Here is a 243,793-nt window from a genome sequence, read left to right as displayed (position 1 = left end):
GGTGAACCCCTTCCTGCGGTGTTATCCTCAATCAATTGATTGATATGGCGCAGAGGAGACTATATAAACGCTCAGTCATCTCATCTGGAATTCCTGCGTGCAAAAACATCTTTACACAGGACTCACCGATTCAATAACTTCTCGCACAATCGTTACTACCCATCACGCTTCCCACACTAAGCATGCCGCCCTGCAGAGCCTCAGCCAAGCGTTGCTCCGTCTGTGAGAAATGGATCAAACGGTTTGGTGGACTGCATGACTGTCCTGGTTATCGCTCGGACGGATGCTGCATCAGCAACAATCCCAACGATCATTACGAAGCTCGAGAGCCGATAGTCAATCTCTGCATGGATGCCAAGGGCACCTGATACCGAAAAGCTGCTGGAGTCACACCCACGACGGTATTTGTGAGTAGAATGGCATGAAGTAAATTCGTTCTGGCTAATGCCGTTTGAGCCTACTACCTTTGTATGAGGACTATAGTCCTCAATACATTTGATCACTGGGAGTTTAGGAGGAGAAGAACGTTCTCCAATAAAAGAAAATTTCAAGGTAAATCAGAGATGGAGAGGACGTTCATTTGAGATTGGGCCGCTCACTTCGTTATACACTCTTTTCCGTGATGATCATATCGATTATCCGGTCAAAATGAAGGTTTTCCGTGCTGACTTGCTTCCTGAAATTGCTGAATGACACTAGAAACTTGCAATTTGGCTCAACTTCAGATATTTGAGGCGAAAATCCAAAATTAAAACTTTCTTACCGTTCCATAGTTTATTTGAACTCCTTCATTAATGTATTTCTGCTGTTGAAAAAGCCTTGGATTTTCTCTCCTGCGTGAAAAGAACCTGAGCCGCTTCAGCGAATTTGTGAAATTCTTCGAGGAATGCCGAGATACTTTATTGATATTTGGAATTAGAACTGTATCTCCTTTATAAACACACTAACAGAGGAGAGAGATAACGTTTATATGTTATGTAGAAGGATGAGGGTAAGGCAAGGCCATGAAAGGAGTTCAAATGTATAGTTAGACCATGTTCAGAGACGTTCACAAATGGTGTTCTGAATTTTCAGCGCCTAGGCGGCTATTCCTTCTTGTTTAAATGCCAAGACTGTGTGGCACAGCTGCTGACGTACCAAAATAGAATAGGCAGCAAGGCAGATTGGAACCTAGGCCTGCAGTGGCCTGATTCTACTGAAGAATCTTGCGTTTGGAGTCATTCACCGCATTTTCCGGGCCGCGTGACAAAACAACCCCTGTATGCATAGCCGCAGGCTGTCTACGCCTTCGCCGAGAAGTGGGGAATGAGCGGTCTGTAGGAGGGGAAGTGCAGCTTTCACAGTAGCGGAAAGCTCAGAGTAGCTTCTAACTGATCAAATGACGAATGTAGAACATGGTGAGAGATAGGTCACTGAAGGGCATGGTAATCTGAAGGTGAGCAGCGCAACGACGCTGAGAGATTCGATTAGCTGTCTAGGCCACATAACTTTGAAGACGAATTTACAACGTGCCAAAGATCGGCAAAAATATGATCGACGAGTTCTTTCCAGTTTTTCAGCCATCTGTCTGACGTGTCTGCTTGACGTGTCCGCTGGGCATGACCGCTTGTTTGTTTATTTTGATTTTTCCTATTCCTGTCCCCACACGCGGGCTCGCGTTAGGGCAGCGCACCTACGCCACGTCAAGGCTTTTCGGCCCTAATAGATCATCCTCGTGTGATTATCTAATTCTTCTGATGTCAAAGGAGGCGTCATAAGAAGGATTGTGAGAAGTATAAAGCAATGACGGGAATCATCACAGCTACACCTTACCTCGAACCTTACTTCTCATTAAAAGCTAATCATTTAGGCTCATGAGACTATGAAACCCCGTAGAGACACCCCTTTACCATCAAATGAACGACTAACTATCCAGCCAGTCAAGCAGGCAAACACATGCGACGCATCTCCCCATCCTCCGTCACGAACCCACCACGGCCAAATATTCAGAAAACAGGCAGGCGTACGAGCATTCCCATGCAGCTATAAATAAAGAAAGCCGTCTCGTTTCTCCAGGGGTCAAACAACAAACAAAAAGGGAAAATACCTTCAATCTACCACGAGCTTGTACAGCTTCAGACGCTACTGCCAACGGCCATCTTTCGACAATAAGCCTGGAGGGCAGAGAATGACATATGAACGTATTGCGATGTCTAGTTTGCAACTGCTGGATGCGCATACGAGGCGGGAACCATCCATGCAGCGCTCCTCGCAATTTCTGCCGTCGGGGCGGCGCCGTGCGCTATTTGAGAACTCCCCGCTTTGCGCCCGAACCTATTCGTCGCCGCACTATACAGATTAAAGATCTGATGGTGGTTTTGGCTGTCTTCCTCGCTGTCGTCCTTGCATATGTTACGATGGCGTAGAGTACGCCGCAACACGAAAAGCGATGTTGAGCTATCCGGGAAACGAGGGGCTGCTCATAGCTGTCAGACTGGATGAACCCATTATAAGGACTCACTTGAATGGTGGTGAATGCCTTTGCAGAACAAAAGAACAATAATGGAAATCCTTTCGGTCCAGTGTTCTTCGTGCATGATGCAAGATGATTCATCCTATTATTCAGGTTGCCCATCTCTACGGAAGTGTGAGAAATATATGTCAGGAAAGCCAATTAAGCCAGATTTTGGCGGAATAGAGGTACAGAATAACTTTGGCAATGCCCGTAGGGCAGCCGAGCAATCGATTCGCAGCTCTCCTTCCTCGGCTACATTCAAAACGTAACTGAATTTCGGCCTCGCAGGTTACCACACCCAAAACTATTCTAGAGAATGAAAGCTAAAAATTAGCGAGACATTCTCTTGTAAGATATGTGCTGGAACGCTGTTTGAGCATGGTGCTGACAGGGCGATGTCAAGGTGAGTTTTTTGACCCTCAACACTACATATACCCGACGAAAGTCCAGTGGAGAACAAATTCCCGAAGCCCCCCATCGTAGTTTGGCTACTACTAATTATTCAGCATGATCTTGTTCGCAGAAATTCACAAGTTTTCGAGGCGAAATATTCGATATTCGATGGATCTGATAATTGGGCTTGGGACTCTGCACCCGATCTGACCCATCACTTGACCAACTACACAGGCGTGAAACACAACGAAAATAGGCAAGTCACAGAACCAATTTATATGGGAAATTCTTTACTTCCAAAATTTAAGAATGATAAGCCCGCCTGTTTCCTTCCTTAGGCCACAGCACGAGGCCATCCAAGGGTATCTATCACCAAAAACCCAGCACCAAACCAAAAAGAAAAAAACAGCTTTTTGCAATCCCAATCATTAGTCAAAAACAGTCGTAGAAGCACATATCTCCTTTGCTTCTCTCCAGCACAATCCAACGTGTACAAGAAAGAACTCAGCAATAGCAATACGCTCTGCGCTCTGCGTGATTATCCGGAGACTCCAGATCAACCTTGGTCTCCACGCTCAATGTCCCCAGTTCCTCGGAAGTGCCGAAATCTGGAGGGTGCTTAGCCACCGCCGTTATTGTTGTTGTTGTTGTTATTGTTATTATTGTTGTTGTTGTTCTGGTCACCACCAGGGTTAACCTGCGCTGCGGTCGTCGTCGCCACAACCGACGAGACCACTACCGATGACACTCCCGTAGTCGTTGTCGAAGCAGTAGCCGTGGAGGCCGTGGTGGAGCTGACAGAAGCCTCGCCGTTGGCAGTGTAGACCCTGAAGTTGTTGAACTCCCAGTAGGCCTTCTCGAACTGGGTGGCGTTGTTCGTGACGTAGCTGGTGCAGGTGCCGGGGCACTCGTCCTCGTCGGTGTAGACAGACTCGGCGCCGGCCCAGGTGCCGCAAAGGTCGATGTTGACGATGATGCTCATGTTGCGGAAGTGATTTGCGATGTTGCAGTCGGTGCCAGGGAAATCTGCGGAAGCCTCGCCCCACGAGCTGGGATCGGGTGTGGCGCTGGAGTTGCTGCTGCTGAGGTCGTCCGGGATGTCTTCGCGCTCAAAGTACCAGATGCGGATACCGGCGCTGCGCCATTCGACAGCGTATATGCCGCCGCCAACGTTGTTGAAGCCTTTTCCGAATGACGTCGACGAGCCGTACACGCCGCAGCCGGCGTTACTGTTGGTGCCGTTGTAGCAGTTCGTGTGGATGGAGGTGCCGCTCATCTTGCGCTTGCGGTCCATCTTGCAGTTGTTGGTTGTGTGCAGCGTCATCTGGTTCTTGTTGTCGGACACCTGGTTAACACCCTCCATGACGTCGATCTCGCCATGGGTCGGCCAGTTATACGGGTCAGAGAGCCACACAGCGGGCCACGTGCCGCAGCCGTAGGGAGAGTGCGAAATGTCAAAGACGAAGAGGCCGCTGTTCCACGTGTCGCGCGACGTGATACGGACGGACTTGCGTCCGGTGCTGGCGGACTCGCCGTTCTCCGAAGTGTCGACTTTGACGACGGCTTTGGAGGAAGTGGCGTAGGTGAGGTTCATGGATGCGGCAGTGGCATTGTCGACGTAGCTGCGGTCAAGGCCGTTAGGCATGGTTTCTGCAGACTTCATCACGGAGAGATAAACTTACTGGACCCAGCCACTTGTGGGATCGTATGTGTTGAAATAGTCCCAATCGTCGAAGAAAGAGGTGCCCTCATCTGCCAGGAATGTCAGCACTCATCGTCATCCCGAATTGGCAATCCAAAACAGCGAATGGGAGCAGCCCTCATCCACAAATTCCACCACAAAACATCCAGACAACACAACTCCCACAACCACCGCGAACAAGAGGGGAAACAGGGTAAAAGGGGAGCCTTACATGTCTTTGACAGGCTGTAGTTGAGCTTGCTGTAGTTGGGGTACTTGTTGTTCCTGACGCCGAAATAGGCGCCGCAGATGATGGCAATAATGACAGCGACAATGCCGACAGCGACGGCGATCTTGGTCTTCAGGCCCCACGACTTGGGATTCCATTTCGAAGGGGCGGCCACTTTTTCCTCGGTTGCGGAGTAGGGCGGCGGCTCGCCATGGTTTTGCAGCGGGACGCTGGATTCTGAGAACGGGTTGCGGCCGGACATGGTTGGGCCGGGGATGTTTGTTGTTGGCAGTGACAGCGGCGAGTGAAGGTTCTGCCAGGCACAGGGGCGAGCGAAGGTCGTCCTTCTGTCAGGAGCGAGTGGAAGGAGAGTTGAGGCCTTCCTGAGTTAAGGCGGGAAGGTAGGGCTAGCAGGTGTTATTATTATGGGGTTGGCCTGGTTGCAAGGGCAGGCATGGTGCAGAGATGGCGTGCGCCGCTCAATTGCAGCAGCGCGAACAGGCATGGCTGGGCGGCGTTACGTGTGCAGAGTGGGTCGATGATGGTGGCCGCTTTCAGGATGTGACGAATGTGACGCGTGGTGTGCGCGATGGAGGTGCGCCCGGGGCGGGAGGGATAAGCGCCTTATCGCCGCTGCCCCAGCCCCAAGCAATCCAGGCCCCGTCTACTTTGCACGCCGCCCCCGCTCTGCGCCCGTAGCGGGCCGGCCTTGCTCCCAAACGAAGCTTTTCTACGCGCGCGCAAGAGAGCTTCGTGGTGGCTTGGCCGGTGCGACGCGCAACTGCTGCGGCGCGCCTCAGGATTTTTTCTGCTCTTGGGTCGCACCACGCCGCTTCCTCTTCCGAGCCAAGAAATACGAGCCAACGCCCCAAAAACAACGCATCCTCACGAAGTCGAACCTCGGGTGGGGGGACGGAACCTAGTCAGGACGGGAGCCACCAAGCTCCAATCACGCCCCAAAGCCACTCCCGCCGCTCCCGATCATCGACAGCAAAAAAGGGAGAAGAGCCAACAAGCGATCACCTAGCTCATCATGCAGCTCGTTATGCTTAAACGGACGGTGTGGCAAATCAGATGAACGTGCCGTGTAAAAATAGCAACACGGACCACTCCGCCCTGAGCCGGACATCCACACATCGTCTCTATACATGATCGTACGTACCGAATCTTTTGGGTTCGTTGCAGGAACCCCCAGAAAGAATTGCGTTCCAGAATCCAACGGCATCCATGCACGGCCGCCGCGGGCCCCGACAAGTTTGATTATATCTTGTGTCATGTATGAGACATTTGATGTCTACTCACGATTACCCATGCCCCGCGACAGAGTTAACTACGGTCGACTAGTCCATTCCTCGAAATGTATCTCCGGATATGCATTACCCTAAACTCGAAATCCTCGGTCCCCGAATCTCAACGGCAGACCCTTTGCTGACCCGTATCACCTTTTACGGCGCAAACTCAATTTTCTCCGCCACGTTAACGACGCTGCTCTCCTTAATGTCGGCCGACGACTCGCCAATCATGATCTTGTACTCGCCCTTCTCAACCACCCACTTGCCGACGCCCTCGTCGAAGTAGGCCAAGCTCCTCACCGGCACAGGCACCTGCACCGCCTTCGTCTCGCCCGGCTGAAGCACCACGCGCTGGAACCCGACGAGCTGCTTCACCGGCACCTCAACGGCCGTCTTCCCGGCCGGGCCCGCATACACCTGGACGACCTGCGCGCCGGCCACGGCGCCCGTATTCGTGACGCTGACGGCGACGTCGAAGACCTGCTCGTTGGGCTGGACGTGGAAGCCGCTGAGCGCGAAGGACGTGTAGCTGAGGCCGAAGCCGAACGGGAACAGCACCTTGTCGCTGCCCACGCGGTCGAAGTGCCTGTACCCCATGAACACGTCCTCCGCATACTTCACCTCCAGCCTGCCGTCGACGTACTCGCCCGGGAAGTTGCCGTGCGCGGGCGCGTCCTCCAGGCGGCGCGGGAAGCTCGTCGGCAGGCGGCCCGACGGGTTGACGGTGCCGAGCAGCACGTCGGCGATGGCGTTGCCGGCCTCCTGTCCCGGGAACCAGGTCTGCACGACGGCGGCGACGTCGTCGATCCACGGCATGGCGACGGCGACGCCGGTGCTGTTGACGACGACGGTGTTGGGGTTGGCCGCGGCGACGGCGGCCACGAGGGCGTCCTGCGAGCCGTCGGCCGGCAGGTGGAACGACGCCTGGTCCTGGCCCTCGGTCTCCCAGTCCTTGGTGTGGCCCGTGAAGACGACGGCCACGTCGGCCGCGCGCGCCGCCGCCACCGCCTGCGCCTGGATGTCCTCGTCGTGCTCCTCCTCGGGCATGAAGCCCAGGTAGAAGCCCATGCACTTGTCCAGGATGCTGAGCCCGCTGTTGTTGACCTGCGGCCGCCGCGACTGCGCCTCGATCGCGTACTGCTTGCCGGCTTCGAAGTGGTACTGGAAGTTCTCCTGCTTGCCGCCGCCGAGGAGGAAGCCCATGGGGTCCTGGTAGTTGTGCTTCTGCTCCGAGACGAGCTCGCCGTTGATGAAGAGCTTGGAGGGGCCGAGGCCGGAGAAGCCCAGGTAGTGCTTGCCCGTCGTCTCGGGCGTGAAGGTTCCCGTGAGCTTGCACGTCTCGGCGATTTCTGTCGAGAGGATGGGCGCCCAGTTGGACGTAGGGATGTTCTTGGTGCCGACGGGCGACTTGGAGTAGTCTTCGGTGTCGAAGCGCTGAAGAGTCCAGCCAGCGGAGCCTTCGTAGTCCTTGACGCCCTTGCCCATCGGCGGCAGAAGACGGAAAGTGTGCGCACCTTTGGTGACAATTAGCTAATTGATCTCGAAACAGTGACAGAGAACTTACCCTTTGCATAAAGCAGCTCCACCTCGTCTCCAAGTGCAGCCTTCAGGCCTTCATAGGGGGTGATCTTGTAGTGAGCGTTGACCGAAGCGCTTCCACCGCCATGGATCAAAGAGTCCTTTGCGTGTCCCAGCACCGCAATCTTCTTCTTCTGCAGCCTCTCCTTCTTGATCGGCAACACTCCGTCCTTATTCTTCAACAACACCGCACCGGCGCCGCCAACCTCACGAATGAGCTGCTGAGCCTCCGGCCTGTTGATTGCCTTCTCGGGCGGCGTGACGGGGTCCTCAAACTGACGCGTCTTGACCAGCAGCTCGAGCACGTTCCTGGCCCTCTCGGTGACGGCCTGCTCGGTCGTCGTCCCCGCCTTGATAGCCGCCTTGACGTCCTCGACCTTGCGCCACTTGGTCGGGCCGGGCATCTCCAGGTCCATGCCGGCGTTGATGCTCTCGGCCGTCGAGTTGGTTCCGCCCCAGTCGCTCATGACCAGGCCCTTCCAGCCCCAGTCGCCCCGGAGCACCTTCTTGAGCAGGAACTCGTGGCCGTCGGCGTGCGTGCCGTTGACGAGGTTGTAGCTCGTCATGACGGCCCACGGCTGCGCCTCCTTGATGGCGATCTCGAACGGCTTGAGGTAGAGCTCGCGCAGCGCGCGCTCCGAAATCGTCTCGTTGACGGTGAAGCGCTGCGTCTCCTGCTCGTTGGCGGCGAAGTGCTTGATCGTCGCGCCGACGCCGCGCGCCTGCAGGCCGCGGATGTACGCCGCCGCCAGCTTGCCCGCCAGCAGCGGGTCCTCGGAGAAGGACTCGAAGTTGCGCCCGCCCAGCGGGTGCCGGTGCAGGCACACGGTCGGCGCCAGCAGCACGCGCGCGCCCTTGGACAGCGTCTCCTCGGCCAAGGCGCTGCCCACCCGCCCCGCCAGCTCCACGTCGAACGTCGACGCCAGGCATACTGATGCCGGGAAGCATGCCGCCGTCGTGCCGTGCGCGAACTCGGCTCCGCGCGCACCGTTCGGCCCGTCGCTGGTCTTGAGCGAGGGCACGCCTTTGTCCGGGATCGCGACGGTTTCCCAGAAGTTGGCGCCGGCGAGGAGGGAGATCTGGGAAGAGTGGTGTCAGTGAGGGTGTTGTTGGGTGAGACTTGAAAGATCTTGAAAGAAGCTCTGTGCTTGCCTCCTGGGAGGCTAAGAGCTGAATATTGATAAGAATTGCTAAAGAGTCATGTGGCCAATGAGAGATGGTTCCGGTGAGACTTGAAGCTTGCTGGTGCGGCAATCGGGGTCCCGATCGTCGACTCGATGGTTGAAAAAGCAGGTTGGGTCTTGGGATCGAAGTAGGAAGAATCGAAACTGGGAATGAGAGAGGACCTACCTTCTCGTCGAGCGTCAACGAGGCAAGAATGGCCTCAACATTGGTGGTGGTAGAACCCATGGCGGACGTATGGCATCAAAACGAGGGAAACGATTGAGTGTGCAAATAAGGTGGTCCGGACAGCGGGCAGCAGCATTCTTGTAGCAGGCATGGCCCGGAAGCTTGGTGGCCTGTACTCCCCTTCGTGTCATTTTGCGACGGTCTGCGGTGGAACCTGATGCCGTTTTTGGCGCGGAACAGGTATACATTGGACTTAAGATAGTCATGTCGCGGTAAAACCACGGGGGATGTACTGCCAATCGCTTCCTACGGCGCGGCACTTCTAAGGCGCAACGGGCGGCCAATCACGGGGCGTTTTGTGCGAGAACCTGGCCGAGCTACGGCTATCAATTGGTCTTTCAGCCGAGGCGGGTGGACGTCGGGGAGCTTTTCGGGATGCTTGCGAAGCCTTTTCCATCCGCAACTCCGCGACCGCCAATCGTCAGGCCCCAACGAGCCAGTCACGCGCTCGAGCGCAACAGTCCCCGCACGAGTGCTGTTGGTGCCCTGTTCGGGTTGTCCACCTCTGCTGACTTCTCGACCGGGTTACCCGTTTTGCTGTTACCAAATCATCCAGGACTGCCAAATAACCGTCCATCGGGTAAGGCGACCCGTCCTTCCGCAGCCGACTCAACGCCATGCTATCATTCATTGTGTTCTTTTGCTTCTGCTTTTCACCCGGCACTGTGGTGGGATAGCGATTAGGCACGTCATGTTGCGTCGTACTCCCACCGGAGCAACCCTCATGGATGTGACTGAGACCCGAGAATCAACCCTGCGCAGGACGAATCAGAACGGCCACAGACGGCTATGGTCGGCAGCGACACCGGATGCCCTCGATACGTGGCCATTGCGGATGCCAAAATTAAGTTGAAACAGACAACTCAGCCCTCAAGGCCATCGCCTATCTCAGTCGTGGATCTTGGTTGTTGGTGATCTGCAGGTTCAAGGCCCCACACCGGATTCGCGCCGGTCAACAGGGGACCTCTAAAGTCCGAGAAGCGTTGCTCGAAGCTGGCTGGTGACGCGAAAATCCTCTTTCTCGCGTGAGAGCTGGTGCGAGGAAGCGTTGATGCAGGGCGCCTTGTTGCTGATCTGGCTTTCGCGCTTTCACAACCATGTCGAGCATCTTCCGTATCTCCCGAGCTTCAGCCAGTGCTCCCGGATGCATACCGACCGCCGCATTGGTCCCGAGGACTTGGTTCTCAATGATGCCGATTTCGAGACATGGCTTGCCGTACCGGCCCGTCACCGAAGAATGCCCGGATATCATCCTGCATCCCCATCCACTTTCTGCGGCCCGCTCGCTGATAATGCTGCCTCTTTACTGGGCCGTCGGGAAACGCACGTACATGGGAGCGATTCAGTCTGCCGTCGGCACGGCTAAATGGCACACGGGCTCGGCACCACGCGCGCACAGGGATTTCCACTGTCAGCGGGGATGTGCTTTTCCAACAGGGTTCATTCAAGCGGTCAGCTCGTGTGCGTGCTTACAAAGTGGTCCCCAATCTGCTTCAACGCATCGTGGATCGGAATAGGATCCGGAAGGCCAGCTAGCCTCAATGTCGGACCACTTCAGGTGAACAGCGGGGATCCATGTCCATGAGCAATTTCTTGGCAGTAATGAGGCGTCTTAGGCCCATGAAAGCGCTTCTGTGGACGAGCAGAATGTTGTGGCACTGTTTGCTGGCATATCCGCGTCATCGAATTGAGTTTCCGAATACGAAATCATGGTCCGTTTCTTTCTGCAAATGCGAGAACATGGCGAGCGTTGCCAGGGGATAAGGATCCGGTGGACAACTGAGTTGCGCCTCGCAGCGATAGATCTTTGCCCATGTCACACCCGTCGTGCTTGGAATTGGATGCTGAGTCGGCAATAACAGGGCATTTGAAGCTCGTATTGAGGTCGAAGCTCTGCTTTCGTGGCCTTTTATGCCCTGCGCGCGTATGATATGGCGTCAAAGGCGCGCCTGGGCAACGACGTCATGAGTCGCGTTACAGGGTCGCGCCTTCCTCTTGCAATTCTTCCCCACATCTCTCGCCAACGTCTTCAGAACACTTTACTCCATCACTCCCTGCAGCGACTTGAGATACAAGCCATTAAGCTTCAACGTTGCTATTGCTATTCCTTTTCGAACCGACGTCGGCACTTAATCGCGCAAACAGGCTCGTCTTAAGGAAAATCATCGCAGCTGTAGTAAGCTTTTTCTTATTCATCTGCCACGAGCTCACGATGCTGACTCGCATGTTCATATCTGAGAAGGACTCATGGAGCAAATTGATCCATCCTTCCGACACAATTCATAGATGACGGGCTGAGCTCTTGAGAAGTCCTTTAAATCCATCAGGATATGACATTCCGAGCATGGATTATCTATGCGAGGCTAGACGCAAGATCCAGTGCTAAAAGCACTTGCTAACGGCTTAGTGCATCGAGGGGCTTCCAGAAATGTCGAAATCCTGTGTCAGAGCTCGATATCGAGTCCTAAATTTGTGCAGGACTTCAATTGCGGTGGGCGCGGAGCAGTTGCACAGCCATGCGAAAGGGAATAATGGACTAACCCAATGATCAATAGACAAACCTGGCTCCGACTACTGAAAGTGCTAAGAATCAATGAACACAATTAGAACAACGGGCGACGTAGGTGTTCAGACCAGCGCAGGCTGATGTCAGCTTTTAGGCAAGATGACAAGCTTTGATCCGCGACGCGGCCCGCCATCTACAATTAGTGGACCCTTAGATTGCGGCGGTACTGCTTACTGTCGGTTGCATACCGAAGCCCCACGTTGGTTGACTACGCCTCGACCGGCGTCCGGTCTCTCGGCTGGGACACCGGCTGAACATCAAAAGCGCCGCATCGCCCCTGCTGAACCTGGCTCCATCATTCCCCAATCACCGCCACAATGACAGTACTCGAGCGGCTGAAGTCTATGCCGGATAGCATGGCGGGCTGCAACCCAAATTTAATTCTGGCAGTTGTGTGAGTTTAGGAGTCGTGTGCTACTACTTCATTCTGACTGAATCTCGCAGATGCTCTGCCATGTTCCTTGATTTGGCAAACCTTAGCGCTATCACCATTGCCCTCCCTACAATCCAAGAGAATTTCGATGTAGATGCCGGCAACCTGCAATGGATGATCTCTGCTTACTCGTTGACTTTCGGTGGCTTTCTGCTCCTTGGTGGCCGTGGAGGGGATATCTTTGGGTAAATGCATCTTGCACGCTTCTTTCCTACACGACACTGACACGCCTCGCAGCCATCGCCGGGTCCTACTTTTTGGCATGGTGTTCTTCGCGTTGTTCAGTTTGGTCTGCGCCCTCTCGCCCACCTTCATAGGGCTTGTAATAGCAAGAGCATTCCAAGGAATCGGGGCTGCATTTACCATCCCGCCCGCCCAAGCCCACGTTGCCCTGTATTTCACGGAGCCAGCTAAGAAAGCTAAGGCCCTGGGTATATGGGGCGCTGCAGGATCGTTGGGCTTCATGTACGTTGCCCACTTCAGCCCACTTGATTCAACACTGACTTGAGCCAGCATCGGCCTCATTCTGGGAGGTGTTCTGACAGCATTTCTCGGCTGGCGATGGATCTTCTGGATATCACTGATCATATCAAGCCTCGTCATCCCCGCCGCATACCTCATTCTCCCCAGGCCGCGCTCCAGTCGCGGCGCCACTCCCCCTCCCTCAGACTCAGCATCCCCCGACGTCCCCACCGACGCAGCCCAGAAGAAATTCCTCCACTCCCTCCGCGAGCGCCTCATCCGCTTCGACGCGCTCGGCATCTCCCTCGGCGTGCCAGGCATCCTCCTGCTGACCTACGCCCTGACGTCCGCCAACGCGACGGGCTGGGACGCGCCATCCATCATCGCGACGCTGTGCGCGTCGGTCGTGCTGCTGGCGCTGTTCGTGGCGCACGAGCGGACGGCGTCGCAGGCCATCCTGGCGCCGCACCTGTTCCGCAGCCGCTCCTTCGACCTCACCCTCGTGCTGGCCGTGCTCACCTACGCCGTGCGCCAGGCCTGCACCTACTTCCTGACGGTCCAGCTGCAGCGGTCCTTCGGCTACAGCGCCATCCGTACGTCCGTCCTGTTCATCCCGCTCGGCGTCAGCGCGCTGGTGTGCAACACGCTGTCCGGCCGCCTCGTCCCCGTGCTGGGCGCGCGGGTGATGGTGAGAAGCCCTTCCTTCTCCTCTCTTCCTCCTCCTTTCCCCCAACGTAGCAACAACCTCCCGTCTAACACGAAGAAAAACAGTTCATCATCGGCTGGTCCCTCTCCATCCCGGGCATCGCCCTCTTCGCCACCACAACCAACACGCACCACCACCCGTACTCCTACCAGCACACCACCCTCCCCGGCACCATCCTCTACATCGCCGGAATCGGCGCCGTCTACATCGCCGCGTCCGTCGTCGTCGTCTCGCAGGCCTCGCGCAGCGACCAGGGCGCCGCCGCCGGCGTCTTCAACGTCGCCCTGCAGGTCGGCGGCTCGGTCCTCGGGCTGGCCGTGCTGACGGCCGTGGCTGAGGGTGTGGGCGGTGGCAAGACCGGTGGTGGTGGTGGTGGGATTGGGGAAGAGGGGTTCAAGGCGGTTTATTGGGCTTGTGTTGGGTTGTGCGGGGTGGGGTTGGTGGTTAGTGTGTTTGCGATCGAGGTGCCTGAGGGGCTGAGGGGGAGTGTGTGGGAGAAGGGGAAGAAGGGGAAGAAGGAGGGGCGGCAGGAGGGAGGAGGAGGGTCGTCGGTCCAGGCCGTTGTGGTGGAAGGGACGACGGGTGCATCGTCTGTGGCCTCTTCGTCGCATGAGCTGCAGCCTGTAGTGCGGGAGACGCGGGAGGACTAGAGCTGGTAGAGCTAGAGGGTCTGCAATTGAGAAGCTTCTTTCAAATGATGTGCGGCGGTAGCTTTAGAGAAAAAAATTAAGCTCTTGGGCTGCGATGATCTCTATTGACGCCTGATGGTCCGTGACGAGAATCCTCTTTTGGGAAAATCTCACTATCTAGCCTTATGGCGATGCAACGGGCGGATTCGCAGAATCAAAGGCAATCCTCAGAGTAGCCTTGCTTACTGGGTAATTTGTGGTTGGGTAGTGATACTCGAGCAGTAGCGCATATTGATTACCCGGCGGTAATTGCGTGGCAATCAGCGAATAGATGAGCAAATGATAGAAATTGCATCTTAAAGACAAGAGATATAGACATGGGACCGAATGTTGTATCTTTGATTGTCAAAGTTTGGCTCCGCTGATGCAATCATCTTGCCATCCACCAAGCGGGCAGCGAATAAGGCGATTCCGGAACTGGTGACAGACAAGGTCTTCTCAGCGATCCTGCGATCAACATGAACTCAATTAGCCCTCCATCCTATATATCTGCGATACTTTCATAGTAGCAGTTATCATGCGTAATTATCACAGGCGCTCAAAGCCCAGCCCGAAGCCTTTTTTCAAATATCTCGAGACAGGTGGTGGACGGGACGGACATAACTTGCACCTTAGGCCCGTGGTCAGAAGTAAACTCAAGATCTTCCCGAACTGTTTCCTCATGCACGCTCTTCTGCATGCCGCAGAAACCTTAACGGCGGGAGCGATGATCCACGTTCGATAATAAATTAAGGTGGCGGGTGGGCCGCTGCAACGGAAGTAAGCGGAAACCAGCGGGATTGAGCGCCGATCCGCAAATCATTGCGGCTGAGCGAACCTGATCATTTCCTGGATCGAGGCGCGGGGATCGTGCGGTATGAAGACCAGGGAGTGAGGGCGGGACTGGTCTAGAACCTTTCGCAATTGTGTAAGCGGGATGTGCCCGCGGGGAAACGCGGGAAACGCTGATCATCAGGCAAGGCTGTGTCTCGGAACGAGGGGCTTGGCTTGTTCGTGGTACAAAAAACGGGGATCCATCATGTGTGGCTCCTTCGCCCGTTTCACGTTTTGGAAGGCCTGAAAGGGGGCCGGAGAATCGAACAGAGTAAGTCTGGATTCTAGAAGGAAAAAAAGGGACCATGCAGCTGAGAGGGATCAGGCTATTGATTGCATCTGGTGCTGTGTGATTTGCCCCCGTTGGCACTGATAAAGGGGAAAAGCAAAGAAAAGATGTATGTAGACCTATTGATGCAGGGATGAAGCTCCTAAAGGCCGCTAAAGTAGGCGCTAAACCTTGGTACCCAACGCAGTATACATACCTGCCTAAAATTGGTAAGAGCAACGAGGAACGCATTTTGCCCCCCTGCAGTTGAGCGTACGACATGCAAAACTGTTTCATGGAGGATGTCAGCATAAGCCAACATATCCAAGTAGAGTGTACATACAGAGAGTAAAGGGGCTCCGTAATAGCGAAACCTCTCGGATAGACGTGGCGGCGCACGTCTGTAATCCTGAAGGAATCTGACAGTTAACGTGAGACATGGTCTTATCGTGTCTTTTTTGATACTGAAGACTGTACATGTTGAGGTCAATGCTCTTGTTTGAGGTCTCTTCAAGAAGAACGAATATGTCCGCCCTGATAAGAAAAATGGGCCGAAGAATAAGCAATGCAGCAAATGCAAAGTCCAACCAGACATGAACGTTACGATGTGTGTATTCGTGATATGTTATCCGGATCATACGGCCATGTATCGGCGGAAGCTCTTGCTGAGCTCCGAATCACCAAAAAAAAAGCTATGAAAGTCTCATCGATGCGGACTGTACCTCGAGGAAGAGTCCACGACCCGTGTCCAAAATCTACCCAAAAACGCCCCCCTTGAACCCCCCCAAATCCCGCGCGCCGTGATGCTCCCCTGGGTATATACCACAAACGGAAATATCCTAACGAAGCCCTCCCTATCCCAGCTTTTTACCAGACGACAGATCTCCAAGACGAACAAAAGAAAGACTCATACCATCTTCCCCAACTCCACATCCACCCACTTGCCACTACCACCCATCCCCTCTCCCGCCTCCGGCCCCCCATCCCCACTCTTCAAGCTGTCCCCGCCATCATCGCTCCTCCCACGCGTCGTCAGCAAGCTCCCCGAATCCGTCGCAACGTCGACCGTCGTCTCGACCTTGATAACACCAGCACTCTCCCTCTTTCTTCCACCCCCCGAGACATCCTCCGGCAGCGGCGCGAGCCGCTCGTCGGACCAGCCCTCGAGCAGCATGGTGCCGAGGCCGACGATGACGTTACCGCCGTTGCGTCCGTTGCCATTTCCCTCCCACCCCGTCATGGCGCGGGAAAAACGGACTTTCGACGACGGCGAGGGCAAGGGCCCGCCGCCGACCGTGTTCTTGGCGTACGAAGGGATCTCTTGCTGGTGCTGGGCGGCTCTCTCGGCGGAGCCCGTGTAAGAGGAAGCGAAGCGGCGCAGCGGGCTGAGGGCGCGGACGAGTAGTGGGTGGAGCGTGATTAGGCAGGCGCAGACGATGACGACGGCGAGCTCGACGGCGGACCACATGGCCGGGATGGGGTTGTAGTGCGTCACGTCGCGCGTGTGGGTGAGGAAGTAGAGGTAGTAGAGGCGGATGATGGAGGTGACGCAGCCGCTGTTTTTTAGATGGTTAGTTAGTTTGTTCTTATCGGTCTTTTCCCCCCTTAAGGGAGAATGATTGGGGGTTGACAGGATACTTACAATCCGCCCAGCGCAAAGGTGAAGGCAAGACTCCATTTCTTCTTGCTCTCTAGGTTCATATTGAAGATTGTGGGCAGCGGGATGATTACAATGGCAAGGTCGGTCGCGATAGCCATAGAGCAGTGGAGGTACCTAAAAAGCTGTCAGTTCCGCAGCCTCAACAAACCAGAAGGGAGATATGGACCACTTACCAAATAGCAAGGTAGTCTATGCACTTTCCTGGAACGGTCGGGTTCCAGAACTTCTCTACGGGAGTGCAGGCGAAAACGCCGCCGAAGAAACAGACGAGACAGCAAGTGACGATAAAGGCCACGGTGGCCCACGAGGCCATGACCGTTTTCCTTCCAACGAACACGCGGATGTACTGGACGAGGATGGAGATCTTTGCGAAGGCAACGCCGGTAAGGTATATCCCTAGGGTTCTATCGTCAATGCGGAGATTCGAACGCGGATGACGGGGAGAGCTCACATGTCGAAACCCAGAACCAGTGCATTTGATTCCCGAGCTTTTGCGGAGGAATTTCATCAATGTGTTCGCCCAAACCGTACTTCAATTCTATGGTCCCAGTAAGCACTACACGAGGAAGGATTCCGGCCCAAGACAAGACACTCACGTTGAACGTATATGGGACACAGTATTATCGCGAAGAGCAATGCGATGACAACCATGCTATCATCCCATCCGGGATGCCGGCTGATACAGAAGCGCGTGTAGATTCGTAATCCGACGAAGACGGCGGCGACGGCCGCGCAGACGAAGCAAGCGACCACGGCATCATGGCCGGTGGTCATGGTTCTGGAAGGTGAGGAGGGAAGAGCGAGGTTCGGCGGACCGATGCGGAGCAGATGACTGAAGAAGGTTGCCCAAAAAATCGATGACGACGCCGCTGATGATCATCGAGACATGAAGGAACAGGGTATGAAGGATGAGAGTTTGTCGGGATGCTGACGACCACCAAACCAGGTTCCCGTAGAGTTGAGGATTGTCGTGCCTTGAAAAGAAATAGGGAAAGTGGCCAGACAATATGGGATTACGGGTGAGGGAGGCCCAATGCACCACTAAAAGGACCCTTTTCCCTGGTCCAACGATCTTGGAGTGTGCAGAGGATGATGGGCTTGCGCCGGCGCGGGCGGGAACGAGGTAACGGCACCGAATCACACGCCAGTGACAGCGAGGCTGCAGGCGATCACTCAAGCACGCTAGCGCGGTTCCCACGTGGAAGACGGGAGAGTTCTAACACGACGCTAGAACAAGGTAGGCGGATCTGCTACAAATGACGGCGGGAGTTGCGCGAGAGGAGGCCTGTTCCTGGGGGCAGTCGATTCAGGTGGCTTGGAGCAGCCGTGGGTATTTGCGTGATTTGTCTAGATAGCGCATCGTGCACAAGGATGTAGAGGGTTCGAGCTCGGAGAATCTCACCGGGGAAACGATACCATTCTTGGTTCGTATTTCGCCTTGTGGAACCAGATCAGCCATCTGTACATAGTTGAGCCGGCCGTTGTCAGTATAGCGCTACGGGCGGGATAGCAGTGCGCAGGATCATGTGGTATCTTCAGGTGTGATGTTTCTGGATTAGGCCCCCGTTATAACGCCGCGAATGCTTAACGATCCTCCGCAATGCTATGCTTCAGTGATGGAGGAGCGTCGCAAGGCAATGATTCTCGCCTAACACGCTTTAAACTCATGAATCTGGCGTGATGACGGCTAGTGTGTGCTGCAGCCAAGACGTGGGTGATTGATGCGGGGAGACCTCCGGTCGACACGATTCGAGCGGATGATCCGCCCCGCATCCGTGACGACGCACGGGCGGGCGATGACGATTCGCTTTAATGACCAGAAACGGCTGAGGCGCTGGGGACGGGGCTCGGATAGTCGACCGACTGTAGCGCATCTGCTCCACAAGGGGGGGCCTCGTGGCGCTGAGGATGGCTGCATGTAAGCTCATTGGAAGGGAGGGCTGGCCCGCGCTGAGGTGCTGCCCAACACTAAGGAGCTGGCAGCAGTTTCAGGCCCGTTTCCTAGCTCCCTTGGATGAGGAAGAGACGGACTGCAGATGTGGACCAACGCTATCGGAATGCTTATAATTGATCGACAGTACATATTCTGTGCAAACACGTCGCACTGACTCGCTCATGGAAATGAGTCCTTGGTATCGCCGAATCCAAGGTCAGGAACAGGGGCGACGCCACATATACCTGGCCAGTCGTCTCGCATAGATCGCAGGCTCTTGACTCGGGGTTGCGATCGGCCAAAGGCGTTCCTGTACTCCATACGAGCAAAGAGGTGGGGATACCCCCAATATTGAGGCTGTTAAGTGCCGAGCAGGATTCCAGCCTACGCCCGGAAAGGGCAAGAAAGGACCCGGGGTTGAACGACACCAACGAAAGCCGTATTCGAGTCAGATTCTGTGTATAAGTTCCCTGATCACGAGATATGGACGACATTGGAGCGCCGCGCAAGATCATCTCATGCGTCATGAAGCGAGGCTCAAAGATCTTCGCCAAAAGAGAAAATTTTCCAGAGAGCAGTCCGCGTGCGGTCCTTTGGGGCTCGACTGGGATGGTGGGGGACGGTCGAGCGGATAGCGTCCGATCGGCTTCAGTTTGGTGGCTCAATGACCAGGTCTAGCTGGTTATCGTGAACATTCACCGCCTCTTCGGCCAGCGGAGAGTCCAACAATGGTTCCAATGACACGGCATTCCAAATTCAAGAATACGGAGGATGCGAGCTGGCGGCAAATCATTTATGGGATTCTCGAATGGAGGCGAGGTACCATTTGGGATCGTCTTCGACGCAGGGGCTCAGGGCGTGGAAGATGAAGGCCAATGCCAGCGGGGACTTCATCAGCGAGTCGAAGCGATCGGTGTCCAGGAATGGAAATCCGGAGTTTGTGCAGAAGTAGCAGTCGCTGTATATCTTCTTGTTCCCGAAGACGCGCCAGAACTTGCGGTAGAAGATGGCGTTGTGTCGCCAGTTGCGGGCGCGGCGGTACGAGTCACATGACAGGCTCCAGCGGTCGGCGGCACGGCCGCAGCGGGTGCGTTGGAAGATGCGATCGGCTATCAGCTTCTCGTGCGAGGTGACCAGGTCGGCAAAGCGGCGGTTAACTTGACGCAGGCTGAGTACGGCGTCCGGCGCGTCGATCAGGACCTGGAGGAGCAGCTCGTTGGGGAGGCTCTCGAGGGAGATGCGGGCCCCCTCGGAAGACATGGCGGGCCAGGGTCGATGGCCGCGCGGCACATAGGTGAGGATTGAAGAGGCGGAGCGAGCAGAGGGGCTCTTCCGGGGGCTGTCGGAGTACTTGAGGGCTGAAAGAAGTTCGGGACCCGAACGGACTCCCGCCGTTACCGGCCCTGCGCACGTGCTCCGACGTCATACGATTTCCCGCACCCACCGCCCAGCCCTCGTGAGATTCTCTGCCAACAACGTTTTTCCACACCTATTGCCTCTTCTGGGGCGTTGAATCCTCGCGATTACGCAGCATGCACTCCTAAATCCTCCTGTTCGGGATGCGGCTCCTGACACGGACCGAGGCCCGCATCCAACCATGCGCGCAATCAATTCCGCCTATTCAGCTCGCATCATCTCAGCTCAGCCAAAAGTTGTTCCCAACAGCGCCCGCAAGCTTCTTTCACGATAGCCACTCAACCATATGTCTCGTGCGCATCGACGTTTCACCTCCGGTCTGAACCACTGCTGATCTTGCTCTTTTCGTCCCGACATCGGGCTGCGACCTGTCACGAGCGCCACAGAACTTGCTTTTTTAACCCATCACCCATATGAGCTCCAGAGCAACACCTTGGCCCAGGACAACAGGTGGGACCTTTTACGCCCAACAGACTTACTATTCCCCAGCCTTGCCACGTGGCGCTACACACTCGAACCACTCTCCGCAACCCCAGAAGCAATTATAAACCTCCTAAGCGGATATCAATATTCTCCACCGACTTTGTTTCACCTACGGCGCTTAACTGAACGATAGACGCTCGTTGTCAAGGACGTGCCCAACATTTCGCCGGGTAGCTGCGGCGTCCGGAGATTCGGCAGTCTTGGACCGTTCCGTCTACCGTAATCGCCTGAAAATATGATAGACTTGATTGACGAAGAAAGAGTATCTAGAATGTTGAAGATATTTCATCCACTTTATTTCTAATGCTTAATGCGGAGTCCCAAGAGCGGCAGCCATTACCCTAACATCATCATCATACAATATCTCCAACAGTACCAGCCTCAGTCATGCTCCCCTCGCGTGGATCAGGGCCCATGTACTCCTTCCACCTAATCATGTGCAATGAATAGATGTCGTGCACCTTTTTTCCCTGGTCCTGTTCAAGAAAGGCATATTCACGGTTTACAGGACTGAAGGCTTGGGAGTTGTACTGAGCAGCTTTCTCATACCTGTTCAAGGCTGTAGCATACTCGGTAGAGGCATTGCGCAGGCCTTGGAGGTGTTGCTTCAAGTATTCGTCCAGCCTCCCATGCAGCTCCGCAGCTCTGTCCCCTGCGACACTTCGTGTTATCACAAGAGCTGCAAAGCTCGGTAATGCTATCTTACTTCTTTCATAAAGGCCCGGACGGCGCTCCCGGCTGCAATAATTGAAAATGGCCGTGTAAAGGCCCATTTTACGTTGAACGTATGTCTTTGCATCCACGCTCTCGTTTTGTTCGGTAAAAATATCGTTTAAGCTGGCCTCAATGTATGCCCACCTGAGTTTGTACATACGTTAGCCAATGCAACGGGGGCGAGATTGGAGAGTACTTGCGTGTCTTTCCGCGGCGGCAACGATGGCATGGACGACGACATTTTGCATGTTTGATGGTAGTAGGAAAAAAGAGACTGGCATCTATGAGGATTATGTATTCATCCTTCGCTCAGGGATCATCGTGGTTGCCTTGAGCAGCGGGCAACACTAAACCTCATTGGGAAAAACTACGGCCCTCGTTTGGAAAACCTCCTGACCGCCACCCTCTTTCCCGCACCTTTCAAGTGAGAATGCAATAAAAAAGAGCGAAAGCACATACTCTCTCACACTCCAAGGCCCGTGAAATCCCTCAGGTTCTCCTCCAATGGGGCAACGACGCCCTCATAAACTGCGCCCCGAAACTGTCTATCCTCCAAATCGATCTTCCTCGTATTGAACGCACACCTGATGCACCGCCTTACGGCATCCGCATACCGATCGCCGAACTCATTCATCACCTCGTCCAGCAGCTGGCTTGCGACAGCGAAGTCTGAAGCCTCCCTCACACCGCCTTTGCCCGCCATTGCCCCATCTCTCAGCTCTTCGAATGGCTTACCCAGGCAGAGCTCGATGAGGAGGATACCAAGAGCGAAGAGCGAACGATTGAGGGCCATGCCTTCCCACCCCGAGACCGGAATACTGTTGTCTGCTGGGCTGTTATCGCTCACGTGGTTGGTATTGCACGAGACGAACGGATCTTTCAGACTGTCATCGCCTATTCCATCGAGAAAGGCGATATCATTATGGTCCCAAGTATGAGATAACCAAGGTGTTCGATAGAGTTGGAGGAGGTTTGTAGACAGCAGGACGGCCAAACGCAGCCGGTGGCCTGCAGAGAAACGCCGATGTCCAATGGCATTGGATGCAAGGACACTGCCGAGGGAAAGGATTGAGGTAGTTTTCAAGGGCTTCTGGGGCCGGTGAAGACTAAGTCTTTGCTTCGTGTTCTCATCTTCCAGGTAGCCCAGGCAAGTCCCCACGCAAGTGCTATTGGTAGAGCAAATTACCTGGCACAGATTTTGGATGTGTACGAGGTTCGAAGAATTTGCCGGCTCTGCCGTTGCTGTGGTAGTGGCTGAGGCAGATGTTTGGACTGCTACAGGCCCAAACATGACTCTCTTGGCTGCCTTTTTACCGGATGGTTGGGCTTCTTTCAGGGAAGGTACGGTCGCCTGACCCTGGAAAGGATAGACATCGACCGTCTCCACACCCCACGGTGCGCCCACTTGGGCAACTGGCCGTGAACTGTAAGAGAGAGCTACGCGGAGAGGAGGCAGATTTTCATCAGAGCTGTGTTTCTTGATGCTTTCAAGCCGCAGGCTGATACCATGAGTGGATCGACAGCCACATCTAAGACCAGCGCAGATAACATTGTAAACTGACGCTGTGTAGGCGCGAATGAGATCGAAGTCAGGCGGTTGGCGTCTTGACCGGGTTGACTCCAATACCAAGGCCTGCTGTGTCAACGTTCGTAACGTTGCATTCAGTTGTTGCATCTGAGAAACAAGACCGTCATACTCAGACTTCTTCAGGCTGAAGCGTAATCGGTGATACTCCTTTCTGAACTTGCTGGAGTTATTCAGTTGGAGCTAAGGGCCTGTTGTTAGTTTAATGCGATGTCTGATACCGACAATCAGATAGAAAGCACGCACCTTTCCAGCCTTATCCAGCTTCAGGAGTCTCTTGATTTCTGAAACGATACGCATCATACTATCCATAGTCCCGATATAAGCCGGGTAGGATCTTGATAAGCGCTCTTTCAGTGTCGCTTCCAATTCCGGCCTTTTCCAACCTGGTCCACCGGGCTGGTCGAGCAGTGCTGCGCGATCCTCATTGTCTCCAACAACAGAATTGAGCAGCTCCTCACAAGTGTTTTGGTATATCACGTACTCTGCCTCAACCGCCCGATGAAGGTCGCGCAACGGTATCTCATATTTGAAGTACCGTTCCACGGTTGAGACACCATCCGCGTACACCTTGATTGCTTGGATGATTAACGGAAGCGCACCAAGTGCAAGCCCGGCCACTTCAATGCCGGACATAGTGATTGCTGCAGAAGTCGGATCGTTTGCAAGCACATGGGTTGGAAAGAGAGCATCGGACAAGGCTGGTGGCAAAGCTGAAAACGAAGCATCGTCGTCACGTTTCATACGTGGGGTCGTATGCAAGACCCACTCATTTCATGCAATCATAGATCACGGCCCTGTTTGTGTAACGGCGAGAGCGGGGTAGAAGCTACAACAACTGACGTTGTCCGGATCAGCCACCTTTTTTTTTTAGCCTGAGCATCGCAATTGCATCAAACTATGCGCTCTTCCTAGACTCTCTGCTATCATATTTGGAAAAGAGACCCGTCACACAGCGAGACTGAATCATCATGTCGCACGTTGATAAGGTCAAGTGGACCGCTGCAGATGCGGCTGGTCGAAGTATAGCCTCGTCCGTATCGGACTGCCTTCACTCGTTTGAAGATTTTGTTTTCCAGATCCGCCACACGGATGCTGAAGCGTCAAACCTGATTGAGGCTTCTGAGGTAATAGATGAGCTGGGCCGCTTCCGAGTTTGGGCTGGGAATATTGGCGCTCATCGTAAAGGCCTACCCTCTTTGGATTACCGCCTGCGGGATGCATCGCATATAAAGAGCAAAGTACAATCACTTTTATCTGACTTGGATGATGCGATACAAAGGGGTGAGTGAATGCAACATGTGTTTCCTAAGCTCCAAGGTTGACAATCCAACAGCTCTGAAGATTCTCCGTGGCGAGCGCGTACCATGGGATCAACGACGCCTTGAGGTCGATTCGGATACAGATTCGACGGACAGCGAAGGCGAAACCCATTCTTGGCAAGGAGATACTGAGCTTCGTCAGCTCATGTCCAGTATCCATGGGGTGACAACACTTTTGCTGCGCTTGTCCATGGCCATACGGAACCCAGCGCCGCATGATCAGTACATGATGTCAGCCGACATTAAGAGGTCTCATTTTGAGCAGTTTGACAAAAGTCATGTGCGCAACAAATTTCCAGAAGCGTCGGAATATCTCGTTGCCACGCTCGGCGAGGCCATCTCTCGAAGGCGCGAGTACTTCAAGTACCGTGAATCACACAACCAAAAACTTTCAGAGGGTCTCTCTCTAAGTTTACGTACGGCCAACTTCAACGATGATTCCGAAACAATAGCTGCTCAAAGTACCGCAGCATCTTCACTTCCTCAGCATGTCAAAGAAAAAGGCTTTCCTCTCGACCTAGACGATCACCAATCAGAATCTGGTCAGACCCAAACGTCGTTCGCCACCTCTGCAGCAGGTGAGGAAGGCCTAAAAGTTCCACCAATCCCAAAAGAAGCTCAAAACGGCAACCCTTTCCAGTGCCCGTTTTGTTTCACGATCATATCTGTCAGCACGGATAGGTCTTGGAAGTATGTGGGCCACATCAATTTCATAAAGCGGGTCTGACCATCTTCAGGAAGCATGTCTTCAGAGACCTTCATCCGTACTCGTGTACGTTCCCATATTGTACAAGCTCGAAGCGCCTATTTGGGAAGCGACATGAATGGTTTCAGCACGAGCTCCACGTCCACCGCAAGTTTTGGGAGTGCATTCGAGACTGCCAGAAGCAATTCCTCTCCCAAACTGACTTCGAAGAGCACATCCAGCAGCGTCATCCTGAACTCAAAAGCCCAGATAAGTTGGGGCCTCTATCAGCTCTGTGTGAAAGACTCCCGAGCCCGGACTCCGAAGCGTGTTGTAAACTATGTGGAAAAGATGGTCTCACACTTCAAGAACTTGAGAAGCACGTCGGGAAACATCAAGAGCAGATTGCCCTGTTTGCATTGCCTCCAACATATGACGAAGAAGGAGAAGAGTCGGACAACCTGGATACCGACACTGAAGAATCCCTAGGAAATAGCCAATCCAACTATGGTGGCTCAGATGGAATGGTTGAGGACATGGCCAACCTTTCTCTCACACCGGGGCCCAGCGCAGCGAATGTCACATATCAGCAGCTGCCTGAAGAGTTGGAGGGGGAGAGACCGCAAGGCACCTACGCCGACGATACAAGAGCTGTGGAGGAGGATCAAGACCACTCGACCGAAAACCAGGACTTATCTTCGGATGCAGTAAATATAGAAATACCGCAATCATACAACGACTTTGAGGATGAGCCTGCCTTTCAGTGTGTATGTATTGCCACATTTCTCACAAGCCTGTTCGTAACTAACAGTGGCATAGTGTCAATGCGGTGAAGGACCATTCATGCTATCGCTTTACGCATCTTGCATAAATTGTAACCATGTTCAGTGTCGTTTATGTAGAGTTGAAGAAATTCAGGACTATTAGTCAAAATCGTAGCTTTCTGGCCATGCTCCTTTCAGACCCTATACTCATTACCACCTTGGAGTCACATCGAGATGTATTCGTCCATGAAATAAGGCTTCATTTCTCTTTCTTTCCAATTAGATATCATAGCGCAAAAACTGGCAAAATTGGTCCCATTAAGTCAAAAATCTGCTAGTCATAAACCTTTTTACTTTGTTTTCCCTATATCTTCGGTACGCAGTCTATCAGGAAATGAAGCCTCGTGGCGCAAAGTTCAACACGACCACCCAACTCTATTCGTGCAAGCGCCACTTCTGAGTAGTAATCTTCTCCTGCCTACTCAAGCGCTTCATAACGCCTCAACGATCATAAGTCCAAGCAGATAAAAAAAGAAACGGCAAGGAAGACGTGCATCGAAAACTCAAACCACTCGACCTCCCCACACAAGCCACAGACGCCGTCCCCCGGCTCTCCCACCTCTCTCTCCACCAGTCAACTCCCGTACCCTGTTTTCGGCCGACATCCGATATGCCGTCCGCCCGTCCGTATACATTATTACGTACGACCACGACCACGACCAGCCACCTCGTCCAACCATTCAGCTCCAGCTCAGTGAAAACTCAGTGTCGGTAGAACCAGCTGATTGCCCGCCTCACACCCGCAGAGGCTCAAACCCAATCAGACGCTCCCTCCCCTCTTTTACGGGGCTGCATGTTCGCTCTCGGTTTGGGCGGAAGTGGTTTGGTGACGACTTACAGCCCTGTAAGCAGCCCGGATCCATTGCCCCGGGTTATGGACCCGGACCACGCGTGTACCCGACCCGGTCAGCGAAAACGAAAAAAAGATACTTACTCGTGGATGCGGAATCTTACCGTCGGCCGGGCGAAAAGCCGGATCGCCGACGAGGTGACGGGAGGGCTGACGTCAGCGCATATCTTCCGAGCGGGGGCCCAGACCAGGTCCAACGCCACAGGGTAAAAGAATTCCAAAGGAAAGTCAGCGATCGACGCAGGCAAAAGGGGGGACGCGAGGGGGGACGCGCGGGGATCATCAGGAACCCGTCCAATGGTTGTACCGGCCTCGTCATTAATTCTTGGGCGCGCACACGATCACTGGGCAAAGGCTTGTTACGTGTCAAATTCTGTTGGTATGCCTGCCTACCATATCTATAACCAAGCCCATGCCATAGTCATCGACAACATAGGAGCTGGGGGGAAAAGGCCATTACAAAACATATACAAGAAGCGAAAGTTCTTCCTCCCGCGACCATTCCTCCTCTGCTCCCTTCGTCATCAAAGCTTTCGTAATGTCGGTCCTAATCTTCGTTTGGTAGAAAATGATAGAAGATGTAGATCAGTAAATAGAAACAAGAAAATCCCGGGTATAGTACTCAATAAAAATCATACTTGGAACAGACACCCCGGGGAAAGGAAATCCGAGAAGCGTGTAAAATCGTAAACGTAAAGGCAAGAAAAACAAGAACGTCCCGGGTATCTTTTTGCCGTAAAGCTCTTAAGAAACTTAGAGAGTAGAGAAAAATCCAGGATAAAAAATCCCCCGTCAAATGAATGAAGATGGACGGAAGATTTTCGAGAGTTGGGATCGTCGCTGGAGGTTGACGGAAAGCCACAGCGTCAACGCTGGGCTAGTGTCTGGGAGCCCAAGAAGCCCCAGTATCTGCTCTAGATGGCCAAAGGCATGATGCCCTGCGCTTGGAATCCTGGGAACCAAACTTCCCACTCTTCGGTCTTCTCAGGCGTGCGCCCAACAACGCACTTGGTCCTTGTCAGCGTATCTGCACTCAACGGCTGCCTTCCCGTCACAGCGGGAGCCGCATGCGCCTCTGCCACGTGCGCAAGCAGCGTCTCGGCATTGCCGTACACGCTCGTCACATGGCCCTCAGCACAGCAGAAGGAGCAGCCGTAGCTGTATCCAGGCTTGTGAAGGTACTTCGTTTCGTCCACAGCGCCGTTCTCTTTCGACACGTCGGACACGCTCGGGGCCCTTTGGTGGTGGCCACCAAGGAAGCCGGAGAGAGTCGCAACGGTCTGTTCGTTCTCTGTCGCGGTCGGACGGAGAAGGCCAGATTTGATCTTGACGTGCGACTTGGCGAGGAAAATCCACTTGTACTTGACAGTGACAGGGGCGCCGTTACCAGCGACGTCGTGGACGAAGGTGTAAGTGCGGGGATCAGTTATGTATGGCTTCTTGTTGCCAAAAGTAGGGCCCTCGAAGTTGCATTCCTTGCACTGCCAGACAAGGCAGGACGTGTACATGCCGACAGGCTTGTTGCGAACAACAAGACCTTTCTTGAATTCTTCCCGCAGGGACCAAGCGCCTTTGCAGAAATTGTAATAATTGTTCGCTTTGCAGGGCCGGCCAAGCATTGGTACCACAGGTGCGACGGGAGCTGACAGAGGAAGCACAGGGGGAGCAGGCGAGTGGGGCGGTGGTGGGATGACGGTGACGGTAGGAGCCGAGAAGGCGCGGTTGTGCGACAGCGTCGTGGTTGCGGTAGATGGCGGTGAGGACAGCTCGTTTGGCGGAGGGTCGGTGCTGAAAGGGCTACTGTTTTGGATAGATGTGTAACTGTGGCGTGTGCGCGGTGGTGCAGTGGTAACGGTGAGAGAAGCACAATCGTCACCGCTGTAGTTAACGGACGAAATGGTCGCATTGTCTCCCGTGGCATTCTCCGATGTCGAGTAGTGGCTTGAGGAGGTAACCGATGCGCTAGAGCTCAACCAGGACGTAGGCCGCAAATCTTGGTCCAGCCTCAGAGAGCCCATGCACTGGTTGAAAGCTTCGTTGACCTCGGCTGAAGTCCTCACCACGGTAGGTGGGGCCTGTACTGCAGCATTCAAGCTCAAGGCCTCGATCTGTTGCTGGTCCATCGACTCTCTTTCCAGGGGGTGGATTGGACGAGGGCTCTCGGGGAAATGAGAAGGGTCGAATTTCCTGTCTGACTCGAAGTGGCCGCGGTTGAACCTGCTGGGAGAGTAGGCGGGCGGTGGCGGAGGGTCCATGGGCGGGCGAAGCCTTACTGGGACTTCTGCAGGAAGCTCGTGGGACTGGGGGTTGATCAAATCTTGATGTTCCTGGGATGCACGATCCGACACCCACGGCAAGTTTGAGGCCATGTTGTAACCAGAATTCCTCTTTTCGGAATTGCTGGAGTTGCTGGATTGCGAGGTTAGAGCAGAAGAGCTTCTCCTATGAGAAAAGACCCTTGAGAGAACACTCTTTGGCTTCTCGTCGGTGTTGAGAATGGTGACAGCCGGGGGAAGATTGTCGGAGAAATTGGTCGAGGCGCGTGACCGCTGGCTGTTGCTAAGAGACGTCCTTTGGATGCTGCTGATCGAGGAGGAATATCCGGCATCGCTGTTCAATCTCCTGCGGGTCTCGGAGGGCATGTCGTTGAGGGTGCGCTGACGCAGTTCTGCCAGAGCGGTCAAAGTGTCACGCCTAAGCATGACCGAAGCCTCATGCAAGGCAGTGAGGTCGACGACGGCTGATTCATTTCGTGTGGCGATTTGCAGGCTCCTGATGACGTCGGACTGGATAGAGACAGCGATGTGAAGCAGACGCTCACGGGCAATGGCTGGTCTGGTCAGCGCGGGTGCGAGTTTGTCAGCAGATGCAGCACTCACCGTCGCCTATGCGGATGCTCTGGCCCAACTCCTGGCAGTCGGCAGCGTAGCGCTGCTCGATCTGAGTCTCGCCATTCTCCAGAGACTCCAGGAGGGCCTTTTCCTTGTAGGCTTCTTCGCCCTTTCTCTTCTTGCGCTGCTTCTTCAGTTGCTTGAGCAGCTCGGCGCCACTGTGAAAGGCCGAGGCAACGGCCGAGACGGCGACGGAGACCTGGAGTTTGTCCATTGGTTAGCAATGGAGAGGGCGGCGGGACCAGGCATGGCCGGCTTAAGATGGGAGTTGCAGGCAGCAATGGGGGCATATTAAGGACTGAGCACGGAGCGAAAGCATGCGGAAGAGGCGGACGGACGCAGCGGAAGGGCCAAGGAAACGTGCAGCCTTACCTCGAGCGCGGCCATGGGGTCAAGCTCTGCGGGATGCGCTGCGCGAGAGTAATCAGCAGTCGCAGGGTGCTCGCGACGCAGGACTCAGCGGCATCTCAGCGCGAACGTGCGAGAAGGCTGTGGTGGATGGAGGAGTGCGGAGGATAAGAATGGGCAGGTGGGTTCACAAAAGCTATGGCCTGGACTTGGGGCAGGGATTGTGCCCCGCGAGCGCCTCCGGGCGGCCTTGTGTGCGCCTGCATGTAGAAGCTGACCCTGCCGCAGCTACCACGCTTCGAGAAGGTGGCCTGCCCATCGCGCCCGATAGGCCCAGCGCCCCGAATCAGCCTTCGCTCGCCTGGTGGAATCAGCCGGCCCGCGCTAAGCATTCGAGCGCGGGGTGGGCCGCGCCAGACAAGCGACGCGGCCGGAGAGATTGCTACTGACTGCTCGGAGCAGCGTTTCGTGCGAGGCCGCCGCGTGGCACGCTGACATCAGGCAACAATTTGTGTTGAGACGATCAGGCAGGCGCTCAACATGCAGCCGCACTGGAACACAGCGCCGGGAGGTGAAGTGTCGGATGCAGCAGCGGCCGATCACGCCGACTGCCCGCCTACTACAAACGCCGTGTTTCCGCCAACTCCGCAACCCATCCAGCCCGCTTTTCCCGCCAATCGCATTGCTGCCGGCAATGCCTGGTTTATGCCTCAACGCTATCGCGCCATATTGCTCTAAATTCTCCGTTATCGGGCCTAGCCGCTGCGAGAGCCCTGTCGCGACTGCCCTTCTCCGCATAGCTTCTTCCGACCTCACCACATCCCAAAACAACTCCGAACTTCCAGAAGCAATCTGCGCCGCATCGTCGTCGTCGCAACCGCTGGCGGCAACCCGCAGCTGCCGTTTTGGCCACCCCCCTCCTGACGCTCCAAGCTCCGACTGACCCGCAGCAGAACCCACTCACCGCCGCTTTGGCGTGGTTTGCTTGTGTCGATCCGCCTCCGTGTGAGCTCCGCACTGGGCTTCATCAGCCTCCAAGAAGAGCGGCGGGCCCGAACATTTCGCTAGCTCGCTCGGTCCGACTGTGGTTAAATAACGATCCGTCGGCTCTTCACTGAAGTCATTCGGCAATTCGCCCCGCGCCCGCCGAGACTCCGCTCCGCTGCCTGTATACTTTAACGGCCGCAAGGACGCGAGAGCTAACGGAACATGTCTCCGATTGTAGATTGATTGTCACGCCGTTGGCCACGTACACGACTTCGCCTTCCCGTGGTGCCTGCCGACGCCCGACATGACGTGTTAGCCTACTGATCGTCTGAATCGCTCGCCGCCTATCATGAATCTTGCGTTAGCGACTGACAAACATCAACCCGGCACATGCCGCCGTGAGGCTCGCAGCGCCCTCAACCCACCTATGTAGTCACGTGCAGCTTTTCTAACTCTAAAGTGACAACGGCGCTACCCCACGATCTAGACAGTCACGCGCATTTCTCCAGCCCTGCGGAGGACTTTCGCATGGATCGTGATCAGCAACCTTCAATTACGTAGCTTCCCGGTATGCTGTCATCTTTGATCTCAGGTCCGTGTTTCGCAAGCGAGTTACAGATGCTCCTGAACATGATGATCACCTCAAAAAGCCTGTTTCAATCATTCATCATCTCATAGAAAAGCAAAGCTAGTAAGATTGAGCTTCCAACAAAACCACATCACACCGCAGTCATGGCGGCGGAACTCTTCCGCTTCCGGACTTTACCAAAGTCCCAAGAAGCAAATGATGGAGCAAACGATGAAGTCCTTCCATTTTCTTTCGGTGCGGCTTTCTTCCGCACATGCTTGCCTCGACGTTGCCATATCAACCACGTGCCGACCGTAATCGCCGTCAAGATCACCACGAGCACCCAGTAAAGCCAAAACATGTGCGAAAGAACAAGGCCTTCCGTCTCGGAGTAATCGAAGAAGTTCATGCCAAATATTGTCTGATATGTCAGCAAGCGCCCTATTCAAACGGCACAAGCATCAAGGCTTACTGCAATGTACGACCCGGGAACATATACGAGTGTCATCACGGCTATCGTCTTCATCAAAAAGCCGTCTCGTTGGTTTACCAGGTTGTATGCCTGTTTAGCCAGGATAAGTTAACGCTATTCCGACACACGGTCTTTCTGTAAACTTACGAGGTTGATTTCGTTGTGTATACGATCGCTCAGAGACTTTGAGCGTAAGAAGGAAGCCCTTATGGTCCGTTTGAGGCCTGAGATTTCCAATTGCGTATGCCGTGCCGAAAAGACCTTGGAACTTTTTGATTTGCCAAATACTTCTTCGCTGAAGGCTTGATGAGCCTCTTGCATGCCTTCCAGTGTGCTGAAAGCAACTTCAAGGGTCTCGTTCGAATGTATGATATGCCTTGCAATTTCGTGAAGTCTCTCAAAATCGATGGAATCAGGGATGCGTCTCTGTTTTCTACCACATTAATACAGTCGAGCATATGACAATCAAGCCAACCGTACCTTTTCAACGTCCAGGCGAACAAAGTTTCTCAACGACCATATTGCTTCATCATAGATGTCCGAGATCTTTTCCACGATGAAACAGTGCCAGTTGTACGGGTCGCTGCCATCGATGCGTCCATTGTCCCAGGCTTCTTTAATTGCCCATCTCAATTCATTGGGAACATCCATGCACAAGATGAGCGTGATATGATCCTGCGTGTTCCAGGAGATGTTTATACTCGGTTGTTGCCATTTGTAGGCGACCTCTTGATCAGACTTCTCTGAGGATTCGTCTCTCTGGACTTGCTTGATCTTGAAACAGCACCAGGAGTCTATAGATCCGTCAGCTTTTGCGGACGTGAAGCTATTCAAGATAACTTTACCATGCTTCAAAGGGCCTTGACCCGCTTTGTGAACCGTGCGGCAACCGAATAACCCGTTGGAGTCTTTTCTTGCGTGGTGGATCGCCAAGCGGAGAAACCTGTAGTCGACGTCGAGTTCGCTGAAGGGATTATCTTTTGCCTCCAATTGCTCAGCACTGCAGAAGCTTGTGTTGGTCAGCTAAATATACTGGAACATTTTTTTGGGGTCACATACATCAAACCTTGCAGTCCTTCTCTCCTCTCGACTGTGCCAACATTTTCCGAAGTAGGAGAGCCTGAATTCATTAAGAACCGGTTGTAGTAGGTCAATTCCTACGATGCATACCTTGACTAGGTGTTTCGGAGTCACTGCAAACAGCAATACGTGCATTACCGTCCATGGCAGACTTCAAAGGCTGTTCGTGATATGCGTGAATGGATTTATTGTCGTTTTTCGGGTAGCGATAAGTAGTAGGAGGCTCTTGTTTGCGCTAACAGTGGTAGTGGGCAGGTCAGCTTTGCTTTAAGCTGGCTGCGGCGAGGCTGTGATTGTGAAACAATGTGTGTGATGTGACTTTCACCCCCCATTGGCGAATCATCATGCGGGTGGCCCCACGCCCGCGCTTCCGAACCGCTCGGCTGAAATCCACGCCGATCATCTGGACTGTCTCTATTCTTGCAGCCTAAGGGATCAGCAGCTTACGGGCTCTTCCGCGAACTAGCTCTGACCCTGCCTTCATTGCAAACACTTACCGCGAAGATATAGAGAGCGGCGAAACCAGCAGCAGAGCCCCTCGGTGAGAGTTGTGGAGTAGTGTTGCATTCTTGTAATGGGCGAGCCATCAAGCTTGGTGCGCCCACGCTCTAGGCGGTAGGCTACATCACCCGCTTGTTGCACGAAGGCACCGCAGCTACTATGATGTTTGATGGGTAACACAGAGCGCCTCTTGATTTTACACAATCAGCTACTAACAAATAGACCCACACTTGAGGCAGAATTGACGACCACTATATCGCTATCGCCTCCCTCTGGGCGGGCGTATACGGGATAGCGTCAGCTACAACGACCACCTGCTAAGTACTCGCCCTATTCCCTCATATGAAGCACGGGCTGCTCGTCTGGATTGCTAATAGCGTTTCGTAGCCCATATCCGAATAGGAGACATCATTATTTACCAGCCTGACGGCGATTCCGGATGTGTCGTATATAACCTCGAGGAAGTGAAAGGTGGGAATGGGTATGAGTACCAGAGCTCTCTCTCTCTCTCAACAAAGCCCCGCCCGGCTTATTGAGCGTTTTGGGAAGCCTGTAGAGCCACCACAAACCGAAGGGTATGGTGATCAACTTCCCTGCTTTGGCAAGCCGGCTTCGTCAAACAAAGCTTCGACCACGATTGACCGCTCAACCCACTCACCCACACGTCTCAGACCAATCTTTCAGTATTAAGGGGAGGATGAAAGAAGTTAACCTTTTCGAGGTTCCTCCCATAAGTAACCATCCCAAGTTACGAATGGGGAAGTTGTCTGAGTGGGTAGCACATCCATAAGGCACACGTGCGCGTGTCGGCCTTACTGGTGTCCACCCGATGATGACCCTGTTTTATTCTTTTGGTGGTGAAACCAATAGCTTCAAACACGTCGCCCAACGTGTCTAAATAACTTGTCAAAGAGGGCCGTTCAAGAGGGGAATAGGTAAAACGCATCCGACGCCATTGGCGACAGGACTCCCCCTCCTCCCGAAATTCGCATGACTGCAAAAGTGACGAGACTATAAAGCTCGGCACCCTAGTCAAGGGCCGGTCTGGGCTTGAGCCAGGCTATGACCGGTAGTATCAAACCTCGCTAGGGAGGGCTTGCATGCGAAGGACAGGAGGTGCGTAGTATCCGTTGACTACCCAGCCACAGGTCACAGTGGTATGGTTCGAAAGTCAAGGGGTGCGAGACAGAGAGCCTATGGGCCCTAAGTCGGTGGATTGGCTGCCACCCAGGTAGCACGTCTTTCGATATGGGAAGTTAGGCAACGGGAAGCTTCCGGTTGTTGTGACCGGATGATGGGCCGTAGCAGGCAGACTGGAAACGGTCTCCCTGGCTCGAGAGGACATATCCTCTGTCGGTCGGCGCACGTTACGCGTCGGCTTAAGTTGTAAACCTGTGCAACGTGCGACTATACCTCCAAAGGGGTAGTCGCTTTTCGAGTGGGAGGCAGAGCATCTGCCGATTGAGGGATTGCTTCGAGAGGCGCGGGGCTCCGCCATCCTCTCAGGGCAAACGGTGCGGAAACTGAAGCGCCAATGGCAAATCAGTTGTAAAGAGCGGTCGTGATTCGCGTCTCGCTCCCTCAGTAAGATGTGGACCGACATCGAACAGGGGGAAAGCGTGTAGCGATCGCATTCCGCAACACCGCCTGGGAGGTTGGTAGGATTAAACGGACAGACCGGGGGTATACCGGTTCGTAACGTCTACCCTGCCTACCATAGGTTGCCCTCTCTCAGGGTGAGGCCAATAGGTCGATTCGGTTAGGGGCTAGCCCGTCCCGAAAATACCGGCACCCAACAAACAACCACTCACCGGGTATAACCCAGGGGTTTGGCTTTTCGTGGTATGGTGACCTGAAGAGGAAGCGTTGGTCATTTAATGACTGACCAGGTCATGAAGGGAATTTAGTTTCATTCCAACCGGAGCTGGAACTACTTATCCTGCACGCCACGTAAAGGCATTCCCTATGTACAGGAAAATTTCCCATCTCCATTAAAATTGAGGGCTCCCTCATATTTCTGCTTGATATCAGCATGGAATTGTCATATGTCGCAAGAGATGTGGCGCTCTCGTTGACCGCAGACCCTGAAACAGATACCGGGGCAGTCTACAAGCGCACCTAATGACTCATTGAACACGAGAGGCCCGCAGAGCTCCACACAAGCCACGCTTGTGACACACTGTTCAGGAATCGTATCTAAAGCATCTGAATCTTGGCTTATGCGCTCTGAAGATTAATAGACCACTGTTTTAAACAGCCTGGGTCCTCTCATTCTACCCTTGACCTGTCACGATTTCAACCGCAAGAAAGCATTCCGCATCTTTCATCCTCCAGCTACCAAGCTATACAATAAGCATTATGGCGCATCAAACACACAATATACCTTGGGAGGCGCTGAGCTCAAGCTTCGACGCCGTCAAAATCGGCGCCCGCGGAACACCAGAACGACACACGATCCTCGAGACACAGAGCGGCGAGGCAGCTCAAAAGAAGCGGGAGCATTTCGTCCGCGTTTTCATGAAGACACTCGAGGACTTCTCAACCTCGGAGCGCAAGAAATACCCCGCGGAGTTCGAAACCTACGACGACGAAGCCGTTATCCTACCCGACGACGTGGCCCAGAAAGCCCAAGAGTACCTCCATTCACCGCTCGTCTGGCCGAGCAGCATGGACGTAACCCGTTTCAGCAAGGCCGCGGATTGGAAGGATGGTTTCAGTTCCGTCTGCGATGACCGCGCCGATGTCGTGATGGCTCTGCTGGTCGTGAATGAGATTGAGCCGCTACTGAAAATCGCCCACTTGGAGGCCGAACCATTGAAGCATCTTTGGAACTTCGGCGGTCCTAATCCGGGATTCAACAATATCGCGCGCGCGGCGCTGATGTCTTACCTCTTCCTGAACGTCATCTATTGCAGGCCGCAGCTATGGATGCCCGAAGGGAGCGAGGGCGGTGGCAGGGGACCTCAGAGCGACTACAGAGTTATGGGGGCATTCGTGAAAGTCCTAATGGGTGCCACTCAGTCCCGCGGGTCTGATGCATGGACAGTCCCCCACCGGCAGTTCTTTGGACGTGAGTTCTCCTATGGAGAGAATGGTCAGAAACTAAGGGATGAGGGCGTCGACCCTCTGGCTCCGGAAAATGCTGAGAGATTGAAAGACTATCTCAAGCTATGCTGGAATCATCTCATTCGTGTCCATGTGGTGACGAAGGAGGCTGGCATGGATATCGAATGGCCTCGCTTGGTGAAAGAGGAAATCCACTGGCTTTGGGGTCCCTCTGCATTTCCAGATCTCTACACATGAGATGGGTTTGAAAGAAATGGAAAGAAGCTTATCATTTACTTCTAATCGCAGATGAATTTGGCCCAGACATATGGTCTGGATTCATTCATGCCGCCTTATCCAACGAGGGGAATTGCCTGCATTGAAAGGAGGCAGTTCATACCATTAACTACTACGTTGCCGCCTGCTCATAAGTTATATATTCCATTTTAAAGGAAATTGACAATCTATGACGACATTCGAATATATAAGGAACTGGTAGACCTCTCTGTGAGTGCGAAGTTAGTGAAGAGTCCAATTCTTGCTTCAAGTGCTACAACTTGTAAATGTTCTCGATCCATGGGATTGCTGAGTGCGGGGAATTGGACTAGAATTCGAGAGAGACAGTGACGAGATGTTAAAATGTAACAGTAGCGAGGAAACATCTGATTGAGTAGGATGATAATAATGGGACCGGAAACCGCGGGAATGCAGCCTGAAAGAGAATTAAACTACAAGGCGAAAATATAAATTTGTAATTCTCTCGCTTGCCTTTGGAGTATGTGCCGATTCTTGCTCTTCCAATGACATCATGGCCCTAGACAACGCTAAATATTTGAATTCACACGTACTCTTCACTTGAAAGTGCCGCGAGGTCTCCATAATCCACTTGTGCATTAATCGAACCCTACCTTATCCAATCAGCCCCACCGCCAATAGAACGAGCTGCGGCTGCTATTACTCTCAACACATAGTTCCCTGTCATTCTATGGTTAAACTTCAGGGTCAAGCTCCTGCCTTCACATCACTGTAGCTCCACTATCGGTGCCCTAATGCCCCGAGTTCCCTCCAATTAGCAGAACACAAGGCATCCAAGTCGTTGAAGTTAAGGGGGAAAAAACAGTACATTCAATCTAACTATGTAAACAGAAACAGAGCACAAAAGCACTACTAAGTACATGTATGTGGAAGAAGAGAAGAAAAAGGAAAAGGCCATGTACGCCGCCAGCACCATGCAACAAATCCACCTAGTTGAAAGAACCCTCCAAACCCCTCATGACTTTGGTATATCGCTAAGACGTAGCATTGCCAAATAACGACGCTTTTTGGAACCTGATCATGAACCCATTTCAAACATATTCGTAAAACACAGTCAGAAGACCGGCGAGATCCTGATGCGTGAGGGAGACGGCCCCACCAGCATCCCGGAGATGGTTCTTCGACCAACAAAGGAAAAGGAAAAAGAAAAGAAAGCAGTCTAGTTCACCACGCTTCTCCTTCTGTTATGGCTATGCGACATTCTGCTAGGGCCGCATTCGCCCTCCTCTAAATCCCTCTCAATCGCACCCTCTGGCAGCTCTTCGTGGAAAACTCTCCTCAGCTCCTTACACGCAGCGAGGTAATGCTCCTGGACACCGGGCGTCGGCCTGATCGGATTGGGAGCCTTGTCCCAACCATGTGGCACACCGGGCACCATGGTGTAGACGACATTCTTTCCCAGCTCCTTCAAGCGATCCCTTAGCCTCTCACCCTCGGCGAGCAGCATGTCCCACTCGCAGGTGAACATGATGATGTCCTCAGGCAATCCGGCAAGCATAGCTGACGGGGCGCGGCCGGGCGAGAGGTAGGGGTTCGACATGTCCATGGTGGGTGGGGAGAGGTAGCTTTCGTCGAAGAGCTGGGTGAAGACTGCAGGCAGTTCCTGATCCTTGCGGACGCACGTCATGCGGCGTTGCTCGCGGGTCACGGTATAGTCGGTCGACGGATACCACGCCACAATCGCCTTCAACCTCAGCTCGCGGCGCACATTGACGAGCGTGCGCCCCCTGCTCAGTGCCTTCTGCGGGATGTTATCCGTCGACTGCGGCGCTGGGTCCATGCCGTACGGAGTCTCCGCGTCGGCTGGTTCGGGGACGACTTCGCCTTGCAACCGCAGTGGCACCGTCAAGCTCATGTTGCCACCGCTGCTGAATCCGGATACGGCCACGCGCTCGATGTCGATCATTAGCGACTCAGAGTGCTCGGCCAAGTACAGGATTGCATCCACCCCATCCTCGACTGCCGTCGGGAAGGGCTGCTCCGGCGCGCGGCGATAATCCACGCTGACGACGACCGCGCCCACCTCCCGCACCACCGTCGCACACCAGCGAGCGTCGTCCGTCGCCTGACCCAGCGTGAACCCGCCGCCGTGGAAGTTGACCACGACGGGATACTTTTTCTCCCTCATTCGCTTCTGTAGGCTGTAGTCGTCCGGTACGTAGAATCGAAGTTTGAATTCGCCTTTGCATGGCGAAACGGTCGTGGGCACAGTACGGGAGAAGGACGGCTTGGGGGGTCGGGGCGACGCCATTCGGTGCAGCATCATGCCAATCTGCATCAGCACTCGCCAGAATTGCGCCTGAACGTGGAGCACCCATCGTGGGCGCGGTGCTCGTGCGGTTGGCGGCTCGGATTTGGTCATTGTGGAAAATTCGTGGCGGCGGCACGCCACAAGGTGGGAGAGAAGGTGGGCGATAGGGCTGACTGCGAGTGCGGGTTGGGGAAAAGGCGAACACGGGTCAATTTCAATGAAAATGCGGAGGTGGGCGGCCAAGCCACGCGTCCATTAGTTTCGGGAGCTTGTAGGAGCTAAGAAAAGAGTTCGAGGGCAAAAGCGAGAGAAAAGCGAAGAACCATGGACTTGTCGGTGAGCACAGCCTCACTTGCATGGATGGCAAGATAGCCGGGGGTATGCGAGTGTGATGTCGTTCTCGGCCGGGCTTTTGTGCTTCGTCACGCCAAAGCGGATGACGTCGTATCCCGGCATCTTGGCCTGGGGCTACCAACCCACCAAGGCAACTCCACATCAGCGGCCCCCGCCGATCGATAAGCCCCTCCAGCCCCATCCACCCGCAGCATGCCACCTTCATCATCGCCAATGCAAGAACGCGGGGTTTCAGAGTTTGTATTGGGCAGTCCGCCGCTACCAAGTACTACAAAGCAGTAACGGAATCAAAAGCCACCAAATCAGCCCGAAAGGGGCCGGGTCATCATGTCCTCGAGAAGCGCCGCCCATAACCCAGATGCTCCTCTAATGAATGCCCGCATGCTATGCAACCAAAATCCCTAATCCGAAATCCGCCCAGGTGTATCGGGCTCGCCAAAGCCAATCGATCATGTCAACGCCGTGAAGATAAGCAAGGTGTAACCATTATCGTGTGAAACGCGCAAAGGAAGGTCGCGCAGCCAGATCCGCATCGCATCGTCCGAGCTCGCTTAGACGTGCTCCCAGTCCTCGTCCTCGGACTTGGCGGCCTTCTTGCCCTTGCCCGCGCGGCCGCGCAGGTTTGCAGGCTCGCCGTTCGCGTCCAGCACTTCGTACTCCTCGTTCACCAGCTCATGTGTCTTGCGGTCCTCGAACCGCTCGATCGCTTGGAGGAGCGCCTGGTTCAGGATCTGGCTGCCGTGGCTGGGTCCCTTCTCCGCGTCGAACGAATATGTGATCTCGGCGTCAGGCTCCGGCGCCGCAGAGGGCTCAACCGGTTCCTCGTCGGTCGATTCGCCGCTGGTGTAGTGGTCGAGGGGGAAGATTTCCTGCTTCCGGCTCCGCGCGGCATGCGCAACCTGCTTGGCCCTGTCGCGGCGGTGCACAGCGGCGACCCTGTATGCGCTGTTAGTATCCGAAGCTGTAGCATGCTCGGCGGAGCGAGCTTACCTTTGGCTGATGCGGACCGGCCTCGGGTTGCTGTTGAGCGGCCTTCCGGGGCCCCAGGCTGCGCCATTTGCCCACTTCGCCTTCTGCTCGTGGTCACGCTGGTAGTCGACGGAGCCGGCGCGGAAGTCGGAGGTCTGTTCGGAAGCCATGGTGGAGAGCTGTTGGAGGTTGGTGGTAGAGAGCGACTTGGAGTGAGGCAGGGTGATAAGGTTGGCGGGTGGTGAGTGGGATGATTGATTGATTATGAGTCGTGGAGGATGGCGGCAAGGAGGTCGGTGACTTATAGGTCAAGTGGCTTGTCCTGATGATGAGTCGGAGCTGAGTCACTTGAGGAGGAGGTAGTGGCTGTGCTATGCGCAGAGGGTGCTCTTGCGGTGTCCGAAAAGGGAGCAGTTCTAGAAGGGGGAGGCTAGGTCTCGTATGCTTGCGGAAGGTGCGATACAAATACTGGTCAACAACGCGGAAGGGCTGGAAAGCAGGATAAAGGAGGCTCTTGTTTATGTACTCGATGGCAGATGACGTGCCGGCTGGGCCCTGTGTTTGCTACTAAGTTGGGACAAAGGGACCCCGAGATAAGAGGGCGGGCGGCTGGTGGCAGATGAGCCACGGGACCCATCCTGAATTGTCCGTCGAGGCTGATCGCACGCTCCACGCTCCAGGCTGCTGGCCGCTGATAGGAGAGCGTGATGCCGGCCTCGGCATGTCAGCCTGTAGCCTTGGATCTGGCTGCGGTCGTCAGGTACCGGAACGTGCTCGCAGCGCGCAACATCCGGTGCCGGTTGGCCGCTGACGTCTGGCGGGGTCCGCTTTGTGTTGCTGCGCGCCGCCACCTGTGCCGTCGGAGACACGGCAGCGTGCGGCACTCCGGAGATGTCGCCATCACGAGCACGAGTGGACGTGCTTTGGCAGTCTGGCAAGGTGTCCTTTGGTTGACGACGGGCGAGGGGCAGAGCACGAGAGATGAGCCACAACAGGGAGAGCCGATCCTCCGCATCGCTTCGGTGACGCGCGCGCTGACTCCACACGCGCCGCCGCGGCCGCCGCCGCCCCATCGATTCAGGCAAGATAATACACCCCACCCACCCTATCTACATGCCACCAAGGTAATCCGATTCCGAAGCCCCTCACTCGTCAGCTGCAGCCGCCGTCTCTCCGTGCCCCTCACGAGATGCATCGCTGTCGCTGTCCTCGATCCCAGCCGCTGCTTCGCTGGGCAGCTCGCTGGGGAACCAGCCGTACGCTGAGAAGTCGACGAGGTATTCGCCTAAGCTGCCTCGGCCCACGTGGATCCCTTCGCGACGCAGAGCTGCTGCTTGTCGGCTGGCACCTCCCGGGCCCCTTTGTTCGCCGGTCAGCATCAGCCAGCGGGCCTCAGTCACAGGGTTGGAGCGCTTCCTTTAACGCTGAGACACGGACTGTGTTGTCAAGCGCGGCACGTACCTCGGACTGATGACGCCCTTTGAGTTGATGACGCGCTGCCATGGCACATTGCCGCTATGCCATCTCGGTCCGCCTCTGCTGCCGCTATCACCGTCGTCGCCGCCGGCCTCCTCGGTGTCGCTCGGCGAGGGAAGGTGCTTGAGACAGACACCGACCTGCCTTCATCACGGTCAGCCTGTGTCGTTCTCGATCGCCGCCCGATGCCCTGTCCACGTACCTAGGGCACTCCGCTGCTCGATGAAACCGTCATTAGCCTGGAGTCGTGCCGGCCGTCGCCGGGTGCGCTGGACTTACGCCTGCCCACGAGCCGTGCGATGTGCCCATACGACGTGACCCTGCCTCGAGGCACCTCTTGTACTGCCTGATACACCGCTGCAAACCACGCCGCAGCCTCCTCTGATCGAGGCGCCATGTTCGCTGTGTCAAAGTGAGGTCATCGAAAGACTGAATCAAGACTCCGTCTAGGCAGAAAGGCGGCTGGAGAAGAGTCACCAAACAGTCTAAATTCGCCAAGCACTGTCAGAGAATGAGTCACGTGCTGTTTCATTTCCTAAATGGGTAACCGCCTACTAATTGATTTCTGTTGAGGACAGGCTTCGGGATTTGCATGATGACTGATTCACAAGGGGAATGCAACATTGCCTGTCCCGCTACAGGTTTGCCTTCATGTTCCGTGAAGCACTTCCAACCCTATTCGATGGACGTGATTTCGTCTGCCACGCATCGGCTGCTCGATGCCTTCCCTTGAGGTTGCTCGTGCAACGACTCCATACTTCCCGACTGGCAGCGCGAGCTTCACCCGAAACGCCTGCCAGCTGTAATCCACGCGCTCCGCCACATCCGCGTCAACCCAGCTGCCGTCGACGCCGTCATTGGCGCTGACCCGCACCCTTGCGACCCCGTCATGACTCCACGCCCATCCACTAACCTCCACATTCGCGTTTCTGCTGCCTCCACCAGCATCATCACCGGTCAACAGGAGCACCCGCGTGTCCGGCGGTGGGTCCACTATCATCGAGTTCGGCTCCACCGCCCACACCGGCCGCACCTCCACCGCAACATCATCACCACCCTCCCCTGACGTCCCATCAACACCCGCAGAAAGCACAACACGCTCATTATACCAGCGTGTTGTGAAAGGGGAGGGTGCGCGCACCGCCTGTGCCGAGAGCCGACAGAGCCACTTCGTCATGTTCGTGCCGAACCAGCCGGGTACGACAAGGCGGACCGGCCCGCCGCGCTCCCTGCGCAGTGACGCGCCGTTCATCTCATACGCGACCAGCACGTCGGCACAGGGGCTGCTGTCGCGCGCTCTATCCATCGGCAGGTCCTTCTGGTAGCGGTCCGCTTCGACACCGGCGAAGGCGCCGTGGTCGAGGCCTTCGGACCAGATGAAAGATGCGGTGGGCAGTGGCGTGGCAATATCGAGGAGTGTCTTTAGTTTGACGCCCGTCCAGGTGACATTGCCGATGCGCCAGAGGGCCTTCTCTGGAGGCGTGAGTGGGCTGCCGTAGCATTCATGGAAGGCTGTGACAGTTGTCCTGGGAAACTGTTTTAATTGAGGCAGGGTAATTGCGAATGGCCGTTGTACAAGACCGTCAATGACTAGCAACCACTTTGATTCGTCCACGACAGCCGGTCCCATGTGGATGGTTTCGAACAGCAGGCTGTCGTGAGTGATGAAATCTTTCAAAACATGTGGCAGCGGAGGGTGGCGTATGTGGAAGCCAGGGGGGTCTATTGCGATACATGCATTACGCTCTTCGCCTTTGCTTGGAGGATACACGAACGAGATGTCGGCTTGGTCCGCCATAATTCAATGCTACGGGTTGTTCGAGCTATTTACCGAAGTCAGTTTTCTCCATTATTAGATTTGCGAAAACTTCGGGTTCAAGTTGCATACCCTAGATAATTAGTGGCACAATAAACATTCCAGTGACGTAATAGTGGTAGATGTCGGACGTGTGTGCTCTACAGCTGGAAATAGACATTTGCCAGCTTCCCATGACATCCATCGAAGGAACGAAGGGAGATCCTTCAATTTCGGAGAATGGAAGGCTTACCGGAGATGAGAGCTGATGGGATGGAGAATACTCGAGCGGGGAACAGGCTAATCTGCTTACATAATGAACCACCGACTGAAATCTTGGCGCGTTTGCAGTGTTTGGTAGCTACTGCATGACCGTGTCGCATCCAGAACTTGTGGTGATAGCTCCAAGCTCTCCGCATTTACTCACCACAACCCCCCTCGCCAAAATGTCCCTCGCCGACTACCTCGCCAAAAAGTACCTCACCGCCGACGCTCCCGCCGAGAAGAAGAGCAAAAAGCGCAAGAGAAAGGCAGCAGCCGATGCCAGCGGCGGCCTCGTCATCGCCGACGACGATGTTACAGGATGGAACAACGGCCCTCAGGCGCAAGATGACGAGGACGCTCCAATGATGGGTAAGCTCTTTCCTCGTCCCAACTCCAAGCTTCCCCAGCAATGTCTCATCTCTCTTTGCCCCTCACACTTTTCCCCCACACTCGTGGAGACCCAAGACTAACACGATGCATAGTCTCCGGCAACAGCTCCGAATTCCGCAAAAAGAAATCCAGCGGCTGGAAGACCGTCGGCGCCGCCGCGCCCTCCTCCGCCGACCAAGCCGCCGCCGATGCCATTATCGCGTCCGCCGCCGCCGAGAACGCCGCCAAAGCGGCCGCGGACGAAGACGCACCCATGATCCTCGACAACGACGATGGCGACGACGGTCCGGCCATGGAGTCCGGCGCACAAGCGGGCCTGCAGACGGCCTCGCAAGTGACGGCGGCGCTGGAGAAGCGCGCGCGGGCGGAACGCAAGCACATGGAGCAGGCGATGCGCGAGGCGGGCGCCGGCGCCAACGAGACCATCTACCGTGACGCGAGCGGGCGCATCATCAACGTGGCGATGAAGCGGGCGGAGGCGCGGCGCGCGGCCGAGGAGGAGGAAGCGCGCAAGCAGCGCGAGGAAGAGGAGGCCAAGGGCGACGTGCAGCGTGCGGAGAAGGCGGCGCGCATGCAGGCGCTGCGCGACGCCAAGTACATGACGGTGGCTCGTGGCGTGGACGACGCCGAGATCAACGAGGAGATGAAGGAAAAGGAGCGGTGGAGCGACCCGGCGTTGGCGTTCTTGTCGAAGAAGAAGGAGGGGAAGAGCAGAAGCGGAAAGCCGCTATACAAGGGCGCATTCGAGCCTAATAGGTACGGCATCAGGCCCGGCCATAGGTGGGATGGCGTGGATCGGAGTAATGGGTTTGAGAGGGAGTGGTTCAAGGCGCGGAACGCCAGACAGAACCGTGCAAACTTGGAGTACGCGTGGCAGATGGACGAGTAAATCGGGAGGGCTGAATGAGCGCAGTATGGACAATGGGTATGGTATGGCCTTTATCATTGGGAATTTGGGCAAATGCATCGGCATAGCAAGGCGTTCTGGGATAGCGTGGGTGGCAAAATATCAACCGCAACTATCAATAGCATAAACATTATTTTTCTATGGTTGGGCACTTGCTCTGAACTCGGTATCGTACCGCATGCTCTGGAGTCCGGTTATTTCTTGTATTTCGAGCTTGCTGCGAGAAGATACTGGTGAAAATTCATACAAAGTTTACATTTCCCATGTCTATGTAGACCTACATGTTACAGCTATTTACTTTGATACAACCACCAACACCGACCGCCATTCCTAACCTACCACAACACCTCTGTTCTCGCTTCGGGCGGGCCTTCACCGTTCTCGTACACACCGTCGCCCCACCTAAAGGCTTCACAATGCCACCTCCTCGAGAATCTTTGCGCCTCGCTCCGATTTTCGAAGTTGATGACATACCGAACTCCTACCTTGCGCTCAATGCGATCTTCAGAAGCATCACTATTAGCCGGTTCGTTTTTCGAGTGATGCGTCAGTCTGATGACGCCTTCTGGGCCGTGGATACCGTCAACCACGGCCCAAGGCATGCCGCGGTCTTTACCGTCGCGGGCAATGGTTTTGCGGAGTTCGCCAATGGTTGGCTGAGGTCCGATGAACCAGAGGAGGACTTTAGCGACAGTGTCGATATCAGCGTCGGCGCCGATGGCGCCGCCGGCACCGACTATAGGCTCGTAGCCGCCCCGGGCAAACAGATCGTGGAGCTTGCGCGGGTACGGGTGCGGGACGATGTTACAATAGACCCTGTCGCTAGCGGGAGGGCCGAGAGTGTATGATTGCAGGGCGGCATGGAGATCGTCGCCCCTATCGTCGCGGAAGCCGGGCGGGGGAGGTAGGGCGGAAAGAAGAGAGCTTGTGGCGTGCGCTTTGGTCTTTGCGTGCAGAACTCGCACGCGGTCTTGGAAGGCGCGAGCGCTGCGAACGTTGCGGAAGAGGACGTAGTACTGATCCAAACGCTCTAATGTGTAGTCGTCGCGGACAGGGATAACTGCATACCTTGTGAGTGGCTATGAGATGAGCGAAGAGGGTGATTGTTGGGGCTACCTTTGATGAAATCCGGGTCCGACCAGCCCTCGATGTCCTTGCTGGCCTGGGGCACTAGACGCTTAATATCTTCTTCGCTCAAGTTGCTACTAAGACCGTGAAGATGTATAACGACAATGTCATTCACGTACATTTCCTGCATACGTTTGTTGGTCCAGTCGTCGCGCGCGATCAAATTTGGTCGTCGTTTGACGTTTTGTTTTTGAAAGTCAAGGCTCAACTTTGGTACCTCATGCTCCTCATGAGCTGGTTTCCGAACTCTTTTGCTACCGTGTGCTAGCTCAGGAAACAGTTCATTCAGAAGCGGGGTCTGTGTCTTTCGATGCGCGTCCGGCATTGGCGACTCTAGGGATTTTTTTGGGCTGGAAGGTTCGTCTTTCAGCTGATTCCTCCCCGGTGTATGAAAAAGGATGTCCTCCAAATGAGGCGTTTGGTGGTTTTCCTGGTCTGGTTCTGTCTCTTTGCCGGGTCGACTGGTTGACAAACTCTTTCTTGGGCCAAAGAGTTCTGCTGGGATTGCTTGCTCGGTCGTGTGAGGTAAAGGCCGGCTAGGATCCCTTGACAGATACCGGCGTGGCGAAGAAACGCCGCTCGGAGGGTTTTCTGTGTGCACTGCTAGATTTTCTAGAGCCGTGTCATGGGAGTCAGAATTTGGCATATCCATGTTGCCTGTTTGCTTTGGTGGTACATCGCTGGAGAGGCCGGGCATGGAAGACCCATGATCCTCCGAAGTTTGGTAGCCCTTTAGCTCTCTCAGTCGTTGAGATGCGTCCATGAGCAGAGCCTCGAGTTCCTGGAGTCGTTGCTCCTGGAGAGTTCTGGGATCATGGTGAACATCCTGTCGGTACCTGCTTGGCTGTGGATGGTCTTCGAGTTCCGCTGATAACGTGGAGTGTATGTTGCCAATAGCTTGTCGCAGGCGCTCTCTCACACTGATCTTTGTTTCCATGCTCTGTACTCTAGCCGGATCTGCTTTACTCTTTCTTTTTTTCTTTCCTCCCGGATTAAACGTTGCATCCTCGTCCTTCCGAGAGTTCTCGTCACCCATCTCCTGGTTCTCGTGGCATTCGTGTTCTTTCGCCTGAGCTCCATCGAGAGGCTCAGCTTTTTCTTGAGCAATCTTTCCCACTTCTTGCTTTAGACGCTGCCATGAATCGTCATCCATGATGGTATCCCTCGTAATGGCACCGATTCGCATCCCACCAGCCTGTGCTGCATCTGACCGGAATAACGACTCCATCCGCACAAGCTTCTCCAGCCGATCCATTACCCTCGGTTCATCCATCTTTCTTCTTGCGCTCTCCTTCCTACTGCCGCTGCGCACGGAGCTCGACTTCGGCGTATCCATGCCCACCTTTCCATAGAACACTTTGGAAGGAACCGCATTCTTCCCCCGAGCAGCAGTGGTATTCTTGCCACGGCGCGGTCCGCGACGGGGCAGCGACGGCGAAGAAAACAGCCCTGTCCTTGAGAACTTCCTCATCAATGCGTCCCTCTCTGTCTCGGCAGTATTTGAGGCATTGGAACTCTGACCTCCCTGTTCCGCGATTTCCTCGGACGCTCCGCTGCTTTTCTCAGCACCACCAGCATCAGTGTCGGCTTGGCTACTCTGTTCAAGCCGAAGCCATACAGACCGCATGACGAACCTCCCAGTTTTTTTTCGCCCGCGGAGCGTGTTTCCCTTGACGACCCCCCCAAGTTTTTTTGGCCCGGGGAGCGTGTTTTCCTTGAAGGAAATGTGCTTCCATATTCGCACGCCCGCATTTTTCTCTGCAACTTCGACGGCGTCAAAAGTTCGGCCTTCATGCTCTGTTGTGCCCTCAAAAGCTCCATTCCCTTTTTCAGTTCCTATAGCAGCATTCTCGATGTGGTTCGTAGATGGATTGGATTCGGTCGCAAACGATCGGGCCTCGTTGGCGGCGGCGATGCGATTCGAGAATTTGCTATGCGCGAGCAGTAGCCGGCCAGCAGCACCAGTGCCTCTGCATCTGGCCGGAAGCTGGCCGGCGGCGTGGACGGCGCTCCATGTAGGCCGGAAGGAGGACTGCGACGGGAGCGAGCGCAGCAGCATTCAATTGGAGTGACAGGAGACGGTGCTGTGAGCGGACGACCGAAGCATCGCACTCTGAGAAAAGTTGTCGGTCGGTTGCACACGCGCGCCGATGAATGATGACGGGACGGGAAGACGTGTTGGTTCTTGACCCGGCCTTTTACCGAATGGTCGGCCACTTCTTTGCTAGGTTGTCCCCCCGAATCTACTTTTTTTTCAATTTTGGTTCGAAGAAAAATTCCCTGCTACTCATTGGTGACTCACTGCCGCTCTCTCCTTCCGATTGCACTGCCGAAACTTTCTTCTTTCGACTTGTTTCATACGAAAAAAACGTCCGCAAGGTGTGCGGACGACGAGATTTTGAAGAACAGAGATCGCAGATCCACCATGGACATTTCTCAGTTCTCGCTTCGCAATGTCAACAATAAGGCATCAAACCTGCCCGCGAAGGCGCTCGATGGCGGTCTTCGAGTTCACATCCCGACCAAACACCTCACATCCGCAGCGCTAAGACATGGTGAATATTGTCAGCTCGACCAGACCGATGGCAGGCCAAAAGCCATCGGGGTGGCTTGGTTGGCGAAAGATCCTGGCCAGGGCACCAAGCGCATGGCCTTCATTGAAGAGCCCATGAAGGAGTTGTTTGGAGTGAGGCTTGAAGACAAAGTTACAATCACCAAGCTCGAGCCGCAGGAGCTGCAGCCTGCGCAGAAAATTTACATCAAGGAGGTCGAGCCTGGCAGCAGCAATACATCAAAAGCCGAGATTGAGTGGTTCGCGAAATATGCGCTTTGTACGTGCATTATTAATACCCTTTTCTTCACTTGGTCACACTCCGTCAGAACTATTGCTGCTACCATTCACGTTGCAATGTTAACATTCATTGCAACTCCGCTGATTTATCTCCACAGGTAGCGTTGACATGGTACTTCCGGGAGGCACTTTTGCAGCTACCGTCTCAAGAGGCCCTAGGCCCGGTATCAAGAATCGATACATGGTGGAGAGAGTAGAGCCACCGACAGAAGAGCCACTGATTCCCTACGTCTGCAACGCCGCCACCGAAGTTCAGTTGCTCAGCAAAGACGAAGTGGTTGAGGTTGCTGAAGCGGAGCCCAGAGAAGCGCCAGTGTTCAAGGTCAATTCCGACGGCATCGGCGGTCTGCACAAGCAAATCTTGGAGCTCAATGAGCGTCTGGCCAATATCACCAACGAACTGCGCCGCCGCAAGTACCCTTACCTCCTGAAGCGCGCGACAGGCGTGTTACTCTACGGGCCGGAGGGCACGGGCAAGAGCCTGCTACTTCGGAAGCTGTCCGAAGCTCCGTGGCGCAAGGTCATCACCGTGGATGAGCCGCTAGGAAGCACGGCCGAGAAGAGCCAGAGCGCGCTGCGAAAGTGCTTCGAGGAGGCCAAGGCGGCACAGCCGAGCATCATCGTCTTCGATAAGCTGGAAGCATTCGCCCCGCGCACCGACGAAAACGGTGCTTCTAAATCCAGCCTTGCGAGGTGCATCGCCGCCGAGATGCAGAAGCTGGAGACGGCGCGAGTGTTGGTGGTTGGCGCGACGACGCGCTTGGTCGACGTGGACGCAAGCCTGAGGACGCCTGAGTTGTTTGCCGACGAGATCGAGGTCCCCGTTCCAGACGCGAAAGCCCGGATCGAGATCCTCAAAGTGCTCCAAGAAAAGGAATGGCCGGTCTCTGATCAGACGGCGGAGAACATCGGTGGAAGGACGCACGGATTCGTCGGCCGCGATCTTGCAGCTCTTTACAAGAAGGCCCTGAAGCGAGCTTGCGACAAGTATTTTGAGCAAGACAGTCGGAATGAGCCGAACGGAGCAATCACGTCACTCGATGCTGAACAGCAGCAGCACGGGCCGGAGCAAGGCGAGCCCGGAGAAAGCAATCAAATTGCAACAGCTGTATCGCTCGCGGACTTCGAAGACGCCCTTCTCCAGGTGCGCCCCACCGCAATGAACGAGGTCTTCCTTGAGACGCCAAAAGTCAGGTGGTCAGACATTGGAGGGTCGGACAGTGTCAAAGCTGCGTTGCAAGAGGTCACGGAATGGCCCTTCAAGGTGAGGCTCTTATTTAGCGAATACGGCATGCTTCTAGAAGCACGCGACCTGCTGACGTTGTTATAGTATGCCGAACATATGCAGGAGCTCGATCTCCAACCCCAGCGAGGCATCCTCCTGTATGGACCTCCTGGATGTTCCAAGACGCTGTGCGCCAAGGCGGTTGCCACTGAATCAGACCTCAATTTCCTGGCAGTCAAAGGCGCGGAGCTGACTAGCATGTACGTCGGAGAGACGGAGCGGGCGGTGCGGGAGGTGTTCAGAAAGGCACGAGCGGCGAGCCCGAGCATCATCTTCTTCGACGAGATCGACTCGATCGCGGCGTCGCGCGAGAGCGGCAAGCAGCTCAGCGGGCTCAACGTTCTGACAACGCTGCTGAACGAGATGGACGGCATCGAGTCGCTGAAAGGAGTGCTGGTCCTAGCTGCGACGAACCGGCCGGACGTTTTGGATTCGGCGCTGATGCGCCCCGGGCGCTTCGACGCCATCCTGTACGTTGGGCCGCCAAACATAGAGGCCCGCTTGGCGATACTGAACATCCGGCTGGTGGAAAACGGCCGGCCGTTGGCGGATGACGTGGATCTGCAGGAGCTGGCCACGCTTACGGAAGGCTACTCCGGCGCCGAGATTGTCGAAATCTGCTCAGAGGCGGCGCGGACTACGCTGCGAGATCGCCTCCGGCATGGGGATAAGCGATGCATCGGGATGGAGCACTTTAGACGCGCGCTGGACAAGGTGCCGCGGCGAATCAGCAGGGAGATGACGGAGCAGTATGAAAATTGGAGCGTCGACGACGCCATCAAGAGGCTGTGAGGGAGGGGCGGTTGTTTTCGCTATACGAGAGCGGCGCATCCAGCCATATAATCGAATATTCAGCCGGGTTTGGACGATAATTGGCAGGCTGCAGCCTGTAATTTAGCATGGCCACTATTCTCCGCTGTGGCGTGGATGTTTCTCGTGGGGCCGTCCGTCCGTAGGCACGAGTCAGGCGCAGCGCAGGATAACATATGCTTGTATACACAAGCATTGCGGCGCGCGCATCATAGCATGGGCGGTATAGCAGTGACGGCAGACCATGGTGGTGAGAGAGAGTGCCACAGAGCGGGTGCTGAAACAGCGTTGTTTGGTGCCGTGGTGTGTCGGAATAGGGCGACCGTTGCGGCGTACGGGCATTTCCGCTGTTCTAGCCATTGTTTGACGAAATGAGCGACGAGCACGTTGCCGGCAGTGCAGGGGTGGGTGTCGCAAGGTCGCCGTGTGGTGGCCGCTGCCAGCGCGATCTACCGCCGGGCTGACAAGTGCCAGGAAAGCCCGACCCGCGCCGCCCGCGAATCTCAACACCAGAAACCAGCTCGCCCGCCAGCGCTACCGCTCGCGATAAGGCCCCCCAGCCCGCTACCGATGCCGCTGCCGCCGCCGATCCCTCGCTGCAGCCGCTCGGCGCAGAGTCGGCTGCGCCCGCCGGCCTCATCCTCGTCGCCAAAAACAGCAGTCGCACGGGTCGCACGCACGCCTCGAAGATTTGCTGATCTGCCCGCCGAGCGTCCATCACCACTCAGTGCAGCTGCTCATCTCCCACGCGCTCACCGGCGCCTGGGGGCCGGGCTCGGCGCGCGGTCGACGCAGCTCCGCCGTGTAGCGAAATTGGCCGCGCCCGAATTCAAGAAAAATCCCCGTTCAAGGTGAAACGGCTCCCGCAGCAACGGGGCAATCCTGCGCCCACACGCCCGGCGCCTCCCAAGGCCCGCAGGGTCCGGCTTCTCTTGCAGCTTCGGAGCGTGCTGCGAGGCTGATCGCTCCAAGTCTTCCCGGCGCACGAGAAGGTCTGTGGCACCCACACCGGTCCAATCCGCGACGAGCGACCATCCTCACCACGGCCCCGCGCCGTGCTGGGGTATCCTAGAGGAGCGTGGGTGCCCCTTCATTTGCGTGAGACCGACCTCGACAGGGCTGGCCCGCTGTCTCGTGCGCAATCTCTGCCTGGCGCTGCCATACAAGATGCCTACCTATGCAACCCGCCGGCGCGCGCTCTCCTGCCCTTTTGCGCCGTCCTTCTGGCAGTCTTTCTTTCTTGCTCCGCTTTTTGTTGGCTCTCCGGAGGGCCGTCCTGTCCTTATACCTTTTTCATTCCCTTCCCCGCTGCGTTGCCGTGCAGGTTTCACCAAGACGCCTATCCTCTCAAATACCTGCCATGGCTAAGCCCATTGCACGCTCAAAGTCCATGACGCTAAAGCGTTCCAAACGCACTAGCTACCTGGCTCAGCCCCTTCCGGGATCTGATCCCCACGTTCTCAATGCCGCCGCCATGTCTCACAACGACCTCCGCACCGTAGAGAGGATGCCCCCAAAGCGCGCCGACAGTGGTACAGCTTCAGCTTCCGGCGACGAAATCCCCCGCCCCAGGACTGCCAACAGCGCCATCGACCGGAGCAGGCCTCTCCGCACCACCGGTGCCCCCATCCAGATCCAGCACGACGAACAGACCTTTGACTTCCCCACACCTTCGCCGGAAGCCGTCAACCACTCCAGGGAAAGGCTCCAGCGGGACCTGACTGCGCCTATTGGAATGGCCCTCGGCAGCCCCAACCAGACGAATGCAAATGCGTGGAAGCAGTCGCACCCTGCTGAATTCCAGGATGCAAGTGCAGACACCAACTCCGCTAACGTAGACGCCGCCAACGATGCCGACGTTCCTCCAGCTGCGAACCCTACCGCCGGTGACGGGAAGAAGCCCAAGATCAGCAGGTGGAAGTCGCTGTTCGGCAGGCGTCCTGCCGATAAACCACCCGCCACCCCTGCCCCCTTCTATCAACTGCAGATGCCTGCCCCGCAAAATCCAGCTGTGCCCGTGACGCCTGCAAGAAAAGGCTCTCATGGCGATGCTATTGCCAGCCAGGCTTCTTTGGCAGACAATGAAAAGAGCAAGGGTGGTAAGGGCGAGGAAAAGAAAGCCAGGACCAGGTTGAGGAGCAAGAGCAGCGCCGCTGCGGAGGCTCGTTTACCACCACTGGATCCACCCAAGATGCCAACCATGGACTTGGACCAAGGAAGCCCAAAGAAAGAGCCACTCAAGAAAAAGCCGTCGCGCTTCTTCGGTCACAAGGAACCCAGGCCACAGGTTACTCGGGCTGATACAAGCCCTATGTTGAATGTCGACATTCCCACCATCGAGATGGAACGGTACAGCGTCATGTTTGGAAGCTTGCTCAAGGGAGACCGCCAGTCGAACCTACTCCTTCGGCGCCAGGGCAACGATAGGCTAAAGCCGCTCAACTCGGACTGTCTGAGGGTACATCATCCCCTTTTCTCCTGTTTCCGCGCGGGTCGCGATACTAATTCACCCCAGATGGCTGACCAGGGCCTGACGGATGAACAGGGTGAAGATGAGCTGCCCAAGCCAATCCGTCGTGCTACCTCTCCAGCAACACCAACGTTCCAGACGCCCACTTTGAACCTTTCGCTATTCCCGCGCGACTCAATGAGCGGTTCGCGCTCAAATTCTCCAGCCCCTGTGCATGCACAAAGCCCCGCTCGTACCCAGAGTCCTGCCCCCAAGAACCTTAACCTTCCGAAGCCTCAACATAGACTCCAGCGCTCCTTTACTGCTCCTGCCTCCCCGGGCCGTCCCACTTTCAACTTTGATGTCAACGATTCTCAGGCCGAGAAGCAGAAGCCGGTCGTTGCCACAAACATTACCGAGGAGCCTGAGAACACTGAAGAGATCTGCATCGGGGTCCGCCAGAACGATCTCATCTCGCATGCTTTCAGTGATTCCACTCGGGACAGCCAGGCGAGCTTGGAGAGCGCTGAGAGCGGTGATGCGGCAATTAGGTTAAAGGAATCGAAATACAACAACAAAGTGGACGTGAGCGGCTGGGAAATGGTCTCAAAGAAGCAGCCGGATTTGCAAGTGCAAACCGCTGTTTCGCAGGATGCTGGCAGTGCCCTTAGTCTGCAGAGCCAGAGTCCGTTGAGCAGCTTGAGCGGACAGAGTGTGGCTCAAGCCAAGGAAAGCGTCGCCAGGCAAAATTCACTTCGGGAGAAGCAGCGTCGGGAAAGGGGATTTACCCACACGCAATCACCAACTACGCAACCTGAGACTCCCGTCGCGGCTCCCTCACCAAGGAATGATCAACGGGGCCGCAAGCCTTCTTACACTTCTTCTCCTGGTTCGGATAACCACCAGGGCGAGCAGGCCCGTGACAAGGATGCAGAGATGATGCTTGAGCAGCAGCGCCAGTTCCGCGAACGGAAGCAGAAGCAGAAGGAGGAACAAGCTCAACAGCCACAGCAGAACTTTTCCGGGCCGAGACGCCAACCGACGCTGAAGGAGCGTGCCGAAGAAGTGCAGAACGCCAATCGCGTCGCGATCGCCCGGCAGGTATCGATCAGCCGCCAGCGCGCGCAGCAGGAGATGCTACGTGCGCAGAAATCCGGAGCCGGGGGCCACAACGCCACCAACGGCATCGGCAGCACGACCATCAGCAGCAACCAGAAGAACACCAAATTCACTCCCTCCGACCACAACAGCCAGAATTCCAGCCCTAAGCCAACCGCTCCTTCCATTGTCATCCCTGAGGATGAACCCAAGCCCAAGCTTGCGCGCCAAGAATCGCTGCGACGTGCAGGCCGCAATGCCGGCCCAACGACCATGGTTGTTCAAAGTCCGACTGGCGAGCGTCTCGTTGAGAAGCGTACGCTCACGCCCGTTCTTGTCGATATCCCGAACCGCAAGAGCGTTGTTGGGAACATTGTCGACGAGTGAGTACCCCCGACTTTGTCTCATTCCAAGCTCTAGTACTAACCTTCCTTTCCAGGAGCGACTTTGACGTACCACTGATGCCACCCCCGAAACCATTTGCTCTTTCGGACCCCAACCGCGCTAGCACGGTTTCATTCAGCCATCTCAACTGTTAATATAACATGGCACGCTCATCTTTTTATCTGACTCGTCGCGACTACCGCGAGCAAGGGCGAGTACATACCAAACGGCGTAAATTCATGCATTGGAGTTCATACACGGATTGGGATGAGGTACCAACTTCGGATGGGGGTTCATGGGAGTGATCTTACAGATTGGTAGGGATTTCTGGGCTTGGGGCGTTGAGTACCTCTCCACCTTTTTACTGTTTTCGTTACACTATCTCGAAAGCTGGCGATCTTTTTGACGTTATTTCCTTTCTCACATTGAGCCTTGAAGGCTCAGATCGTCAATCCGCATGCCAACCAACGCATTGCTGCTTTTTCCTTGCCTCTATTTCAATTCTTCAACGGCCTGTGGCAAAAACACTTTCTGTTGTTTGCACTTCAGATAGATACCCCGCATTTGTCTCATTTTTCTCTTTTGCCCTTGAGTGGCAAGAAATCCGTAAAATTTTGGTCTCCTTCGTCATTGCTCTTGCTGCACGCAACTTTTTCACTTGCATTTCCATCGGCGTCCAGAGCATGTTCTCTCAGAGACGCCAAACCATCTTCTTTTCCTTGCAAGTCGGCCTGCGGCACAAGACAAGCATTTGGCCTCCGCTAGTCAGACATTATATCAAACATGTCCACTTCCTCTTCTTCCGTGTTCTCCCTATGTCAAAAATTCTATTCTTCCATTCAGCAACAATATTGAAATACACGACAACCCTTCATCTTGACCTTCCTCTGATGCGAAAAAGGTCCATGTCTCGGTCAGTGCGATTAGTGACTGGCCGCTAACATAAGTAGTACATTGGAGGAACGGCCCAGGAGCCAGCTCATCGTCGCCACACACACACCGCAAGAAGTGCTGATAGGAATATCAAGCATTTTATGCGTCTGTGATGCGTACGTGTGCGTGGGGAAGCCTTGCTGTTGAGGCATTATTCAGGGTGATCCGAGCACGTTTCATGATGCTCCTTCCTCGTCCACACCTTCACCGGTACCCACGCCGCGGGTGCAACAGCTGAACACTGTGTAGATGGTGATCAGCGAGGTCTAGACCTTGCTCTGTTTGGATGTGCTTTCTCAACCCTTGCTTGCTCTTTTCGTCATTTTGGGTAAGTGGTCACTGACAGCCTCGCATCCCTTAAACAAACCCGGCTGCCCGGTCTGCCAAATGCGTCCTTTCAGATACAGGGTGTGCACGTACGTATCTGAACCGTGCTCGGTACCGATTCCGAGGGCATTAGCGTTCCCCGTGCTTGGCCAGTCCTACATACAGTGCTCTTCGTCGCGGAAGTGTCGCGAACAGCGTTTTTCCGACTACGCCAGGGCCACCCCATATTCAAACCGCGTGCATCCTGAGGCTACCACTGCTTTATCGTATTATCTACTTTACTTTTACTTTTCTTGATTCTCGCAATGCCAGCAAATAGACGTGTTTTGGCTCCGGGTGTCTCTCCATTTTTGATCTCATTACTTCCTTCGGGGTCATCCCACGTTTAGGAATGATAGTGGCGGCAGCTGCAGTGCGTAGACTTGTACTGGTCTCCAGAGATCTGTGCTTGAAGTATCGTATCAACCCATAGTCTATAACGTACTGTGAGATCTCAGATATCTGCAACGAAGTATGTAGGGGCATTTTCTAGAAGTGCATCAAGGAATCGAGATAGGTGGACAAATTACCCACTCGCTTATGCTTTTTCGGTTTAGACTTTTCAGTGTTATATCTGGCGTCAAGTAACGATCTTAAGAAGATAGTAAAGGATGTATTCACACAACTGCGTGTTCATGGTTATACTATCTCATATTGTCAGCGTTTCCAGAGACGTAATTATTTTTGTCGATAAATCACTGAACGGTTTTATAGATTTGCGTTACCAACTCTACCAGAAGGAGTAGAGCTCAATTCTTTCTGTATTTATGCTCATTTCTGCCGCCCTAAAAAACCTCACCACACAAATCACAGGGAGTAAGGCAGGTATTCTCCGCCATACCGCTGCAGAAATCTTCTACCAACGACTCTCGACCCGGTCAATCGCATTCACAGGGCAATTTAAACCAGTGAGTTTGCCGAGCTTGAAACACATCTGGGTCCCGCGATTATATCTTTACATTGGCCATTTAGATTCCGAAGTGAAGAACATTACGAAAGTCACAAAACCACGAAAGTGCTCTATCTGAGTTTACAAAGCGGATCGTGAATAAATGAAAAGCTTGAGGGTTCATCAGCAAAATTCGACTACTTATTACCAATCAATTCCGGCTACCAGAGCTAATGGGACTAGACGCATACTGTTAATGGTAACTCGAGTTGCCGTTCATCCAGCTCCCCCAGGGCCGCCAGCGCTATCAGCACCGTTAGCGCTGTTAGTCCTACCAGCAATACGGTTGGTATACATTTCCTCATAAATAAAGGCACGAAAGCACAAATATACTAACAAAAAAAAAAAACAGGCAAAACTAAGGATAAGTAGCCGCCAGTGTACACGCTCTCGTCGACTTTTACAAACGCATAAATTTCTATAGAGCGAGAGCTTTGCCGAAAAGAAAAAAGACGCATTAACCATGTTAAAAGGGATGATAAAAGGACTGTTGCTAACGGGGCTGGCGGTGCTAGTAGCGCTGGTGGCGCTGGCGACATTGAAGGAGCTGCAGGAGCTGCAGGAGCTGCAGGAGTTGAAGGAGCTGGAGGCAATTCGATTTGCTATTACCCCTGCCTGCAAATTACCCGTGCCTCCAGCTTGGCCTGTAAATCACCCGTGATTCAATCTCCGCCTGCGCCCGCCAGCAGAACTTTAAATTTTATGAGTGGGAAATTTGCGTCTGACCCACGTTATCGCGTAGAGAATGCTTTCAAAGCCAAGAAAATATAGCAAATCACTGATCGAGCACATCGTCACGTTCATTAGACAGGATTAGCATCTAAAATGTGTATTTCAAACCTCCTAGTATCGGCAATTACACCACAGCTTCATATGCTTACTACCCGTTAATTCAATTTCTCTATCAATTTACTAAACGATTCTTAAAAATACTTGTAGCCTTGCACAAGCGTTTCTCTTGGACCCTTCCTACGTGTTTGTATTGATTGTGATTTATCGGATCACAATCCTCATGTCGAACGCAACGGAGCATATTACTTCTCCTGCAGCAAAAGTTCTCTTGTTAAGTTCTTGGGGTTCCGTTGCAGGATTATGGCTGGCCGTCTCCAATGCCCGATGCCGGAGCACTGCCCGTCCGGTGGTCCCGACTCAACACCGACCGAGAGCAAAAATTTGCTCCGGCACAGCGAACAACAAAACAATAGTCCTCTATCGAAGGCCAAAAGAGATGCGTCGGCCGGGAATCGAACCCGGGGCTGATCGAAACTGAGTGTTGAGCTCCCGGGAGCACTCGTGGGATGAGATGCTTCTGTGAGGACTGCAACTATGGCAACGATCAATTTTACCACTAAACCACCAACGCTGTTTTTTATTGTTGTAGAGACAATGTCTTGCGTAAAATATATAGTGCATACTTTAGAGAATCTTAGAAAACTCGGAAGAGCCGAAAAGTTCACATCTTTCTTTAAACTGCATGTATGGGTCTTCCTTTTAGCCAAAAAGCTCCGAAAGCACAAAGCTTGAACTTGTTAGCGTTTGAAAGCGATCTATAATTCGGTTGTTAAGATATATGCGATTTACCTCGGCACTGTCGGGGCATCTTGGCCAAGTATACTACTCTAGTGAATGCGACACACTTGTGATAGAGAGCCGTCAACTTGCAACATCTATGTCCTCTATCAAGTCTCAAAGAGGTTTCGTGCGCTTGAGTAATGTACATGTTTCGACATTGCACTTGGAATGACTATGTCTAGAACGCTGCGCAACAAAAGAAAACGGCAAGAGTACCGCAACTGCATGAGCGCGTGATGAAAAAGACAAATAAATACTGCAGTTTGATCGGCGACGTCTTTCTTTGTTACGGAAGAGCGCTCCGTCGAGAGGCGTGCCAAGTTCCGAGTAGCTGCAAAGGCCCAACACAGCTTCAAAAGCAGCTACAATGCTCGGCAGATAATTTGCAATCATATGGAGCCGTGTGGGGTCTGTATGTACTCACGGATGTTGTTCCGAGCGGCTCGGTGAGTTGTTGGCTGGACGAGTGGGCCCCTGTTCGTCCGTAGCGAGCAAAAAGCATGTATACCAATAGGATAACGGTAAGTACGAAACGGTAGAAATAAACGATGCTTAATCTCAACTGAGCAGGTGAAAAAGTGGGCTGATGGCGCCGCCAATAGCAAACTTAACCGATTTCGACTCCAATCGTCCAAGTGGCTACTGCAAGGCGGTATTGATCTTCGTAGATCTGCGCCTAGATGACCCCACGTCCTCGGGGCCGAGGCTGCTTGCGGGTACCATGAATCGATTCTCGGCGACCCCTACTCACTTTAAAAGGCATCTTGCGATGCTGTATTGTGAGACATGGCTGTACTGGACGCAAATCCGTAACAGATCTCGATATTATTTAATCTACTCACGGAAACATCGAGGAAGGTAGCTGCACCATTGAATCTCTAAAGTAGACGTGGGCCCAACTGACCGCAATCCATCAGCTGCGGCCTCGTCGAACGCAAAATGATGCGGCCAACTCTCTTTTTGGTGGCGGTCTTGCCATTCGTTACCCCGGTGTTTTCGAGCGCGGAAACATGCCAGGAGATTGCTTCTAAAGTGACAAGCGCAAGCGATGTCATCTACGCATGTGAGTCAACTGTCTCCTGCAAACAAATTCAAGATGAGCTAATGCAGGCAGTGCACCCGAATTTCTTGTCCGATATTCATCACTGGTATATATCATCAAGCCAGACTCCTTCATGCGTCTTTGAGCCTGGATCTGCTGAGGACTTGGCTACCGCCGTGAGTTACACCTGCAGCCGTGTGGGGCTTATATTGACTATGAAATATAGGTGCAAATCATCGGTTCTGCTCGAACCCCGTTTGCGGTCAGATCGGGCGGACATGCGTCCAATCCTGGCTTTTCAAGCACGACCGGGGTTCACATCTCCTTGAACCGCCTGGACCAAGTTGTGCTGTCCGATGACAACTCCACCGTTACGATTGGAACGGGACTGGTGAGCAACTCTCACGATGACGCTTGGCCAAGCTCGTACTAATTTATGCAGACCTGGGTCGATGTCTACAAGAAGTTGGAGAAGACCGGATACAACGTTGTTGGCGGGCGAACTGTTGGCCCGGGCATTGGTGGGTTCACTCTCGGTGGAGGATTTTCTTGGTAAGAAGCGCAGTCACCCTTACGACGCCGTCCCATTTGTGACTGATTATCATTGTTATACAGGAAGACCAATCAATACGGTCAGTAGCTACCTCTCCTTTCCGTTTCTGCATCTCATTCTCACAGTTTTAAAGGCTTAACGTGTGATACGGTCAAAAGCTTTACCTTGGTACTACCGGTCAGTGTTGATAACTCCCATTAAGCTTCCAGGAATGACTAACCATAAATAGAACGGAACCATCACTCAAGTCGATGAGGACAAGCCAGATCTCTTCTTTGCCTTGAAGGGGGGCCTGAACAGATTTGGAATCGTTGTCTCGGCCGAGTTCTACACCCACCAGCAGTCTCCCCAAGTATACGTGAGTCTCGTGGAAACTACCTTTCCGCACAATGAGAATTTTCTAAGATTTTTCCAGGGTGGTCTGGCGCTATATGGAAATGATAAGCTCGATGCCGTTCTCGAAGCCACTGCGAAATTCGATGCAGAGAGTTCTGACCCCAAGGCACAAATTATCACAACACTCGAGGGCTCGGCTTTGACTGGCACCACGGCATTGGTGCTTTTCTTCTACGACGGGCCGACCAAGCCGGAAAGTTTCGGGCTCTTTGATAATATCACAGCTACACTTGACACCACGAGAACCCAGACCTTTGCCGAATTCGTTCAAGGGTTCCCCTCAAATCTCATCACTAATGCCCGTGGCACATTCCACACGTTTTCCACCTCCAAATTAACACCCGGCTTCGTGAATGCGGTTAGGAATGAGACAGACGTAAGCCTGAAATGACTCACCTTTGTGATTATGCGCTGACATTGCCCTGTTCCGTCTAGACTCTCGGCAAAGTCATGGCAAGTCACAGCGGGACGAGCATAAGCTACGATATCGAGCCCTTCTTGAAGACATACGGTGAAAAGGCAACGGATAGCGCTTATCCGCACGCCAACTCGCCTCTTCCAGTAAGTGTGCAAGGCTTCGAATATCCCATGAAGCAAGAAAAGATCACATTTCATCACGATATATGGAGGCCATAGTAGTGTAGGCTAACATGTTGTTGCAGTTGAACCTGTATTTTGCTTGGCTTTCGCCCGCCGATGACGAGTTCTGGTACAATGCCATGCGCTCATCTATCGAAACTCTGAGGACTTTTGCCATCAATGAAGGAATCTATTCTTCCGACTTTACGGCCTACCCCAACTACGCGATTTCGAATACGACGGCGGAGGACTTGTATGGAGCCACCAACGCAGAACGCCTCCGTAGCATTCGAAGCCAAGTTGATCCGGATGGTATCATGGAGCTAGCAGGTGGATTCTCGATTTAGTTCAATATCATGTACTGATGCGATCTGTCATAAGAACCACTCAAAAATCTTGGATCAAGGTAATCGAGACATCCCAGTTTGATGGTTTTCTGGATAGTTTCTGAGATCTTCATTCATATATTACCTTCATCTTTGCAGTACAGAAAAGCTCTCGTGCATAGTTCAAGCATTAATGTGCTGACCGTGGCTCTACAGCTCGACGCATTTGACTCAAATCCACAAGACATTTTTTCGTAGGCTGACGTTCGTCTATTTTAGAGCATCCTCAAGAGACTCTAAGAAATCAATGCTACGCGTGGTAATAAGAGAGAATCCAGGATATTCAAACACAACCAACCACGCCGACGTTATTCATCACCGAAGACTTGAAGCGACACCACTCCTCCAAGTTCAACCCCTCACAAGCGCGGGTCCCACTCCACTATCGTAGCATGCCGCGCCGAGTCAGACGTCCCCAACTCTCCAGTTCTAGCCCACACCCTTTCCTGATTTCCATATTCCCTCCCGTTCACCTCCTTCAGCTCAACCGCCTTTTCAACCCCTCCCCCAGCAAGAAACCCCATCTCGCCCCAAATATGCGCCTCTTCCGCCCCAATTCCCGTTCCCTCCGACGTTGAAGCCAACTCACTAAACGCGCTACCACTCTTTCTCCGTCCGAGATATGTTTTCGCACCTCTTCCTCCCCTCTCCCCCCTCGCGTTTCCCCTGTCGGAGTAACCACTCGACTTCCTTCCCGCCTCATCTCTGTGAGAGAACGAGGAGAGGTTCAAGCCAATGGAGCGCAGGACGAGCGACAGCATGGGCGACAGCGACGGCAGGCATGCGCAGATGATGCAGACGTGTATCTCGATGCTGGACCATAGCGCGGGGCTGGCGTTGGCGTAAGTGGAGTCGCCGCGGCGGACGGCGAGGTCGAGACTGTAGAGGGTCCAGAGGCGGATGATGGAGACGATGCAGCCACTGTCCGAAGAAGAGATGGGTTAGTGATATGGGTTTTCTTTGTGCATGATACTTGCTGTCATCGCGCAGAGGAAGCAGTGGGAGGTAATTTGGGCCACAACTTACAAACCACCGACGGAGAAGAGCAACATGACGCCGATTCGTTTCGTGCGCGAGACGTTGAGGTGGCGCAGTGCGGGGACGGGAACGAGGATGATGGCGAGGTCGGTGAGGATGTTGAGGGCGGCGGCGACGTAGTAGTACAGAGTGTAGTTGATGCAGGAGCCCTCTTGAAGGGTTGGGTCCCAGAACTTGCGCGGCGGGTTGCAGGAGAAGATACCGACGATGAGGCTTTGAAGAGTGTAGGCGATGACGAAGATTATGCAAGCCCAGATGGCACGAACTGTGCGGACCGTGACAAAGATGCGGAGGTATTGCGCGAGGATGGAGAGTTTAGAGAGGCCGAGTGAGATAACATAAACCCAGGTTGATACCCAGAGCCTGTGGTGATGGTGAGCGGTGCGTAGCTGCCGGGAGGAACTTCAGCATACCATTGGAGCTGTCTCATCAAGTCTGGGAGGGGAATATCTTTAACGTGGTACCCCATGCCATGATTCGCCTCTGTATTTTATGCAAACTCGGTCAGTTCCTGTAGTTTTATGACTCGTGTTATCTACATCACAATACACGCAACGGTTTTGGGGATCGGGTGTCTTACGGAGATGCATGACTATGGTCAGTGGTATTGAAATGAGGAAGGACAGCGTTGCCAGCGCATCATCCCAGCCTAAGCTACGTACAATTCTATATCGAGTAAAGAGCTTCAATATCAGGAATAAGAAGGAGAATCCTGTCAGTGCATATGATGCTACTACTGCTCGCCGAGCAGCAGGGGTAAACTGCATTGTGCGAAATGATGGAGCGAATGTCAATTCATCGAAAAGTGTTCAAGCTAAGGAGCTGCCAGAGAGATCGATTTAAAGAACTCTCAGATCAAAGACGCGTTCGGGCCAGCGGGCACATGTTGCAATGTCGCAAGAGAGGCTACTGATCAGACCCTGAGGTCACATCTTCTGAGCAAGGTTAGCTGCCGCATGCGGAATAACAAGCCACGGGGAAAGTGAGCCTAATTGATGACATGTGGCGGGGGAAAACAGGCCCGCCTTGGCGAAGTCGATCCTGCGAATCTCTCAAGAGACGTTCTAGACGATGATTCGACTCCAACTTCTAAAATATCCTTCGTGCGACAGGGCCTGCTTGAAGGCGACCAGGGTTTAAACCTTAAAATGGCGAACTGCTCGGCGGCTATGCAGATGACATGTAATATTTCAGCATTCGGGCCGCAAGGAGGAAAACTATGAGGAACTGTTGAAATCGCCAGAACCAGGTGATATGGAGCGATCTTTGTTTCAGACAAGGGCTCCGATCGCGGCTAGGAGGATTATTGCCAGGCCAAAGGGCGATCCCAGGGATGATCCACACCACTATCTTCAGGGATCAGAGCAATCCCGCCAATGAGAGCGAGAGGGGAAGGCGGAATATATTCAACGCCGCGGGTCATCCAGCGAACGGACCAAGGCTCGAGATGCGTCGAACCGCTGCAAGCGGCGACGAATTCGTGTCTAAAGTAAGCCCAAGTCTCCAGAACATACCCACACATTCTGGAGACGAGCGAATGTCTCAGTGTGACGTTGGTCGTGGGGCATGTCCCCTGTAAGGCCTTCCAAGTTCGGATCTTTTCCCTCAACCTGAACGAGTCGACTTTGGGTCATGAATGCGAGCAAATCCTCGGCTGTGCTTACGCAGCCTGTGCAACGATTATGTGCCTCGGTTACCCTGGCATCCATGGATTGCTAAAACGTTGAAGCAACATTTCTTGTTGGTGTGGCGATCTACTTCGTGGTACATACAATCGCGTCTGGTCGTATCAATCACACTGTGGAGACCTTGACTGAGGGACCGTACAGATTCACTATATGCGTTTGGATTCATGGCGAAGGAACAATCATTTTAATCTAAAATTCAATAGATATGAGAGTAAAGTACCAGGTATGAGGGAAAGAAAACAAGGAAAGAACAGTTCTTAAGTGAATCCTGAGTGCGCTGGGCGCTATCCCCGGCTCTTGGGGTTGTTTTTGTCGATATTCATGGAAATGCTTTATGTTCTCGGCCAAGCCATCTTTTCCATGAAGTTATTACCCTTTCTCAGGCAGCTTATTTTCCGATAGTCACTCCTTCCTGTTTCACTGTGGTGGACAGTAGACATGTAACGCGTCAAGCGTGTATGCCGTCTGAAACCTCTCACGCACAGACACTCGGGCGGCTTGGGTTTTTACTTCCATCTAGTGATCGGGAAGAAGACGGGGACGGGGAAAGATACTGCCCCAGCTCATTAAAATCTCCTTGCACGTTCATGGCGGGGAGCACCATCCGTGTCATACCCGATCCTGGCTCATTGTCAGGGATTTAACGGCTTGCCCTTACAATTGTGCGTTGGGTGATTCGTGGATTCTTGTTACAGTTTTCTCCGGGCTTAGTACTATGAAGTTGACAGAGATGGGAAGACGGTGGTTTTCGTTTTTCTCGCAAGGGCTACGAGACATCATCGATCCGGTTAACGACGAGGTGATAAATAAAACATTGCAGGACAATGTACCACTCATTGTACCAGATAGCCTACCTATACATTATGATCAATTTTCGGCTTTTCTTATCAGCATAGCTCTCATAATATACGTACAAGGTCGCGTGGCAATCTATAATTGTTGCTGATTCGATTAATAGAAGAATACAGAAGATCATAGGCGTAACATTCGTCATCGTCCGACTCACTAATTCATGGGCCCATAATCCAGTTGCCCTTCCTACATCCCTCCATCCTCCTCATGAACTCGTCCACCCTCTCCACGATCCACCCACTCGTCATCTCTACACCATTCCAATCGGTTTCATCTGGCACCTCCCCCCGCCTCATCACTTCAGCCGTCCTGCACACTCCATCCCCTCTATCCTTTACCCAAGACCACTGGATGCACCTTTCTAACTTCTCGCATGCCTTCTTACACCCCTCCTTCCCTGTCTCCTGGCCCAACTCCTTCACCATCGCCGGCTGCAGAATATCCGGGCTGAAGTTATTCCAGTTCGCCTTCTCCGACACCCTCACATACGGCGCCACAAACTCCTCAAACACATGGTAATGCCTCATAACCATGTCCCACTCCTTCCTCTGAACCTCCCCAACATCCTCCTGATGCCGCCCCCTCATCCAGTCACCACCACCACCACCACCCTCAACCCTCCTCAAAAACTCCTGCTCAAACTCCCACATCTTCTCCACCCACCCGGGGCTCATGTGGTGCCACGTAACGACCGGATGGCACCAATGAAACTCGGTGTAGTCCAGCTTGTACGGCGTCTCGCCCTGCAGGATGGGGAAGCCCATGGTCAGCGGGACGTCGACGCTCTTCAGCGCCAGGGCGAGGACGAGGTCGCCCGCGAAGTTGTCGGCGGTGAGCGACGGGTAGACGTCCGGGTGCTCGGCGAGGTGGCCGACGAGGCGCTCGAGCGCGGCGCGGGACAGGATGAAGCCGGTGCCGCCGTGGGCGAAGGCCGATCCGCCGGCCCAGGTTTGGCCGCCTGTTGTTGGTGGTTAGCGGAGTTTTTTTTTTTCTCTTGTGGGTACTTTTGTGTAATAGTGGCTTCTGGGCTCTATGATGCTTCCCCCACGTCGAACTTTATGAAGTAGTATAGGGAAGAAAGGATTGAGTGAACAACAACGGCGACAGAGCCGGGGGAGGAGAAAAAGTTAAGGGAGAAGGAGGAGGCAGGGAAGAACAAACCTATATACCATGGTTTCTCCGGATCGAACCATTTCAGCCACCGCAATAGATTCGACCACACGAACGCAGTGTCCGCTTCCACGAACACAAACCACTTCGTGTGCGGCCCCGGCGCGGCTGCCAGCGCCTTCTCCATCAACGGCAGGAACTTCCACTTATCCAGCACCCATGCTTTGCTTCGCATTTCGGATGAATTGGCTATAATTTTGCCCAGATTGACGCCCTGCGCGTGCAATTCGTGCTGCAAGCGGTACAGTGCGAAGTCATCCGCGTTGGCGGTCTTGACCGACTCCGTGACGGAGTCAAGTGTGTCGTGCACATGGTGGCCGTCGACTTCCTCATCGACGTCGGAGAAGAGGACGTAATGCGGCACGCATCGTAGCGTCGTGTTGAAGTGGATGGGCAGCTTGGCGTGGGCTTCTGTTGCGCCCGTTTTCATGACGAGGAGGACGTCGGAGCCCGCATTGCCGGGGAGAGAGGAAGGACAGCCCGTCTGATTTCCTCCTGAGTGGAAAGAGCTGCCGATGGTGGCGCGGAAGTTGACATGTTCGACGTAGCTGCGCAGGATCAAAACTGAGAGAAGTAGGCAGGCCGCCGCTGTGACAACGAATGGCGCCTTTCGGCTTGACTGAGCCCCCTGCAATCCTCTCATATGTGGTTGTCGGTTAAAATGGATGGTCTCTAGAGTAATTTAAGTCCTACTGGGAAGAAGGAGGTGGCCCCGAATATACGGGCATTCTGAGTGTTTGGGGAATGCATTAATATCGGGGGGCTTTGTTGTGAAGAGTGCCACGCGGTTCGATAAGACGAGAATCCATCAGTGGCAACAGCTGCTTGCATTGCTTTAGGCTATTGCGAGCTGAGTGTCCCTTGGTTGTCTATAAGACATAGAGCGCAATAATTACCATCTCTCAGTCTAGACTCATGATAGGCGGGCTAGTACGATCATGATGGCATCTTAGCTTCCTCGTGGCTGTTCGGAAGCGTCGCTACAAACATCTAGATCGAAGCGACACGAAGCTAGGGATGCTTCTTTGTGTTGGGTCCAATCTGAGCGAATGTGGAATGTGGTTAGGAGCGAAGGGTCGAGAATGCATTCCCAATGCCATTCTAGGCTTAGCGCCTCGCGCCCTTGAAAACATATCCATCCAGTTTGTTAATACTGCAACTTACCTCTGCTCTTTGAGATGCAGCATGTTGGAAATATAAGGAGGAAATTCTGGAAGGCAGACAATTGTCCCTTCCTTGAGCGCTTTAATTACTGTAGGGTCTTTTGCGAAATACGATGGGGTTCTTGCAAATGGGATATTCGAAATGATTGATAGGACCCTGATTACGCTAAAGCGAAGGAGAGCCGATCCTGGTGTGGTGACTTCTCTCAGCCCTGTGGCTTTTTAATGGTTGGCTTCTTTGCCGGGTAAGCTACGCCACTTGTCAACCAAGTACCGCGGACCAGCCAACCGTTCACGAACAAACCAGGGTTACAAACTCAAAAAAAGAAAGTCATCTTCGATCATTGAATAAACGATCTATATGTTCGTTACTTGACGTTTCATGCTACTTTGTGGCACCATCCTGGGTCCGATCGGCAATCTTGTGGGAAAGTCCCCAGGAAGAAAAATCGCACATATTGCTGTTCGGCAACACTATTCCTTAGAAATCGTCCGAACACTGGGCAAGAGGCGTCGGATCTCGATGTAGGATGACCTTCTGATTAGTCATTCATGGAGATACTTCTTGCTGCGAAGACAGCATACCATACCACAACACTTTCCACTGTAACGAAAGGAACGAGGAAAGGTGAACTCCACATATGATGACTATATGCTACTGGGCCTTTTAAAGTAGAGATCTCAGCTCATACTAGGGTCAGGCGCGTTAGCAGAGATCTGCCAGCTGGAAACCGCTTAGGTATATTGCTGTGATGACTTACAAGTGCAGCAGATCTGAATATGAACACGGTCAAACCCCAAGAAACCCCTTTAAATTCCGTCAAACTCCGGAGAACACGATTCATAGTCGCTATTAAAAGGCTCTCGAAAGGAACCTCTCTGTGCCGCAACTCTCACCGTTGGAGGAAAGCTCGAGCCAGGCGGACCGGCCCGTGCACTTCTGTAATTTGACGCCTTCAAACGGTTCCAACCGTGTGACCCAAGCCGGATTTCGCCAGCGGGAATAAGGGAAGGTAGTGAGGATAGAAGAGAACCATGGGACACTGTTACTGAATTGCCGACCACGGGGGCTGGATTGCTACGATACTTCGCCCCTCCAGTAAGCTTCTTACACTCCTGAGCCACCTCCTGGGCCCAGCTCGCACGGACGTCGGCGAGCATGACAGGGCAATAGCCGGCCTGATATACAACAACCTTCCTCAAAGTGCGGGATTATGCCGACGACACGCCGTTGCAACTGCATCCGGCCAGTTCAACTTGGCCCAGCTCCACAAAAGGGCGAATTGGGTCGCATCATGGACCAATTTTAGGGGGCACGCATTTCCCCGGAAGCGATCACGAACTGCTTGGCATTCGGGAGGATTCTTTTTCGTTTCCATCTCGTTTCATGTTTCTGTTTCGGGATGATCGGATCGTTATCATCATCAACATCATTGGCCGTCTTCGAGCATGCGCCTGCGCTCCAGCTCGGCGTCGAGGTCTTCGAGCGTCAAGGGCACCTTACGCCTTCCCCATTTCGCTTTCTCTTCCGAAGCAAAGCCGGGCATACTGATCATGGCGACGACGAGAAAACCGAGTTCTTCACGATCAGTGTCGAAGACCTCCCACCACGGCTCGCCGGGTAGCTTGACGCCGACGTCGCGGGCGGCAAGGTAGACGGCGGCGGTGGCGAGCTGCGGGGGCTGGTGGGTCAGATAAGGCAGCTGGGGGCTCAGGAGGGCTGTGTTCAGGTGGGCGAAGGCACGCCTTGCGAGCTCGGTGCCGGGGCTGCCGTCGCCTTCGAAGGCGATTCCGAGGGCCTGAAGGTAGTTGATGACGAGAGTGTAGGGCAGGGCGACGTGCGTGTCGAATGCGAGCACGCGCAGCACGTGAGCTTCGGTCTTCATCAACAGGGCGCGCAGAGCGTGGTAGGTTCCCTCGCTAACGAAGTAGGTTTCTGGATCCACGGGCTCCTGGTGCAATTTTTCAGGATCCACATAGGTGGACGGGAGCGAGTCCAGGAACTGGTAGGTGTTGATAACAGCCCTTGGCGGCCTCGGGTAGGCGGAGAGCTTGGCGACGGTGTAGAGAGCAGCAGCGGAGACATCCTGATTGCATGAGCAAATTGGGGGTTCGGAGTGGAGTGTCACGTGGGGGTACCTTGGCGCCGTAGTCCTTCAGACTGCCGCCTTCGGGACCGATCCAGAAGCGAGTGTAGACGACGATGGCCTGGGCGACGATGTCCTGCGGCAGGCGCAGTAGGATGCCGGCGGCCTGTGTGAGGCGCTGGCCAGCGAATCGGATCGAATCCTCGAGGTCGGGCGGGATGCCGTCGAGCTGCGAGCCGGACTGGGCCAGCTGGTCGGGGGTGGCCAGCGGGTTGGACAGGTGCGAGGGGTGCTGGGGCGCCATGTCGGACATTGCAGTGTGTTGCGGGCGCAAAGGAAGGCGCTTCAGGTGAGGTCGCTTCTGCTGGAGGTCGCGTTCCTGGCGCGTGGGACGCCCAGAGAGAGCTTGGCGAAATTGGCACCAACCGCGCTGCGAATTCTCCGCCCGCAACCCTCCTCTCATCACCACTGCCGCCGCACCCATGCACCGCCAACGGCTGCGATGCCTGTCGCGAACGTCATCGGCGATTCTGGACGCGGCTCTGCGCTCGGCATCTGGCGCACTGGCGCAGGCGGCTACGCTGGCGGCCCCCAGAAGTTGTGTAAACCTGAGACAAGCTCGGCCACGAGGCCCAGAGCGGCATCCTAAGCGACCCAGGGGCCGAGTCGCGACAGCCTCCCCGCCGACGTGCGCACGGAGATGGGGCAGGGGCGCGGCATAGCTGTTTGAAAACACCAGCCGAGCAGAACAAGGCCGAGCCTGGATCGCCAGCCGCCCACTCGGCGCCCTCCGGCTTGACCGCATGCCGCTCGGTACCGCAGTCGACGAAACGTCCCTGCCCGTTTGCTGCGTCTGATCACCCCCAGGTGCCTGCCTGCGATAGGGACGCCGAGTAGCTATATTTGAGCCCGCTGCTGCCCCAATGCCTTCCCTTCTCTCACCACCAAGGCTAGCCATCCTTTGCTTTTGACTTGCGCTCTCCGGTCTGTGACCACCACCACATTCTTTTCCACCATCCATTCGTTCTTCCGGTACAGGTACCTGGACACCACAGTCTCTTCTCGCTGAACCTCAGTCAATCTCTACAACAACAACATCAATCAAAATGTCTGCCAAGTACATTGCCGCCCTCCCCATCCTGGCCTCGGTCGTCGCCGGCCACGGCTTCGTCACCAGCCCCCAGCCCCGTATGCCTGGTGATGCCATGGCCGCCGCTTGCGGTCAGCAGGTCTACAACAACCAGAAGTCCGACAACTACGGCAACATCCAGGGCGAGCTCCAGGTTGCCAGCTCCCAGAGCGACTACGATGCCGCCAAGTGCGACATCTGGCTCTGCAAGGGCTACAAGCTCGACGACAACAAGGACAACGTCCAGACCTACACCCCTGGCCAGACCATCAACTTCAAGGTCGACGTCCGTGCCCCCCACACTGGTGTCGCCAACGTCTCCATCGTCGACACTGCCTCCAACAGCGTCATCGGCTCTGCCCTGAAGAGCTGGGATGTCTACGCCTCCACCGAGACCGGTGTCAAGTCCACTGACACCGCCTTCGACATCACCATGCCCTCCGACCTTGGCAGCCAGTGCGCCACCGCCGGTGACTGCGTTATCCAGTGGTACTGGTACGCCGAGTCCATCGACCAGACCTACGAGTCCTGCGTCGACTTCACCATGAGCGGCTCCGGCTCTTCCTCTGGCAGCTCGGGCTCCGCCTCCGCTTCCACCTCCGCTGCCGCCGCTGCCACCTCCAAGGTCGCCGTCGCCGCCGCTGAGCCCAGCTCCACCCTGGCCACCTCCGTCGCCGCCTCCACCCCCACCACCACCGCCGCCGCTTCCTCTGGCAACAGCAAGCTCGCTCAGGAGATCGCCGCCGCTTTCCCCGCCAGCGTCCTGACCAAGACCCTCCCCGCCACCCCCACCGGCACCTCTGGCGTCATCCCCGAGCAGTCCCTGCCCGAGGGCACCACTGTCCAGGACCTCGTTGACTGGTTCGCCGAGCTCGTCTCCAGCATCGAGTCTTCCTCCTCCCAGAAGGTCCGCCGTCACGCCCGTGACCTCCGCGCTTAAACGCCCGGATCGAGCACCGTGACTGTATACATTCCTGATAGAGTTGTAGAAAAGAAGGGTTTCTTGTAGCCCGTTAAAGACTTTGTATTTCAGCGAGGTGGATTTGGATGCCCACACAAATCTTTTATTCAATGTACAAAATATATGGCTTTGCCTTTTCGTCAAAACTTCTCTGATCTTGAGCTGTGATTTCCATCTTCGCAAACATGTTCACTTGCCAATGTTCCTGAATTACGTCTGCCGACCGGGGTGTCACAACGCTAAATGAAACAGCTGGCTTGAGCTGTGATAAGCGGGACTCGTAAGCTTTCCAAAGAAAGCTTTGCTTTGCTCCGACGTCCGCTGCATGCCACTACTGACCAGGGACGTGGATCAGGCCACCAACGTTTTTCTCCACCCCTCATCCTTGCATGCAAATCAATCCCAAACCCATGGCGTGCTCGAGGCTCCAAGTGGAAAGCACGCTTTTTTCTCCGCTCATCCGCTTACAAAATCAACAATTTGCTTCCACGCTGAACATCTGGTTTCCATCCATATGTTGCATGCAATTCTACCCGCCGAAAACCTGTCAGCTGTTTCAGCTACCGCGTGTCATGAGTTCTGCGACAACGCTGGTCTGAAACTCTTGGGAAACACTTAACGCTCCATGCAGGCAGCACCGACTGTTATAGGCAGGAATTATGGCAAACACATATAGTAGGCGATAAGACGCGTCAGACGACCGGTAGCTGTCGTGAAACCCGACCCGCATGTTTGAAAACAAAGGGGAATGCGTGCCGCTGACTGCTCTGGTCCACGGCACAGAGATGACTGCTGACGTGGACGTGCATCGCGTTCCCCGTCATTCTAACGGGTGGTTTATTAAATAGTGTGGGGTATCAATGTAGTTCCGAGAAGACGTGCGTGGCCCTTCCAGTTGCAAATGGGACTGCGTCTCAACATGGAACATCGTATGCTGAGTGGCGGGGGAGAAGCGAATCTCTATGCGGCCGCAAAGTTTGCACCAGTCTCCAGCGAACGGCCTATAAGCAAACCAAGTATTCTTTGTTTTCATTCTCATCGGAACAATCTATTCCAAGGAAAGTGCCGTCTGATAGGCACTTCTAAATGACCACTGTTCCTTTTTCCTTCAGCCCCCCATATCCTATGAAGCAGAAAAGAAAATTTCCATCATATTATTTGGGCGTTTGATCCTCAGCATTACTCAATGCTTAAAGTCTTCAAAAACCCTGCATGATGCATAACGTCAGTGAGCGTGGTTAAGGACACTGTCTCATTTAGCACGCCTAGAAGACCACAATGACATGAAACCCATACCCACCAGGAGCGAAAAAGACAGTATCTCTTGTTTGACGATAGACAACTGAGGTATCGTCGTTGGCTTTCGGGAATGAAGGAAATGACCCTTAAATGATTCATTTATAAAGCGTATGACCTTCACACTACGCAGATTTTTCGCCGGCAGAAGACTGATAGCAGTCAGCTGAAGGGAAATACAGCTGGGTGCAGGAGATGCCTTCTTGTCAGTTGAGTGGCATCAAATCCGCTTTTTGCCACTTCTTTAAAGTGTGCTCAGTGCTCGATGTTGAACGCAGCATTTGAAGCACAAACGCAAAGCTGCTTCCACATGATTTTTCCGACATACAGTACTCTTTTCCTCGCGGATACGCTTGCAGTGGCTGCTGTCTTACGCGCGGTGCGGAAAATGTATCCAGCAATTTCTCTCTTTTGCCTTCACAAGACTTAGAGCAGAGGCATCATCTGCCACAGATGCAAGATATAATCAAGTCGTTAGGTTAATCGTGTATCAAAAGCTTCCTAAAACGATTCACTTCATCATCCCGTGCATCTCTCACTTCGCAATATGGTACATCTAAAGAACCCCTAACGAGTGCGACAGTTCTCTGGTGGCTCACTGCGAGGATATCTTCGCTTCTCTCGAGTAGAAATGAAGTCTACACTGCTGCTGTCGAAGTATTGATGTATGTCCTTTAAATATGCTCTGCTCATCTATCGAGCACATGCTTCCAGATTTTTTAGCCTTGTGGGTGACGCCTGACATTCACAAGCTTTACGACACAACTTAGCAGTTACATCTGTTGAGAAGCAGCTGCTACTAAAATTCCCCGACATCTATTGAACCCCCCTTTACTCTGCTATCACTAGCTTCGTTTTGACATAACTGGGAATAATAACTAAGAAATGGATTTAGGACAACACCATATACTCCGCCGGCGGCTCTTTTCGAGGCTCATTTACACAAGTGCCCGGCCCTCAGAGCTATCTGGCACATTGCGACCTCCCACTCCTTACGGTCCAACAAAAGATGAAGCGTAAAACTGAAAAGTGAGAGGCTACCACCAACTTGCTTCCTTGCCCAACCGCATCATTCGTGACTAATGATGCCCTCCCTCCATACATCATGATGCTGGTCATCACCAACTTGGCCAACATACCACGCTCTCCCACAGTCACTCTCAAAGGGCGCGTTATCGTAGACCACTTCCCAGCCAAGGCCACGACCCAGAGTAGAATCCTTCACGAGACTTACTCCTCACAAGCCGGGCAGCGGCTGCTCCATTGTCGTGCAAAAGTACGATCAGGCCAGCGAAGAGCTACGCTTTTATACCTGGAAATCAAGCTGTTTCCGGATTTCAACTTTGATGATCACAAGATCCAACCTGAACCACGCGCATCACGAGTACGCAGGCAAGCAGCTGCCGCACATCATGCTCTCAAATCGAGCACATGTCCTTGCAAAACAAAAGATACACTGGTCGCAGAAACACAACATAATCAACACTGTGGGTAATATTCGCAACATTAAACAAGGGCGTGTGGGTGTCTGTAAAAGGTGGTGTATGTTATATCAGTTCTCATTTCCCTTGACCCATCCTCCCATGCTCGCTCCAACCGATCACCGTGACCTTCCTCCAACTCTCTGCCCTTGGAATGGCGTCCAACTTCAAGAGGCCGCCACTTTCATTCGTTATCCTTTGATCGCTCGATTGCCCAACTGCCCAACCCCCCTTTGACAGCGCCATAAGGCACCTTGGATCTTCTCTCATCGGCTGAACCGAAATTCACATCTACTCCAACCATTGCGTCTACTCCCCCCCACCAGATTCGAACGAAGGAGGTTGATCCCTTCGACATCATTCAGAACAATCCATTGCGCCTAGACTCACTTCGGCTGCGTAACAACGCCCTCGTAGTCTCTCGAGGCGATGTAATCGAGGGTCCGCTGGAAGTGCTTGCGCGGGTTCTCCAAGCTAGCCGTATTCTCGTTGGTGTTGAGATTGGAGTGGATTAGCTCGATGAGGCCATTGAGGTACTTGGTGGTCACCTATTATCATGGAAGTTAGCAGACGCACCTCATTGAGGCACTGTGATAGAGTACTTACAGCCTCGTTCTCCTGGTCGAAGTAGTAGACGTAACGGTTAAGGATTTCAACAAAGAGCTCAACGCTGACCGCCGCATCCATGCATGCATCAGCCACCCTGAGAGCACGCTGCAGGCATTCAAGTACACGCTTGCCATCACGGTAGAGCTGTTTTTGTTAGTTTTTGGATCAAAAAACAATTGAATGGCTGGTACACTTACGTCCTTGGGGTCTTCTTCGTTGAGAGCCCTGATCTCGGTGGCCCACCACAGGTGACTTGCCAAGTAGACGGCGCGGCACTGATCCGGCTTCTTGAGCAGCTTGCTACCGTGCAAGGCACACTTAGTGATTAGGGTATCGTAATTATCTCTGCTGAAATTCCTCGTTGTGTGCAGGCTGCCAGCGATGATGCAAACAGCCTGGAACTGCGCGCGGCTATCGCTGATGGCTTCCTCGTATATGGTGAAAGCCTGCGCAAAAAACTCGTATGCAATCTCCTCGTGGCCAGTCTGGTCAGCGACCTGGCCGCAGGCGACGAACAACCGGAGCGACAAATCAGCTGAACCGGCAACACGGGCGTAGAGAGTGCTGAGGAGGGAGTGGGCAAATTTGTAAAGTGCCGACGATTGTGAGTTCCAGTTGTCATCAAAATGCTCGCGTGCCTTGAACCTCCTGGCGAGCTTGAGAGATGAGGTGATGAGTGCGGGTGTGGTGTACTTGACGCGCTCGCTGCCTTCGCTGAATGCCTTGCGAGCGGCCTGGAGAAGCTTGAATTGGGTATCATTGTCGGAGCCTTGGATGAGGTGCACTATCCGCGCGAGCCATCCTTGCTCTTCGATCGTCTCGTCCGTCTCCATACCCTTCCTCTGCAAAGGACCACCGGGGTAGCCGGTAGGTTGTTGAGCGCCTTCCTTGATGAGAACCTTGAGGATCTCCAGCACAGACTCCAGATTCTCGACAGTAGAGATTTTGGTTTGGTTCCTAAGCAAACTCCGAGCAACCTCACCAGCAACCGCTCTTCTGGTCGGGTAAGGTTGAGAATGCAGAAGAGGTACAAAGTTGGGGAGAGCGAGTGCGGTGAATAGAGAAAGGTATGCCTTGAGAGGCGCAAGAAGAAGGTTGAGAATGTTGGATTGGGAAGCTTGCGAGTGGAGGTCGGCGCTGTTGGCGTATTGTGCGACCCTCTCGTTCGCAAAGTCAAGAACGCGGTCGACGTAGTCCAGGCGATCAGGGTAGATGCTTAATGCGAGGTTCGCGAGAGAAACGAGAAGAGCAATGGTATCTTGAATTGGCAGCCGTGCCATCTTGACCAGTGCGGCAACTTGCTCGTAGAAGATCTCGAAGAGCTTGACATTCTCCGGAATGCCACGATGTTTCTTAATCTCGCCATCAACAGCCGTAGCTTCGGTCTCCGCTGTCGCTTCCGACGGGGCGACTGCGGTGGACTCTGAAGGAGCGATGGATTCGTCCTCGCCCTCCTCGTGGTCCGCCTCGCCATTTTCGCCGTTTTGTTGCTTTGATGGCTCCGTGGCCTTCGCCTCCTTCGATATCCGCAGCTGCTCGAGAAGTTTGGCACAAGCTTCTTCCTCGATTTGTTTCCGCTGTTCGGGGGTCTCGGCATCGGCTTCTCTGCCTGCATACGCAGATAGTCTGTCCATCAAGCTGATGACAATGGCCTTCACATTGACGTGTGGGTTAAGCCTAGCGGTGGCGGAGAGGAACTGGTCGAGGGTGTGGAGGTGGAACTCGTCGGGGAAGACCTGGATGATAACTTCTGGCCAGTTAGCGCGAGAATCAGTTCCATTTTGGTGATGCTAACTCACCGTCAAGCAGGTACTCTTGCGCGAGAACATCCCGACACTGGACAACCTGCTCCAGGAGCGGACCCAGGATTTTCTTGTAATTCTCCAAGTCGACCAGCTGGCTCAGACGGACCAGATTGCTTCCGACCAGCAACTGCAGCTCTTGTCTCTCCTTGGTCCGCTGCTCCCGTTCCCGCGAATGACCTTGGTGTTGTAGCCGCACCCAAAGCTTGTTCATCTCGACAAAATTGGTGAGGATGAAGCTGATGGAATCCTGAAGGTTGCCCTCAGGGCCATCGCCATCGCCGGTAGGGAGGTGGTCGCGGGCCTGACCCGACAGGTAGTAGCGGAGGAAAAGGCCGCGAACGGGGTGCTGCACACCGCGGCTCATCTCCATCATGTCCTTCATGATCTCCTTGACGGGCGCATCCTCAATGGCCATGTATACGGTACCGACGGTGATCATGAGGTACAGACGTGGGATGATGTTGCCGGCATATTGCACGAGCTCGTACAGGTCGGCAAGGTGGTTGACGGGGTGGTTGTCGCGAAGGTAGACGGAGAGATAGCGCAGCGCATCGAAGACGGCCATGTACAGCTCGTAGTATTGCTTGGGGCCGAGGCTGCTGGTGCGCAGTTCTGAGACAAGGGTCGAGCTGCAGGTAGACGTGGTCAGCAAGAAGCTATGGCAAAGATGCGATGCGGGGGAGGGGCTTGTTACCAGCATTTGAGCGCGTCCATGAGCTTCCCCGGAGTCTCCAGGCACCGCCGCATGAGCATCGTCTGCTGGCGCACGACGCCCAAGGCATCCTCCAGCAGGCGCGACTGGTCTTCCACGGGCGGAGGCGACGCCATTGCTGCGATCGAGGTGGGATGGTGGCGTGTGACTGGTGGATGTTGTCGTGGGTGTCGGCCTAGATGCTGATGATGCCGCTCGGTTGGCGACGTCGTCCCCTCGAACTGTGGCTGTGATTGGCGGTGCATCCGCTGGGCGTGCGCAAGGTCGCCCACCACAACCGGGGCCGTTCCACGGCTTCGCACGCGCAGGGACCGCATATTAAGTTTTTGGAGAACTGTATTGATTCGCCTGCACTACAGTATGTACTCAGATGCAAGAAGTTATGTGTTCTGTTCCTGCCCGAATGCACTACTCCTGGTGGGCAGCTGCTGCGCTGCGCCACGCTTTCCCGAAACAGAAGCCCTCATGCTGCCATCATGTCGCAACTATCCGTCCTCTCTCGTTCGTTGTATTAAAAGTTTTTACAGTCTAAGTATTGTTTCAAGAAGTGAAGAAGTTAAGTAAGATAGAAAGAATAGGTCTGCCGACTTCAACGCATTCCGGTTGCATGAACGACGTTCAGACTCGATACCCTCCAGCAAATCCAGCAGCTGGAGTCAAAGGTACATATGATCGTGGTGCTCACGACGGACTGACTGTCGGAAAGGTCTTGATGGCATACGACGTGTGCCACATGCCGTTATCGTAGTACGATGTCGTATCCGTTTGGGTTGCTGTGACAGTAACCACTGAAGGAGGAAGCGTAACAACGCTGACAGAGATGGAGGTGTTGTGTGCAGTGGTGGGGGACGCGACGATAGTGGTTGTGTAGACCACAGTCTGAGTGATGGAAGGCGCTGGATGTTGGGTCTCCGTGACAACTATAGTTGTATCCTGGGTGTACACAACCGTCTCGGTGGGTGAGACAGTCGTCGGTTCTGCAACGGTCTTGGTAGTGACCGATTGCGCCGCTTCCGAGGTAGACGGGGAGCCTCCATCCACGTTGACTACTGAGTAGGATTTCGCTGGTGCTCTGCGCTGGAGGTCTTGGACCTCGCTCGCGCCATCGATGCTCGATGTGCCATCAACGTTGATGACAGCATATGCTCGCGACCTGACTGGCGCTCGGGCGTCACCGCGCTGGCTGTCGATTGCTTCAAAAGGCAGCGCTGATGTGAGCCCAACTGCAAGTAGGCCCAAGTAGGCGAATCGGATGGGAGAGCGCATGATCACCAGTAGTAGTGGACAGTGCGAAAGTTTGTTTTTGGCGGTGTAGATCGAGTAAGGATATACAAAGGGAGTAAGAGGAGGCGTTAGCACGGTCGATCGCGTGCGTGCTTGAGAAATGTGGAGATGATGAAGGTTTCGTGCATGCAGAATAAAGCAAAATGGCAGAAGAACGTGCGAAGTTGCCCAGGACACATGCCTGCCATCTTCATTGGATTTTTGGGAGGCTGGGTGGTTGGTACCTGCGGGTGGCTGGCGCGAGGCTGGTTAACAAAACCCGGCGCTGGACTTCGCTTATTCCCGACGCTAAGCCCTACGACCCAGCATCCCCAGAACCTTCACATGCCCCCGCCTTTGCTATTTTGAAGTGGCCAGGTCTAGAGAAACCCCCTCTACTGCTGTCTTTACTTTTGGACAACCACCAGGAACCTTGGATTCTAGTGGCAACGGTGGTTGCACGAGCTGGCCTGCCAAGACCTTTGGAACGCACAGGCGTGTTATGATGTCACTTCTCGAATACCTATACCCATGCTGAACAAACCTCTATACAAATTACACAACATGTTTGATTTGTCTCAGCAGTCCATGCAAGAGGCCTCCTTAATAGTCATAGAATCCCTTGCCGCTCTTCTTCCCGAGCCAGCCGGCATCAACCATCTTCCTCAACAGTACAGCTGGCCGGTATTTGCTGTCGCCGGTCTCTTCGTACAGCACCCGCATAATCGCTAGACAGGTGTCGAGGCCAATAAAGTCAGCAAGCTGTAGCGGACCCATGGGAACATTTGTCCCGTTCTTCATGATTGCATCAATGTCCTCTTTTCCTCCCACACCAGTCTCCAAGCAGATGACGGCCTCATTGATATAAGGCATCAGGATTCGGTTGGCCAAGAAGCCAGGAGAGTCTGCAGACTTCGATGGGATCTTTCCCATCTTCTTGCACAGCTCAATGGCAGTATCGATGGTGTCCTGAGAGGTCTGCAGACCAGTGATGATTTCCACTCCCTTCTGAATCGGCACCGGGTTCATGAAATGGGTGCTTATAACTCGCGAAGGAGCGGACAAGTCTGTCGGATCTTTCGTTGTGGCAGCCGCGATTTTCGTGATCGAGATCGAGGATGTGTTTGTCGCGAGGATGGCGTGCGAGGGGCAGACCTGTGCGAGCTGGGCAAATATCTTGGATTTGAGGTCTGGGATTTCCTACATGAATGTGAGTCATGGACATATGAAGGGGATCAGAAGCATTCACTCACAGGGACGGCCTCGATGACAAAATCGACGTCGGAAAGATCGTCCAACTTGGTACTCGAGCTCAGGCGCCCTCTTGTTGCCGCAGCATCGTCTTGAGAGATCCTCTGCTTTCCCACATCCTTCTCAAGGAGTTTGTCTGGCTTCTGCGTCAGAGCTGAGATAGCAGTGGATTTATTACGCGGGAGCAGTACCGGCAAACTTTAAGCCTTTATCGATGGAGGCTTGCGAGTTATCAATAATTTTGACAGGGATTTGAGCCTTTTGTGCTGCGACAAGTGCAATACCAAGGCCCTATAGTGATTAAAGTCAACATGGTAGCAATTGAAGGAAAAGAGAGCTTGAAGCTAACCATCTGTCCCGCACCGAGAACACCAAGCTTCTTAACCTCGGCAGCAGCAGCTGTCGCCGGGGTAGAGCTAAAGTTGCGCAGTTGCGAGAGAGTCGTGCGGCGCGCCGCATAGCGTGATGCCGCTAAGAAAGACATGGTGCAGTGAGGGGAGCTGCAGGATGCGTGGTGGGGTGAATGAAGGTGGAGAGGTAAGGTTCCCCAGAACCTGGGGAGCTTCCATGTGAGGCCGATGGCAGCCGTCACCTCGGCTTAACGTCTAGCGCACGGGTCGGACACGGGCTTGGCGCGGCGACGCGTTGCGACGCGCTAGTTGCCCGGTCGCGTCGTCCGACACGGCCACCATTTCGCGTCTGTGGAAAGTGCTGAGCGCCGACGCAGACATTCCGCCAGCAACCACAACCATGAGCCTCGACGACTGGGTCTCGCGCGACACCGTCGATCCTGAGGTTCGCGCGCATGTCTACAGTCTTGTCTCAGCAGTAAGTCCCCAACCGCACGCGGCACAAGCAAGCTACTAAATCATCGACAGGTTGGTGGCTCCAGTATCGAGTTTGAGGGTCGCTACGTGCTTGGAGACGATGCGCTTGCCTGTTTGAAAGATATCCGCCGATGGCTGCGACTATACGACCAGCGATTGAATCGACATGATGTGGCGAGATGCTTGGCTGAGGCAGATGTGGTCAAGGGAGACCTTTGCGAAATTCTGGCGCTTTGGACCGAGGAGCGGATGAATGACACTCTCAAGCGCAAGGCTGCTCTGGCCGCGAGTGGGTGATCCGCCCCAATGCTTTCAGAACGAAGCTGACTTTTATCAGTGGAGGTGCTGGTCCCAATTACCTGGCCTCTGCAGCTCGATCAGGACGAAGCGACTGTCAATCACCATCGACACATCCCCTACCTCCAGCTCGCGCAAACCAAGTACAAGAGAGTGATAATGCAACACCATGCCAAAACTCTTCGCACTGCCGTACGATTAGCTCTCCCTTCCATGGCAGAGCCCCGACGCGAGAGAAGCAATCGTGACAATGGCATCATCTCGATCGTGCTCTACTTTTTTCGGAATATTGCCCTCATCACACACCCTCCAAACCTTCCCGAAGACGATAATCAGGCGGAGATTTCTCGATCGGCTACAATCGATGCATTCCACTATCAGGATATCTTCCAGGTGTTGCTGACAGTGGCCTCCAGCATTGGAGACGAATTCGTCGATCAAGATGTCATTGTGCTGGAAATTCTGTTCCATCTACTGAAAGGCGTCGACGTCGAGAAGCTATTCATGGAGGAGGAGAAGCTGGCCAGCTCCAACACCAACGATTTGAGGGAACTCATTCAGAAGGAAAAGGCCATGCTTGCAAGTTACGCAAAACATGCACCAACCAGACACAATCGCTTTGGAACTATGATTTGGGTCAAGAGGGATGACGAAAAAGTCTCCACGGTTTCAGGGCAGGATGTGCTTGCGAGCAATGAGAGGAGCCTGCAGAAGATGGACAAGACGAAAAAATGGAACAAACCCAAGCACACCGGAAAGAAGAAGAACAGCGATCTTTCGTTCGATGAATTCGACAAAAAGGTCCCCCTTGACAAGTCCGCGCGGAAACACCTTAAGACTTTCGTCGAAGAGTTCCTGGATTCATCCTTCAACCCCTTGTTCACCCACCTGAGGAAAGCCATCGAGAATGAAGCTGACCGCGTGCTTATGGAAACTCATCCGAGACAATTCTGCTACCTAATCTCATGGTTCCTGAAGGCCGAGTGTGCGCGCCGCGCGAAGGCCAAAAAGGCTGCTCAGAAGACGGGCTCCACTACGGCCACTCCAGAAGATGAAAGCTTCGCTTTGATTGCCTCGGTGATGAACCAAGAGACTTTCATTCTCTTAAACAGATTCATGCAGCTCGGTCTGGATAGCAAGTCATGGCAAGATTTGAATGCAGCTATGAAATGCTTCACGCAAATCCTCCAGACAGTCCAGGAAATGTCAGAATCTGCCTTGGAAGACGACCAGGAAATCGCCGAAAACATTCAAAACCGTATTTTCTACGAAGAGACGACTCATGATCGTATGGTCACGTTACTGCGGAGCTACAAGGATCAAGGACTGGGATACTTGGATGCTTGCACTGAGTTAGCACATGTCTTCATACGAATGCTCGAGCGCTATTCCAAGCAAAATGTTGATCTCCAGGTTCGAAGCCGTAGGCGAGCGCGCAAGAAGGCCAAGGCAGTTGCACAAGCCAACGGTGACGGGGAGATCGAGGATCAAGGTGATGGAGAAGATGATGTCGTTGCGGCTCATCGAGCGACTTCTGAGAGGAAGTTCGACTTTGCTCGGTTTCAAGCCCGTTTCACCACTCAGGGCTGTATCGATACTTTTGTGGCCTTCACTCGATATTACAACGACCTCAATGTCGAACAGCTGAAACGCGCCCATCGCTTCTTTTACCGTGTCGCCTTCAAACTGGAGATGGGAATTATGCTGTACCGCGTCGACATCATCTCTCTTTTCAATAAGATAATCAAAGGCCCGGAGGGTCTTGATAAATCTTTGCCCATCTTCAAAGAGTGGGAAGAACTTGTGAAACAGATCTTCCGCCGTTGCATCAAAAAAGTTCAGGAGCGACCAGAACTTGTTGTCGAGATGCTTTTCAGCAAGATCCCGGCAACTACCTATTATCTCGAGCATGGCCACGACAAGGAAGTCACGACGAGAATACCAAGGCCGCCGGCTGAACTTGAGGTGAAGGGAGACTTAGACAAGAACGGTCAAATCGGAGTCGCCGTGTCTCTTCTCATCAATCAGAACAAGTCAGACCATTTGGCGTGGGTCAAGAAAACTCTGTCATCTGCAGCTGAAGAGCGTAGTGCATGGGAGCAAGAGCAAGCAGCGCGCAAAGCTTCGACGGAGTCTTCTGGGGACCAGGTTGCCCCTTCGATAGAGGAAGATACTGCGCCATCAATTACCGTGAAACCAGATAACGAGGAACGCCGCATTGCCTTGTTCAAAGACAACAAGCTGCGCTTACTCCTCAAGACTGTTGGGTTCATGAGATTGGGTCTTGATGAAGATCAGGATGCTAACTGGATCATTCCTCCCTCCCTCAGCTCTGACGAACTTCGAGAAAGTGAACAAGCCATTCAACAAACGGAGTGGGAGCCACCAAGCTTTGGCGAAGACAAGTCAGCCGAAGACATGATCCGTACAAAGCGACAACGCGTTGCCCTCCGTGGCGATACTGACGACGAAGATGACGGTCCTGACGCTCTGGATGATGAAGAGCTGTTTCCAGCAGGCGGCCCAACCGCTCGCCGATCCGACGCTTTGGAAGAGCTTAAAAAGAAGAGGACTCGGAGAAAGAGGACAGCTAGCGAAGAGCCAGATGACGAAGAAAAGGAAAGGAAGAGGGAAGCACGTCGTCAAAAGGAATTGGAGAAGAGACAGAAGATAAAGAGCGCTCTGTTTGTTCATTCGTCAGATGAGGACACGGATGAAGAAGCAGACAGAGAATTTTTCGCTGCTGAGGAGGAGAGGAGGAAGAAGACGGCAGGGAAAATCACCAGGGCCCTCATCAGCGCTCAGATTCAGGACACGGCAAGCAAGAAGAGGAAGTCTACGGCAGCAAGCAAAAAGAGCAGGAAGAAGCGGAAGGGATCTGAATCTGACAGTGAAGGAACTCATACCGGCCTGGGCAGCCGTTCCTCGTCGGAGGAACCCGTCAGCCGGCTAAGAATCGTTAGCGATGACGAGGAAGAGGAAGCTGTTGATACACCCCTGTCATCTCAGCATGGCTCGAAGGATACTGCCAAGGAACAGCCTACAGAGGCGTCGGCCAGTGCAGCAAAGACCACGCAGGATGTCGAGATGCAGGAGGCCGATGACGATGATGAGGACGAGGACGTTCCAGCCCGTAAGCCCGTGCGGAGGAACAACGTTCGCGCAGGTTTCTTGATTGACAGCGACTCTGAATAGCGGAACACCAAGGCTTTGGGGCGCAATTGGCGTTATGCGGGGGCTCACATGGCAATGTGGCATTAGGCGGGGAACAGTTTAGGCGTTCGGGCAGAGTTGGAAGAATTCACATTTGGTCTAGCTATGGTAGTGTGCAACAGGAGCTAGCGGGATACTGGTACGTAGTCGATTCGTATTCCGACTTTGCCGGACCGACCAAGGACTAAGACATGGAAGATTGCGATGACGCGAGATCTCGGTCAGCTCTGCTTGGCCGTCTCGACACAATGTCTGTGGCGGATTCCTGTGCGGAAACAGGGCAGGGTCCGGAAACGCGGCAGAATGGAAATTATTATTCTCCGTCATTCACCCCACAATTCAGACGGTGCGGGGCTATGCGGCTATCGAGCGCAATGCTTGCGTGCTCCCGCGATTGCCAGGGCACGCTATTATGATACTAGCCTTACGCCATAGTTGCCATGCATGCTACGGAACAAGCGGCGCGGCACTACCGTATCGAGATGCTGAATCCTGTTATTCCCTGCTTCAGATCCGGAAGATGCGTAAACGCGCAGATCCGGCGCCGGATCAGGTTCGTCGGAACGCCACACCGTGATGTCACTTGTCGTGAACGTGCAGCGGGTGGGTCCCACAACAGGAAGCGATCGGCGAATCAAGCTTCTCCAGCCACTCACTACGCCGTCCCTTCCGCGAGCGTTGTGGCGCACATCTGGCGCCTGTTTGTTTGCTTTCTCCAACATGCAATCGCCTTGACGTCAGGATTGCGCCTGCCGCGTATATAATACAACAGCTCTGCGTGGTCTGGAGCACCATCATCAACCACAACAACTCAACCACTCCACTACACTCACGATCTGAACACCGTTTCTCCTACGAATTTCCTGAGATACCCAGCAACACAAACAAAACCCAACAACATGTCTTCTCACACTGGCGAGTCCACCGGCAGCGGCATCAGGGGTGCCGCCAGCGCTGTGCATGGTAAGTCCACTTTTCACTTTCAACATCCTCCACCAACATGCCTTAGGTCTTGGAGAGACCATCCGCGGTACCATCAACACTGCAGCCGACAGCGCCGTTGGTAGCGATCCCTCCAAGAACCAGGCGATCAGGGATCGCGGTGTTGACGAGATCAACACGGGTCGCTACCACGGCACCGGTGCTGGTGTCACTCCCGCCGACACGGCTGCTGAGCGTCACAACCGCGCCGCCCAGGGCGAGTATCCCAGCACAACATCGACTGGCCTGGGCAGCAGCACTCACAGTACGCGTTGAGCCCCCCTCAACTGCACTTTGTACATATCATCATCACAACACATGACTTGCAATTTCACTCGGAATAAAAATAATAACACCTTGTTGCAGACCCCACCACCACTACCCACAGCGGAGCCTACGACACTGCTGGCACCACCGGCTACGGCAACCCTCAGTCGACCAACGCTGGCCCACATGGTTCGAATATCGCCAACAAGGCAGACCCTCGTGTAGACTCCGACCTTGATAGCCACCGCAACACCGGCGCTGGCTACGGCAGCACTACCAGCGGCTATGGCAACACCACCGGCACTGGATATGGCAACACTACCGGCACTGGATACGGCAACGCCAGCAGCACTACGGGATCGACTCAATATGATGACCCCCGTTCCTCCAACCATGGCCCTCACTCTTCGAACATCGCCAACAAGGTCGACCCTCGTGTTGATTCTGACTTCGACAACCGCGCTAGGACTGGCAACCAGACTGGTGCTGCTGCTGGCCCTCACAGCTCCAACCTTGCAAACAAGGCCGATCCCCGTGTCGACTCTGACCGTGACCACCGCCGCGGCAGCGCTGCGACGGCTGGCCTGCAGCCTACTGGTGGTTTGAGCGGCGGCACCAGCCGTCAGGACCTCGAGGGCATTAACCCCACCGAGATCAAGGGTGGCTACACCACTGCTGAGACCACCACCGGCCACAGCGGCCATGGCGGCAGCACTGGCCTCTCCGGCGTCCACGAGTCGCACGTTGGCAACAACCCCAGCTCCACCAACCATGGCCCGCACAGCTCCAAGATTGCCAACAAGCTTGACCCCCGCGTTGACTCGGACGCTGACAACCGCGCTCGCACCGGTAACCAAACTGGTGCTGCTGCTGGTCCGCACAGCTCCAACCTGGCCAACAAGGCTGACCCGCGTGTTGACTCCGACCTTGACAACCGCGCCCACCGTGGCACCGGCACTACTACCGACACTTACGGCTCTACCGGCTCCACTGGTGCCTACGGCTCGACCGGCTCGGCTGGCTACGGCAACACTTCGACCAACCACGGCACGCACGACTCCAACCTCGCCAACAAGGCCGATCCGCGTTTCGACTCAGATCTCGACAACCGTGCCCGCACCGGCAACCAAACCGGCGCTGCTGCCGGCCCGCACAGCTCGAACTTGGCCAACAAGGCTGACCCCCGCGTTGACTCTGACCGTGACAACCGTGCTGCCCACCACGGCACCACCACTGGTACCACTGGCACCGGCACCGGCTACACGGACACCACCTCCAAGCATGCCAGGAGCGACAGTGCTACCCACACCGACGCTACTCACGACTCTCACCCCAGCCACGGCACCGGTCTCGTGGGTAAGGTGCTCGACAAGGTCGACCCTCGCGTCAAGAACGCTTAAATGTCTTCACACGACACTTATGAGTTTACGATGGCTTGTATGATTTGCTACGGATGATGGAAGGGATGATTAGGCATGAAGTAGTAATTGTTGTAATACCCGATTATTGCCTAAGTAGTTGAATTGATAAGGATCATGTTAAATTCGAGTGCGAATATACTGAAGATGTGACAATAATTTGAGAGTGAATAACTTCAGTGCTTGACAGCTTCAGAATAACCTTCCCAAGATCTACTACATTCGCAAATGTAAAGTATCCATGGTGTGTGTCGTCAGCCCTACCATTCGCCTTTACGCTCGGCAGTGAATGTGCTGGCTACCTTTCAAAAGAATTCCACTGAAGTAGTTCAGATGCTTCCCTTGCATAGCTGTGCTTCCTTCCGCTAGTGAACTTATGCAGGCAGACAACCTCCAAGAGACTTGTACTGCCAAGAAACGAGGTTCAAGTCATTACACATTCGCTCCTGCCCCCAGAAAGCCTCAGCACACACGACCTTTCTTATTTCACCCTTCCACAAACCCGCACCGAAGTGAGCAGGGCCGACCAACCCAGGGCCAACCGGCCCCCCGAAGGCCCCAGAAATGCCACCCAGCCGCGCCGTCATCTACCCCATCGCCATTGCCGGCCCCAGTTTACCGGTAGCAACATCACCTCCGTCGCAACGGCGCTGTCCTCAAAGCTGACGTCGCTTTACAGAGTCGGTCGCCGCCGATGCCGCCGCGCTGGCCGCCCGCGAAGAGACGTTTTGGCAGCTGGTGCGACGCGTCCTGCGCCAGGTCGACGACGGCTACACCACCGAGGCCACGGCTGTGAACGCCGTGCGCGAGGCGGCCGAGACGTACAAGGTTGCGTTCCCCGATGACGCGGAGCGCTTTGCGAGGGAGGAGGGTGGGCAGACTGCTCGTGAGTAGACTCGTTTTTTTTCACTCTGGGGGCTACGTCTTGAGTGGCTGCCGGGATGAAGTTCTGACCGCGTATGTAGAATTTCGTCATCTACAGCGTGCTATGCAGGCCCGCGATGAGAGGGCGTCCGAGAATCCGCCTCAATAGACGCGGGTATGATATGATTGGTGCGAGGCTTTGGATGAAGCATGGGAATGGGTAGCTGCTTTGCAGATTGCGGCTCCGTATTATTCGATATTGTTAGTTGGTCAAGACCGTGGCTACTCCACAGGAAGAAATATGCGAGCAGAGCTAGGATACAGCCGGTGATAGTGAGGTGAAGTCAGATAACACGAGCTTCTTCTGCTCGATTTGTAGCTTCCGAACGCAATCCCAGAGGACCTTCGCATGTGCACGTGAGGTGAGTGATTGCCCGCTCAACCTGGCTCACACCGCACGTGCCAAGAAATGGAGATAGGCAGCATGAAAGCTACTCTGCGCGCTTCCATTGCTACCGTTCCTCAACCCCACCCTTGACTCAAGCCATCGCCTCACCCTACGGGCAGGCGCAAGGCTTCCATCACACGCCCTCTTGTAAGTAACCTTTCTTCCGCTCCAAATCTTCTGCTTCATCTGCTACGAAGCCTTCGACAAAGGATCCAGCAACTGTCTTTTAGCGACAGCTTCACCATTGGTCTTTCGCTCAAGCTTTTCATGCACGTCGCTTACTTTCTTCTTTGATTTTAGTGCAGGAAGTCGCAGGAGCTTCGCAGCCTGTGGCATATTCCTCTTCCGCAGATCTCGGCGCAGGGCTCCGTGTCAACCATGGCGTCGACCACCAACGATGGAGGCGAGATGACGGCCGTTTCTGCGCCGACCGATAAAGCCATCGTCACCTCTTCCGGAACCAAAACCTTTCACCTCCCGACCGAACAAACTCGCGACATTCCATCTCGGCGTCCCAGGGAGATCTTCGACTTCATGGCACTCACTGGCGAACTCCGCAACGCCATCTACCAGGCCGTCATCGATACCATGGCGACAACGCCCGACAACCCTATCGCACTAATTCCGGAGACTAATTGTATTAGAAGGTATGATTTCTGGTTGAAAAAAGATACCGACTGTTATCGCAAAATCAGCGGCTACTGGAGTGACGATGAAGACTTGGATCGTATTCCCATGGAAGAGCTAGTTGAGATCGGGCGCATCTCGAAGCTGAGGATGAACTTGGCCACCTGCCGCCTAGGAGAGGTTTCGCGCCAAATTCGATCCGAGTTCGTGCCCATGCTCTTGGGTAGCTTGCACTTCCGCATCTGCGCGTGCCTGTGGGGCGACCCAGGCTCTCAATCAATTATCCAAGCACCTGTTCACCAGCTTTCCGGCATGATCCATCATCTCGATTACTACACGCATCTCTTACCTCCGCAAAAACCGAGTCTTCGTGAGCTTTCCGACCTCTTGGACGCCCTGTTGAGTATTCGCTTCAATGGAGAACTCAAAATTGTCGGTTTCTACGATGAGACGTCTCTGGTCCTGGATTGCTTCGATACTTTCTGCGCAAGTGTGCGTGAGGGTGAAAGTAGGACCAGAGCTTACAAGAAGGCTTTTGAGGTGGTGCTCCGACGCCATGAGCTCTTTGGTGGGCTGAGCATCCCGTTGGGTCACTGCGAGCAGACCTTGGCCTTTCGTTTCGATTGCAACGAGTTCTTGGACGAATATGTGCAGACTCAAACGATTGGTCCAGCTTCTTCCCATAGACGCTCAGCAAGTTCTCCACTATAGAGAATCAACGACGATGGTACCGAGATTCGCTAGACTCATGGGATTCCAAGGGATCCACCACTAGACCAGTAGTTCACGCACTTGAATCGGCGTATGTGGACTGCCTCTGGATGATGTAAGGATTTAAAACTCATACGTGGAGAGAAACACAGGTTATGATATTTTGCATTGCACATGGCTTCCAACAGCCCATAGTCGCGGAGACTTTCATAAGGATAAACTTGAGGGGAAAATACTCAAGAAAGTCATGTTATATTCAATTGCTCTGCAGTTCTCGCAGCGAGAGAATCAAATAGGCCGATGAAATTCATTTTCCTTCCAGCTTCTAATGCTCTTCCGTACTCAGATCAATTTTCGCTAAGGCTGTATGCTGCCAATGCGCCATAATCAGAGCCATCCACATATAACTAAGCACACCAATATTTGACTAAAAAGCATGAGCATACATACAGGGTTCCATTATGACTGACAGTCTGCCCTGATTGGCGTTGATATGCTCTGGAACCTGTCACCCGACACTGAGCTAAGAAATCAATAATGTTCAAACCTGTCTGGCCATACTATTCGCAAAGGTTTCTCTTTGGTTAGTTTCGGTACCTAAGAGGATCAGCAGCAAGGTTTTGTTGGGTAACAGGCTGAGAAGCTAACTGCTTAAAGATCGGCAAAGATATACCAACATCACACACATGTGTAATCACGTAGCGGAGTGGCTAAAAAGAAATAATTGGGATCATCGCCAAGTAAGCATGATGAAGCAGTCTCATGGGATTGGTGTCACAAATGGTGAATCATCGGCTGCTCACAGTAATACTGTGGTTTCATGCAGCGCACAAGCGTCAAAGACGTTCACATGTTGCGAACCGCAAATTGAGACTGATAGATAAGACTTTAACATGATTGGACATGTTCTCTTGGATCCACTCGGCTGCACATTAGGATTCCGAACAAAAAGAAAGAATACGAAATTTCCGGTCAATCTCAGCCCGGAGATGCGGGCGGTTGGAGGCCTTGCAAATCACCTCTCGCCTTTTTAGTTTGAGGCTTACTGTTTCTCCGCGCTTTCCAGAGCCTTGCAGCTGGTTGCGGGGAACGTGGTTCGATAATCCAGGGCCAGAAGGTCGGTGGCACAAGTCAGCCAGCCACCCCCGCCAATCTGCGATTACTGAGCGTCATTGTGTAACCCGACAAGCCGTTTCGTGATACTTAGCGCTCTCTTGCAGAGCTATAGTGATCCTAGCCTTATGCGTCAAGATCTCAAAGCAGCTTACCGCTTCACATGCGAGTACACGCAACGACGGCGAACTCAGGTCCGGCTGAGTTGCTTTATCCCCGTTTCAAAGAAAAGCTGGGCAGGGCTTATCAACGCCTACATAAGCTCCCACTGTTGGGGCAAAGTTGAATTGTGGATATCATCTCTCTTCCACATCAATTGAAAACGATCTTCCCTCACAGTGCTTATTTAGTCTGAAGTAAACATTCCTCCTTGGTGATTTTCACAATGGCATCGCTCGCTGAAGCTCAAAACGATGGCATTGTCATCGGCCTCCGCTCAGTCTCAGGCGTCCATCCCCGCCGTGAGATTGACTACCTCGTCAAGAATGAGCCCGACATGTTCAATCTATTCTTGCTCGCTATCGAAAGCCTTCAGCGCGATGAAACCAAGATGGGATTCTTCCAAGTATGCGGTCAGTCAACAGCACCTCTGCCCAATGACAAGTATAAACAAACTCACTAACTCAATCCAGGTATCCACGGCCTCCCAAAGCGCGATTGGGATGAAGTCAGAGGCGATAAGCCCCAACGCGGCGGCTACTGCACGCACAACTCGATCCTCTTCCCGACCTGGCACCGGCCATACCTGGCCATGTTCGAGGTAAAAGACAATGACTGATCTCTCGTAACACTGAACTGACGAAATCGACCCAAAGCAAACCATCTACAACACCATGGAGCGCATCGCAGCGCAGTTCAAGGACCCCAAGTACCGCGAGGCGGCCAAGCGCTTCCGGCTACCCTACTGGGACTACCTGCACGCGCGCGAGGAGAAGCAGACAGTGTTTCCCGGCGTCTTCCGGGGCCGCAAGACGTCGTTTCCCTACGACTTCCGGCTGCCGCTGGTGCTGAAGGCCGACAAGCTGATGGTGTGCCGGCCCGGTGCCACCGAGACGACGCTGGTCCCGATGGCCAACCCGCTCAAGACGTTCGTGTTCCCGCAGACGGGCAGCGTGGCGCCCGAGGAGTGGGCGGTGCTGGAGCAGCAGGTCGAGGAGGAGGGCGGCGGCTACCACCTGTCGCGGCGGCGCACGGCGCGGCACCCGCGGCCCGGCCAGAGCGGCGAGCAGGAGGACTACGACGAGCTGGACGCCGCGCTGAACAAGGACCGCGAGCCTGAGGTGCAGACGCTGCTGGATCTCATCGAGCTGCAGCCGTATGCTGACTATCGAAACTTTGCTACGTCGGTGCCGGCCAGCGGTAGTGACCAGGAGGCCCCGCCGAGCGGCTCGCTGGAGAGCTGGCATGGCGCGTACCATGTCTTGGTTGGCGGAGCTGGGCACATGTCGAGAGTGCCGGTGGCTGCGTTCGATCCCGTATTCTGGTTCCATCACTGGTAAGACATGGCCCCTGTTGAAGTGTGTGATTGTGGCGTGAGGATTTGAAGGGGGATTCAATCACTGACACAACACTTGATCAATTAGCAACATCGACCGTGTTCTAGCCATCTGGCAGGCGCTGCACGACGACTACATTAGCAACACGTCCACCGGAGGCCAGCCCAATGCTCACTCAAACCTGTATCCATTCCGCAGGGAGAAGCAGGAGGCGGGCAGCCCCCAGCGCTTCTGGAACAGCGCCGACTCCCGAGACATCGGAACCTTCGGCTACACCTACCCGGAACTCATGGGCAAGTTCGAGCACCAGGGACTCCTCAAGCGCATCGACGCCAACTACCGCTGGAGCTTGCAGCGCCAGTCGCGACCGGGCGGTGTGGCTACCCCGGCCCCGCCTGAGGAGATGAAGCCCGTCGACGTGCGAAACGCCCAAGTCTTCAGGTACAAGGAGGCGAAGGGACCCGAGGCCATCATTTCTCCGCCGGTGCAGGCCGCCCACTTGGTCCAGCAGAAGGTGCTGGAGGTGAAGGACCAGGCCGTGAGCGCCGTCAGGGGCAACCCGGGAAGCGCTGATGACGCGTTGCCGTCCTTTGACCGCGGAAACGAGATTTTGGCGAACGAGCCGGAGGGTACCAGGCTGGTGTTGCAGTGGTATATCGATTCCGAAGTGAACAAGTGCGTCTCCCCATTATCCCACCAACACTATTCGTTTCCCCCCCAACCCTACCCCTACCCTTATTTCTCCTATTAGCCACCCAAACAATCCCCACTATCACACTATTAAAGTTCCCTATTCGTATTTACACTTCTTTCCCCCCCAACAGGGACGCCCTGGACGGCGCCTTCTCCATATACTTTTTCGTCGGCCCCACCGCCGCCGCCGACGTCGACGACGACGAAGGTTCCAGCCCGCTCACCTGGCCCGCCGAGCCCACGCTCGCCGGCATCACGCACGTCTTCGCCGCGCCCAAGGACGCGTGCGACAACTGCGCCCTGCAGTCCGACGAGGGCCTGCGCGTCACCGGCACCACGACCATCACGCCGATCTTGCTCGATTACGTCGAGGACGGCCAGCTGCCCAGCATCGCGCCGCCCGACGTGGTGCCGTTCTTGAGGAAGAATTTGATTTGGAGGGTTGCTGATGTGAGTCTTTTCCCCCTGTTTTTTGTTTGTGGGATCTTGTTTTTTGTTCCCCCTGCTGCTGCTGCTGTTGCGCCTTTCTGAATGTGGTTTGATGACAATTTTGCGTGCTTTGATAGGTCAACCAACGTAAGACGGACCCGGCCGATGTGCCGGGTGGCTTGAAGATCAGCGTCAGTGCCACCATCTCGGTGCTGCGTCCGGGAGAGGCTATTCCCGAGTTCCGCGAGCCGCTCCTCTTCCACGAGATCACTGATTCTGGCGAGGCTTAAGCGATGTAAGTCTCTAGCAGAAATGAATGGGAGGATCATGCAAGTAGCTGTTCGGAAATGTGGTCTTTCAGGGAAAAAAAAAAAAAAGACTCACCGGCTTCCGTCCCTACGTCATTCATTATACATCGCTTTTTCACCTTCCTTCATTCTTGAAAATGGGAAAAGTATGTGAGCACAGATAGAAGCAAATTGTATGTTGTTTCACACTTGATCATGGTTTTAATAGATGTGAATGTTCCCAGGTAGCTCCTGAAATTTTTGTGGCTGCTAGTGTCCCCCACGACTTCTTCCTAAACCAATGAGAGCCTTTTGAGCAGATACCTAAGTAAAAGAATCCTCGATGCAGGGATCTCCTCAAGTGTAAGAGTTGCTCCAGGGCTAAATATCATGATACCCCCCCTTTCCATAACCCTTCCTGCATCAGTGACTACTTGGGGGACTTGGGGAGCATGTCCACCAAAGAAGATGCGAGTGCCATGTATATGGCAAGTTCAACATCCTCATCGTCTTTCGCGGGATTAGTCAGCTATAATCACTTCAGTGAAAACCGGGACGGCCGACTCACTAATCATCTGACGGCCATCATCTTCAGCGAAAGATCGAGCAATCAGAGAAATCTTGTCGAAGTCTTCATCGACGATTTCGCGCAGGTCTTCTATGAAAGCCGCATCACTCTTGTATCTGGAACGGTGGTTCTCGAGGACCTCGCTGATCATGTGTGCGAGTTTTTCTTTGCTTACGGAGACGGTCGGGTAATTGAGAGTGGATTTACCAGGCTTTTCGACCTGTGCGTCCTTGTTCGTGTCACCACCCGTGTCGCGGCTTGTTCCTGTATGCCGTAAGCAAAGGTAGGGTGAGATGGTACTTGTGGAGGCGAGTGTGGGGTTGTGGGAAAGGCAGCGGGACATCTGAACGGTGTTCTCTATTGAACATGCTGCTATGGGGTGAAAGACAAGGGCGTCTTACTGTTACCCATGGCTGCTATCTTCCGCTTTGACGCGTTGTGGACGAAGTGCTGGTGCTGAGTGTTGGAAGCGCTGCAGCAGAGGAAGTAAGCTTCTTATATGCCAGCTTCGGGCCGCAGGATACAGTTTACTGAAAAGGCAAGTACGAACAGACCGTACCGGGGGAATTGTCATTTAGTGGCCTTGCAAATTCCGTTACATAACTCAACGAGCTCCTGCTTGCCTTCCGTTCAGTGCAGCATCTCCCAACCGTCGATGCTTCTGCAAGGTGAACCTTGGGAAGCACCGATACAACGAAGTTTTGGTGAAAGAATTACCAGTGTCAATCAAAATGTCCTATAGCAAGAGGCGAAGGTGCGTTACACATCAAACCCACACAAGTCCTTCGCTGAAGAGCAGATTCGCCTGGTGGATGTGTTGTTTATATACCTGGCTCTATACTATGTAAACATGGCTCTAAATAGTGAGCTAGCTCTCAACAGAGTCTTGCTGGGGTCAACACATATTGAGTGGTGGTGAACTAGTATGAGGTGGAGTACCGTTACAAGTCCACACCCATAATAGACCGACCCTACCTCAACACCCACTGCCCCAACGAAGCATCCAACCCCTCCCTCCCCGCATCCACAAGCACCCCACTAAAAACCACATGACCGGCCTTCAACTCATCCACGTCCCGCGCCTTGCCACCACCCGAATCATCCCTCAACGCCAACAACACAGTCGGAAAGACGCAGTCGGGCGAAACCGCCATCTCGCTCGCAGCCAGCATGACCGCTCTCCCAGTCGCGATCAGCTCGACCCAGCCCTCGACGTCCCGCACGCGCGCCCGCTCCGCATCCGCCAGCAGGACGTGGACCTCGCGCTCGCACCCCGCGGCGTCGCGCACGCCTATTAACATAGCCACCTGCTGCTGTTCCTCGCCGGGCACGCACCACGCGCGCCACCTGCCAAACCGGGTGACAGGCACCTCATGCCACCAGCCCCTCAGCCCTCCTCCGGCGGCATCACAAAAGAACTCATCCGGCAAATTCACCCTCCCCTGCAACCCCACCAAGAACCTCGGCGCCCAACTCCACGGGCTCGCCAGGCCGCGCGGGCCGTGCATGGCGGCGACCACGGCCGCCTCGCGGGGCCGGCGCTCGTAGACGTGGCGGATGCCGTCGTCGTAGGACGACCAGTCCGGGTCCCACTGCAGGCGGAGCAGGGCGAAGAAGCCGCGGGCGTAGTCCTTTTCGTTGTTGGTGGTGCGGTTGGTGCAGGAGAGGGCGATGTCGGCGAGGTTGATGCCGAGTTCGGTTGTCCTGCCGTCTGTGATTGCGTGGACGGACTGCAGGCGCCAGAAGGTTTTGTGCAGCTGTTCCCAGCGGGGGGCGTCGCGGGAGGATAGCTGCGAGAGGTGGGCGCGGATGGTGGCGAAGTCGACGAAGCCCTGAGGGCTGCCGGTGGCGAGGAGGGCGCGGCGGGCGAGCTTGATTTCCTGGTAGGTCCAGACGCGCGTCAGCCAAGGGCCGCAGACGAGCAGGGCGGCGGCGTGGGCGGGGTCGGCGCCGCGGTAGAGCAGCGGGAAGGAGTCGAGGACGATGACGGCGGCGGCGTTGCGGTAGACGGCGTCGAGGGTGTTGATGACGCGGGTCTTGAGCCGTGTGAGATAGCCGCCGTCATGGCCGTCAGGGGCGTTGTTAGACACGGTGGATCTCTTGGGGATGGCCAGCAGGTCGAGCCAGAGCCACTCGTAGCCGCAGCGCAGCGCCGGCTCCATCAGGCGGTCGAAGTGACGCCGCAACATCCCGCGGCCGTCCTGCTTGATCTTCTCGCCGCCGTGCTCCAGCCCCATCGTCTCGCCCCACACGTGCGATATGGCCGCGTAGCCTTCGCTCATGACGCGGAACTCGCCCTTCCTGTTCACGCACAGCGCCTGCCGCGAGTCGGCCGCCTGCTCGACCAGCCTCAGCGGCGCCGAGACGAACGTCGACGTCGCCACCATCTCGCCTCGCAGCTGCCGCATCGCCCGCCCCGCCTCGTCGAACTGGTCTTGCGCCGAGCCCTGATACCCACTCTCCTTGATCGTCTCAGTCCACTGGTTCTGGTACTTTGCGGGCAGCGCCGAGTACAGGCGCGAGGTCGCGAAGAGCGCGGCGTCGGCCACGCCGACGACGGCCATTTTGGCGGCGAGTTCGCCCCAGCGACGCGCTCCCGGCGGTGGATACCGCATTTCGGGGCCGAGCGGGCAGAGCTTGCGGTCCTTGAGCGCGGGGTAGTCGTCGCTGGCGAAGAGCGCGCTGACTTCAGACGGCGTCCAGTGCCGGAATTCGTTCAGCGAGGCTTGCATAGAGCGTGACGAGTCGACGCGGTTCGTTTTCAGGACTTGCCGGATGGCTGAGCGCTGCTGCTGAGAGGCCCATTGCTCGTTGGTGAAGACGTTTTGTTCGTTGCTGTTGTTGTTCTGCGTCGTGATGATCGTCATGGTTCCACGCGAGGCAGTGTGGGGGCGGGAAGGATGCAGCGTTCATGACGTGCCGTCGGTGCCTTCGCGATTTATACATAGCCGCGACTTTCCTGCTTCGGGTGCAATCTGGTGTGAGGTTACCCACTTCGGAAACAATATTTCGAATCTGGTTTGGCCACGACAGGGGATAGCGAGCAGATACACCAATCACGACGCGGATTCATGCTGAGGCTGAATTCGAGGCTTTCTATCGCCCCAATTATCCGTGCAGTGCATGTCTCGTCTGTCTATTTCACTTGGCTCGAACTGAGGTATTCTCTAAAAGTATCTTGTTTTCATCTCATCACATCGTTAGAAAAATATTGTACACACAAACAAACTCCTCACGCACCCTCCACCGCCCTCCCCTCCGACCCCTTCCAACTCCCCCTCACAACGCCCTCCCCAACATCAATCCCCCACCTCCGATCCCTCCCCTCCAGCACACCACCACCACCCTCCTCGCCCTCACTGCCATCCCCCTCCTTCTCCTCCCTTCTCACACCCCACCACCCTAACGCCGCGCCCTTCCACCCCTCCGCCTGCACATCGCCCACCCCGCTCACGCCCTTGCGCCTCAAATCGCCGACCAGCGCGCTGCCGGCGAGCAGGCTGGCGGCGGCGGCGATGCTGCCAGGGCTCTTGGGCAGGACGGCCTCGTTGGGAAAACGGATGGCGACCCAGACGAAGCAGGCGAGCATGACAGCGAGGCAGGCCTCGAGCGCGATGGTCGACGGCAGGTCCTGCTTGATGCGCGACTCGGGCACCGCGAGGCGGCCGTTCGGTAGCGATGTGCCTACTGCCGCTCTACGCTGCTTCGAGGAGGAGGATGAGGCAGTGGTGGAGGCGTTCAGGGCCCAGGGGCGGAGCTCGGTGAGCATGTTGGTGGTGTAGGACGTGTAGACGGCCTCGGCGGCCGCGGTGAAGTCGTCCGGGTTGAGCAGGGCGGTCAGGTTGTTTAGATTGTACGTGGCGTAGGCGGCGAGGAGCTCGAAGAAAGAAGTGCTGCTGCCGCGCGTGGGCCACAGGTCCTCCGAGTCGAGCAGGCCGGGAGTGTCGGACGACTGGTCGTACTGGTCGTAGTGGTCCCACGCCTTCGTCTTGGACAGCGGCGCGAGCCAGTACGGCTTGTCGCCCACGACCGACTCGGTGCGCAGCGAGGCGCGGTCGAAGCGGATCGGGTTCCATGCCGTCGTAGTCGACGAGTTGGTCGAGTTCAGTGATGTGGCTGTCAGTGTTGTTGATTTGCGTGAGAAGGTCGTGTCGACGGTGACGCGCGTCAGGTTGCTGTAGCACACGGCGGCGCGGAAGTAGGGGACGCCGGTGCTGTTGAACATGTCGGCCGTGACGAGCTGCGTGTGGTTGGAGAAGGCCGTCGTGTTGGTGATCTAGGTGGTGGTACTTTCGAAATCGCCCAGCACGATCTGGTAGCCCATGTCGTAGCGTACGAACGTTGAGCCTAGGAAGCGGCTGGTGGCGTTTTGGCACTTGGCTTGCGAGTAGGCATCCATCTTGTTGAAGGAGATGATGGAAGAAGATTCAGTGACATTCAGGGTGCTGTTGCAGTAGGCAGTGTCGCACATGGCATAGAAGGTGAAATAGGGCTGCCCGTCGGAACAGTTTTGACGATATGCAGCCGGCACCGGCTCGACGTATTTGCACGTCACGTCAACAGCCAGCGCCGGAACATTGACGGTAATCTCGCCCGCAGACAGGTCCACCCCTTCGACGCTGAAATTGCCGACATCGGTGAGGTTGCTGAAGACGAGGTTTTCGAGGATGCCCGACCGCACCGGAATGTTGAAGTCGGGGTTCATTGTCCATTCGGTGAACTGAGACGCTGTCTGCACGTTGGCGTTGAGATCCATTGTAAGGTCTACTCCGTAGTTCGACAGGTAGCTGTAAGTCTCGGACGATGTATCCGGAGAGAGCGAAAAGGTATCTTCGAGGTGGTCGACGAAGCTCGTATCCACAATGGGCTGGATGTTGTACGTCGTCTGCACGAGCGTGACCGTGTAGAGACCGGCAGTGACAATCTTGATTGCTGGGATGATGAGAATGACAGCCGAAGACACAGCAACGGCGAGCCCGAGGCCGTTCCGGATGGCACGAATAGGAGCCATTATGCTCGGATAGTCGCGGAAGTTGAACAGAAGCGGTTGCTTTCTTCCCGACGATCCCTTCCACAGGCTCTTGTATGGCGCCATCATTCGCACAGCTCCGTCGATACCGGAACAAGCATATCCCAGAATCAGCAGCACCACAGTCGGTACGAAGGCGAATGCGTCTGAAACACTTGGAGTGTCTCTGCAGATACCATCGCGAGCCCGCGAAAGCGCCATGAGCAAAGCCAGCGCAGCCATGACAAGGAGGGTTGCTGCGATGACGCCCAGCTTTGCCCATACGCGAAGTGCAACCGGATGGAACCCCTCGTGGTTATTCGTGCCAGGCGCATGTGATGGAACAGGGTGAAGAGCCTGGTGCTGGTCTGGCTTTGTGGCCTCCAACATGATTCCCCCATTGGCGCCCGCTTGCAGCCGCCATGCCTTGGTTGCCAATACGTGGTCCATCGAAGACTCGGACGAGACGGCTTCTCGTGCGAACGTCTTTTCGACCGATTTGGCCGACGAGGCCAGAACGACGGCTTTCGCTGCGATCGAGCCCGGGTCTTCCCGCAGAATCGTCTTCGGCCGCAACAGAGTGCTCTGCAAAATGCTGATGATGGCAACAAAAACCAAGAGGCCTTGCAAAGCCCGCAACGCAGCCTGACGGAGAAACATCTTCGGTCCAGCGGTCCAAAGTTCTCCGTCCACGCTACCAGTAAGGTTGGTCCGCGCCAGTGAGTTGACCATCTGGGCCATGATTCTGTTTGCTTGCTGCTCTACCGCTGCCTTGAGCTTCTGCGGCTGTCCCAGGTACGACCCAATTTCCAAGGCTGCCTGGTCATTCGTGAGGAGGGATGAAAAGGGGTCGATGTAATACTGCTCGACAAAATAAGATGCAGCCATGGTGACATATGTGAGATTTGCTTGGGGCTCTGTGTTGTACGTCCATCCCAAGTAGTTGTGGGCAAAGGCCTCTTGAGTCCAACCGTCCACAGGGTTGTTCAAGTAGATGTACAGCGCGTTCATCGATGTCTTGATGTCCGCCGGAGAGGGAGCCGATGAGCCCAGCTGATACTGGATTACCTCACCCGTCGACGCATTGACTCGCACTGTGGCATCCTGGAGAGTGGGCAAAGGCGAACACAGGACGCCGACCACGGTTGTGTTGAACGTGTCCGTGTCGTTCTTCGGTCTCACTACAGTGGCGTTGACTCTCTCCCCGAGTATCGAGACAAGCCGTAGGTCCGAACCGTCGTCATTACACGCTGTGACATTCAAAAACCCCAACGTCTTCTTATTCACATCAAAGCCGTTTTGCCATTTCATCTGCACATCTTGGCTGCAGTTCAACTCAGGCTGTTTGCTCACGTCCGCTCTGAAGTAGATGCCATAGTCGTACTTGTCCTTCTGCTCAAGGTTGAGGGGATGACAGGTCCAGCCAGTGTGAAATGCTTTGGTGGGCGCCTCGATGGTAGTGTTTTCGGCGAGTTGGGAGGTATTGGTGAAAGATTCAAAGACGTAGCTATCCTTGGTCCAGGCAGCAGACCGGCCGTTGGGCAGTAGTTCGGCATACACGGCAGCGTAGGGTTGTTGGCCCTCATACGTGTACGCGATCGACAGCGATTCGTTCCCAGTGTTCTCCAAAGTCCCGTCAAAGTCGAACGTGGTTGCCTTGTTGAAAGTTCCGGGCTCCGAGGATGAGGCAAAGAGGTTGATGTAGGTCAAAGCGTTGGCAACAGCGACCAGGGCGCCGCAGATGAAGCAGACGAGCAAGCCCACGAACACGGCCCAGTGTCCCCTCCGCGCAGAAGAGAAAATCGAGAAGACTTCGATGCTGTTGATGTAATCGAGCGCAACCGAATGCGAGCTCTTGGACCATTTGCGGGACATGGATGCCCATGGTGTGACTCTCTTGGCGTCGCTGGCGACGGCTTTGCATGCGAATCCCAGCAAAACGATGCCCACGGTGGGAACGTATCGAGCAGCATTGATGCTTGTGGAGTGTTTGTCGTCTGCGGCCAGGCCATGGTGTCGTCGGATTGTAATGTCCAGCGCTTCCAATACGATGGCGAAGATGATGCAGTACGCAGCCAGCGCGAACAGCCGGACCTTACGCAGCCAGTCTGGGACCCATTCCTTCGAAGGCGGCTTTTGAACACCGGAACCGTTAAGCGAGCGGTCGCTCTCGTCCCCCAGCATGTACTCGTGCTCCGCTGCTATTTCTTGGTTAGCTTCAAGTGGGCGTACAGAGTGTAGAGTGACATACGCGGCTTGTTCATTTTGCTACCGCCCCCACTGCGACGCAGGAACGAGATCGTGCGGAAGTTTGAGGCTCAAGGGCGCTCTGTGGCGATTGTATATGAACGTCGAGCTAATTCAGCCCCCACGCTAGGGACAGCAACAGCACAGACCGGTGACTCGGCGTTGTTTTTACTTGTTTAGCGCTGATGCGTTTAGCCGCTTGAATGGTCGTAGCATGGGCGGTGTGGAAAGAGATCCATCGTGGCTTGATCGACTGAGGCTAAGTTTGCGTTGATCACAGCGCCTTTCACCCATTTTCTCGTGGAAAACCCGCTACATTTCAGTCTCGTTGAGCCCGGAGATAATTTTGACATTCACCGAGCATATCCGTGCGGCAACCGGATCTTCATCGGGCACTGATATCAGCCAATCCTTCATTTTGCTTGAGTAGATTGCACTCCGGCGAATCAGCGCGTAGATCGTCGCGGGAGCGCGTTGGTCTGGCGTTGATGCTTATTTTTAGACCATGGCTGGGTCACACCCCCCGTGCCGGAAGCTAAATGAACTACCTCGCGCACAGACTGTTCGACTATCAGGCAGCACCGACACTACTCATTTTCAACCTCTTGTTGATACAAGCACCCCGCTTTCTACACCTTCATTTTATCTCGCTTCATATTCAGCGCTCCATTCCGTTGAATCGCCGTTTCCCTCATATGAGAAATTGTTAAAGGTTGGAAGAGCGGCACAACTGATCTGTCTTCCCCATATATCGTTGATGTCCCTGAATCTTTACAGATACGTTTCGTTGGCTGGTGAGTGGTCGCTCGTAATCGCTTATCGCTCTCGGTTATTCCCTTGCGAAGAGGATCAGCCCTAGAAGTTAAGGTTATGTACTCGAATCGCGAGCCAACGTTTTGTGGGGCACCTCTGGGGCGATCCAACATTATCGCTTAGGCGACGTTGATCAGAGAAGTGCCTACTGAACTTACCGATTAGGGGAATATCTAAGGAGCCTCTGTTTCTTCTACTCTCTTTGGCCAGCTTTGTCACGTATAGTTTGCTTTCTTGTCGTATCTTACCACACAGACCGGCCTGATGGTGATATCTTCAAGTGTAGTTTTGCGAAATTCATCAACCAAGATTTGTGATTTTTTACGGCTTCATCTATCATACATCTCACATAAAATCGTCGAATATCTCGACGGTCTCAAGAAGAAGAAAATCCCGTTTCTCCCACCAAATATTTACAATTCAAAGCCTGGTGGCACAGACTTGCCAAAATTCAGCCCAATGGCCTTAGTAGACAGGCATCTTGAAGGCATCGAAAGTGTAGGTCCAGCTGTCAATGCTGGCCTGATCGTAGACGCAGTCGAAATCGGTGGTGTTGCCGCTCCACAGCGGGCGCAGGGGCCAGTTGCACAGCATCTGGGTCTCGCCAGCGTTGTCGCCGGAGCTGACGGTGGCGTTGAGGCGCTCGGGCACGACGCCGTTCTCGACCCAGTCGATCATGATGTCCATGTTGCTCTGCGGGTAGGGGCCAGGCTGGAGGCTGTTGGAGCCGCAGTGCGCCGCGCCCGGAACGAGGAAGAAGCGGTACCAGTCGCCCAGCGCCTCGACCGACTCGTTGTACGACTTGTCCGCGTACATGGTCTTGCGCACGCTGTCGAAGTAGTGCACCGAGGAGCCTGACGGGATCGAGGGGTCCGACTCGCCGTGGTAGTGGAGAAGCTTGCCTGTGGTGGTTACGTGTTAATGATTTCTCTTCGTATAGGGGAACGGCAATGACTTACCTCCAGACTTCTGGAAGGGCGTCAGGTCAGGCAGCGTGGTCTGCAGGCTGTCAAGGTAGCGGACCATGGCCGTGTTCATCCAGTCGATCAGGGTGTCGTAGGTAACGTTGTCCAGGGACTCCAGGTTGTCGAGGTCCAGCAGCTGCACGTACTTGGTCACGAACTCACCACCGGTGGACGGGATGCTGAGCTCCCACTCGCCGGTGCTGGAGTCGTACGTGGTCGAAGCATCGTCGAGAGAGCAGGCCGTCTGGTAGGACAGGTAGCCACGCTTGCCGTCAGAGCCAATAAGGCCGTCGTAGATGGCCTGGGCGACGGCGACACCTTCAGCGGTGACGGTGCCGTTCTGCGCCGGCGTGTAGCTCGTCGTGGAGCCAGTCGTCTGCTGGCGCTTAACCTTGGCGCCGCCGCTGAAGCCAAAGCCGAGAGACGTGCTGTTCTCGGCGGCGCAGTAGTACGGCTCTCCAATGGTCGTGTTGAGGTTGAAGTTCATCTTGCACAGATCAGTGCGGGAAACGACGCCGTCACTGCGGCCGTCGAGCGGGTCGCAGGCCGCGATGGTCAAGTTCACGATCTTCTCAAGCTCGCAAGGAGGCGCGTTGTACCCCAGGGTGTGCAGAACAGTAGCCGAGAAGACGTGGTTCTGCGGGGTTTTCTTGGTCAGTTCACTGTTCGCCAGGGGCCAAAAGTTTGGAAATACTCACAACTTGCTGCTGGGCATAGCGGAAGGCAGGAGCACCCGCCACCACACCGTCGTACTCCTCGCCCCAGCGCTGGACCTGGCTCATGGCCTCACGACCACCGTCGGAGCATCCCTCGAAGTAGGTGTAGATCTTGTCGCTGGTCGAATAGAAGTTCTTGGTGAGTGCCTTTCCGATCAGTGTCGTTTCGCCCAAGGCCTGGTAGGCGAACATGTAGGTGGCATCCCAGTTGATGGAGCCGTTTCCGTAGAGCACAACCTCGTCGTAGCTCTTGCTGAAGCCGTCATATCCGGCATCGGTCGTGCCGGTCACGGCACCGTAAGCCAGACCACCGGTGGCGCTGGTGCTGATGGTATAGCCACCGCCGCCGCCGACATAGAAACGGTTCTTGAAGTCGCTGGGGCTGGGGAAACCGTACCAGACGACAACATTGTCGGTCGACTCCTTGCCCGGACGAGTGTAAGCAACCGTGACGTTGCAGTACGAGTAAGTAGCCGAGCTGGAGGTGGTGGACATGCTCATGCCACCGCCGGTCGAGGCATTGTAGACAGGGCTGGCCGTGACCGAAGACGGAAGGAGCTCGATGCCGAGAAGGGTTCCGTTAGCCGGCAGCGCCGATTGGACGTTGGCAACGGTACAGAGATCCGCAAGCGATGCAGCACTTGCAGTAGTGGCCGCTACAAGGGCGGCCGCAGCCGTGCGGGAGGATTGGCGCATGGCTGTCAACGAGCGAACTGATAGTCAAACGAAGGTAGCAAAAGTGTGAGTGCTGGAGAAGTAGAGAGTGATGATCAGGCCGTCCAAAGCTATATGTAAGAGTAGCCATCCGGAAGCCATAATCAGTTAGCTCTTAGCCGCGTCATGAAGTACGTGTGTATAGTGTGGCACATCCCGAGCTTGCTCCAGGAAGGCCATCGGAGCGTCCCTGCGTTGATCGAAGAGACGATAGCACACAGACCATGGCATTGTTCCGTTGTCGCTGTTTCGTAAAGCTCGATGTTTCATTTGATCTGAACACCCGTGGATCGGGCCATGGCAGCAGTACTCGCCGAAAGTTTCCCACGCTAAAGGGCATTGCACCGCAGGCAGAGGGGTGGCTCGGTCCTGAAATCATGATGAGCATACGGAGTGACGCGTCCGCTGCTCTAGAAAATGCTTAGTTTCGGCACGGACCGAGAGGAATGGGAAGAAGAAAGTAGTATGCTGGAGGCTATAGGCTACTCACAGTATCTCCGACGCCCGAGGCTCGGGGCTCGCTGATATGCTCTATTCTCTCTCGGCTTTACCGGACATCCATGCCTATTGAAAGGTGCACTCCTATTATCTAGGCTGTGATCTCTAGAGATGTTCGAAATAGTGTGCGTCTAGTTCTCCTGTTGCAAAGTCCCGAAGACAGTGTAGTGACAGTGATTGCTGTGGCCGACAGACTCGGACTTAGACATGGCTCCGCCTTCGGATTGCCAAGACGGTAGCAATATACTTGAGTAGTCTACTCTCCTGCTGCGCCGTAACAGCCGTATAGCCACTGCAGGTACGTCAGCTCTTTCTGCTACCCTGGCTACAGTTGCGGATACTTCCGGTGGTGTTGGCATGAGGGTGTGCGTGGCTTCGGCATGTGCCGTCAAAGCACTGACACACCTTCTTTCTTTTACACTCCGGAAGATCGTCGCCAGGCATCCCCCACAATGCTTGTTCCTGGTGGACGGTGGTGAAGGCGTTGATGGCGTCGACTTGGAAGTCACAGTGACGCTAACCCCGAGATAGCTAGCGCCGAAAGCGAGTTTATTCGAACCAATCACACCCTTCTTACATCTTATGCAGAACTCCTCTTTTCTTAATGGCTCTTAACATTGGAAACACTGGCTTATATGCTGTAGAAATTGCATTCCGCCTTTCTGCTAACCTGTCTACGCTCTACGAAAAACTTTTTCTCGATACTATGTGAGATAAGTCGACCCCAATGCGAAACATGCGTTGTTCTTACCTATCTACCGCGATGTAGGTTGCAGACTTGCAATTCTCGGTGCCTGAAAAGGCTTCTTTGAGTTCAAATCGATAGATACGCCGGGTAGGAGGTCAGCGCCAAGCTTCTCGGTAGGAGTATATTTAACCCGGATGTTGCTGCCTGACTCATCCAAACCCAGTCCTCCTGAAACATTTCGAACGACGCGCGTGCCCACTCTCTCTCTTTCTCAAGGCTCCTTATCGAGACACTCACGCTCTTCGCACCCCGGACAGAAGGCGGCCCAGTCACTTGCGTACCGTCGCTTGCAGCCAGCCGAGGGACCCCGTGGCGCTCTTAACGCGCTATCTGCACAGAGGGCGCGCGTCAGTGTGACACGTGCACGCGTGCGCGCAGAAACGATCCCCGCAAGGCATCTGCGTACAGCAGCCCCTCGTATCGGCCTAGTGCTCTTTCAGTCTGCCAGTGAGACCTCTCCCTCACGTGCGTGATATCCCGGTGACGGACTACCCGCGACCTGGCCTACCAAGTCACGTTACTTTGGCCTTCCACTCTATAATGACCTTGGAGTGCATACATTTACGAATCTGCCGAAAGACACGCGAGTCCTGAATTGCAATATGGTTATCCTCGAACGCCTACCCGGTCTCGAGGTCGAGGTCCATGTGAACGGAGAGCCGGCCACCGAGTTTGCGAGCGACGAGTTGCAAGATGAGCCGAGGCAGGCCACCCGCTACATCGAAGCAGTCTCTGGCGCCGAGTTTCACATCCAGTGGACCTTTCACGCTGCTGAGTTCAAATACAGGAACTGGGCCATCAACGGAATCGTTCACGTTGACGGTAAGTATGCTGATGGCCGCATCTTCCGACCAGACGCTGTGAAGCACCAGGATTCCTTCACCGTCAAGATGTCCGGAGTATGGAAGAAGGAAAAGGGCCGCTACGTCGAGAGACCTATGATGTTTTCCGATATCATGATGGGTATGTACTCGCCGAGCGCTATCCCCTCCTCGTGCTGTGCTTACCATTGGTACAGACGAGGCTGGTCAAAGTGCTGCCATTAAAGGACTCAAGGAGAAGCTGGACCTTCTTGGAGAGATCACACTCAAGCTTTACCGAGGCCGAGCAGTCCCGTCGGTTGGCGAAGGAAGCCGAAAGGCCTTCAGCACTATGGACAAAGTGCCCGAGAGAGCCCTAAAAGGCCGAGCTGTCTCTCATCAAGCAAGGTGCGTACAGTCTCCGACTTCCGCAGCAAAGACTAACAGCAATCAGTCTGGGGAAAGCCAGGCATAGCGGTGCTTGGATTACATGGGATTTTGAATACGAGGACTACACGGATGGAAAGAGGCAGCCGTTCGCAGTCTTCACCTTCAGGTATCGGTCACGGAAAGCTCTGCAAGCTGAGTGCATTATCCCACGGAGTCCGACGCCTGTGCCCTTGGAAGAGCGGCCGATCGAGGAGCTCACACCTGATGAACTACGAGAGCTTGTGCGGCGCCAAAGAGTATGCACCTCATCCTCCACTCTGTGATCCTCCACTGATATAAATATGCAGGAACGGGAATCTGCCCAACAAGTCGTCAAGCAGGAGCTGAAGCGCGAAAGAGAAAGTAGCAGCATGTTCACCCTACCAAGCGTCTCCAGCGAGATGGACTCTGACATGGAGGTTACCGACGGGCCTTCTCGGAAACGTCAGAGGACGACGCATGTAGAGGTCATAGACCTATGCGATTCCGACTGAATGGTTAAGCGGTTATGAGTTTATTTGATACCAGGACTTAGTACCAACCACGCGGGTCATTCTGTGGCGCATGAATCTTCTGGTAAGCGGCAGCTTTCTCAATCATTGAGTCGCATCACTGATGGGGTAGTTTTCTGTCCTCTTGTTTGATCCATGCTTCAACATGTATTACACTTGGCGCTTCCTTCTTCCTTTTATAGCTGCTATATCTCACGATAAGCTCAATCCTCGTACTCTGACGTTACATTCATGGGTTCTCTTAGCGCTTTGTTCATTGCAGACTCGTATCGAGGATGATGTTCCCAATCAGTCCAGGTGAACTTCGATGATGGCCGAAGTGCAGGAATGGGTCGACGTTGAAATACGCACAGATTCGGTCCCGAACTAATTCTCACCGTACAGCATCCTCAGCGGCGGACCGTCGTACGCGTGTTCGCCCTTGACCACCAAGCTGCTATCGCATAGACAGTGTGCAACGGTGAGCTGCCGTGCGGGAAGCAACACCACGCCGTCCGCCGAGAGAGCCTCGTGTCGTCATGCGGCCCCTCCGCAGCGCGGTGGTCACACTTGGCAGCTTTTGGGTGGGCCGCCGCACTTTGATGTTGTTGCTGTTGTCGTCGTGGACGCCGAGCCAGGCTCGCGCCTTGCAGTGGCTGCAGGTCCGAAGCGATTAGACGCAAGTATGGCTGGCTGTCAGGAAGCGAGTGGGAATTTCTGGCTGAGGTGGATGTTTTTGTTGAGATACGGTGCGCCTGGAGCTGTTGCGCGGTGTTAGACGTGCGACTGATGAAGTGAAGTGACGGGCGATGGGAAACAAACGCAGGCAAGCATCCCCAGGCGTGAGCTCAACAGGACACAGTATCTGACCCTGCAATACATAAACCGCGAAAGCAAGCGCTCCGATTACAGATGGTTAGCGCAATGTAACATGCTACGGCACTATGCCTTGCCACCAGGACCTTAAAGTCGTTAAACCCGAAGGTTTGTGATCTGTGGGTTACCCGTTTAGGTGAACGTCTAAATGAAGCAGTTCAAGGGTTCGATCCTAGCTCAGTGTCATACCGGTTCCTGCACTGGGTTGGGGGAGGGCTTGCGAACGAACGGATAGGCGTCAGGATCCGACTACGGTTGCTTTTTGCCCTTTGATGCACCGCTCTATTTCTTTTTCTTCGCCCGCATCGCCATCCCTAAGTGTGACCCACTTAGTTTCTTTTTTTTTCAGGTTGTCGCCCTCACCACAGTATACATATTGTTATCGAGCCGTGCTGTGTGCGTCTGGGTTAAGGCAAAGCCGTTGCCACTCATCTTTGGCTTATAACGTTAAAACATATAACCGGGAGCCCAGCAACAGACGCTCACCCTCTGTGTCACCATGCTCAAGCTTTTAACCGCATCGGAGCCGGAACCGGTGATAGAGATGTTAATCTCGTTAACTCCCGCAGCTTCGTCCTCTACGCGACTTCATTCAATAACGGCCTTCGACAGCGCTTCCGACCGGCGTCATGCCCCGAAACCTGCCCACTAAGGTACAATTACCGCATGTGCAAAAAGTTCATATTGAAATTCAAGTTCAGCCATCGGCCGCCCGCGGCGACAGGGCCTTCGACCGCCGGCCATCTACTTGAGCCTGACGGTCGAGGCCCCGCATCTCCAACCACACCGTTTACTCTTAAACGTGAACAATTTCCACGCGCTTGCTACTCAGGCAGTGCCGTCTACGCACCAACTCCATGGAAGGTAAAAACTACAAGTTGGATCCTGTCCCAAGAGAAATTTCGCCGCCATAGCTTGACGCTTCGACAGCCGCCAGATATGAGCTCAGATCTACTTGGGCCTCTGTCAAGCATTTTCCATTAGCTAAGAGGTGATCTCGCTACAACTTGAAGCCCTCTGCTTTCTCATTGTCCATAAATATAAGAGCAGGTGTTAGATGTGGTTGAGCAGGAAGTGAAGCACAGAAGCCAGCTCTTGGCCGGAACCGGAGTCATTGAGTCCATGGACCACGACAAAACCCATAAGAGGCTTATACTCGCAGATGGCCTTTTCTTCCGTATCCTCCACTCCTCTCAATAAGCCACGAGACCCAAACTGAACGCCGACAACGAGAGCTCCTTCGGCCGAGGGGAAACTTCGGATACATGCCACCACTCCATTAACCCCGGACTTGAAGGTATTATGAGCTCATAGTACGAAGATTCAACGGTAGTTCTACGGACTTTGGGCGGATATAAAGAGTTATGTGCCTTCATGGTGCATGCAGGCCTTAGTACTTATATCTCCCAACATCTGCGCCTTGTATCGACCACTTTCTCAGACAATATCCTGAATACATTCAATCAAGATGGCACCTCCCGGAGTTCCCGCTGACAAGCCCAAGTCTCTCCTTGCTCGACACCGTCAACTGGCGCCAAACGCGTCCATTCGTGTGTCGCCCCTCTGCCTGGGCGCCATGACCTTTGGCACCAGCCACCAGGAGCGCTACGGAGAAATCACCAAGGAAGAAGCCTTTGCTATCCTCGACACCTTCTACAACAATGGCGGTAACTTCATCGACACGGCGAATGCCTACCAAGACGGCGAGTCGGAGATGTGGCTCGGCGAATGGATGGCGGCACGCCAGAACCGCGATGAGCTGGTTCTCGCAACCAAATACACGTCCGCCTCCAAACCGCACCCGTCCGACGCAATCGGCTCCAACTACGGCGGCAACGGCACCAAATCGATGCGCCTCTCGCTCGAGCACTCGCTCCGCAAGCTCCAAACCACCTACATCGACCTCTTCTACCTGCACTGGTGGGACTACTCGGTCACGATCCCGGAGCTGATGCACGCCCTCAACGACCTCGTGTCCGCCGGCAAGGTGCACTACCTCGGCATCTCCGACACGCCCGCCTGGATCGTGGCCAAGTGCAACCAGTACGCACGCGACCACGGGCTACGGCCCTTCGCCGTCTACCAGGGCATGTGGAACGCGGCCATGCGCGACTTCGAGCGCGACATCATCCCCATGTGCCGCGACGAGGGCATGGGCCTGTGCCCGTACGGCACCCTGAACCAGGGCCGCTTCCAGACCGCCGAGGGCTTCCGCCGCCGCGCCGAGAACAACCCGGGCCGCAAGTTCGTGCCGCTGTCGCAGCGCGACGTGCAGGTGTCCAAGGTGCTGGAGGAGGTTGCGGATGCCAAGGGCGTGCCGCTGCTGAGCGTCGCGCTGGCCTACGTCATCCAGAAGACGCCCTACGTCTTCCCCATCGTCGGCGGCAGGAAGGTCGAGCATATCCAGGGGAGCATCGATGCGTTGAGCGTGGCCTTGACCGAGGAGGAGATCGAGAGAGTCGAGTCGGCGTACGATTTTGATCCCGGATTCCCTCATACTTTCCTCAGCGGCACCATGTTCCAGGAGGGCGCGAAGCCAAAGGCAGCGCAGGGCCCGGCTGATGTGTGGTTGACCAGGTCCCTCGGGAACTTTGACTGGGTTGAGACACCAACGGCGCTGAGGCCGGCCGAGTTGTAGCATGAATACAAGATGATGAACAGGGTTAGCTATCAATCGGTTTGAAGAGACACTATTTCAGCTCAAACACAGCATGTTAGCGTGCAACGAAGACATTATGAAAATCTGGTGTAGCTATGCTGTAAAAGACGTCCGCAAAGAACCCAAAACTTGAAGCATCGTACAGTGGGGTTTTAATATGAGCTGTGGATCGTTCAAGCGGCTCCGGCATCTATCTCCTCCGTACTCGCCCTCCTACTTTAGCTCCCAAAGTACGAAAGCGGTAGGGTTTAAGGACGTGGCCTAAGAGGTGAAGTAGGAGGGAGGGCGCGGAGATAGTGAAAGCCGCGATAGAAGAAGCGGTTGCATCGTTATGGTGGGAAAGCTAAATCAGAAACCGATGCGACTAAGCGGGTAGTACAACGAGATTGTCAGACGGTGCCTGGAACGTGATTTTGGTTTTGAAAATGATTTGTAGAGCGCCGTTTCCGGACAAGTGGTATGCCAGCTGGATGAGATGATGCGAAAGCTTTGCTCAATACCAGCATTGGCCATATCGCAAACACTAAAAGCATAATTGACTACATGACGTTCTTCTGTCCATGTCAGCAGTGTAGCTTTGAGTCATTGCTCGCCTTTTACGGGGTTTCAATAGTTTGACGTCAATCCTCCCTGGTAAATTGGAGCGCTGCACAATAGCGGCTATGTTGATGTTGTCGGAAGGAAAGCCGAGTTGCTGCGCAGATGTGCTGTTTCACCTGCGAAAGCCGGGCCCCAAGCGAGGCCCTTACACGTAGCGGAGCTGGACAGAAGAGATCTGCAGAGAAGGTCTTGTCTGTTTGTGGGCCGTCTAGCACCGCAAAAACGAGAACAGGTCCAAGCTGAGCTCTTTGGTCGCACTCCACTGCTCTCCAGCTGGCGATAGCGCCCCTTGTTTCGTGCACACTGACCAAAGATCTGCAGGAAGGTGATTCAAGGCGTGGACATGGAGATAGCAAACTCAGTGTGTCAAGATTTGGGTGTGTTCCACCAGGAAGCTTCCCGTGCCTTCATCGCTTCTTACAGTTTGAGTTGCAGCACTGCTTGGCATCATCATCACCCACGGATGAAGGGCCAGCAGCGCGATGGCGGGAAGCGCAAGCCAGACGCCGTTACATGGTACCTGCGTCAATGAGAATCGTGTTCCTTGGCTGGCGTAGAGGAAGGCGGACAAAGGAGGTCTCATGGGGAGGTTTCGCCGCGATTGGTGTGCTCGGGTAGGTGCCGAAGGCGTTGTAAGCGCGCCTCGGCTACCATACGCTCCCGGCTCTGGAACTCGTGCGCTCTGCACCTGGGGCAGCTCGGGTTGCGGCGACTTGATTGGATGTCGAGCGCACATCGTTTGAAGCGGCCATCTCCAGTATACGAAAAGCGCATGTTTTCGGCGAATGCTCAGCGGGAAGAGGCAGCCGATACGCGCGGGCTCGGGCGGCAGCGCAAACACACAAACGGCCCTCTCTGGTGGTGGTCGACGGCGTTGTTTGAGAATCCACCTACCCGCTCGGGCAAGAAGGCGGCTCGACCCCTGCCAGGCACCGGGTCTTGCCCTTTGCGGCGGCTTGTTGTGGAGGGGAGCGAGGAGAGAGGGCTCACCGGCGGCAGCCACCTGGCGTGGTGACGCAAGGCGGGCGTGGCTGGTCCCTAGCAAATTTCAGGAAACTGCGATCATCTCAGCGTCGTCCAGTTCCACGGCAGAGCAGCGTGGGCTGAGGGCAGCGTGCTGTCTCGTGAGATGGTCTAGACACGGCTGAGCTGCCTGCGCCCGTCTGGCACAAAGGCGCGTCGCTTTGTGCGGAGGCCAGAGTGCTTCGCGCGGCGAACGTGCGCGGCGATGACGACGATGACGGCCGGACGGGCTCGACGATGGATGGCGTGCGCGGTAGCAGAGAGAGATGGGCGGATCCTTGGCTGCGCGCGCTGAGTGGCCGCTTGCATTGATGGTTGCCAGGCAGCCTGAGGCCCAGCACCACGACAAGCTGGCTGCTGGAGCTCTGAGCCCAGCCCGGCAACCTGACGCAGCCTGTCGTCCTCAAGTCTGCCCAACGCATCCGCCTCAGCGCCTCTTCCTGCAGCGCGAGCCGCATACCCGCCGAGCGAGCGTCTTCGTGACCTTGGCCCTTGACGCCCTCGCGCCCGCCCGACAAGCCTCTCAGGCTCTACCTATCACTATCTTTATCGCTGCTGCCGCGAACGACGACAACCCCAGGATTGACGCATCCGCACCCACCACGTGTCGCCCGCCAGCTCCCTCTTCTCTCTCGTTCCCTCTCGCATCTCTCGCACGCGCCCGCCGGGCGCCGCCTCTCCACCCACCCACGCGCTCACCAGCTTCACCTTATGCGCACCTGAGCCGACCCTCCCCCACCTCCCCCGAAGCAGCCCAGCCGTCGCCATGGACTCGCAGTGGGCCTCGTACGTCGAGAGCACGCCCGCCACCCGCCAGACGCGCTACTACGCTGCGCCGCCCAGCCTGACGACGACCCAGCACCCACAGCGCGACCCGACCGCGCAACCCCAGCCACGGCCCGAGGCCAAGCAGGACCACTACGCGAAGCAGGACTCGTACAACACGCCCTCCATCGCCTCGCGCGCCGCCTCCATGCAGATCAGCTCGCCGCCCGCCCTGCAGCAGCGCTCGCACAGCTACCACAACGGAGACAACGACGGCGATGTGCCAATGGAGGACGCGGATCCCTACAAGCCGCGGTATGCTGCAAAGTCCGCCCAGCCAAGTCGCACCTCGACGGCCTACGTTCAGGAGCAAGAGGCTTCGGCCGCTGCGCGCCGCTACTCTCCAATGAACCTATCGCCGTCATCGCCCTATGGCCCTGGCTCCCAGCAGAACGCCGCCAACTACACTAGCTTTTCCCCGCAATCCACCCGCCAGTCGCCCACTCGCTCGAATCCCTACATGTCACCTCCTCAGAGCTACTATTCCCCGCCATGTGAGTCATGTCCTTCTTCTTTCCGCTGCTGCTGTCGCCTTCTCGCTTGTGTGGTCACTATGACTTATTGCCCTGTAAACAGCGTCGCGAGCCAACCCGCCGCAGCTGCCTCCGATCCAATCCAACCTGAACACATCTGATCACTACTATCCGCAATCAGCCACGGCACAGCTCAACGCTGCATACGGACGAGACGCCCGGTCACCGCGTAATCCGGCCACGCAAACCCCCATGTCGCCCCAGGCAACCCGCGGCCCTGTGCCGACTTTCACAAAGTGCCTCAACACCGCAGATTTGCAGCCACGCATTAACGAGCAGCCGCCGTTTCGGAGAGCAAACCCAGAGGGCGGTTTCATAAGTGTGAGTGCGGAATGAAGGGTGTGGTTGGTCTGGTCGCTAATGGGTGTTGTACAGCCGCTGCAAGCATTGACGACCCACTTGCCTGCGACGTACCGCATTTGTAACCCCAACTTCAAGTACGAGTCTTCGAGAAATCCGCGCAGAGTTCTCACCAAGCCGAGCAAGGGTGTCAAGAATGATGGCTACGACAACGAGGACAGTGATTACATCCTCTATGTCAACGATATTCTGGGGTCGGAGGAATCGGGCCACAAGTACGGCCTCATGTTTCTGTTTGGAGAGCATTCTTTTGACCGTGATATAGGAACCGCTACCTTATTCTGGATGTCTTGGGTCAAGGTACTTTTGGGCAGGTGGTCAAGTGCCAGAACCTCCGGACGCAAGAGGTTGTCGCTGTGAAGGTCATCAAGAACAGGACTGCCTATTTCAACCAGAGCATGATGGAGGTGTCGGTTTTGGATCTGGTGGGTTTGCCAAACATTTTGTCTGAGGCTCGCTGACATTTTTCCCAGTTGAACAAGCAGATGGACAAAAACGACGACCACCATCTCCTGCGCCTGAAGGACACGTTCATCCACAGGCAACATCTTTGCCTTGTCTTTGAGCTGCTCAGCGTTAACTTGTACGAGTTGATCAAGCAAAACCAATTCCGTGGTCTGAGTACCACACTCGTGCGAGTATTTGCGCAGCAACTGCTCAATGGCCTGGCACTGCTTGGCAAGGCCAAACTGATCCATTGCGATCTGAAACCGGAGAATATCCTGCTAAAGAAGTGAGTCTCAAACCACGTCCTGGAAATTAGCCGGCCTCTGACTTTTCCCAGCCTTGAGAGCCCGATTATCAAGATTATCGATTTTGGCTCTGCGTGCGATGAACGACAGACTGTCTACACGTACATTCAGTCGCGCTTCTACCGCTCCCCAGAGGTTCTTCTGGGTCTCCCGTAAGTTTTTACGCCCAACCTCGCAAAACTTGGTAGGAATCTAACTCCTCGTAGCTATTCGGCGGCTATCGACATGTGGTCGTTGGGCTGCATTGTTGTGGAGCTGTTCTTAGGATTACCGCTGTTTCCAGGATCATCCGAGTATAACCAGGTCGCACGGATCACAGAAATGCTGGGTCTCCCTCCGGCATGGATGCTAGAGATGGGCAAGCAATCTGGAGAATTTTTCGAGAAGGTGCAAGACGAATTCGGCAGAAAGACTTGGAGATTGAAGAGTATGGAGCAATACTCGCGCGAGCACGGCACCAAGGAACAACCGAGCAAGAAGTATTTCTCTGCTACGACGCTTCCGGAAATCATCAAAAACTATCCGATGCCGAGGAAGAACATGAAACCGGCGGAGATTGAGAGAGGTGAGTGCCGGACGATCCGAACGCTTTCGGCATAACATTCTGACATGTTCCAGAAATGGCCAATCGCCACGCTTTCATCGACTTCGCCCAAGGGCTCCTGAACCTCAACCCTCTGGAAAGATGGACCCCCAATCAGGCGAAGATGCATCCGTTCATCACGCAGCAGAAGTTCACTGGGCCTTTCATACCCCCGATGACGATGAGAGCCGGTTCCAACAGGTCCCCCGCACCGGGTGTTGTCGAGCAGCAGCGTGCTGAAGCTTTGAGTAGACAGCGGGCTCAACAGCAGGCTGCGCAAGCTCAAGCGCAGAGCGCCGCTTACGCTAACATGCAGATGAACCAGTATGCGCAAAGCCCACACGCTCAAAGTCCGGCCATGTATAACAACATGTACAGCCCAAGCCACCAAGGTGCACCTCCTCCATATCCTGCGCAACCGAACTACAACCAGCAAATGAGCCTGGTCCAACAGACCCCCCGGTACAACCCGCAGCAAAATCTCTACGCACAAGCAACGACAAGAGCGGGGCGGCAGAGAGCATCGACAATGGACCAACAGCCGAATGGGATTCCCCCTGCGCTGCAACGAGTGATGAGTCACTTGGACCCCAACGCTCCTGTCAGGCTGCAGCCCAGCCCTGCCTACTACCCACCGCCCCCCGACGGGGCGCCTGATGGAAATCCTGCTAGTGCAAGGAGGCGTGATAGCCGTGCAACTGGCACCGGCGGACAAGGTCGTCACCGCGGAAACCGCGATTTTATTCGGACGCTCGAGGACCGAACTCTCGAGGAAGGCTTCATGAACAACCAGAACCACTGGCAGTGAGGGGTTCACACGATGCCTGGAGAACCAAATTGAGATCTATTCCCAGAGTCACCACCGTCTCTTTTCGAAAGGTCATTATCTTATGCTTCTATGGCGTAGAACAGGGTGGGAGCCTCCTTTGTGGACTTTTTCGGCCTCTACCCTACGCTCATCAAGAGCAGCGGATATCCTTATGAGTCGTTGCCGGGTTAGCCCCGGAACGTGTTGCAGGCTGTTGAAGGGGGAAGGGGAAGTGCTGGCAACTTCTCCCAGCGGCGGGACATCAACGCGTCCCGATGTTCAGTAGTGGAGAGGTTGATCGATGACTTTCCCCCCTGCTTCATCGCGTCAATTCTGTCGACACGGATTCGTAGCGTCCAGGAGGAAATGGCATACCATCAATTAGTCGCTAGCAGGGATCATGGGCCAGGGATTTCAACGGAGAGCAGAGACTTAGGGGTGCAAATAGCATGCGCAAGGGTGATTGTGATGGCAAGGATACGCATGAAAATCAAAGGTTCCGTGGGCAGGAGCGGCAGCAGTCATAACGAAGGCGGGGCTTGTATTTGCTTATCAGGAGGAGCGGACAGAACGATGATGGTACTGATTCAGGGTTGCAGTTGTTCTTTTCTTTTTCCTTTTGCCTTTCCCCCCCTTTTCCTCTTTCTTTTCTCTTCCTTTTTTTTCACCATCCCTTGTTGTCAATGGATATCGAAGGCTGGTGGCTCGTGCCTGATGAAAGATGATTTGATTTCTTTCATACTGAAGATGCTGAGGGGATGACACGAGAGTGAAGAGGAAGGGAAGGAAAATTGTCTTCTTTTCCTTTTACGATGCTGCTGCTGGTTTCTCCATGTGCCGCCAAAGTTTTTTGTTTTCTGCTGAATGAGCGAGTGAGTTTGTGCAAGGAGAAGAGAGACCTACGTTGGGAAGAAAAGAACAGAACGATGCGAGGGGTATCGTGAGGAGAAATATACCAAACCCTTTTGAACCCTTTAGGGTTTAAATCTGTTCCCTCGTGCATAAATAACTCGTCTGCGTGCTTTCCCCCCCTCCCCTTCATACTGGTTTTCATCGTTCATAAGATATCGGCGCCTGATGCCGATTTGAACCGGGGACGAGTGTCTTTGATACCCCTCCCCGTTCATCATCCCTACTCCGCCCGTCTCCTGTCTTCCGTGTATGCAATGTGTCACAGGGTCTGTAACGCCTCGTGACGATGCAGTGCGTTAATTTTCCCCCTCCCTCTCGGCCTGTACTAGTTGCCTTCTCGATCAGCAAGTTCTCTCGACAAGGTGTCGTTCTTTTCTACCTTGTTTTTGGGAGAAAGATATCTACCTTTTCTGTAACGCAAAAGTACGCGAGGTAAATTCTAGCAGATTTTCTATGTCAAAGTAAAGAAGCAGCGATGACGTCTCGCTCATGCTATTTTTGTGGGGTCTGACAGGGATGTGAAGGGGCCTTTGGCAGTTAATGGATGTTAGTTTATTTTCGCCCCTTGTGTCACCCGTGTTTTATTGATTTGAAATGGACCGATGATGGGATGGGTTTGATCAAGGGTCCCGGCCGTCTTCTCTGGTCACTTGGGAAGAACTGGTGTTTATTCGGCGACATGTAACCCATACGATTGGAAAGGAAAACCAGGACATAAGCGTCCAGCTAGCGCTGCTCGAAGACGTTATCTAGGAACGCTAAGGAGGGACTCAGATGAATGATTTGAAGATAGGGGCGGCAGAAGTCTGGATCGCTAATCCAACCTGCAAGTGTGCCAACGACAGAAGATGATGAAGATGGGAGAGGAGGTTGAGAAAAGAGCAAGAGAAGGAAGAATCAATATCGTCCCTCCAGTCCCACTCGCAATCTCAAACTCGCTCGTTCCTCTATGTTCGCAAAACAACTAAGATCACGCTTTCAACCTCGCGCCCTGTAAGTCCTCCTCGGCGTCCCTGATCAAAAACATGTACCACCAAACCGTGGGCAGGACGGTGCCTAGATGCCACAAGCTATGGGCATCGATCATGCCCTTCCAGGGTGGGAAATCGAGCAGTTCGAGACTCATGGCCATGATGATCCATGCAACAATCAGACCGGGCCAGGCGGCCCATGTGCGCTTAAGACGGCGGTAGCGCTCGATGGCGAACCAGGACCACATGAGATTGTGCACGATGCCGACGGCGACGTTGGCGGCCATGTTGTACGTGTAGTCCCACCTCCACAGGGTCAGATATGCGACGTGGGCAGCGTACAGCAGTAGGCAGAGGGCAGTCCAGGCACGGCGAACGGAAGGGTAGGGCGGATCAGAGCGGTCCCAGCGCCAGATACGGATCGGGGTGTAGTACAGGCCATAGAGAACCGAGGCGCCCGCGCCGAAGTAGTCCATCTTCTCGGTGAAGGAGAAGTCGCGCGTGTGGAAGACCATCGACCAGGTCCACGCGTTCAGGCCAAAATAGCCGAAGACGATGTAGTAGCGGCGCAGCGGGTACGTCTCTGGAATGCGGGCCCGCACCGTCGAGATGCCCCACGCGTGGGCGAGGTAGTTGAGCAGCGAGAAGAGGACCGAGAAAGGTTCCTGCATGCCCATGAAGCGGTGGAACGGCCACTTGCCGTGGAATTGCAGCACCGGCGACCGGTACGGCGGATCCCGGGCGAGCCGCTTGTCCGTCACGATGTGCTGACAGGTGTAGTCGCATTCCGATGGGCAGTCCCAAAGGAGGAGCCGGTGCCGGAAGGCTGTGGGGGGAGCGTGATAGTGTCAGAAAACCTTGTGCTATGTGATTCAATCGGGGGTGAAATGCTCGGTAGACGATTGGCTCGTAGTGGACGGCGGGAGGGAAGGAGACGTACGGATGGGCGGTTGGTCTGGCCCTTCGCAGTTGGATTCAGTGCACACCTATATTGACGAGACATGTTAGCTTCCAGTAATTTTCCGCAGTCAATTGTGCTCGGTGTTGCTCAGCTTCGCCGCGTGGCGGAGATGAAATGCAACTGGCGCATCGAGCACTTACCTTTACGCAATCCTTGAAGTCCGGTAGACGGTCACCCAGTGAGGCATGCGCCGTGCCTGCGAGCAGCAGCAACGCGACGAGCGCTGCGCTGAGGAGCCATGGCGCGCCGGGAGTTGCGACTCTCATGACTGGCCCATGGAAGTTAGAATTAGGCGGGTATTAGCAAAGCGAAGGGCGGGAGCGACAGCGTGTTTGCGACGGAGACGTGACGGGGGGTTGACTTGGCGGCGGAGACTGGTGCGACGGACTGCCGCATGGGGAAGCTTTCCGCTCGTTTCACTTGGCCCCCAGCCGAACCTCCGCTCTGTCAACTCGCCCTTGAACTCACGTCCGTCCCAGGACCAAATGCTCACCCTGTTCTGGTAGCCCTCAGACAGAAGCAATGCGCGACCACACTTTTTCACCTTGCTTCGGCCAGTACGCATCTTGAGACATCAAACCTCTTATTTTTTTTTTCCGGCAATGCAATGCAGATTTATTTCGTAATGTCGCTATTTACTACAGTCCTGCCATCGACTATTCCAAGTAGGCCACTAAAACTTGAACGAGAAGGTATCCTGCCTGAGGTTTCCATTCAACACCAAGAGAGACCGCCATACAATGAGGGAATCACGCTCCGGACGAATTAACAACCAGGCTACAATGAAACGGTACCTAGCCTCATTTTTCTCACCTGAATCAACAAATACGCCATCAACGCCGACAAAAAGTCGTCAATCGTAAGACACTCAAACTCGATGCTTTACGACGTTTTCGGGCTACTGCTCACTCCTCCGATCCCTAGGCCAATGCCACTCTCACTAACGCGACTCCTTTTCGCCGAGTTTCCAGGCTCACTGTCCTCAACGCCAGAAATGCTTCGCTTCTCTTTTTCTGCGGGGCGTCCTACCCCAGGCTTCTTGACCTGGCCGAAGAGTTTTGCTTGGATCGAGTTACCCCTGTTTCCATGGCTTTGACTCTGGCTCTGGCTGGCATGTGGCGATCCACCCATAGTGTAATGCTGTGGGGTTCGCCGCAACATACTTGATGCCATCTGGCTGGCTTGTGATTCGTCAATCTCAGTATCCTTGTCGGACTCGTTGATAACATTCTCGTTGCTCGAGGCTGTAATGGTTGAGTCAGTGCTCTCCCGGCGACGTGACTTGGGCACGTTCGCGGCCGGAGCAGACCGCGGAGCTTCTTTCGCAGGGCGGTAGCTTGGCGGAGTACGAGGAACAGCCACTGTGCTAGGCTGCTGCGATGGTCTGGATCTGCTGTTAGGTGTGGCTGGCATTGAAGAGAGAGACTGAGCTCCGCGGGTATGACTAAAGCGTGCCTTCGGTGGGTGGTGTCCCCTGGTAGGTGTCGCCGGTGCCGTCGTAGTCTTCTCACTCAACATCTTGTCGGCAAGCAGCAAGGCTTCAAAAGCCTGCTCTGAGCGCTTCCTAGGGTCGTTCACAGTGTGGGCCCGGTTCCGGCTGCGAGGGGTATTTGGGTACCGCGGCGTGCTTGTAATCGACATTGGTGTACCAGTGTCGTACACATCCCCCAGGATGCCATTCAAATGGTCCCTGTTCTTCCGAATTCGGCCTCGCAGGCGCTCATTCTCCTCGACCAGGCCGGCAATCTCCCCCTCCCTGCGCTCAGTTACGCGTTTCGAGTGGTCCAACATGTCTCTGAGTTCCTCGTTCTCGTTCTGGAGGATCTGGATGTGTCGGCTCATTTCGTTCAACAGGGCGGCGTTTGCAGGGCTGACCGTCTGCTGCATGCTCTGGTGAGGAGAGGCGATGTCGTTCCGTCGCCGCTCCTCAGCCTGCTGGAGAACTTCGACCTCGCGCTGCGCCATAGCAAGTTCGACGGCCATGCGATTCTGTGCCTCGACGCTGTCCATGCACAGCATATTGTACTGAAGCTTGTGATGGGCCGCGGAGGTGCGAGACTCCCGCAGCGCGACCATCAGCTCTGCCGCAATGTCGCGCAGCTCCTCAGGCGCGGCGCCATTGATCTGCTCGAGCGTGAAGGACAGCGCGGGCGCACCAACCTGGGTACCGGGACGCGATGTAGGCGGCGGCGACGACAAGACGGGCGTAGGCGGGGTCGGAGTGCGGATGGAAGTCCGGCTAGGCGGAGCAGGCGGGACCTGCGACGAGGGAGGCGGCGTTATGGACGAAGAGGGCGGGTTGGGCGATTGGTACTTGTCGCGGTCGCTCTTGCCAGCGCTGTGGTCCGAGGCGGATTCCTGCGACGGCAGGCGCGGGCGCGCGGCTGGGTGCAGGCGCTCTTCCTGCGACATGGCGAGCAGCTCGTGGGCAGCGGACTCGTGGTGATCCATAGTGGTGCGGGAGCAGTGAGACCTCAGACAGCTCCAAAGACGGCCGCGTGCGCGAGCGGTGAGCTGGAGAGGGTGGGCCAGACGCGTGAGGTCGCGGGGCTGGTGTGGGTGATGATCGGGGTTGCAGCGGGAGGTTGGCGTTGGACAGGCAACAGACGCGCGAGGCAAGGAGACGCGAACGGGGGTCGTCCCTTGGCAATTGGGACGATGCGCAACGTCGACGAGGCCCGCACCGCGACAAGGGTGCTGCTGCTGCAATTGAGACCTAGGGCGTGGCGATACGGGAGTCTGCAAAGGCGGCGGAGGGGTGCTGTCTTAATGCCTGCGTCTAGCGCAGCGGGTGGAGAGCGGAGAGGCGGTTGGGTGCTGGCCAGCCACGCTGGCCGCCGGTGGAGGAGCCAGCCATTGGCGTGCTGTTCTAGCGGCAGCTAGCTCTCTCCCGCTGCATGTGCTGGAGCCCCAAGACAACAGCGCGCGTCTCCACAGCCCTGCCACGCCTGCTTGCTCGGCTGCCGGCGGTGACGGCGACGGCCCGGCCAACAAGCTCCAGATCCTCCACACGCTGTTCTTCACACCGCGCCCGTGCTACCGCCAGCAACCCAGCCCTTCCCGGATCGGTCGCCCAACTCCAATGGACTCCTCGTCGCGCCTCCCGCGGCCCTCAGGCATCCCCCGGCCCTCCGGAATCCCGCGCCCGTCGAGTATACCGAAGCCCTCCAGCTTGCCCGTCCCCTCGCAGCGGCCAGGCCGCGCATCCGTCAGCCCAGCGCCCTCTGAGCGTTTGCGCCCTCGGGCATCCAACTCTTCCCTGCGCGCCGCTGCCAGCCCCCGCGCCTCGTCCACACCCCGTCCGAGCGTCGGTACCGGCATTCCTGCGAGGCCTGTCGCGAGAAAGGATGACGATATCTTCAAGAGACCAATTGGGCGGCCGGCGTCGCGTCAGGCGCGGTCGCGGATCCAGCGCCCCGCCCTATCCGCGGTCCACCGCACGAATGTAGAACATGAAGACGACGTGTTGGGCGACTTGGACGGCTTCCGCGCCTCGTCGAGGCTAAGTCATCGCGACGTCCACAGCGGCGAATTTGACTTTGGCCTCGACGAGGGGCAGCCCCGCGGTAAGTCCAGAACACCCCTTGCATTGCAGATGAGCCTGACACTATTGTAGAGCAGCCCGGAGCTAAGCAGGAAGGCGGATCCACAAAGCGCGAACCCTCGCTGACTGAGCGCACTCTCGAGAGCTTGTCCCGTATCATGGCGGAGCCTGGTTCGCCCTCCTCACGCTCTACCAGCTGGTTCCCCAATCCAACAAGCCCCATGGGCCCTCCGATGCGACCTGCCTCCGCAATGAGCTCTAGAGCATCGAGGCCTGCTTCGCGTACTGCTGGCGCCTTCAGGAGCAGTAGTCAAAGGCCGACTACCCCTACCATAAGGCCTCCGAGTAGCATGTCGCGTGCTTCGAGTACCACACGTAGTTCGCAGAATCAGGTTCCGGCCTATGGCACTCCAGGCAGACGAAGCGCAAGTGCAGCGCCAATGTCTCCTGCTGCTAGTAGTGATAGTCAGCCAATGTCTTCGCCAGCGTTCGAGCAAGACTCTGGGTCAGAGGCAAACCTCATGAGCCCTGTAGGTCTCATGAGTCCTGTTGGCCTCAGAAGTCCCAATCAGTTCAAGGACTCCCTTGATATCGGAAGCCCCAGCGCGCGGGTGTCGAGGACCCCGCTTGGCTCTAGCACGGCTACCATCGGGAAGCTGCCTAGAACCCGCCCGCCTATTGCAACTAACTCAGATGATAGCCCTCCTTCTCCAGTTGATGCTCCTGAGCCGGAGATAGAGCGAGCATTGCCAAGCCGTCCAGCTACTTCGGCTAGGAAGGCACCGGCAAAAGAAGAGGCATCCGATCCCTCATCAAAGGTTAAGAGCTCTTCCACCGCACTGAGAGAGCAAATAGCAAAAGCAAAGGCGGCGCGTAAGACTGCGCAAACAAAACCAACTACACCAGTCACAAACGACATACCTGTTGGGGGTTCCGACTATGATGCATTTGAGGACCCCTTCAACCAAATGCCAAAGGGCGGAGAAGCGGTGATTAGGAAGCGGATCGATACTGCCCGATCAGACGGCCGCCTCAACATTGCAAACATGGGTTTGAGTGAAATTCCAAAGGAAGTCATGGCCATGTACGAATATAATCCTGATGCAGGAATCGAGTGGTCCGAGTCTGTCGATCTCGTCCGCTTCATTGCTGCAGATAACGACATTGAGAAGCTTTCAGAGGACTTGTTCCCAGACATTGATCCTGAGGAGGCTGCTGAGGATATGGATGCGACAGGACCGCAATTTGGCGGCCTGGAAATGCTTGACCTTCATGGAAATATCATGAAGGAGCTTCCCATTGGTCTGAGGAGATTAGAGAGACTGACAATCCTGAATTTGGTAAGTTTTGTTGCTGTGGTTCATTAAGACGAGTTACATTGACCCCTAGGTAGTCGCGAAATCGCCTTCGCAATGATTCCTTCGAGATAATTTCCCAGATTGGATCTTTGCGCGAGCTTAGGCTAGCCGAGAACGATTTGGAGGGAGACCTCCCTGAGTCGATCAGCTCTCTGGCCAGCCTTGAAGTTCTCGAGCTTCAAGGTAACAGGATTTCTCGTCTGCCAGATGCTCTGCGGGAGCTCGCCAACCTTCGAGTTCTCAACGTCAACACCAACGGAATGTCGTCTCTTCCTATGGAGATACTAGCAGCTTTACCTCTTGCGGAACTCTTCGCATCTAAGAATGCCCTCCGTGGCGCCTTCTTCCCGGATAGTGTAACGGAAATGCCACGCTTGCAGACTCTCGACCTAGCTGGCAACGCTCTTACTTCCCTGGGTCCATCCACCTTATCCATGCCGGCATTGAAGTCTTTGAATTTATCAATCAACCGCATCGAGACGCTGCCAGATTTGACTGGGTGGACTAACCTCTTGACTCTGTTGGTGGAAGAGAACAAACTATCCGAGTTTCCCACGGGCTTCACGTCACTGAAGAGCCTTAAGCAAGCCAATTTCAACGGCAACAACATCACAAAGATCGAGCCTGAGATCGCCCTGATGGACAGCCTTGATATGCTAACACTGGCAGCGAACCCTCTACGGGAGCGCAAATTCCTAACCATGAACGCTGAGGATCTAAAGAGGGACTTGAAGATGCGCCATAATCCGACTGCCCCTGAGGGCGACGATCCGGCTGAGGCGGGCAATGATGTCGAGAGCGGTAACGGGATTATTCCAACCGACAGCATGTGGACTCTGAAGCCAAACGGCATCCTCGACCTTTCCTCCAAATCTCTCCCTGAACTCGACGAAGAAGAATTCACCCCCGTCGCCTCCGACTGCCGCCAGCTCATCCTGCATCACAACTTGTTCACTTACATCCCGGATGCCGTTTCGCTCGCCACCAACATCACGCTGCTGGATCTCTCCAACAACCGCCTGACCACCACCTTCACCGATGAAGTCTCGCTCCCCGCGCTGCGCGACCTGCGCCTGACCGCCAACAACCTGTCCTCGCTCGACTTCCTCACCGCCAACCTGGACGCGCCGCGGCTGCACACGCTCAACGTCTCGGCCAACCGCATCGCGGGCACCTTGCCCATCCTGCGGACCCGCTTCCCAGAACTGACGACCCTGCTCGCCAGCGACAACAGCATCGAGGAGATATCAGTGCAGGCGCTCGACGGCCTGCAGGTTGTCGGCCTCTCCAACAACAGCATCGGCCGCATCCCGCCCGAGGTCGGCCTGCTGTGGGACAAGGGCTTGAAGAGCCTCGAGATCGAGGGTAACACGTTCCGCGTGCCCAACTACGCGACCCTGAAGCGCGGCACGGAGGCTGTGATGGCATGGTTGAGGGGCAAGATTCCGGCGTCGCAGGAGGAGCTTCCCGGTGAGAAGGAGGATGTGCCGTGGGAAGAAGAGACGTTTTAGATGAGATGAGGAAGGGTAGAAATTCGGCATCCTCCTTTTTTCCCTTTTTGAGAGCTGATTGGTGGATGGTCATCGATGGATGGGTGGGTTGGAATGAACGGTTTTTAACGGTTGGGAGGGTTCGCAATTGGGTGGATAGACGGAGGGGAAGGGCGTGAGGTCCAGAGGGTTTTGTGTGTTTATTACTACTGTATTATTGCTATTCAAGGCATATACTTCTTGGTTGTTTTGTCTTTCTGTATCTAATTTGCAAGTAGAAGAGGGGTATGGGTAAGGGATAACTGTAAAACATACATAGACATCTTGTATTTTGTAATCAGCTCGAGCTTCTCACGTACCGAGGATTTTCCATCTTTGATGCATTGTGGTAGTGATCATCGTGGCTGATTTGCTATAAATGAAGTTTCTTATATGCACTCAATGTGCTCCTTTAATTCCAGCGTGGGAGAGTATCCTATGCCTTTGAACACCAGGGATTATCCGTTCTACCAAAGAGAAAAAAAAATGAGAAAGCCATGAGCAATCCCAATCCCAATCCATACACAGAACTCCGACGTTCGCCAGGCCCGCTTTTTCGAGATTATGGCGCTTTGTATGCGTGCAAAAATGCCAGATTCAAACAGACGAACAAATGCCGTGGTACGGCCTTTTGTTCAAGCTGAAAGACCTCTCTTTCAGCCCTCGGTTTTAAAAATCGTAGTCATCTCCTCCACCACCGCCCTCATCGCCATATTCATCGTCCTCGCCGTTATCGAAGTAGTTCTCGGCGTTGTAATCGTCGTCATCGTCTTCGTCCTCTTCGAAGTCGTCGTCCTGCTCCTCTTCTTCATGCGGACCAGTGTCCTCATCCTCGTCCTTGTCAAGGTCTTCGTCGTCGTCGCGACCCAGGCCCTCACCGTCCTCGCCTTCGAGCTCCTCGAGGCGGGTGAGCTTAGTGGATAGAGCAATCTTGAGCATCTTGCGGCGCTTCTTGAGGGCGGCGGCATTGGCGCCGGGTTTGGTCGTAGGATCGAGCGTCGTCCAGAGCTCTTCGGGGAAAAAACGCATTACTGTCCGCCACAAACAACACGAGTTTGTTAGCCATCAACGCCTAAAGGAATCCACCAACCTCCGCCTTTCAATTGGTGTTAGTTTGGAGCTGGGTGGCATACTGTAAGGTCTGGTATCCAGGCGCGGAATCTTGCGGCGCTGCTTCTTGTACTTCTGGCCGTAGGTGGGCATGCCTTCGAAGGGGTCGACCACGACGGCGGACGAGGCGACGGCGCCGCGCTTGCTGACGCGCGAGTGGTCGCCAAGGACAGTGTACAGCGGGCCCTCGTGGATACGTTCGCGTAGTGCACGGTACCGCGCAACAGCTATTTTCTCGTCGCGCCGGGGCGGAGGTGCGATGGGGGGCGGGTTTGGCTGGAAGCGGGTTATTCGGAGGAGCTCAGAAAGTTCGTCGTCGCTGTAGGATTTGCCGCCCCAGAACCAGTGCGCGGGAAGGTTCATGACGAGAGGGTTGAAGGGGAGTGCGCGGGAGCATGACGTAGCACAAGTGAAGTAGTGAAGTAAGAATAGGTATTGAAGTGAAGGGCCCGTGGCACGCGCGGGTCATGTTTGCTGGATTGAAGGGCAACAGAGCTGAACTTACGGGAAAGAGCTCAGAGGGCTTGGTGTCGATCTTGAGTTCCGCATCGTATTCCCACGGCACGTCGACGCCTGCAATCTTTCCGTGTCCGTTGCTGCGACTGTGGATGCCAGGCCAAGGTCTGCCAGCCATGGTATAGAGAGTGAAAAGGGCTACTCGTAGTTGGAAGAAGCGGTCGAGACGTGCTACCGGTCGAGGAACAGCGAGGGTCGGGCAATAGTTGCTGGGAAGGGTCGGTATAAGGTGTTGAGCATGGTCGCAACCGTCGATCGTGATAGTCGGAGGTGCGGCGGGCAAAAAAGTGAATCGGCGCAAGAGTCAGAAGCCGGACCCTGGCTTTGCGCAGGCTGGTGGGGAACGCTGCCCCGCCACCCGACCAAGCGCGCAGTCTCGCCTATCCCCGCCATCACCTGCACGCACGACACGGCCAAGAGAAGCTGCTCACGTCGCGGGAGAAGGACGCCGAGCTCTCGAAAGAGTATGGGACTCGTTGCCGCGCCATAAAATCTCACGAGCGCATCATTCTGAAGCCGCAGGCACCATCGCCCCCGTCCACGTCTACAGCCGCGTCTACGCGAACCCATCTTCCCGCACCTGGAAGGCAGCCATGTCCGAACAGCAAGATGCCGCCGCCCAGGCCATCGAGCAGCTCACACAGCACTTGAAACAAGTTCAGCAGCACCCGTCCCTCCCGCTCGATGCCTCACTATTTGACGCCGTGGAACCTCTTGCGACTTCAAACTCCTTGGACTCCAAGACGGCCTATGAGCTCCTCTCTCAAATGACGCGCCTTTTCAGCGTGCTCCAACAAGACCCTACCCCAGTCATTCAACTGGTGACCAAGCTCGGCGCTGGATTCGACTTTGACACTATCAGGTCACTGGATCCGCCCATCGAGTTCGCAGGCGCTTTGGTCTTGGCAGCTACGCCGTACCATGCACTAGCACTGCAGACCCTGGAAAAGGCAGCTAAGGATGTACGACATGCTGAGTACATTGCCAGTATCCCGAACGTCATCTCCCGCTTGATCACCCTGTGGCTTGCAACCGACGACATCGGCACTGCAGAGAGGGCCGGCAACGTCTTATATGAACTTCTCAAAGTCGACCGGGATCCTGCCGACGTTATGGGAATCGAATCTGCCCCAGATTCCATGAGCAGCAGCAACCCTCACGTAGCAGTAGATGAGCCAGCTTCAGGTACGAGTGCGACCCACGGCACTGGGTTCGTATGGAAACGCGTCTTTGGTGATAGAGATGTCTACACGCTTTTCTTCTGTCTTTGCGGTGGCAAAAGCGTCACTCATGGCATTCCTGACCTCAGCAGATCTCAAAAGACAGTTGCTCAAGCTCGCTTGATGTCGTGGCTTCCAAAGGTCGGCGCGCTCAGCTGGGAAGCTATTACACGCTCGCACCATCCAGAGATCGAGCAGAACTATGGACTGAAGTCCCCTGGCCTCCTGGACTTCATATCCCTGCACATCGTTGACTACGATGGAGACATTCTGATGCACATAAGTCTCATGGAGTTCTTCTCGGATCTCTTGAAGACGTGCAACCAACCATCCAAGTAGGTACCAGTAAGCTCGTGATCTGTGATTGGAGGAAAGCTGACTGCGTAGCTACAGGCATACTGCATCTCATCACGAGTCAAACGCGCTCGATTACCTTAAGTCACGCAAGCTACATGACAGAACTCTGAGCTTCTTCCTCAACCCCACTGCTCACGAGTCGTTCGAAATCTCCTACCTTTACGGTCCAGCTGCAAACTATTTGGCGACATATGCGTCGACTTACCCCACAGACTTCGAATCGAGTGAGGTTAAGGCTACGACACTTCGTCGCCTCATGAATGTCTTTGGCACTATGAAGCCTGCCCAATGGGTCCACGGGGAATCGCCCCGTCACGACCTTCATGTCCTCGCCTCGCTGCCGCGGACTACTCTCCTTGCCGACTCCACCGCCATCTGGGCCTCTTCTCCTCTCTCCCTCATCCCCGGCTCCCGTTCCACCAACCCCGACGCCCTTCATACTCTTGCAACTATCTTCCACGGACCGGAAGATCCCACCAAGGACCTCGTTTTCCCGGCACCAACCGCACCGTCCCGCACCAGCGCCACCTTCCCCGAACGTCTTACCGCCGAGCGGTCCGCTGCACGTGCCCTCTGCGCGCTCTTTACGCAGCACAACTCGTCTTTCTGGACCGATCTCGTCCAGCTCGCCGAGACTGTCGCTCTCAAGGACACGGCCCTCGCGTCGCTCAACTTCATCAACGCGCTCGTCACCGCCTCATGGTCCACCGAATCCTTCCCGTCCGCTGCGCCATCCGACTTCCCCTCGAACGGTCTCGCAACCTTACTCCGACCCGGAAACCCTGTCGTACCATACATGCTGCGGCCGGCCCCGTCGTTCTCCAATCTGGTTGGTGGCAGGGGTGACGCGGAGAACGCAGCGTACCAGGTTGCGTCAAGGAAGTTCGATGTCTTGCAGACATTGCTGAAGAGGTTGGAGCAAAGCTCAGCCGAGGAGGTGCCTGGCAGAGATGGTTTGCTTGAGATGCTCAGGGGAAGGGTGAGCGAGGGCGTTTGGGGCAGGGGTGGAGACGTTGGAGGACGGATCGGAACATTGGAGTTATAGTGGGTTGTGGATTCAATGCAATTGCGGAGGGATTCTTATGACGTGATGAAAAAAAAAGATAGCTCTTGAGAAGGAGATAGCATACTGGCAAGCTTGAAATTATTTTTTCTTTTCGAAAAAACTACCAACCTCATAACCTATCCCAAGCTTTGGAAAGTTTCTTTGACCCCCAAACCACTCTTCTCCCTCTTTCTCTCTTGCTTTTCCTTACATCATCTCTCAGTTCTTCACCACAGCCCTCGCCTCCCTCTCCACCGCCGTCCTCCGCGGCTCCCTCTTCATCAGCGTGTACTCGCACACCCACACGTCCCTGCCATCCGACGCCTTCTTCTTCGCGTCTCGCGGCCGCGCCTCGGTCTGCACCTTCTCGACGTCGGCGGCGCCGTTGGCGGCGTACAGCCGGTGGCCCGCCGGCGTCGCCTCGACGTACCACGGCACCAGCAGCTGGTCGGCCAGCGCCGTGCCCCACTGCACCTGCATCGAGCCGGCGCCGAGGCGCTGCGCGTCGGGCGCAGTGAAGAGGAGGGCGAGGACTGTTCGGTGTCAGTTGTTGGTTGCGGTCGGTTGTGGTCGGTTGTGGGGTGAGTGCGTTGGTGGTGGGGGTCAAGGGATGAGATGGGGGGGCACGGGGGGGCATGGGTTTGGGAGTGGAGATTGGAGGATGAGGGTGAGAACGTTTGGGAGGACTATTTCTTGCACTTACGGATGTGCGGGTGTCCGTACATGTGTCGCACGCGTCGAGCTACCCAGTCGCGCATGAGGTCTTCGGTCATGGTGCGGTCGTCACCTTCAAGGAAGTCGAGGCTGACGGCCGCCGCTGCGGTCTCGGGGGTGATGTCGGGATTGGGGGTCCAGTGGGGGTAGATCTGTGGGCGGGTGGTCAGTTCGGCATCGATGCATTGCTTTCTCTTGATGTATTTATTCGTGCCTAGAACTCCTGTTTGCTTTTGATGTTCCGGTCTTTCAACTGCTTGCTTCTGAAATGGACTGTAGTTGGGCAGGAGGAGGAAGCCTATATATTGAAGGGGCCACAAAGAGACAGAGAGAAAAGGAGGCTCACCATCCACCAACTTCCACTAACAATCCGGCCCGTCTCCTGCTCGACGACCTTGAGCCAAACGTTCTGATTACCCTCACGCATCCACCCCGCAATGCGGGCTTTGGTGCTTTCCCGGCTGGCAGGTGTGTCATGGCCAAAGAACATAGTGCGAATGTCTACACCCTCGAATGCGGCATAGATAGGGTCAATAAATGCGTCGATATCGGCCTCGGTGGCGCGGGAGAGCTGGAGCATTGGTGCCATCTTTTTTGGGGGGTATTTTGGATTAAGATAGCACGATTGAGAAGGTACGTTTTGGATGCTTGTTTCCTGTTGTACTGCTCTTTCACTTTCTTCCTAACAAACGGTTATGGTTCTTGAATGGGACGAAAAAATAGTAATTTGTAGAGGAAGCTCAATTACCAATGAAAGAATGATATTATATAGGGATGAAGGTGATGACCCAGACCAAGCACAAGGGGCAACTTAGAAAACGTATAGAGCCGCATGGTCACGAGCATGATGGCTTAAAGGGTTCCTGCAGGGACGGCGTCCCGCCCCAGTGGGCACGAATGATCTGCTAGCACCTCGTGCACTGTTGTGGGGAAATAGCGGAGAACTCGACGATTCAGGGCCGCCCAACAGAGGGTTTTTGATTTTATTCTCCGGTGCGATGGTATTTGTTGAGCATAGTAGTAAATGTTGTAAACGGCATCGTGCATATCAAACTGATACACTAGGAAATGAGAGTCCAGATACCTAGATTAATCGCAGACCTCGATGACTTGGAAATGTTTGCTAGGTGAAAAACTCACTCCAGGCGGTGAGGCCATGACATAACCCTCGTCGAAATGGCGATCGTGAAATTTTGGCATGTCCACCGAGCGCGCCAATTGGCACATCCAGTGAGAAAATCGATACCCAGATACATCCCCCCAGGTACTAGGTCGTTCCGCTGTGCCACATCACTGCCAACGCATTAGCTGACACAGACCCTGAGCGGGATTTAGAGGAGGTCTGAGCCATGACATTGACCTCTTTCACACCGGCGTATATTCGCAGAAAATTGTCTTATCAGAACTAGAAATGATAATTGATCGTGACTCGAGACTTGACGCCGTGCCTAAAGCGTCAGGCAGGAGCCACTTTGTAATAAATGAAATTCAAACGTTCATTTGCGGCTTCCTTCGAGCCGTGCTATTGGGGTATCTCAATTCAATCGTTTGTCTCGGCTTATGACCGCCGATCCAAACGTGCCTTCGTTCCATTGGCGCCTGACATCTTTTCCATCCCCAAGCGAAACAGAGTCAGACGAACTCAAAGCTTCTTCAACCATCGTCCCCAACCACCTTGGCGTGCCTGAAGTACTTCATGCCCACCCAAGCAACCACAACCCAAACCCACGCCATCACGGCGGTGAGAACCATCAAGGCGGGATAATAGCCGACAATGGGCAAGGTAGGGTCATCTTCCAGCTCGGGCGGGGCGTAGGGAGTCTCGCCGACATCCCAGGCCCAGCTCCACACCTCAAGGCAGCTGCCCATGCCGACGACGAAGACAATCCATGTGACGATCAACACGACCCAGCCCCACCACTCCGTCTCGCTGTAGTCCCATTCGTCGACGAGGTCGAAGGTGGTGGTGGCTGGCGGCAGCGACAGCGGCGACGAATGGCGTGTGGTCGACGAGTTCGTCTTGACGGCGCTGCGGCGGCGCTGCTGGAGGAGGCTACTGCTGCTCAGCGACTGCATCGGGAAGTAGCTCGGTGACAGGTGGCCGCTGCCACTGCCGCCCGGGGAGGAGGGGCGGCGGAAGGCGACCGAGTCATTGTCGTCATCGGTGGTGCTGGCGTAGGGGTTCGCGCCCGGGCTAGTGACAGGACTAGAGATGGGCGAGGCCAGCACGCCCGAACGCGGCGCTCTGGCGGAGGAATTGGTGTTGTCGGGCGGCATACTCGGGGCTGGGGCCGACGAGGAGCCACCGCTCCAGCCGCTGTCGGACGAGGAGGTAGCGGAGGGGTTTGCGTAGGTGAAGGGACGGGGAGCGAGGCTCGCGGGATGCTGGTTGGGCGAGATTGGTGGTTTCTGTGTTCCTGAAGCCATGGTGTCGAGGTGCTGTTGTCTGGGGTCAATCTTGGGCGCGGTGCGCTGGCGCGTACCGAGAATGGCGGTCTTTCGCAGGGAGCCGCGGCGTCGGCGGCCGCCGCTGGTGGTGGAGGTGGTGTTGACGGCGCTCTGTCGCACAGCGTGGGCGAGGGCCATGGACCCGCCGCTGCGCTTCGTTCCCAAGCTCAGCGACCCGTCGTCACGGTCCTCCTTGCTGCTGAGGGCGACATGCGCAGCAGGCCGATCGTCGGGCGAGTTGCGCAGGAATGGCAGCTTCGACAGGATGTTTGCCGACACGCTCCGCTTGTGGGCGCTCGAGAGGCGGCGCTTAGGGGGGTCGCTGAGTGTTCGGGCGAGGTTGGCGGTCGAGGAGCTGGCGGCAGGCTCATGGTGGAGCGGGCCGCCGGGGGTGGGCGATGCTCCCGCATTGTGGGCCATCTCCCATGCTCTTACCTCAGGCTCGGCATGCAGCACCGGGGCGCATTTTGGCAGTTGAGCTCTGGGGTTTGCATTGAGGCAGAGATTGCGGAGAGAAGGTGCTCGCAGATGGAAGGGCTGCTTGCCGTCGCGCGCGGCTCTTAGGCCTGCCGCGCCAAACGTTGATCGCCGCGCCTAATGCGAGTCAGGCCTGGGCCAGGGGCCGCGCCCATCGCCAACTGCTCCTCCGCAGCCCACCGCGCGCCCTGAGCCCGGTGCTCTCAACTTCTCCACCACTGCCGCCGCAAAGCTCACCGCTCTGCTAGTCGACCATGGCGTCCGACATGCCGATCCCAGTCCCGCCGCGGACGCCTACTCCCCCTCCTGAGGATCAACGGCCAGTTGGCTTGGGACTACCGGACGACCAGCTGGATCGCGATGCCCTGTCGCCCATGTCTGCCACTTTCCCATCCCAGAGCTTGAGCCCCTCGTCCGCCAATCTCAGCCCGCACACGCCCAATTCCGCATACTACACGCCACAGATGACGGCCAATTCCGAGGTCTCTACCCCGCAGACGGCCTCGTCTGAAGCGCCGAGGAACCCGTTCAACTTCCAGCCGCAGCAGTATGTCGTGGGCAAGCCGCCCGCGAAGTCGGTATGTTGAAGCAGCCGTCAAGACGAATCGTCGGCCGAGCTGACACGCGCAACAGGATATTGGCCGGCGTCGTGGCCACAAATACAAGCATAGCAGCATCTCGCACCAGATATTCCTCGAGCCCGCACCCCGCGCACCTTTACAGGTCCCCGCATCGCTGCCTTTACCCAATTGGTCTGAGATTCGGAGTAGCATGACGACTGAACAAAAGATGCGCAGCCTGTGGTGTGTCTGCCACCTGCTCATCGGCGGCTACGTCAAATACAGCGCACAGGGTTCGACCGCCATGACGGCGCTGTCGCATTTGATGTTTTACGACTTTGTGGGCGCAACGGTATGCTGCATTGCCGATATTGGCAGTAATTTTGAATGCTGGAGACGGACAAGTTTGAAACGACCATTTGGGTATGCACGAGCATTCGCGCCAGTTGGACCGGTGTAGCTGACATTGTGGGCGCAGATTTGAACGTTTCGAAGTACTGACCGGCCTTGCTATGGCTGTGATTCTTATATTTACTGGATTCGACCTGGTGAGCCACAATCTCCAGCACGCGTTGGAGAACAGTGGCGGCCACGAGTCGCATCATCCACACGCACACGAGCGTGTCTCGGCAGGCAGTGTTGACACTGCCGCTCTCGCGGCAATCGTTGCCACGCTGATCTCGGCCATTGGCCTGAAGAACCATGCCCGCATCAGCAAAGTGCTCCGCTTTGCCTACCTGGATTCGCTCCCGTCGGTGCTTAGTAACCCTTCGCATTTCCTAACCTTGTCATGCTCCACTCTGCTTCTGCTGCTTCCCCTCCTATCGATTGAGATGTACATCTGGTTGGATCGGTCCATCACGGCCTTCATTGCCATTTCCATGATGTTGCTGGGCTGGCGCCTCGGTTGGACACTGGGCCGTATATTGATGATGTCTTACTCCGGACCGGGATTGGAGAGCCTGCTGCGGATGATTGAAGCAGACCCTGCGGTGTCGTCGATTGAAGATGCAAAGGTGTGGCAGGTTCACTACGGGCTGTGCCAGGCCAACTTCAAGCTGCGGGTGCGCAGCCTCGACGACATGGCCAAGCTGCGAGACCGTGTGCAGAGTCTTGTGCGCAACAAGCTCGCAGGCGGCTACGGCCGTGGCGGCGAGAAGTGGGAAGTCAGCACCCAACTCACCTTGGACAAGGACTGAGCCGATGTACTATTACGAGAAACATTTACCAGCGTATATGATTAGTCACAGAGCTGAAACACGGCTCCTCACCCGTTCTCCGCATCTTGGGGCCGAGCCACATGGCACACGCTGCTGACTGGCTCCAGAAATCTCCGCCAAGCGCCTCCACGCGTCTGCTTTGCTCCGGCCCGGACTTCTGGAATCCTCCAAGACGGGAACTTCGTCACTGTCACGATCGTCGCGCTAACGAGCAGCAAGTCGCAGCTGCCCCTCCTTTCCGCTTCCTTGGCATCACTCAAAATCGTCTGCTTACGTCCTCTCGCGGACGCGTGTCTAGCTGCGTTTCGCGATAGCCAAGAAGTTAGTTGTACGCTTGGCCGGGCGTATCGTGCCGCGGGCCATTCACAGAGCATTCTGCTTTGACAAACATCCGACAGACCCGTCGTGGGTTCTTCACGCCAATTTTGTGGCTCATACTCGATCCCTCCAACTGGACCAGTCTAGCATGTCATGACATCAACGTGCTTCACCTCTTTGCCCAGCAGAAACGTGGCTGGGCATCGAATGGTATTACCTATGCCCAGCGATTCGCTGCTGATGGTTAGACATGTTGCGTTATGATGCCGTAGGATGGCGGATGCCTTCGGCGGCCTGTTGGGGACGTCGTCTCCTCTTCCTTCCCTGCCGGATTGCCCTTTTCGAGTTTAACTTCATGAAGGCGGAATCTTACGCCTAGAGTTTTCGTCCTTAAATACCTGCACATCCCCTCGGCCACTCCTCTCTCCAGTGAAGCCTCTTTTCCGTCGTGAGCGTTTTCATACAAGATGCTTAAGCACATCACCCTTGCGGCATTGGCCTCGATGGCCTTTGCCCAGACACAAGACCTCAATGCCACACTCAGCGGCATTCCCGAGCTGTCCAATCTAACGTCATACTACATCTCGCTCCCTGACTCCCTGAGCGCGTTGTCGGCTGCCAGGAACATCACCATCCTGGCGCCTAGTAACAATGCCTTCGAGCAGCTGTTGAGCAGCCCCCTCGGCGCGGCGCTGACCAACGACCCGGATCTCGTCCAAGCCATGCTTACCTACCACGTGCTCAACGGCAGCTACAGCTCGAGCCAGATCACTGAGGACAGTCAATTCATCCCCACTCTCCTGACCGACCCTAGGTATACCAATGTTACCGGCGGTCAGCGGGTTGAGGTGGAGAAAGAGGATGGTAACGACGTCTTTTACTCGGGGCTGCGGCAGAATCTGACTTTGGGACGAAGTGTATGTATTTCACCTTCCCTTCCCCCTACCCATGAAAGATATCATCCTTCGCAACTGCAAGGAATAGCATCTTCGATTCATTTAGATATTACGTCCGGATGTCCATCTGGACTATCTATGGGACAAGCCTACATGTTGCTTTCTGGAGATAGAGTGCTCCATTGAGCCTTCCACGAACTCTAATTGAACGACCCAAGCTAATTGCATAACACTAGGACATCAACTTCACCGGCGGTTACATCCACATCATTGACACCGTCCTCACGCTGCCACCAAACGTCAGCTCGACGGCCGTGGCCACGAACCTGACGGCGCTCGTCGGGGCGCTGACCAACGCCAGCCTGGTCGGGGCGGTCGACACGACGCCGGACGTGACCATCTTCGCGCCGGCCAACGACGCATTCGCTGCCATCGGCTCAGTGCTCGACGGCACGTCATCGGACGACCTGTCGAACCTGCTCAGCTACCACGTCGTCAACGGCACCGTCGCGTACTCGAGTGACCTCCAGGGCAACCAGACGGTCACGGCGCTCAACGGCGGCGACCTGACGATCCGCGTGCTGGACGACGGCGACGTCTTCGTCAACGGCGCGCGCGTGATCATTCCGGACATCCTGGTGGCGAACGGTGTGGTGCATGTCATCGACAAGTAAATCCCCTTTTCCCTTCTCCCCCTCCTCATACTAACCAAGCTCAACAGCGTCCTCAACCCCTCCAATTCCACGTCCGGCCCCAGCGACGAGAACGACGACAGCGGAGACGTCCAGTACACCGGCGCCACGTCCGCGACCAACGTGCCCTTCACTTCCGGCGTGGCCACGGCAACGGCGACCGTCGGCGTCACCGGCACCGGCGGTGGTGGTGGTGCGACGGGCACGGCGACGGGCACTGGTGGTGCCGCGAGCGCGAGCGCCTCGGGTGCTGCCGCTGGTGTTGGCCTGAGCGGTGGGTTGATGGGTGTGGCCGTCGGGTTGGGTGGAGTCGTGTTGGCGTTGTGATTGGGGGGAGGGATGTGTGATGGTGTGTAGCGAATGAGGTGAGCGGAGCGCGAGCTGGAATGGAAGGGAAGGGAAGGGGGAGGTGAAGAAGATTGAGTTGGGGGAGAAGGACTGTGAGCTGGTTTTTTTCACAACGTTAGTTTGTGGCTTGATGACTTTATGCGATGAAATGCGGATGTTCTGGTTCTTCGTGTGCGGGTTATCACTAATGCTCGGAGTAGTCCCCATTCCTTACTTTTGATATACCACATTTAAAGTTATAAGGTAGCAAGGAACCAAGCGGGTTATTCTCATAGCAGAATTCAGGTGCCTTATACCCCCTTTCAGGAGTGCATAGGATGTGATCGTCAAGGAGTGACTTGATCGTATGTCGCATATTCCATCTACTCGACTTGATTGTTTTGCTCATCAAGCACTAAATATTTCATTTAGATGTTTCATGGAGGTCTCTTCTTAAACAAACGAGTGGCACACGGTTGCGAAAGAGATATCGTAATCTCCCGTGTAAGTTCTCAAGTGATGAATAAAACCTGCAGCTATTTCCGGGTGACCAAACTATCAGCAGAAAGTTTTGGGGTTGCACGAACCCCGGAAACTTCAAAAGCCAACGAAAACGTTCTAAACACTTCTAGAGACTGACTCCACCAATGCGTCCACATATCTAAAAAGAGTATGATAATTCATTCTCGCCTCCTCGTTTTCCATCTCCTGCAGCCACTACTTTCGAACAGTTACACTTTTATCCGAGACTGAGGACCGCTTCTCCCCATCACTCTCCCCATTGCTAACGATGACGACGGCGTCTTCGTCAGCTTCCCTCGACCTCGTCTCTATTTGATCTTCAGCTGCAATCTCTTCCAGCGCCTTCTCCGTATTCCCCTTCTCCTCATCCTTCTCACTAATGCCACCACTCTGCTGCTGCTGTACCGGCCCAACGCCACCGTTCTTCTCGTCGGGTCTCCGCTGCCGAATGGCCCAGCCGCCATGCCAGCCCACCCACCCTTTCTCCCACGGGCCCCTCACGGCGCAAAAGCACAGACTCACGCCGACCAGCCCGACGCTCACGCTGCCGCTCGCGACCCAGCCGTGGCGCTGGAAGACGGCGCTGCCCACAGCCGTCCCCATCAGCTGGCCGCAAAAGGTAAAAACCATGAAGGCGGTGTTGACCCTGTTGCGGGCCTTGGGCGCGATCTGGTAGATGGAGGCGCGGTTGGCGACCTGGGCGGACTGGAAGCCGAGGTCGAACAGGAAGGCCTGGAGGATGGGCCCCGCGAGGGTGAAGGTTCCGGTGTAGGTGCCGATCAGGATGCCCGAGAGGGCCATGAGCTCGCCCAGCACGACGCTGAACCACGGCACGAAGCGGTCGGTGATGAGGCGGGCGTAGAGCGGGCCGAAGACCATGGCGCCGATGCCGATGAGCGCGAAGAGGCCGATGACCAGCGGCGAGAGGTGGTACGGCGCGCCCGCGAGCAGGAACGTCAGCGTCGTCCAGAAGGAGGTGAAGGTCGCAGAGGTGAAGATAGAGATGAGGCAGGCTTGCAGGAGCGTGGGTTCGCGGAAGAGGAGCGTGACGATGGACCAGAGCAGGCGGAGGTAGGAGAGCGTGTGCGAGGGATTGGTCGACGGGTAGTCGGGCATGAAGGCCCACAGGAGGGTAGAGACGAGGAATTGCAGCCCCAGCGCCATCCAGTAGACGTCCCGCCAGGAGACGTACTCGGTGATGGTGCCCGACAGCACGCGCGCGAGCAGGATGCCGAGCATCAGTCCGGACGTTACGATGGAGAGCGAGACGCCCTTTTTGTGCGGCGGCGCTAGCTCGCCGACGAGAGGGAGCATGAGCTGCGGTGTCACTGTTGTGGCGCCGACGATGAAGGAGAGCACGGTGAAAACGGTAAGTGAATTTGTCACGCATAAGCCGATCCTGGTAGTTGCTGAATTAGTGATAGGACAGCCAATGGTCGCGCAAGAGGAGACAACACACCATATGGTTGCGGTGAAAAACATCAGTCCTGTCACAAAAGGCCTCCTTTTTACCATATCTGCTAACGGACATAGAAACAGCAGGCCCGCAGCATACCCGGCTTGCATAACCGTGGGGATCTGTGCCACCTGCTCATACGTGACATTGAAGTCTTCTGCTAAGATGTTCAGGATGGGATGGTTGTAGTCTGCAGAGAGATGTAAGTGGTTGTTTCGGGTTTTAACGGCAGTGCTTACACAGATTGGCGACAGTGAACGCTCCCGCAAAGGCAAAGAGAAAATTCAATGACATGGAGAAACTCGGCGGGTTTTCAGGGTCCCAGCGACAGTTGGGTGGGACCCAAAAGACTATGCCATACATGCGTCGCCATATCGAAGATTTGGCGGGCGTTGTCGAAGCCTCATCGCTACTCGAAGGCGTCGAGGTTTGGCCCTCGGCTTTTGGTGGTATCTCTTGCGTCATGGTGTGAGATAAGCTTAAAAGAAACGGCCTTTTCGGCTCCTAGGAGTGAGACACGCAACAGCGTTTTGGGATGAAAGGAACTTCGCGGGTAAAGTCTCACCTGAAGAAAGCAGCATTATCGGAATTTGATCAGCCAGAAAGCACACCATCAACCGGCTCCCCTCACGACTCGCGGTTATAAAGGCCTAAGTCCGGGGAGGGCGTGTGGCGCTAACGCTCGGCGTGCTTAAGCGGCATGTACCCGGTTGCCATGCCGCCTTCTCAGCCAATCAGTGACCAGCTGTGGGTCTTTGATCTCTGGGCATGCACTTGGGAGGTGAGAATCCAGCCTGCGTTCCACAAGGCTTTGGCCCGAGTGTTTGCATATGCGTGTTCATACAGGCACAGCATGTAAGTAGAGAGATCTATAGGAGTGTACTCCGGAGTATCTGCGCAGCTATTGATCAAGGTAGACGAAAAGTGCAGGGTTGTGGGCCAATGCATTCCGTCCTACTCATGGCTCTTTTGAACGAACATACACGGGAGAATTGATTGCTCACCTACTCCCAGAGTCTTGACCGTTGAGGGCCGAGTCACATTGAAGATACCGTCTTACATGTTCATCAACATCCTCTTTGAGCCAAACGAAGGAATCAGTTGAAGACGCATCGAAAACGACGATCTTGGCTTCAGCAGGAAACAAATTCTTAGAGCGCCAGGGAATAGCACTAACGGTGGACACGGTCCCGAGAATTTAAAGAGACATTTGCGGAGACAAGACTTGTTTTCAGTGCTCAAGAAACTTCCGGTTTTTAATGCCGGGAGTAAAAGTACAAGTCAGCTCAGTTGCGATTTCATTTGGCCAGGAGCATGAAGAGAAAAAACGATGGTATACCAGAGCAAGAAAATGTATGGAAGATATACGTCATGACATATGACAGACGGGAAAGGCGCTCGGCAATGGAGCCGCACGGCTCAAGGAGCTTCGCACCATTTCACCCGACGATCTCCATGCCACTCAGCGTTGCTGAGAAAGACGGCCGGTCTAGACGGGTCAAAAAATCCATCAGCATGTACGTTCTGAGGCTTCCAAATCCATTGCGCCCGTCTCGGCAGCGGTGACGGCAGCTTTCACGCTCGGGTGGTCTAGGCGTGTCATCCAAACGTCACCGCCCGAGACCGCGTCCATTCTCGCAGCTTGCATCCCGACTTCGCAAGCTCCCAATCTCAGGCTATGAATAAGCCACCTCCATCTCCAATCTCCCGATGCAGTGCCGCCTCCGCGATCCTTCCCGCGTTTTGACATGGTCGCTCATTGGATTACCACAACACTGATCCACCATCTGGTCTACGAGCTTGCGAAGCTTTGCTTCTCCGACCAATGGCCAGCGTCTCGGTCTTCTAGTTCCTGTTCGGGCAGATGGTGAAGTCAGAGCAACGTTGACTTTTCCATCTCTCAATGCCATCATCTTTAGTAATGTGTCACTGTCAGTCACGTACAGAAACCAACTATAAAACTATCCTGCTCTGCCGTGGTAGAATCAATCCTGCATTAAGCACACCGAGCCTCATCTGCCGCTCCCAGGATGTTCTTCAAGACTGTCCTTTCGGGCGCTGCTCTGGCCTACCTGGCCGCTGCGGCCCCAGCTCCACTGCCTGATGTGCCTGGCTACACCGATGCCGATGCTCCGTACGCCACTGAGACACCTGAGCCCGTCACCAATTTGGCCACCTCTTTCGGACCCGACTCTCAGATCTCTGCAATCTTCACGACGGCTACGACTATCCCCCCAAGGCGCTCTAGCGTCTTGACAGGCCATACGAGCCATGGACCCTACTCTGGTACGCCCACGACTACAGGTGCTGTCATGGCATCATCCACCGAGGCCGCGTCCATCCCCATTCTCCCACCCAACCCTACGGCTACCTACTACAACTCCGATGGAATGCTTCAGAAGCCTGCTCCGGCCCCTAATGTGCCTGCCGGCGGTCTTGGTACCAACGGCACCGAGCCACGCTACATGGTGAACTCGGATTTCGACTACGAATCGATCCAGCTCGGCCTGTACCAGGAGTGGATCGAGCTCGACCTCTTCAACAACGGCCTGGCCACCTTTTCCGACGAAGACTTCCTCGCCGCCGGCTTGACAGCCGAGGACCGCGCCCTGATCAGCTTCATGGCGCAGCAGGAGTCGGGCCACGCCACGCTCCTCTCCAACATGCTGGGCGAGACGGCGGCGCCGCAGTGCACGTACAACTACCCCTTCACGACGGTGCGCGAGTACATCGACTTCAACCAGAAGCTGACGCGGTGGGGCGAGTCCGGAGTCTGGGGCTTCATCAACCACCTCGACTCGCGCGAGGTCGGCCAGCTGCTCTCGCAGTCCATCGCCACCGAGGCCCGCCAGCAGATGTCGTTCCGCCAGATGCTCGGCCTGCACCCCTACCCGGTCTGGTTCGAGACGGGCATCCCCCAGGCCTGGGCCTGGACCTACCTGGCCCCCTACATCTCAGAGTGCCCGGAGAACACGACGCGCCTGGCCTGGCAGAACTTCCCTGCGCTACACATCGTCAACCAGCCCAACCCCAACCGCTTCTCTCCCAACGATACAGCCGACGGCGAGGTCGTCGGCAACCGCACCGCCGACCCATCCAACTCGCGCATCGACGACGACGAGAGCTGCGTCAACCTCAACGTCACCGGCTACGGCTGCGGGCCCGCCATCTCGCGCAACCGCAGCGAGCCCCTGAGCTTCCCCGGCCGCCAGGTCCGCCTGAGCTGGGACGAGCCCGGCCAGGCCGTCGGTCCCAACAACAGCTACGTCACTTCCACCACCGCCGCCATGACCGGCCCGTCGTTCGTGGCGTGGGTCAGCCAGCTCAATCTCACCTACACCCCGCTCACCGTCACCGGCCCGAACGAGGGCTTCACCTACCAGCCGGCCGGCTACGTCTACGAGGGCGACCCTGCCGTCAACGGCACCATGTTCGTCGCTCTGACCGACAGCGATCTCTATCTCACGCCGTTTAACCTCAGCATGATTAACCCCCACGTCCGCGCTCTGGGCATTTACCAGGCTGGTTGAAGCTCTCTCATAGTCTTTGGCCGGAGCCAATGGTACCGTGTACTTGGCATTGAAGATGATTGTGTGGAGTGGGCAAACGACCATGTATGAGCAGGTGCAGCCGGAGTGACGAGATAAGCTTAATGAATGTATATAACGTCGTGTATGTTCTCGTATGCTCGTCCTTTTGAATCACTTGCTCAGGAATACGATATATTGCCCCTTTTCCTGCGCTTCGTCGCAGATATTGCGAGTTTCTATGGGATATTTGAAGTAAAGGTTCGGATATGAACAAAATTTAACTTTCACAGTTATGCATACAACTCTTGAATTGTGAAGAGACTTAACTGAAATGCATTTCATAAAAAAGACTATGTTTATCTAAAGAATAATTAAAGTCAATTCCCTCGTATACAGGTAATTCTACCTTCGCAAGTAATTATCATATTGCCTATCGAATTGATTTAGAAAGTATAATATTTCTCTCCACATTCGTCCAAATTCGTGTAGAGTTAAACTTCTGAGTACCATATTCTCGGAATACCATATCATTCTACGTGGACAACTCACTTCGGGGACAAAGGAGAGCGGAAGGCAAAGAGGAAATAGAAAAGCATACATTCCTCTTTGTCAAAGCAAGACCTTGACCCATTGACAACGGCAGAAACCAATTGGGCCACTGGTATAAAAGCAGAAGAAAAGAAGAGGTATTAACACCTACACAAAATGCTACATACCAGATCCCTGCCCATCTACATATCGTGCTAAGCCCGCCCACCTCTCCATCTACTACATTAAATCCTACTCCCTAACCCACAGTACACTTCTTTACTTACATCCCAACACCTCTTCTCTTTCTGCCTCACTCGTATACCACTTTCTTACCAAGCCCTTAGAATTGCCGAGAGGAGATGCAGAACTGTTGACTTTATGTGCTGAGATTAATCTCCATTTGGACCAGGAGGAAGGAAAATAAAGGGCTTTCTATGTTAGACTCCGCCGAGCTCTCCATGGAAAGATGCAGTAAGTCAGTCATGTGGTACCCGAGCCTCGACGAGAAAGACGGCACTTCTCACGAACCCCAGAGATCCACAGAGGACTGTTTGACCAGGACGGGCGCGAGGGGGCGGTGCAAGGAGAAAGTAGTTGTGCATGCACTTTTTTGGTTGTTTTGCCACCGCCTATTGCAACCCCCCCTGCTTCTTCACCCTTTTCCACCCCCCCTGCTTCTGCTTCCACCAAACCCACCCCTATTCCTCCGCTCTTTCCCGTCCGCTTCCTTGCTTAGATGCACCGAAAAACTGTCATGCATACGAAATGCACGCATGAACATTCTCTCCCCCCCGTGTCGTAACTACCTCTTCCCGTCGTCAAGAAAATTTCCTTACATCCTTCCTTCCTCCCCCTAACCACATCGGGCGTCAATAAAGTAGAGACGTTCTCGCATAACAACATATTTCCCTCCCTCTGAGTGATCCCGTTAATTTAAAAGAGTAAGAGATGTGAGAAAGAAAAAAGGAAAAAAGGGAGGGAAACTAAAAGAGAAACCAAGCAAACTTGCAACCATAAAAAAAGCAGGGCAGAGACTTCATAATCTAACAGCACTTGCCGCCCATGCCCGCGTTGGCGCCCGAGTCGTTGACGTTGACGCCGCTGCTGCCCTGGCCGGGCGCCGGGTCGCTGCGCGCCGTGTCGATGATGCGCTTCTTGATGTCGGCCGCCAGCGAGTAAAAGGCCTTGTCCACGTTGATGTTGCTCTTGGCCGACACCTCGAGGAAGGGGATGCCCAGCTCGTCGGCCAGCGCCTGCCCTTGCTCCGTCGACACCGCGCGCTTCTCCTCCCAGTCGCACTTGTTGCCGATCAGGATCTTGTTGACGCCTTCCGTCGCGTGCTGCTCCACGTTCGAGAACCAAGTCCGTATGTCTGTTGCGCCGACGCAAACCCCCCGCCCCGCACCCCCAAGGAGGGTGCGTGAGGGGCGCGTGCCGTTAGCCTCGTTGTCCTTCTCATGGGGAGGGGGATCTCCTTCTGTGGCTTGACCTGCTCCGCCGAAGCTCTCCCGTGGGCCGCACCGCCGCAATCGGCGACGTGCTTGTGGAGTGTGGGGCGGAGGCGAGCCAGGAAGCTCCGGGTAAGTGGACAGATATTGGAAACAACGTGTCGAGGGCAGGGAAGAAGGGGCAAGAGAGGGGGCAAGGAGACTGTGGACCTACTGTTGAAGGAGCGCTCGTCGGTGACATCGTAGACCAGCAGGATGCCCATGGCACCGCGGTAGTAGGCGGTCGTGATGGTGCGGAAGCGCTCCTGCCCTGCGGTATCCCAGATCTGCAGCTTCACTCGCTTGCCGTCAAGCTCGATGGTCCGGATCTTGAAGTCGATGCCGATGGTGGTGATGAAGGACGGCGTGAACGAGTCCTCGCTGAAGCGCAGCAAGCAGCACGACTTGCCCACGCCCGAGTCGCCGATCAGCAGGAGCTTGATCTGTGGGGAGAAGAGGCCTGAGTGTCAGCATGCGGCGCATGTGTGTGTGGTGAGAGCGGTGGCAGATGGACGGCGTCCTCGCCGCGCTGCCACGACGGCGGCGCGGCGGGGGAGGGCAAGCAAGAGAAAGGCGGGCAGGGGGCGGTGGGCGAGGTGGTGGGGGCAGACGGACAAGAAAGTCATAGTTTCGTGTGCCGGCCATGGTTGCGGAGGAGCTGGGTGGGTGCTGGAGGGAGCCTGGAGAGCGGCGGGAGCGTCGTCGTCGGCGCGATGGTCGGTGAGGGAGCTTGGGGGCTTTGTTTTTGGGGCTGCGGCGGGCGGGAGGGAGCGTGCGGGATTGCGGGGGCTCTCGCGGTCGCAGTCGAGTGCTGAGTGCGGTGGTTGGCGGGAGACGTTGGTCGACTGGCTGGTGATTCTGGCGGGTTGTTCACTCCTGGGTGGCTTTACCCAGAGCCAGATAGCGGCATGGGGAAGGACCACGGGCCCGGACCTGCGTCCTCACACCGCCCGCCAAGACCACCGAGACACCTGCCCAAGAGCGGCCGCCAGCCTGCCTCCGCCCACCCTCGCGCAGAAATCATGCCGCCCTGACGTCGTCGTGCCGGAAACACGCTGCGGCTGGCGGGCGCACAAATGCCGGCGGGCAGATCGCTCGTCAACAGGGTCCCTACGCCCTCAACCAGGCCTCTTCCCTGCACCACCCATGCTCATGCGTCTAGCGCCTACTCAATTGCTTTTTATTCCTACACTTCTGTGCATGTCGTGATACATAATGCCGCTTACTCTCTCACCACGTCACGTCCGTCTTCACAGCCACTTTGCGTACGCCCACCGCATGCGCTTCACCACCTTGCGCTGCTTGGCAACGCCTGTGCGGATATCCACCAGATCGTCCAGCTCCTCGAGGAAATCATGGAACACCCGCCCTGGCATAATCCTGTTCGCGAGTTGGCGCAGAACGTGCACCTCACAAAGAAGCAGACCGTGGTCCTTGTAGAAAAGCTCGCCGTACTTGGTAGGGTGAGCATTTGTTAAGATGCGGTCGATGTTCCTGACGCACTCAGTCAGCCTCCGAGACAACCCCCTTCTAGATTTGCGCTTGACTTACCTGAACACACGCATCATATGGCTCGATGCCTCCGACTTCCGCACACCTTTGCGGCTGCCGAAAGTGCCCTGAAGATATCTCGTAATGCCGATGCACACCATGACGCCGGGCGTGAGTCCGATGAAGCTGTCGCCATTAGCCAAAGCCCTCACCAAGCCGGAATTCGACTTACCCAAACAGCAGCTCCTGGCTCTTCAGAATCGAGTCAATGCCAGCCATAGCCACTTCCACGTCCACCTTTGTCTTCTGGATCTGAATGAGAAGGGTCCTGATGAGATTACCCGTGATCGCGCCAACAATGGGCTTCTGCATGTCCTTCTCGTACGCCTTCAGCACCGGTGTCAGGTCACCTTCTCTGACTTTCTGCCGCATCTCCGCGATCTGCACCTCGCTGAGACTTCCATTCTCCGGGTTCTGAATGGCAAAATCCACAACCATGCGTTCCAGACTCGCTCTGTCGCCCTCCAGGCTACGCTTACTCATGATCGAGACCTCGCTGTCTTCGTCGTGACGGATGGTGCCAATGATCTTCTTTGTCGGCTCTATTATCCAGTTGTTGAAGAAATCTATAGTGGTCCGGCCCAAGTCTCGTATCGACGCAATAATCTCGTTACGGTGGCCCATGACAATGCGGTAGATGGTAGTTGACGAGACCTGAGAGGCCAATTAGTCGAGCTTCGTGATATGCTCCATTGTATAGACTTACCAGTAAAACAGTCGCGGGCAGCCAGTAGCGGATGATTCCAGACGGTCTCCCATGCTCTCTCGTTCTGGCCCGCAGCTCGGCCTGGTAGCTGCTCAAATGCGTGTCCAAGATCGTCGTCAGGCGCTCCGTCACCATGGCCGGATTCAAGCTCAGCGCGCTGTAGTCGGATGCCTCCAAAATCTGATAATACCGATCCTGATCCGTCCTCGCCGCGACCGCGTTGTCGAAGTCGTCGACCGGCACATGCGGGTCCGCGACCTCTTGCAGCACGATGTCCATCAGCGCGATCGACCGTGTCACTGCGCTCTTCCATCGATGTCGCGCATCTTCGCTCTGGGCTCCGGCCGTCGGCGTGCGGAAGCCTTCGTCATGCGAGCTCTGGTTGCTCAGGCCCTCGCCCAGCAGCACGCCCAGCGCGTTCGCATTGATCAGCCGGATGCGCTTGAGCGCGCTCTGCTTCGCGCGCGCCTCGTTGCGCACCAGCGCCAGCGGGCTCAGCACCTTGCGCTGCACCTGCACCAGGCTGCGCTCACGCACCACCTCCTGCACCAACCCGTAGAACTGGCTCCAGCCCTCGCGGCCCAGAACGCCCTCGCCGCCGCGACGCCGCACGTCCTGGTACACAGCCTTAGACCACGCCCACACGCGCAGCGGGCTCGTCTGCACCGAGTAGATCGAGGCGTGCCGCGCCGACCCTAGGATATCATCCCAGTACCAGATGTCGTCCGACAGCGGTAGCGTCTGCTCGAGGATCGAGTTGAGCACCAGGCCGTACGTGTGCGCTGTCGCCTTGCTCAGTAGCAGCCACTCCAGCTCATGCTCGTAGCTGGGCTCCACCGCGTCCGTCACCGAGTATCGCCGCTCTTCCTCCCAATGCTGGTGGTGTTCGCCGTCCTCTTCTCCACCATCGCGCTCAATCTCCGTGGTTTGCTTGTATGAGACAAAGTGTTGTTGGCATGTCGAGCAGTCGTCGGCGATGCGCGCCTGCTGGAGCACCGCGCGGATGCGGTCACGCGAGAGTAGCGACTTCTTATTCTGCGAGGTCGAAAGCGACTTTATCAGGTTCTGCAGGTGTGTGATGCGCGCTTGGTTGACGTGCACGGCACCAGTGTCCGCTGTCGTTGCCGCGGCGGACACGGACAAGCCCGCCGCGGATAGCGGTAGGCGGTCGAGCTGGCTGTCGATTCGCTGGACCTGGCTGCGGTTCGCCGAAGGAGGGGAGAATGTCAGACGCGCAAATGCAAGCGGGGGGTGGCGGGGTAGATTCTTACTCGGCCACGAATGACATGTTGACGGCGCGGAGTAGACGACAGTGCTCGGAGGTTTAGAGGTGAAAAGGTAAACTAACTACAGCAGCAGCTCAGCCGGCCGCGCGCATATTTCGAAAGTTTTTTCCCAGGCCTGTCGCGTGTCGTTGTGTGGGATCTCTTCTGCGTTGTCCGTCTTCTCCACTTTCCTCTCCCAGCCACCGACCCTGGCTAAAAATGACCACTTGATGTGAAGTAGTCGAGCGGGTGGCTCGTTCGCATGACGTCGGCAAGAGCTCCGGTCCAGAGGAGAAAAAGCAACGAGCCACTGAGCGGGCGGCTGCCCGGCCCCCCCAGCCCCCCGGACTGCGGCCCGCCGATGGCACGGATTTCCTAACCTGACTCGATGGCTGCTTCTCCAGCTCTTCTGCAATCCCCGTGCTTCCGTGCATATGCACAAGCACCTTCTCGCTGCATCTTCGACGATGAAGCTTGCTCGTGCTTAGCCTAGCAAGCCCGGCTCACATTTCCAGCGGCTTCTTTTCGGCAGTAGACGCTCGCGGCCTTGCTACAACCAAGTCAATCAAACTGTCTTCAGCTAGATAAAAATAATCACCAACACAACGATCAGCCCCACGATCGGTACATACGATTCATTAAATGTTGCAGGGGTTCCAGATGACCCATCATTTCCTCTCCACGTGCGCGTGCACGCGCACCCCATCATTCGCGCATCGACCTTCTGCTTCCATCATCTCCCTGCTTCGTATAGTGCTTCGTATAAGTAGGCAGGCACGGGTCATTTGACCATCCTTCCTGCTGTTGGAGCGCCTTAGAAGTTGACGTCATTGTTAGAGAGAAAGGAATAACGAAGGCCACCGCATAGTAGGTGGTAGAGGAATTCGAGCTTGCTAAAACTTTCCCACCAGAAGCAGAGTACCATGCTTACATAAGTAGTTGAATATAATACTTGAGCATCTTTATGCAACTTTAAATCTCACATTCACCTCTATATGTTTGCTTCAACTGCCTGCACGGGAGGAGTTCAAGGGGGCCCGGAGTTCAAATCATCCGCAACCCGTGGTGACCTGTGCAGAACCTTCGACGGCACGCTTATTCAGCCCGTCTACACCAAGTGGCATATTCAGCGAGGCAACGAGATGACGACGAAGGGGCTTAGCCAATATGCCTTGCTTTCATATGTCGATCTCTTAATTCTCCTCGCTTCTCCCAAACCTAGCTCGCAACGCCATGCTTCCTAGTTTCAAACAGAACCCGTTTCGCAACAAAAAAATTTCTCGCAGACTAACTTTCCGAATCATTCACATCATGCTGGTTAGTGTCACCGAGTCGAATGCACACTGATATTGGGGGGTATAAGCGTATCCATAGATTTGTTTGCGTAGCTACCGTTCTCTGGGCGTCATGTTGGAAAAAGTTGTCCCGAATTCCGCTCTTTCTTCTTTCCCGAAACAGGAAAACGCCTTGTTGCCCTTTCTCTGCTGGCAACTAATATTCAAAAAAAAAAAAAAACCCATAGCACCAGAATATTTACTTTTTTCAGAGGCCTCGAATCATAGGTGATCTCTAAAGGCAAAGTGTCGTAAAGGAAACAAGAAAAAAAGAAAAGAAGAGCAACTGGGGATATCAAAAGGAGTGACTAAACACTATGCTTCCAAGGAGTGAGGTAGAATCGAAAAATGAGGGTATGTAGAAGCAAACAGCACGATCCAGAAGGCCGTCAGTGCCGAGAAGAAAAAGAAAGAAAAGTCCCACAAGAACACCAGCCCAAATGCTTGTAAGTGGCTTACCAGAAGTAAAAGCATAAGGAAAAAAAAAAATAAAGATACAAAGTAAACGCTCCGGGTAACTCCGAAATACTTTTATATGCATGGCTTAATTGCCTTGAGCTTGGTCGGTACGGGCTCTTCGCTTATGCTTGAAGCGCTTGCTGGCCGCTCTGCGGACTCCTCCGGCCTTTGATCGCACAGACTGTGCGTCGACCTCCTTCTTGCCGAACTTAGCGGCCCAGTTGCCACTGATGCGGGCAATGTCTTGCTGATGCGCACGACGGCGCTCAACGCGGCGTGCGTCGATAGTCTCTTGCTTGACGTGTCCAAACCCGTTACGACGGCGGAAGCACGCGTCCATGAGGGAGTTGGGGTCAATGAGACGACGAGGGAGTGTTTGGATGATCTGGAAGACCTCCATAGGGTCCGAGATAGCCCGGATCTCGGCTTCGCCAATCTTCAGAATGGCCAGCGCAATGCGGAACAGGGTTTTGGACCCTTCGTAAAAGAAGGAGTCCCACACACGCAGCACCGTCTCGATCGGGAAGTTACCCACGAAAAGAGACATGAACCACGAAGTCATGGCCAGCGAGACAGTGGGTAGGCGAGCCGAGCTGGTGGTGACATTCGGCTCGAATTCTTTGGTATCGTCGATCTTGTTCCAGATGGCCGGCATAGACTCGCGGATGCAGTGCATGAGAACGCCAATGTCGATGTTGGCTTCCAGCACGCGACCGTGAGTACCAGGAAGATGGATGCTGGTGATGATGTCAAGCATGATAAAGGCCTTTTCCTCGTCTTCGTCCAGGAAGATGAGCAGCAGACCGGCCAAGAAGTTGAGCGATTGACAGTATCCAATTCCGGGGTTGTGGACGGCAAAGGCTTGGAGAACGCGGCGCAGCGCGCGGAGGATCGGTGTTTCACAATCCGGCGTCAAGTCGGTGGATTTCGTGTCAAGCAGATGCGCCGCGTTCATGGATGCTCTCGACTCAGGCCTGAACTTGACATTATCCGGGAAGGTACGGTTGAGATCACGCTCGATATGCTCGCGATCTTGCTCGCTGAGCTTACCATCGTTGACCTGCTCGATTAGCTCCCAGTACAAGCCCGGGTTAGCCGCCTGTCGAGCGGGGCCACCCCCGTAATAGAACCAGGCTGCGCCCCTCCACTCGGGAGGGATGCCCTTGCGGATGAACCTCTTCACCTTTTCACTGCGCGGCGGGAAGCGGGTGGGCTTGCTGATGGGAAGTCCATGTTGTCTCATGAGGTTCTGCCACTTCTTGCGGCGACGTTCGGTGTATTCCCTGTAAGGTCCGTTCCACGTGTCGTACTGCTCCACCGTAATATATTGCGTGGCCTTCTTGAAACCGTACTGGTCACGGGGAATCGACGACCCGGCCTTGAGTTCCACCTTCTTTTCCATCACGGACATCCTCGGGGCGAGCATCTGGGAAAACGTCTTGTCTGCGACCATATTGATGGATCCCTTGGACCTGCCCGATGCGGCCGAGCGAGCGGACCTGGCGGATCTGGCGGACCTGGCTGATTGCGGCGGCGGTAGTTGGGCGGCGATCTCTTGTTCAGCCATGATTTTGGACACTCGATCGTTGCGAGATGGGGTAACATAGGGGATGTCGTGGTCTGCAGGGGCGTCGGGGCCCAGAGCCGAGTCGCGGAGGCTACTTGTAGAGTGCCTTCGCACCCTTGGCGGTGTCTGAGCTTCTCCCGGGGTGGTATTTGTAGGAACCTGAGACGCATAACCCTCGTCCGATCCCTCAGGCACTTCGTCCGGATCGTCCTCGAACCCCATCTCATACATATCAATCGCGTCCTCGACCGTCATCCCGTCTTGCTCAGCATCGGTTTGCTCGAAGTCCGTCTTCTCCACATCGGTCTCTGCGTAATCGGTGGTGTAAGGAGTGCTGCTCACCCCGCTCCTTTCGGAAATGATGCTGCTGCGCTCGGTGCCAGTCGCGTCAACAAAGCCCGAGGAAGAGTTGGTGAAATTCGATCGGTAACTCGACCGCATTTCGTCCCCGAGGACGTGCGGTCTGCCCGGGGGTTCCCGACGGAGCATCGAAAGGTAGCTGTCGCGTACGGTACTCCGCCTCTCCCTCCGGTGGCCTTGAGCGGAGACCACTTCCCGCGCGCGCAGCTGAGCCAGGTTCGGAATCGACGTCGACGTCCTAAGGATGCGCTGAGGCTTGCTGATGGTGTGGGAAGAGGCGCGCGGGCGAAGGCGGATGGAATCGGGCAGAGGGTCCACGACGTCCTCCTCGTCCTCGGCATCCGTACGAGTCGAGATGGGAGAGCCGAGCGGGGAGGGTTGGAGGCTATACGAAGGGTCGTCGGTATAAGGTTTGGAGGCGGAGCTCGTCTGGCGCGAGCGAGTGGAACGAGTGGGGGAGGGGTAGTCCACGGCAGAACGAGGGATCCGGGACAAGTTGAGAGGAGAGGATAAGAGAGGGGATGCGGCTCCTTGGCGCAAGCGCTGCGAGGACCTCTTGCGCAGCGGAAGATGCGGGAGCGGCGGCGCGACGGGAGGCGGCCGCTCGAATCCTTCACCCGCGCTGGCAAGCGAGTCTCTCGAGCTGAGGGACTCCCTGGGGGTGGGGATGTTATCCAGGCCGACTGGGGGCCCGGAAAGAATATTAACTGGGTGCATCTTCAGGCCATTCAGAAGCGAGTGGCTCGGGGACTGCGGCGCGCTGGTCGGCGCCGTAGGGGGCGGCGACCTAACGGAACGCAGGTCCTCAGGGCGGCGCTTAGGCTCCCTCTTCTTGTGGTGGAGGTGAAACAACCCTGAATGCCCGCCATCGCTTGTAGGCGATTCCAACTGCAGCGGTCCCATGGTCATCTGCGGCATGAGCGAATGTCTGAGGCCGAAGCCTGCCTGTCCCACAGATTCCACGCAGCCTGGCGCTCGGCAATGCTCTGCATTCCCTGGGGGGTGTCGAGGCGGCGCGCAGAGTTGTGTGTATGGCTGCTCGGAATGGAAGCGGCTGACGGGGAACCGGGGAATGCTGCGTGATTACGGCAGGCTGCTAGAGGTGGTCAAACGAGCGGCGGTGGGTAAAGAATGGACGGCCAGTTGCACGCAACGGCGGCTGTGGGGCATGACAGATCGTGGCTCTGAAGACGGCGGCGGCAGCGGCAGCAGCAGCGCAGCTTGTAGCGGCGAGCCCAGCGGTGTTCGGGGAAGTTAAGCAGCAGCCTAGGCGTCTTGAGAAAGAACGCTGGCGTTTGAGCTCGTGCCAAGGCGGAGCCGTGCATTACAACGGAGGCATCATTTCGTTCCGCAGCCAGGGGCGGAATCCGCGTGATGAGAGGGAGCAAGGTCTTTGCTGGCACGCGCGCTAAGGACTGGGCCTCCGGAATTGCATCGAGATGCCCGCTGGCCCTGGCGGCCGCCGTAGCCCGTCGCGGCCAGCCTGAAGCAGCAATCCTGCAGTAGCTGTGAGGGCGCGTTACAGTCAAGCAACGGGGCGGGAACTAGCCCGCATCAGCAGCGATGGTTGTTTGTGAGCGCGCTGGTTGGCCAGCCGCGCGTAGCACCTAGCCGATCCTCCCACAGCCTCCGTCCGCCTCGCGCCGGGCCAAGAGCCGCGTGCGCGCTCAGCTGGCCGCGCCCGCAACCATGGCAGCTAGAAATCTTGGCCGATCCGGGATCTGCTGCTCAGCGCCAGCCGACGAGGGGAGCACGTCCGCGACGTGCTCGAAACACGCCTCTGCCCTACCGCTGCCATCCCGGCCGCCGTTGAAACGCTTGCCAAAAACCGGGCGGCCGGCGCTTCTCGCTGCTGGCAGCCGGCTTCTGGGGGTAACCTCGGCCGGCTTGTTAATATCGCTTTCGCTCCCCCAGTCCACCACGAGGCCCGTCCAGCCGCGTGCTGGTCCACGCATCCCGTCAAAACGTCAGCGGCGTGTCATGAACGTGGAAGACACCCATGTCTTCCCGAGCTTGGCGGCTTTGTTTACAAGCTTCGCTCTCGACATCTGTGGCCGGATCAGCGCCAACCGTGAGATCAGCGCCCGGCCGGGAGCATCTTCTGCCATGTGGTTTTTGCCGACGATGCCGGCACAAGACACAGTACGAGCCACAATTATCCTGCACGCCGTGCATAAAATCACATCGATTCATGGCGGATTAGCCTTCACGACAAATGTCCGTAGGATTCCCGAGCGGTGAGGCTGAAGCCCAAGTGGTTGTTCCTGAAGGCCATGCGTTGTCCCAAGCACAGCCTCTCTACAGTGAAATGAACCGGCCCTTCCGGACGTACTACGTAGACGTTGTGCTTAGACAGGGCGGCGATGCATGGGATGCATGGCAGCCCGACGATGGTTGGCAGACAGCGTCGCGTCCTCTAGTCCAAGCCAGCAAAAGGTCTCGACCAAATAATGCACGTCTAATCTGCTCCATTTGTTCTGCACGTACCTGTGCCCGCAAAACTCCGGCAAAATGCAAGCTCCCAACGTACATTTAGTTCTTGCCCGACGCGTACCGCTTAACCCAGTCCTTAGCCGTCTTCTCAAACTCCTTCTTGTCCCGCTTGTAGACGTCGGCAATGGCAGGCTCGACGGGGTCGCTCACGTCGGGCTCGATCAGCAGGTTGTGGACCATGTTGAGCACCGCGGTGAGCTTGTTCGGCGGCTTCCACTGGTCCGGGCGCAGCATTCCCAAGCACATGAGGCCCTTGTCATCGTTGCTGACATTTGGGTGGTAGATCTTCGTGTGGAAGTTGAGCATCGGCGGCTTGAAGGGGTAGTCCTTGGGTAGGGTGATGACGAGGCGGAACTGGCCGCCCTGCAAAGACCACAGAGTGAGAATTTTCTCGTAAAGTAAAGCAAGATCAACAGGAGCACTTACGGCATAAACGGACTGCTCGGGGCCCTCGATCAGGACCTCCCACACATGCACGTCCGACTCGTCGACGAGCTGCACCTTCATGCTCGGCGGCGGGTCGTTCGTGACCTCGGTCAGCTCCTGCGACGGTGGGTTAGTTAAGGCGGCGCGCTGCGATCCGAAAGAGGCGGGCGGGGCCGTGCCTTTGTGATGCGTTTCTGTGCTCCGGAAGCCATGGTGTCGGGGTGCTGTCGTCGTCTTGCACGTTGGGTGAGGCAGAGAACCGTGGTAGAGCGAAGTTGACGGGTGGAGTCGCAGGGTCCAGAAAGCTGTAGGTGCCGTGGCTGGGCTGGCTGTCAAACTTCGACCGCACACGTCAGGAAAGAGGGCCGTGGGGAGCTGGCTTGGAGCACCGCGATGTAGGAGATGTCATCGCCGCGGTGAGTTGTGGCGGGGTATTCGTAGCTAGGTAAACAGCCATGCGTCAGACCAGTCTCCCTTGGACGTGTCTGCGCCTTTCTTTTCCCACGCTTGCATGCGAACGGCCGGCCAACGCTCGTCTTTGCTTTCCCACAGCCATGCCCTCTGTTTCACAAGCCCGCGTGCTGTCTGAGCGCCTGAGGCTGCAACTTTCGCCGCTTTGCTTGGAGCTTTGCGATAGCTCGATAAGCCCCACCTGACTCGCTACGCCCTCCCTGAGACTCACGTCCAGCTCCTGAAACCAGCCTCATCTTCGGACCGTGATTGCCAATATCCTTCGCGTTCGCAGCCATCCTCCTACGCACGAGGGACTTACGAATCGCCGCTGTTTTCGGAGAGCTGAAGGACGATCTGTCAGCCGCCGTTTTGCCTGTTGCGGACACTACGCGGCGAGAAAAGGAGGTGTGTCTGAGCGCAACTGCTTCCAGAACCACATTGAGTTTCTAGCGTCGCGGGAATGAGTTCTTCCTTTTCCCAAATTGATTATGATAGTCAGGTAATATTAGACGTAGTCTGTGTCCTTAACATGCCTCGTCCCGAAGCCGCATACCATGGTCTCGGGAGCCGCCCCGTCAAAGCGAGATGGCCGGATCTCGTCTTCATCGAGCCCAAGGTATAATAAGCATCCCCACGGGCACATCGACACCCCGGGCCCAAGCCAGTCAGCCGGGGAGCAGCACAATGAGATTGCAACTCTGAGTCAGCTGGCTTTGCACCACGCGGGAGCCGTCGACCTTCCACTGCCGGTTGGCGTGCAGAAGATGAAGTTACTGGCGATTACTAAGCCGAGACGAATAGTGGTGGCCTAGCCCTGCTTATGGTGGTCAGACTGGTATATTGGGGTTACCAGCCTCAGAGCTAGCATTCCTTCCCTGTTCCTTCTCTGCCATCCCAATCAACAGCACAATGTCGGCTCATATTAGGCTTATACAGGGGCCTCGGAACAAAGCCCGGCATTCCCGCGCTCGCGACGGGAGTAGCGAGATTACGCACTTGAGGGCTTCAGAGGTGCAATAAGTCCCATTCAGGCCGACTGCCTTCTGGCGGTAGTGGCGCGCTTGGAAAACGATACCCCGAAAGCGACAGACTGCAGATTACGGCATAAGCGCGTGTAGCGAGACGGGCCGGCGCAGTCTTCATAGAAAGGAGCTTGCTGTAGAGCATGTGAAACACGTGAAACATGGGCAATGGTTGAAGTCAGCCGACGATGCTGAGGACAGCATGTCCGTTGCAAAGGTAACCAGATCTCGCGGCCGTAATGTTTTTGGGGTTGCGTCTCTGCGCTGCACAGAGCGGCTGCACGATGGCGCAAACGGCGGCAGGAGAGTTTGGAGCAGCTGGAGCGCATGCACTCATAGGCGGCGCGCGCGCAGGAGAAAGGGCCCGTCGGGAGCTGCATGAACCAGCGTAGGCGATCTGAGGCGGTCTGCGTGGGTGCTCGCTGCAGGTTCTCTGTCATAGGGAGGGAGCTGGTGCAGTGAGGGGCAGACGAGCTGCGCGCTGGCCTTCCGAGAAGCCCCCACTTCAAGTTTCCGTGCGCGCGCCCAAGTCAACGACTTACTTGAACCCTATTGTCCCGCCAGCTCTCCAGCATCTCCTCTTCCAGACACACCCGTCCCAGTCACGCCAACTTTCACGCACACCACCGCCCTCGCGCCCACCGTCCGCTCCGTCGTCCTCAGAAGCAACCATGTCTTGGCAAGGTGCGCCGCTGCCCCTCCGCCGCCTCGCTATGTCATGCACTGACTGACACCCTGAACAGCATACGTTGACACTAGGTACCGTCTTCCAGCGCGCACTGGGTTCCTCCGAGCCAGCAGCTGACCCCAGAACCACAGCCTCGTCGGCACCGGCAATGTCGACAAGGCCGCTATCTTCAACTCCGAGGGCAACAGCGTCTGGGCCGCCTCCGCCGGCTTCACCGTATGTTCATCGCATCCCGAGCAATTCCCATGCCCCCCCTGCCAAGCGCAGCCGCGGCCAGCGTTGACATCAACGCGCCCGATGCGGCTGCGCGGGGTTCCTTGATGTCGCAATCGACGGCGCGGCCGGACGGAAAAGGATACGGCGGGGCTAACAAGGATCCACAGGTTTCTCCCAACGAGATGACCGAGATCGTGAACGCGTACAAGGACAAGGGCGATGCCAACGGCATCAAGTCGGTCCAGACCACCGGTCTTCACGTTGCCGGTGAGCGCTTCGTCGTCCTGAAGGCTGACGAGCGGAGTCTTTACGGCAAGAAGGTTAGTGCATCTCTGTAATCCTGCTTCCCTACGCATACTGAGACAGATGACTTTTTAGGGCAAGGAGGGCATCATCATCGTCAAGACTACCCAGGCCATCCTCGTCACCCACTACCCCGAGACCATCCAGCCCGGCGCCGCCGCCAACACCGTCGAGCAGCTTGCCGACTACCTGGTCGGTGTCGGATACTAAGGGAGTGTTGGTAAAAGAAATGGGGTGAGAAGGAAATCCTGCTCGGTACATGGCTTTCACGGACGATGACGCTGTTGATGTTGTAAACCTTTTAACTTGCATACTCTCCCTTGCTTGCAAGGGGTCCCGGAGCCGGCTCATAGAAGAAGCGAAAGTGTGGTGGACGTTGGAGGAAGTATGCCGCCCTCGTCTCGGGACGTCGGATGGTGGTTGGAAGTAGCAATAAGCAGCAATTTCTTTCCTCTCCGAAATTTCGGCAGCGGTATTTCATCGAAGTGGTAGTCCCTCGGCCAGCCCATGCCGCATGAACCGTATACACTGCGGAATCCACATTCTCTAATGGGGGGGCTGTGGCACCATTCCGACTGCACTATGGCACGATCTTGTTCTACTAACAACCTCAAGTTTCGTAGACGTGCAGACAACATGCCGAATATGAAAAAATATCCATTATCCACTAAAGAGCTAAGCGGGAAATAGGGCCAGCATACAATACGTTTATCCCATCCTGTGAAGAGTCCGCCGTGTCCATGAATGATAGCCTAGGAAAAGCCTAGACCTTTACATCAGCTAGCTTCTCTACGACACGCTCGTAAAACCCTCTCTGCAGCTGGGCTGCTTGGTTTGGGTTCTTCTCGTCGAATCCGCCATATTTCCAACTATCAATGAGCGCCTCTTCACCGACTAGGCATGCTCGTACCGCCTGCTCCAGTACAACGCCCGCATTCGACTTCACGTGGGCTAAAAGTTTGCGCTCATCGAGAAGGCGTTGACGAACCCTCAGTGTCGTGGACGGACGAGCCCTGGGTAGATCGACATTGAGGATGTGGTCAATTGGCTGCCAATAGGCGATCTCAAGGAGAATGATTCCGAGGGCATAGATATCGAATGTCTTCTGGAAGTTGGCCGCATTGTCTATGCTACCTCTGCTGCCCTGGACCGACGGATGACGGTAAAGATCATATTCCGCGTTCTCCGGTGGCTTCTCTGTCAAGTCTTCGTTCTGGGCTGGGCGTGAATAATCGAAGCCTGACAGGTAGGGCTTCGAGAAGTCGACGGCTGGTGGAATTGGCTCGTCTTGTTCGCCCATGCCGTACGATTCGAGGTCCTCTGGTTCGATCTCGTCGCTGAAGAATATAATGTTCTCGCTCCGAAGCCCTTTGTGCAGCCAGTTGACTGCATGCAACCTTTCCAAAGCTTCCGTGATGACCTTAGCCAGCTGCACTCGGTCGGTCAGACTGGGCATCTCCATTATCCCTCTCTCTGTTGCCCGTAACAAGTCCAGCAAGCTTATCGGCTTAGTGGACTGCGATACAAATGAGGGTTTCTCGAACACAATGCCGAATCGGTAACGATCTTCTTCAGTGTCTGGGTCGATATCACGGAAGTATCCAAGACATCTGGGCGCACGAAACTGGCGTGAACGGTTGTTTTCCTTGAGCAGCGCAACAAGCGCTTTGATCCGGTTGGTGACCTTGGGATCCGGCTGACCGTCGAAGACTCGTGGCTCGTACGTCTTAAATTCGATCCACACCCTCTTCCCCCGGAACCTTGCTTCCATTCGCCTGTTCTCATCGTCGTCGTCAAAATCCAGAAACACTATATCCTCCCGGGACAGCTCGACATCAGTAACTGCGCTTGCGGGTATTTCTAACTGGAGGTCGACTGCCCGTTCTTCCGTCAGCGAGTCCCCGCTGATGGCCGTTTCGAGGGCTTTGAACTGAGCCAGCCATGTTAGACTTCTATTGTTCGAGCCTCGGCGCGATTCCTCCCTTATATACTCCATCGATTCCACTCGAGATAGAGACGCTGGTGGGAGGTCTTGCAGCAACTCCTTCAACCAAAAGGCTGAATTTGCTCGTCCTTGAATCAAAGCAGACGGGTTCTGCGCAGGCATTGCGCCGGTCAGATGCGACCATTCCTTACCCGCCTTAACGATCTCGATCAGTTGATCCATCTTGTCGTTCAGCTGGATGATCTGGTAATAAGTCCGTTCTTGTCGCATGTTCAAGTGATTCAGCTGTTGGGCGGAGAGGAGCTCTCGTAGGTAGTCGTTGAGCGACGACAATCTGAGCAGCAACTGCTCCATCTTCTCCTTGTCGAAGGCGGCCCATCGCAGGCGTTTCGGAAAGGTTCTCACGCCCTTGGCCCAGCCCAGCGCCTTTTTTAAGAGCTCTTCTCCCTCTGGGAAGCGCGTCTGGGAGTCCGTGTCCGCGGCCTGCAGCAGTCGGGGGCTGCCGGCCTCCCCCACCATCGCTTCGTCACCCTCCACATCGTCGACTTCTTCGACGATCAAGGGCTTGCGCAGCTTCTCGAAAGGCTTTTTATAGCGTGCCTCGTACCGGCCGAAGCCCAACAAGAAGTCCTGTTGCTGCTCGAGCAGGTCGTGCAGTAGGCCCTTGTCCGAGCTGCTGATGACAAGCGCATCGTCACGCACATTCACACCGGCGACATAGCCCCAGTCGAGGAGTCGATGCTGTTCTTTCTTCAGCTGGATCCGCATGTACTTGTGCTCAGCCTCCATGTGTCGGGCTTCGGTGAGCAGTTGATAGCCTGGGGACTCGTGTTAGCTGGTAAAGCGCGCGGGAGACTGACTTTTGCTTGGCTAACGTACCTTTCATGCATCCTGAGAATACCTGAAAGGTCAAGGACACTGCGCCTAATCCAAGGTCCATGATTGCAACTAAGGTGCAGCCTCTTTCTGTCAAAGTCCAAAAAGAAGATAGTCACTCGAGAAGATGGATACGACAAACGTAATCGATGTCTTTTCTCTGAGAAAACAGTCAAGATGAGGGAAACGGGAACTGCTCGATCTCCCATATGCCTGCTGAAACGATGTTAGGGAGGGGAAGGTGTAGAAAAGGAAACGCGGGTGCGGCGGGGCAAGGCTGCGGCTGCATGTACAGTCTGTACACAGCCCCACCACCACCTGTAAAAGGCACACACGAGGCTCTCCCATCGATCATTTTCCCCTCCTCTCCTCTGACTTGACGAGGCTCTCTTGGTCCTCTCTCCTACTTTTTTTCTTTGGACGTGTCTCTTCTGCAAGATGTTCCCGAATAGCCGCTCGCATGCATATACACCTGTCCAGACCCCTCCAAAAGCCAGCTCGGCTGTCTCTCAGCCGCAACGCCCCACCATGCCATAGGCTCCCATTACCCTCTCAACCAGCCTCGACAGTCAGTGCCGCCTTGTCTAGGCACACTCTCTACGTCCACACAACAGCCCCAACCCGTCCCGACTGTTCCGTCCTTAAGCCCCATCGCTGACCCAGGGCTGAAGTCTGCTGAAGCAGGACAAAAGCGGCGGCGGCGAGGGCAGGTCATCGGGGCACTGTTCTCGGCCCCCACAGCAGGCGCACTTGCAGGGCGCTCTCGTGTGAGGGCAAATGCAGTGCCCTAGCCCTAGGCCCTGGTAAAGGGAATATATTGCGAATAAGCAAAACACAAAGGGAAAAAAAAAAGAAAAGGAAAAACCGGCAACGGCGGTGACCTAGCCAACAAGTCATGCGTGCGGCTGAGAGCTAGCTGGATACGGGTTTAAAGTGATCGGCACGTTAGTTGCATATGTGGGTTGTAGTAGTAGCCCTGAATGAGGTCATAGGGCTGATTAACTGATCTAAGGAAATGATCGTTGTGACGTGCATGTGGTTGCATATGGATTGGGATACAGCATAGGTCCCTCGCCTCGCCTCGCCACCTGCAAAAGGGTGGTGAGAGGTGATGCATGTTCATGCGAAACCAGCGCCTTATCGCGGAACGAGTGCGGCAATTGCTTCAAAAATGTACCGCAGGCAAGGTTTGATAAAGAATCGGGTTGCCAGAATAGGCAAGATCTGGATTGCACTAGCCTTGCTTCGCCTGCCGTTCTCGTACCCCGTGGACATTATCTCTCTTGCTTGGAGAAACATGACGTCTGAAGAAGTCGTTCCGTGCAAGTAGCGATGGCCGGAGCCTAGACCACACCCCCGCAGTTTCAGCCCCGGATCAAGCTTCGGCTTAAACCAACATGGCAAGCTCGATGAGGAGCGTGGTTTCAAGGCACCTCTTGCATCGTACGAGGCTTCTTTAGAATCATATGTACGGGACGACGTTTTCCTCACCCTTGTCACACCACGAGTAAGGACTGTTTGAAGCGTTGAAATGAGCTAAGCGTTCGCGGACGTGCCGCCGAAGCCTTCGATAGGTTGTTCATTGCCCAAAGAGCCTGCCCGTCTTCCAGGGCGTGTATGTAAAGCATGAATCAACAAATCAAATGAACCAATCAGTCACCATCTACAACTTGCTCTTGGCCGCGGCGTCTCCAGAAATCTTCACAACAGCGCGGCCATTGCTGAGCACGACCTTGCCGCTCTGCTCGACCTTGGTGACGAAGCGGATCTGCTCCCAGCCGGCCGGGTGGCCCTCGGCCTGGCCAACGCGCCACATTTCGGTGACGAGCGTGTCGCCGGGACGAACGGGGCTGGCGAAGCGGGCGGCGAACTCCTTGATGTTCTTGGGGTCCGAGCCGCCGAAGCGCTTCAGCACGGCGTGCGCCGTCGAGTTCCACGAGTACAGGCCGTGCATGATGACGCCGCCGAAGCCCATCTGCTGGCCCGGCTCCGGCGTGGCGTGGAGGGGGTTGTAGTCGCCATTGAGACTATACCTAGTCAGCGTCTGTTGTCTCTGAGAAGCTGTGATAACTCACCGGTACAAGTGTGCCGTCTCCGCATTCGTCTTCTGAACGAAAGTAGCATCAGGCTTCTTGCCCTCAGGCGGCGGGTAGTTGACGGTCTTGGGACCTGGTGTCGCCTATTAGCACCTGACTTTGAAGTGTAGGAAAAAGCATATAAAACTCACCCTTGGGACCTCCCCAGTTGCCCTGTCCCACCATGAACCCGCTGCCAATCACCCTGCTGTACACATCTCCCGTATTCTTCTCAACCAGCAGCGTCTCCGTCTCAATGACGGTGCCGGGCTTGCCCTTGTCGTACACGCCCAGAACCTTCTGCCGGATCTCGAAGGTGCGGCCTGCGCTCGTGACCGGCAGCGGCTTGAGGATCTCGATCTTGCGCTCGCCGTCGACGCCGCGCTTCTGGTCGAAGTTGGGCACGCCCGGGATCGGCACCGCCGACGAGCGCGCGAGGAAGTCGATGACCTCCTGGTCCGTGTGCTTGAAGGGCAGGATGAGCGGGTAGGTCGGGAACGCGGCGAATTGGGGGTGGAGCTCCTGTGGTACGGGCGCCGGTGGTTAGCTCCAAGTGTGCGCAAAAGGAAGGCGGAAAGAAATAACAGCTCTGCCCTCCCCTCTGCCTCTGCCTCTGCCCCGCCCCCAATGCCCGCCTATCTGCGGCATCTATGGCGCAATCACACAAGCACGGATGCCATTCCGACGGTGCGCGCCGTACGAGCTTGGACAGGAGTTGCGGGCTAGACAACGCATGGAACAGCCAAAGCTGCTCGGGCTGACAAGCGGGGCGAGATAAGGGCCAGCGAGTAAGACGGAGGAAGCTGTCATTCCAGCAAAGCGCGCATGATCCCACGTACATAGAGGAAGTGGAGCTCGTCGACATTGACGCCGATGCTGTTGGCGAACAGCAGCAGGTCGCGCTTCAGCCATGCCACCTCGATTGGAGGGTATTCGAAGCCGACACCGGGACCGCTCATGGTTGGATTTGGAGGGGGTATCAAGTACAAGAAAAGATCCAGATGATAGCAGAGCTCTGCGCGGCAGCAGGAAGTTGTATGTATGTACAATAGTGAAGAGCAAGTGTGGGGGAAGCTTCCGCACGGCGTCAGACGATGAGCATGGAGAGCTCCTCACCTGTATAGCCGGTATCGCTCCAAGCGCCGAGCTACCGAACCTGCCGAGGTCGTTCACTGAACTAACTCCGACCGGCACATCGCTGTCAAGCACGCAGCGCCTCGCAAAGCATATGCTGAAGAATAGAGCACGCAAGCAAACAAACAAACAAACAAACCGCACAGCCGCCGAAGGACTGTGGCACCAGCCACGCACCTCTCTTCGTCCGATGTTGATGACTAAGGCAACCACCGCCAACATTGATCAGCGCCGATTTAGCTCGGGGTACTAGTAGGCTGTCAGGCCGGACTAGCTGCTGGCTGCTGCCGCGCGCGCTTGCCTAGTTCCGAAAAAAAAAAGACAAAAGGCCGGAGCTCATCATCGAGCAAGACACGACGACGGGCATCAGGGCGCATCACAACAAGCGCACGCCGTAACCCAACCAAAGCAAACGACACTACCGGCACGCCAAAATCCACACCATGGACCCACGGACCTCACCAGCATCCAACGTAGCAGCCACTAAGCCCTGAAGGACCCGTCTTTTTCTTCCTTAATAAGAACGCCCTCCCGAAATCGAAACGAGGCTACCATCAACCACCCATGTCATAACCCCTCCACCGCCCGATGGCGCCGGCTGCGCCCAGGGCCCTTGAACCCCTCCCTTCCCCCGGTACCGTGTACGAATTTTTTCACCACAGTTCCAGGAAATCCTCGGGTCCCACATGCTGTAGCTTAGTGTCTTCACAGGGGTCCTTGACGGCACCTTTCGCTTCCGAACCCGAATCATGTCCATTTGTGCCTTGTGCCTGCTCCCGGCGCATGCCTGTGTGCGTGCCCGTGGGCGAATGCCTTTCTCCGCGCCTGACTACGAATGATGTATGTACATGATGACTTCCACTTTGTCCCTTGTTTTCGTTCTTGTTGGTAAAAGCATAAAAAACGCAAAAGACCAGTAGACCAGTAGACCAAAAATCGGAGAACCATACGACAGAAAAACATGCTATGATGCTCCGTCCCATGCATGCAAACGACGCGTGAAAAATAATAACGACACTACGAGGGCCAAAAGCGAAAGGAAACAGAAAAAAGAAACATTAACTCCAGCATGCTCCCGGGAGCCGTCATGGCGGCAGTTGTTGCGCTTGCTGGCTTCCAGTGTACATGCGCCTGCCCAGCAATTGCGCACTGGCGGCTCCCGGACACTTGCGGTGAGGAACGACGACCAGCGTGCAGACGTGTCTATTAGTTGCAGCCGGCCCGACCTCCCATCATGAAGCATTTGCGATCCCCCTCCCAGCCCGCACTCGCTGAAGATAAAACGAGCGCCAGGGTATCGCAAGAAGCCAGAAGCCGCCCGTCGAGCCAGTGGTCACGCCACGGCCAAGTCATTGAGTAACCGGAAATTCGCGCGTCGAAACAACTTTTTAAAATGACCCTTCCCCCCCACCAAAGAGGACCTGCCATGGTCAAACCACTCGTTGCGCCCGCGAGGCGATGAGCTTCAACGCGCCAAAAACGTGCACGCAATTCGCTCCGATTTCACCCGGCTTGACAAGATCGGCACGGCTAGCGTGCCTTCGTGCCGCGATCACCATCAAACCTCGAATCCCGCGCCGTTGTGGTTGTTGAAGATGTTCTCATCGTGGTCGTTGCTCGGTAGCACACCACTCATGCGCTCCGTCCGTGTCGGCGACTCCACCTTGTCCCACTCAGGGTCCTGCAGTCGCTCATCTTCCATCTCGAACTCGCGACCGCCAAAGTGCTCGTCAATGTGGTTGTCGTCCACGAACGTGAATCCCTTGAAGTTAGCCTGCATCGTCGGCGACAGTGGCGTCGATGCCGGATTCATTCCCGCTGCGAGGGCGGCAGCCCGTGCGTTGAGCGAAGTTGCCTGGTTCAGCGCGTTCGTGAATTCAGGGTCAAAGTTGGACGTGTCCAGCTCGGACTTCAATTTCGGCTTGAAAGGCGGCACCAGGTTCTTCTTGGACAGGGCTTCCCAGTCAATGTCGGCAAAGAAGGGATGCGCCTTGAGTTCCTCCGCATCACGGTTTGCGCCGAGACGGTGCTTGGGGTTCCGGTTGAGCAGGCCCTTGACAAAGTTCCGGCCCTCGGTGCTGAGCGCATCACGAGGGAAACGCACCTTTCCAAACGCGATGTTCTTGTACATCTGCTGCGTGTCCTCTGCGTAGAAGGGGCTCCAACCGCAGCACATCTCGAACACAAGGACACCAAGAGACCAGAAATCGACCATCTTCGTGTATCCATGCTCGTCCAGCAGAACCTCGGGTGCAAGATACTCGGTGGTGCCGCAGAAGGTGTTTGTCGTGTCGTTTTCCGTCAAGTTGGCCTTGGACAGACCGAAATCGCACAGGGCGATGTGTCCGTTTGCGTCAAGGAGAATGTTCTCAGGCTTGAGATCTCTGTAGACAATGTCGTGTTCGTGGAGATGCTGCAGCGCCAGAATGAGCTCGGCAATGTAGAACTTGGCACGTGCTTCGTTGAAACGCCCTTCCTTTTGCAGGTGCCAGAAAAGCTCGCCGCCAGACATGTAGTCGGTCACTAGGTAGAGATCCGTCGGTGTTTGGAACGAAAACTTCAGACCGACAATAAAAGGCGAATCGGCCATGGCAGTACGGACGAGGATGTTGCGCTCGCCAAGCGTGTGCGCGACCTCCTTCTTCTGCACAATCACCTTCTTCGAGAGGACCTTCATGGCGTAAATTCGGCCAGTATCCTTTTTACGGACCTGGAACACTTGGCCGAAAGTGCCCTTTCCAATGAGCTTCAAGATCTGGAAATCTTCCGGGCCATAGTGCTTCTTCTCGACCTTCTGGAAGTTCACTCGCAAGTGAATCTCTCCAGTCACAAAGTCTTGCTCGCCTTCCCGAGGCTCCAGGTGGAACCACGCATCAAGAGGCTTCTCGTACTCGACCAGGTTGGGGCAGAAACGAACGTGGCCCAAAAAGGCCTCGTTGTTTGATTTGTCGTAAACGGATACGTCAATCTCCGCGTGGTCACCAACGACGTCACTGCCAAAGACATTAGTGGGATTCAGTGGGGGATGGGCGGAGTCGGCGCTTACAAAACGGCGTTGTGGTCCCACTTGGGATCGCTGATCTCATTACGGTCCCTGGACTCCTGAGGGTTCCATCCGTGGTTGCTGCTTTGTCGGCTCCTCATTGGAATCGCCATGGCCCTTCCCGAGTCGCTGTCGGTGCGCATCATGGCCATCGCTCCTCTCGGCGGCTCCTCACCCTTCTTCGGACCATCTGAAATGTCTTCTGCCCATTGGAACTGGCAGACCACGTAAGGATCGACGCTGGGTCGCAAGCCACGACCTTCGGTAATAGAAACAGACAGCTTGCCCTTGGGCGCGATAACACCGCTGTTGGAGCCACCCGTCGAACCACTGCTGCGGGCAGATTGCGACGGGTTCGAGGTCACCTTTCCTTCCTGAGACTGGGTCCTCGGCGTTTGCGGCGGAGTATTCTGAGCACGCGCCACGTTTTCAGTTAGCGTCTTGCCCTCCTCATTGGGTGACGACTCTGCAGGACAAGCGGAGGGGTTGGCAACGTCAGAGTGAGAAAGAGTGGTCGGCGGATTGCTTGGGGCTGTGCTCGAAGGAGTCGAGAAGTGTGCAGCAGGAACAGCAGTCGTGGTGGTGACGCTAGAGACAGGATCTGACATGGCAAGAGTTTGCCTTCGTGGGGTGGATGCGCAAGAGCCGTCGTTCTTATCCTCCGCAGACGAAGGGGAGGAGGGCCCGCTTGTGGATGTGCTATTCTCGCCCTTGCTCACTCTGTGCAGGGAAGATGCGGAAGAAGCTGGAGGCGTGGGGTAGGAGAATGAAGCATCGCCCTGCGGCGCTGACAAGCGCTCGTGCGGCAGCAGTGGGGGAGAGCTGTGCTCGCCGCCCGACTGCTTGCTCGGCGAGCTGGGCGCAGTGGGGAGAGCGCCAGCGCCCACTGTCGGCTCTGGAGCGCGTCCTCTCTCCGCGCCTTCATCGCGCTGTGCATCAGGGCTATCTGAAGGCTCTTGGGGCTCTGAGGGCTGGGCAGAGGCAGAGGGGCCGGACAGCGACGTGCGGGGGCGGAAGACCGAGGGAATCGAGGGGAGAGAGGAACGAACCTGGCCAAAATAGCTGAGGATGCCGGGCTGTCGCTTGTCGGTCGGATCCGGACGTGGTGTTTCGATGCCCGGAGGCGTGGAGCTGTTGGAGCCGATGTGGTCATGATCGTCATCGCCAACTCTGCTAGAGGCGACCAGACGGTTAGCGAAGCGCATAGCGAGGAGCAGCCAGCGGCGGGGCAGAGGGGCGCTGGGGGAGGCGCGAGGGCGTTGCAGAGCGTGATCTCGCGGTGACGGCAGCGCGCTGTCTATTTCAAGAAAACCGTGTGTAACGCGATTGGCGGGCGAGTGCTGGTCGAAAATCGAACGACCCTCGCCCTCTCCCGCAGCCAGCTCGGCCCGATCGGTGCTGGCGCGAAGGGCTGGCAAGCGAGCGCGCCCCAAGAGCAGCGCGCGCCGCTGGGTACGACTCACCTCTGCATCATGGCCTGGCGCAGCAGGTCGGTGGCGGCACTGGGAGCCTGGTCGTGCGTCGCCATGGTGGTCCAATGCCGCGGGAGGCGAGGCGGGCGAAGGGCTGGGGGCGCTGGGGGTGGTGCTGCTGTTGGGCCCGGCGAGACGGCGTCGTCGATCGACAGCGTCGGTACAGCGCTCAGCGACTTGGAGCTCTGCAGATGGTGACCCGGGCGGCGGGCGTGGATGGCACTCAGTCGTCGGGATAACGGGCGTGGTAGGCGAAGTGGAAGGTTTTCTGCGCTCGCTGCTGATGCTTGTGCGGCCGGGCGCTCATTTGCAGTGTGCGGGTGGGAGGGCGGTGCGGAATTCGAGGACGCGGGCGGCGTCGCGGCTTTGAGAGGTACTAATGGCAGCGTCATCTTCGCTCGCGTGGCCGGCAGGACAGCCCAGGAGGCGCCAGTGCGCAGCAAATGTCCGGCCGAAGAAAACGACCGATGCCTTGTCCCAAAGCCTATTGGGCGCTAGGTCAGAGGGCCTCCGGCGGTGGGGCTGATGAAGGCAGCCCGGCGAGGGCAAGTGCGCGGTGCTCTCCACCACCGCGATAAAAGGCGCGAAAGACGTAAGAACAAGGCGCCTGAACCACCGCGCCCTCCACCGTTATGCAGGGTGAGGCCCACCCACCGCGTCCTGCGATTACACCGCTTCCCCTGGCGTGCATCCAGCGCCGCCCGCAGTGACTTCACGCGCCACCCGCTTTGGGCGGCCATGCCAGCGCCCACTCGCAGCAGATGGCCGCAACCACCGCCGCGGGCTGCGCTGACCGGCGCTGACCACTGCCTGCATCGTCACCGCGCCGCAAATCAAGGAGCGCTGCAGTCACGCCATGAATTGTTGCACAACTAGGACGGATCGTCAAGCATCGCCCATCCTCGTACAATCGCCTGCAGCTAGTCCCAGCCGCGCACCAGCCCGCACATCCAGCAGCCAGCCAGGCAGCCAGCTACGCCGCGCAACTCGCATTGCGGCGCCGCGCCCGCAGCCAGCTGCTCCGGGCGGCTGCAGAGCACCCGCAGAGCTTCCCGCCCGCGACTCGGCGTGCGTGAGTGCTGTGTTTGTTGCAAAGGCCTCCTGCAGGATGCGTGCTGCGTCCGTCCAGGCTATGACGCAGTGCAAATCCACAAACATGTGATTATTGGCCTTTGCGAGTAAGGTATCGTGAACCACCCTGGTGGCGCTTGCCGGCGGCGGCGCCTCCGCCTGATGACTCAGCACCAGATAAGATAAGATCTGTCTCCACATCGGGCGTAGCGTGTCTGGCTGCCGTGGTGCTGCGAGGCGCTGAGCGGCCGCGTCTTGACCAGCATCGCGCGCGCGAGAGCAAGAGAACGCAACCCATCACCCACGCACCGAGCCTCGCTCACACGCCCGCCCACCCACACCGCAATGCCACCTCGGCGGTCGCGCGCAGCCGCCGCTGCCTCAACTCCCATCAGTGCGCTCGACGCCACAGCCCTTCATCTTTTCACCTAACTAACCGTACCTCCAGGAACGCCTACACCCGTTGTCGCTGAGTCTGACGCAGACGCGCAGGAGTCGCAAGATGAGACGCCCGCCGAGCAGGACGTGGAAGACGATGCTGCCACGCCCGCGCAGGAGCCAGATGACGAGGCCGAGGCCGAGGCAGAGCCTGAGCCTCCCTCAGAACGTTCATCGCCCGTAGTCCAGCAGTTTCCGCGCAAGCGCCGCCTGGGACGGCCACCCAAGAACCGCCCGCCAGACTGGGACAATGCCGATTCCAACAATGACAACGATTCGCAAAGGGGCACGCCGGCCAAACGCCGCCGCGGTCGCCCATCCACGGGTGGCTTCAGAGGACGACCCAGAGGAGGCCCGTCGCACGTTACGCGCGTTCCCATTGACAAAGAGGGGAACCTCATGGACGTGGTTGACGATGAGGTCGCACTGCCCGAGGACCCCGAGGGAGAACAGAAGGTCGACAAGCTGGGCAACTTGAAGGGCGGCAGAGACTATCGCGTGCGTGTCTTCACCATCACCGGCCGCGGAGAGAGACTGTACATGCTGTCCACCGAGCCGGCAAGATGCTGCGGCTTTAGGGACAGCTATCTGTTTTTCACCAAGCATATGCAATTGTACAAGATTATCGTCAACGAGGACGAGAAGCGCGACTTGATCGAGCGCGAGATCATTCCGCACTCGTACAAGGGCCGTGCAATCGGTGTCGTCACTGCCCGCTCGGTCTTCAGAGAGTTTGGAGCACGAATCATCATTGGCGGAAGGCGAGTCATAGATGACTACTATGTGAAGGCAGCGCGAGAGAGGGGTGATGTTGAGGGAGAAATTGCGGATCCGAACGACAGGCTGCCCCCGCCCGGTGAGCCGTACAACAAGAACCAGTATGTCGCCTGGCATGGTGCTAGTGCTGTCTATCATACAGGCGGCCCAAGCGTCCCAATGCCCAATGGCAAAGTTGTTCCAGGAAAGCGAAGGATCAATATCACGTCTGCCAACTGGCAGTTCGAGCATGCACGGGCTGCGAGGTAATACCGTCTTTGCGCCTTTTGTTTTGGGCTGAAACCCAGCGCTAACAATGCGTAGTCGCTTCAATTCGGCCCTTGTGGCTGCTCGACGCACTAACGTCGAGGGCATATACGACCCCCACACGAACCAGATGCACTATCCTAAGATTATGCAACCGACTCATGCCCGCTGGGAAGAGGTTTCCGTCACAGAGGACGATGTCGAAGACGAGGCGGCGCTGACACAGAAGCGACTCACGAATGGTACCTCAAGTCTTACCAACGGCACTTACACCAACGGCGCCACCAACGGATCTGCAACTACGAAAAGATCCGGAAAGGCCGTTTTCGAGCCGGTCCCTAGCGTTGTTGCACGCAATTTCCTTATCGTCGACACTTATTTCGAATCTGCACCAATCACTGGCGCCGGTGTGCCAGGTCCTGACGGCGATTTCCACGATGTAGGCGTAAACGGACTTCCAAACGTCAACGACGAGATTCTTGCCGAATTGCCTCCCGAATGCCGGAAAGCACTCGAAGAGGCAAAGGAGAAGGAGCAAGAATGGAAGAGTAGTTGGCATGGCGAGACTATCGATGGCTGCAGAAAAGAACTTAAGATTGGCTTCACTGGCGTGCCGGTCTGATCACGTCACGGTGCAAGGGTCGCAATTTTTAGAAACCGGGGATTTGGGTACGGAAGGATTGAGTTTGGCGTTCTAACACCTCTCGGGCGACAAGGAAGGCAAAATGACCTTTTCTTTATTGCTAATGATTAACGGGCATTCAATATCCCGGACCTGCGGGTGGTGTACAATATCCATGCTTTCTGTTTTGCTATCACGGGGAAGAAATGAGAAAAGCCAACAGGAAGCTCATCACTGATGGCATTGCTGAATGTAGGACCATCAACACAGAGCCAAGAAAGGGCATCGCACAAAAGAATCAGCCAAGAGAGATCGTAACATTCGTTCATATCAAACTATGCGCCTGGTCCTATCTTTGAATCCCAAGTAATGCCGAAACCCTACACCGCCACGCCTACACTGCCATTGGACATGTATGCTCACCGTCACTAAATACAGCTCATCGTCAATGACTAATCCCTTGCAGGTGCAATTCACTTCACCTTAAAGGGTCTCTGATGGCACCTCGCCCCAATTACCAACTCGCCCAAGCACTCATTGTTCCAATGATGCATTACACATCTAGAACACCACCCTTCTAGACTCTCATAGATCGGATGTTGAAAAGGGGAATGGAAATGCATGGCACTGGGCGCCGGGAAACTTGGCAAATGATAGCAATGCCCTCGCGGACAAAGGGAAAGGGAAGCAAAAGAGGATGTTTTCGGTCAATCAAGTATGACGACATACACAAAGGTCCATTATGCTCAACGGCCACTGGTTCTCTCTTCTCCTTGACCCATCAGATGCAACAGGGGAACCTCTCAATCATTTTCGCGGCAGAAGAAGAGCGAAGGCTCGGACAAGCAACCAGCTCCAATAACTCCGACTGAGGGAGCAGGAATAACTCAACGCTCTCAGAACAACCACGGAAAGGCTGTCGAGGACGGGACTGAAGGTGCCGGCTGCTTCTCGTTAGGCCAGCATGGCTTCTGCCAATGACACGATATGTCCACCACCGTTCATATCGGACGCCGACTACCAGGGAGGGGGAGGATGTAGGTACCAATATTCTTCAAGCGTCTCCATTGCCACCAGCTCTCTATCTGAAGTTGGGAGGTAAAAACGAAATGGGTGAGGAACAGAGAGAATATCCAAAGCTAACCAGACCTTTTCAACCCGACTGCAGACGTCGAAGGCCGCTTCTGCGGCATCAACCCGAGTGCGCCTTTGGGCCAGAAATGCTGTCTACCCTGCCCGGTGCAAGACTGGGTGTACCCAGCCGACTATGTGCGCACGCTCAAGGTGGCCAACTACGCTGGCATCAGTTCCGTCGCGCTATGCGGGCTGTTGCTCCTTTCCTTCCTCATCCTGCCACCCAAGCGCAGTGGTCGGCATTATCTGACTATCGGGGTCACGCTCGCCATCGCATTCCTCTCCGTTGCCTTCGTCATCCCGCTCGGCACCGAGCCGGCCATGTGCAGGGACAGGATCACGCCCAACGGGCAGGACTCGGACACATCATGCACCTGGACCGGTGCGCTACTCCTGCTCGGAGCTATGGGTTCTGTATTGTGGAGTGAGTAACGACTGGCAGCCGCAGCAGCGGTAGTAGTAGCTGCATATTATCCTTTACATCTTACCGTCTCCTCAGTTCACTACTCCGTTCCTTAAAGCATCAAGTCTCTTCCGCACACATCCCCTGTTTCAAGTCGAATGGTTTACTGACAAAAGAAATTCAAATAAGTTCTCCTCCGGGCCCTCTGGCTCCACCTGCGCATCTGTTGGGATATTAAACCAGGCCGCCCCTTCATGATCTTTTCCATCCTCACCGGCATATTCATCCCCGTAGCCTTCACGGTAGTCAGCATGAAAGTGACCGGTGTCTCCTACCGTACCGGCCTGGTCTGCCTCCCCAACCACCACAAAGCCATTACTACATTCTGGGCGTGGGAACTCGGCTTTGCTGGCGCCGCATTGCTGGTGCAATGTATCACGACGGGATACTGTGTGTGGGTGTTTCTGCGCGTGTTAGTTGTGGGGAAGGGGAAGAGAGATGGCGGCGGCGGCGGCGGCGGCAGTGATGACGGTCGTGAGACGGTGGCACAGGAGAGGAGTGGTCCTGAGCAGTCCAGCTTCGCAAGCCAGCCCAGTACAGGATCGGAGCCGGCGGAACGGTCGCAAAAGACGTGGCGGCAGATCAGGCGGATATTGCTGATGCAGTGGCGCCACATAGCGCTGACGGTCATCATGGCAGTCGAGTCCTTGTTCTACATCATCATCTTCGTAGCACAAGACACGCGTTTCGGCGAGGCGGCGGCCAATGTCGACAGGCCGGAAGCGAGGACGTGGAGTGCTTGTTTACTGTTCAACAATGGGGATAAGGAGGCATGTCTGCAGTATGCTGAAGAGTTGGCCATCCCGCGGGATCTGGTACTGGGATCGCTGCTTCTGGGCTCGGTGGGTACTCGAACGAATCTCTGTCCTTCGTGTTGTTCATTCTTGACCCTTCCACTCACCACGGCATGAACCCAATCTGACCTACCTTTTCTAGCTCATCGGCACCCAGAACTTCTTCCTCTTAGCCAAACCAAGTATCTTCCTTGGATGGTGGGAGCTGCTCCGCCACCCCTTCAAACGCATCCCTCTTCTTGGCCGGCGCGACTCTGACCTCCCCTTGACTTCTCTCGACCCCTCAGAAAGGCAAGCCCCTGCCCCCGGTACCACGAAAGCGACGGAAGCCCAGGACTACAGCGCCAACGGCACCACGCCTCTCATGGTAGCCACCAACACTTCCGTTCCCTCCAGATCTTCCATGTTTTTTGGCCATCGCCGTCCGCGCTCCCGATCTTCCCGCCACTCGTCGTCCAGCAGCTTACACGGCGTCGAAGTCGACATGCCGCCGGTAACAGTGACAAACCCGTACAAGCTCTCCCTCCCCTCCGAACGCGCAGCCTCGCTCATCGACCCGGTCGAGCGTGCTCGCCTGGCCCGTACCGGCGACATCGTCGACCTGCACAACCTCTACGCCACCGACGTCCGTGACGACAGCGCAGCCTTCAACGCAGCGAGGCCGGAGACGCCGCCGCCTCCACCGCTGCCGCTGAGCATTGCAAAGTCTCCCACAACGTCGACGACTAAACAATCAATGGCAACCTCCGCCGCTTCCCTCTCCCTCCCCTCCCCCACCCAATCCTCATCCTCCTCTTTCCGCGCAGCAGGCGAAAGCTCCATCACTCCAATCGCCCACGCCCGGCCCCTGCCCCGCGCTCACGCTCGCGACGACCAAATCTTACCGTCGTCATCACCATCACCATCATCGTCATCGTCGTCATTACCGCCATCACCCGCAACAACCACCGGCCTCCCCACCCGAAGCGCAACCGTCCACCACACCCCTTCGCCGCCCCCTCCCTCGCACACGCCCGACTACCTCCGCCCGAGTCGCAGCAGCGGCAACATGGCCACCGCCTTCATGAGGGCCGACGGAGTCGCCGCCAACAGGCACCACCACCGCCTCCCCTCTTGGGCGGCGCACAACGGCAGCTCGTCGACGACACTCGGCAGGCCGTCCGGCGGCGCGGGGGGAGGAGGAGTAGGAGGAGCGGGGACGCTCGTTACGACGGCGGAGCTGCGCGATGCGATGCGGGGCGGGCTGGCGCTGCATCCGGTGCGCGCGAATGAGTTTGGGGAGGAGCTGGGTGGAGGAGCAGGAGCAGGAGCAGGGGCAGGGGCAGGGGATGGAGGAGGAGGAGGAGGAGGAGGAGGAGGAGGAGGAGGAGGAGGAGCGGTGGTGGCGGGCACGGGAATCAGTGATGATGATGGCGACGGCGGCCGCAGCCATGCCGCTGAGGAGGATGGGGGTACGGGCGTCGGTGTCGGTGTCGGACGGGCTCGGGGGGACGGCGCTGCTGGAGAGACGGCTGGGATGGGTGGGCATCGTCAGGCAGGCGAGGTTGGGAGCGGTGATTCGGATGGCGCCTTTTCGAGCAGTGGGAGTGATGAGGTCGTGGATGGGAGGACGAGAAGGAGGAGAAAGAGGAGGGGAGGCTGAAGAGGCGGCGCAAGAATTGTCACGGCGTTGATGATGAAAGTGGCCTTGAACCAAGATCCTCGTGACAAGGAGAGGAAAACATGAGTGGCAAGCCCATGTGTGCGTAGACTTCTTGTTGGTACACTTGAGAGAGGATGAAAGGTGCGGAGAGCAGGTGGTTGATGCGTGCGGGGAAAGAGTACGTACCCACCAGCTCACTCATACCTTCCTTTCCCGGCAGAGCTAGAAATAGCAGCTCAACTGCACTCGTACAATTTGAAGCTGGTCTTTCCCCGTCTCCCACACGTCAAATTTTGCGAGCAATCATGAGGGCGACATGATGATATGCATGGTCATCCACCGGAGTGTTGCAGCTGACCAGAAAGAGCAAGAGCCACACCCGCCGCAGTTCTGCCCGAGCCAAGATGGGCTCTGCTGCAGAAGAGCAGCGGACGAAACCGCTCCGCAAAGTAGCGAATCTCGTTTGCCGTGGGCGAATGGCGACCGTTTCGCTCGCCGCATCTCTCCGGCCATCACATCACCATGCAGCCGAGCTATTTTCGCCATTGGAAGAGGAGGGGAGCCATCCTCACCCACACACACCCCCACGACTTTGCGCCGGCCGTTTCGAACTACTATGCAGGGTCACACGGCAGAAGAGGCGGACCGAGGAGCTAGAATGGAAGAGGTGTCGCCAGGGTGGGTGAGCAGGAAGACGGGGCGCAGGTTAACTGACGTTGGCATGGTAGGCACGGCACGGATGGATGACCGTAAAGCGGCAGGGATAGTACGGGGGCATTCGAAGAAGGCTTAGCCCAGCCGTACCACTCACACACCAAAATTACACACGCGCGTGCGCAGCCGGCCGACGCGCCCTCGCATCCCACACGAAGCAGAAATCAGCCCAAAGCATGACGATCAGGCTGAGACACGAACGATCGTCGTCGCTTCGACCGTTGGTCGAGAAACTTCTCAGACGCCCCCTCCGCCTTCTCTGCCTTGGTTCGGAGATGAAGGGTATTTTGGCTTCAATGTCGATGAAACAACATTGTCCCCTTGACGTCGTTTCCATCGCCATATCCAGACGGAAGCCACGGCTCTGGCGGCAACTTCCAGAAAGGAGGACCCGTAATGCGAACACACCACAGACGCACACGTGCAATAATCAAAACGAGGGAGAACCGAAGTTGCGGTGCACTTTCGCTGTTTGACCAGCAGAAAGCTCAATATGTTGTTTTTGTATTCTCAAGTGCTTGTTTAGTGCAGCAATCTGTCTTGCGCTATGGCTTTTTTGTGATTTTTCTTTTTTTACTTTCAGTGAAGTCAGTGAAAAAACCCAATCCCTGCCCCAAGCATTTGCGTGCATGTACGCAACTGTAATGCCATCACCGTCTTGATATGTTCCAGAATTAATTCCCAAACCAATGAAATAAGAAAGAAAGAAAGCCGAAAAACAATTGGGCTCTGTGGTTTGGGTATTTGCAACGTGCAGTAGTCTGTAGGATGAAAGCCCTCCTCCGGCAACCATCGAATGCCATTAATTACAATCAAAGCAGAACGAATCAAACCTCCCAGCGATGCAGAAAAAGAACTCGGAATCGCCTCCTCAGGTCTGCGGGAAAGAAGCTGCTCGAATCGAACAAGTAAAGTCGTAAACGTTTAGAAGGGTGTAAAGGCTGAAGATCGGAGGATCGCCCAGGGTCGAAGGAATGAAGGCGGTCCCACTAGGTGTCGCGGGCCCGGCGACCGTCCGCGAAGGAGAAGAAAGCCAGAGCAGCGCTAGTTGCGCCTGAACCGAAGCCCAGGCCCGACAGCGAAGCGTGGCGCGAACAGCAGAGTTTTAAGGGCGCAAGAATGATGCCGAGAAGACCCCGAAAAGCAGAAAAAAAAAAAACAAGAATCCCAGCCAACACCCCTTCCGGTAATGCCTTCCACCAGCCAAGTCCATAGTCTAGTCGCTGAAAAGAATTCAACGAGAATGAAAAAGAATGCTGCAACAATCGATGCAGCGCGAAAGAAAATGAAAAACCTCGTCAAAGAAATCTATACAAGCCAGAAGCCAGACGCGATTTCAGGGCGGATGCGTGCTTTCGTGAAAAACCAATGGGGGAAACGTGTGCCGGAATTGCAACAGGAAATCTGAAGTGTAGATCCGCATCCGCTGGAGCGTGTCTTCGTAGGGGAAACGGGCGGAGGGTATCCCCAATATGAACAGTAAGAAAAGACTAAGAAGGGGGAATCAGGAAATGCGCAAGTGCTTTTGTGTGACGATCCCCGAGAAACTTTTCCATGCCAAATCGGTGCAAGCCAGTGAAAGAACAAAATGTGTCAAGGCCACCGGACAAATTCCAGTTGCCAGACAAAAAGGAAGCCCAGAAGTCGGTCGGTGGAGTCTGGGTCAAGGCTGATTTACGCCGTGACTGACTGGGGACCGAAGCCGGGGGCCATGAAGTACGAAGGGTGCTGACGTGCGCAGTAGAGGCAGTTGCAGCCCGCACCGTGACCGCCCCACATGTGCTGTCCGTAGTGAGCGTACGCCGGGGGGAACATGGGCGCCTGCTCCTGGGGGCTGGGCAGCTGGTGGAACGGAGGGAAACCAAAGACGCTACGACGGGCGTAACCATCCGGAGGCGCCCAAGTGCCAGGACCGCCATAGTACTCCGGAGTCGTGGGTCCCGTGTGCGGAGCGGACGCAGGAGAACGCTCGTTCGCGGAACGCGAGACGTGCCAGGGATCGAACTGTGTGTAGCCAGGCGTGCCCTGCTGCGAGAAAGAGTCGCACGAAGACAGCGACTTGGCGTACGTGCACTGGTTGGACACCGGGGAAGGCAGCTTGGGCATCGAGCGCAAGCGGTTGAGGTTGCCCTGAACCCTGGTGTTAATGGGAGCCAACTTGGTCGTGTTGGCGGCGCGAGCGGCAACACGGGCCTCGTACTCCTTCCAATGCTCGAGCCAAGAGTTGAACCCGCGCGACTCGGTCGGCTCACGGTGAAGGTTGTAGCCAAGAGCGATGAGCCAGTCCCTCTCGAGCTGGTTCAATTCCGTGACGCTGATGCCACTGACCTCGGACCAGGAGCGGTTGATGAAGGTGTTGTCGTCGAGGAACTTGCTTCCCAGCATCAGGGCCGTGGTGAGGAACCTGTAGACCTGCGAATCGTTGCTCTTGAAGGGGGTACCCGTCGAGAGCATGTCCATGCGGATCGACAAGTAGTTCATGCTGAGCAGAATCGTCGCGGAAGGAAGACGCGTCGCGCAAAGGACTTGGTGGACCCACTTCCGGAAAGACGGAGAAGATGCACGACCTGGTTGGATGCTTCGCATGAGGTCAATATCTGCTAGGCAGATCGGGGACTTGAAGAGAGCATACATTCCCTGTGCCATTTCAGACACGAAATCCGTCATCGTCTCCATGTCGTAGTCGAGCTTGGCGGAGACGCCGCCAACGGGCTTCTCTTCCTTCATGTGCGAATCAACGCGCTGCTGCTCGTGCTGGATCTGACGGTGCATTTCCATCTCGGGCATCGGAAGAGGAAGGATGGGGGCGCCGACGGAATCGTAGTAGTGAGGCGGCTGAAGGCCGGACGTATTGGTGCTCTGGTACGCGCCATGCTGGGGGTACATGATTGACGGGGGAGCCATGGCGGAGTTGTGGCCGTAGCGCTCTGTGAAGTCGTAGCGAGGTTCCTCGTGGCCTGCGACGCCGTGCTGGGCAGCGTAGGGGTTCTGCTGGTAGTGCATACCTCCACAACCGTTGCTGTTGTAGCTGGGGATGAACTCAGGCGGCGAAAGAGGTAGCTGCCGCGGCATCGGCGGGCGGTAGAAAGAAGGCATGCTGGACTTCGCAGTCGCAAAGAAATAAAAGAGTCGGTGCGAACACGCCCTGTCGAACGGGTCAGTGGCGCGTCAAGACAGCGACCGGTGAGGGAAACTGACCGCCTCTTTTATTTCCGACCGAAGGGGATTCGAGCAAATGCTCTGAAAGCGAACCTGACCAGAGGATCTAGTAGCTGGCTCTCATGCGCGGTGAGTTGTCGCTGAGCTGGCCGGGTTGGGGTTGCTGGGCAGACTAAACGCTGTGACTTTTGGCTGGAAGGACGCGCAACACGGATGATCTTGTCAGTGTTGGTGTTTGAGCGTGGGTGCAGCCGGGCGAAAGTTTGGCGTGTCTGGAGATCGGAGGTGTGACGGAGCGAGCTTGAGATAAACAGCTGCGAACACGTCTAGGCGGCGACGGTGGGTCGGCGAAAGGGTTGGAAACGGAGTTTCGGCGCCGTGGGAGGGAGGCGAATCCGTCGGCCGGGACGAATCTAAGTGAATAGCTCGTCGCGGTGAGGTGATTGATCGAGCGGTCGGTCGTGGCCTGTTGGGCGACGAGCGACGATGTGAACCGCGGAACGCTCAGAGCAATAAGGGCGAGATGCGAAGAGAGGAAACGCAAGGGAATAAAGCAGCGGTTTGCAATGCGGATAGCAAGCTCCTAAAATGGCGGCAAGCGGATGGGCCGGTGATGAGCAATCCGGACGTGGACGGCGTCGACGCGGACACGACAGCGGGCAGCGGGTGCAGGTGTGTGTGTGTTGCGTCGCGGTTTCCTTACGGCGGCCCAGACGCAGGGCGGGAGCAGGGAATTCGGCGATGGGGTTCGCTCGAGGACAGTCGCGATGCACGGAGCAGGACGTCTCGACAGGCAACTTTTCGGGCGCTGTGCAGGGTGGCGGGCGATGTGCAGCAGCGGCTGGCCAGACGAAAGTGCTCGAGCAGACGACGCGTCGGAGGCGAGCGAAGGGTGAAGAGAGGGAGCGCTTCGCCGGGCGCGGAGTGTGGGATGGGGAGGCGAAAAGGGAAGATGGACGAGGAAGAGAAATGGGCGGAGAGGTGACAGTATTCAGGGCCACGGCCAGGGCGCGGCGCACGCACGCTAGCCCGTCGCTCTGACGGCCTCGGGGCGTGAGAGCGGTCGCTTGGGGCTTCTTGGGTTCGTCACCGGGCTGCTCCACAGCGGGCACCCCCTTACGAGGGATCCTCTGGCCAACCACGAGATCGGAGCCCAGCCTGCAGCGCCGCCGCTGGTCTCTGCCACGTCGGCTTCTCGTGCCCGCCTCTCCAGCCCGCGCCCGGCCCCGTTCATTTCTCTGGCTGCGTACAATACTTGCCTTTGTGCACCTGCATTACGGGCCTCCCCCCGCGCCCTTCATTATTCAGCCGCCCCTAGCAGCGCGCAGTCGGTCCGGCGCGTAGAATTCACTGGCCGTCCTTGCAATCTTGCGCACCGCGCCGCGGCCGCTGAAGCCGCCCCGGCACCTCGCGCTGCTGCTGCTGCTGAGGGCGGCGGCAAGGAGCACGCGTTGCAAGAGTCAGTCGGCGGTGGCTGCATGAGAAACGGTTGGGTCGCCTGCGCTGGGTCCGCCTCGAGCGTGACTGCCCTCTGCGCAGCGCCGGCCGGTCGCCGAGGCCAAGGCTTGTTCCGTCAGGCGCGAGGGCGATGCAGAGGCGCACCACACGCGCGCCGGCGATCAGAAGCCCATCCTCCGCGCACACAACCGCAGGCAGCGTCATGGTACAGCCTTGCCTGGCATGGCTCACCCGCACGGCGGCGCAGAATCAAGGCCTGCCCGGTGGTGGCAACGGCCGCGAATCACATCACCACTCGACCCGCCGTGGCCGGTCGCTTCCGCCGTCGTCATATCTCGATGCACCACCTGTTTTTGCAGCCAAGCCACGTTGGGCCAGGCAGTCTGGCCCTTGAGCGTCTCCACCGATGTTTCATTCGCCCGGTGCTGGGCGCGCGCGCCAGCGGCCGGCAGAGATTCGTTGAGAGGGCCTGTCGTGGACCCTTCGTGGCTGGGACGTGTATTGATTTTTTATCCGCGATCCACGAGGCGGGCCCGAGCGCGGCGGAGCGTGGAGGCGGCCCTGGCCCTGCTTCATAACTCCAGGCTCACCACACAACCAGCTGCAAATTGTTGCAAATTTCAGCCTCCCGCCCCGGATCAGAGGCGTGCCCTGTCGGCAGGAACTGCGGCATGGTGATCTGAGCAGCGCGGTCTGGCCCAGCGCGTAGAGGAACAGACCGGAGGCTGCCATCAAAGGCACGCATGAAGTCTCGTTCGGGCAGGATCTTCGACCTGACGTCTTGCCGGTGTGCGGCGGCCACAGCGGCAACGGGGTCCGGCTGGAATCTGCGCCTGGCCGCGCAGCAGTAGTCAGCGTCGCATTCCCGGCACACCCGCCGCCCATTGGCGCTGGAGGCCGTGTCTGATCATCTCCCATCTGTCCACCCGCCTCGAGTGCTGGTCGTCCGACGTGCAGCAGCAACGAGCACGAGCAAGCCTCCGGCCAGCGGGCAGGAGACGGTGGATGCAACGTGAGCCGCTTGGCTTCCGCCAGCAGCCAACAACCCCATTTTTCTCGCTCGGCCGGCCAGACACGAATTCTGGAAAAGGCCGCGACCGCCGACCGCTCTCTCGGGACTCACGGTGCCTGCGCCTGACCTCGTCCCTCCCTCCACTGTTTTTAGAAGATCGGTCAACCGGGGGTAGCGGGAGGACGGCCTAACGGGCCAGCGACGAGCGAAATCCGTGCTCGTTCCAGCGCTCGCTACCGCGCGGCATTCTCGAACAGATTGGATTGTTAGATGAAGGGTGTGCAGTAATAAACCGGAGTCATCGAGCATTCCGTCGACCGTCTAGCGCGTGGACCCTGTGGTGCTGGCCTGCGCAACTTGTGCCGTGCGGGTCGAAGCCTTCTCGAAGATCGTTGTCAGCAATCGCCTCCCGTCAGCGCCATCACCACCGTCATTGCATGCCGGCAGCCATCATCATGCCTTGCATATGTGAGATGGACGTGATGCGAGCCGTGCGAAACCGCTGCCGAGCCTAAGCGTGGACGAGGGCTATCAAAGGCTCACCCTCATGTCTCCGCACACACCACCAGAACAGGGCGCAGTCACGAGGAGCGCCGGTCCGCCGGTGAAGCGTGAACCGCATTGAGCATTAAGCAGCCGTACCCGCCGCCCTCATAGCAACAGCTGACCGGCCCATCCTTACGACCGGCTGGCAAGGCGCCGCCCTACTCTCCCTCCGCGTGCACGTCCAATCGCACAACACGAACGTCGGCGCTCCAACACCATGACTCCGCAGGAAAAAATGTCATCACCACCTGTCATCTCGCACCCGGCGCTCCTGCCAATAACGTCTTGCAAGCGGCGCTATGCTGAATCTCGCTTGCAGCCGAGCTCTTTCGAAGAGTTGAAAACGGAACCGTCCAAGCCTCGTTCTTTCCCCAGCCCCGAGCCCGTGTTGCTAAATTCTGCACCATAACACTCATGCCCCCAAACTCCTTCCGGACACGACCACACCAAGCTGCTTCCGAGCGGTCCATAGGTTTTGCTGCATCTCAGCGCATTCCATCACTTGCTCCATCAACAAAGCTCGCAACACAGCGTAAGCGGGGTGCAGCAGTTTTCCCCAGTCACCTACATTTTTTTTCTCTGCCCCCTTCCCACCCTCCTGCTCAGCCCCAACCGCGATGTGAGACATTTTCCGCTCCCCAAGAAGGAAGTCCCCAGGTTTTCTAGCTGCCTTCCGGTGGCGAATTATGGGCCGCAGCGCAAGAGAGCACGCGGCCGCCGGACCACGCGTTTTACCCGCTGCCTGCGCTGCCGCAGCAATCCGAGAGAAGACTCATCGGTCGGAGCCAAGCATGATGCGAAACTGCAGGGGCGAGCGGCGTAAGAGAGAAAAAAAGCAATAAACTAAAAATTGCAGCGTCATCGTGCTGCTGGTAGTGTAAGCTGATCGAGGCGCGACCGCAGCGGTCGCTGCCCGACGACGACCAGTGATGGCAAAACGGGGATCCCCATCATTCCTGCCTAGCGATGATTCTCCTTACCCGACGGAAGGTGGGGAGCGGGCAAGACGGACAAAGCGGGCAAAGCGGGCACAAGTGGATCCCCAGCCGAGGATTTTGTGGTAATGGGGGAAACGAGGTGGTGGTACAGGGCGGAGGCTGTTGGTGGATGGTCTAAGGTAGAGGTTGCCGGCTTGGCCAGCGGACTTTCGCAGTTGACGCGGCCAGGAAGGACTTCATTCCGTTTCGCCGCGGTTCCACCGCTGACCTCAGGTCGACGCAGCTATCCCTCCCATACCTAAGCTGAGTCTAGGCCGTAGCGCAACACGAGGGGGCGCGCTCAACATGACGCCTGCTTTCAGAGACGACCGACGGTCATGATGAGCGTCGAGGTGAAATCCCGGGAAAGGGCGGCTGCCGCCCCCAATTTCTCTGCAACCTCAGCCAACCCCAGGCTGTGCTCCAGTGTAAGACACAACACGAGGCAAAACGTCGACGCCGTCGTGAAACCTCAGCTCGAGTACAATGGCCGTCGCACATAATCAGCGCCAAACACGAGCATCGCCGCTGGCCTCGCCCGAAACTTATTATTGCTCTCCATGCAATAACCATGGAACCCTTCCATCCACCTCCGGAAAGCCCGAAAAGGTAGAAGCCTCGGTTCCGGGTGAGAAAAAAAGGAAAAAGAAAACGAAAGTGCTCACGCACCTTCCCTCGGACGACAGCGGCGATCAAGGGGCAGTAGCCGCTGGTAGCGCGCAGTTTCAACGTCCCCCACGGATCGCAATCAACTCCATTCCAACCAGAAACGAAAGCAAAACAGTCGCACGTGGCAGCCAGCAGAGCTGAGCCGCGCCCGGATCTAGCCAATACTAGGAGTTTCATGCTTCCACCCCATCAGCGCCCGGAAACGTGCTAGAGAACTGGACTTCTGCCTCTGAATGCGTTTTGGCTGGCGAGAAGATGCGTGGTATCATACCACACACTGTAGAAGTGATGGTGGTAGCTACTACATGCGAATCTATGTACGCACCATCATCCGGATTTGGACTCCCTGCGTGTGGGTTGTTTACCTGCCTCCTCAGCCGCAAAGCGTGTCGGAAGATTCGACTCTTCTCCTATGTTGAAGAATCCAATGTCTTGAAGTAGGGGCGGATGTTTGCTGCTTTGATGGCAAGTAAATTGCCATCACCTGCCGGTAAAACCACACTTTTGTCTTCTCAAGTCCCGGCGATTCAAGGAAAAGAATAGTCAATCCGTGCACTACCGCTCCGAGACAAGCAGCCCGCCGCAGGTGACACTTGTGTTGCACAGCAGCTCCGTGCAAAACACTCATAAAAAAAGAGCCGGTAGGAGATGGAAAGTGTGGTCGAACATAGTTTTTACTTAGGACATCCTGTCTGGACATTCATTGACTTCCACACAAAGATCTCAGCTACCCCCTTTACAAATATGAGACCGGAATTGGTGTGTCTGAAGAGGGAACACGTCCACGAAGAGACGGATAAGAAATCTTCACTGGGCGGGAGGAAAAGAGTTAAGAAGAGACAATACCCCTTCTTCGACACTACATCCCAGCTGACCATTTTCCATTTTTGCACTGCATTTCCCTTACCCACTACTCTTTCAATAGGAAAATGTAGGGTCTGTGGTACAAGGGGGTTGAGACAGACCCGATTCTGCGACTCATTTCTCATGACAAAAAAAAAAAAAAAACGAAAGGGCACCATGTACAGATGCCCTTGCGGTCAGAAATGATGTCGCCACCTACTCTCCATGGTTCTTGAAGGCGAGGAAGGAACATTCCGAGCCACGCGCTGGGTGCGGCACCAAAAGTGGACAGGGCGAATCAGGATGGCGGGAGGTGTGAGTCAACTAGATCCATCATAAACGGACCATAATGGCCCAAAGTGGATTAACCGATGCATGTTTGTGGTGCGTGCGAAGTTGGGGCGAAAGAAAAAAAAGTTTAATCGTGGTGTGGTGTGGTGTGGTATGGGGCGGAATTATCCATCCTGAAAGTAGGTCTGACCACCACAAAGCTTGGGGTTGTGCTATGAGTGGTCCCATCGTTCTTCTCTCACGCCGGGGGGAATGCCGACTTGATTGCCTGCCGTGACCTGATCACCCTTGACACGAGAGCCATGCCAAGTTTCCTTGCGTGGAAAACGGGTGGCGGAAGAGAAGTCAAGAGACGGAGGAACGCACATACACGAGGGGGACGCGTGTTGCGCGCGCACGCGTTTACTACGCGCGAAAAGGGATCCCCGTTCCCCTGGAATATGACGTTGAATGTAAGGCGAGCTTGCCTGGTCGCACATGCGGCGACACGAGAATTGTTGTTCGGGGACGAGGGGAACGCCGAGGTGCCATGTCTCACATGTATGAGGCAGAAGCGATGAACGCCTCACGCGTTAGGCGTCGAGTTCGTGTCTTTGTGAGACATTGTCGGGCACAGACACACAGAGAGACACGGACGTGCATTGCGCAGAGCATTATGAAAATAGTGTACCACTCAATTCGCGGTTACTCCAAAACGCCATAACGTGAAGGATGAGCGGCTGTGCGGCTCCCATGGTATTTCAGCCAGCTACCTACGATACAGAGACGCCATGCCCGTCATAAACCCATCCCGTGTGAAGAAACTTTTTTGAACCACCGACGACCATCCGAGCAGCACATAGCGGAGCAACGGCCCGCTTAGTTCATCTGCCTGATGAGGGCGTTGATGTGGTCCTCACGGTTGCCAAGGTCACCACCCTCGATGAAGTGCTTGAACTTCCTGGGACGGAAGCCACCAGTGGGGTTGGACAGCTTGAAGGGCCAGAGGAAGTTGGAGGCCTGCTTGAAGTTGGGGCCAACGGTGTAGATCTCGTGGATCAGGTCCTCAATGCAGACAATGCCGAACTTGCCGAGGTGCTCCTCGATGATGGCGTTGTCAGTGAGCGGGATGCGCTGCTTGTTGACCTTGCCGTATCCGCGCTTGTAGATGAGCTCGCGGACGGACTTGAGGTTGGGGTAACCGTAGGCGATGTAGGGCTCGACGATCTTCAGCATCTCAACGGTGGCCTTGGTGATCTTGACGAAGCAGCCGTTGTTGATCTGGAGAAGACGGAGGAGCTGCAGGGTCTTGCGCTTCTTGGGGTCAATCTTGTTGATACCCTTGATGCGGACAACGAAGGCGAGCTTGGGCTCAGCAGGGACGTAGAAAGAGCCCTCCTGCTTGGCAACGCGCTGAAGGCGGATCTTCTCGCGCTCAGCGTCGCGGTACTCCTTGACGTAGGACTCGGCGCGCTTGAAGATGACCTCGCGCTTCTTCTTGTTGGCCTATGAAGAACGCTGTTAGCCTGGTGAACTAATGCGATCCATACCCGAGATATTCCAGAGAAGTAGGTGTAGTCAGTCCCGAAAGATGGTTAACGTGGAGACAGCATCGACCCGAAGGTCTAGTCATCTCGGTTGGTTGTTATCATCACCCCAGCCTACTTCTCGAAATATTCAAGCAATTGAGGGAGGTCGATTCTTACATCGCGCTTCTTCTGGAGGTCGGCAGCACGGGTCTCCTGGTCCTTCTGCTGAGTCTTGCGCTTCTTGAGAAGGGTCTCAGGGACCAGGACCTGGTCCTTGGTGGGAACGGTACTACATCGCCCAAGCGAGAATGTCAGCAGGCTGGTTGGAGTGGTGGTGAGCAGCACAAGGCTTGCTCCCAGACGAGAACTGCAGCAAGTGCGGCATTCCCGACTGAAGATTCGACTCGACGGTAAAAAAGTTTTAATCGATGAGCAGACCTGCGCCGGCAGGCGCAAGGAGCTGTAAATCTCAATCGACAAGACCCCGAGCAAAGTGCTCGAGAGGCTATGCGCGTACTTCGTGCGAGCGTGGAATCACCCAGCGCTGAACGACTGTGTACGGCAAATTTGATTTAAGGGAGAAGACGATTCGCCTTCAACCCCAAAACCCCAGCCGCGCATTCTCAAGTGCCATGCAGATGGCCAAATGAGGACCGGGGGCCGGGAGGAAGAGTGTATCGAGCTGGGCGGTGCCAGAATGGCGGCCTTCTCCAGCGAGGAAATAACCACGACCAGCTGCTTTCTCGTCTTTGGGGCTCAGCCGAGCGGGCGGCAAAGGGAAACGTACGACTTGACAACGGCCATTGCGAAGGCTTTTCCGGCGGTGCTGCTGGATGTTAGTGGTGGACGAGGGTCGTGGACGTCTGGTTCTTTTTTCAGAGGAAGTGCTCGAGGAAAATTGGAGGTGCGGCCTCGCTTGCAAGCGGCCCGTGCAGAGGCCCGTGCGCGCGAGTGCCAAGACATTACGCTGCGCGACGGCTCCAGCATCACCAACTCCGTCGCATTCACAACCCTCTAAACTGACCCTTCAACGAGGCCGCGGCGAAAGTTTATTGCACCCACTCGGTTGATATCCAGCTTTCAAGCTCAGAGTTCCGCTATGGCCTCGAACCGCCGCGGTGTCGGCCTTTCGGCCTTCGACCAGCACCGCATCACGCAGGCCCAGTACGCCTCACACGGAAGCAACCTCCGCACGCAGCAAGCCCGCTCGCTTGAGACGCAACTCTCCGTCTTCCAGTCGCTGTTGCACCAGTTCAGCATCACGCATGCCAAGGACATCCGCTCCAATCCCACCTTTCGCGCCGAGTTCGCCCGCATGTGCAACACCATCGGCGTCGATCCGCTGGCTTCGTCCAACCGCAAAGGTAGCGCCGCCGGCGACGCGAAAAGTGGTGGCGGCAGCGTTTGGGCCCAGATGCTGGGTGGCAGCGTGAACGACTTCTACTTCGAGCTGGCTGTGAGGGTCGTCGAGGTGTGTCGGGAGACGCGGGCGGAGAACGGAGGCATGATCGCGCTGAACGAGGTCAGGCAGCGGGTGCAGAAGGGTCGAGGCTTCGGAGGGGGGATGGAAGCGTCAGAGTATGGAGGCCCCTCGCAACTCGCTCCTGTGGATTCACTGTTGAATTCGGAATGCTCATTCTGCATCTACCATATAGTGACGATGTCTTGCGAGCTGTTAAGTCTCTCGAGCCGCTCGGGTCGGGCTTCACCATCATGAAGCTCGGTCACAAGCAAATGATCCGGTCGATTCCAAAAGAGCTCAACACAGACCAGTCGGCCGTGCTGGAAGCTATACAGGTGCTGGGCTATGTCACAGTATCCATGCTGCAGATCAATCTGGGGTGGGAGCGGGCAAGAGCAGTGGCCGCTATTGAAGACCTCCTAGCAGACTCGCTGGTTTGGGTGGACAAGCAAACAGAGGAGACTGAATATTGGTCCCCGACCTTCATCACGGATGCGGCAGCGAGCGAAGGGGACTAGGGGTAACGTTGTGACGACTTTTGATTCCTCTACCAGTAGTGTCTGATGATACCCATGAAGCGTATGACGCATTTTGCATCTCACATGAGCCATTAGAAAAGCAACATAAAACCCCCTAATGCCAAATCAAAGAAAAACCATTCTTTCCACACTTATGCCTGAATTGCCCGTCCCAACGCACCTCCAGTGAATTGCTGGCCACGAGGCACGCCGCTCGATCCACCCCGGCCGCGACCACGGCCACCACCGCGACCGCCGCGGCCACCACGGCCTCCTTGGCCTCCTTGTCTCTCAAAAGCGTTGGCCATGCCTTGTGTACGCTGCTCCAGCGTCTTCTCGTTAGCCTCAATGAGGCCGCTGGCCTTGTCGCTAAGAGTGAGGGCAAGGCTCTGCAGGCGAGACAGCTCGACACCCTTGCGGAAGATGATGGCGTTGTTGACCTGGTCAAGCGCCGCAGCGAGCTCCTCGTGCGAGATCATCTTGCTGACAACAGCAGACACCTTGCGGTCGGGGAGCTCGAACATCGAGGCCAGGGTGGCAATGGAGAGGGTGTCGTAGAAGGGCGCGTAGGTGAAGAGATAAGTCCTGAGACCCTCCTCTTGGATCTGCTCGGAAAGCATGACCTTGATCTTATCCGACTGCGCCATGAGCTCCCAAATCTTGATCGAGTTGATGAAGTCCGCGGCCTTCTTCCACTCACCCGCAGCAAGGGCCTTCGAGGCCTGCATGACGTGGTCACGGGTGTTCTCAGGAGGACCGGTGAAGATCTGGCGCTCATGGTACTCTAACAGCCTGCGGTAGGTCTTGCTGATGACCCTCTTCCTGACGTCGGGCGAAGAACCAACCTGAGCGAGCAGAGGGATCTCGAGCAGCATAGAGCAGGTAAGGTAGACGCACTCCAGCAGCTCGAGGTTGATGTGCATGTGGAAGGGCAGCTGGCGCTGCCTCTCCAACCGCTCCTGCTCAGGCGAAATCTGAGAGTAGCGCTGCATCTGGAGACCCTGCGCAAGAAGCTCCTTCTGCCTGTTGCTTCCACAGATCTCCTGCAGAGAGGTCTGCGCCTCGTAAACGAGACCGGCCCGGAAAGCGCAGAGACCAACCTGCACAAGCGTCCGGTTGAAGAGGATCTGAGTGTTGACATCGAAGTTCGCGATCGTCTCCTGCAAGTGCGACATGAGCATCATGTCGCGAGCCTTGTAGTAGTGGTCGTGCAGTGCCAGGTGGTAGATCTGGCAAAGCATGGCGCGCGCCCTGATGATACCCTCGCTGTACCTGAACAGGTACGTGCAGAGGGTCGCGATGAGGGCGGTGGGATCTGCGGCACTGTCGCGGGGGGTGATGGTAGAGCTGAGTCCAGAAGGAATCGCCTTCCACGAGTTCTCCTCCAGAATCTTAACGACCTGCGAGGGCTTGAAGTACAGGTGCTCGAGGCGGCGCATGACAACGCGGTTCGAGCTCTCCTGGGCGCTACCGTGCTTCTCAACGAGCCACTCAACGTACAATTGCGTCCGGACGACGCTGGTATAGAGGGTAGTCTCGTCCGTAAGCCTCTCGACGTAATCGGCAGTATGGGGATCGATGTGCTGGAGAGCGCGGGTAAGCTCGTCGTCGAGACGCTCAATGAAAGAGGTAATGCTGCCGGGAACCCTGAAGGTCTCGCCAGCGTTGATCACGGGCTGCTTCTCGTCATCCTCCCACTCCTCGGCTCCCTCGACAACCACAATGTCGCGGTTGTTCTCAAGAACCTCGAGCAGCAGGCGGAACTCGTTCTCAGCCAGCTTCCACTGCTCCTGCGACATCTGGTTCGTAGTGCCGGTAGTGAGGTCGAAGCGGGTGGAGATCAGGGTCAGAAGCACGCGGATCTTCTGGTAGTCGGTGTTGGCCACATCGTACAGCTTCTCCATGGTGCGGATCTGCTCCATGCGGTCGGTGTTCTTACGGCCGCGGGCCTCGACGATAGTACGGAGGTGCTTGAGGATGCCCTCGGGCGTGTAAACCATAGCCTTGCCACCAGCGCCAACCACCGTGAAGCCATCATCATCATCGCCGTCGACGGCTTCGGCACCCAAAGAGGGGATAGCCTTCTTCGCCTTCTTAGGAGCGGGGGCGGCCACCTCAATCACCTCATCTGCCATGAACTTCTCCGGGTCGGCCTTGAACTTGTCGATCTCGGAAGCGTGGTCCTGCTTGATCTTGCGCATGCGCTGGCGGACGGCGTTCAGACCACGCGTGTTGGTGGCGTTCATCTTCTTGGGCGTGACCTTCTGCTTCTCGAGCGTCTCGACCATGGTGGTCTCCAGCTCGGAAATGGCCTTGATGTATGGCTTGGGCGTCTTGCCATCATTCTGCCTGACGAGCGCGGGTATTTGACGGTTCATCTTGTCGAACTCTGCAATGAAAGATTAGCACGCCATGGCAAAGCCGTCGCGCAGAACTCCGAGCTCACCTGTAGCGATGACAGCCCAGTCGTTGATCTTCTCGGCGTTCTCGATCGCCTTGATAGTAGCCTCGAGTTCCTCAAACCGTTTGTCTTTCGCGCTCTTGACAACGGTGACGCGGTCCTCGTCATCGCTATCGCTCTCATCGGAAACATCCCTCAAGAAGCGTCCAGCACCGGTCTTTCCTTCATCCTCGTCGCTGGACTCCTCCTCCGACTCCTCCTCCTCAGAGCTTTCCTCTTCCGACTGTTCTTCTTCCTCCTCCTCAGAGTAGAGCTCCTCCTCGTCGGAGCTGCTCTCGCTGGAGCTATCGACGGCGGTGAAGAAACGGGACATCGTGGAGGCTGATCCGGGGCCTGCGGGGTCGGTGTCGCGTGGAGGTTGAGGCTGTGGAGCGCGTAGATGTCGCGATAATATTTGCCGTTGGAGGGGCCAGCCGCATTTCGCGGTTGAAGCGAACGCACCGCATTTTAATGCGTCCGTGCGGTGTGTGGCACGTGACTATTGGACTTCAGCCTGCCTACAACCATAGTTCACTTGAACTCATTTCCAAAAGCCAGTCTAAGCTAGCATTTCAGTCAAATGCCGAACTTTCACTTTGGACGGTGCATCCTTCCGAATTCCTGCAGGATCGCGCACAGCCATACATGCCGCATGTGGATGTGCTCTACCACAGTTAACAAAAGCGACAAAAAAGTAGCATTAGGACAAAGATCAAAGAATCTCAAGCTACACTCGCTATAAGCTACGCCATCTACGCCAAACTTTTGCTCTTTTCTGAGTTCGAGCTGTCCGATCAACCCTCTTCCTGGTCCATGTTGTCACGGCCTCTCTTCCCACCGCCTCTCCTCCCACGGAGTACACTGCCCTTCTTGCCTCTGTTCTCGTGCAAATCCTTCATCTCTCTGACTGCAGCCCTCTGAGCCTCGCCAACACGCTCAGCGAGGATCATAACCTCTTCTTTCTCTACCGTCTCTGAGGGCAATTTCTTACCCAGCGCCGTCTCGATGCGCAGCCAGATCTCCACATCATACTGCGTGACCAAAGAAATAGCTTTACCTGACTTTCCAGCACGGGCAGTACGTCCAACGCGATGAACATACGTCTTTGAGTCCGGAGGCAGATCGTAGTTGATGACGTATGAGACGCTCGGAATGTCAAGACCACGAGCAGCAACGTCGGTAGCGACGAGAATGTCCCGCGACTTTGACTTGAACTTTCCGAGCGCACCCAATCTTGCAGACTGGGAGAGTTGGCCATGAAGAGGGATGGCGCCAAAGCCCAATGTTCGAAGCAAGATTGCGATCCTCTGTGTCTCGTTGACAGTGCGCGTGAAAATGATCGTTGGGTGGCCGATCATATCGTTAAGCAGATGGATGAGATAGAGATCCTTGTGCTTGTGGGGAACGAACAGGTAGTGTTGGATTAGGGTCGAGACTGTCTGGTGGGAGGAGCTGGAGATAGACACCCGGAGAGGATTGCTCAAACTGGCTCTTTGGAGGCTCTCGACCTTCGAGCTCATAGTGGCCGAGAAAAGATAGGTCCGTCTACCCTCCTTTGGCAAGACCTTGAGGATCTTGTCGATGATAGGCCCGAAGTCGAGATCTAGCAGCCTGTCTGCTTCGTCCATGACCAAATACTTCAGCTGCTTCAGAGAGAAGCCCTTGGTGTTCTCAAGATGGTCAAGCAGACGGCCGGGAGTGGCGACGACAATGTGTGGGTTCTTTCCTAGAGCAATCTGCTGTGGCGTCATGTCCATACCGCCGACCAGAACTGCGCACTTAACACCGATCAGGCTGCCCAGTGCCTCGAATTGTTGCGAGATCTGGTACGCCAGTTCGCGAGTAGGTGCTAAGATCAGACCAAAAAGCTTTTGTTGTCTCTCCATGAGGTCTTGAAGGATAGGTAGCGCAAAAGCTGCTGTTTTTCCTGAACCAGTCTCGGCTAGACCGATCAGATCCCGTCCTTGAAGAGCCAACGGGATCGATTCGGCCTGGATGGGAGTCGGGCTTTTGAAGCCCAGAGCTTCACAGCTGTTGCAGAGCTCCTCTATGATACCAAGGTCCCTGAAGCTCTTGCGCGCCTGTTCGCCCTGGGTTGCTTCCACTTCCCCGGAGGAAGATTCTTCGGCATCGCTTTGCGCATCGTCGGAGTTGGGTTCGGCAAGCTTCGTAGGCTCAGCCTTGTGTTTCGTGGAGGGAGCGTCGCGGGTGGAGGCAGCGGTCGCCTTGGACTTCGCCTCAGCGGGTTCACCGCTGAGCTTGCGCTTCTTGAGGGCGGGCATCTTTGGTGGTGTAGAAAAGTGGCGCGCAGGTGCTTGGATTTGGTTGCTGGGAAAAATCGCGACCTAATCGATAAGCGCGCCTTCCCGGGATTTTTCTCGCAAGTCTCCGCCGCAAGCTTGATTCCCGTCGCAACTTCCTCACACCCCCAACGCAGCACACTATGGCAAAACGGAGAGTCAAGAAGCGCACGCACATCGGCGCTAGCCTGCCCAAAGGAACCCAGAAGCCCAACGATGGCGCGCCGAAGAGCATGGTCATTCGTGTGGGAGCCGGCGAGGTCGGCTCCAGCGTCTCGCAACTGGTCAAGGACATGAGGCTGGTCATGGAGCCTGGTACAGCGACGAGATTGAAGGTAATTCCCCTTGGGAGCATATAGTTCCGCCTCCGCTAACCATCATCTCAGGAGAGGAAATCCAACAAACTGCGCGACTACACGACAATGGCTGGGCCTCTCGGCGTCACACATCTTCTGCTATTCTCCAAATCCTCGTCCGGGAACACAAACCTGCGCCTTGCGAAGACTCCTCGCGGCCCTACGCTGCACTTCCGCGTCGAGAAATACTCTTTGTGCAAGGATATCCAACGCGCCCAAAAACACCCCAGAACCGGGGGCCATGAATATCACACGGCTCCTCTTGTATGTACACAAGAGAACCAATCCTTCTCGATACACACTAACAACGGCTTTCAAACAGCTTGTCATGAACAACTTTACGAGCCCCCAAACCTCGGCCAGCGCGGAGAACCCCATTCCGAAGCACCTCGAGAGCCTCACGACAACCATGTTTCAGTCGCTCTTCCCGCCAATCTCCCCTCAAGCCACGCCATTGACCTCGATCCGCCGTGTTCTTCTCCTTAACCGCGAGCCTTCCCCAGACGACTCCAACTCTTACATTATCAATCTGCGGCACTACGCAATCACGACCAAAACCGTGACGAAGGATATGCCTAAGAGCTTGCGCCGTTTGAACAGCGCCGTCAAGGATAAGAAGAAGAGGGGCCTGCCTAATCTCGGCAAGCTCGAGGATGCCGCCGACTACCTTCTGGACCCAGACGCGGGCGGCGGCTATACTAGCGCGAGTGACAGCGAGGTTGAAACGGACGCCGAGGTTGAGGTGTTGGAGACGACTAGAAAAGTCCTCAACCGGAAGGAGAAGCAGCGGGCGGCTGCAGAAAGACAGGCTGCCGCCAACGGCGGGTCGGCCGGCGCGCGCAGCAATGTCGAGAGGAAAGCCGTGAAATTGGTCGAGCTCGGCCCGCGCATGAAGCTTCGTCTCCAGAAAGTTGAGGAAGGCCTGTGTGGTGGAAAGGTCATGTGGCACGAGCATATCACCAAGACTGCTGAAGAGGTCAGAGCGATGGATAAGATGTGGGATCAGCGAAGGAAAGAGAAGGAGGAGAGGAAACGCGTACAAAAGGAAAATGTTGAGAGGAAGAAAAAGGAGAAGGCTGATAAGAAAGCACGAGGCGAAGAAGTTGATGATGATGAAGAGGAGGACTATGACGAGGACATGTCCGACGCCTGGGATAGCGAAGGCCTTGACGATGAGGGCGCCGGTGATGTCGAGGACGAAGATGAGGATATGGAAGACGACGAATGAGTGAGAGCACTCGCATAATCGTTTAAAGTCTATATACCCGGCTTTTGGAATCTCTCCATCAACGTACTACGGGGCCGGTTCTTAAGTCCCAGGGCAAGGTCACGGCATCAGCTTAGCTTAACAGTGTCGCTCATTCCAAAAAATGAATATGATCATGGAGAAGTCTATAGGTTTCGGTGGTAAATGTATTTATTGACCCGACGTGTGGTTTCATCTACAGCCCGAGCTTAATCGTGAGCATGCACACTGGCGTGACAGTTTATAATTTCAAGCTAAATATGTTGGAAGCATCACAAAATCATATGAGAATGTTTAAAGCTATCATATCAGAGTTATCATCGTTGAAGTAACCATTTCAATATAATACAGATCCAAGCTAACCGCTGTCGGAGCTTGTTGAACAGGTGGTGAATGGCCTATGTAACTCCGAATTCGAGCAGCATAACCAACTACTCAGAATTACTGGCGGATGGCACTTCTTCCATCCTCCGGCCCGGGAATACCCTCCTCATCACCAGGCTCCGCGTAAGTGCCTGCCTTCTTGGTGGCACCACGTGTGCGGCCTGGAACAATATTTTCCTCGTTAATGGCTTCTTTATCATCGCGAGCTGCAATTATTGTATTAGAATATGGGTGATCAATGTGTACGGGAAGGAGGATGGACGGTCTTACCCAGCTGCTCGTCAGTGTCAGCGGTCGCGGGGTCAATGGGGTCCTCGATGGGCGCTTCGTCCTTCTGGACAGGGATCTGTGACTGGCCGCTACGGCTAGCATAGTCGTTGTCGCGGACGACGCCGGCGGGGATGTCTTGGTTCTCGTACTTGGACATGATTGGTAGTGGTTGATATTGTTTTGTCGGAGAAAGGGTTGGAGCTTGATTGGATGAGGTGAGTGTTGGATTGTTTATTGGTGCACATCCAGGAAAGCAGACGGTTTTTATGTATTTTCTTAAGGTACACAGACACGGAGACCAGCCTTGGGCGTCACTGGCGTTTAATGCTGATGTCACTTGTGGCATGCGTGATAGCTCGCTATTCTTACAGCACTGGGTGGTAAGCAGCAGTGCACCCTTGGCTCGAAGCTATCGTGCCGCGCTGTTGCTACCATTTGCTATACTACAACCGGTGAGGGCTGCATCAATCGCACTGTGACCATCGCCGAGTCATGACTTCATCCAGCGATCAGGAGAACATGGCTTGCATAATAATTCCAAGGAAAGTGCGAGCTCCTAGAAGGGAACGATGCAAGAGTGACAGGAGACAGGACCACAAACGTCTAGAATCCACCAAGCGGCTCTCAAATAGTGGTGGACGTCAACACTCGGTCCATCCAGGTTAGCGTCAGGAACGGCTTTGGTGCTGACCAGCCACCGCACCGCATCGGATCTGCAAGCCACCAGATCTCGCCAATCTGGAACTGCTAAGGAAATCGAGAATGTCACGACGAAAGGATAGGATGATGCGTTGACGCGAGAGCCTGTGACAACGCGTAAAAGGAAGTCCAGGTGGGTGTAGGTGATGATGTCACATCCACGGCGCGCTATCGCTACGCCATGGCCATCTCCTCCCGCGATCGTAGCGCATTCTCTGGATAGTAGGATTCGTACTGATTGAGGTGCAGTACTTACGTGAAAAGCTCATACCCACACGTCATGCTGTTTGGAGATTCAAAGTCTGTCCCACAACTATGATGAGGAACAGTAATATCTAAAGTCTAAGTCTAAGCACAGGGAACAACAAAATTACATTACATGCTCATGCTTACATCGGCAAAACGTGCAATATACACCAGGGATCATCAACCCTACTCCCCCCGCTCGGCTCCTTGGGCAATCCTTGGTTCCACGGAAACATCTTTCTCAATCCCATGCTCGAGCCTCTTTGCCAATTCTGTCACTTGAGATTTCCTCCACTTTGACTTCCTCTTCGATGGCCGCTTTCTTTTCACATACGCTGCTCTCGCTCGCTCAGCCAGTTCGGCACCGCTCGTGATTCCATTCAACTCGTGACCAATTTCCTTTTCGCTTAACCCCAAGGACCTCAGACCCGCAAGAGCCCAGCTCAAAACCGATCTGACATTTTGCTGATGCCATGCAAGCTCAGCGCTCTGTTCGATCTGCTTCAACGCTGCCTGGTACACTATGCGCATGAGAGGAAGCGTGGGCGAAAGGCGTTGGCCACGGAGTAAATATTCGGACCCATTTTTTCCTTTGACAGCGACTTCCTCGGTTAATAGGGCCTGAGGAACATGTTTTGTAGTGCTTTCGATGCGGTGCGCCCTTTCGAGAGGCTTGGTTGCTGATATATCCTTACACCACTTGGTCATCAATTCCATACCCCTGTAGGCACCCCGGGTCTCCGTGACGCCCTGTAGCAATGGTGCAAAGTCATCATGTGTGACACATCGCTCGAGTAACTTCGTTTCGCGGTAGGTGAATAAGCGGAAGCAAAAGTCGCGCCATTCGGGCCCAATAGACGAGAGGACACAGAGTATACCGTGGAAGCGGTGGTAGCGTTCCTGATCATTGTCGCCGAATCTAGTTTTGATGAGCTTCCGAAAGATAGAGGCAGCCTTAGCGAGAGGATGTGTCTCGGTCGGCTTCTCACCCTGCCTAAGCACTTTGTCTTGGAGGATGAGGAGCTGCCTCGCTAAGAGCGCACTGATGTTCGCTACCCGTCCTTTTGTGTTGTGTACCGCTAGGTGGCCGATTACGTTCTCAACAATGTCCCACTCTTGTCTTCGCATTTGGATTTCGAGAATTGCCCAAGACGCTTCAGGATTCAGGCCACCCCTTTCCGATTGATTGGGTTTGAGGCGAGCAAGCACGTTCGCGTCGTCGACAGCAAGTGCATACCTAGTGATCGCAGCGGCAATGCCACTATACCCATACAGCTCCTGCGGGATCAGAGGCCCATCGATATCGTCAGAGTACAGCAGCTGTCTAGCAAAGTCATATGCTTGATTCTGCGTTGCCAGACTCAGAACACCGGCCAAAAGCGCGGGCGGTATCTGCGGGAAGTAGATGGGATAATCCATTGGGTCGACGTTGCTTGAGAAGGACTCAGGAACGAAGTCGTCCTCGGATCGCCTGTTGAGCTTTTCGAAGAATTTTTGCATCGATCTTTTCTTGTTTTCATCTGTGAGCGACTGCAGTCGTGACACAACTTCAGCCGCGCCCGTGAGGTTGCTGTTCTTGATGTGGATACGCAAGGCTTGATGTAATACGCCTAAAGAGATCGACGAGGGGTCGAGGATGTAAGATGGTGAGCCTGGACTGTCTTCGTATTCCCGAGCAGCATTGTGGTACTCGAGCTCTTCGTCGAACTTGCTGCTAAAGTACAGCAGCCTTTCCAGCCAACGGGCCTGCAAGTTCGGGTCGATGCCGCCGCTCTCCATGAAACGCACAATAATTGACTCCCAAGTTGCAGTTCCAAGGCCAAGATTGTCACGATCGAGCAGGCCTTTGAAAGTAGTGACAAAATTGAAAATAGTCGCAACAGGCTCTCCACGATTACCAACACCCGCCGTAACTCTGTTGAGCACACCATCGATATAGGCCGCAACCACTTCACTGCTGATGGTTTTATCAACCATGAAGCGTTCTTGGGATTTCGCCTGCGTCCCCCGGGCCCTAGCAAAGGACCATAAGTCGGTCCAAGTCATATTGCGAAAAGATGACCCGGAGCGATCATGCAAGACGTTTTTCCAGTGAATGACTGACCACCTCGAGTCGTCCTTGTAGCGTGAGAGCTTTTTCAAAATGTCCGCGCCGTCCATTGTCCAACCCCCATGTAGGCAAGACCACAGCACAAGCTCCAACCAGACTTCTGAGCCAAGTTCCGGTGTGCGAACCTTGTATCTTGAGCCAGGTATTTCCTGGCCGAAGATATTGTACTTTGCCTGCTTTTGGTTCTCGGACGCCGCTGCTAGCTCATGTGCTCTCCAGGCTGCGTCCGATAGCGCCGTAAGGATCTTGGAGGAAAGAAGGTAGAGTGTGGGTGGTTGTTGAAGGGAATATTTATCCTTTGGCGGCTCGTAATGGTACACCGATTCGGGGATTATGCCCGCATGATGAAGGTAGGCCAGGAGCTCAAGAACATGACCCATAATCGCATCCTTCTCCTGAGGCCGGTCTCCAACAGCGGTCAGGATCATGTTGCCCAAGCTCCTCCATAATTGTCCAAGCGCGTCTTTTCGGTAGTGATGTTCGTCTTCGCCAAAGATGTCGGGGTTTGTTAATTGATCTAGTTTTTGTTCGAAAGGTTGGGCAGAGGCAACTCTCTGCAGGGTCAATGGTCCCTGGGTGGCAAACTCTAGCGACTCGTGGATGCCATTCCAGTTTGGAGCGGTTGACAAAGGAATATCTTTCAGGCGCTCCCCTACTGGAACCGGTATTTCAATAATCGATTTCACGAGCCATATAACAGCGTCCCATCGACCCTGCTGTATCGCTAAGTAGCTGAGAATGTCCACGCCCGCATACTCTCTCGACCGTGCCAGAATCGAAGCAATTTCCCTGGCAGATGCGAGCCTCTCTGCGCCTATATTCGAAGGTTCAGCTGTGCCGATCGAGGTGGTCCGAAGATGCGACGGAAGAAGAGGCTCGAGGCGCTTCACCCAAGCTTCTGCAGGTTGGAGGAATCGGGGTGGTCGGCGTGGCTGGCGGAGAGGGGAAGTGCTCTCTGAGAGGTCATCGATTGTTCGAGAGCGTCTCTGGCGGGTGCGAGAGAAATGTCGGCGCGGGGGACGGCGAGCTGAGGTAGCGGCAGCTGGGACCAGCCATGCTGCTACGGTGAAATATCCATCGGAAGCGGTGCTATGCTGTCGAAAGGTTCGACTGAGCACATTCTTGAAGCTCGTGTGCATCGATTGGGGGACAGTTGCGAGGGAGTTGTGGAGGCATTGGAGCACGGCCGGCGCGCGGCGAGTCGAAAAAAGTCAGCCATGACGTCTCGACTCGCGACAGTCGGCAAGAATCGCGGTTTAGTCGTGGCCGTCCGCCTCATCCCTACTAAAAGCCGATATTTTGAGACAACGATGTCTAATCGTAGCTATTAGGTAGAGCGTCCACAGTTGTTTGTCTTTGGTGACCCTCTTCCAGATAGGTTCTTGGCCGTGCAGGGCATCATCCCTTCCTGGCCCTCGGCGCAGTGGTGCCTGTGCGACAGCGCAGAGCATCCGGCATTGCAGGCAAAGCTCTGTTCTGATTCGCGTGCCTCCTGTAATCCCGTGCTCTAGCATGGAATTGATTGCTCTTGCTCGAAATGGAACAGGTGCAGGCAGAAGTCAGGCGTACGTGCAGGTAGGGAAGGCACCGGCCAGGACTAACGCGCACGCGCGGGCCCGGTCGCGTCTTCCAGGCAAGGAAGCCTAGAGCTTGCGCAAACAACATGAACTTCACCCGCTTTCCTCACCCAACTTCTTCCGCTTCTTCTTTCTTATCGTAGGAAGACACCTCGCTCTACTTAAGATCCCCCGCCCTCCTGTCACCCATTCTCTTTATTCCACCCGTCCTGCCTCACATTCCGCCGCGCACGTCGCAGCTTGCCTGCCATCGTTACCGCAACCACGCCAGCCCTTCTTTGACATATCATCCGTCGCAGTGACTGACCTCGGTTCTGCTGCGAAAATGCCTACTGGATACCGCATCGGTAAGTTCATTCCTTTTTCCCTACTTTGCCATGTAACATTCGTTCGTTTGTCGCACAATCGCCCGCGACTTCACTTGTCGAAGAACGTCCCCGCGGGAGCGGAATCTTACCAGTGCAATCACCAACATACCTCCATTTGAAGACATCGACTCTTCATATGTACTGCTGTCCAGTTTGGGCTTTCAATTCTACACCGCTGCCCTGTTGTTCGACTGCTCTCGTCACCATTGTCGTGCTTCTTTGGTAGCACCAGCCTCTACTTCTTCGCGTCACCCAATGCTTCCCACCCCGTGCTTGGCGTCCTTCACACGACTACCCTCAGCTGACATGTGCATAGAGATCTCGCCTAACGCGCGTGCGACCTGCAAGAATTCTGAATGCAAGAATGCCGGTGTGAAGATCCAAAAGGGTGAAGTTCGCTTCGCCACCATGATCACCATCAACGAGCACAATTCCTGGACTTACAAGCATTGGTAAACGTTCCTTCAACTGCTCTTGGATCTGCGGTATTGATTATTCGTTTCAAAGGGGCTGCGTCACTCCCAAGATCATCGGTAACGTGAAGGATTACATCGACGGCGACATGAGCATGCTCGACGGCTTTGAGGAATTGCCCGAGGACCTTCAGGTTGAGGTTGAGAAGGCCTTTGAGCAGGGCCATGTTGACGATATGGACTGGAAGGGAGTAAGTTTTCTGAGCCTTTTAAGCATTTTATACGTCCATGTAGAGTTTGCTTGTCCGGGTTTCAGACTGACGCGAGAATAGGATGTTGAAAAGAATCGCCCTGGCCAGAACGGATTCCGCCTTACTAAGGCCGATAAGAAGAGGCTGGGAATCGACGAGGTAAGCGTCCTTTAGCTATTACTGCGTGATATAGTAAGCTGATGAGCAAAGGATGAGGACGGCACTAAGAAGAAGTCAAAGAAGCGTGCTCACAAGGAGGAGGAGGAAGACGAAGAAGAGGCTCCAGCCCCGAAGAAGGCGAGAGGCAAGAAGAATATCAAGGTCAAGAACGAAGAACAGGATGAAGAAGAAGAAGAGGCGCCAGCCCCGAAGAAGGCCAGAGGAAAGAAGGCCAAACAAGTCAAGGCCGAAGAGGCCGACTCCAAGGAGAACGAAATTGTTGCGGATGAGGAGGACGAAGCGCCAGCTCCCAAGAAGGCCAGAGGCAAGAAGGCCAAGCAAGTCAAGGCTGAAGAGGCTGATGCCAAGGAGAACGAGATTGCTGAGGATGAGGATGGTGAGGAGCCTGCTCCTGTCCCTGCTAAGGCTAAGAAATCTCGTTCGAGGAAGGTTAAGGCGGAAGATGAGGACGAGCCTGCGCCCGCTCCCAAGCAGAGGAAGTCCAAGGCCAAGACCAAGGTTGTCGTTGATGATGACGAGGCCGACGAGGCCGACGAGGCTGAGGAGGCTCCGCAGGCAAAGAAGCCTACTCAGAAGCGGTGAGTCATGTTGATCCCAATACAAAGACCAACAGGGCCGCTGACATTGAATAGCGGCGGCAGGAAGGCTAAGGCTTAAACAAGCCTGCCCGTCCACTCGTTCCAGTGAGCCATTTCTGCAATAACCTGCATATCGTTCAGCTTGGGTTGCGATCAGAATTCGCCTTCTGCAACGAAAACCTCGGAACAAGGATACTGTGCTGAACCCTCGTTTCCGGATGTCGGCCATGTGCGGAATTACTTTTCTTTTTCTTTCGGATTAGCGTTGGCTGTGGCATATGGATACCCGGCATGGCTGCTTGCAACATTACCGTGGCTACTTAATCGGGCTTCTGTTCTCCCTACTTTCTTTTGTGAACCTAGCGGGTTTACCTGTACGGCATCAAGCGGGAAGTTTCATTAATGCGCTTTGAGTTTCCTTATGGCTTCTTCGAGGACAACCTGGGAATTATTTTCTTATATACATGTGATACAGGAACTCTTCAGTGCCCGCCATTCGCATCACCCGAGTACATATGTTTCTAACTCCCTCAGATCTCGCAAGACTCTTACCTGCTGCTGCCCCTCTCCACCCACGTCCTCCCTTCTCACCACGTCTCTGGCATCTCGGACCAGTCCCTCTCGATCCACCAAGAACGCATTTGCCCACCCAGCCTCCTCCGCCCCCACAACATCCTTATCCACCTCGTCGCCCACATACACCGCCTCCCACTCACCATCATCATCAATCTCGCGTCCAGTCTCCTCTCCTTCACCAACCTGAGCGTACCGCGCTAACGCCAACCGCCTCGCTGCGTCGAAGATGGCACGATGCGGCTTCTCATAGCCGCAGTCGTACGACGTCAGCACAAAGTCGATGTCGTTCTCGCCCAACCTTTCTGGTTGCAGTAATGTCGTTGCAGAAGTGCTGCCGCTGCCGTTCGGGTACGTTGACGCAGCGATCTTTTCGACGGTCTCCGGATCGACGTGCCCGACGCGCAGGCCGAAGGAGCGGAGGATGCCGGCGACGCGGTCGTCCGAGTTGGTCAGGACGGCGGTGACGATTTTGCGGCGGCTGCTGCCACTGCCGCCGCGGGCGGCGCGGAGGGAGGCGAAGAGGGGGATCACGTCGTTGTAGAGAGTGTAGCCGTCGCGGCTGGCGAAGCGGGTGATGAGGTCAGGAACGAGGCGATGGGGGAGAGATGGAGGGTTGGGAGGGGCCGAGCCGGGAGAGGATGATTTCTGGGTGGAGAGGAAGGGGGTGAAGGTTTGAGTTATGATCTGTTTTGGTGCCGCTGGGTCAGTCTGCTGAAGGGTGCAATGAATCTCTTGCATCCTTGATACTTTGACCATGTTCCCGCTCTATCAATTATGTTGGGAGCGCCGTTGAGTAATGGGCATGTTTATGGTAAGGGCAGTGGTGAGGTTATAGGATAAGATTGAAGCGTGGAAGTCTGTGTGCCATCCGTTCATTTGGGATGCAGACCCCGCTAGGTAGCTTATTTGACCAGAGATGTAGAAAAGGTATTTTGATTTCTTACTGTGAAGAAACAGGAGAGTGTGAATGTAGACCAAAATAAAAACAGTTCAAGACATACGTTGCTCCACCATGCGGTAGGGTCCATCCCAACTTCTTTCCCGTAGTTTGGTCTCTCTTTAGCGTTATGTTTGAATGCTACATAGCCGTTTCATCTACTCGTCAGCCTCATGTCCCTAAATTCACAGACCATGTGTCATCCACTTTCGACTTTGGGCAACATGTACCAGCCACGCGACCAACCAAAGGCACACGACTGGGACAATGGGCATAACGAAAATTAAAGGCGTTCGAAAATATAGAAAGCGCTGTATGCTGGACTCACCTTTCTTGAAGCTGCTCATAATATCTTCGTCGGAAACATCGCCACAGATGCCATGCTTGCGCGCGATCTCTCCGTACAGTGCACCAATCGGCCCGCGCGGAGTGAAGAGCGTTCCAAATGCGTCAAAGGCTATGAGCAGGTTCTTCTGTGAGAGCTTTGGATTTGGCATTGGAGCTTGGAGTCCGAAGATATCGGGCGTGGTGGTCGTGGGCGTTGGCTGGAAAATGATATTGGCTAAGCGTGACTCACGGTGGCAGGTGCGACGAGGTCAGATCGGCAACAGCTGGGTCACGTGGAATATATTGACCAGGGCAAGGATTGTGAATCGGAGTGCACCACAAGCCATGCGAGCTATTGTAAGAATGTGGAGGGTGTTTAGTTAGTTCTTTTGTGGGAGGTGTAACATCGTCCAGTTGGCCGTGATTCTGAAAATCATATCATCAGAATAGCGGCACACAGTATTCATATCATCTTTATGCATTGCTTATGCTGCTGGATAATATTCCTACACGAACCATGTAAAAAGCCCACACACCCCATTTTTCCGTGCGCTTGTTGCTCCGGCATCCCGCTTAGTGAAAGAGAACCAGACCTCCCGGAAGAACCCCTAGACCATCCCCAATCTAGGAACCAGTCGAAGAGAGGGGCCGATGAGTCGTCGTTGTTGGTATCGTAGACCGAAGAGAGAGAAAGCGCCTTGAAGCACCGAAACCAAGATCCTGGTTGCCGCTGTGAATAACATGAGAAATCGAGGCTTTAAAACAGGTAATGGAAACAATCGAGGGACGTAGAGAATGAGATGAAGGCGGCTAAGCAGTGCTCGGCCTGATAGGGGAGGAAACTAGACATTAAGCGGTATCCGCCTTTCAACGCAGCGAATGCTTGATCACCCAACCCCTCTGCCCAATCTCTATATCCCAAGAGCGAAGCATAAGAGGGTAGGTAGATACACGTCACATCGTACAGTGCATCACTCGCTGAAAGGTCTGTTCCGCCTCCCGAGAACTGAACTTTTAAGAAATAGTTCCAAGTAAGCTCCTGTTATCGAACAAGTCCGTTGGCCGTAACGTCGTTAAAGTCGTGGCTACCGAATGTGCACCAAGCTTTGATGAACATGCGTGACCCATCAACTAACAATGATCTGACGATCTCGTAGCCAAGAGATTGCTGGATGCGCACACCTTCTTGAGATCCGAGAAACGTCGAAACTAATGAGCGAGGCTGCCCTAATGACGGCGAGGAGTGAAAGCGCCAGCGATTAGACCAGATTTCTTGGCAAGAGGACTGGCACGCGGAACGCCCATATTACTCGACTTCTTTTTCTTTCGCATCGGAGTGATGATGGCATCGGCCGAGGCTCCAGTACGCACAGGCCTAGAGGCCTGCGCGCGAGCAGCAGGATCGTCGGGGAGACGAGCCACATCGCGGTAACGGTTCTGATTCCTCCTGAACGAATTCACGTTCGCGCGGTCGAAGTGTTGAAGCATCCTCTGGCTCATCTCATGGGCTGCAGAAAGACCAGCCCTGGCGGGAGTATGACCCGCATGAGCCTTGGTAGGAGAATTGGCTGCAGTGGGCACATCGGTCTCATCGGCCTCGTCAGAATCACTCTGGTTGCCAAAATCGATGAAGTCGTTGACGTCGAGCATGTCTTCTATGTCGTCGTCATCTTCGTCATCGAATTCCATCGTGCCATCCGCATCAATGCCGACGAATGGATAGAACGCTTCCGGGGGGCCAATGGGATAGTTGAGGCCGCCAGCTGCTCCGTAAATGCCACTGAGCATGATGTCTGCGAAGTTTGTGTTGCCATCGCTGAAGTCGCTGTCATCGCCATTCAGCTGCTGCAGTTCGCTGCGAGGGCTGTTGTTTGCAGTGCTACTCGCGGTACTGGCAGTCCAGAACTGGTTGTTCGAAATACGAGCAGGTCTTAGAACCATGCGCTTTCCGCTACTGTCCAGAATGGCAATAGCTCTCCTCGGATCGAGAGTGAAGAAGCCTTTGATCGGGCCCTTCCGCTTCGATGATTTTGCCGGAGGCTGTCTCTTAGACCGCGGAAATGGCTTCGGGGTGGCGGAGCCGGCAGAAGAAGATGAGTCACGGTGGACACGTGATGGCTTGTTAATGGTGGGTGGCGGGGGTAGGTCCTCATCGGTGGTGTCACCTTCATCCGCTGCGTCTTGTCAGCATTCACGTAGAAAATAGAACTAATCAAGTGAGCCATACTCTCGTAGCCACTGGAGCCTGCTTCTGACTCAGAGCCAGACTCCGTGTGGACGTCGTGCTCTCGGTCACTCGAATTACTGGATAGCTCCTTTTCGTCGCCAAAGTCCCAGTATGACCTCTCGCTATCGCTAGCTGTTGACTCGTCAAAATAATCAATATCGTCCAGATCTTGGCTATGCCTGAAGCTTGAGAGCGCTTGATTGTCCTTGTGGAATAAATCGGGAAAGAAACTGTTGAGGTCTTCCGAAGACGTTTCGTCGTCACTATCGACGTCGGAAACGGCGTGCACGTTATCGTCGAAACGCACACGCCTCGTGGAAGTGTTTGATTGGACGGGGGTTATCTCCTCCATGCCAGCCCATTGTTCACCAGAAAGTCCGAGTATCTGATCGTCGCCCATGTCGAGGAGATTGCCTTCCAGATATCCGCTGTCGAGCAACATCGAGACGTCCGGGCCATCGCCAAAATCGCTCTCGTTGTCGGACGTGTTCAGCGCATCCCGTAGAGCTTTCTCCTCCAGGTTCTCGTCAATGTACTCATCGTTATCCGATTCGTCGATATCCTCCACAGCCTTGTAGATTTCGTCGTCATCGGAGGAGTCAATAGCGTTCTCTGATTCAATCAACGGACCTTCCTCAGACGCAATGCTGCCCTTGCGGAAGGCCTCGTATGCGAGGAGGCCGTTGGGATTGTTGCTCAACTTCCTGTTCAGCTTTTTGCGGGGGTACGCCAAAGCAGATTCTTTCTCATTCCCGCTCATCGCGTCTTCATCAAACGCAGCAAAAATGTCGGTGTTGCTGAAAGTGCGCTTTTTGGATAGAGGGGTGAGGAGACCCTCTTGATCAAGCCCCGTCCCGCGGTCGTCCTTCCTCTCTGCATCGGCGGGCTCAATGTGGATAGCAGGCCGCTTGCCTCTGCCCATGCCGAAACCGCCGGACGGGGCATCTTCGTTTGGCTCATCGTCGTCGTCCTTGTCCGCCTCGTCGGCGCTGCTGTCTTCCTCATTGCCGAGTGCCTCGTCTGAAGCTACGCCCAAACTGCGTTTCACCCCTTTTCCGGAGATGTTCTTGCGGGCTGGTACCTTTGAGCTGGTGGCTTTCACCGTTCCGTTAGGACTCCTGGGCTCAGGCGAGCCAGTGTCGTGGGTCACGAGACCAATGCTCTTGTTGGTTTGGATGGTTGCCATTTCTCTCAATGGCGTGGGTTTGTGGGGTTTCTTTGATTGTTGAAGTTCGGGGGTTTAAGGGTTGAGGGTTGAGAGAAAGGAAGGGAAGTGGAGGTGGAGATGAGGCGGCCGCTGCTTAAGAAGGGTGGAAAAGTCGCCTACGGACGATCTGGGGGGATTCTTTGGTGGACTTCGAGACTTGAAGGGCCGTATGGCCAGGTCCAAGCCGGATGCTCGTCGAGTCCGAGGGGTGACGGACAGAAAACGGTGCCGCTGTAGTGAGCTCTGCGGGTACTCCGGTAGAGTCTGGTCTTTGGTGCTGCACTTCAAGCAAGGGCTTGCTCGAAGCAGTCGAGGGCGAAGTATCGTCGTAGAGTCGTTGGAATTCTCGGTGGGCTGCCGGACTGGAGGGCGCGCAGGACACACGCCCCCCAGTGGGGGATTTACAGCTCAGCGACAGCCTGCGGCATGTTTCTCGACGAAATAGGGTGGCAGCGGGGCGTGTGTTCTGTAGGGTGGATTTGGGCGACTTCGTTGTCTGGCGGGTTGCTGAGCTAGAGGAAGAGAAGCGGAGGGTGCGAACAGAAGGAACATTTTGAGCCAGGCCCCGGCGGCGCTAGTGCACTGGCGCGGCCACACGGCCCAGCTCGACGTGGGTTCCGTTGATCTGCCCGCAAGGATTGCAGAGCGTGCAGCAGAAGCCGGCTGCAGCATTGCCCTGCGGGCTGCCGAGCCGGCATGCTGCTCGCCCCGACGCTGCTGCGTTGCTGCCCTGATGTCGCGCAGCCGTTGCGGGCGCGCAGCGCGCGCGGCGGAGCTCACCGGCTGGCGCGGCGACCGTTGAAGTCTACGCAAAAAAAAAGTTGCTCCCCTCTGCCAGCGGCGGACCGCGGGCCAGCACGCCCAAGAAGGGCCGGCTCACCAACGGGGTCCAATCAGCGCTGGGCGCTCTCTGACTCCTGCGCAGCCTGCCGCCTGCCGGATCCCTCATCTTGCATTCAATGCACCACCGTCAGCCCGCACATGAGGACCGCTGATACGCAGCCATTGGCGGCCACGCACGCGCTGAAACTTTGTCTGACTCCCAGATGCGCTCCGGGGCAGACGTGTGGAGTTGGTGCTGTTGGCCAATGGCCACCTGCGCAACGCATCACGCCCCACCCGTGCAATTCGCACCCGACTGAGCTGACGATGAGGCTGTTGACGTGCGTGCGTGCGCTCCTGGCCACAGTATTGCCATTGCTGTCGCCGCCGGCTGAACAGGCGTCCTCCGTCCCCAACTGAGAAAGTGGCAACATGAGGCCTCGCTTTTTCCTTTACCGAGCCTTGCCCCGGCCGGCATCCCAGTGACGGCCCTTGGCTGCAGACGTCTGAACAGGCGGTGTGAGGCTCCCTGCGTCTGCGCTGTCTGGCGACCTCACCCTTCGACTGTCGCAGCTTCGCCGCCTGCATACGCGCGCCGCCGAAAGCTGCTGCCCGGCATGCGCAGGTTTCCGCCGTTGACCCACAGCCGGCGTGATCTCTGCCTCCTTGCTCCCCTCGTGCCCCTCGTCAAGAAAATGTCAGCGCGCTGCACTAATTACCGGACCACGCTTTTGCAGGGCCGAATGGAAAACTTTCGCACCCAATCAGCTTCCTGTCAGAGTAAGTGAGCACGCAAGCGGCTGGACAATCGTCTCTCCCCTCGCTCGGCTTTTTTAAGGCGAAATGATCTTTGGTCCAGGCGCTCGGCGACTGCGCAATGCGGTCACTGCCCCCGCAAGATCGTCGTCCCTTGAGATCAGATTTTGCTATTATTCACAACCACGTGAGCCTCGTGAGCAATCCGATATTTTCTTCAGAGACGACATCGGATGTTGGGTAGTGGCGTCAAAGGTCCCGTTTCTCAAGAGGAAAATTTTTTTTTTACGACTCGACTGATACATCAGCCAACAGTATGAAGAGGTGGTCTCTCTAGCTCCGTTCCCTTTGCTAGCACGGAGCAGTGACGTAGCCCTTAGAATTCGTTTGCTCGGTAGAAGTGTACCCTGAAATATTTCTCAAGTTCACCCTCAGATTGATGCGTCAGCTGATCGCATGTACAACGCCGCTGCGCACAATACAAAATTTGCCGAATAATGATCAGCTCTGTGCAATGACGAACATCAGAGAAGATGCCCGGAGCTACCTCCTCAAATCAAGAATTGCTCCCAACTGGACCTGATTCTTCTCGCCCCATCCTGCAGCCCCTGCAGCAACATCTGGACGGATCGCAACATACCAACTCCACGCTCTCCTGTCAAGCTCGGACCGATCAAGAACAGTGACCCAAGATTCACATAGCAAATCCAGCGCGCCTAGCAGCATTCCGAGGTTCCGGTCCTTCTCTCCTTGCTTCGCTCCACTTGTTGGCTTCTTTGCAGGTCTATCCTTTTCCTTAGAAGCGACAGAGTCAAATGACCTCAGGAGATACGAACGAGCGGATTGTGCCGTGAAAATTGGCATTCCGTCGGCGTGGTGTGAGGTACCGTTTTTCTTCCTTAGGGCTTCCAGATCGAGGCCCCACAGCGGGGGTTGTTGCTCATGTGGAGGTTCTGCGTCGCCACGCAGCGTCTGCTGGGAGTCTGGTTCAGACGCTTCTTCCTTGACTTCGTCTGGTTCCTTCCACTCATATCCCCATCTCTTCATGACTCTGATTTCCCTGCCCATAATTTTCACAGTCGGTTGACCTTCGCCCCACCCTTCTTCATCCGCACTATGTCCATTTTCAAGCCCGATACTAACTGCTTTGCTGCGACTATTTGCGCTCACCACTGCCTGAGCCAAACTAAGCCGGCTTGACAAAGGCTGCTCTGGCATGGTGTATTTGAGCAATTGAACCGCAAACGCAAGCACCAATGGCGCTCGGTTGGTCATGATAGCTGTGGAACGAATCAGGCTCTCGTCGTGACATGGTTTTGGAAGCTCCAGCGATTTCTCAAAGGCAGCCGGTGTGCCAGGCTCACTGGCTGACGACTTGACCCTTTTCGACGCTGCAGGGCTGTCTGCTTGATCGGAAGCGGCAAATGTTCGTTTCTTTTTGACGCGCTTTGCCGCATTGAAGACTTGTTTCGCTAGCTTCTCGTCTGGAAAGACACTGTGCAAGTCCTGCAAGTTGGCATTCGAAATGTCATCTGGGCTTTTTGAGACGTATTAGCATTGACACGAAGAGCTGGAAATCTAGTAATCACAACTTCTAGATAGCTAGCACATGTAAGAAACAACAAAAAACTAAAAGACTAGTCATGGGAGACGGCAAAAGAGTTGCGATGCATGAATAGAGAAACATAAAAGACCCGCTATTGCGCAGTCAGAGCATTTGATTACGTCATACCTTCGAAGATTAGCCTGCTGAAGGTCCTTTACTTTTCCCAAGGCTGTAGCGAGAGGGACTTTAGCATCCTTTGAGAGGAAGCGTAGAAGCGTTTCAACTTCATTCGCCGACGACATGGTGGTGGATTGAGGATGATTTCGGATGAGCAGGCAGCGAAGCGGAGGGGTGCGTGGATCAGCCAAGCGCGACGCGGTCCCGCGCTCGCACGTGCCTGCCTGGAGAGGGTGATGGTCCGTGCTCAGGATCGGAGCTTGGCCTTGTCGCAGCTGCAGCGCGGCGGACATGGAACAACCATCCACCAGCCTCAATCTTGCGACGTTCGTTCCTTCCGACTTTCATCGCTGTGCTGTAAAGCATATATCGCCGTGCGCGCATGGTGAGGAGCTCCCGCGCCTATTTTCAAGCCCCATCATCCATTCGGTATGGCAGGCGCAAGCACATTGCGCCTCTGGCGGTTTGCTCAGTTGACATTGCTAATATTCACTGGAAGCTTGTCATTCCCCACCATTCCGCTTAGGCATATCAGCTGTGTACATGAGCTCGTCGCACACTCTCCAGGGCCATCGGGACTGAATATCACATAATCCCTCCCATTATTCTCCTCCTAAACCGTCCGCGGCGTCTATCATGGATAAGCCTTCTGGAGCGAAGGATTTCTTCGACATCTCCGACAAGTTGAGCGCCCCGGCCAAGAAATCATTGCGCGAGAGACAGAAGGAAGAAGCGGAAGCAAAGCGCAAGCGTGAGGAGGAGGAGGCTAAGATAGCTCTCAAAGACTTTCAAAAGTCTCTCGGAGTCGACGAGGATGATGACAATGATGGAAAACCGACCGATTCAGGTCCTACACGGATTGGTTCTGGCAGACATTTCACGCCAAGAGGTCCTAGGGCCAATAGTGGTCCAGGAAGTCTAGGGCCTCCACCACCATCTCTGTCCAGGAAGAGAGCACTAGATGGCTCACACAAGGACAGAGAACATGGTCTGCTTGCCTACAGCAACTCTGGGCCTCTCGATGCAGCAACTGCATTCCGAGACTCAGACGATGAGGATGACCGCCCTACAAGCTCAAAGGCAGCGGAGAAGGCAGTCCCCAAACCCACTATGCGCCTGTCGTCGTTACCGCCTAGCATCACAGCTGCGGAGATCAAAGCCATGATACCCTCGGCGCTTACTGTGGAAGCTGTGAACATCAGCAAGAATCTTGACTCCAGATCCAATGACCGGAAATCGACGACTGCAATAGTTACGCTCGCGCAGAACACTCCGGCAAAAGATATCGACTCCGTCGTGAACGCATTGGAAAAGCGCTACTTAGGGTTCGGCTTCAATCTCTCCATCTCACGACATTTGTCATCAGTATCGCTGGACGCGCCTGCGCCGGGGCTTGCCAATGTGGTCCCTTCATCTCTACCCTTCGGCGCAAAGTCCATCCCAGGAGCCCCAGGTCAATCCATGAGCCGTGCCCCCCCTCCACCTTCACTTCGTGGCAACCAGCAGTTTCATCCACCCTATGGTTCCACTCAATCTCATTTCGGAAGGGCTTCGGTGCCGACTCAGGTCACAGTTAAGCCACCTTCAGATATAAAGCAACTCAAGCTTATCAACAAGACTATCGAATCTCTATTGAAGAACGGCCCTGAGTTTGAGGCATTGCTCATGAGCCGACCAGAGGTCCAGAGAGAGCAGAAGTGGGAATGGCTGTGGAATGCGCGCTCTCCCGCCGGTGTCTGGTATCGCTGGAAACTTTGGCAAACCATCACTGGGGAGGAGACGATACCAGATGCGCGTAGTCGTTTCAGGGCTTTAGAGCAAAGAATCTTCTATGATAGTGCTCCTTGGATTGCTCCAGACCAGCCCTTGCCATTCGAGTTCACCACGAAGTTTGAGGAGTTTGCATCAGATCCCGAGTACGATTCCTCAGATGAAGAGGCATCAGATGATGATGGCCCTCGACGTCCGCAGCACGTCTCTGGAGGCCCGCCCGAGGCTGGAATGGATACCGACGACGCACTCAAGTCGTATCTGAACCCTTTGAAGAAGTCTAAACTCACCCACTTATTAGCTCGCTTACCAACAACGACAGCCCGTCTTCGCAGGGGCGACGTGGCCCGGGTTTCCTCGTTTGCTATCAGCCATGCCGACAAGGGTGCCGATGAAATTGTCAATATGCTTGTCACGAACATTCAAAAGCCCTTCTCATTGACCAGTGCAAACCCGGACCGTCAGAAACAGGAGGATGAGGCAGAGCAAGAAGAAAATGGGGAGAAGAAGGCTGAAAAGGAGGACCCGTCATCAGCAAAGCTCATTGGCTTATACATCATTTCGGACATCTTCGCGTCTTGTGGCACATGTGGAGTACGTCAAGCCTGGCGCTACCGGGAGTGGTTCGAAGCAGCGTTCAAGAAGCGCAAGCTATTCGAGCACTTGGGCCGGCTTGAGAAGGATCTGCAGTGGGGTCGGTTGCGAGCAGAGAAGTGGAAGCGGAGTATAAACAATATCCTTTCGATGTGGGACGGTGGCAATGTCTTCTCACCTGCAGCACAGGCACACTTTGTGGAGGTATTCAACAATCCACCAATGACAGAAGCAGAAACGCAAGCGGCCGAGAAGGCAGAGCGAGAGGCTACCAAAGCTGCGGCAAAATCAAAATGGAAGCCGGTTGAAGTGCAGGCAGAAATTAGGCAGGAAGAACAGAAGGACTCTCCAGCTCCTGCTGGCGTGGACAGCAAGGAAGACGATGTCGATGGCGAACCTATGGCGGAGGACATTGATGGCGAGCCGATGGGAAATGGGGATGTCGATGGCGAGCCGATGGACGAGGATGTGGACGGTGAGCCTATGGAGGGCATTAAGAGCGACAAGGCGGACGCTGACGTGGACGGTGAGCCTATGAAGGAGGGAAGTTCAGGTCAGGCGCCCACGGGTGAGGCAACAGGCACATACGACGGTGCCGGTGAGACGGAGGCGGCAAGGGCTCGTAGGCGGCGCCCGAAGGCGGAGGACATGTTTGCGGACTCAGAAGACGAGTAGGTAAATGGTAGTGGCTAGAAGCAGGAGTATCAAAATCATGATATTTATCTACACCTGCCTGCATGGTAGAAAAGTGTCATGCTGATTTTGGTTTCACACGCTAAATAAAGACCGAATCTCGTGCAACTGCAGCATCCAAGCTAGCTGTGATCGCATGACTATACAGCGACTCCGACTACTGCGAAAGCACCTTTCTTTTTTCCCTCGAAGGTGAGGAGCATCCGCAACGTGCAAGCGGCAAGCCATCACCTCGATCGGCTAATCTTCGGTTAAACGCGCGCAGGCGCAGGCGCGGACGCGGACGTGGGCGGCGCGGGACGGTGAAGCTGCCCGAACCCAAGGTCACCAAGACATCGCTGCTCGTCGCACGCTGCTGAGAGTCCTCCCCTTTGAACTTCTGCCAGCGTTCTCTCCACACCGACCCCTTCTTTCGCCCTTTTCGCATGGCAGCTTCTGCCCTCACTCCGCGATACTGAACGGCCCGTCGGCCCCGTCAACATGGCGCAAGCTTCGCCGGAGACCGTCGACCGGCTGTTCAACGAGCTGAAGTCAAGGTAGCTGCGTGCCCTGCTCGTGCCTGCAGCTCTATACTGACATCTGCAGGAGTGCCGAAGCCAGAGAGAATGCCGCGAAGGCACTGCGCCAGAGCCTCGAGGCTGCTCATCGAGGTCAGTCGTCGCAACAGCTCACGCCGCCGTCTCCGCGCTCACACCCCTCACAGAGTTGCCTCCGGGCCAGTTCGCGAATTATTACGACCGCGTATGCAACCGCATAAACGCCCTCGTCGTCCAGGGCAATGAGACGAATGAGCGCCTGGGAGGAATCCAAGCATTAGACCAGCTCATCGACTTCAAGGGCGACGACGCTGGCCAGAAGACCACGCGATTCGCAAGCTACCTGCGCGCCATATCGCAGGGGAATGACAATGCCGCTATCGATGCCGCGTCGCATGCTCTGGGAAGGTTGGCGAAGCCCGGCGGCACTCTCACCGCAGAGCTGGTGGAAGCCGAGGTGAAGAGTGCATTGGAGTGGCTGCAGATGGATCGCCAGGAGAACCGTCGCTTCGCCGCCGTGTCGAATTTGAGAGAGCTTGCAAAGAACTCGCCCACGCTCATGTACCAGTGGGTCCCCCAAATATTCGAAGTCATCTGGTATGCGCTGCGGGATCCAAAGGTCCGCATCCGCCAGGCGGCTGCCGAGGCCATCAGCTCCTGCTTGGAGATTATCTCGGCGCGCGATCAGCAAATGCGGAACCATTTCTTCGGTAAGGTCTATGACCAGGTCCTGACCGGATTCACGGTGAATACCGTGGAGTCAATACACGGAGCAATACTGGCCATGAAAGAGCTTCTCCGGAGAGGTGCCATGTTCATGCATGGGTCCCGATACATCGAAGCTTGCAACAACGTGCTGAGATACAAGGATCACCGTGACGCACTCATCAGGCAGGAGGTGATTGTTACAATACCACTGTTGGCTGCTTACTCGCCGAACGACTTCTCTCAACATTACCTTCATACTTGCATGCTCCATCTGCAGGGCCTTCTCAGAGAAGAGAACAAGGACCGTAGCGCAGCATTCATAGTTGTGGGGAAGATTGCTGGAGCAGTTGGAAGCCACTTCGGAAAGTACATTGACGGCACCCTGACGGTCATCAAGAACACCCTCATCCGCAAGACACGCTACCGAGCCCAGGAAGAGCCGGCTATCTTCGAATGTCTCAGCATGCTTTCGATAGCTGTTGAGCAGGCCCTCAGCAAGCACGTGGACTCGCTTCTGGACCCGATGTTCTCCTGCGGACTGAGCGATCCTCTCACCCAATGTCTCGTTGACATGGCCCATTACGTCCCTTCCAGTAGAGCAGCCATCCAGGAGCGTCTGCTCGATCTTCTCAGCCAAGTTTTGTGTGGCCGCTCGTTCATCTCTATGGGTAGTCCACAACACCACGCTGCTCCACCACCGCAAATATGGACTCGCGATCACAAACCACCAGAAATCATCAGGCAGAAAGAGGCTGAGATTGCCCTGGCACTTAAAACTCTTGGCGAGTTTAATTTCTCTGGCCACGTGCTGAACGAATTCGTGCGGGATGTTGCTATCAAGTACGTCGAGGCAGACAACAGGGAGATTCGGAAAGCTGCCGCGCTCACCGCATGCCAACTTTTCATCGGCGACCCCATAGTGACCCAGACGAGTCAGCATGCGATCCAGGTTGTTGGAGACGTCATTGAGAAGCTCCTCACATGTGGAGTCGCAGACGTGGATCCAGACATCCGTCATACTGTGCTCAGGGCACTCGACTACCGCTTTGACCGCCATTTGGGTAAGGCTGAGAACGTCCGAAGCCTATTCCTGGCCTTGAACGACGAAGTCTTCGAAATTCGAAGGGCGGCTATCTCCATCATTGGTCGCTTGACATCCGTCAACCCTGCTTACGTTTTCCCATCGCTACGCAAGGTCCTTGTTCAACTCTTGACCGAGATCGAATACTCGAATAGTGCTCGGGACAAGGAGGAAAGCGCAAGGTTGATCAGCAACTTAGTGGTTGCCTCGCCAAAGTTGATCAAACCTTATGTTGATCCTATGATCACCGTCCTTCTTCCTAAAGCACGGGACAGCAACCCTGAAGTTGCTTCATCCACACTTAAGGCTATCGGCGATCTTGCAACTGTGGGCGGCGACGACATGAAGCAGTACATCCCCGAGTTGATGGATATCATAATCGAGAATCTCCAGGACCTCAGCTCAGAGTCGAAACGGATGGCAGCTCTTATTGCGCTCAGTCAGCTGGCTTCAAATGCTGGCTATGTCATAGAGCCTTACAAAGAGCACTCGGAACTTCTGACGATCCTCATCAATATTGTGAGGACGGAACCGGCAAACACCTTGCGGAAGGAAACTGTGAAGCTCATGGGTGTGCTCGGAGCACTGGATCCTGACGAGTATCAGAAGATCGTCGAGAAATCTCCAGAGCACAACTTGCAGGCAGAGGCTCAAGCTGTCACCGATGTCTCATTGATCATGAGTGGTATCACACCATCAAACGAGGAGTTCTATCCAACTGTCGTCATCAACACCCTCATGGGACTTCTCAAAGACACATCGTTGGCACAGTATCATTCGGCTGTCGTTGATGCAGTGATGAACATTTACGCCACAATGGGTCTGAAGTGCGTGCCATTCCTGCCGCAAGTTGTACCAGGTTTTCTGGGCGTCATCCGAGGAGCACCAGCGGGACGTGTGGAAGGCTACTTCAACCAACTGAGCCAACTCGTGAGAATCGTACGCCAACATATCCGACCTTTCCTGCCCTCCATCCTTGAAACGGTGCAGGAATTCTGGAGCGGTGGCATTCAACTACAGGCGACGATTCTCTCCCTCATTGAGGCGATCGCCCGCTCTCTTGAAGGAGAATTCAAGATTTACCTCGCCAATGTTCTGCCGTTGATGCTGGGTGTCTTGGATCAGGACACATCCGTCAAGCGGTTGCCATCAGAGCGTGTTCTCCATGCTTTCTTGATTTTCGGATCGAGCGCAGAGGAGTACATGCACTTGATTATACCGGTCATTGTTCGCATGTTCGACAAGCCTGGACAGCCGCATGGCCTACGGAAGTCGGCTATTGAGACCATTGGCCGCCTTTCGAGGCAAGTCAACATCTCAGAGTTCGCCGCCATGATCATTCACCCACTCTCGAGAGTGCTTGCCGGCAATGACATCGCTCTTAAGCAAACAGCCCTTGACACATTGTCCGCTCTAATCTTCCAACTTGGTCCTGACTACATTCACTTCATTCCCACTATCAACAAGATCCTTGTCACACACAAGGTGCCACATTCGAACTATGCCCTTATCGTCTCCAAGCTTCAGAGAGGCGAGCCTCTTCCTCAGGATCTGAGTCCGGACGAACGGTACGGCGATGACGACGAGGACCTCAATGCTACAGAGATCTCAACAAAGAAGCTGGCAGTCAACCAGCAACATCTCAAAAACGCTTGGGACGCCACTCAGAAGACTACTCGCGAGGACTGGATCGAATGGATGAGACGATTCAGTGTCGAACTACTGCGGGAGTCTCCTCAGCAGGCTCTTCGCGCTTGCACGCCTTTGGCAAGCGTCTACAACCCTATCGCTAAGAGTCTGTTCAACTCGGCCTTCGTGTCCTGTTGGACTGAACTTTATGATCAGTATCAAGAAGAGCTCGTGCGTTCGATTGAGATTGCGCTTGCATCGCCAAACATCCCTCCCGAGATTCTGCAGATTCTTCTCAACCTTGCCGAATTCATGGAGCATGATGACAAAGCGCTTCCAATCGACGTCCGCACCCTCGGCATGTACGCTGCCAGGTGCCATGCATACGCGAAGGCTTTGCATTACAAGGAGCTTGAGTTCAACGCGGAGCAAAACGCTCGTGCCGTCGAGGCCCTCATTAGTATCAATAATCAGCTGCAACAGACCGATGCCGCATTTGGTATTTTGAGGAAGGCCCAGAACTACCAAGACGTCGAGCTCAAGGAAACCTGGTTTGAGAAGCTCGAGAAGTGGGAGGAGGCCCTTAAGTCCTATCAAAGGCGTGAGAAGGACGAGCCTGATTCATTCGAGATTACTATGGGTAAGATGAAGTGTCTACACGCCTTGGGTGAGTGGGACGTCCTGTCCACGTTGGCTCAAGACAAGTGGATCCACGCTCCGCAGGAATACCGGAGATCCATCGCTCCTCTAGCCGCTGCTGCTGCTTGGGGCCTTGGACAGTGGGAGCTTATGGATCAGTACCTGTCAGTGATGAAGTCATCGTCTCCAGATTGGTCATACTATGGCGCCATTTTGGCCATTCACCGCAATCAGTTCGAGGAGGCCCAGAAGCACATCACAAAGACGCGCGACGGTCTCGACACCCAGCTCAGCGCTGTCTTTGGCGAATCTTACCAGCGTGCTTATCTACCGCTGGTGCGTGTGCAGATGCTCGCTGAGCTTGAGGAGATTATCACCTACAAGCAGAACAGCAACAACCCAGAGAAGCAAGCAAGCATGCGTGCAACCTGGATGAAGCGTCTGCTCGGCTGCCAGCCAAACCCGGAGATCTGGCAGAGAATGCTCAAGGTCCGCGCTCTGGTCATTTCTCCGAGAGACAACATGCACATGTGGATCAAGTTCACCAACCTCTGCCGGAAGAACCAGAGGGTGGGTCTCGCTGAGAAGTCGCTGCGTTCCCTGCTTGGTGGCACTCATGAAGACATCTTCGCCTACGTTCGGAACCACGCCCACGAGATACCACATCCTATTTCCTACGCCGTTTTCAAATTCATGTGGTCGTCGGATCGCAATGAGGAGGCACTAGATCTACTTAAAGACTTTACTTCTCGCGTTGCAGATGACCTTCAGATCAGATCCAAGGACGCCATGGGACAGAACGGTAACATGCCGAATGGTATCAATGGTCACCATGGCGTCAACGGCGTCCACGGCTTCACAGGTCTTGTGAATGGCATGCACGGTCTGAACATGAATGGCTCTGGAATGGTGAACGGTACTAGCCAGGCGCCAGGCGCAAATCATTTCGATCTGGCGGAGACTCAGAAACTCCTTGCCAAATGCTACCTCAAGCAGGGCGAATGGCAGACACACCTACACAATGGCGACTGGACGCACGAGCACGTGCACGAGGTCCTGTCTGCTTATGCTGCGGCCACACGATACAATCAGAACTGGTACAAGGCATGGCATGCATGGGCATTGGCTAACTTCGAGGTTGTCAACGCCATGTCGCCGCAGGCCGACAGATCCACACCGGACCTTCCTGCCAGTGCTGTACACGAGCACATCGTTCCCGCCATCCATGGTTTCTTCAAGTCCATCTCCCTCTCCTCTGCCAGTTCTCTGCAAGATACCCTCCGTCTTCTTACCCTCTGGTTCGCTCACGGAGGCCATCCCGAGGTTAACACAGCTGTCACAGAAGGTGTGAGTACAGTCAGCATCGACACTTGGCTTGAAGTTATTCCGCAGCTCTTGGCGCGTATCAACCAGCCAAACGTCAGGGTTCGCCAGTCGATTCACAACCTCTTGTCCGACGTCGGACGTGCTCACCCTCAAGCATTGGTGTTCCCACTCACGGTTTCTATGAAATCAGATGTCACCCGTCGTTCGCGCTCAGCAACAGCTCTCATGGATGCGATGCGACAACACTCCCCCAGGCTCGTGGACCAGGCTGATTTGGTCAGCCACGAACTAATCCGTATCGCTGTGCTTTGGCATGAGCAGTGGCATGAGGGTCTGGAAGAGGCTTCAAGGTTGTACTTCGGTGACCGCAACATCGAAGGCATGTTTGCAACTCTTGCGCCGCTCCATGCTATGCTCGACAAGGGCCCAGAGACTCTTCGCGAGATCTCATTCATCCAATCGTTTGGGCGCGAGCTCCAAGAGGCACGCGACTGGTGCCAGACTTTCAGAAATTCTGGTGAAGAGGGTGACTTGAACCAAGCTTGGGACCTGTACTACCAAGTCTTCCGGAAGATCGCTCGTCAGCTACCCTCTCTGATGACTCTCGAACTTCAATACGTCTCACCAAAGCTCAAGGCTGTACATGACTTGGACCTGGCCGTACCTGGCACATACCAGAGTGGAAAGCCTATCATCCGGATCCAGTCGTTCGATCCTGTTTCTACTGTTATTCAGTCTAAGCAGAGACCGAGAAGGTTGGTGATCAAGGGAAGCGATGGTGTCAACTACATGTACGCTCTGAAAGGTCACGAGGATATTCGTCAGGACGAGCGTGTCATGCAACTTTTCGGCCTGGTCAACACTCTTCTTGACCATGATGCTGAATCCCGGAAGCGTCATCTCAACATCCAGCGGTATCCTGCGATTCCTCTGTCCACCCAATCCGGTCTTCTGGGATGGGTGCCGAACAGCGATACCCTCCATGTGCTCATCCGTGAATACCGCGAGAGCCGCAAGATCCTTCTCAACATTGAGCACCGTATTATGTTGCAGATGGCTCCAGACTACGACTGCTTGACACTAATGCAGAAGGTCGAGGTGTTCGGCTACGCTCTAGACAACACAACTGGTCAAGATCTCTACCGTGTGCTCTGGCTTAAGAGTAAGAGTTCTGAGGCATGGCTTGACCGCCGTACCAACTACACTCGGTCTCTGGCTGTCATGTCCATGGTTGGATACATTCTGGGTCTTGGTGACCGTCATCCTTCCAACTTGATGCTCGATAAGGTTACCGGCAAGATCATCCATATCGATTTCGGTGACTGCTTCGAGGTGGCAATGCACCGCGAGAAATATCCTGAGAGGGTACCGTTCCGTTTGACGAGAATGTTGACGTACGCCATGGAAGTCAGCAACATCGAGGGCAGCTACCGCACGACCTGCGAGCATGTCATGCGTGTGTTGAGGAGCAACAAGGAGTCCGTCATGGCTGTACTTGAAGCAGTAAGTTTCCCTTTGTTGACGAATCAGAAGAGTGCCCACGATGCTAACACAAGCTCCGCGAAATTAAGTTCATCCACGATCCCCTCCTCAACTGGCGCCTTGGTACGCGTGAATCTCCTCCGGAACCTTCGTTCTCCTCGCAGCGCCGCGCTTCCATCATCGGTGCCGATGTCGTTCCTGGCGATCGTCCCGAATCGTCCTTCCGTCCCCGCCACCGGTCCAGTATTGTGCCGCCCGGTACAGGCGGGCCGAATGAGCCAGAGGCCAGGGAGGAGCAGAACGCCCGAGCGCTACAGGTTTTGTCGCGCGTCAAGCAGAAGTTAACAGGTCGCGACTTCAAGCCTCAAGAGGAGCTAAACGTCAACAACCAAGTGGACCGGCTCATTCGGGAGGCGACGAATCTAGAGAACCTGTGCCAGCATTACATTGGTTGGTGCAGTTTCTGGTAGAGAGGTGGATGGTGAGGGTGTCGTCTTCTCTTCTTCCTTTCGACTCGATTGGTTGCTTGCGTACAATTTTGTTTGCTTCCTGGCTGTTTCATTTCTCACTGCTGGCTGGCATCACTTGGGGGACGGCGTCCGGGAAAACGTCCCCATCACGGTCTAAACTCCCGGTGGACTGCGGATACCTTTTTTTTTTTCATGTTTAACGGCTGCAGGGGTAATGATGGGTTCTGCTTGATTTTCTGATTATTGATTGGAGGGTGCGAGCATGAAATTCTGGCCGGCATGATATGGGCGTTCTTTTTTGCAGTCTTCTTCATTAGTACGGACAGAAAGGTTCTCCTGTTGCTCATCTTCTCCTTCTTGACTGTATGTATTACCAAGATTGATACCTCGTGATGGCAAAGCAGACGCAAACTTGCGCTTCTGCGATTGGGAACTACTGTATACTGATGGCCGTCCTTTGCGTAAACAGTGGGCGCATGAATTACCCTCCCTTTGCCCACACTTAACAACGCATGTCGAGATCATCGCACCACTCCTGTCCTGGTCCGGTAATTCCTGGCTTTGCCTCGTGATTCAGAGGCACCATTGCCAATATTTTCTTTTTTCGCTTTTCTTTACACTTGCCCATCGTCCCCGCACAGCCAACATCATTCCGCCTCTCCCTCCAACAGATCGTCCTCATCCTCAAGCACCAGCTCTCGCAGCGCTTCGTCCTCGGCCCAATCCACCCCACTACCCACGACCATGCCGGCCACCACGCCCTTCATGCTTCGCCACCGTCGACGGGCGCGCGCAGCATCGCGTTCTGCCTCAACCAGCTGATCTCGAAGCTTGTGATCGTCGGCGAGAGCTTCGTTGACCGCGGATGAAGAGATGGAAGCAGAGGGAGGATTGGCGAGGGATAGGAGGGTGCTAGCCAGGGCTGCATTCTTGACATTGGCGGCGGAGAGAGCTTTGGTGGTGCTGGCCAGGGCAGTGGCGATGGTGGTGAGTTGGTGGGTCTGGTGGGAGAGTTGCATGGAGAGGGCATCACGGGGGTTGAGGAGGGGGGCGAGTCGTCTATATTTGGGGCTTAGTTTTATTTCTTTATTTCTTTTATTTTGTTGAAGCAAAAAGAAAAAAGAAAAAAGAAACTAACCTTTCTTCAAAAGTTGCAGTTGAACCACCATGCACGGCTTTGATGACGGGGTCCGTGATGAGGACTTGGTCGGTGATGTTGTTCCGGAGTAGGTATGACGCGCGTGCTTCCATGGCTGCGCGCTCAGCGATGATCAGCTGTTGAGCGACTTCGTCATCTGAGAGGTTCTCGTTCGATGTAGAGTCTGTTAGGCGTTAGCATGACGTAGCAATAAGATTCTGTGCAGCCAATATAGGGAGTGACAGCTGTACGTGTTTGCCAGCAAAGTCAGAAGAATCCCCAGGTTTCAAACAGCTCACACAGACAGCTGGCTGGTAGTGTGGCAGCGGGGCAAGCTGTACCATTCTGCTGGGCTTCAAGCAAGCTGCGCTCAAGCTCAAGTTCGCGCACTTGATGGTAGAGCTGCAGCACGAGCTTCTCTGTGTCGCTCAGGACCACGGAGGCGGTGTCGGCATCCAGGAGATGATCTCCGGGCGCTGGCGCTGTTGGCGCATGATTGCTGCCGTCATCCATGATCGTCGATAGCCACGCGTGACATGGGCCGCGAGGAACGGCGCGCGTGTTGGTGTTGTCTCGGAAGACGCGCCGCTAATCAAGGCACCAAGGCACCTGCACGGCCACACCAGCTCCCGCCGGATTTCGTTGCCGCTAGCCAACCGCACTTCGGGCTGAAGGGTCCTCGACGCCTTATCAGAGAGGCTGTCTTGCGGTGAGGCATCTGGACACAGGCAGCCCTTGGTAGCGCGCGGAGAACTAGGATACCCCGGTGCTGCCTTGAGTTCGTGTGGCTGGAGCTAGGGCACCGCTGGTCATTTGAGCTGCGCACGACCGGACCATCATCATCATCATCACCGCCTAACCGCTGTGCTCGCTCGAGGGCATGTCGCGACAACCTCTCACCTCCCCTCCACCACCCGCATAGACCGCCAGCGGCAGGCGCATGTCGCTGTCAGTCTTTGTCGCCCACTCGGGCAAGCGGCTCGACGCCGACCCCGTCGTCTTCAGCTCCTTGGACGCCCTCAAAGCCTGGCTTCACAATGCGACCAAGGTTCCGCCGCAGGACCAGATCCTGCTCACCCCGCGCGGCAAGCACGTCAAGTTGCAGACTCTCCTGACCGAGGTTAGCTCATTGCAACCCCCGTGTGCGAGCGTCCAAAAGTAACCTGTAGCAGAAGGAGATATTCCTGTACGATCGCGACCTCTTTGCCCTCCCGGCGCCTGAGAACCTCGACCACCTCGTTCCGCCCGAGCCGCTTCCCAAGGACTTCCAGCCCGGGAAGCCGCCTGACACCCTCTCCAACCAGAACGACCTCGCAGCATGGCAGAACTTGTTCAAAGCGCGCCGCGACTGGGCCCTGGGCCTGCGCGAGCAGTGTCGCTCCATGGCTCAGGCCGCCGCCGAGTGCGTGAGCGAGCAGGCCGTCGTCGAGCGCGGCGTGCGCGTCGCCACCAGCAACCATGAGACGCACATCCGGAGTCTGGAGCAGAAACAGCAGGAGGCGCGCGCCTGGTTCGACGCCGTGGCCAAGGAACAGGACGAGTGCGTGCAGTCGTGGGAGGCCGATCTTGCCCGGCTGAGCTCCATACCCGCCAGCCAGCAGTTCCGCCGCTTCATCTCCACCCTTGGCAATGATACCCCGCGTAAGCCGTCCAGGAAGAATAGCGACGCTCGGGCCTCTTTGGATACCTTTGTAAATGTGGACAAGGCCAGAAAGGCGGCGGCGGTCAGCAACACGGTTTTGGATGACCTGGAAGGCCGCATCGTAGATATGGACAAGCAGATTGAGAAGATCAGGGCCGAGTACAATGAATTGCAGAACGCCGTGGACCAGAGCCAGATGCACTCCTCGTACAACTACCAGGACGAACCAATGCGCTTATTTGAGGAGATCGATGTGCTAGCAAAGAAGGTCGACTCGGACTACGAGCACGTTCTCGGCCTCCCGGCACTCCCAAAGTCGGTTGCGCAGGCTTCGAAGATGGCGCTGCTCCATACCCGGAACTATCTCCCCTCCCTCACGGACTACAGTGGGGAGATGAGCGATCTGCTCAAGCATTCTGTGGAGCGGAAGAATTCGGCCGTTCGGCTCGCTCTCGAGCACCTCCAGACGATTGCGGGCATAGAGTCGACCCTCGCTGGTGCCAATGCCTCGATCGCATCGATTGAAATTGCCCCAGAGAGTCAGGATGCCCTTGAGGCTCTATCGATCATTTCTAAGATGCCATACATCTACGGTATTCTCCTGATCGAAGCTGTGCGAAGGCATGAGTGGGCGGAGAAATTGAAAAAGGACTCCTCCTCCTTAGCTGAGGAGATAGCTGGCTACCGGGATGAGGAAGAAAAAAGGAGAAAGAGGTGGCTGAAGAGCAACGGCGACGTTATCAATCTGGATGCCGCTCACGACAATGCTATCGGAATCGATATCAACGTTACAGGCCAGGACGTAGGCTGGCCTTCAGTCACCCGCCAGGACTTCCAGGATTACCTGAATCTTTTGAACACTATCGGTGGACTCGAAAGTATCGTGGAATTACTTGCTCAGGCTTTCAAGGATATCGACCGCCCAACTCGACAACAAATCAAGCATGCGAAGGGCTTCAAGACAGGAAGCGTGCATGACGGGCTGGGTAAAGGTTCGCTTCTCTTGCGTGGAGAAGACGAGACGCGAGTCCTTAGAGAGTCGATGTCAAAGCTGGAAGAAGAGTTGAAGAGTTCTAAGAGCAGGGTCCGGAAGCTTGAGGATCTGCTTCACCGTCAAAGCCACATCAGCCGTTTGTCCATTGGGAGCGGAGTTGCCCCACCAAGCTCCCAGTTGCCGGATACCCCTACGGATCCGTATCCTCCTGTTGCTTCACCACAACTACAGGAAAATCCCGCTCGCCAGTCCTCGGTCTCGTCTCGGAGGTATTCTTCCAACAAGAGTCCCGAGGAACGAGCCCTAGCCCAGCGGATAGTGCAGCTTGAGAACGAACTAAGGGTGGAAAAGGAGGCCCGGATCAACCTTGAGAAGGAGCATTCGGCACGTGCTGATGCTGTCAATGACCTCCAAAAACATGTTGAAGAACGCAGGTCCACGAACAAGGACCTCATGGAGAACATGGAAGCGATGCAGAAGGATTGGTCTGACGAACGCCGATCACTTGAAGACGAAATTAAAAGGCTTCGCTACAGACTTGAAGAGCTCGAAGAAGAACTTGACAGGAACTTGGGAAGTCGCGATAATGAAAGAGCAGGCTATGACGAGAGAAGACAGGCACTGGAAGCCGAACTGGACCAAGTTCGCAGGGATGCGGATGAGGAAGTTCAACGAGAGAAAGAGCGGGCTGAGGCTGCTGAACACACCATTCAGGAGCTTGAAGCTGTCCAGTCTGAGCGGAAAATTACCTTGCAGAGCGCCTTCTCCTCGTTGGCAAAGAATGAGGCCCTCCCTGAGAACAGCGCCATGCTAGCTTCGGAGCTTGAAAAGCTTGCGCAGAGGTCCAAGGATTACGCTCGCGAGCTTGCTGAGGCTGTTGAGAAGGCTAAATCGGAGAACGAGGCGCTCACTACTGCTGCTGCGAAGCAGCGGAATGACCTCGAGGCTCGAATCAGAACGCATGAAGCGGAGATTGCGCAGAAGAGTGAGGAACTTGCGGCCGAGAGTGCCAAGGTCAAGTCTTTAGCCGAAGAGCTGAAGGATGAACGAGGGCATCTGGAAGACCTGCGAATGAAGTTCGCTGAGGGAGAGACGGGTGCCGATGCCCTACGTCAACGTGTCACGGAAGAGGAGGCCAAAGTCGAGCGCCTTTCTACCGAACTCGCAGAGGCAAAGGTCCATGTCACGACCCTCGAGAAGTCTCTGGCAGAACTACAGGACAAGTACGCCGCGCTGCAGGCCAATTCGACCAATGGTGAATCTAGATCCGAACAACAGGCGAAGCGTGCCCGAGATCTCTCTGAGAAGCTGCTTGCAAACAACGATCGACTGCACAGGCTTTTAGAAACGCTCGGATTCGCCATCACGCACCAAGACAACCAGATGGTGATCCAGCGGGCTTCGAAGGTCGCGGGCCAGAGCACAGTTATCCCTACAGATGCATCTGCAGCAATGAACCGCAGCGTGTCGTCGCCGTCGCCGTCGCAGAAACCTCTTGAGAGTTCTCAAATGCTAGAGGCCCTCAAATGGACGGAGCAAGAGAACCCTGACATGGAAGAAGTCAAGTTTGTGGAGTTCATGGCTACCGTCAAGCGCTTTGATATCGACACTTTCAGCGAAGCCATCACGAAGCGTATGAGGGATATGGAGCACACTGCGCGCAAGTGGCAGCGCGAAGCCCGCACTTATCGTGACAAGTCTCACAGATACCAAAGCGAAGCGCACGAGAAAATTGCTATCCGCGGATTCAAAGAGGGGGACCTCGCTCTCTTCTTGCCCACACGCAACCAAGCTACTCGTCCCTGGGCAGCCTTCAATGTCGGCGCGCCACACTATTTCCTTCGCGAACAAGAGTCGCACCGCTTGCACAGCAAAGAGTGGCTGGTTGCGCGCATCACAAAGGTTGAGGAGCGCGTCGTTGATCTCTCGAAGTCAATGGACGGTACGCGTGGCAGCGACGGCCGCTCCATAACTAGCGAGCGCAGCGGCGTCTCGTATGAGGACGACAATCCATTCGAACTGTCCGATGGCCTGCGTTGGCATCTAGTCGAAGCGGCAGAAGAGAAGGTCGGTGCGCCGCTCACGCCTGGCTTGGGAAAGAGTACAGTCGACAGCACCAAGGTAGACGCGAAGGGCAGCATCCGCATGAAGAAGAGCCTGATCGGCAACGACGCGAGTAAGACGCTGAACAAGAGTCTGGATAGCCGTCGCAGCAGCGCGGGCAGCAAGCGCAGCATGACCGTTGGCAGCGTCAGCAACAACAACAATGGCAGGACTGCAGCAGGCCCCTCCGGAGCAGACCAACAGGTTGGTGCCGAGGCGGCCGGAGGAGTGGGCGAAGAGGTCAGAGCACCCGTCCAGTAATAGAGATGGGGGAAAGAGGAAAAAGAAGAAATGGTATATTACCACCCATCATCTTCTGTTCCTCGCCCCCGCGTGCTTTGTTTTTCTTTTTCATCATTACTTCCTCCAGCTGACACTTCCATTTCTCTATCGGTGGCGATACAGGCTTTCCTGAGCAATAATCACCATGTCGCAACGGCGTCGCTGGTTTCCCCTACCACATTCAGCCCAATAGACGGTCAGAGCAGCGAGAATGTTGCACCCAGACCGATATCATCGGCTAGCAAGGCTGCCTCAGCTCTCGCGGCGGCTGCCGCAGCCAGAGGCGGCGATGGCACCCCCGGCTCGTCTACGATTGCTCCAAGTGCGAGGGATGTTGTGGCTGCGGGCACCGCGAAGCAGCAGCAGCCGTCAAGGAAGCTGGGTTTCTTTGATTCGTTATGGCAGTTGGATATCAGTTATGAGAGGGGGAAGGCGAAGGAGTGATTGTGGGAGTGGATGGCACCGATGGTGAAGGAACGAGGTGTGATGATTCCACTTCTTCTTTCATACTTTGGCTACTTTCTTCACTTTCTTCTTTACGATACCAAGCCGTTTTTGTGTGAGAGATTTCACCCCACGGGAGGGGATTGCGTTGGAGATGTGTTGGCTTTTTTCACAGCGAGGCAATACGGGTAAAGGGAGATAAGTAGTAAGTATCGGAAGAATGGTTTATTTGATAATTTGTTTGAAGCGAGTGGCCTCGACGACAAAGTGACAGATTGTAGCAGTCCAAGCCCATCCCTAAAAAGTATCATGCATATGGGGAGTGGAAGAAATATTCAGGTGTAAATGTAATGTTGTACGAAAGACGGCCACCATGTTCGGATGCAATGATGCATCACACACCTTAACAAGATGCGATCCCATGTGGTTACACTCATTTTAGTTACGTCAAATTTGCTAGGGTATTCCGTTTCACTAGACCGCTATCTTCTAGTAGAATGCACCTTGATATTTTACATAAGGTTACCCAAACTAGTCGCTCCTCATCCCAACCCAAATTGCGTAAATTATTATACAAATAACGGAGTCGATTCCTAGAGCACCAACAGCGGGATTTTCCCACAGCCCGCTCATCACTTCCCCTAAATCATTGCTTCCAGACAACTCTTTCATCCATGCCGTAACCAGGTCAATCACACATCCAAGAAAGAATATTAAGTGACTGAGACGTCGGTAGCTGCCACTTTCCAATACCGAGGCCGCGCCACGTCCCACTGCAACTCCAGCAAACATCGGCCTTGTAGCCAGGAACGGCACCAAAAGGCAGGCTCGGAGCAACAACACGACGCTGACCAGCGGAGCCGATGTTGAAGATCGAGCAGCCCGCTGGAGGAATGGGAGAAGAGCGAGATACACCGTCACGGCGAGGGGCACCACGAATGAGACCCGCACATCATCGCTCGACTGCCCTGCTCCCTGCTTCGCTATCCCCGAGGCCTGGACCACCCGGTCTTTCTCAGCATACGGCTTCGATTCCGACCACGCCAACCGCCTTCTCTCCTCGGTCTCGATCTCCGCCCCGATCAGAAACAGCGTCCCCGCAAACCTCACGGGCAGAACCTGCGCCAGCACCACCAGCTCCCCCAACCTTCTTCTTCTTCCCCCATCGCCCTCCTCCTCCTCTCCCCTTTCCCCCACCATCTTCTCATCCTCCTCACTCGACCACCCGCTCCCTCTCCGACGTCCTTCGATGCCGAGCAGTAGACTCATGCCCAAGCTCCCTAGCAGCGCGGTCTGCACCCACGCGCCGCCCGCTCCCGTCGCGGTGGCCAAGTCGCGCGCGAAGTCTGTGAAGAGCGTCGAGCCGAGCATCCAGGCCCACAACCGCGCGGCGGTCGTCGACGGAGACACAATGGGAAATGGGTCGAGACGGCGCGAGGCGCAGAAAGCGGTGTAGGAGACGTGGAGAAAGGAGAGCATGTGAAATGAGAGGGAGGCGAAGGAAGCGACTGCGAGGATGGTGAGGGCTGTGAGGCGATGGCGAGAGCGCCGATGATAACTGGAAAGAGATGAAGATGGAGCTGAGGAAGACGATTCAAGACGGAGAAGATGGCGGTGGCGTTTGTGGAGATAGAGGGTGGTGCGTGTTGATAGGATTAGAGCGGTGGCGATGTAAGAGAGGAAGAGGACGGTGCCGACGTAGTTTGTTGGTGGATTCAGGAACTCCATTATTTGAGTGAGGTACTGACCAGGACTGGAGGATTATTGATTGTGGGCTTAGGAAGATATTTTCATTCAAATAGGTCTTGCTAGTAGACGTCATAGAAGACCCGATCGACCGTGCTAGTGTTGGCTCCCGCTCCAACCACTCCTTCATACATCTACACTTTTGTCTATGCCAAAGAAATTGCTTTTACATGCCCCAATATTCTTGATATGATGAAGTAAAATGATTTTAAAACGCCGTGAAATGCCCTGAAGAAGAGTGTCACGGAGTCGAGTGAGCTCACCATCAGTCCTCCGCCTTTTCAGCACCACACCACCTATTTCGCCCTATTCATCGGGCCCCAATTTGCTCTCGGGTTCATCGGGTACCGCACCAACTTCTTATCCTCCTTATCCTTCCCCAATTTCTCATCAAAGACAATTTCCAGCTTGTGCAACTTGTCCAAACCATCGCCCGATGCCCATTGCCTCTTCTTCTTCTCATCGTTCAACTGCGGCTCAACACCGGCGCTTCCGCTTTCCTTTTCTCCACTCTCTCCTTCCTTCTCGCTCTTTTTCTCTCCATCCTTGGCTTCATCCACCATCTCCACGTCTTCGACCGTTCTCTTCTTCTCCCAGACACCTCGACCAGGTGTGTTGATTTTGAATTTCTCCTCCATCACTGGGCTACGTTGGCGCACCCATTCCCTCATCACCTCCCAAATAACTTCCCACGGCGCATCTGTCTTGACGGTGCCTGGCTTACAATGGCTTCTCGTGGTCCTGTATCCCAGGTTCCTCAATGCGCCCTTGAACGCTGCATCTGGGAGCGCCTGGCAGTGCATGATCCTGGAGAGCTGGGACACGTTGAAAAAGAATGGGTGGTGGTCCACGATAAGTGGATCCATCTTGGGAATCTCGTCTGGGCCAGGAGTGGAGGGTTCGGAGGAGTTCGAGGTGTGGGCGTAGGGAGAGGAGGTCTCGAAAAGGAGTTCTTCGTGCGCAGTGCGAAGCATGCCTTCGATGCGAGTGGTGGTTTGATATGTGTCCTTGTCAACGGTAGGGAGGTAGCTGAGGATCTTCTCAATGAATGCAGGGTTGTGGAGGGGGCCGCCCCACATAGGGCCAGAGAGCTGAAGGTTGTTAGCATCATTGTAGTCTACAGAGAAACAATGTGTAGCTTACATGAGTCTTGAAGCCACAGTGAGGGCAGTGCGGTGGTGCTGAAGGGCCCTGGGCAAAACTGTACTTGAAGAACGGTGTGCCCTTCTTGCCTTCCTGAACATGGTTCCTGGCCAAGAATTGGGTCGTCCATGCACCGCAGCCAGAGTCACAGTTGTACACCAGCATTTGCTTGCCAGCAAGGAACTTGACTTCAGCTGGGCTTTTTCGTACTCTGACAAAAACACGGGCGTAAAAGTCGATGGACAAGCTGAGGAGCGGCTCAATGCTGATGCCATATTTGGCTGCTGCCGTAGCAATAGCATGTAGAATCAAGCGCAGGCCTCCTTCGTGAGAATGGTGCCCCTTGATGGGAAGGCCGCCGTATTGACTGTAGGTCTTTTCCAGATAACCTGTAGAGGCGAAAACTCCAGCGTCGGTGCAGGTAACGCAAAGGAGGCCGCCGTCATTGACGGCTTGTATCGCACCGTCGAGGAATGGCACAGCTGTACCGTAAGGGTCCAAGTCAATGACGTCGTACTTCTGTCCTGGACCACCAATGCCCTCCTGGCCAACGAACTGGTACATGTGTGCAACAGCGTTACCAATAACCGGGGTGATCTTGTGCTCCAGGCGGTTGTGCTTGATGTTGAGCTTCATTGCTTCGACGGCAGAGGGGGAGAGGTCGTTGCCGGTGACGGAGGTTGCGAAGGGGATTTCGTGGGCGTAACGTAGAGCGCGAAGGCCTGTTGCAGAAAGGGCGTCGAGGATGCGGAACTTGGGGCCTTTGGAGGAGCCATTGGTGTGGTGTGCTTCTCCTGTGGGCTGGTCCGGCACAGCAGTGCTATCGTCCTTTGCATCCTCTGCTGCAGCAGTCTCAGCGCCATCATCGACCTTCGCTCTTTTGTTGTCATTACCCTCGGCAGCTCCCTCGTTCTCCGAGCGAGCCTTCCTTTTCCGCTCACTTTTCCTCTTTTCCCTCAACTTTTCCTGATGATATTTCCGGGTTTTGGCAGCAATAGCATCCTCGCCGTATGCACGAATAGCGAGCACACTGAGGTCGCGGTTGAACTGCTGGATTGGATTGTAGAAAACCGACTGCTTCTGCTCGTCGTCGTCGCGACTCTTGGCGTGTTTCTTAGGGTCGACCGAGGTGGCGGTGTTGGGTGGGATGAGAATGTGGGCCATGCCCTCCTTCACAGTAGTGTATTCCTTGCCATCGTGAAGGACGCGCTGGGCGGGGCGGGGTGGATCGGCGAGCGAAGCGGGCGCGGTGCTCGCGGTGAAGGTTTCGGCCATGGTGGGCTTTGCAGAGTGAAATCGTCGAGCGGGAAGGCTAGTAGGGATGCGCCATGCGGGAACCACGGCAGCACGCGAGATGTGCGAAAGCTGGCGGAGGATGGGGGTGAGACGCATCAAGGCTCCACTGAGCTTCGCAGTGACGCATTTCGGCTTCAAAAAATATTGGCCTGCGCCGGGGCATTCTCGGGATTGGCGGCCGCGACGCCCGGGCCAACGCTTGTTTTATCTGGCAGACCCTTACTCTGCACCAACTCCTATCATCATCACCACTCCAAGACCGTTGCTCGCTCCCGTCTACCTGATTGAGACGCTTTACGCTCGTTTGATTGGTGCTGGTGCCTGGCAAATACTGAAATCTCGTTTCGCGTGGTATTTTTAGGCCGAATCCCCTGCATCAGGATCCAGCCGGCTTGGCCTAGGCCTCGTTGCCGCCTAGTCTAACGACCAAAGCACTCTTCTGCCGGCAATTTAAATACTGCGTTTCGTTGTTGTCTCACCCTTCTTTTCCATCGTGACCTTCGTTCCAAACCCCGCTCGCTGGCCCAATTTCTGAACCATGGGCAAACCAACCCCCGCCCCTGCTTATCGCGATGAAGACGCCGTTTCAATGCACACCACTCGCGGCGACTACGAGTACGATGATGTGCCCCAAATCGCCGACCAGCCGCCCACCTACACCGACAGCGTGAATGGCGAGGGTTCTGCTGCTCTTCCCCCCAACTCGTTCCCTACTCCTGGCAGCAACGTTCCAAATGTTGCAGATGACTACGCCGTTATCGAGCGCAACGGCCGTGCCTATGCGTTCGGCAAGCCCATCAACCAGCACGCCATAACCATTCGCATGGATGAGCGTCTTACCGATCCCGATAATTTGTACAAGTATGTCACCGACTACCTGCGCCTGCTGCCGCCGCGCCCGGTGGTGCAGATCCACGGCTACCACACTCAGACGGTGCGCCGAGGCGACAAGCGCGAGAAGAAGCAGGTCGTCGACTTCGACGTCCTGCTTAGCCTGCAGCATTTCCTGGGAAAGCCGCTCGACCCCACCTGGTGGGATGCTCGCACCGTTGAGAACGGTGAGCCTGCCCTGCGCGGCGGCTTCCGCAAGACGCGCGCGAAGGGCTACCAGCGTGAGCTCGAGGTTGGCGAGACGAAGCCGGACTTACAAGAATGGTGCAAGGAGTACTGCGCCTCTCCCTCCAAACTGAAAATGTAATAAGCCCCCCACTCCCTGAACTCTCACCAAACGCCAGCCTAACCTTCAACAGCTTCCGTGTCTCCCGCACCATCTCCGGCCTCGATGAGGCCCTGATCCGCCAACGCATCGAAGCCCTGATTCGCTCGACGAACTACCGCGGACACATCTTGATCTCTTTCCCGCTTGAGGATCGCGCCGTAGACATCTACTCGCCGCACGCCGTCAACCGCTGGCGCACTACGACCTGGATCCGCTGGTTCTTCTACCTCACCTTTCTCTGGCTCTTCACTTGGCCTCTTCTGTACTTCCTCACCCGCCGCTGGTCCGTCTACACTGTCAACTGGGCCTTCTCCCTGGGCCCTGCGCCCAACGACCCGCACGGTCGCAAACGCTACGCAACCTTGAGCGAGGAGCAGTGGTTCGCCAAGCATCGCCACTTGATCAAGAGGCTGGTACTCGACGGTCACCAAGGCGATGCAAGCCAGTTCGATCTGGAAGATGAACTGGAGGATGGCAGGAATGCGAGATTTGAGTCTGGCAATGCACATGTGAACCAGGCGGTTGGTCTTGTGCAGGCAGGACTGGCAGGTTGGAATGCAGTCCAGAGAGGCTTGGGCGGCGATCCGGATGGATGGGGCGGGGATTGCTAAAGTATGGTCATGTGCAGATGGATATTGCGGAGTTGAAACAATTGTCCTGACGTAAACGAGGAATCAAATTACGCCCGGGCGATAGCTTCGCTGCCTACATATGTTTTCTTCGTAAATAAAATCGCTGAGGTATATTCTTCGCGTTCTCCCTCTGCTGCAATACCCATTTGCACAGACAAGCAGCTTCTTATGATCATTTAGCTGATGTGATCCGTCATTGAAGGCCGTATTAGATGAAGCGCAATTGCGTTTGGTGACAACTGATCCGCGAAGCTGTGATTGGCCAGCCCGTGACCCATCGGTTGACCGCTATGCCTTGCTCAGGGGCAGCAATGCAATGTTGGATGATTTCATGCAAAAGCCGCCTGATGTAGCTATAGGGGCTTCTCCAGGTTGGCAGGCGGCGACCAGGATTGTCCCGAATAGGCAAGGAACAGGAACCAAAATGAACGGAGAGCCGATCGACACGTGACCATGGGGAATGCTGTGTCGGTGTAACTGTACCGACGATCGGAGACGCGGGGTTGGGCTTATCAGCCCTACGCAAAGCGAGCGGCCCGTCGCGGCGGGAAAGACGTCATCGTCGGACTGCGCAAACAACGGTGGTCGCGGGCAGAAAAGAGCGAGAGATATGCTGGAGCCTGGGGCGAAGCGGCTCCAACAGGGCGACGAGGCTTGGCTCCCGAGCCGCGGAAAGCCGCCAGCCGATCCCTGCCCACGGCCGTCCAAGGCTTACAATGAAACTTATTTGCGACCTCGATTTGCGCGACCGTTTCTCTCACCCGCAACCCTCACCACCACCGCCCCCTCAAAACCTCCGGATTCGGGCCCGGCTCCGCTCCAGAGACTTTCGCACCACGCTCGCCTGCCTCGATTTTGTGCTCTATGGGATCTTCCTGCGACACCTCGACCGCTTTCTTCGTTTCGCGCAAGACCGCGACTGCCCTCTTCCACGCCCCTGCCGCAGCCGCTGCGCCTGGACTCTCCAAGACTGAGGCGAGCTTCGCTTCGCTGCTGTGGCTACTGGCGTTGGGTCCGCCTTGAAGGGCGGACGGTAATCACGGAGAGGTGAAGTGAGGGTAGGCACGCGTGCGAGTGAACACATTAGGTTTCGCAGCTGACACCCTAGCTCGCGTAGCGTATCCAAGCTGTATGACAGCTTGAGACCTTCCACCTTCTCGTACGAACCGAATAACTCACTCTCGACCCACCGCGACCATGGTCTTCGCCTTCGACGAGCACGACCAGCACCTGCCGCAGGAGACTGCTGCTCACCACCCGCTCAGCCCGACCCACCGTGCTGCCATAGACGGTGTTCTGAACGCCAACACTCCTGCCCTCACCGTCGCCGGGCCCGACGATGAGCTTGACGCTGAGCCGGCTCTTCGCCTCGCGCGCAACATTACCCGCTCCCCGCCAATGAAGGTCATGTCGCAGTCACCCCACCGGCAACCCTCCGCGAATACTGGAATGCATGCCCAGGCGCTCGGCGAGAAGCTCAACTTCGAGAAGGCCAAGAGCAATGCTGCCAAGAAGAAGAAGAAGAAGCGCGCAAACAAGCACACTCCGGCTCCGACCGCCATGCAGACCATCCGCGGATTCCAGACTCCCGTTACCTCGGAGTGCGAGGAAACTGATATTTCTGCGTCAAACACGCCAATGCTCGGCCCCGTCAAATCGCGCGACCTGCCCAGCGTTACCAGCAGCCCCGCGCTCCGTCCGAGTTCTTCCAGCGGCGGCATTAGCTCCATGAAGGCGCAGCTGGAGAAGCTCAACCTCAGCTCGCCCATTCCTAAGTCGGTTTCGACCCTTGCTGCCTCGAGCAATGTTAGCGTCATCTCAGATTTCTCGAGCAACAGTGACAAGACCGAAATGGACACCTACCAAGTCGAGCTCAACGAGGATTTTGCCAGCGTTGAGGCCCGGGAGAGTGTATTCGAGGAAGAAGCCAACGGCAGCCGCTTCGACTCTTTGACCCGCAAGATGACCGCCGATGATTTCGAGCCGCTGCGCTGTCTCGGAAAAGGTTCTTATGGGACAGTACTTCTCGTTAAGCACAAGGCCACCGGGCGCCTCTTTGCACAGAAGCAGTTGCGCAAGGCGCACCTCACCGTCCACAAGAAGCTTGTAGAGCAAACCAAGACCGAGCGCGTCATTCTGGAGAATGTCAACCGCCACCCCTTCGTGGTCAAGCTCTACTATGCTTTCCAGGACCACGAGAAGCTCTACCTCATTCTGGAGTATGCTCAAGGCGGAGAATTGTTCCACCACTTGGCCATGGAGCGCATGTTCACCGAGGAGGTTGCTGCATTTTATATGGCTGAGATGGTGCTCGCTTTGGAGCATCTCCACCGCAGCGTCGGGGTTGTCTACAGAGACCTCAAGCCCGAAAACTGTCTTCTGGATTCCGAGGGTCACCTGCTTCTGACCGATTTTGGCCTTTCCAAAGTTGCAGTGGATGAGAACGACACCTGCAACTCTATGCTTGGCACTGCCGAGTACATGGCTCCCGAGGTTATCCAAGGCAGGGAGTACGGCTTCGCTGTTGACTGGTGGTCGCTCGGCGCGCTTGGTTACGACCTTCTCACCGGCTCGCCTCCCTTCACAGCCAACAACAACGCCAAAGTCCAGGAGAAGATCGTAAAGCAGAAGCTGCAGCTTCCCTACTTCCTCTCACCCGACGCGAAGGATCTCCTTACCCGCCTTCTGCGCAAGGAGCCCAGCAAGCGTCTCGGCGGTAACATGCCAAAAGACCTCCAGACCATCAAGGCGCACCGCTTCTTCCGCAAGATCGACTGGAAGAAGTTGGCCACGCGCGAGCTCGAACCGCCGATCCAGCCCCTCATCACCGATCCGGAACTCGCCGAGAACTTCGCCAAGGAGTTCACGGACCTGTCTCTCAGTCCGGTCATGTCGATGCGTAGGAGCATAGTGATGATCGAAGGCATGGATGGTGCCGGTGGTACAGGCCACGCCGAGCCGGACCTCTTTGGAGGCTTCAGCTTCGTCGCGAGCTCGAGTTTACTCGAGTGCGGCGATTGGGCCTTTTGACTAGCTGGAATCGTCTTTTGCGTAGGTGAAGTTTCTTGGATGATGGAGTGTGGGCGTTGTAGGACGGCGCGTTACAGGAGGAAGTATGGGGTGTGTGGAGAGTCAGAGGACTATGGCGGACATTCTTTCAACAAGCATGCCCGTGGCATAGCCTCATCGGTCTTTCGGTATTCTTTCGGCTGCTTTGCATACTCAGTATTCTCAAGTTACATTCTCTACTTTTTTATTCATGGATTTGCAACAACATTGTCATACTCCCCTTCCAGTCGTGCATGTGCCGAGCGACGTGTATGTACACAGCTCGTGATGCGTATAGGGGAGCATCGCAGCCCCTAATACCGGCGTAAGTTGTTTTTCGCTCATGGCATGGGTAGTTGGGGCTATCATCCGGATGTGAATGTAGCATTGACAATTACACATTTTCGTCCAGACGATAGCTTCCACTGCCCACATATGTTGTTCCTCATAAAGGAAATTGATGAGTCTTGATTAATCCATGTTCTAGAGCCCTGCTATTCTCGTCTGCGATGAACGGTATGAGGCCCTGGCGTTATCTGAAAAGATTTATCCAGAACTCAAGACCTCACCATAATATAGACGGGACGGGCCGCCAATTCAACCACGGGTTTTCAATTCGTAGTGCTTTGAGATGGGGGAAGGGGACGTCTGCGAAGGAGATGACTTGGTGAGTGTAGTCATAAGAAAAGCCCTGAGAACGGGGCATCTGGGACTGGGGTATCTGTTATGGATCTGCGAGCAGGTAAGTGTACCCGAGTCGAAGGCCACCGCGTGCCTGATAGGTGGTCCGGCCGGACGTTCTGGCCCCCCCTCGTCCACAAAATAAACTCTCACAGTGCCGCAAATCACACCCAAATGATCCAATTAAATGCACCACGTCACTTTCCCATCCTCCTTCCTGCAACTGCCCAGTGACCTACTCACGTGCCTCCGCCCCACTCCTTCAGGACGAACCGTGGCTGACCGATGTTTCCCTAAATCAAGAGGCGGCAGGGTAGAATATGAGCGGCGCTCGTCACCAGCAAGCCACTCGGATGTGAGCATGTGGCCGGTGTGTCGGCAGAGTATCCGGGCGTTGAGCGTGGCGTAGGAGCGTGGCGCAAATCCGTCGGACAGTCTGAAACGCGGCCTTCTTTGGTCTAGATTTTTTGATGTTCGAGACTTGTGAGATCATCGCAGCTTAAAAAAAAAAACGGCTCAATCATACTTTGACCGTTATTCTTTTTGGTCTCAAGGCTCGGACAGAAGACCGAGTTATGGGGAGCAGTCCGAGATTCACAATCAGAAGTAGGAACAGAAGAGTTTCAAGGATAAAAGTCTAGATTTCTAAGATCCACTATATCCGTTTTTCACTTATTCTTATTATTACCTCAGCATGGCTGATAAGCCTAATGCTGCGCAGAAAGATAGACAATTAAGTCATTTCTTCTGTTTAAAATCGCTTTCCGTTTTTCCCAGGCGCTGACTAAAAGAGAGATGGATGATGATAACTATACACATTGGAAAAGAGATAGGAAAACGCTGATGAGTGTGTTGAGTGCAAAACAAGCGTCTTGGTATTCCAGATACACATTACACATTCAAAACAAAGCACGCTTAAAGCATGAAGATGGCAGCCAGGAAACCAGCGCCAACCATGGAGCCGGCGCTCTTGAGAGAGGAGGCGGCGCCAGTGAAGGCAGGAGGAGTGCTGACAGGGGTGCCGGCAGGGGTGCCAACAGCCGGGGTGGTGACGGCCGGGACGAAGACGGAGCTGAAAGTAGCATAGCCGCCATCCACGACGGCAGTGGAAGAAGCCACGGCAGCAGAGGTAAGAGTGGCGGAAGCCGAGGCCGGGGTGCCCTGAGCGAGGCCGGTCTGGACCGTGGGAACACCGGAGACGGTGACGGTCTGGGTGGTGAAAGCGACCTGGGGGACGGTGACAGCGGTCGAGATGACGGTGGTCGTCGAGCTGCCAGGGATGGTGGCGCCAGCAGACTCGCCCTCGGTGGCGGTGCAGGGAACAGTAACGGTCTGGACGACGGAGATGGTGGTCACGGGCTGGCTGCTCTCAACGGGAGCGGGGGCAGAAGTGACACCCTCAACGCCAGAAGAGGCGACAGGAGCCTGAGACGAGCTTCCGGCGGCGGGGGCAGACGGGGCGGGAGTGACACCAGCAGACGCAGGGGCGCTGGGAGCGGGGGAGGAAACCTCACCCTCAACACCGCTGGAGGCGGGCGCAGCAGGGACAGTCTGGGTGGCAGTGACCGGGCAGATGGTGGTGCCAACGGAAACGGTCTGCGTGACAACAACCTCCGAGGAGCTGCCAGACTCGTCAACAGTCGTGCTCGTGGACACAGCGGTGCTGACAATCGTCGAGGTCGAGTACGAAGTAACAACGGTGGTCTGGGCGGGGGCGCTGGGAGCGGGGCTGGAAACAGCACCCTCAACACCAGAGGAAGCAGGGGCGGAGGCCTCGGGGGTCTCAGTGGCGGTAACGGGGCAGATGGTGGTTCCAACAGAGACGGTCTGGGTCACAACAACCTCGGAGGTCGAACCCTGCTCATCAGTGGTCACAGCGGTGCTGATAGCGGTGCTGTAGATGGTCGAGGTCGACAGAGAAGTGGTAATGACCGGGGTAGGAGCAGAGGTGACACCCTCGACGCCAGACGAAGCAGGGGCAGAGGGGGAGCCAGCAGGGCTGGAACCAGCGGGAGCACCAGGGGTCTCAGTGGCAGTGACGGGGCAGACAGTCGTAGAAACAGGGACGATGGAAGTGACAACAGCCGGGGTGCCGCTGGAAGCCGGGCAGTTGGTGACCTCAGGCGCGCACGAAGTGATGGTGTGGACCTCAGTGGCGTAGACAGTCGAAGTCGAGTACGAGACGATGGAGCCACCGACAGGAGTGCTGGCCTCGCCCGAGACACCGCTGGAGGCGACGGGGGTCTGCGAAGGGACACCGAGAGTGATGGTGGTGGGAACGTTGGTGATCAGACCAGGGTTCTCCGGGACGTAGGCAGCGCAGATACCGGTGAGGTAAGACAGAGCCTGAGAAATCTCATCGTCGCTGCCACCACGGGCGTCAACGCAGTCAATGACCGACTTGATGGAGTCGACCTCCTTGCAGTAGCAGTCGGAGTCAGTGTTGCCAGAGCAGCCGACCTTGGTGATCCAGGTGTTCAAGCACTTGGGAAGAACGCCAGGGCAGTTGGCAGACGGAACAGCAGAGGTAGCAGAAGCGGGGGAGGAGCTGACACCGGTGGAGCCGCCGAAGACAGGGGTGGGGAAGCCACCGAAGCCGGGAGTAGAAACACCAGGGACGGGACCAGCAGGAGACGAGACCTCGCCGCTGACGCCAGAGCTGACGGGCGCAGAGGGCGAAGAGCCGGGGACGGAAGCCACACCAGTCTCAGAGACAGGGCAGATGGTGGTCGAGATGGCAACAACGGAGGTGACAACAGCGGGAGTGCCAGAGCGGGCCGGGCAGTTGGTGACCTCAGGGGCGCAAGAGGTGACGGTGTAGACCGAGGTAGCGTAGACGGTGGACGCGGTGAAGCCGCTGGGGATGGTGCCGTTCTGCGAGAAGGGGATCTCAACGCTGGTGCTGAAGCCGCCGCTGACATCAGAAGAAGCCGGGGCAGCAGGGGTCGTGATGACCGGGACACCGGGGGTGCTGACATCAACACCAGGGACGCTGGGGACGCCAGGGAAGCCGGGGGTAGCAACGCTGGTGGCAACGCTGGGGGAGCCGCCAGAGGGGAAGACGAACGAGGGCGTGTAGGCGCCAGGAGTGCTCACGGCAGGAACACTGAAGCCAATGCTCTCGGTGAAGCCAAAACCACCGGTGGAGGCGCTGAAGGCAGTGGAGACAGTAGCGGTGCTAGACTCGCCGCCGTTCTGACCGCACTCCCAGCCAATGCTGTGGATGCCGAACTCGCAGTCCTCGTTGTCGCTGTTGTCGGGGAGCTTCCAGGTGACGGAGGTAGCACCACCGCACTGCTCGTTCTTGACGACAGTGCCGCCAGAGCTGCAGCTGGCGGTGTGCTTGCAAGTGGAGCCATCAGGCATGCCATAGTGGAACTCGACAGGCGTGTCAACACTGGTCGAGACCTGGAACTCGCCGACGGAGAAGCCCTTCTCCTTCTGCGAGCCAGAGCACTCGATCTTGGGGTTGCTGTCCTTCTGCTTGGTGATGGTGCCGGAAGCGCACTTGCTGCCGAAGGTACGCTTCGAGAGAGGGTCGCGCTTGCCGAACTTGTTCTTGCAGGTCAGGCCAGAGACATCGAAGCCGGAGTAGGAGGTGCCGATGTTGGCGCCAATGGCAATGCCAGACCAGTTCCAGCCGGACTTCTGAGAGTCGGTACACTCGTTGTTGGTGTTGGAGGGGGTGCTGAAGCAGTCGCTTCCGCTACCGCCCCAGATGGAGCCGCCGACAGAGGCGGAGCCGCCGAAACCAAAAGAGCCAAAGGTCTGCAGCGTGTTAGAGGGTGGCGGTTGGGAGAGGTGTGGGGGACACTTACAGCCGCAGCCTGCTGGGCCGCAAAACCACCAACAAGGATGGAAGTGGCGGTCTTCATGGTGACGGAAGGTTCAAATCAGACTAGGTAAAGATAGTAGGTGCCGAGGTTGGCGGTGTGGTGGTATAATAAAAACGAAAGAGTGCTCAAAACCAAAGAAAACGAATGACGTTGGCTCTGAGAGAAGCTTTTCAGTCAACTGAAAGGAAAAAACTGGAAAGACGACTGGGGAGAGAAGCTGGTGATGGCGGCATGGTAGGCATACATATACGCGGGTGCGACGGGGGAGGGTCGACGGGTCTGAAACATGGGCCAGCCATGGATTCGGCCCACGGGCTGCAAACACTGTGGGTGGTGAGCAAGGTGGATGGAGGTGGATCGAGAGCCGAGGGCCCCAGCGTAGGCCGGCTAGGCGGGTGAAACGATAGAGCGCTTCGGGGCAGGCCCGGCCAGGCCGCCCATTCCCCGTCGAGCCACGCTAATGCAGGTACCTGCCGACGCAGTGAGCAGTCGCCTGGCCAGCCTCTTTCCCTTTGGGCGAGTGCGAACGCCACGCGCCGTCGCCGTTGCCGTGTGTAGCCTCAGGCCTCGCGTACAGCTGACGGTCACGGCCGGCCACCTCGCAGCCACCTCGCCCTGCAGCTGGCCAACGGTCTGTTTCAGGCGCGCGACTACATGCCCACCCTTCCATCAACGTCGGCCAATCCCAGGCCGCAGCCGTCCGGTAAGCACCCAATTGGCCGGCCGCTTGGAGAAACACCGCCCGTCTGCAAAGCTTATGCAGCACGCAGGGGAGTCGCTGCAAACAGGCCCACCTCTGCTGGGCGTGTGGCTGATGATGGGAGGCCGACTGCCCGCTCTGGCGCGAGGGCCGGTGTTTCGTTGGCTCGGGCCAGGCGGGCGTGATGTCCTGGGACGTGCTTCAAGCAGCAGAAATCCATCGACTGCTCGCGTGGGACCAAAGCTCCAGGCTCACGCTGGCTGCCGCCACGGTCGTCATTCGTCAAACCCGCTGCACCCGCTTCCAATCGCCGCCCTCCCCGCGGCGAGCCGCCATTGATTCGTATTCCTGCCAGCGGCAGATGCAAGGCCAGCGCCGCGAGAGCTGTCAGCGCGGCAATGCCAGACGGCCAAGGTTCCGTCCGTGGCGGCCGGCTCAAGCTTTTCGCTAGGCCCGTCTGGTG

The 243,793-nt window shown here is 55.6% G+C and overlaps 77 protein-coding genes across 77 annotated transcripts; 31 read left to right on the top strand and 46 right to left on the bottom strand.

Annotated features, from left to right (window-relative positions):
• Positions 1-3,506: 3,506 nt before the first annotated feature.
• Positions 3,507-5,059, bottom strand: LTHEOB_3990 (Glycoside hydrolase family 16 protein; the record flags this gene model as incomplete). Its single annotated transcript, XM_035512974.1, has 3 exons — positions 3,507-4,509; positions 4,570-4,639; positions 4,801-5,059. 3 exons carry the CDS (start codon positions 5,057-5,059, stop codon positions 3,507-3,509), a joined length of 1,332 nt encoding a protein of 443 aa, XP_035375383.1.
• Positions 5,060-6,242: 1,183 nt separating this feature from the next.
• LTHEOB_3989 (Thermostable beta-glucosidase b protein) lies at positions 6,243-9,077 on the bottom strand (the record flags this gene model as incomplete). Its single annotated transcript, XM_035512972.1, has 3 exons — positions 6,243-7,603; positions 7,654-8,746; positions 9,018-9,077. 3 exons carry the CDS (start codon positions 9,075-9,077, stop codon positions 6,243-6,245), a joined length of 2,514 nt encoding a protein of 837 aa, XP_035375382.1.
• Positions 9,078-11,960: 2,883 nt separating this feature from the next.
• Positions 11,961-13,894, top strand: LTHEOB_3988 (Transmembrane efflux protein; the record flags this gene model as incomplete). Its single annotated transcript, XM_035512971.1, has 5 exons — positions 11,961-12,037; positions 12,088-12,261; positions 12,314-12,541; positions 12,590-13,226; positions 13,310-13,894. 5 exons carry the CDS (start codon positions 11,961-11,963, stop codon positions 13,892-13,894), a joined length of 1,701 nt encoding a protein of 566 aa, XP_035375381.1.
• Positions 13,895-15,921: 2,027 nt separating this feature from the next.
• Positions 15,922-17,448, bottom strand: LTHEOB_3987 (Integral membrane protein; the record flags this gene model as incomplete). Its single annotated transcript, XM_035512970.1, has 5 exons — positions 15,922-16,570; positions 16,657-16,788; positions 16,848-17,070; positions 17,126-17,212; positions 17,271-17,448. 5 exons carry the CDS (start codon positions 17,446-17,448, stop codon positions 15,922-15,924), a joined length of 1,269 nt encoding a protein of 422 aa, XP_035375380.1.
• A 1,948-nt stretch (positions 17,449-19,396) lies between these two features.
• Positions 19,397-19,867, bottom strand: LTHEOB_3986 (F-box domain-containing protein; the record flags this gene model as incomplete). Its single annotated transcript, XM_035512969.1, has 1 exon — positions 19,397-19,867. The coding sequence occupies one exon, from the start codon at positions 19,865-19,867 to the stop codon at positions 19,397-19,399; it is 471 nt and encodes a 156-aa protein (XP_035375379.1).
• A 992-nt stretch (positions 19,868-20,859) lies between these two features.
• Positions 20,860-23,441, bottom strand: LTHEOB_3985 (uncharacterized protein; the record flags this gene model as incomplete). Its single annotated transcript, XM_035512968.1, has 6 exons — positions 20,860-21,158; positions 21,213-21,364; positions 21,835-22,114; positions 22,407-22,474; positions 22,783-22,988; positions 23,052-23,441. The coding sequence occupies 6 exons, from the start codon at positions 23,439-23,441 to the stop codon at positions 20,860-20,862; spliced, it is 1,395 nt and encodes a 464-aa protein (XP_035375378.1).
• A 335-nt stretch (positions 23,442-23,776) lies between these two features.
• Positions 23,777-25,683, top strand: LTHEOB_3984 (Zinc finger transcription factor ace1; the record flags this gene model as incomplete). Its single annotated transcript, XM_035512967.1, has 5 exons — positions 23,777-24,089; positions 24,142-24,817; positions 24,869-24,899; positions 24,962-25,575; positions 25,632-25,683. 5 exons carry the CDS (start codon positions 23,777-23,779, stop codon positions 25,681-25,683), a joined length of 1,686 nt encoding a protein of 561 aa, XP_035375377.1.
• A 1,717-nt stretch (positions 25,684-27,400) lies between these two features.
• Positions 27,401-29,591, bottom strand: LTHEOB_3983 (uncharacterized protein; the record flags this gene model as incomplete). Its single annotated transcript, XM_035512966.1, has 2 exons — positions 27,401-29,316; positions 29,366-29,591. 2 exons carry the CDS (start codon positions 29,589-29,591, stop codon positions 27,401-27,403), a joined length of 2,142 nt encoding a protein of 713 aa, XP_035375376.1.
• A 1,840-nt stretch (positions 29,592-31,431) lies between these two features.
• LTHEOB_3982 (Mg2+ transporter protein CorA-like/Zinc transport protein) lies at positions 31,432-32,977 on the bottom strand (the record flags this gene model as incomplete). Its single annotated transcript, XM_035512965.1, has 7 exons — positions 31,432-31,701; positions 31,753-31,842; positions 31,900-32,178; positions 32,233-32,546; positions 32,598-32,752; positions 32,812-32,872; positions 32,923-32,977. The coding sequence occupies 7 exons, from the start codon at positions 32,975-32,977 to the stop codon at positions 31,432-31,434; spliced, it is 1,224 nt and encodes a 407-aa protein (XP_035375375.1).
• A 2,714-nt stretch (positions 32,978-35,691) lies between these two features.
• LTHEOB_3981 (uncharacterized protein) lies at positions 35,692-36,636 on the top strand (the record flags this gene model as incomplete). The annotated part of the gene is made up of 1 exon (XM_035512964.1): positions 35,692-36,636. One exon carries the CDS (start codon positions 35,692-35,694, stop codon positions 36,634-36,636), a length of 945 nt encoding a protein of 314 aa, XP_035375374.1.
• Positions 36,637-37,852: 1,216 nt separating this feature from the next.
• Positions 37,853-39,055, bottom strand: LTHEOB_3980 (Esterase lipase thioesterase; the record flags this gene model as incomplete). The annotated part of the gene is made up of 1 exon (XM_035512963.1): positions 37,853-39,055. One exon carries the CDS (start codon positions 39,053-39,055, stop codon positions 37,853-37,855), a length of 1,203 nt encoding a protein of 400 aa, XP_035375373.1.
• A 794-nt stretch (positions 39,056-39,849) lies between these two features.
• LTHEOB_3979 (uncharacterized protein) lies at positions 39,850-40,437 on the bottom strand (the record flags this gene model as incomplete). Its single annotated transcript, XM_035512961.1, has 2 exons — positions 39,850-40,234; positions 40,289-40,437. The coding sequence occupies 2 exons, from the start codon at positions 40,435-40,437 to the stop codon at positions 39,850-39,852; spliced, it is 534 nt and encodes a 177-aa protein (XP_035375372.1).
• A 975-nt stretch (positions 40,438-41,412) lies between these two features.
• On the bottom strand, positions 41,413-43,541 carry LTHEOB_3978 (Sulfite reductase protein; the record flags this gene model as incomplete). The annotated part of the gene is made up of 6 exons (XM_035512960.1): positions 41,413-41,626; positions 41,729-41,887; positions 41,946-41,958; positions 42,023-42,145; positions 42,221-42,228; positions 42,502-43,541. 6 exons carry the CDS (start codon positions 43,539-43,541, stop codon positions 41,413-41,415), a joined length of 1,557 nt encoding a protein of 518 aa, XP_035375371.1.
• A 443-nt stretch (positions 43,542-43,984) lies between these two features.
• LTHEOB_3977 (Pre-mRNA-splicing factor Cwc26) lies at positions 43,985-45,081 on the top strand (the record flags this gene model as incomplete). The annotated part of the gene is made up of 2 exons (XM_035512959.1): positions 43,985-44,171; positions 44,285-45,081. The coding sequence occupies 2 exons, from the start codon at positions 43,985-43,987 to the stop codon at positions 45,079-45,081; spliced, it is 984 nt and encodes a 327-aa protein (XP_035375370.1).
• A 353-nt stretch (positions 45,082-45,434) lies between these two features.
• On the bottom strand, positions 45,435-46,552 carry LTHEOB_3976 (uncharacterized protein; the record flags this gene model as incomplete). The annotated part of the gene is made up of 2 exons (XM_035512958.1): positions 45,435-46,159; positions 46,216-46,552. 2 exons carry the CDS (start codon positions 46,550-46,552, stop codon positions 45,435-45,437), a joined length of 1,062 nt encoding a protein of 353 aa, XP_035375369.1.
• A 416-nt stretch (positions 46,553-46,968) lies between these two features.
• LTHEOB_3975 (uncharacterized protein) lies at positions 46,969-48,286 on the bottom strand (the record flags this gene model as incomplete). Its single annotated transcript, XM_035512957.1, has 2 exons — positions 46,969-47,094; positions 47,147-48,286. 2 exons carry the CDS (start codon positions 48,284-48,286, stop codon positions 46,969-46,971), a joined length of 1,266 nt encoding a protein of 421 aa, XP_035375368.1.
• A 366-nt stretch (positions 48,287-48,652) lies between these two features.
• On the top strand, positions 48,653-51,155 carry LTHEOB_3974 (AAA family ATPAse; the record flags this gene model as incomplete). Its single annotated transcript, XM_035512956.1, has 3 exons — positions 48,653-49,058; positions 49,177-50,342; positions 50,409-51,155. 3 exons carry the CDS (start codon positions 48,653-48,655, stop codon positions 51,153-51,155), a joined length of 2,319 nt encoding a protein of 772 aa, XP_035375367.1.
• A 1,378-nt stretch (positions 51,156-52,533) lies between these two features.
• Positions 52,534-55,107, top strand: LTHEOB_3973 (uncharacterized protein; the record flags this gene model as incomplete). Its single annotated transcript, XM_035512955.1, has 2 exons — positions 52,534-53,631; positions 53,689-55,107. 2 exons carry the CDS (start codon positions 52,534-52,536, stop codon positions 55,105-55,107), a joined length of 2,517 nt encoding a protein of 838 aa, XP_035375366.1.
• A 4,756-nt stretch (positions 55,108-59,863) lies between these two features.
• Positions 59,864-61,841, top strand: LTHEOB_3972 (FAD linked oxidase; the record flags this gene model as incomplete). Its single annotated transcript, XM_035512954.1, has 10 exons — positions 59,864-59,987; positions 60,039-60,142; positions 60,193-60,357; positions 60,409-60,518; positions 60,582-60,598; positions 60,653-60,696; positions 60,749-60,877; positions 60,935-61,291; positions 61,351-61,476; positions 61,578-61,841. 10 exons carry the CDS (start codon positions 59,864-59,866, stop codon positions 61,839-61,841), a joined length of 1,440 nt encoding a protein of 479 aa, XP_035375365.1.
• Positions 61,842-62,239: 398 nt separating this feature from the next.
• On the bottom strand, positions 62,240-63,387 carry LTHEOB_3971 (Pth11-like integral membrane protein; the record flags this gene model as incomplete). The annotated part of the gene is made up of 3 exons (XM_035512953.1): positions 62,240-62,801; positions 62,907-63,281; positions 63,332-63,387. 3 exons carry the CDS (start codon positions 63,385-63,387, stop codon positions 62,240-62,242), a joined length of 993 nt encoding a protein of 330 aa, XP_035375364.1.
• A 2,229-nt stretch (positions 63,388-65,616) lies between these two features.
• On the bottom strand, positions 65,617-67,271 carry LTHEOB_3970 (Glycosyltransferase family 31; the record flags this gene model as incomplete). Its single annotated transcript, XM_035512952.1, has 2 exons — positions 65,617-66,416; positions 66,620-67,271. The coding sequence occupies 2 exons, from the start codon at positions 67,269-67,271 to the stop codon at positions 65,617-65,619; spliced, it is 1,452 nt and encodes a 483-aa protein (XP_035375363.1).
• A 1,950-nt stretch (positions 67,272-69,221) lies between these two features.
• LTHEOB_3969 (Cyclin domain-containing protein) lies at positions 69,222-70,191 on the bottom strand (the record flags this gene model as incomplete). Its single annotated transcript, XM_035512950.1, has 2 exons — positions 69,222-69,878; positions 69,931-70,191. 2 exons carry the CDS (start codon positions 70,189-70,191, stop codon positions 69,222-69,224), a joined length of 918 nt encoding a protein of 305 aa, XP_035375362.1.
• Positions 70,192-70,984: 793 nt separating this feature from the next.
• LTHEOB_3968 (Chitin binding protein) lies at positions 70,985-71,947 on the top strand (the record flags this gene model as incomplete). The annotated part of the gene is made up of 1 exon (XM_035512949.1): positions 70,985-71,947. The coding sequence occupies one exon, from the start codon at positions 70,985-70,987 to the stop codon at positions 71,945-71,947; it is 963 nt and encodes a 320-aa protein (XP_035375361.1).
• Positions 71,948-75,131: 3,184 nt separating this feature from the next.
• Positions 75,132-77,987, bottom strand: LTHEOB_3967 (Vacuolar protein sorting-associated protein 35; the record flags this gene model as incomplete). Its single annotated transcript, XM_035512948.1, has 5 exons — positions 75,132-75,293; positions 75,352-75,498; positions 75,552-77,101; positions 77,154-77,788; positions 77,854-77,987. The coding sequence occupies 5 exons, from the start codon at positions 77,985-77,987 to the stop codon at positions 75,132-75,134; spliced, it is 2,628 nt and encodes an 875-aa protein (XP_035375360.1).
• A 565-nt stretch (positions 77,988-78,552) lies between these two features.
• LTHEOB_3966 (Carbohydrate binding family 6) lies at positions 78,553-79,137 on the bottom strand (the record flags this gene model as incomplete). Its single annotated transcript, XM_035512947.1, has 1 exon — positions 78,553-79,137. The coding sequence occupies one exon, from the start codon at positions 79,135-79,137 to the stop codon at positions 78,553-78,555; it is 585 nt and encodes a 194-aa protein (XP_035375359.1).
• A 600-nt stretch (positions 79,138-79,737) lies between these two features.
• On the bottom strand, positions 79,738-80,869 carry LTHEOB_3965 (Fatty acid oxidation complex subunit alpha; the record flags this gene model as incomplete). Its single annotated transcript, XM_035512946.1, has 4 exons — positions 79,738-80,334; positions 80,388-80,521; positions 80,577-80,676; positions 80,735-80,869. The coding sequence occupies 4 exons, from the start codon at positions 80,867-80,869 to the stop codon at positions 79,738-79,740; spliced, it is 966 nt and encodes a 321-aa protein (XP_035375358.1).
• A 266-nt stretch (positions 80,870-81,135) lies between these two features.
• On the top strand, positions 81,136-84,704 carry LTHEOB_3964 (DNA repair protein; the record flags this gene model as incomplete). Its single annotated transcript, XM_035512945.1, has 3 exons — positions 81,136-81,213; positions 81,264-81,501; positions 81,550-84,704. 3 exons carry the CDS (start codon positions 81,136-81,138, stop codon positions 84,702-84,704), a joined length of 3,471 nt encoding a protein of 1,156 aa, XP_035375357.1.
• A 917-nt stretch (positions 84,705-85,621) lies between these two features.
• Positions 85,622-87,370, top strand: LTHEOB_3963 (Period circadian protein; the record flags this gene model as incomplete). The annotated part of the gene is made up of 3 exons (XM_035512944.1): positions 85,622-85,685; positions 85,732-85,968; positions 86,070-87,370. The coding sequence occupies 3 exons, from the start codon at positions 85,622-85,624 to the stop codon at positions 87,368-87,370; spliced, it is 1,602 nt and encodes a 533-aa protein (XP_035375356.1).
• Positions 87,371-87,952: 582 nt separating this feature from the next.
• LTHEOB_3962 (uncharacterized protein) lies at positions 87,953-90,038 on the top strand (the record flags this gene model as incomplete). The annotated part of the gene is made up of 5 exons (XM_035512943.1): positions 87,953-88,001; positions 88,068-88,274; positions 88,632-88,674; positions 88,820-88,847; positions 89,001-90,038. The coding sequence occupies 5 exons, from the start codon at positions 87,953-87,955 to the stop codon at positions 90,036-90,038; spliced, it is 1,365 nt and encodes a 454-aa protein (XP_035375355.1).
• A 1,498-nt stretch (positions 90,039-91,536) lies between these two features.
• LTHEOB_3961 (Tyrosinase) lies at positions 91,537-94,059 on the top strand (the record flags this gene model as incomplete). The annotated part of the gene is made up of 6 exons (XM_035512942.1): positions 91,537-91,723; positions 91,784-91,911; positions 91,967-92,646; positions 92,735-93,322; positions 93,472-93,790; positions 93,907-94,059. 6 exons carry the CDS (start codon positions 91,537-91,539, stop codon positions 94,057-94,059), a joined length of 2,055 nt encoding a protein of 684 aa, XP_035375354.1.
• A 427-nt stretch (positions 94,060-94,486) lies between these two features.
• On the bottom strand, positions 94,487-94,775 carry LTHEOB_3960 (Endoglucanase type F; the record flags this gene model as incomplete). The annotated part of the gene is made up of 2 exons (XM_035512941.1): positions 94,487-94,566; positions 94,625-94,775. 2 exons carry the CDS (start codon positions 94,773-94,775, stop codon positions 94,487-94,489), a joined length of 231 nt encoding a protein of 76 aa, XP_035375353.1.
• An 820-nt stretch (positions 94,776-95,595) lies between these two features.
• Positions 95,596-97,491, bottom strand: LTHEOB_3959 (Monocarboxylate transporter; the record flags this gene model as incomplete). Its single annotated transcript, XM_035512939.1, has 1 exon — positions 95,596-97,491. The coding sequence occupies one exon, from the start codon at positions 97,489-97,491 to the stop codon at positions 95,596-95,598; it is 1,896 nt and encodes a 631-aa protein (XP_035375352.1).
• Positions 97,492-97,856: 365 nt separating this feature from the next.
• Positions 97,857-101,896, bottom strand: LTHEOB_3958 (uncharacterized protein; the record flags this gene model as incomplete). The annotated part of the gene is made up of 3 exons (XM_035512938.1): positions 97,857-98,900; positions 98,961-101,830; positions 101,884-101,896. 3 exons carry the CDS (start codon positions 101,894-101,896, stop codon positions 97,857-97,859), a joined length of 3,927 nt encoding a protein of 1,308 aa, XP_035375351.1.
• Positions 101,897-103,157: 1,261 nt separating this feature from the next.
• LTHEOB_3957 (Tannase subunit) lies at positions 103,158-105,069 on the bottom strand (the record flags this gene model as incomplete). The annotated part of the gene is made up of 3 exons (XM_035512937.1): positions 103,158-103,594; positions 103,652-104,294; positions 104,356-105,069. The coding sequence occupies 3 exons, from the start codon at positions 105,067-105,069 to the stop codon at positions 103,158-103,160; spliced, it is 1,794 nt and encodes a 597-aa protein (XP_035375350.1).
• Positions 105,070-106,935: 1,866 nt separating this feature from the next.
• LTHEOB_3956 (uncharacterized protein) lies at positions 106,936-108,056 on the top strand (the record flags this gene model as incomplete). The annotated part of the gene is made up of 4 exons (XM_035512936.1): positions 106,936-107,296; positions 107,352-107,541; positions 107,588-107,819; positions 107,871-108,056. 4 exons carry the CDS (start codon positions 106,936-106,938, stop codon positions 108,054-108,056), a joined length of 969 nt encoding a protein of 322 aa, XP_035375349.1.
• A 2,341-nt stretch (positions 108,057-110,397) lies between these two features.
• Positions 110,398-111,567, top strand: LTHEOB_3955 (Sterigmatocystin biosynthesis dehydrogenase stcv; the record flags this gene model as incomplete). Its single annotated transcript, XM_035512935.1, has 1 exon — positions 110,398-111,567. The coding sequence occupies one exon, from the start codon at positions 110,398-110,400 to the stop codon at positions 111,565-111,567; it is 1,170 nt and encodes a 389-aa protein (XP_035375348.1).
• A 2,410-nt stretch (positions 111,568-113,977) lies between these two features.
• Positions 113,978-117,072, top strand: LTHEOB_3954 (Protein kinase; the record flags this gene model as incomplete). Its single annotated transcript, XM_035512934.1, has 8 exons — positions 113,978-114,530; positions 114,613-114,890; positions 114,945-115,144; positions 115,195-115,354; positions 115,403-115,662; positions 115,714-115,833; positions 115,888-116,246; positions 116,300-117,072. The coding sequence occupies 8 exons, from the start codon at positions 113,978-113,980 to the stop codon at positions 117,070-117,072; spliced, it is 2,703 nt and encodes a 900-aa protein (XP_035375347.1).
• Positions 117,073-118,954: 1,882 nt separating this feature from the next.
• On the bottom strand, positions 118,955-122,367 carry LTHEOB_3953 (Mn2+ homeostasis protein; the record flags this gene model as incomplete). Its single annotated transcript, XM_035512933.1, has 6 exons — positions 118,955-119,781; positions 119,896-119,941; positions 120,057-120,184; positions 121,080-121,160; positions 121,226-121,300; positions 121,566-122,367. The coding sequence occupies 6 exons, from the start codon at positions 122,365-122,367 to the stop codon at positions 118,955-118,957; spliced, it is 1,959 nt and encodes a 652-aa protein (XP_035375346.1).
• Positions 122,368-122,998: 631 nt separating this feature from the next.
• Positions 122,999-126,329, top strand: LTHEOB_3952 (Conserved leucine-rich repeat protein; the record flags this gene model as incomplete). Its single annotated transcript, XM_035512932.1, has 3 exons — positions 122,999-123,482; positions 123,533-124,800; positions 124,854-126,329. 3 exons carry the CDS (start codon positions 122,999-123,001, stop codon positions 126,327-126,329), a joined length of 3,228 nt encoding a protein of 1,075 aa, XP_035375345.1.
• Positions 126,330-127,016: 687 nt separating this feature from the next.
• LTHEOB_3951 (DNA-directed RNA polymerase iii subunit Rpc7) lies at positions 127,017-127,820 on the bottom strand (the record flags this gene model as incomplete). The annotated part of the gene is made up of 2 exons (XM_035512931.1): positions 127,017-127,378; positions 127,481-127,820. The coding sequence occupies 2 exons, from the start codon at positions 127,818-127,820 to the stop codon at positions 127,017-127,019; spliced, it is 702 nt and encodes a 233-aa protein (XP_035375344.1).
• Positions 127,821-128,566: 746 nt separating this feature from the next.
• LTHEOB_3950 (uncharacterized protein) lies at positions 128,567-130,595 on the top strand (the record flags this gene model as incomplete). Its single annotated transcript, XM_035512930.1, has 2 exons — positions 128,567-129,528; positions 129,587-130,595. The coding sequence occupies 2 exons, from the start codon at positions 128,567-128,569 to the stop codon at positions 130,593-130,595; spliced, it is 1,971 nt and encodes a 656-aa protein (XP_035375343.1).
• A 219-nt stretch (positions 130,596-130,814) lies between these two features.
• On the bottom strand, positions 130,815-131,889 carry LTHEOB_3949 (Acyl-CoA N-acyltransferase; the record flags this gene model as incomplete). Its single annotated transcript, XM_035512928.1, has 3 exons — positions 130,815-131,128; positions 131,299-131,461; positions 131,656-131,889. The coding sequence occupies 3 exons, from the start codon at positions 131,887-131,889 to the stop codon at positions 130,815-130,817; spliced, it is 711 nt and encodes a 236-aa protein (XP_035375342.1).
• Positions 131,890-132,962: 1,073 nt separating this feature from the next.
• LTHEOB_3948 (uncharacterized protein) lies at positions 132,963-134,177 on the bottom strand (the record flags this gene model as incomplete). The annotated part of the gene is made up of 1 exon (XM_035512927.1): positions 132,963-134,177. One exon carries the CDS (start codon positions 134,175-134,177, stop codon positions 132,963-132,965), a length of 1,215 nt encoding a protein of 404 aa, XP_035375341.1.
• Positions 134,178-134,488: 311 nt separating this feature from the next.
• LTHEOB_3947 (Cation efflux family protein) lies at positions 134,489-135,993 on the top strand (the record flags this gene model as incomplete). The annotated part of the gene is made up of 3 exons (XM_035512926.1): positions 134,489-134,812; positions 134,868-135,217; positions 135,273-135,993. The coding sequence occupies 3 exons, from the start codon at positions 134,489-134,491 to the stop codon at positions 135,991-135,993; spliced, it is 1,395 nt and encodes a 464-aa protein (XP_035375340.1).
• An 806-nt stretch (positions 135,994-136,799) lies between these two features.
• Positions 136,800-138,247, top strand: LTHEOB_3946 (Fasciclin domain-containing protein; the record flags this gene model as incomplete). The annotated part of the gene is made up of 3 exons (XM_035512925.1): positions 136,800-137,249; positions 137,465-137,898; positions 137,950-138,247. The coding sequence occupies 3 exons, from the start codon at positions 136,800-136,802 to the stop codon at positions 138,245-138,247; spliced, it is 1,182 nt and encodes a 393-aa protein (XP_035375339.1).
• Positions 138,248-138,964: 717 nt separating this feature from the next.
• Positions 138,965-140,690, bottom strand: LTHEOB_3945 (MFS transporter; the record flags this gene model as incomplete). Its single annotated transcript, XM_035512924.1, has 3 exons — positions 138,965-140,168; positions 140,325-140,415; positions 140,465-140,690. 3 exons carry the CDS (start codon positions 140,688-140,690, stop codon positions 138,965-138,967), a joined length of 1,521 nt encoding a protein of 506 aa, XP_035375338.1.
• A 1,565-nt stretch (positions 140,691-142,255) lies between these two features.
• On the top strand, positions 142,256-143,755 carry LTHEOB_3944 (Stress response protein rds1; the record flags this gene model as incomplete). The annotated part of the gene is made up of 1 exon (XM_035512923.1): positions 142,256-143,755. The coding sequence occupies one exon, from the start codon at positions 142,256-142,258 to the stop codon at positions 143,753-143,755; it is 1,500 nt and encodes a 499-aa protein (XP_035375337.1).
• Positions 143,756-145,329: 1,574 nt separating this feature from the next.
• Positions 145,330-146,418, bottom strand: LTHEOB_3943 (Rab GTPAse; the record flags this gene model as incomplete). Its single annotated transcript, XM_035512922.1, has 3 exons — positions 145,330-145,775; positions 145,949-146,216; positions 146,389-146,418. The coding sequence occupies 3 exons, from the start codon at positions 146,416-146,418 to the stop codon at positions 145,330-145,332; spliced, it is 744 nt and encodes a 247-aa protein (XP_035375336.1).
• Positions 146,419-147,023: 605 nt separating this feature from the next.
• LTHEOB_3942 (ATP synthase regulation protein nca2) lies at positions 147,024-149,318 on the bottom strand (the record flags this gene model as incomplete). The annotated part of the gene is made up of 5 exons (XM_035512921.1): positions 147,024-147,267; positions 147,325-147,450; positions 147,497-147,978; positions 148,031-149,228; positions 149,302-149,318. The coding sequence occupies 5 exons, from the start codon at positions 149,316-149,318 to the stop codon at positions 147,024-147,026; spliced, it is 2,067 nt and encodes a 688-aa protein (XP_035375335.1).
• A 1,855-nt stretch (positions 149,319-151,173) lies between these two features.
• Positions 151,174-153,924, bottom strand: LTHEOB_3941 (Tbc domain-containing protein; the record flags this gene model as incomplete). The annotated part of the gene is made up of 1 exon (XM_035512920.1): positions 151,174-153,924. One exon carries the CDS (start codon positions 153,922-153,924, stop codon positions 151,174-151,176), a length of 2,751 nt encoding a protein of 916 aa, XP_035375334.1.
• A 1,623-nt stretch (positions 153,925-155,547) lies between these two features.
• Positions 155,548-156,015, bottom strand: LTHEOB_3940 (Ubiquitin-conjugating enzyme E2; the record flags this gene model as incomplete). The annotated part of the gene is made up of 2 exons (XM_035512919.1): positions 155,548-155,871; positions 155,935-156,015. The coding sequence occupies 2 exons, from the start codon at positions 156,013-156,015 to the stop codon at positions 155,548-155,550; spliced, it is 405 nt and encodes a 134-aa protein (XP_035375333.1).
• A 2,065-nt stretch (positions 156,016-158,080) lies between these two features.
• LTHEOB_3939 (Profilin ii) lies at positions 158,081-158,826 on the top strand (the record flags this gene model as incomplete). Its single annotated transcript, XM_035512917.1, has 5 exons — positions 158,081-158,093; positions 158,153-158,168; positions 158,229-158,313; positions 158,481-158,633; positions 158,692-158,826. 5 exons carry the CDS (start codon positions 158,081-158,083, stop codon positions 158,824-158,826), a joined length of 402 nt encoding a protein of 133 aa, XP_035375332.1.
• Positions 158,827-159,379: 553 nt separating this feature from the next.
• LTHEOB_3938 (Het-s domain protein) lies at positions 159,380-161,350 on the bottom strand (the record flags this gene model as incomplete). Its single annotated transcript, XM_035512916.1, has 1 exon — positions 159,380-161,350. One exon carries the CDS (start codon positions 161,348-161,350, stop codon positions 159,380-159,382), a length of 1,971 nt encoding a protein of 656 aa, XP_035375331.1.
• Positions 161,351-163,100: 1,750 nt separating this feature from the next.
• LTHEOB_3937 (Peroxisomal dehydratase) lies at positions 163,101-164,471 on the bottom strand (the record flags this gene model as incomplete). Its single annotated transcript, XM_035512915.1, has 4 exons — positions 163,101-163,464; positions 163,513-163,606; positions 163,665-164,034; positions 164,352-164,471. The coding sequence occupies 4 exons, from the start codon at positions 164,469-164,471 to the stop codon at positions 163,101-163,103; spliced, it is 948 nt and encodes a 315-aa protein (XP_035375330.1).
• A 1,733-nt stretch (positions 164,472-166,204) lies between these two features.
• On the bottom strand, positions 166,205-169,217 carry LTHEOB_3936 (C2 calcium-dependent membrane targeting protein; the record flags this gene model as incomplete). The annotated part of the gene is made up of 3 exons (XM_035512914.1): positions 166,205-167,639; positions 167,693-168,859; positions 169,153-169,217. 3 exons carry the CDS (start codon positions 169,215-169,217, stop codon positions 166,205-166,207), a joined length of 2,667 nt encoding a protein of 888 aa, XP_035375329.1.
• A 1,360-nt stretch (positions 169,218-170,577) lies between these two features.
• On the top strand, positions 170,578-172,315 carry LTHEOB_3935 (Chromatin-remodelling complex RSC SWI/SNF subunit Rsc7/Swp82; the record flags this gene model as incomplete). Its single annotated transcript, XM_035512913.1, has 3 exons — positions 170,578-170,626; positions 170,681-171,692; positions 171,751-172,315. 3 exons carry the CDS (start codon positions 170,578-170,580, stop codon positions 172,313-172,315), a joined length of 1,626 nt encoding a protein of 541 aa, XP_035375328.1.
• Positions 172,316-173,279: 964 nt separating this feature from the next.
• On the top strand, positions 173,280-176,348 carry LTHEOB_3934 (G-protein coupled g-protein-coupled; the record flags this gene model as incomplete). The annotated part of the gene is made up of 4 exons (XM_035512912.1): positions 173,280-173,352; positions 173,484-173,873; positions 174,096-174,754; positions 174,849-176,348. 4 exons carry the CDS (start codon positions 173,280-173,282, stop codon positions 176,346-176,348), a joined length of 2,622 nt encoding a protein of 873 aa, XP_035375327.1.
• Positions 176,349-178,736: 2,388 nt separating this feature from the next.
• Positions 178,737-180,134, bottom strand: LTHEOB_3933 (Cyclin-like protein; the record flags this gene model as incomplete). The annotated part of the gene is made up of 1 exon (XM_035512911.1): positions 178,737-180,134. One exon carries the CDS (start codon positions 180,132-180,134, stop codon positions 178,737-178,739), a length of 1,398 nt encoding a protein of 465 aa, XP_035375326.1.
• A 6,741-nt stretch (positions 180,135-186,875) lies between these two features.
• On the bottom strand, positions 186,876-188,329 carry LTHEOB_3932 (60s ribosomal protein l7; the record flags this gene model as incomplete). The annotated part of the gene is made up of 3 exons (XM_035512910.1): positions 186,876-187,502; positions 187,703-187,814; positions 188,313-188,329. The coding sequence occupies 3 exons, from the start codon at positions 188,327-188,329 to the stop codon at positions 186,876-186,878; spliced, it is 756 nt and encodes a 251-aa protein (XP_035375325.1).
• Positions 188,330-188,624: 295 nt separating this feature from the next.
• LTHEOB_3931 (uncharacterized protein) lies at positions 188,625-189,505 on the top strand (the record flags this gene model as incomplete). Its single annotated transcript, XM_035512909.1, has 2 exons — positions 188,625-189,103; positions 189,181-189,505. 2 exons carry the CDS (start codon positions 188,625-188,627, stop codon positions 189,503-189,505), a joined length of 804 nt encoding a protein of 267 aa, XP_035375324.1.
• A 152-nt stretch (positions 189,506-189,657) lies between these two features.
• Positions 189,658-192,279, bottom strand: LTHEOB_3930 (Eukaryotic translation initiation factor 3; the record flags this gene model as incomplete). Its single annotated transcript, XM_035512908.1, has 2 exons — positions 189,658-191,894; positions 191,952-192,279. 2 exons carry the CDS (start codon positions 192,277-192,279, stop codon positions 189,658-189,660), a joined length of 2,565 nt encoding a protein of 854 aa, XP_035375323.1.
• Positions 192,280-192,739: 460 nt separating this feature from the next.
• LTHEOB_3929 (ATP-dependent rRNA helicase rrp3) lies at positions 192,740-194,227 on the bottom strand (the record flags this gene model as incomplete). The annotated part of the gene is made up of 1 exon (XM_035512906.1): positions 192,740-194,227. One exon carries the CDS (start codon positions 194,225-194,227, stop codon positions 192,740-192,742), a length of 1,488 nt encoding a protein of 495 aa, XP_035375322.1.
• A 161-nt stretch (positions 194,228-194,388) lies between these two features.
• Positions 194,389-195,829, top strand: LTHEOB_3928 (Ribosome biogenesis protein; the record flags this gene model as incomplete). The annotated part of the gene is made up of 3 exons (XM_035512905.1): positions 194,389-194,580; positions 194,632-194,865; positions 194,924-195,829. The coding sequence occupies 3 exons, from the start codon at positions 194,389-194,391 to the stop codon at positions 195,827-195,829; spliced, it is 1,332 nt and encodes a 443-aa protein (XP_035375321.1).
• Positions 195,830-196,288: 459 nt separating this feature from the next.
• On the bottom strand, positions 196,289-196,658 carry LTHEOB_3927 (uncharacterized protein; the record flags this gene model as incomplete). Its single annotated transcript, XM_035512904.1, has 2 exons — positions 196,289-196,437; positions 196,502-196,658. The coding sequence occupies 2 exons, from the start codon at positions 196,656-196,658 to the stop codon at positions 196,289-196,291; spliced, it is 306 nt and encodes a 101-aa protein (XP_035375320.1).
• A 974-nt stretch (positions 196,659-197,632) lies between these two features.
• On the bottom strand, positions 197,633-199,984 carry LTHEOB_3926 (C6 transcription factor; the record flags this gene model as incomplete). The annotated part of the gene is made up of 6 exons (XM_035512903.1): positions 197,633-197,663; positions 197,781-197,967; positions 198,142-198,365; positions 198,684-199,290; positions 199,345-199,460; positions 199,551-199,984. The coding sequence occupies 6 exons, from the start codon at positions 199,982-199,984 to the stop codon at positions 197,633-197,635; spliced, it is 1,599 nt and encodes a 532-aa protein (XP_035375319.1).
• A 1,474-nt stretch (positions 199,985-201,458) lies between these two features.
• Positions 201,459-203,002, top strand: LTHEOB_3925 (Zinc finger parp-type protein; the record flags this gene model as incomplete). Its single annotated transcript, XM_035512902.1, has 6 exons — positions 201,459-201,480; positions 201,818-201,953; positions 202,009-202,165; positions 202,247-202,324; positions 202,376-202,923; positions 202,978-203,002. The coding sequence occupies 6 exons, from the start codon at positions 201,459-201,461 to the stop codon at positions 203,000-203,002; spliced, it is 966 nt and encodes a 321-aa protein (XP_035375318.1).
• Positions 203,003-203,424: 422 nt separating this feature from the next.
• LTHEOB_3924 (Haloacid dehalogenase) lies at positions 203,425-204,933 on the bottom strand (the record flags this gene model as incomplete). Its single annotated transcript, XM_035512901.1, has 3 exons — positions 203,425-204,183; positions 204,667-204,695; positions 204,765-204,933. 3 exons carry the CDS (start codon positions 204,931-204,933, stop codon positions 203,425-203,427), a joined length of 957 nt encoding a protein of 318 aa, XP_035375317.1.
• A 1,057-nt stretch (positions 204,934-205,990) lies between these two features.
• LTHEOB_3923 (ATP-dependent rna helicase drs1) lies at positions 205,991-208,176 on the bottom strand (the record flags this gene model as incomplete). The annotated part of the gene is made up of 2 exons (XM_035512900.1): positions 205,991-206,937; positions 206,991-208,176. 2 exons carry the CDS (start codon positions 208,174-208,176, stop codon positions 205,991-205,993), a joined length of 2,133 nt encoding a protein of 710 aa, XP_035375316.1.
• A 3,958-nt stretch (positions 208,177-212,134) lies between these two features.
• On the top strand, positions 212,135-214,537 carry LTHEOB_3922 (U2 snRNP-associated SURP motif-containing protein; the record flags this gene model as incomplete). The annotated part of the gene is made up of 1 exon (XM_035512899.1): positions 212,135-214,537. The coding sequence occupies one exon, from the start codon at positions 212,135-212,137 to the stop codon at positions 214,535-214,537; it is 2,403 nt and encodes an 800-aa protein (XP_035375315.1).
• A 498-nt stretch (positions 214,538-215,035) lies between these two features.
• On the top strand, positions 215,036-222,426 carry LTHEOB_3921 (Phosphatidylinositol 3-kinase tor2 protein; the record flags this gene model as incomplete). The annotated part of the gene is made up of 21 exons (XM_035512898.1): positions 215,036-215,091; positions 215,141-215,205; positions 215,259-215,989; positions 216,077-216,467; positions 216,531-216,731; positions 216,795-216,860; positions 217,080-217,129; positions 217,187-217,399; positions 217,487-217,819; positions 217,871-217,883; positions 217,947-217,991; positions 218,076-218,365; positions 218,429-218,740; positions 218,798-219,149; positions 219,210-219,637; positions 219,689-219,950; positions 220,011-220,495; positions 220,541-220,613; positions 220,665-220,750; positions 220,796-221,977; positions 222,046-222,426. The coding sequence occupies 21 exons, from the start codon at positions 215,036-215,038 to the stop codon at positions 222,424-222,426; spliced, it is 6,015 nt and encodes a 2,004-aa protein (XP_035375314.1).
• A 647-nt stretch (positions 222,427-223,073) lies between these two features.
• LTHEOB_3920 (uncharacterized protein) lies at positions 223,074-224,077 on the bottom strand (the record flags this gene model as incomplete). Its single annotated transcript, XM_035512897.1, has 3 exons — positions 223,074-223,485; positions 223,565-223,748; positions 223,906-224,077. The coding sequence occupies 3 exons, from the start codon at positions 224,075-224,077 to the stop codon at positions 223,074-223,076; spliced, it is 768 nt and encodes a 255-aa protein (XP_035375313.1).
• Positions 224,078-224,504: 427 nt separating this feature from the next.
• On the top strand, positions 224,505-228,564 carry LTHEOB_3919 (Taz1-interacting factor 1; the record flags this gene model as incomplete). The annotated part of the gene is made up of 2 exons (XM_035512895.1): positions 224,505-224,684; positions 224,734-228,564. The coding sequence occupies 2 exons, from the start codon at positions 224,505-224,507 to the stop codon at positions 228,562-228,564; spliced, it is 4,011 nt and encodes a 1,336-aa protein (XP_035375312.1).
• A 1,178-nt stretch (positions 228,565-229,742) lies between these two features.
• LTHEOB_3918 (uncharacterized protein) lies at positions 229,743-230,508 on the bottom strand (the record flags this gene model as incomplete). Its single annotated transcript, XM_035512894.1, has 2 exons — positions 229,743-229,802; positions 229,882-230,508. 2 exons carry the CDS (start codon positions 230,506-230,508, stop codon positions 229,743-229,745), a joined length of 687 nt encoding a protein of 228 aa, XP_035375311.1.
• A 563-nt stretch (positions 230,509-231,071) lies between these two features.
• LTHEOB_3917 (Dimethylguanosine tRNA methyltransferase) lies at positions 231,072-233,193 on the bottom strand (the record flags this gene model as incomplete). Its single annotated transcript, XM_035512893.1, has 2 exons — positions 231,072-231,866; positions 231,919-233,193. The coding sequence occupies 2 exons, from the start codon at positions 233,191-233,193 to the stop codon at positions 231,072-231,074; spliced, it is 2,070 nt and encodes a 689-aa protein (XP_035375310.1).
• A 559-nt stretch (positions 233,194-233,752) lies between these two features.
• Positions 233,753-235,044, top strand: LTHEOB_3916 (ABC transporter protein; the record flags this gene model as incomplete). Its single annotated transcript, XM_035512892.1, has 2 exons — positions 233,753-234,408; positions 234,465-235,044. The coding sequence occupies 2 exons, from the start codon at positions 233,753-233,755 to the stop codon at positions 235,042-235,044; spliced, it is 1,236 nt and encodes a 411-aa protein (XP_035375309.1).
• Positions 235,045-236,262: 1,218 nt separating this feature from the next.
• On the top strand, positions 236,263-238,095 carry LTHEOB_3915 (Serine threonine protein kinase; the record flags this gene model as incomplete). Its single annotated transcript, XM_035512891.1, has 1 exon — positions 236,263-238,095. One exon carries the CDS (start codon positions 236,263-236,265, stop codon positions 238,093-238,095), a length of 1,833 nt encoding a protein of 610 aa, XP_035375308.1.
• A 1,614-nt stretch (positions 238,096-239,709) lies between these two features.
• Positions 239,710-242,669, bottom strand: LTHEOB_3914 (Extracellular serine-threonine rich protein; the record flags this gene model as incomplete). The annotated part of the gene is made up of 2 exons (XM_035512890.1): positions 239,710-242,562; positions 242,613-242,669. The coding sequence occupies 2 exons, from the start codon at positions 242,667-242,669 to the stop codon at positions 239,710-239,712; spliced, it is 2,910 nt and encodes a 969-aa protein (XP_035375307.1).
• Between the last annotated feature and the right edge of the window lie 1,124 nt (positions 242,670-243,793).

Source organism: Lasiodiplodia theobromae, assembly GCF_012971845.1.
Source record: "Lasiodiplodia theobromae strain AM2As chromosome Unknown scaffold_10, whole genome shotgun sequence".
NCBI classification, from domain to species: domain Eukaryota; kingdom Fungi; phylum Ascomycota; class Dothideomycetes; order Botryosphaeriales; family Botryosphaeriaceae; genus Lasiodiplodia; species Lasiodiplodia theobromae.
Note: the sequence above shows the minus strand (reverse complement) of the source record. Positions and strands in the feature narration are given on the sequence as shown.